General features: G+C 41.5%; 9 protein-coding genes across 20 annotated transcripts; 7 read left to right on the top strand and 2 right to left on the bottom strand.

Annotated features, from left to right (window-relative positions):
* Window positions 1-5,442: 5,442 nt before the first annotated feature.
* On the top strand, window positions 5,443-38,994 carry arhgap36 (Rho GTPase activating protein 36). 4 transcript variants are annotated; one of them, XM_061235517.1, is made up of 12 exons: window positions 5,443-5,716; window positions 27,699-27,855; window positions 30,043-30,111; window positions 31,752-32,017; window positions 34,475-34,673; window positions 34,949-35,004; window positions 35,239-35,389; window positions 35,745-35,893; window positions 36,666-36,842; window positions 37,044-37,132; window positions 37,253-37,437; window positions 38,155-38,994. In XM_061235517.1, the coding sequence occupies exons 1-12, from the start codon at window positions 5,669-5,671 to the stop codon at window positions 38,433-38,435; spliced, it is 1,827 nt and encodes a 608-aa protein (XP_061091501.1). In that variant the 5' UTR covers window positions 5,443-5,668; the 3' UTR covers window positions 38,436-38,994. The 4 variants fall into 4 exon arrangements, with proteins under 4 accessions (XP_061091501.1, XP_061091500.1, XP_061091498.1 ...); XM_061235516.1 differs by lacking the exon at window positions 5,443-5,716 and adding an exon at window positions 20,793-21,003 and having other exon boundaries at window positions 37,256-37,437; XM_061235514.1 differs by lacking the exon at window positions 5,443-5,716 and adding an exon at window positions 20,793-21,003.
* Window positions 38,995-41,679: 2,685 nt separating this feature from the next.
* On the bottom strand, window positions 41,680-52,088 carry usp12b (ubiquitin specific peptidase 12b). The gene is made up of 9 exons (XM_061234742.1): window positions 51,923-52,088; window positions 47,915-47,995; window positions 47,417-47,630; window positions 46,488-46,771; window positions 46,286-46,362; window positions 46,111-46,194; window positions 45,481-45,678; window positions 45,194-45,272; window positions 41,680-44,248 (listed from the first exon to the last, which is right to left on the bottom strand). The coding sequence occupies exons 1-9, from the start codon at window positions 51,968-51,970 to the stop codon at window positions 44,147-44,149; spliced, it is 1,167 nt and encodes a 388-aa protein (XP_061090726.1). The 5' UTR covers window positions 51,971-52,088; the 3' UTR covers window positions 41,680-44,146.
* Window positions 52,089-55,607: 3,519 nt separating this feature from the next.
* Window positions 55,608-60,061, top strand: rasl11a (RAS-like, family 11, member A). 2 transcript variants are annotated; one of them, XM_061234744.1, is made up of 4 exons: window positions 55,608-56,091; window positions 56,713-56,769; window positions 56,869-56,951; window positions 57,713-60,061. In XM_061234744.1, the coding sequence occupies exons 1-4, from the start codon at window positions 55,941-55,943 to the stop codon at window positions 58,181-58,183; spliced, it is 762 nt and encodes a 253-aa protein (XP_061090728.1). In that variant the 5' UTR covers window positions 55,608-55,940; the 3' UTR covers window positions 58,184-60,061. The 2 variants fall into 2 exon arrangements, with proteins under 2 accessions (XP_061090728.1, XP_061090729.1); XM_061234745.1 differs by lacking the exon at window positions 56,713-56,769.
* An 8,487-nt stretch (window positions 60,062-68,548) lies between these two features.
* gc2 (guanylyl cyclase 2) lies at window positions 68,549-80,676 on the top strand. The gene is made up of 19 exons (XM_061233899.1): window positions 68,549-68,592; window positions 69,688-70,496; window positions 70,747-71,048; window positions 71,314-71,662; window positions 72,058-72,142; window positions 72,738-72,834; window positions 73,005-73,142; window positions 73,392-73,472; window positions 73,712-73,888; window positions 74,472-74,628; window positions 75,198-75,347; window positions 76,122-76,270; window positions 76,602-76,765; window positions 77,008-77,200; window positions 77,420-77,594; window positions 78,844-78,942; window positions 79,544-79,638; window positions 80,408-80,493; window positions 80,586-80,676. Exons 1-19 carry the CDS (start codon window positions 68,549-68,551, stop codon window positions 80,674-80,676), a joined length of 3,441 nt encoding a protein of 1,146 aa, XP_061089883.1.
* A 4,693-nt stretch (window positions 80,677-85,369) lies between these two features.
* On the top strand, window positions 85,370-101,436 carry LOC133124086 (insulin receptor substrate 2-B). 5 transcript variants are annotated; one of them, XR_009708283.1, is made up of 5 exons: window positions 85,370-89,039; window positions 95,191-95,337; window positions 95,455-95,525; window positions 96,291-96,435; window positions 98,485-101,436. XR_009708283.1 is itself a non-coding variant. In XM_061234970.1 (2 exons), exons 1-2 carry the CDS (start codon window positions 85,607-85,609, stop codon window positions 98,487-98,489), a joined length of 3,438 nt encoding a protein of 1,145 aa, XP_061090954.1. In that variant the 5' UTR covers window positions 85,370-85,606; the 3' UTR covers window positions 98,490-101,436. The 5 variants fall into 5 exon arrangements, 1 of the variants encoding a protein (XP_061090954.1); XR_009708284.1 differs by lacking the exon at window positions 98,485-101,436 and adding an exon at window positions 97,081-98,477; XR_009708285.1 differs by lacking the exon at window positions 96,291-96,435.
* Window positions 101,437-108,458: 7,022 nt separating this feature from the next.
* col4a5 (collagen, type IV, alpha 5 (Alport syndrome)) lies at window positions 108,459-167,722 on the bottom strand. The gene is made up of 50 exons (XM_061233631.1): window positions 167,457-167,722; window positions 143,534-143,593; window positions 141,358-141,447; window positions 141,196-141,240; window positions 139,623-139,667; window positions 138,808-138,870; window positions 138,266-138,319; window positions 138,118-138,144; window positions 137,456-137,536; window positions 137,112-137,174; window positions 136,082-136,117; window positions 135,819-135,860; window positions 135,640-135,732; window positions 135,132-135,185; window positions 134,163-134,219; window positions 133,819-133,863; window positions 133,663-133,716; window positions 133,506-133,547; window positions 132,412-132,505; window positions 131,857-131,892; window positions 129,896-130,147; window positions 129,685-129,771; window positions 129,500-129,570; window positions 128,762-128,953; window positions 128,409-128,577; window positions 127,820-127,912; window positions 127,617-127,721; window positions 127,199-127,296; window positions 126,917-127,067; window positions 126,708-126,821; window positions 123,842-124,009; window positions 123,406-123,495; window positions 123,152-123,298; window positions 122,847-122,945; window positions 122,065-122,154; window positions 121,789-121,928; window positions 121,209-121,335; window positions 120,847-121,026; window positions 120,468-120,518; window positions 119,985-120,170; window positions 114,374-114,507; window positions 113,853-113,925; window positions 113,566-113,637; window positions 112,856-112,984; window positions 112,644-112,742; window positions 112,228-112,440; window positions 111,544-111,721; window positions 110,677-110,791; window positions 110,116-110,288; window positions 108,459-109,840 (listed from the first exon to the last, which is right to left on the bottom strand). Exons 1-50 carry the CDS (start codon window positions 167,547-167,549, stop codon window positions 109,759-109,761), a joined length of 5,052 nt encoding a protein of 1,683 aa, XP_061089615.1. The 5' UTR covers window positions 167,550-167,722; the 3' UTR covers window positions 108,459-109,758.
* A 938-nt stretch (window positions 167,723-168,660) lies between these two features.
* Window positions 168,661-260,037, top strand: col4a6 (collagen, type IV, alpha 6). 4 transcript variants are annotated; one of them, XM_061234345.1, is made up of 48 exons: window positions 168,661-168,729; window positions 168,887-169,018; window positions 169,169-169,214; window positions 207,851-207,928; window positions 223,440-223,574; window positions 223,715-223,759; window positions 223,937-224,053; window positions 224,240-224,305; window positions 225,230-225,265; window positions 225,581-225,643; window positions 225,909-225,944; window positions 226,885-226,926; window positions 231,356-231,448; window positions 232,198-232,290; window positions 234,210-234,263; window positions 234,365-234,427; window positions 235,769-235,813; window positions 235,906-235,959; window positions 236,183-236,252; window positions 236,436-236,546; window positions 236,657-236,806; window positions 238,843-238,938; window positions 240,631-240,791; window positions 240,892-241,071; window positions 242,662-242,845; window positions 244,017-244,070; window positions 244,945-245,016; window positions 245,576-245,683; window positions 245,855-246,073; window positions 246,949-247,110; window positions 250,118-250,288; window positions 250,490-250,633; window positions 251,132-251,254; window positions 251,667-251,848; window positions 252,134-252,197; window positions 252,338-252,412; window positions 252,630-252,737; window positions 252,906-253,013; window positions 253,252-253,323; window positions 253,897-254,016; window positions 254,241-254,357; window positions 254,531-254,692; window positions 255,954-256,052; window positions 256,266-256,412; window positions 256,922-257,038; window positions 257,277-257,468; window positions 257,736-258,022; window positions 258,371-260,037. In XM_061234345.1, the coding sequence occupies exons 2-48, from the start codon at window positions 169,008-169,010 to the stop codon at window positions 258,629-258,631; spliced, it is 5,193 nt and encodes a 1,730-aa protein (XP_061090329.1). In that variant the 5' UTR covers window positions 168,661-168,729; window positions 168,887-169,007; the 3' UTR covers window positions 258,632-260,037. The 4 variants fall into 4 exon arrangements, with proteins under 4 accessions (XP_061090329.1, XP_061090332.1, XP_061090331.1 ...); XM_061234348.1 differs by lacking the exon at window positions 231,356-231,448; XM_061234347.1 differs by lacking the exon at window positions 232,198-232,290.
* Window positions 260,038-261,185: 1,148 nt separating this feature from the next.
* ankrd46b (ankyrin repeat domain 46b) lies at window positions 261,186-265,911 on the top strand. The gene is made up of 4 exons (XM_061235806.1): window positions 261,186-261,322; window positions 262,563-262,905; window positions 263,244-263,402; window positions 264,369-265,911. The coding sequence occupies exons 2-4, from the start codon at window positions 262,595-262,597 to the stop codon at window positions 264,583-264,585; spliced, it is 687 nt and encodes a 228-aa protein (XP_061091790.1). The 5' UTR covers window positions 261,186-261,322; window positions 262,563-262,594; the 3' UTR covers window positions 264,586-265,911.
* A 276-nt stretch (window positions 265,912-266,187) lies between these two features.
* Window positions 266,188-274,869, top strand: LOC133124303 (transmembrane protein 185A). Its single transcript, XM_061235388.1, has 7 exons — window positions 266,188-266,374; window positions 268,977-269,153; window positions 269,331-269,538; window positions 269,768-269,851; window positions 270,227-270,403; window positions 270,783-270,906; window positions 271,110-274,869. The coding sequence occupies exons 1-7, from the start codon at window positions 266,337-266,339 to the stop codon at window positions 271,352-271,354; spliced, it is 1,053 nt and encodes a 350-aa protein (XP_061091372.1). The 5' UTR covers window positions 266,188-266,336; the 3' UTR covers window positions 271,355-274,869.
* Window positions 274,870-281,835: the final 6,966 nt, after the last annotated feature.

Raw genomic sequence — 281,835 nt, 5'->3', positions numbered from 1 at the left:
GTAAAGAACGGGGAGAGGTGGGAGAAGCATAATGACAGGGGATTAGGGGGTTTCTGAAGCCATGGTTGATTTTTCAGCTCCAAGTGCATGTCAAAATTGAACATGGTTGCTGGTGACACGTTCTGACCTTATCTCCATTAAGTCTGGAGTAGATTACCTGTGTCCTTTCAAACAGAAATTTGACTCTCTGCAGGAGTGGTTCAAAGCAGAGAAATTCAGTAATGCAGTACTGCTAATCCGAGAGTTTGGCAAATGCCCCCCCCCCCCCCCCCACAGTCTCCCCATCCCACTCAATACTCCTTCCCTTTGAGTGAATAGAGCATAATGTGCTCTATTGTCCAATCAACTGTGTCTGGGAATTAGAACCTTACGAGTGTCAGACACTTTTTGAAAGTGGGGGAAGGGTTTTTTGCTAACCTGAACAAGTACTGACTGCACACTCTAGTGGCTGACTGCAGAGACAGTACAAGGCTAAATAAACCACTGGGCGTTTAATTCTGTTCAACCTGGGGACCACGTCAGCTTTGTGCCAGCCTCATCTGCCACCATTTCCTGTTGTCCTCCCCTTCCTGTTTGGTGCAACTCCCAGGGCTGAAATTTTAAAGCTTTTCTTAAAGGGCACCTTGGGCTTTTGTCTGGGAAATAAATTAGCAGTAGTTCACCTTTTTCAAAATTTTCTTTCTCTGTCTCTCTCTCTCTCTTTCTATATATGTGGCTGTGTGTGTGTGTGTGTGTGTGTGTGTGTGATTGGGGACTGACACTATTTTGAAATATTCTGGGAAAAAGGCAATACACATTTAAAAATAAACACATATGAGATTGCTTGATTAGATGGACCAAGAACAATCTACAAAAATTACCCTTACCAAGCATGTTTATTAATACCTGGTACAATATGAACAGCCAGACACTTTCCCTGGCTTTTCACTTCTCCTAGAATAACCCTGGGTGCCTTTTAACTCTCAGAAGGAAAATTCTCAAAGGCAGGCAAAGCAAAAACATCAGGAAAAGTAAGCAAGTAGACTCAAATAGAACAACACAGACCAGTTTAGTTAAGTGTCACATGGCTAGAGATGAGATATTTATGACCACTAGGCTGTTGTGGTTCAGAAAAAAACTTTGACTATGTCAAAGACTATGTAAAGTGTAATTGTGTATATAAAAATGTAAGTGAAGCTGCAGTCATCATGATTAATGTAAAAGTAGTATGAAAAAGTGCTGTGGTTCATTCCTTTTGCTGTAAGACTGCACCAAGTGCTCTGTGAAGTCTGACAGACTGCCAGAACTGAAAAGCTTTAAAAAAAAGGCCCCCTCCCCCATGGGAATGGATGGCAAGCTAGGCGGGTACATAAATGAAAACTGGGAATTATATTTTTGTTATTTCTCATTGGAAGGACATTTTCAAAAATTCAGAGTATAAACCAGTCTCCAGCAGTATGAAATGTGGCTGCGAGTCTGTAAGCAGCCATGTCTTGCCGATGTAATGAAATTATATCATTAAAATAAATTATTTTTCTTGCTTATCGCTTGCTTTCTGCCTTTTTTGTTGTTGTTTGTTTGTTCTTTTGCACAGCGGACCATTATTCAAAGTGCTTCACCTTACATTTTGATTTCTGAAATAAAGCAAAGTCTTGAAATTGTAAACAAAAACAGGAATGTCTTTGTAGGCTGGACACACCTCTTTTAGGACCCACTGAAGAAGGAATTTATTTACATTTGACTGCATGACTGGTAGTCAGGAATACATATGGATATTATATTTACATTTTTTTTGTTGATCTTTATTGAGCATAAAACAGAATGAATCAGAGGGCATTGCTAAATTAAATTTGTCATGAGGCAGTGCAGTTCATTCCAGACTCCACCACAGGCTTATGTAAGCGTTTTAATGCTGGGATATGGTTATACTGCCCTCTTGTGCCACTATGATTTTCATTGCTCAAATACAAAACCTTTTTGTCAGTCAAACCTGTTCCATGGAAAGTTTCTGTGTTGCGCTTACATTTCAAAACGTTTTATCACAAGAGCTGTTATCACACAGTTTTTACAATTTATTCATCAATATTATTTTATATTTTATTTCCTAAAAAATGTTATGTCATATAACAGCAGTTTGGAATTAGAACCTAGTACTGTCAAGTTTAATTTTACTTTTTGGTTGATATCAGTTGTGTGACCACTTTATTAGATATTTATTAGACTTATTAGTCTTCTGCTGCTGTTGCCCATCCACTTCAAGGTTGGACATTTGTGTTAAAAGATGCTCTTATGCATAACACTGCTGTAATGGTTATTTGAGTTGAAGTTGCCTTCTTCTCAGCTTGATCCAGTCTAGCCATTCACCTCTGACATCTCTCATGTCACTTTTGTTCCCTAATCTGACGTTTGGTCTGAACAATAAGACCATATCCACATGCTTCTATACAATGAGTTGCTGCCACATAATTGGCTATATCTAATTGATTAGATATTTCTGGTAACAAGCTGATGTAAAGGTCTAATTACTAAAGTAGTCGTTGATTGTATGTAGACTTGTGTATGTATGCATGTGCTAATGTGCTTCAATTCAGCCTACACAAGTATTGTATAACTGTAACTGCTTTGAGTTAACATAAATATTTTTCTGGTGGGGGGGAATCTTATTTTTATTATTTTTATTATTATGTTCCAACACAGAAATTGGGTGACAGGAGAGTAAATAGAATTAATCTTGCACAGATATTCTCCTGACTATTTTGTATTGGCAGTAGATGCAGAACCCTGCTGAAAAAACAGCTCAAGCTATGCTTTGAAACAGCTGGAAGCTGGTCATTTCAAGCTGGTCATAGCTGGATTTTACACCAGGTTAAATATTAACTTCAGAGATAGAATAGTTCATGCCAGCTATTCCTTAGAGGCAAAATGGAGGTCTCAGACTGGTAGGACAAGCCTCCACTCAGCCTTTCATTCACTCATCCATTATCATTACCATCTCCGAGCAGTTAGCCAGACCCTCATACTGATATACACTCAGTGAGCACTTTAGTCGGTAGACCTGTACACCAGCTTGTTAATGCAAATATTATACAATCATATCAATTTCAGAACCTTGAGGTAATTTTTCAAAATGTAGACCCAAAACTCAAAATGGATAATCAAAATGCATTCATCTAAACACTTGTTTCAATTGCTTGGATACTATATACATCAACCAAAAATCATTTGATCACTGAACCAAATCACTTGTTCACAATGACTCAACTTTATTAATATTAGCATTTCAAAATTAAATAGACACATTACATTTGAAAATACTGTCTTTTCATTCTTTACAATGCATCTAACTACCAATGTATCTCACTACTCAAAATAAGTAACCTTAACATTACATAGTTTTATGGAAACAGATTACTTGGAACAACATTCCATGTTTAGATCATGAATGTTTTAGGATAAATAAATTGATTGACACCAATTACTTTGGAACAGGATCAATTTTACCACGTTTTCATTGAATGTAATATTGCATGGCCATCTTTTGTCACAGGGGTTTTCAGACTTTTTTGACACGCACGTTTGCACTGGTGGTCAAATGACTGATGATTGATTTTACATAGTCATTACATAGAGCAGGAGTAAGGATGTGTATCCACCTGCAACAACATAGGGACAACAATATATAGTGTTTGGTGGTTCGGCCTCATTTTTTGTAAAAGTAATCAGTTTGGTCGACATACAGTGCTCTTGTGCTAACTGTGAAAAGTTCTAAAAAAGTTCTAAAAAGTATCAAAAAATGCTTGTTTGGAATTATAAAAAAAGAAATAACAAAAAATAAATGGAACAAACCCACAGTATGTTATAATTATATATATTTTTTACAGTATTAATTTTTCTACTGTTTCCACTATTCCCTTTATTTATAACCACAAAAATAAAGAAACATGTATTGTCAAAACAACTAAACAGTGAATCTATAGGTATCTTTTGTGTGGGCAATCTAAACAAATGTTCCTATAGTATTTCATGAAAAGTGAGGAATTTGAACCAATGAGTTTGGAAGTGCAAGATTTCTTCAAAGCTGTACAAAGGCAAACAGGCTTTGTTTACCATTTTTAGTGATGTGATTTTTAGCTTGTGACGTTAGGGTCGAAGTGATCAGCCAATCATGTGTCAGCAACTAAATGCGTAAAAGCATGCAGACATGGTCAAGAGGTTCAGTTGTTTTCTGACCAAGTGTCAGAATGGGGAAGAAATGTGATATAAGTGACTTTGACCGTGTAATAATTGTTGGTGCCAGACAGGGTGGTTTGAACCTGCTGATCTTGGATTTTCACACACAACAGTTTGCAGAGAATGGTGTGAAAAACAAAACACATCCAGTGAGCAGCAGTTCTGCCGGCAAAAACATATCGTTAATGAGAGAGGTCAGAGGAGAAGGCCCAGACAGGAGAAGAGCATCTCTGAACACACAATAAGTCAAACTTCTAAGTTGATAGGCTACAGTAGTAGAAGACCAATAAGTCAAAAAAATACCTAATAAAGTGTGCACTAAGTGTATGCAACATCAATCTTTCTTTGAAGCAGGTCATTATAATTCAAGAAGATTATATCCAAGTTCACCATGAATTTGTAGTCATTCTAAACAACACTGTATGAATATGCATTTTAAACACCCTTACTACTGTTAATACTCAATATGCAGCTTTGAACACATATGCTTTTAATCGTGCAATTATGTATGCAAATGTATCATTGCTGTGATAAGTATCTATAAATATACCAACACAAGTTTTAGTTTTAACATGTGGATGAACTTGAACTCATTGCTGTGCATCTGTTCAACATTACATGATTTACTTCAGTCCTCTGATACAGTCCAATTTGGCATATGAACTGTTGCAATAAAAAGAAATATGCATCCCAGTTTCTTTCAGACTTGGAAATGGTTTGCAATATCTTTTGTGGTTTATGGAAAGGATCTGGCCTAATCCATACTGTTTGATTTTGACATGTTGAAAACGGGTCACCTGTTTGAGAAAGCACACTCTCACCGCTTTGGGTCCCGATATCGCAATGTTGAGCAGACCAGGCTCAAAAACGTGATTGCCATCAGAACACTGATCCATCACATGTTGGGTTGTTATCCCATGCAAAGCCATGCATTCCTCCACCGGTCTTAATGCCCCCCTGCGTCACAGCGGAGGTTGGTGTACATGTGTTTTCCCTCCTGTGAGAGGATTACTCCTCTGTTCTCAGTCCCGGGCAGGGCTGCAGCTGGAACGGAGACCCCGCTCCCTCTTCCCCCAGCGCTGGGAGACAGGAACGAGCTCGTCAGACTCGCGCTGCCAGCTCCACGCTTCCTGTTGCTGACAGGCGGAGCGGTGGCCGCTTCTTAGGGCGGCTCACTTTATCTGCCGCGGCGCACACGCAACACAGGAAAGACCGCTATCGCCCCCGAGGAAAGGCACGCCAACGCACAGCGCAACAAACAGCCCGGCTGCTTCTCTCCCGTCTGATGGCTAACGCCTTTAGATTAATAGTGTGAAAGGGGAGGGCAACGAGGCTTTTCCCCTTCTTGTATTTTTTTGTAGAACAGCAGAGAAAAAGATTGAACCTGCGTTTAACTTTTTTTTTTGTGTGTGTGTGTTTTTCATTTTTTGATGGATTGCATGGCTTAACATCTACTGTGATGCAACGAGAAGATCTTGTGCACCTGGAAATGCAGTTTTATTATGTGGTGAGTCTGGAAAGGGAATCCTGTAATTCTGTAGTTCTTCTGATGGCTTACCTACGTATATGTATTCTGTAGAGGTACCAATGGGTCTTTTAGACACTGGTTGGAAAACAGACATTGAGGCCAGGGTGCTGTCGAATTTCAGTGACCGTGTTCATTGTGTTGGGGTCGGGTGTCTGCCTCCTGTCCTGCAACCCAATGTACATTGCTCATTGTTCTCATAATCTTCTCATCTGCTCAATGACACATTGTCACTGTATCAAACCAACAAGACAATGTGGCACTGGGTTGGCTTCTGAGAAAATCTAAACATGTCTGTTACTAGGGACTTCGGGATCAACTGAACTTTTTTGCCTTTGATTTCGCTGGGGCACCTGCTATGCAAAGCTCTGTGTAATTAGTTCCAGTCCAGTAAATAACTATGTTGATTGAATTATATGTATTGTCCTTGATAACCTGGTTTGGGGGTGGGGTTCTCATGAGAATACATCTTACAGTATATCTGTATTCTAACAGAATGAGTGTAATTGTATAGCAAGCAATACTGTTGTATATTTTTATATCTCATTGCATTATTTTTGTAAACCTCAGTGGATGCAGAATGATAGATCATAAACATTCCTAATGTAATATATGGTTCCTGATGTAGTGCCTGACAAGTACAGCACAAGACAGAACTTGCGCAATGTAGATTCCTTGCTTGTTCTTCCAAAATGAAGCGGTATGAAACTCAATCAACAGAAAAGTGATAAAACTATAATCCACTGTACATCTATTCAGATATTTTCTAATGAGTAACTTGTATTTAAATATTTTCAAAAGTGATATTTATGAGAGCACATCTGTTAATTCAAAGGACACATGGTGGCAGAATGCTTTGGCTTATAAATGATAATATTTCATGTGATCCTCTAGTTTTGGGATCATTGCCCAATGTCTTGGATTAAGCATGACATAATTAATGCCATACGCGATGGAGAAGTGGGGAAGGATTTATGCTGATTTATATTGCTGTCAGCTTCAGCATTTTATTCACCGACCGCATGAATCTCATTACAGGCAGGTGCAAGAAATGAGTTTTATATCCATCTGCTGGATTCATCACATTCATTCATAGAATTAGTATGAAAAAATAAGCCATGTAGAGAGATTCATGAATTTGGGCCTGTGTACACGATGCAGCTAATGTCTAAGTCTGTCAGAATATCACGCCCTAAATATAACCTCCTGAGTGGACAAAGTATTCATATACTAACAGTTCAGATTTCAATGAGAGTTCAGAGAGCTTAGTGGCTTTTGGCGAGGCTGCCATTAAATTCATATAAACTAGTTACTCCTGTGTTCCTGACCTTCTCCTGTGTTTATAGCCATTCAGTCAATTGCATTTATTTTTATTTGACAATCATATCAATTGAATCGCCATAGAGTGCTCAACAAAGCACAACAACAGAGTGACTGCAAGACATTTTAAGTAATTATATTGATATTATTTCGGTATAATTACATAATGTCATTTTCATTGTTGGAAAGATAGTAGTTAGCTAGATACTACCACAGATAGGAGTAAATGATGAATGATTCAGTCAGGCTCACAGAGTGATTGAAAGGTTGAGTAACAACAGACGAAGCCGTATCAGATTAAAACTGGATGACTAACCGACAGGAAGAAATGATGGACTGATACGTAACTGGTACAGGATGAAAAGTAATCAAGTGGCAGAGAATTTCTTTTTTTGTTTATTTGACATAAAATTTCAATTGCAACAATGGAATAAAGTATTAAAGTATTAAGTAATAAATGATTAATAAAAATAGAATAAAACATTAAGCTGCAGCCAGAATCACATACAGCTACATTTACAAGGATCAACCTCAGGACTGTTAGATGCCATTATTTTAATGGCATAAGATGAAGGTTAAGAAATTGAAGTTGAAAGTAAACAATGAAGAAACCTTACATGTCCCCAGTGAGATAGCCTGTGATGTGCAGGGCATCTGCCTGAAGAGGGAACAAAATACCCCCCACCTCATCTCAGGGTGTTTGGTCCAGGCTGATTTGTCCAAGTGTATTAAATCTCAGGAGGAGTAGCCAAAAACAAAACTTCAAGAAATGTCAAATTTCGGCGAAGGAAAGTGTTTAACATCTTTATCGTGGCAGCATATCTACTGATACTTAGTTTCAGTGCCTCAAGTCTTCATGAGGGGCTGTCAATCAATACCCTGTGACAAAATAACAAGATACAATGAAAGCAAACTAAGAAAATTTGCAGGATAAATAATGCGGAGCCTTCTCCTCCTGCAACAAGCACCCTCCCTTCAAGAGCACCTTGTGTCACGTTACCTGGAGTACCTAGACATATTTTGGCTGCGTTCCACCTCTCCCCCTATTGTATTGAATCTCAGATGGAGGCAATAGCAACACTCCGTAACTATATATGACTAAGACGTGTTTGTACAAATATGTAGCTACAAAGAGAGCCAGGGAGATTGGATGGCAAGGTGCAATAAATAAAATAGTTTTTTATTATGGGGCAAACTGATGTGCCAGGGCTCTGTCTGTCCATGCAAAATTAATAGTGGTTTCTGTTTACTTAAATTTTTATTTCTTACAAATGACCCAGCAAGTTAATTTGGCAACATTGGGATAGTTCTCCTATGACTCATGGATCTTCACCTAGAGTTATTATTCTGTTGTATCAAAGCCATAGTTCACTTAAAAAATGAATGCTATTCCATGTGTTTACTTATACCGTAACACAATGATATATCAGTTTTTTTAGAAACTGGTGAAATCAATTCATCTTGGTGCAAAAGGAAATACTTTCTTTCTATTTGAACAAATGAAACAGCTTCAACACAAACAAATAAATTAATCTTGGGTGTGTCTTGATGTTAACAAGTGGGACGTTAAGGGAATGGTCCAAATGTTATCCAAGACCTGTGTGTAGACTACAAAAGGGCAGCTTCAAAGCTGAGCACCAGCTTCCCATTTCCTCTTAAATCCCACAGAAAGAATTATAACTGGCCTCCAAAATGGGCCGTTTCAGAGCTATCACAAGATGGATGAGTGAGGGCACAAGAGGAAGGGTGACACTGTGGTCACTTCCGCTACCTGTCACACTTCCTGGCTTAGATTGCCATGTTTCTCCTCCAAAATATTCAGATACCATATTCACCAATTACCAATGTTTAAAATACAGAATGGTGTTGCATGTAAAGCGGAATGCCCGTATAACAAGAATTTTTCACTTGGACAATTGCAAACAAAGTATATTATTATGTTTCCATTTTTCCCTTCTTTTGAAAGACAGGATACTAGAATGTGAATAAAACTCACTAAGGTCAGATGTTAATCCCCAATCTAAATTATGGGATAAGATTACTGCTGTTCTTTCGCTTGTAAATAAAGAAAGGGCAGTTCATGGGTGATGGTAGAAACTCTATTGTGAACTCAACAGTTTTTGACAGTGTAATAAATGTTTGACACAACTTTTATGCTCTATTGGATAGACCTTAGCTACCGTCCCAAACAAACAACTGGTATTTATGATTGGTGCATGGCAATATGTTTTCCAGGATACACAAATCTGAAAGTGAAGGCATTTGATATGACAGTGCAACTTTAACAAGTGGTACTCTAACCAAAGTCAAACAGATACAGTGTGTACACCAGCAACTGAATGTTTGATGGTTGACTTGACAAGGAATCAGAATGCGCAAACATGGTCTGTTATTTATGATATGAGGGCCAATATTTTAATGAACTCAAATCCAAGGAAAGGTGTAAACTGGCAACATTAGTTGTTATTGAACTGAAGACAATTATTATTGGGAAAGTGATACTTTTAGCCTTGTTTTAATTATTTAAAGATTTGGTTTTCAATTCGAAACCCAACAATAATTTTGTTGGATTAATGTGCATGTAAGTCAGGATGAAATCTGAAGGTTAATGATTCAGAAGTTTATTTACCCCATGTTTTAACATCATTGGTATGGCTGAAACCATTCAAACTTAATTTCATTATCATTTTCATACTATGTTCCCTCCCTGATATGAGAGTACATTTTACTTCTAGTGTTTTAATTGTATATGAACAATGATGCTAAATTTGTGGGAGAATCTTTTTAGACAATTTAGAGATTATTCTGGTAATTCAAAAAAAACTTCTACCAAGGCAATATTGAAAAGTACACAGCCCAATGTTTTACCTTGCCTCTGAGGCAGCTTCCGGGCATGTGTTTTGGGGGATGCCTCTAGTTAAAGCGTTATCCTTTGATGCAGTGATGCACCACATAACCTGGACCTGACTCATCATGCCCAGGCCAGTCTAAATGGTGGGTGGTGCATTATTAATTATAGTGAACAGGTAGTGAGGGTGTCACGACAACACGGTAGGTATTTCATTTCTAGTCATGCATCATCATGTCCTCTAGTCATCAGTCACCGAGAGACTGCTTGTGTCAGCTGCATAAAGAGTGCAGTCTTCCAGCACAGTGGCTGCCCAGTTCATCTAGCGGCTTTCAGAATGAAAAAAAGTGACAGTTAACTGCCTGCTTGTTATTTCCTTGCTTGCACTCATTTTGAATGTTGTAATGTTGGGATGGGTTCAAAACTACAGTTAGGCATTTAAAATTGGGACCGATGTATCAGCCATGGGGATTCATGTGGGGAACCACTGTTGTGCTGTAACCAGCACACAGGGAGTCAGACATTAAGCAGATGTTGTATTAAAGTAAGACTTAATGGATAATTTACTTTTAAACCTTGCCTAATTGCGCTAAACTACAGTGTAAGATATTCTTTTATGAGGGAGGCAGACTGTTTTACAATGTATTTACTGTTTAACAATATTTACAATGACATCAGTCCATAATCATATTGTTTATGATCCAGGACAAGGGTTTGTTTAAGTTCCATTTCAGTTCAGTCAAATCAGGAGCTGAAATATGGTGTATGAGGTTTTTTCAATTACAGTACTTAATTGACTTTAAAATGTTTATGGAATTTTATCCAATGCTGAAATGATTATCAACATTCAAATGCTAACAGATTTTTGGCTATTTTTAGCATAGGATACACACTAACACTTACATGACCATATCACGATTGTATGCATTCAAACAGGAATATAAGATGCCTGTGTGTATTACTTTGTGATGAGAATTAAATTAATTAATTAATTTTAATTTAATTTAATTAGAATTACACAGAATTACTTTGGCAGAGAGCGATTTCATTTTTTGGTGTATTTAGAAGCCTGGCTTCATTCTTCAGGATATTATCATCAGAAAAAGCTAAACTGGGTGTCTCGGTGGTGCAGCCTGCAGAGCACTGACCGCATGCTCGTTGTGAGCCGCGATGTCAACGGTTCGAATCCGACCGTCTGACAATTTGTTGCATGTCTTTCCCTCTCTCTCGCCCCCATTCTTCCCGTCTCTATATACTGTCCAATAAAGCTGAAAAAGGCCTAAAAAATATCTTTAAAAGAAAAAGCTAAACTGTTATTATAAAAAAAAACTACAAAGTGCACCAAAATCAAAAAGTAGTTTTTAGGACAACTTTGGCTTTTGGTGCCATACTAATTTCCTGATCATCATTATCTAAAAATCTAAACCATTTTTTTTAAAACAGACAGATAGAAGAGACAATTTAGATGTTAAGAGCTTTGCTGTATATCAATCAATGAGAGAGGACCTACACCTGTAGCTTGTTGAATCATATATCTTGTAGTCCAACCAAGATGAATAGAGGCTACAGATTGAATCAAGATTGGTCATGTGATTAGTTCCTGAAGCTGAGTATCTCGCTCTTTAGCCCTTTAGCTTAACCTTCTCGTCTGTCTTGCTATGCCAGGCAGATGGTGTGTGCTCCAGTTCAAAACCCATAGAAGACCGCTGTTACACAATGTTACTTTAAGCACTGGATCATGGTTCAATCTGTTCTAGCAGGGGGCAGAGCATGTACCACAGATGCTGTCACAGGTACTATCCATGTTGACTTGCACAAGTGAACCAATTCTAGGTGTTCTGGACTGCAATACAATGCAGATGGAGATCAAACTTGATTTATTTATGACTATTCACAATAATCCAGATCTTTTGCAATACCTTAAATATGTATTGCAAAAACAGTTCCAAGCTTCTTATTTTCTAAACAACTTAGGTGCTATGTAATCAGATCAACAAAAATCTTTCTCGTGAGGCGATAAACACAGCGTTAAAATGTATAATTTGCATAAAGAGAGAGAATTTAACACATCAGTCTAAATGCATTCTCTGCTTTGCTTTTGTGCAGAAATAGCCTCAGCTATGTCTTTCACTCTATTGTGTGGAGTTTTTCAGTCTGTTCTCCACTTAGTGAGTACGTGGAAATTAATTACGATAACTCATTTGTATTGCTCGTTGAGTAGCCTTCCCCCACATATACACATAACAATTCCAAATAACATTAATTTGACCATTACATCAGACTTGTCTGGCAGGGAACATGATGGACGGGTCACAATAATTACCCAGCAGAAATACCATTGGGATACTCTGTGTTCCTTTCAATCTATGTACAACACTTATTTCCCTCTAAGTCTAGAATATGATACGGTGCAATTACAGTTTTTTATTGTTTCTTTCCTTCACAGAATGCACAAACAATACAAAAAGACCACATAGTGAAACAGAGAGCACAGTACATGATATACCCAACACAGCCATTGAGGCAACCCAATATGCCAGACAAACCAGTACAAATAATGACATAATAATATAATGAAAATATTTGAATTTGAGTGGTATGAGACTAGGAGTGTTAAAAGGTGTGTATGTGTGTGTGGGTGTGTGTGTGTGTGTGTGTTTGTTGGTGTGTGCATGCATGCATGCCTGCACACAAGTGTGAGGGTCTGTCCAATGCATGAATGAGTGTTTGTGTCAAAATTCTATGTGATTTACAGATGGCATAAAGACATATATCAATTTATAAAATGGGAAATATAAGAAAAAAACACTGAGAATAAAAAAAGAGAAACATGCAGTACAGAAAAAAATATAAATGTGTACAGTACTCTTCAAACATAAAAATATAGGCAGTTAAGTCAAGTTGCCCTTTTAAATAGGCTTTAAAAATAGAAAACAAAGGTTTTAAGCCTGCTGTTAAAAGTTACCAGAGTTGGGGCATGTTTCCGATCTTCTGGCAGTTTGTTCCAGCAATTTGGCACATAACTAAAGGCAGATTCACAAGATTTTGTTTTTAATAAAGGAAGTTAGCGGACCAGTCCCAGAAGATCTAAGAGGTCTGGATGGTTTTATTGTAAAAGCATTTCAGAGTAGTATGAATGATGAGATGAAGTTAATTCTCTGGCACACTGGAAGTGATCTGAGAACTGGGACAATACATTGTTTTCTTAGTCTTTGTTAAATCTCTGGTTGCAGCACTCTTAATTATTTCTAATGGTCATAGTGTTTTTGGGAGACCTGAAAAAGACCATTACATTAGTCTAGTCTGGTGATTCTCAAACTTAGTCCTCGGAGACCCCCGTGTATGCTGTTTTTTTACAGCCAATCTCTTGCTCAAGACTTATGTGTTTATGTTCCCTCAATGTTTTTTGATGCCATTTCTCTGTCAAAAAATCATGTTGCAATATAAGAACAAAAATATAAAATTCACACGTTTCATGAATAAACATATTGGGGTTTTTTCTTAGCTCACTTTTATTGCATGTCCGGCCACCATATTTCCAGTTTGGTAGAAATATACGTTTGTTTCACAAATTATTTGATACAGACATATTTATGGAACCCACCTGGTTATTTATGAAGCTACGACTGTTTTCTGACTAACATAAGACATTTATTTCATAATCCATTCAGCCATTTTCAAGAAAACTATATATTTGGCAGGACAATACCGGGACAATAAGCGATTGTTGTCTTGAACTGCTTCTTATTTATTTAAATACATTGCTAGGTCATTTCATTACTGAACTAATTCAAAACATGGCAAGCTTATTGTACGGGGTTTCACCCTATCCAACCATGTATAATGTGTCATATTCAGGTGACAGACAGTTTTTTTAGCGCATGCATGGGTTGAAGTTTGGTGGTACAACAGACATCATATTGCTGTCGGTCGTTGTATATTCCGATATTGTACTTTTGTAGATAGTTTTATGTTCATATGCCTCCTAAAATCCAACCTCACATCCATTTTGTATGAGGTGGCAATAGACAATTACAGGATTTGGACTTTCTATAGATAAACCTGTCATCGTAATGGCTAATGGGACTTTAGTTAAACACATTTTGAAATAAAGTTCAATTTTAATTGTAATGCAGGTTTGTTCAAAAAGAATTAGGGTGAGTAACCCTTTTTGGAGAGCTTTGGGCATGCTTCATGAAAAGCATACTCTCATATGTGAAAAAAACACATGTAAAGGTAAACTTTCTTTATATTTTGTATCAAAAAATCTGTTTTAACACAAAAATGAACTTTTCAGGTCATGCATATGTCTGGGCAAAAAGATATGCAGATCTGTTGTATTTGGAGAGATTTGGGGACACTTGAGGACATCTGGGTGCAGTTTTGGGAAAAATTGTGGAATTTGAATGCCTCTCAATATCTTAACAAAATTTTGTACACAAGTTCATATAAAGTTAGTGCACAAATATAATGTTGTTCTGGGTTGATCCTCGACTTAGAAATGTAAATATTCAGTGCTAAAGTTTTTTGTCTTTTCCTTTGTATTTTAATTTATCTTTTATGTACACTGTATGTACATGCTCTGACATAAATTTGTTCCATTTGAAATTTCTAAATTATATAAGCCTCTTGTTTGATTGAAGTGTTCAACCATGTGTGTGCATTAAATAGTTTTTGAGATATTCACACTTTATTATGACCAGTACAAAATAGGTGGAAATTGCCCTCAAGGTGCTTTTCTACTACTCATTGCCTGTACAGTAGATGGTTAGGTCAAAAATATGGACAATTTAACATTGAACTGAGTGGCATTGCCAAGAATGGTTGGAATGGATAAGCTTTTCCTAATCATCCTCACAGATGTCTCGTAAAATCTGTTTAATCTTTTGTATTGAATCAATTTAGACCTGGCATCATTCTGGAAGAGGCATTTCCCAAAATAATGCGTTCCACATCTTCAAACATCATCATTAAGTCCCTTTCCAACACCATTTTCAGTCCTGCTGTATGGTGGCTCCACTATATCCACCAATGATGTGGCTTTAGATTAGGCTGAATGAGGAAAACCACTAATGGTTCTATTTTATTGTGGTTCTATCAGATTAGGGGACCTGCCGTAGACAGACAATCTCAGATCTGGAGAACTCTGAAGTCAAATTCCCATAAGATATTATTTTGGGAGAAGCATCCAATGATCTTGACGCCTGTAAAATCCTATTTTTAGTTTAGGGTTATTCCATATTGAGGCTGAGCCTATCAGCAAAGGAAAATAATTCTCGCTTAAGTATCTGCTGACATATACTCTTGGTGTGAGAGATGATTTGATTTTGAATAACAGCTTTTGCACATTGGTTGAATTAATTTTCTGCCTTGAATAATCCTTGAGTCCTGAAAACCTTTTCAATTTCACTCAAGTTTGTCATTCAGCCTTGTGAGATACATTCTTGTGAGAGTATTCGAGTAGTGTATCTTGGATTTCTTAGCATTCTGTAGCAACTATACTGTAGACTATATTGTGAATGAATATTTGGTCATGTATAATTGAAAAACAGCTTGCAGGTAAGAATAATGCATAACAAAGATACTTATTCCGTGTATGTACCAGATGTGCTTGTGTTATCTGTTCTGTTTGTACTCCAGTGAAGTTATTCATCCCATTGATGTTCACAAGAATAGCAAATTTACTCTTGATCATGTAAGCTTTTGGAATGAGCTTTATTTTTATATGCTTTTTTGAATATCCTATCAATTTCAGTTGAAGAGCATCAATTTTGTTCATACCCATTCCCTCATTTTTTCCCTATGTTTGCATCCTCTAAAATGCTGGCAACTTCCTGCCTCTCCTAGCACTTAACAAGACTGGCTGGAATGATAAGGCTGTTTTTTCAGAAGACATGTAGAAATGTCACTACGTCTCAAATAACAAGTATGTTTTACAACCTTCCGGATGTTGACTCATCTTGTTTGAATAACATTAACAGAGTTCAGGCAAACTAAATCTAGGAATGCAATACCAATTCCATAGATTTCTTTTGGGGAAGGCAGTTGCTTCTGCTCGACTGATGATCTATTTTAGGCTATGAAAATACTATCAGTAGTTCCAATGATTGATACTACTGGCATGAGGTATCAAATGTTTTATATGAAATGTGTGAAGTGTTCTCTGATCTTAACTCATGCCATATGCTTACATGCTTACGGTGTGCTTCGCTTCTTGTCCTGTAGTCCAGGTGTTCAGCGCAGTCTAGCCTACTGCTGCACACACAGCATTATGAATAGTCAGGAGGAAGGAGACCTGCAGCCAGGCGGAACAGAGAGGGCACTGTCTGTGGGTGGAGAATGTCCTGTTTAGAAAACTGTGGCATTCTCAGTGGAGGTTTTTGTAAATGGCATTTCCTGTGTTTGGCCTTTGGAAGTCATTGCAAGAACAGGATAATGAGCCACAAGTAAAAGAAAGTTCATGGGCTATATGTCAAGCCTCTTTCCACTATTGTGTGGTTTACCTGAACAGGTACCATGTGGCCAGAGACAGTAGGGAACCAAGAATGAGTTAAATATTTTAGTATTAGCATTTTAGAGGGAATTTTTAGGGAGATTGTTATGCATTATGCTTAATGGAATTTTAATTCAAACATGAATTAAATAAAGCATACATGAATAATCTAACAGATATCAGTGATGGCTAAGACTTTGAAGGGGGGACTTAGGGGGAACTACTGTTCTTAAATCTCTTTCTTGATTCAATCACAGAATCTGTTTTCTTTTTTGTTCTGTTGTATCTGTTTTTCAATAACCTGCGCACTACTGAGAAAGCTTGAACTGGTCTACCATTATTGTAGTTGGACATGGGAAACTCCTCAACCTGCAGGTAGATGGAGGCAAACAGCCAAAGCTTTACATACATATGTACTGACCCAATGGTTAGCCATGCTGAAAGTAATACAGTAGTTCTAACAAAGATATGCAGGTTGCCACTCAGCGTTAAAGTCTCAGGGATCTCTGTCTACCCCCAATAATTTCCCATTCAATTATCAAGTTATAATTCAGGCTAATTTTAACTATAATTCCTGTAATTTGCCCACAGGAAGGAAGGAAGTCAAGCTGCTCTGCAGGAGACTGACATCAGGATGTGTTGATGTAAAGATTATGAGCTAATTGGTGTCATTGAACACAATCAGAAATTAATTAATGGCTCATGGAGAATTGTTTATTTTAAGATTTCTTTTGCCCCTCACACAGCAGTTCTTGGACAGGATTTGTGTGCGTTTTTGTGTCTCTCTGGAGCAATGTTGACAAAGCATCTCTCTCAAAGGCTTCAGTTCAGCCATGGATTTGCTCCACTCCACAAAACATGTTGTTTGCTTACTGCTGTTATGCAGTATTAGAGAAGGTATACATTTTTTGAAGCACATACGAACATAGCTACACAAATTCAATTACATATTTATCAGTGCAGTGCAGTGCAGTGGACTTATTGGTGTTAAAATGTTGGAAGCTAAGTGTGATTCAGGTATACTAACACATTGGCTAAGTTTTATGCTGACAAAATATGCATGCTGTAGGCATGGGGAGTATTTGTTCTCACCTTATTTTGCCCTGTGGACTGCAGTGGACCTACAATAATTCCACAAATTTTCTTGAGAGCTCCACTAAAAAAGGCTTCAGAAATAAGAACAAAGAAATGCACAGAAAGCTCTTACTGTTGCATTTTTTGTCTCCTGGACTGCAGTTCATGCATGTCAATTTTAATATGTTTCAGAGGAAACAAATACATTGCCTCAAATCATTGGGGTAGGGCATCATGGTACATTTAGTTTCTGAATGTGGGTTCAACAGTGTTTTGGTTTTTAAGCCATGCTGGCAAATATGGGAGAAGTTGAGTAATTCAATAACGTATTTGCTGTTGTCCTTTCACTCCTGCAAGTCTGGACAGCTACAATATAGAAATTCCCAGAATTTTCCTTGTGAGTGGAGTTTGTTGACATCCCAGAAGCAAAGGTGACTTAGAAGTAGTCTATGGAGAATCGTTGGTATAAAATCCGATTGAGGATGTTCTGATGATGTTCTACTCCTATCCCTGGGGCTCCGTCTTTAACCAGGAAGTGACATCACTGCTGCTGTAAGGACATAGTATTGTCTGTAGAGGGCACTAAAGGCTACCACTCACCCTGGTCTTCATAAAGCTGCATTATGGTTGTGCACATTCTGCTTCACTACATCTGTCCAGGGTTATTCACACTAATGAAATACAGCCCCCTTTCCCTTTCATGGTTAATTATGGGATTCTTGAGGAAGAGGTTTTGCAGGAAATTCAGGGTAAATAGATATGAGGGCCTCTGTTGCATCAGACCCCAGACACCAGACACACAAACAGAGCTGCTCATGTCCTATTATGGTCTGTTCTACCTTTTTGTTTGTTTTTTTGTTCGGTAGTGAATAGGAATGTGGAAGACAATATAAAAGCCTAGTAGGTTGTCATGGGATAACTAAAGCATACAAACTAGCAAAATGTATGTGTGTGTGTTCCATTGTGCAGATGTGTACACATGCGCATGTATGAATGTAATCATGTGAGGAGATATTTTGTGAGAGTAATCATGTGAGTAGACATTTTGTAGTCAGTGACTGATAATAAATCTTCACTGGAAAACATTGTTCTTAAATGTATATCCTTGTTTCTTGTGGCTGGACAACTTGAGTTTAACATACTATGTAAAGACTTAATTATGCCAACCGCTTCTTGATTTTTAAAGGTCAGCCTATTTCTAAGCAGCTTCAGGTTATATTGCCTTACCTGGCCACAGCATGCCTATTCAGCAGGATAGCAGAGGTGCTATGTTCATCCTAAATCCCCTGTATCCGGGTCATGTGATCTTCCCATATCCACCATATTCCCAGTCTTTGGGGGAAAACAGGATGACTGGGACTTGGCTGCCGGGTGAGGGGTATGAAAATGAACAGTCGTTGGGTTCATGTTGAACTTGGGGCAGGATATGAGAGATCAAGTGGAAAATGTTTCATTCTGTTGAGCAGTCAGGCCAAGGTTTTTACACCACTATTTTTAGGGTCAGCTTATCAGTTATATATTCGTAATAATCACTCTTCTGCCTCTGCGAGTTCTGCAAGACGTAGGCTTAGTATATTTTCTGCAGTAGAAGTCCATGTAGGGGACCTAATATTGCCAGTTGACTGCCAATTGATTTGCAGTATCTGTTTTATGAAATTGTTCCTTTAGAAGTCATACAGTTTATAAAAGTCTCTTTACATGTAAGCAGACACAGAGAAGTAAACAAATTGACACTATTGTTCTCTAAATCATGTTAAAATGTTTTTCTTTGTGGCTTTTATAGATTTTGATCAAATGAGTTACACTGCTGTTTTTCATTTGCGGGTCATGTCCGAAAGTCCTTGTGACTGGCGTCATAGTCCTTCCTCTGAAATGGCAACGTAGACAGACATAATGAAAGCCACCTCCTCTAACTTTTTCCTCTCCGGTGACTTCAGAGACAGTTGAGGACGGGGTGGTTTATGACACCCGTGTGTGGCTCTGCATTGAGAGCACACCGCCAAAGTGGAACGGCACCAGTGGAACAGAGGCCGTGTGACGCAGCTGACGTGGAACTGCAGTCCTTGTCTGCATCTGGAGCGCATTCCAGTTCTAACAAGACGGAAGGGACCCCGGAGAGTTGTGGCGCGTCCCAGTCAACATACGAGAATCTCATCTGCAGCTCAGGCATGCAGCGAAGACGCCTCGGCCAGGCTCGGCCTGCTGTTGTTGTTTGTCTGATTTTTTGCCAAAATCCCTTTACTGCACGCTAATTCGCTGTTTTTAATGTGCACACATTACCTTTGGGCCAAGGATTATCAGTGCTGTGACCAGGTAGGAGGTCCTTCTAATGCCTGCAATCCAACTGCCCACAGGAGCCGCTCCAGGAATGCGCTGATGAGAACATTAGATGAATGAACTAGTGGTAAACAAATAGGCACATGTGCTGGACAGAATGACACAATGCTCTCTCTCTCTCTCTCTCTCAATGTTTTTGTTTTTTTTCCCTCTGTGATAGGATAGTAGTTCATGCTCCAGGGCAAGGGTTCATTGTTGTCATTTGGATATGTGAGACACGTGGATGTCCTGTTGCTCCTTTTAGGATGTGGGAGAAGAAGCTTGGCCATTCTAAAGGTCAGTGTAGGTAAAACCACAACATTGTCAGTGATTGTCAGAATTCTCCTCATCCCGCAGTGACAGTATATTTCCCCCAATGTCAGAACATCTGGTCAGGAAGCCTGTGCTGGTATTTTCCAGTGGCCAATTTTGAATAGATAAATGCATTAATTTATGCTTTGCTTCTTCACATTGGTTCCTGAAGGATTACAGTCAGAAATTCCATCTCCTTATTTCAAGTGAGCTCCACTCACAAATCTTACCCTTTCAGATATGAAAAAGATGTCCATTTCTGCTTCAATTACAAAACTTATTTTCCCTTTGCAAGTTAACACATTAAAAAGACAAATCCAGGGACAACTCTCGCAAATTGTACATACAGCTTGCCAAGGTCTTGGAAAGTGCATCTGCGTTTGTGTATGTGTGCATGTGTGTGTGTGCGTATGTGTGTGTCTGCATGTTTTTGGTGTGTGTGCGTGCGTGCGTGTGTGTGTGTGTGTGTGTGTGTGTGTGTGTGTGTGTGTCTGTGTCTGTGTCTGTGTGTGTGGTGGTGTGCTAGTGTGTGCAATGTGAGGTGTTTGCTGTCTCTGTTATTGTCTCTGTTATTGCTGGAAGAGGTCTCTTGCTGTGAGGAGAGCAGTCAGAGGCTGAAGTGGCCCCTCCCCCTCCTCCTCCTGTAGTCTTCTCTGTTTACTTGAAGACTGCTCTTGGCAGTGGAGCCAGCGTGTGTTGATTCATTTCGAGAGGTAGCAGATGGAGAGAGCAGACCACTCGCAGCCCCTTCCTCTAAGCAGTGCGAAGCCCTCGTTCCCTTCGTCAGACCTTTCTTTTCCATTCATTCCTCCACACTTTCTGCCCTCACCGGCGCCCAGGGCAATCCTTGGAACTGAATACATTTTGTGTGGCTGTCACCCTCTGAGAAAGACTTCCTCATACCAGGTATGGTAAATGCTTTGGTAACAATGTGTTGTGATCTGTATGTTGAGCATGGGACTCTTTCCGAGGCTTGCCACGGTGGGTCTCAATGCATACCAAGGATACCTGTCAAGTGAGGTGCGTGAGTTGAGTTTCAATTCGTGTCAGGGGTCAGCACTCTCCATTGTATTAAATACCAGTTGCCTTTTTCCTCCATGAAGGAGAATAATAATTAGACAATTATTTAAGCAATGAATAGATGTGTTTTTGTCTCTTGCAGTAATAATTAAGATATGGTTGAACACATTTCAAGTTGACGTTATTGGGTTCATGGCTCTGTTTCTCTTCATCTTGGAAAAAAGCACTTCTCTTGTGAATAGGCTGTAGTGTGGTATGCATGCTTAGCTCTCTTGCTTTTGAAACTCAATTTCCTCCTCTCCAGAAATAACACGGAACAAAGATGACTTTTCCATCAATTTGGCACACTCCTGCATGCCCTGGTTGCCTTTTTTAGTGTTCTAATGCAGTTTACAAATGACATTCAGCAAGATGGTTCACTTCAGCCCTGATTATCCTTGCCTAGATCACCATACTTCCTGTAGATCGAGGCTGAATCCATATGAGAATAATAAGCAGACTGTCAGATTTGAAGAACCACTTTGATATCCTGGATCTTTTTATTAGTGCTACTGTACACTGTGCACCAAGCGATGGCAAATAACCCATTCTTTTAGTTTAACAGAACTTAAATTGATGTGGCTTTACCATGGTTTGACATTTTTATTTATTGATAGTTGAACTACGTACATCAATGTACAATGTAATGTATATATATATATATACATTACTAAATTTAGTAACAAGTGGTTTTATGCATAGATTGGTTTTGGAGATTCAAACACAAGATATTGGTATAGTTTATTGGTCCCACAGGCTATAACAATCCCTTTGTTTATAAAACTGTAAGTCATCTTCTTTGGATGGTTTGGAGGCATACTTTTTCAATAAGTGTATATAGTCTAGTGGAAAATATTTCTGTCTAGGCAGTCTGAGTTTGCCTCTGCTGTAAAAGGTCTTCCCAAACATTTTAATACAGTTTTAAACAGTGAAGAATAATTTTACTGGGGCATGTGTTATGCAAATTGTAAATATCCAAATATTTATAACTATAAATTCCAGATCAGAGAAGTAATGTAAACTTTTTGAATCAAGAGTGATTTAAGATGAGACATTGGTGGCTGGAAAGATAAGAAAGGATTAATTTTGATCTCCTTATTGCAGTCAAAGTAATGTCGTATGACCCAATCTCTTAAGAATTGAAATTATTTAACGTGAAGAACAAAAAGTTGTAAATTTTCAGCTTCACAGGCTCAGGACAATGATTAACTCCCACCTCCTTTATTTCTCACTTAGGGGCCTGACAACCTCCACTCTCCCACCCTACCTCCACTTCTCCTAATGTTTGTCCCACAACAAGAGGAATCAGTCACTCATGACAGCCACCCACCGGTCCATGCATTGTAGTGCCTTTTATCTGATTTTAACACGCACCTATCAAAAGTACAGAACCTGTCACTGCTGTTATCCCTTTCAGACAACGCCTGTGGCTTAACACAATGTTCCATGAGTCATCTTTGCTGTACTGCTTCATTATAAAGCAGGGTCGACCCCTGCCAGTTAATATACAAATACAGTACATGTGGGCTGGTATACGTTTAAATGCAAAAGTACTGGGGTAGTGGCACAATTCTTGTTGTTTTGGCTCTGTACTCCAGCACATTGGATTTGATATAAAACAATGAATGTGAGGTTAAATTGCAGACTGTCTGATTAAATTTCAGAGAATTTACATCCACATTGGCTGATCCATGTTTCTTCTTATACATAGTCCCTCAATTTTAGGGGGGCAAAAGCATTGAACATATTAATATAATCTGAAATAGAGTAATGATATTTAGTACCTTGACTAGTTGAAGTCTGCAATAGCAGGCATTGGGCATCTTCCCTGCTTATCCTTCGCCAGGTCTGTACTGCAGCCATCTTCAGTTGCAGTTTATTTCTGGGGTGCTTTGTCTTTTCTAGACTTCAGCAAGTGAAACACATCTTCCAATGGATTCATTTACGTTACATTACATTACAAAGCATTTAGCAGACGCTCTTATCCGGAGTGATGTACAACGAAGTGATTCAGGACAGTGATTTACTTGGTTAGTCAGTAAAAATTACACTTTTTGGCAGAAAAATTGATTTATTTCGCAATATGGTTGGATCCGAGCAGATAAAATGTTTCTGTTCACTTTTCATGATTCATCCTACTGCTGCCGTCACCACTTACGTCATCGATGAAGTGTGAGCCAGTTCCAGTGGCAGCCATGCATGCCCAAGCTAAAGCACTACCTCCACCATGTTTCACAGATGAGGCTCTCCTTTAGCTCATGAACAGTTCCAGTTCCTTTCTTTCACGACACATTCCTCTTTCCATCACTTTGGCGCAGTCATTGATCATCTCCTCTTCTGTCCATAAGCCTTTTTTCCCAGAATGTACTTTTAGCAAACTCTAATCTGACTCTTCTGTTCTTGAGACAGTGGTTTGCATTTTGTGCTGAACCGTCTGTGGTTATACTGGTGTAGTCTGCTCTTCGTTTTAGTCTTTGACATCTATGCCTATATCCTGCAGCGTGCTCTTGATGTTTTTCTTCACAGTTGAAAGTATTCTTCTGTCATCCACTTCAATGGTCTTCCATGGTCTACCAGATCATTGCCAATGACTGAGCATACTAGTGCATTCTAGCTTTGTAACAATGTAACAAACATTGACTTTTACACAAAATGTCAGAATGATTTATCCCATCCCATTGACAGGTATTTGGTCCTCATGCTGAGAGGCAATGGCAACAGACAAAATCCACACATAAAATCAACACTAGCTTTCTTGTGCATGAATACAAATGACAAACAGTTGGCCAAGAAACAGCTGAGTAGCCAACTGTCCAATTACTTTTGCTCCCATAATTGGGGGTGGAAACTAAAATCAGCCTAACCTCAGTCTGTGTTTAGGAGGAATCTATTTAATGTTATACTTTCCCAAGCAAAAAACAAGCATACTTAAGTGTATCAATATACTTGACTATAACTAACGTAACTACTTAAATCAGTACATTGAAATTAAAAAGGTGATTCATGAGCTTTAGTATACTACAAATGTAAATAGGTATGTTAATTTATTTCTTAACATGCCTATTTACATATTTTGCTTGTGAAAGCATACATTATGCATTAAGATATATTTCAACATTATGTATTATGTTGTTATAAAAAGATAATGTATTTAAGTACATACTCAAGCATGTACAAGAATGAGTTTCTTTCTAGGAAGCATATTTTTTACAAGTACCCTTAAATGCCTTTTTTGGGTTTGTGGGTTTTGTTATTGGTTCGACTGCACTTTATTTGACTTACATCTCATGGCATTCCTGCAATGCGGCATACTGTTTTGTGTGTCCAGTAGTTTGAAATTAATTCCTATTCCTTCTCCAACTAAGTTGAGTATAAAAACATATAGAGTTACCAGTATGAATCACTTGAACCTGGTGTTCAGTATCAAAGCAAATGCGCTTCGTATCATATTTTACTTTCAGGCACAAAGACTGCGCACACTCACACACACACACACACACAAACAAATGCACACATACGCACACACATACACACACATACACAGCAGCACAGGAACAGAAATCAAAAAAGTCCAAAGGTGAAATATACAACAGATGTGTTTGTGGTTCCAAGAAAAACCTTTTTGTTTTTTGATGAATTAGCTGTTCTTCCTGACTGCGGTCAATCCCTTGTTCATTTCACAATACTGTCCCTTCCTGAGATTCAATTCAGTTCTTTGAGAGAAGCAGAGGGATGTGACAGTTAAAGCTCATGAATCACCTATGAAGTGCTGCTCACAAAAAAGCCTTCCTGACAGAATAGTTTTCCTTTCAATTTCCACTGGCACAATTAAATCCAGTATATAATGATGTAATAATTAACATTTTGTTTATTGTTTCTGAGATTACATAATGTTTACCCAAACTTGACCGCATTTGAATGAATCAAAGGGTGTTTACAATCATGACATCTTATTGCCCTCTAGAAAAATGACTTCATGACCTAAAGGTTTATTGGTTCACAGTCCCTCCGTAAAACTCCCATTTTTATAAGGGCTGACCAATTCTAAGCAGAGAATGCATGCCTAAGGTCTTTGTCACATTGGTAATGTGCTACAGACCATTGACTCTTAGACCTGAGGCTAATTTGATGCAGTGGTCTGTAGTTTATTTTCTTCCTCCCTACAACTGTGGTGGTAAAGGTTAAGTGGTTCTTTTTTAGCACAATAGAAAGCGCCGGAAAACTGCCACAGTTCTACCACTGGCCTGGAGCAGTGCCGTCTGCGGTATAGCTGAAACCCCCAAGTTGTTCAGAGAGAGGGGAAAAGTCAATTAGAGAGAGAAATAGATGGTGGCTTAGCAGGTATGAAGGTAATAAACATGCCTGGCTCAGACATCAGCCATAGAACCTTTCCAGATACACACATCGGGGAGTCTAGCCAGACTACCGTGTTGAAAACTTGGCCATGAGATGCGCATAAAGGCTCGGCCACATTTGCTGGGTGTTGTTAGTGCCTTACTGCTTTGATTAACTGCTGCCAGGCTGCATTCCCCAGGCTCACCCCTTGGGTCACTGCACGCCACTGCCACTTTCATCATCTTCTCAGCCCAAAGGCCCTGGGTATTTCTCCCAGCCTCTGGATCTTTACTGCCCCCGTCATACATTCCTCTGGGGACCATCAAAGAGGACCACCAGAAGGAGCAGAAAGTGTGGTCTGTTTTCCGTTAGGACGGCTGTGGCGGAGTGCGCGACAATGATGCAAACCACTAGAATCCCACCAAGTTTCCCATTTCAGTCACATTAACCAAGCCTACTAATTACGCTAATTTTGATGTTTCCAAATCTCACTCGTTCTTATTTTAGCCACAAATTTCAGAAAAAACTTATCTTTATGTCTTCATCATGCATTTTAATGCCATTGTTTAGTTGTAAAACATACCTTAAATTATTTTGATACTATATTTATTTAGCAAGGATAAAATTATAATTTACAATGGTAATTCAAATTAAGGGCCTCAATGGAATAAAATGCAAAAGGTTCCAAGTTGACAGTATCTTCTAGAAATTGCTGCAAAATGATGCCTGAAGCTTTAGACCTATGTCCACTCCATGTTGTAATCCAGCTGAAACTGGAATTTCTGTAACTCTCCTGTTCTAAATAAAACAAGCCTGGGAGTGTTCTAGAATGCCTGTGCTTTATAGTGCTTACTTTACTCTGACTCTAATCACACTGCAAGTGACCCAGACCCTGAAGGAATTCACTCAGGCCTTTGCAGTTGCACAGTGTTGTGTGTTTGCCCTTTCTGTAAAAAAGCAAAACTGGTGGATTCACTCCAACTAGTTTTCAACCCTCTGAATGCCAGGCATGGGTCAATTTCTCCTCTTTAGGCGTGTGAATTCAATTGATTTGTATTATTTGATTTCAATGAAAGGTTTGAAAGATTGACATGAAGTATTGGACTTTGTTTTGTGAATGGATATACGTAGGTGGAGTTCCAGTGACTGCGTGAGAAAGTAGCATTTGCATGGAACCACTCCACTCAAAGTTTATTCTAAGACCTAAGTGAATATTCATGCTTACACTGGGGATTGTTCTAAAATGGCAGACCATTTAGTAGCAGCTTTTGGCAGCATCTAGCGTGAGTGAAGCATAGTCACGTGTGAGTGTTGCACGTGCAAACTATCTATCCATTTTCATACATGAATCTGGCTGGAGGCTAATGATTATCTTATAAGCTATATGCAATGAGAGAAAAAAAAATCTGAAATGAGTTCTTCAGATGGTAATAATCATTTTCTGCAAGTAGTGATTTAAACTGATGATGCCAAACTCAGGGGAGAAGCAGTTTGGGAAAGGGGTGGTCAGCAGATATATTTAACATTTAAAAATAAATTTGACGGACTTAAGCATACTTAAGCATAGTGAAAATAGATAGACAAACTTTTCTTATGCACAGGGCATTATTAATACATGATCCACCTAGTCTTGAAGTGCCAAAAGATGTCAATAAGAGGTTTTGCGTCATGTCAGGTAAAAGTGTTGGATATTCTGTGAATGAGCAGACAGTTTTGCAACATGTCAGGTAAAAGTGTTGGATACTCTGTGAATCAGTGGACAGTTTTGCTACACGTCAGGTAAAAGTGTTGGATATTCTGTGAATGAGCAGACAGTTTTGCAACATGTCAGGTAAAAGTGTTGGATACTTGTTGCATGTGAAAGCATGCTTGAATGTATTCAGATATATTTGAACCTAATTTATATACATTCAAGTTGCATTATGTTATAAAAAATAATGCATTTAAGTAGCCTACATACTCAAGCTTGTAAAAAAGCATATATCTATATTTCTGGGAAGCCTATAAGTACCCTTAAATGCATTTTTGGCTTGGCTTTGTGGGTTTTGTTATTGGTTCTACAGCACTTTATTCTACTTACATCTCATGTCATTCTCCCAATGAGATGAATGCAGCATGCTGTTTTTCATACATGTTGTGTGTGTTGTTGCTGTACTGTTCCCCTCTCTGACGGCCCTCCGCGGTCCTCCTCCCTGTGGCTCTCTCAGGGTGAGCACACCTGGACCACCATGCTGGGGCAGAGTGTCAGGCTGCAGCCCGTGCCGATCCAGAGCCTGTCGGAGCTGGAGCGAGCCCGTCTGCAGGAGGTGGCATTTTACCACTTGGAGGAGCGGGACCTCAGCGTCAACATCAGCATTCCACGAGGTACCAGGCCCGCCGCACCCCTTCCACCCAGTACTGTACCTCCCGTCCCCACGGGCTTCCTGCATCTCCGCTCCACCATCAATTCCCTGTGAGCGGGAACAACGACTGCAGACAGCCTCAGTCCAGGAGGCTTTCCTGCTTTCATCAGTAACCCTCAGAACTGTAAATAAATTAAAATGAAATGGGTCAGGAAAGAAAATGGTATTTGAATGGGTGGCTGTGTGACTGATTGGAGCAAACTCTGTTTACACTGAGGTCCTTGAAACCAGGGTTGAGTGAAAAAGTGTTGTAGGACTTGTAAACTGATTTTATTTACAGTATTTAAAAACAAATCTTTGTAATACATGATACTACAATTAAAATGGATTTTGCTTTAAACAAAGATTCAAGGGTCAAAATATATTAATTAAAAGACATTAGACGGTTCCTTTTTTTGGTTTAATTCCACAGAGCTTGGTTTTCCAACAAAATAGTTTCTTACGTTTACGTGGCAAATGAAACAAAGCAAACGCGTATATTCTAACTCCGCCACATCCCCATCATCCATTTTCCCTTCTTCTTGGCCTGGCTCCTCTTTTTCCTCACCATATTTCACAACCACATTCCATTTTTGGTTCACTTTTAAACAGGTTTTGTCTGATTGTCTCCGTATGTGTGAATCACATGTTGTCTTGGGAATGCGCATGAGAATCCAGTCGTGTTATATAACACTGTGAGCTGCTTTTGTAGAAGATAGGGCTGTCACAGTGGGCTCAGAGGCACCAGGCCACCGTAGAGCTGGTTTTAGCTGGTCTTCTGAGAGTAGCCAGGGGCTTGTTACACCCCACCCAAATGGCAGAGGTCACTTTACTGTGTGGGAATATTTACAGATGCAGTATATCCCCCTGGATATCACCCTGGTGTTCAGCCTTGGTCCGATTGGTCACATCCCCTGGCTCATTGTCACTGTGTCCATTGACGTTATTTTGGGTTCAGTTTTTATCTTTAGAGAACACTCCTGCTGGGTCCTCATATAACCTCTTTCCAGTCTAGACCCAGTTTTTATTCATTCAGGAGTTATTTTATATTGTCAGTAATTGTTATTGCCCTCCTTGACTCATTTGTCTTTTTCGCTGTAAAACATTTATTTTTGGTCTTCTGAGTTTTACAACTTTTTGTTTTCTCCCTCGCACTTGGCTCACACTTCCCGTCACCCTCACTCCCTCTCTCTCTCTCTCACTCACACTCACTCACTCGCAGTGCGGACAAACTCGCCCCTGGCTTACATGCCGAGCGGCTCCAGCGGATTAGCCCATGATACTGCAGCATGTGTGGGAGGGGGAGGGGTGGTGACTGTGGAAATAAACTTTAATTTCCTGCAGTCATGGGAATTTGACCTTGCCTAAGCCTCTCTACATGGAGACTCCAAGCATGGTGCAGCGTCAAAGTCCTCTGTGTATCTATCTCATAAGTCCCCTACAAAAGATCCTGTGCTTCTGGGAGCAGCAGATCCAGAGGACAGGATTGTAAACATATGAAGCACCCAGCTGGGCACTGTAAATAGCCACAATGGGGCTTGACATCAGTTCCAGTACAGAGAGGAAGTTCTTCTCGTAAAATAGGCAACTTAACCCACGTGTCAGTCATGAGTAATGCTAGTGGCTAATAAATGTGGAGTTTACAGTAACAAAGACCTTTGTATTCAGCTGTTATATTTTGGTAATTTGAATTCCTGTTGAAAAGTTTATGATCCAGAGAGGATGAAGGACAATAGCTGGCATTTTATTTGGGCAATGATTTTTTTAATCAGTGAAGGCTCTGAAAATGCTGAAGCCTCTTTCTCTGGCTGAACTGTACCCAATGTCCATGTGCAATCTAGAATACAGCCCTACAGGCACACACTTACTGAGAAAGTTCCCTCTCAAAAGATGTCTGCATAGAGAAACTGCAACTATGATACTGCAACAAGCATCTCTCGTGAAATGTAAGAATCAGTATGACAGTAATCAATGTTGCATCCCTGTAATTTCTGTACTGCCTCACAGATCTCTTGAAAGCAATGAAGCCAATTAAGATCCCCTACAGATCTCAATGGTTTTAAGATACTGCTTGAGTTAAACACTTTGATGTACAGTCTTAAGGCATACACACTCTTCACATTTGGTCAGTATAACCTCCTGGTTTCTCTGCCCTCCCTTCCACCCTCAGAGACTCGAAAGAGAAGGAAGTCCTTGAGGAGGAAGTTTGACTCCTTCTCGAAAGAGAAAAAGGAACGAGGTAAGATCTCCACACACACCAGCACCAGCTCAAGACTTCCTCCCCTCTCTCACAATCAACCATCTGATCTCCCTCGGTTATGAAGACGGTCGTTGTTTTGTGGAGTCCATATTTAATGGACTTGTTTCTTCTTATATGCCAAGTGCAAGACCACAGTAGACAGCTTCAGGGGCTTTGCTGTGGTGTGTTTTTCTTTGTCCCTGGTGCAGCAAAATGGCTCACATTTAGTTCTGTTCAATTGTATATGTTTTGTTGCTTTTTGTATTTTTACCAGTGCTTTCTTATTAATCATTTTAATTTAAAAGCACTGAAGCCAAATAGGATTTCTTCCATTTATTGATGTAATTGGATTAAGAGCACTGATAACAGATTTTTTTTATCACTGAGAGAATAACCAGCACCATCCATCGCTTATAATGGTATCACATCATAATATATAATCACCTGGCATTTCATTTTCACTTTCTGAAAATGTCTCTGTAGAACTTCATGTAAACACTGAAAAACATGTGGGGAGGTGATCTGGAAAACATTAGTCCACAGGTGTGTGCACGACAGACCAAATTCAGACAGGGTCAGTTTTTTCTGGTACATATCCTACCAAAATACCAATGGACAACACAATTGCTGCTGTATCCACAGGTGAAACAGAGCCCTTAGGATTATCTGATAGGACCTTGAAAGGGCATGGGTGGACTTTAGAGCCATAGTATATTAGCTGCTAGCTTCCTGAATTGTAGCACCTGAGGCCATTGTGTTGCATTTGACATATGGAGGCCCCTTTCCACGTGGCCTTCTCTCAGGCAAATACGGTAAGCAGTCAGGGCAAATTTAATCTGATTCCAAGCTAGGCCAATTTCATCGGACTCCAGGCTTTTGGCCAAAAAACAGTTATGTGACAAGGCCAGAAGTCCGCTGTCTGAACTCCCTCTATGGGTGCAGGGCAGTTCTTTTAATCAGCAGGGCTCTATTTCCAAATTCCCACATGGCAAAGAGGGAATCTGGGCCGTAAGAGGTCATGTTATTATAACAGGAGGCACGGAGCGGCTCAATGACAGTTTGTTGTTGCCTTTAAGACGCTTAGAACTGGACACCTAGCGAACACTCATACCCGATTACACCAAATAGCTGGCCTGCAGTGTTGCACTGCACTGTTAAGATTCCAGGAAGGAATGCCTAGTTTCTGCTGAGAAACTCACAGCATGGCACTGCAAGTATAGGTTTTCATTGTTGATATAACAATCCTTATTGGCTATATCCACTGTATGTACTGTGTGTCGGGACTAAATGACTGGATTCCCTGCTTAACCTCATTGTGCAGTCCAACAGCAATTCTTCGATCATGATTGCAGTGAACATGTGGTGGCAGTTAGGTACAAGACTGAATCTCTATGCTTTGTTTACTTGAGGGCTTTCCTACAAAGAGCTTTTAGCTCAAGCATAATAAAATAAAACACTGAGTAATGCTATTCTGCAAATACTCATTCATATTCTCATTACATTTACATTTACATTTTTGTCATTTGGCAGACGCTTTTAATCCAAAGTGACTATTATGAATAGAACACGACATATCAAACTGTAGTCAACCGGACTTGGACCGAACAATGTGCTTAAAACACAATCGCTGTATACCCCAGAGACGGCTCCCAAGGCATTCGGCATCGCCCTGTCTCAAGTCATCGCCAACGACCGAGCACGCAAGCAGCGGCAGGACGCCCTGAAGGAGAGCCGGCGGGACTGTCTGGACCTGGAGGCCAGCGTCCTGCACTTCCGGGCCGAGAAACGGCAGCACCACAACGGCAACAACCCGCCCTGCGGCACCACGGCCACAGCCACCCTGGAGCTCCACAACAAGGCGCTGTCTCCCGCCTTCCAGGACAACACCTCCAGAGCCCACCGCAGGGTAGGGGAACACCACAGTCACATAGCCACTGTGCGCATAGCTTTGGAAGCCATTTCCTGCAATAAATCTCAGAAGTTCTGAGACTTGATTGTGGGAAACAATATTATTTGACTTAAAGGCTACAATTATTCATTCATTTGCTTACAGAATAATAGAACAGAGTACTAATAAAATATTTATTGCCTGACATTATTCACATAACCTTTCAATGCTAGCTGTCTCCTGTGGCTTTTCACATTATGGGCTTATAAAGGAACTCCTATCAAATTTACAAGGTCTTTGACAGCTTTATAAACTTAGCTTTTACTTAATAAAACATGTGCACGTATAAAACACATAAAACCAATACCATTTAAATGATCTGATACTTGAACTGGAACTTTTTTGCTTGGATGTTGCTGGTATTTACCTTTTTGCTGTTACACATACTTGCCCTTTAGGAAAACTAAATTTCATACTAAATGGTGGAAGTAGTTAGACCAAAGAGCTGTTCACTGTCCGAGTGTGCTGCTACTGTACATTCCACCTGGAGCTCTGGAAGATTGTAATCTTTTCCCAAGTAGTTCTGCTGGTGGTCAGGATGATAAGAAATATTTTCCAGGAAATGGTATGACCCTTTATCAATGCATATAAGGAGTGCATAAGAGTTTTAGTTTGCCCAACAATAATAACAGCATAGACATTATGTAGAAATTAAACAGTTTCATTAATGTTACAACAGGACTTCTGTGATGACATTTGCATTTATTTCCGGATATATAGTTGCATTTGGCACAATAATTTTAACTCTAAGCTGTACTGATACTAAATGCACATGTAAGGTCAACTTGATGCTTGCTCCAGTCAAACCATGGCTGTTTAGGTTTTTGTATTCATAATAGTTTCTGTAAGTGAAATCCAAGTAGCTCTCCAATTTATTAACTGCACTTGTTAAATAAATGCAGTATTATACCAGAATTAAAAATTAATTATTTTAAAAAGCGGATTTTAGTTGCATATATTTTTCTTTGTTATGTTATCTGTGTTCCTATGGTAGCAATTAATTCGGAGCATTTGATCTCTCATTGCCAGAAAGCCACCGCTTCAGGATTTAGTAAAGAATTTCTCTGTCATTGGTTAATACTGATAAATACATTTTTAATATAAAACAATCATCAAGATCATCCCAAGGATTAATGTCTGGCGACACACCACAGAGTACTCTCTGGACAGTGGAAAATATGATTTTGTTTTGTAGCTCCTTCAGTGTTTTGTAACCTTGCCATGCACAATAAGAACTATGAAACTGTTTTCTCTGGTTTCCATTGTTACCATTTCAATACCAGTTCCTGAAAAAAAGGAATGCACATTTCATGAGTTTCCATAAAAATAAGGAGATGGGGCAAAAAGACACATTTAAAACGGCGCTGTTTAAATTATGAGATATAAATCAATGTAATCTTGTTATCCAAGATACTTCTTCTGCAGTAATGCATACATATGGCAATAAGGTTCACACTGAATCCTGGAACAAATTGTGTGCTAGTGGATGTGCTTAAAGTTACAATGGGCACCACTAAATAAAAGAGAGAAAGAGAAGCCAGTGAATGAAAAGTAAAAAATGCCAAATATTTACATGTTCCTGTCCTTCCGTACAAATATGTGCTGTATATTTGCATTAGGAAATTAAACAATGCTTCCACTTTTGTGTAAGCAGACAGGAAATCTATTCTCATACATCCACCAATGCTTTGACCTGCTCGACAGGATTAGCCTTGAAAAAACATTTAGTCCACGTGTCCTTTCTCGTTCCGATGAACGTCAACCCTTTGTTTGGCCTAAAACATAGATTTTCAAGAAATATATCAAGTGTCTGAGTTTATTTCTTTCATTGTTACTTTCACTCTTAACCCCATTTTACACCACAAGAATCTTGTCATCCACAAAACACACTTAATTTTACTCAATTAGATTTGTTTCCTTTTTTAAGAAGACCCGTTTCCCTTGGCTATACAATTCTGCTTAATTTGCACAATTTCCTTCTCAAACCGCTTATGTTTCATTTTTTAAAGGGGAAGTTCAATTTTTACAGTGTACAAGTAGATGTGGTGGCACGGATGGTGCAGTGGGTAGCACTGCCGCCTCACAGCAAGGAGGTCCTGGGTTCGAATGCCGGTCGGCCGGGGCCTCTCTGTGTGGAGTTTAAATGTTCTCCCCGTGTTTGCGTGGGTTTCCTCTGGGTACTGGGTATGAGTGTGTGCGTGAATGGTGTGTGTGCCCTGCAATGGACTGGCGACCTGTCCAGGGTGTATTCCTGCCTTTCGCCCAATGTATGCTGGGATAGGCTCCAGCTCCCCTGCGACCCTGTTCAGGATATTTGGGTTAAGATAATAGATGGATGGATGGACAAGTAGATGTGACTAAACCATAAGCTCCCTGCTCCCCCCTGTCCTCATTGCCCGTCCCCCACCCCTGCAGGGGGGCCTGTCTGTGGACTCCATCTCTGACCTGGTGGAGAGTCAGTCCCGGCTCCTGGAGGCTTTGCAGCTCTCCCACCCAAATGAGCTGGACATCAAGAAGGCGACGGGCCGCACCCAGACCAAGCTCAGCCTCAACCCCATCTACCGACAGGTGCCCCGCGTGGTGGAGCGCTGCTGCTCCCACATCGAGGCCTACGGTGAGTCACACTCGCAGAGCAGATGCAGCACACACAACAAGAGAGCCCCACGCAGCAATACCCAAAATGGCTGCAGGCAGGCTAATTTACTATGGAATCCTCAGATTAGTTTCCAAAGGATTACAATGGGTTTTGGATAGCAAGCAATAGGATAGTAAACGATGTTCAGTCGGTAGACTGTTGCCCAACTGTGTGTGCGTGTATGTGTTTGCCTACTACACCCAACTAAATGTGTTTGTTTGCTATCCTCTGACTTTGGCACTCTCTCCTCTTAGGGCTGCAAACTGTGGGGATCTTTCGTGTTGGAAGCTCAAAGAAGAGGGTCCGGCAGGTGAGATATTCTGAGATGTCAATCTTTTCATGTCAATCTCTTGTTGGAAATGACTATATCAGACTCCTTTCCCTCTGTAAAAAAAAGCATAAGGTATACACTTTTGTGTTTATGGATTTGTGCTTCTGCGCACTTGCATGTGTGAGTGTGTGTATGTGTGTGTATTTCTGTGCATGTGTGGGGCTTTTTGTTCTACATGCTTAACATGGAAACTGCTGCTTGTGTGTGTTCCAGCTGAGGGAAGAGTTTGACCAGGGGAATGATGTCTTTCTGGATGATGAGCAAAGTGTTCATGATGTTGCAGCCCTGTTGAAAGAGTTCCTGAGGGATATGCCAGATCCCCTGCTGCCCCGGGAGCTGTACTCCGCATTCCTGCACGCCAATAGTACTTTTCTCTTATTTTTATGTCTTTTTAGTTCTATTATAATCTCTATTATTCTGTCTATATAATCATGATCAGCAAATCAACTGAAGATTCATGAGATGAAGGCTCAAATATGGGTTTTTTTCAATTGTCATTTATCAGCCAATGGGAAAGTACTTCCTGAATCGAGAGAGGCATTTCCTGTCTGGAAGGAAAACATATAGAAGTAGTACAAGGTTCTCTAATCACCTCACATCAGTAATCACTGGTTTAGGGGAGCAGGAAGCCAGGGAGTGGCCTGGGACGCAGCACCACAGTGCAGATTTGTGTGTATAATTACCTGTAACTCTTCCCACTCCTGTCTCCTGTGTTACAGGCGTGAGGGGAGAGGATCAGCTCACATACCTACAGCAGCTGATCTACCTGCTGCCACCATGCAACTGTGACACTCTTCTCCGGCTACTGACACTCCTGCACACCGTGCAGAGTCAAGCGCAAGACAGCCTAGGCCCGGACAACCAAGAGGTTAGACTGGACACGAACATAACCGCCTCCTTTTAATGCTGCAGTATCTGCAGACAAAACACTTATCAAGCATCTTTCCAGAGGGGATCTACTATGGAGCCATTCTTAGCTGCATTATGAGGGCAGCCTGTAGCCTAGTGGCAAAGGTATATGGAAGGTCAAGCTCCAGTGCAGAAACAATAAGATCTGTGCAGCTGTTGGGACCCTGAGCAAGGCCCTTAACCCCACATTGCTCCAGGGGGGATTGTTCCCTGCTTAGTCTAATCAACTGTAAGTCGCTGTAAGCGTCAGCTAAATAGCAAATTATTATCATTATTATTATATTTGCCTGAGAAAGTATTTGGTTGGCAGTCCATCAACATGAAGGCTGGTTTTTGAATTACCAAACACTTTTCCTCAGAGTCATGTAATATGGCAAATAAGAGGGAGGTGTGGTGAAATCATATTTTCTGTACACTGTATTTTATGATGTTACTTTCTTATTGATGAATAATAATGAATGGTAAATATATGATTTTAGTGGGAGTTTATGTGGCTGTTGTGTGGCTCGCTCACACTATACTTAAAGTGTTTGATTATGCCAGGCCCCTAGAATGCTGGAAATCTTTTTTTTATTTATTTTTTTAATTTATTTTTTTTACTGTCAGTTGTTCCTAACATATGAGAGCACAGCACTTTTTTAGATAGCTCAGCCATATATGTGATTATCCCAGTCTTAAGCCTGGAATCCTCCCAATTTCCTTCTCCACCTCATTTTCTGGTTCTCTGGAAGATCCCAGGAAACAAAATGACCGCAGCAAACTTGGCGGTGATATTCGGACCCAACCTGCTGCAGCGGGAACACAGCACGGAGAAAGAGCCGAGCTTACAGGCCCAGGGAATCGAGGACAGCGCTTCTGTCATATCTGTCACACTGCTGCTGCTCCAGACCTACGAACGCCTGTTTATGGTGAGCGAAGTGGAGATGACGGGAGGGTGACTGTGTTTGTGTGTTATTACATATGTGTCTTAGTGTGTGTGTGTGTGCTAGTGCATGTCTTTCCTGTGTGTGTGTGTGTGTGTGTGTGTGTGTGTGTGTGTGTGCTTGAGGAAGAAAAGAAGAAACACTGTGGGATTCTGAACCATGTTCTGATATTCCGGTTGTTTCTAGGTTTCTGCAGAGCTTCAGCAGGAGGTGCTAATGAGCCTCATCCAGACGGACCCAGACATTATTGATTACCTCCTGCGAAGGAAACTCAGGTGGGCCACAGCGCGTAGCCACATGAACAACAAGACTGCATGCGTGTATGTGTATGCGCTACATGGTCTGTAGCATGCGCCCCTCCACCGTCTGCTCATGTCCACCCAAATCCGCTGCAGCAGTCACCTGACCTCTGAGGCGGACGCAGAAGGCAGGCGAGACAACACGGCCTCGGTGGACTCGGTGGTCCATTCCAGTGAGGACCTTTCGGCCCCGTCTCCGCGGTTCCCCGAGGGCCAGGAGGAGGACAGCCTGTGCAGCGAGGTGCTCATCAACGTGCTGCGGCTCAACCAGAACAGGAAGCGTGAGTTACGGCGCAAGTTACAGCGTTAGCGTTAGCGACGTCTCCCACTGCTTACTGCTGCCGGCATAGAGTAGCTACTGGTCCTGCACTTACATAAACGTGCACAGTTTCATAATCATCATGAGGAATATGTAATTAGTATTATTATTACATTACATTATAGGTATTTGGCAGACGCTCATATCCAGAGCGACGTACAACAAAGTGCTTAACTACAACCAGGAGCAAGTGCGCTGAAAGCCCAAGAGGGAAGTAAAGTTCCAAGTGCTAGAAGCAACCACAGATAAAAACATGAATCCTGTAGATTAATCTAGTGAGAACATACCCACCAAGAAACAGCAATAAAACAGTTTGGGCAAATACAATGCAAGGAATAATAAAAGAAGTATATAATTACAATGGACAGCAAACATGGTTATAATCAGGGGCCTATTCCACAAAACAGGATTACTTAGTTAGCCGGATAACTGCACTGAGTAAAACCTGGAACCCCCCAAATCTGGAACATGGGCTGAAGCAAAAAGAGCTGTTCCAGCTAATTTGTTAATCCAGCTCTGTCACGTTTGTGTTTGCTGTCACTGAATAAATGTGATCCATTTTTTGTTTTCCTGTGTTGCTCTTATGCGGTATATCACATACATGTTTTTCCGACTGTCTATCTAATAACTTCCAGGGCTCGCCTGTGTTAATCTGCTCCCTGCCGGTCTGTTTGGCCAGGGTCCTCTGAGAACGGGCCAGGGAAGTCCGTCGGCCACATCCGCCACTTCCACTCCCACCACAACCTGCTGAGCCTGGCCCAGCCCTCGCCCCAGACCCTGTCTGAGGACAGGCAGGCCTGCGAGGGGGGAGGCAAGGTTTGCAGCCCGGAACAGGGCCCCGCTGCAGCACAGATGCGGTCCCCTGGGGACAGCATATGGGTGCGGCAAAGCAGCACTCAGCCCACAAACTTCTGGGACTTCTTCACCGGAACCGTTACCGGATCAGAAACTATCGTATGACTTAACGATCCTGCGTGAGAGACACTTTGGACTATCCATCCGCCAAATTCAAAGACACACACACAAAAGCACAGAGCCATAAACAGGTACAAACATACAGTACATGCGAACACGCATACACAAAGATACAGAAATATAAAATACCATTGGAATTGGGGTCACAATGGCACTTTTAATCATAGACCCAGACTGGTTCCCCTCGCTTGCCATGTTGTGTCTCATACAGTGCTAGCTGATATCTAAATGCTCATGCGAAAGACTTGTCGATCATGTTGTGATTGAGTGTAATTAAGTGTTTAAGTGTTATGAGGGACATGAAACTGACAAGAAGCTGTAAATAGCACATAGGCTTACCCAGTTTATTTGGGTTTTTGTTTAGCATAGAGGACAAACAATACGACAGATACTGCCCTTATACATTTCAAACTAAGCAGCCGGAAATTCCTTCCACTGTCAGAAGACACATCTTCTGAAATTTTAAGTTCAAAAGCGACACTCAAGAGACTGGTTGAATAATCACAGAGTGGTAGTATAAATAAATAAAATGCTTTTAACAAAATGGTGTGGTGATCTTTTTTGTTTTATCAGGATCAAACACGTCTGTCGCTACTTTTATTGTTGTAACAAGTCGGTCCTCAAGGGGGTGACATTTACCATAATACAAAAATAGTGGGCGTGCATTCTGCTGAATCGGTGTCTGGAACGATAATGTCTTGAATTCGTGATGACAAAGGCTAAATACGTAGTCTGCTTCCTAACATATACTATTTGACGCACTGAAAACGTATAGCGTGATAGATATATTGGTACTACTTGTCAAATATATTAACTACTGTGTAAAACTGAATCCTGAGAAATATTTCAGTAGAAAGGTTTATTCTTCCCAGTAACCTACTACGTGCTATTACTGTAGTTTGATGAAAAATCTCCTCACGAAGGTGAAGACGCATAACAACGATGGGTTTCAAATAGCAACAATTTAGCATTAAGTCAGATCAGCACAGGGAAATAACCGTCTGCACTAATTCGGCTAGATCTTTAGCTTCATGCGTTTGTGCATGCTTCGTCCTTTCCCGTGCTGTTCCGCCCATAGACTGTAGACAGGTTCCCTCTAAGGTGGAGGATGGCACTACAGTGATGTAATTTCATGTTTGAACAATATGACTTAGAGTATTGAGAGAATATGACCAAAAATTGTTTCAGCAAAATCATATTTAACTCGATGGTCACACGCTTTTCTGCATATGTGGAAGAAGTTCCCACATAAAATAACGCGTTCACATCAGTATTAATTGTTTCTTGTTTGTGGTTTATCCCGTGAAGCACGTGTTGCATATTGCCACAGGAAAATATCTTTCACTACGTTTACACGTTAATCGGAAAATAAATGCTATGCTTTTTTTTTTTTTATTGGAAAGAGAAATGTCATGAAGATACTCAGCAGGGGTTTTCTTAATGTGGGGAATGTCTGGTTCATGTTCCCTGACAACATAACAAATACAAGCAGGCATATGAGGTTAATTTCAGTAATGAGCAATAAAGTAAACAACTAGTAAACAAAATTTATATATTTGGTTATATAAACCCCAAACACCAGTAATGTTGAAGCTGGTCTGGTGAGGTACTTATTTTCCTGCATGTCAGTAGCTCTGCATGAGTTAACTCCACAGCATACGTAGGTGCATGGAATGTTCACCAGTAGATTGAGGAATTGGAGCAGTGACAAAACCCAACCCAATACTCTGCTAGATTTCCCCTCTGTGTCCAGAATTCAGAAAACGAGAAGACCAAACAAACATTGCTCTACCGTAAACAAATACCTCTTTCGGGAGCAGACTCGCGGATCAGTGACACATATGTCAGCAGGCCAGTCTGACTTCCTGCAGGGCGTCAGGACGAGGTCCCTGTCCAGTTCAGATGACCATTCTGGGAGGAGGAGTGTTTGTTGACTTAGTGCATTCCAGGTTAATGACCCAACAGTTGGAACTGCCGAGTTGAAAGGATGTGAATGGCATCATTCGGTTGGAAAGAACTAGAACAACCCAACGCAAACAAATTCAAAATCAAAGGCTTTAAAAAAACTAGCACTTGCATATGTCAATTTAGTCCTCAAAATCTTGTTCTCTGGCTTATTTAGAATCCCAAAATGCACGAAAATGCTATTGTTTTAATTATCAAAATCTTGTCGCGCTTTGATTTTGAGTGGACTCTTTGACAGAATTATACGTACCCTTGAAAAATATGCACAAAAGTGAGGTAAACTAAAAAATAAGTTATTTACATATTCTTCATTTGCCAACATGCGTAAAGCAGTGTGCTTTAGTTATGATTCAATGCATGCTTTTCTAAGCATTTCATTTCGCCGCCAAACATCCATGGCATGTATGGCCAACACGTTATATTTTGGTATTATCTGATCATAGCACTCTCTTCCAGTCATAATTCCAATGAGGTTTGGCGAACTCAAGATGCTTGGTTTTGTTTATTAAGCTCAGTAAGCGCTGTCTTCGGGCCACCCTTCCAAAGAGTTTGCTGGTATGGACTCGTTATTTTTATTTTTTTAAGGCTTGGTGACCCCACGAGAAAACCAAACTCTTAAACTGTGATCCATGGGTTACTTATGGCCTCCCTCACCATTTTTCTTTCCGTCCGTGGGGATAATATGTACTCGTACCTATGTACTCGTAGGTTTGCAACCATTTCATGTTTTAGTATTACCCTTACAGTAGTAAGTTGTTTTTTTTATACCCATTATACAACTTCGCAAATAACCATGTGTCTTCTGAATTGACAGTTGACAAAGGGATTTTGCTTGTTACTTCATTTTTATACTATATAGTGAAACAGGAAGTGATGGAATGACAAAATATAGTTCCTTTAGACTGAGATTAATTTTAATGAAGTGAAATTGCTGCGATGGACTGGCGACCTGTCCAGGGTGTATTCCTGCCTTTCGCCCAATGTATGCTGGGATAGGCTCTAGCCCCCCTGCGACCCTGTTCAGGATAAGCAGGTTAAGATAATGGATGGATGGATGAAGTAAAATTGTATTGCCAATTTCATATAGTCATGAAGTATATCGTTTTCCTGTATGTTTGAACATAAAACATAGATCATTATCCATGTTGTTTATTATATGCAGCGTTTCCACTCTATTTTTATTAAGGGTGCCAATAATTCTGGAGCCCACTGCGTACAACCACATGGAAAAAAACTGTCAGTTAAATGTCAAACTCAGCTCAACTACGCTTTAAAAGACTTTATTAAACAGGCTACAACATGAAAATGGTGATTGGACAAAATTAATATTCCACACAAAGAAAGCAAAATTGCATTTTTTCCCATAGTTGGTCTTATTTATTGGATACAGGCTAGGACCCATTCACATTCTCAACCATCAAATCAAACTGCCTCCATGACTCCACCTACCCCACCTCCTCACACAGGAAATCAGCCGTTTTACAATTAATAAGTCTTATCAAAAAGTGCACTTTTTACTTTATGCAATCAATAGTATAACCATCTTACAAGGTTTAGAGAGGGAAGAAACAAATGAAAGAAATGGAAAAACGATGTGAAATTGCTCATGGTTTCACTGTGCATTGACTTCTCTCGTTCTATTACAGCACTGCAGGCGAACAATTTAAGGACACTCCATATGACTCACAAATGTAATGAACCATACTGTATGCACATCTCTGGTTACTCTAAGCAAGCAAAATCCCCCAATAATAATATCTTTACATTTACAAATGTTGTCTCTTAGCATCTACACACTCTCTCTCTCCTATTAATCCAGTACTTTGGTGGCCTATATAGGACTGGTGGACTAGGAATATTAATTATAATAACCATAATAATGGTTATAGAAAATGAGTCAACATCTAAGAAAATAAAAATAACTATATGCATCTTTTAATAAAACTGAAACAGACCCATGGTTAAACACCAGTTCCCTGCTTCTTTCAACCAATTCATCCATTCCAGTTACCTCTTGGTTTTGTGGTACGCTAAGCTTTAGAGTTACAGGAAAAGGAATACACAGCAGCTCAGTTGCAAATCCACCCCCTCCACCATAAGTAAAGGTATACTGGCTAAAAAGCACAACTGTGATGTATACATGTAGGGGCTTAGCTTTAACCGTTTTTACTGGTTTGTAAGCGTAAAAGCAGTATAATGAAAATACATCATTTACAACATACCTTATGTTACGCGTGAGTGTCTGCCTAAGCTCATTCTGGGGGCATTTTCCCCTTCAAAAGTCCATGTCTTTGCAAATTGCAAAGTTGCAGAAATCCAGCAGCCTTCCAAGAGAGATCTGTGGATTGTTTGCAGGTGCACACGCTGCTCCTCAACATGATGTTATACCAACATTGTGCCAACAGGAGTCGGTAAAGAGGTAAGTGAACGCAGAAGAAAAGAGTGAACAAAGAGCAAACAGAGCAGTTAGGGTAGTACAAGGTAGCCTACAAGTTGTTCAATCAATATCGAGGCAGGGCGGGTTGTGGTCCAGTCAGAATGAAAGTAGCACAAGTTGTCATTTTTGTTGTTAAATTCAAAATAAGCCATAAATCCATAAATGTGTTATGTAAATCATGGCTAATTGTCCAAAGAAAAAAAAGGAAAAAAACCTAGCAGCACCCATTGTTAAAATATGCAATTGCTATTGTTTGCAAAAACATGGTTACACACCATGGTCCATGTGCATTTGTGTACAAGATATCCTTGAAGCCTAGTTTTCCTACAGGTGGTATAAATGCTACTGTATGGTTAGAAGACTTAGAGGGCCTCGCAAGGGTAAGGGCAAAAGAACCAGACATTCACTAACCCTCACTCCAGTGTTCTACATTCACACAATACTGACCCTACTTGAACCTAACGTTTTTAAATGTACACAAATTCCACATTCCGTCCAGCTCCATTGGTCGCAAAACTTTTCTCAACCTTGGCAGCTTGAACAGCCTTTCTGTGCTTATTTATGCTATAATTCTATGCCCAGTAACTTGTGCGTCCAAAAGCAAATTACCCAGTTCACCTTTGAAATCTTGAATTCACTGTAGAATCAGTGCTGCCGGGGTAAGCGCCTATTCAGTAATGCAATAAGACAGTGATGACAACAAATGAGGACCTGGCGCACAAGACGCACTAAACATAAATATCTGGTTGGTAGGCATTCATAGTGTAGCTTTGCATTTCCACCCCCCTCCCTTGTCTGAAAGAGAAAATATCCACAGGACATTACAAACTGGAGACCGCTGGATTGATAGGAGCATTCCTGGTTTCCTGCACTGCCTCACACCCAACAGTATGGACATACGGCATCCGTGTCAGACCCTGCTTTACCACAATGCCCTGCATTTCTGTACTAGCTCCAAACAAACACCGCAGATCAATTCACTTTCGCACCATCAAGACTCCTGCACTGTTTTCCCTCCCCGCTGCTCTGTGAGTTGCTTAGTCTGATTTTTTACACCTTTAACAAGAGCTGGAACAGTGCTGTAATATTTAGTCAACCAAAAGAGACAACCGGTGAATGACGGCTTATGATGGGGGTTGCCATGTCAGGGTTGGCCAGTGCTTTGCTCCCATCTGAAGATCTGTTGACGCTCCAGTGCAATTCTCCATGGCATGGGATGAGGGGGGTGGGGTGTGCACAGCCCAAACCCCACCCCCTCACAAAGTTACAGTACCATTCCTTTGTTCCCACTCTGTCAGTCTCTGGACTGGTAGAAGAGGATGTACCCCGACTCGGAATTCTTGGAGATGTCTGACGTCAGGCCGTAGAACTCCTCAATTGCCTGGGCATCAATTTTCTGCACAACAGGGGAGGGGGGCACATGAGGATGAGGGTTTTTGAGGCAACACAACAGGGTTGACAGGTTTGATGGGGTTGGAAGCTTGTATGCTCCACGGCAGAAGAAGGAGAAACCACAGGAATCCACATAACTCCACACAAACCAGCTGGATAAGTATTTCAGAGGAGTGGAAACTTCACATGTCAGCCAGCATTTTCCAACAGTGGCCCACGGCCCACTCCGCAGCCAAACAAAAAGTGGAGGATAATTTCCATAGTGGGAAAAGCAGACCATCACTTCACATCACCGAACATGACCCTCAGCTCAAGTTTATGGAAGTGGTCTCTGAGGACAACTTTCCCTCTATCCCGTACCAAAACTGGTATAACCGTAACCAGCTAATTAGCCCTGGTAGATTTGTTAAAGCGCAATCAACATTTTGTTTTACAGCTTGGTGAACATTGCCCAATTGAATACTGAAGTATTTTATCTTGATGAAAATAACTAGTGCCAGGCAACAAATGTCATGGCTGGCTGGAAGTTTTCCTTGCAATTGGGAAACAGGAACATCGCTACTAAGCACCTTTTCCATAGAGAAAAATACAGAGGTTTCACATTCCTACAGCACACACCACTTGACAATCCCAACTAAGAATGTCAAGTCATATCTGTGCTAATCCTAAAAGTAAAAACCTAGATTATTCATGAAAGTAAGTATTTCAGTGCGCTGAAAGAGATCAGGGAAGTATCAACACTGAGCAATGTATAATCTATTGTCTTTCCTTCAGTTACTGAGAGCAGGCATTGCACTTCATGCACCACCACATAGATGACTTTAAAAACCAGAAATTCAATACATGAATGTCAAATAATTAACATTAACTTTTAAATTTAAAATAAATATATTTCTGCACTTTTCTGAATCTGTATGAGATTGTACATAGTACATGGAAGTCGCCTTACCTCCACAATGTCGTCATCAAACAGAAGCCAGAAGCCATGGCTCTTCACTATGGTGATGTAGTGACCACGATTTGGGCCACTGTGAAAGGGGGAGAAAGAGGGTTATTGGGTTACAGAGTGAAAACGTGATTAATCAGCATAGTAACCAGGACCATACTGTGGGTGAATGCACATGGACGCTATCATATAAGAATGTCTGGAATGAATGTTATGTCGGACGTTTGCTCATAAAGCATTGGCCCACATGGAAAGTGAAGCATTCCTAGCTTGTGGCGTGTGCAGCGTACCTGCCACAGTGCACCACCACGGCCACAAGGTCGTACATGCGGTCGGGGTTGGTGGCGTCCCCCGAGGTGTTGAAGAGTCGCAGCTCCAGGGGGAAGACCACGCGGTAGGAGAGCTTGGTGTAGCGGTGCAGCTGGTCCATGTACTTAAACCTCTTCAGGTGCAGAGCCAAAATCATGGGGAGCTTCTTCACCCTCATCCTGAAGACCAGACAGCAGATACAGGACACGCGTGAGACCAGGAGACCAAAGTAGAGCCCCAGTATGGCAGAATAAATACAAGACATTTGTGTCTTACAACTGTGGATACAGCTATTCATGTTCAGTGAAGTCAGGCCGCTAAAAATACAAATAAAATATTTAATAGTAGCAATGATGTTCTACATTGTAACCATTTCAAACGTTCCTATGGAAACTGCTGCTCACACAGTGACAGCAAGGACCTGTTGCATTCTTAAGACTTGAATCTTTCAGCGCTACATTCATTTTAAGATCTCCATGTTAACCACCAAAATAAGATTCACAAATGTTCCTGCGCAAATGCTTAGCATTCTATAAGCATGAACAGTTGTCCATAACGCTGTGCGGTCCACCAATCGCCCACCGCTTCAGAGGGTCAAATCTTCGCCTCACCTTTTCTGTGCTTCCTGCTTACTTCGACACTGCTCACAGTAGTACTTATATTCGCTACATAATGTCTCTGTGTTGCTGAAGCCCCTGAAAAAGCGAGAAGAGGATTAGATTCTGGATTTAACTTCTGTAGCAAGACAGGAGGCAGACAGTTGACCTCCAAGGTGTGTCCAGATACCTGAGACAGTGTGTGATGGAGGTGTTCTGCTCGACATCCACAGAGAGGTCCAAGAAGTCCTCATCTTTGCTGCTCACCTGGGTGGGAGAAGAAAAACAGGAATGCACACAAATCATACTGCCATTGACAGGATGGTGTAGGTAGAGCTGAAGCACCTCTGGACCACGTCCTACTCATTCCTCAATTCAACCCGCTTTCTTACCGCTTCGCAGTTGAGACATCGCGTCTCATTGGTTAACGTGCCCTGGAAGATCTCGTGGACCCAGGTCTGCTGAGTCTTCTCAGCTTCCTCTCCCTCTGCCGCACTCCCTCCTCCTCCACTACCTCCGCTGCTCCCTCCACCTCCTCCTCCTCCTCCGTTCTGCACCAGCTTGCCGTTCTGCTGACGCTCCTGGCTCTTCTCCTCCTGCAGCAGGTCGGCGATGGTGTTGAGCAGGTAGTTGAGGAACTCGTGAGCATCCTGCTGCATGTAGTTGTCGAACAGTTCTGGGGACGGAGCATATGAAACAGCAGAATGTCACCCAATGTCAAGGAGAACCACCCCGTCCCTCAATACAGCAGCCCACACTATACATCACACTGCTGAATTCTATAGCTTTTCCCGTTTATATAAACCCATTAATCAGTGCTGCAAGGCATAGATTCATATAATTATAAAATACTCTGCACTATAGGCTTTTCATTCTCACATCGCAGTTGCCAAAAGCCCCACATGTAAATGCAGCCTACACTTCACTGAGGGAAACAAAATAAAATAAGGGATAAAGGCTGCGTGAATAAAACTTGATAAAAAGCACATAAGCATGAAGCCAGGATTCGATGGACACACAACTTTTCCGCGAGACTCCTACATGTATCTATCATCCCCACTTAAATCAGGATACCAAGACATTGAGCATGCAAAGGGGAAAGGGGAAGAAGAAATAACAAATAAATAAATAAATAAATAAAAAGTGGTCGATTTTGAAATGTGAGTAAAGTACACATGCATCTCCAACCAAGTCTCCGTTACCTCCCCATTACGTCTTTCCAAAAATAAGTCCCTTCCCTTCTCTGTGTCCAGCATGGAACAACAAAGTACATGCATAACTTCCAATCACCCTCCCTCTGTAGTTCCCAACATCTTCTCACCATTTTCCTTCCTCAGCCTTGAGATGAACTTCTTGGGTGGGATGACGCCCACCTTCTTCTTCTGTGTGGCGATGCTGTTGAACAGGTCGGCCAGGCAGGTGAGCAGGCTCTCTTTACGCCGAGGCTGGACCTTGTAGGCCAGCACCTTCTCCCGAAACGGCCTGCAAAAGTACAGGGCCTGCAGGACTGAATTGCAGTAGCAGGTGTTTCCAAACTAGGGGGTTTGGTGAGACAGACAAACATGGGAAGAGAAGAAATGTTTACTGAGGCTCAGAAAAGAACAGAAATAAACAAAAAGATGTCAGTTTATAAAAATGTCAAATCCCTTATACATCATACTTTTTTTAACAACAACAAAACAAACACCTGGGGCTACATCAATATCTTCATTAAATATTGCTCAAGCTAATTAGGGGACATTTCTAAAGACTTCAAAGCAGAAATTATTCATCAATGTCATTCAATACAAAAAATCATAAGCTAGAGAGTGACTCTTACGTTGACCAATCCAAAGTAGTGTTCATTTACGGGAAACTGTTCCGGTCCAATCTCCTTCTCCAAAGCAGAGGCATTGGCGCCCTAAAACAGAAGTGACTGCTCATTACTGCTGGAATTATCTTATTTCACACAGTTAACTGTCACCATGTTGAGGTTAAACGCCAACTCCGAGCGCAGAACAGGCCAGAGGAATTTAACAGTGGGGAAACTGACTCCAGAGAACAAAGGCCACCCATTCCTGGAATAGCACAGCAGCCCAGGCCATTGTCCATAACAGAGAGAGTTTTGATATTTCGTTAACACATAATACAGCACACTTAATAAAGCAGATCCTCTTACATACATAACTTTTAAAGACTACTTTCTGACAGCAAATTTTCAGGCTGTAGTGACCCATGACCTTAACCGTACAAAATGTCAAATAGATTTTTTCCCACCATAAACCGGTGGTGGTGGCTGCTCATAACTGTCCCAGTTGGGTTAATTAGCTACCCAAGTGAGTCTGAACTAGTGAGTCAATAAAACAGCAGAATATGGAGTTATAAGAGGAAGCAAGGCACCACCACTGAACGACTTTATTAACGACTAGATTAATGACTTTAACGACCAAAGCCAAGCCTTTGCTTATAAATCTTTGGAAAAGGTGTGGGATGTTACTGAGCTGCAACATATAATGGATTGAACAAATAGCTAAATTAACTTTGATCATCCTATTCGGATTTCATAGGCATGTTTTTGTTTCAATGTTTTAGAGTTTGGCAACTGAAAAAAATGGTTTCATGAGTTTTTTAAAGCTGGAATTCCCAACAACACTGTAAATATTGAATGACAGCCATCTTAATTCTAGCAACAGTGTGGCCCTCAACAACATTGCTAATGTGCATCATTTCAGACTTCTGCTCATATTAAAAAAGTGTAACATCTCTTGCAGCATCTTTTTATTATCAACAACCTACACAATGTACAATCATATCACATTTAGAGGAAACATTTGAACAGTGCATTTGCCATCTTCAGACAATATCATATATCAGCACTTAGATAGCAGGCAAGCCATTCATGCAAACGGGGCATACTATTCTTCCCCTGTTAAGTAATGTATCATTGCATCACTACTGACTACTCTAAAGACAGTGCATATAAAAACAGAATGAATTAAAACAGTATATTAAAACAGTTGATACACTATTAAGTGTATACCCACGTTTCCAGTTCAGACACATACTTAACTTAGTTCAGAACAAATAATAATACTGTTGCATAAAATAGGTAACCACATCTTGCTCTCAACTCATGCAAAAATAACTTTAACTTGAGACAAAAAACTGGAGGTGAGGTTAAAGTTATCCATGGTTATCAGAAAACTATGTAATCCACTTCCTCTACATCTACAGTATCGGCAGACAGCTCTACTCCCACGGGCAATAGGTGCACCCAAGGTGGCGATGTCACATAGAATGAAATTTACTTTACACGTGGAGGGGTCTAGCGAAGCATGTAACATTGAACTAATTGGAATAGGGTCATGTGAGGCAGATTTGTACTGGGGAGTTTAAGATGATGCCGTGTGAAAATGATGAATGAGTTATGAAGAATGAAGCAGAACAAGAAGTGATGATACGTCTTGTTTTTGACTAGCTATTAATTATCAAATTATGAAGATTTTGGGGATGAGGGTGTTTTTTTAATTAACACTTAGACTAAGGTGCCCTATAAAAAACCCATAGAAAGGCCTAGGAATAACAATGCATTTCAACAGTCATGTGATCAAATACAATGCTGCCATCACATCGGTCAGTTAAGGGAAATGTAACATGCAGGTCGCATGTGCCCATAAGGGGTTAAGACAATCTACTGTAACTTGACAAGCCAATGAAAGGCCCAGAAGAAGAAGAAAGAAATATATATATATACATATTCCTGTCAGCTTCGACCAGTCTGGCCCTTCTCCTCTGACTTCACTTATTAACACCACAGAACTGCCAACTGGATGTTTTTTATTTCACACAATTCTATGCAAACTCTAGAGACTGTTATGCATGAAACTCCCATGAGATCAGCAGTTTCTGAGATACCCAAACCACTATGTTTGGCACCAACAAACATTCTACAGTCAAAGTCACTTTGATCACATTTCTTTCCCATTCTGACATTTGGTCAGAAAAAACAGCAGAACGTCTTGACCATATCTGCATGCTTTTATGCATTTAGTTGCTGCAACATGATTGGCGGATTAAATATTTGCACTAACAAGCAGGTGTACAGGTCTACCTAATAAAGTGTTCAGTCAGTGTATATTAGAAAACACTGGTTTTAATTAAAGCATCAACAGTTAAGAGATTTGGGGCTGGTTTCACAGATTTATTAACCTGATAAATCTATCAATCTGTGTCAGAGAAATGTAGTCCTAGAGTTGGACTAAATTCAGTTTTGTATGCAGAATATCCGTTAAAAATGTAATTTAGTTTCAAACTAGGCTTAATCGGTGTCTGCGAATCTGGCCCTATGTATCCAAAAATAAACTTGTCAATTCACGTGCTTGCAGCCAGCAAAGTCTTTTCAAATTTAGGTAATCAATTCAGATTAATGCAATTACAAGTGCACTCACTATTGTGATGGCAGGTATGCCATCCTGCGAGCTACAGGTTGGCTGGCAAACCACACCTATACTTTCACCTTTAGTAATTTAGTTCAACTAATTGTCAAGCGAATTTAACAAAACCGTGCATCTTGCAACACCTGCAATAACCGAACTATTGTTATAACCGTACTAACTTATGATATTTGCAGCAGAAATTGGTAAACGCGTTCCAAGGACATAGCCTAATCAAAAGTCTTATCCAGCTAGCTGTATAATTTAGTTACCTGACCTAAAATGAACCATGCCCCAGTGAAAACATGTCAAAGTAAGGTGTGCGCTTGTGTGCGAGAGAGAGACAGGGCGAGCTCGTTCCCAGTGACAGGTAACGTGTGACGACACACGTCCAAGTCAATTTACAGGAAAGAATTTCCAGAATATTACTTTGGAATCTGTTCAGTCTGCATAGTGTGCAACTATATTTTATAGTAATTGCTTCAATATTGATCGCTCATTTGCAGACATATTTTGGCGCATATTCACTAATAATTAACGGATCAAGGTGAGCTTTAGAAATATCCATAACTTGTGTTATGAAACGTAACGTTACATGGTGGGTTAGCAGTAACGTATGCTACTTGCTAGCTAGCAATATCACTCCAAGAGACACTGTAGAAGTCCAGTACACACTTAGCTAGCCTAGCTTAGCAATGCTTAACGTTACAAAACAATGACGCATGCAACTCCTTACGAAACTTGTTGACTAGCAACAGATGCAGTATATGTTAGCTATACTATAGAAAGCTATGCCACATTAGCTAGAAATGGCAATTTGCACCGACTACCATCAATAGCTAATTAGCTATCTAAAGCTATAGTTAGTTAGCTAGCTAGTAAACAAACACACGCAGTTAGCTAGCTTCTCAGCTAGCTACCAAATTGATATCCAGCCACGAAACGTCAGGATACCATGAAAACTTTGAATTGTGCATGATTAAAAATATCACGCTGATCATTAAAGTGAGATGGCGTAGCTAGCTATGTTAGCTAGTATAACCAAGATTTAGCTAATAATGGAAGATTCCTGGCTAGCTAAGCTGATCATCGCCCCTGCCTCGCCCACACGCTAGTCGTTGCTAAACAGATACATTTGCAAGTGATAAGACTAGTCGAACCTTTAATTACTGAATTGCAAACACATTCTTCGTAAAATGTTCTGTTTATATGCACAAGACAGCTAGCTAGCTAAGTGGCGAAGACCATAGCTAGCGCGCTAGCTAACTTCCTGGAAAACATGTCCCGCAGTCCATCTGAACGTAAGCTGGGGGCTGGCGTTGACATGGCTAACTATCTTGTAGCCGCAATGGAAAGGGCAGCGTCACTTCACTGCGGTAGAAAGTAACGTTCTAGTAAGAAAAAACATGCCTTACCATCGTACAAATCGAGGCGATCTTTCGGACTGTCATCAGTATTTCCATCCGTCTGCCGCCATATTGGACCGAACCCCAACTTAAAGCACTGACAGCCGCCGCGGCTAGAGTTCCTGGGAAACCTTTTGCCCGTCCAACCCTAAATAAAACGAGGGAGTGTCACTGAGGTAGGCGTCCGACGCAACCTGCAGTGTTTTTCATAGGCCCTTCCCATGAGAGCGGCCATATTTTTTGTCAAAACGAGGCTGCACTACTGTTAGAAACGCGTACGTGTGCAAAAAAAGCATATGCATTGTGCCACTTGAGATGAATTGAAGGAACAGATAACGATGTGCTTTATTTGAAATGGCTGCTTTGCGGGAGTTAAAACAGGTGTTGGTAAAACATATCTACCGCCATATCTTATAAATGCAATTCGGCATGCAGTGTCACGCAGCCGTGCCTTGATCTGATACGTAACCGCTTTACATTTGCTCAGTGTTGAGCCTCAGTAAACAAATGCCAGCTATATAGGCGAAACCTCTTGAGTTTTTGTCGCAGCAGTTAGTTATGATAGCCTGTGATGTACATCGAAAGACTTCTTCGCTAATCTCATTGTTTACCTTTTTACCTCCAGGTCTATTCCCTTGACGAAACCGTCTGATTGTCAGAATTCTTACGTAATTATTGTTCCATAATCTGTATTGTCAATGGGCCCAGGTTTCAAAAAATAGCTTCCAATCCAATTACACTGTTCAGTCTTCACTTACCACAGATGAAGACATCTGGATTGAAGTTATGTCATCAGTTTACATTTAGCTGTTTTTGTTGGTTTAGGACTGGGACTGTTTAGTCTGAGATTCCTCCAGATTCCACCTTTTACAGTCTTTTCAAGTAAAGGTGCCAACACATGGCAAATGAACAGTTTTGCCACGTAGGTTGCCATGCAAACTATAGTATATTTATGCCAAGTTGCCAATGTTGAAAAGTACACCTGGTCAAACAGAAATTTCACTGTACAGATGTACTCAGTTTTGTTCTGATTTTGCAGTATTCAGTCATGCTCTGCAATAAGCTTAATTATTTCACAGTTGCTAGATTTCTCAATGGTGGACACCGCCACGCCAGTATAATGGTCACATTTAATCAGATCAAATGTGTTATATTTATAATTAATCATACAAATATTTGTCTGAATATTTTTGGCAGATAATATATTCTGCACTCCATAAGTCCATAGCAGTCATTAATTTATACTCAATCATGTCTCATATGTTCTTCAGCCCTACACTGTACATAGATGGGCAAATGGACAGATATCTGTTCAAGGTTCTAGGGCAGTGGTTATGACCAACCATGGCCAATATGGTTAAAATCTATGGATCTCAATTTCAAAGGTGTACAACTCCAGTCCTGAAGGGCCACTGTGTAGCTTTTGTTCTAACTAGCTGTAATGACTAAGCTTTCAAAATTGTTGTATAATGATCCATCTTGTGTGGGGCAGCAGAAAACACAATTTTGCAATAGGTATAATTTGCAGCTGTAGCTCATTACTTTGTAAAAAATGCCAAATCAAATAAATCGTTGAGCTATTTAAAGGATTAATTGCAGAAGATGGTATGAAATCCCAAAATGGATTTGCCCTTGTGCACTCCTGCTCTAGAAACGCATCTCTTTCAAAAGTCCTCAGAATTAATGCCTTTTGCCCAAGACCTATGAAAATTTTGGTTTGTTTTATCATTCCATTTTTTATGTTGAATTACTGATGTAAAGGCAGTATATAAAATGCATTATAATTCATTAACACATGATATTCTGGATAATACTTTTACATACAATACATAGTTGACAGAAAAATGTGCAGTGCCATGAAAATGTATTTGGCCCTTCTTGATTTCCTCTACTGCGATGGACTGGCGACCTGTCCAGGGTGTATTCCTGCCTTTCGCCCAATGTATGCTGGGATAGGCTCCAGCCCCCCTGCGACCCAGTTAAGGATAAGCGGGTTAAGATAATGAATGAATGAATCAATGATTTCCTCTATTATTTTGTATTTTTCACACAGAATGGTTTCAGGGTCTTAGGCAGAATGTAATATTCGAAAAGGGATAATACACTAAGACAAAGTAAAGACAAAACATTTTTTAATTACTATTTAATTTATTTAATGAAAAAACTGATCAAACACCCAACCCCTGTGAAAAAGGAAATGCCCCCTTAATCTTAAAAACTGGTTGCACCACCTTTAAAAAGGTGTACTCAACAAGGGTTGCAAAGCTAGTAAGGAAGTAAGGATCTGGATCTGGAGAACAATTGGAATAGTGGTGAATATTCCTAGGAGTGGTGGGCCTGCCAAAATTCCAAGGGCACAGTGACTACTAATCCAGGTAGTCACAGATGATCCCAGAAGAACATCCACAGACCTGCAGGCCTCTCTCTCCTGAGCTTCATCAGGGTTCATGACTCTACAATTAGAGACTGAGCAAAGATGAGAGAGTAGCAACTTTGCCGAAACCACTGCTATCCAAGAGAAACATCTATGCTCATCTCACAATTGTAAAGAAGCACCTGATAATGTTCCATGGACAGATGATTCAAAAGTGGGACTTTCTGAATGATACAGGTCCCATTATGTCTGCTGTAAAGCATCATACTAAAATACAACATCATACCAAAAGTCAAACATGGTGATGGTGTGTGGATTCTTTGCTGCCTCAGGACCTGGAAAACTGGGAAAAAAAAGCTGGAAAACATGTCATTATTGCACCTTGAATTCTGATTGGTACCAGAAAATTCTTAAGGAGAATGTCTGGTCATCTGTCCAAGAGCTGAATAATTGTGTTATGTAACAAGACCAAAACATAAGTCCACATCTAATTGAATGAAAATAATCTGAATTAAAGTTTTTTGGGGGCCTTTTCAAGTTGTTACTTGACTCGAATTGAGATGCTGTGGCAGAACCTGAAAAGAGCAGTTCATGCTCAAAAGACTATCAATGTGTCTTTATTAAAGCGGAAGAGTTCAAATTCCTGATATCAAGGAGTGTTTCATTGCAATTATTGCTGCTAAAGGTGGTGAAACCAGTAAAAAAAATCATTAAATCAATAAAACAATATTTAACAAAAAATTCGTTTTTTGTTTATTCAGGGTCCCTTTATCTAATATTACATTTTGTCTAAAGATCTGAAACTGTTCAATGTTGAACATATGCAAAAATATAGGAAATCTAAATTCAAAATTAGTAGGCTAATTAGTGTTGCTATTTTACTATACCTTTGAATTCATTTTGTACCAATTTTTATTTTCATTTCGCAGTGATCTTGACGAAGATTGGTTTTCTGTGTTTTATTTATTTATTTAAATAGACAATAAATTGCATTACAATAAATACATTATTTATTTATCGGAATGTAACCTCTGCAAAAAATGAAATACAGTTGCGGTTTCATATTTTAAAACTAGGCTATATAAAATATAGTTCTTCGTTTTTAAAATGAGCGTTTTTCCTGCAGTGTAAAAAAAAGTCTTGTGCGATAAGATCGTGATTATAAAATATCTGACAACGAACTGTGCTATTTACTACCGCTCTTCTGTTGTGTTATCAGTGGTTATAGGGTTGTCTAGTGTGGGCAGTGTACTTATCAGCAATCTCCCCCACGCTAGTTTACGCACGCCCCTAGCATCATTCTTCAGTGCGTCTGTCGCCTTGTCCTCTTTCCACGGAGTAAGGCGGTTACTGTTATAATATGCAAGATGTATTTTTTGGACTTTTAGTTTATTGACAATTTCCTGCCTGGCTTTATGGTTACGCATCATAAATTAGTAACACCAAGTGGTGTCCTTAATTTTAGCCGCTTTTTCAGTGCAAATCACTCAAATGATATTGTTCTTGTTTGAAGTGGACGTTGCACTGGGATTACCATGAGCGAAACGCAGAAACCCGCCGAAGTAGACTATTCTAAAATTCGTACCAAAGGACTTGGAGCGAAATTTGCGAGCTGCATCTCAACACAGCACAGTTAAGGACATAGCTTGCTAAATGCGTCTTCTCGTCGACTCTCCAAGAACAATGAGCAGCGGCTCAAGCAACTTTTTACTTGTCCCTATACCGGAGTACCCCGTTCTGGACTGCGTGCCCAACAAGAACGTTAAACTTGTCGTTTTGGGTGCTAGCAACGTCGGGAAAACAGGTAAAATTGAATTAGAAATATGCAAATACCTACCACATGTACTTAGCAGATATCCTTGTGGAATGTATCTTTGTGTAGTTATATTCAAGGTTCTCTGTACAACTTGGCTGTAAAATTCGAGCGGGTACAGCAGCCAATTCATTAGCATGCTTCTGTCGGATAAGCGTAATGTAACCTATTGGTGTAATATGATTAAGTTAGCACTACTGATCAAAATGATTTCATTTCACTTCCACGAATTATAAAACGAGGAGCTTGTCGTACCAATGTAAAACTTAATAGTTAACGTTAGCCGTTAAAACATCTATCACTTGTGGATATCCTATGTGCTCGTTATCAATTCCATGAGAATAAAGTAGGCCTATCGTAATATCAACGCTTCTATAGTACATAGCAGAGGAAATTAACATCGTGAAGATTACTGTTAGTTATCATGTACCGATTCAGAAAAATCAGCATTTCATTCAAAACTGGAGAAATACAAATATGGCCACTAGGGAGCGCTGTATAAATCGGCCTGAGGGGTATCACGTTGCGAACAAATGGTCTGTGTGTGCTTTGGACAATTGTGTTAATGTATGTGGATGTAAAAGGAAACCATTTATGTTTCGATATTTCCAGCTTTGATTGTGAGATTTCTGACCAAGAGATTCATTGGTGACTATGAAGCAAATACGGGTGGGTTCTCATTTAATTTGTTACCATGTTGAATTAAAATCATTTTTCATTTTCAGCTCACAAGCACTTCATTTGTCTGTCTCTGTTCTCTCAAACCAGGAGCCCTGTATTCAAGAAAAATTAATCTGGATGGAGAACAGATATCCTTACAGATTCAGGACACTCCTTGTGTTGCACTACAGGTAAATTAATTCAGGAAGTATGCTGGCAACAGGAAGACTATTACACAACTGTAATGCATCTCACTTATACCAAAATGTTACAAGAATGATTATATCTTCTTTTTTTGCTTTCATCATGAAGCTTCCATATCCTTTGGGAATTTCTAATTCCTCAATGGTTTCCTTAGGGGCTTGGCATAATGCAGCATGTAGACATTGATAAAGAGTACACTTGTCTATGATTTCAGTTTTAGGGCATGTTTTCGATTGGCTCAGTTTTTGTGGGAAATGAAGGATAAATGTGGTGTTCACAAAGGTTTCTTATGACCTGTTGACTTTATAATGGCTGGTATGGGGGCATTCAGTGTTTGTTCTAAAGCAAGAAAATCCCGGACCTGCAAAACAGTCTCTACAATGACATCATGCCAGAGGTAGTGTGTTTGTGTTTATGTTATCCAATTTTTCCTAAACAGTTACGTTTCATCTTATTTTCTTCTGGAACGATTTCCTACAGTGCAACCTGAGACCGCTGCACTCAAGGAGTATTGAAACATATTCTGGAGTTACTGGAAACATAATTCCATAAATTGCTGTGCATGAATGCCCTGATACCCATCATTGTAAAGCCGCCTGGTTGTCAAAAACTTCTGCAAGTGGAAGACGTGTACTTAATTGAAAACAAAACTTGATATTTGAATTTGAAAACGTACCAAGGAACTAGATTAAATATATCCAGAAAGTAAACTATCACTTTAGGTGTATTGTATCTCTCTCTGGGACAGGATGATCCAGAGGGCCTGTACTGCCAGGAGCAGATCAACCGCTCAATCTACTGGGCGGACGGCTATGTGCTGGTCTTCTCCATCACGGACCACAGCAGCTACCGCACCATCCAGCCACTGTACCAGCACGTGCGCCGCATCCATCCCAGCGGCAACATTCCCATCATACTGGTGGGCAACAAGAGCGACCTCCTGCGGGCACGGCAGGTGCCGGCCGGCGAGGGGGAGGCGCTGGCCTCCGAGCTCGGGGGGGCCTACTTTGAGGCTTCCGCCCGGGAGAACCACGAGGGGGTGCACGCCGCCTTCCTGCACCTGTGCCAGGAAGTGAGCCGAGCCCTGGGCGGCAGCAACGGGGAAAAGAGGCGAGGCGGACTCCACCTGGCCAGGCCCAAGTCTCCCAACATGCAGGAGCTGAAGAGGAGGTTCAGGCAGGTCCTCTCCTCTAAGGTCAAGTCCTCCACCACCCTGTGATGTCAGCTCCAGGAAGGAGAGGTACTGCTTTGAGAAAACTGGATTCACAGCAATCTGAGGGGCCGAGCAGTATGTGTCGCTGGGCCTCCCCAGTCACTGTATGTCCAGGCATAATGAGGAATCTGGAAGTGCACGCAGCTCAGCCCAGAGACAGAGACAGGTGGTCAATGGATTGGCAGTCTTGTTCAGGCAGTCCATACTAACAAATGTCATTCTGGATTGGGAGTTACTACCTTCATTACAGTACAATTTTAGTTAATCTTTCCAACTTATTGGGACACAGAGAAAGTCAGTATCTGCTTCCTTCCCCATATGGAGTTATTATAATGAAAGTCAAATGCTTTTGATTCAGGTCAAGAATTAGAGGCATATTACCATATTGTTCTATCAGTATGTATATAAACCACACAATGAAAATGATAACTTCTAATAATTTTGTCAATTCACAATAAACATACACTCAATGACCACTTTATTAGGTAGACCTGTAGACCAGCTTGTTAATGCAAATATTTAATCAGCTAATCATGTGGCAGCAACTAAATGCATAAAAGCATGCAGACATGGTCAAGAGGTTCAGCTGTTTTTCAGACCAAATGTTAGAATGGGGAAGAAATGTGATCTAAGTGACGGTAGAATGACTGTTGGTGCCAGACAGGGTAATTTGAATATTTCAGAAACGAATGATCTCTTGAGATTTTCACGCACAAGTCTCTAGAGTGACTGCGAAATGGTGTGAAAAACAAAAAACATCCAGAAAGCAGCATTTCTACAGGCAAAAACACGTTTATGAGAGTGGTCAGTGGAGATGGGCCAGACTGGTCTGAGCTGACAGGAAGGTGACAGTAATGTAAATAACCAGACATTACAACAGTGATATGCAGAAAAGTATCTCTGAACACACAATGTGTCAAACCTCTAAGTGGATTGGCTACAGCAGCAGAAGAAAAACAGTTTAATAAATACCTAATAACGTGCTCACTGAGTGTATGTATATGCAGTGCAGAACATATGGGACACCCTGTGCAAACTCAATTCCATTGTTTATTTCGAGAATTAATTGGATTACAGTGCTTAATTAATACGTGACGCTTACCAATAGTCAATGGTGCCTGCTTTCTAAACGTACTGCATGGCTAGATACCATCAGCCATAGTTTGGGCATGAACTGTGTGACCTAATGAAATAAATGATTAATTTCTGAAGGGAGACTACAGGGGCATAGTTTGTTATATTTCAGTTTTTTTTCTCTTTCGAGTAAAAATGTTGGCCTTTTCACCCACGAACAGCCTATTGCAGTACATACAGTGCATACATGCATACATACATACAATGCATACATGCATACATACATACAGTCCACCATGTTTTCACTGGGCACGCAATCCCATAGCATATCAGTTTTTTTCACTCTGTGGGTCACTTAGCGGTGCTTCTTTCCAAAAGATAGAAGGATTTCATAGTATCCTGTGCATCTTTAAAAATCTTGTGTCTCCATGTATCAGTTTGCTACATAAATAAGAGCTTGCATTATCCTTTGTATACTGTTTTGAATAAAGTTTGTTCAAAACACAGTGTAACTTCTCTGCAATAATAAATCCCTTTCTCATTTCCTGTATTGTTGTAGTTTTGGAGATACAAGTTTTGATGCTGGCAATATGCATGTTTATTGAAATTACTGTGGATTTCTGTATTCATGAATAAGAATGAATTAAATTAATATAGTAGTGGTGGAATTAGTATCTGTATTTACCCCCTGGGGTATCATGAATCTACAGTATACCACCTTGGCCATCTGAACTGTGATATTGCACTTCGTCAGAAGGTAATTTTCTCTCTGTTTTGATCCTCAGGGAAATAAACCAACCTTGATTCCAATTTCTTGTGTCTTCCCATTGTTTTGCACAGTGTGTCGTAGTTGAAATACTCAGTGAAATCCTTGCTGGTGTGTGTTCCTTTGATAACGGTGCATTCCTTAAAACTGTTGTGGAAAGCTGGAAAGTCTCTTTTCTCTCTGAGCTCTGTACTTGGCCTAAAACCAGGAATAATCTACAACTGGCAGGAAGTTTGTCTCCTTGCTGGGTCACTGTATCAATGGTGGTGTTTAAAATGAAATAGAGTTCTTTATGAGAGTGCCTTGCTTTCAACTCTGCTATTGTAATCAAATAGATCCTGCTTCTGTTATTTTCATCTCTTAAAGTAACTGTCATTGCAACATATTTTGAAACCTATTCTTAAAATGTTTTTCATTTGCTCTTATATTAACTCTTCCATGTTTTTTTGGACCTGGAAATTATTCAATTTATTTTATTTGAAATTTTAAATATTATATGAGGTTAAGGAAAACAAATATATGTTAAATAGCTCCAAATGCACCAATTAATTCTTGCAAGATATCTTTTAATATTTGTGAATGTTGGATTTAAGTTAGGGAACTCTGCCCATATTTTCACAAGCTCCCATTTTAACTGGAATGCTCCCTGAGTAAATTAGAAGTTGTTTTAGACAAGTATATATTTTTATTTTGCCTGCTAAAACATCACCAGGAAGCTGTACAGATGAGGTTATATTCAGCCTGCACACTGAGGGAGAGGGCTTGCAAAGGAAGGAATTGGATAGATTTAGCTTCAGACGATGGTCTGCCATCCAGCACAAAATGGCCTTCAGGCACGCTGAGGTGTGTGTTGAGACCTGTGTTTCAGATGGGGGGGGGGGGGGGGGCAAGAAAGGAAAAGTGGACTATCACCAGCAGAGACTTTGGAGATGATAAAACTAAGAGATTATAACTGTTTGGAGAAGAGGAGAGGGTAGCGTGTAGATCCTTGGCGGAAGCATTTTGGGGTCAGGAGGTCTTGACATTTGGAGGTCATTAGGTCTTCACAAACTGTCATCCCAAGAAACACTGGAGGAGCATCAAGAGAGGTGGAATTTTAGCCTGGATGGTAAAGAGAGGAATTTTTATTTTGTTACAAAGACTGAACGGCTGTGTCATGTCCAAATGGGTGTAATGTTAAACCGAGGTAACAAGGTTGGGAAGACCAATCTTGTAGGAATATGAGGGGACTAAAAGTTTTTGGACTGTTAGTTGAACTGTGTCTGCAAAAAAACAGAATTTGGTAGCTAGCTTAAGGTTCCTCGTAAACAGGAACATACTGTACATACTCCGAAAGATGGACATATGCATGTGTATACAAATATGATCACACACAGAAGAAACCCGCTGCTTCTCTGGAAAATATGCAAGACATTACTTTTCACCAGGTTGGGATCTGGGGAGACTGTTTCCATGAGACCAGCGAAGGGAAAGGGTCACTGATCGTCCCGAATATGGCACAAACCACCATTTCCTAAAACACCATTCACACACTTCTGCAGAACAATTTATCTGTGATTTTTTCATTCAGCTACAAAGAGTGTTTTTTTATCAGTAGCAAAAGCTAAAGTTTATAAAAAATAAATCTGCTGATAGTGACATTTTGTAGTTCTCTTTCGCTGAAGGCCGTATGGCGGATGAGCTGGAGCTGTAAAACTATTAAACTTACCCTGTGACCTTATTACTGCTGAGATTCACATTGCTTTTCTGTGTCCATCTGCAGTCTGTGACGCTTCCTCTGCGCACGTCTCTGTGGGAGTGCGGCCTTACTGGCCACTCACAGACGCTCCCAGGAGGTTCTTTTCCTCCTCATCCCCAGGATGGCTTTTTCATTGTCATTTCCAGTTGGATCTTCCCAATATACAGCAGGAGTGCCAAACTCACCAGAGCACTACTTCAGGGAGGTAGAATCCTAAGTGCCTAAGCTGTTTGTACTTACATGGCATGTTTTGGGTGGGTTGTTTGGTTTCATAGAGATTATCGTGCAAAGGGCAGCCGGAAAATCAAATGCATCTGAAGCAATAGAAAAGGCACACAAGCATCTGGCGAACACCTTTGTTTGGAGGAAATAACATTTGCTGCCCAAGATGAATATGAATCAAGTAATGATTTCTGCAGAAAGTTTTTACAGTTGAGAGAAAAATGCCGAGCAGTTAAACGCAGCACATTTATCGGGACAGTTTTACTGTTGTATACAGAATAGCAGTGAAGCAAACAGCTTTCTAATGTCACCACAATCGTCAGACCGTGGGTGAGATCACTGACACATGGAAATTAATGATTTCCTCTGTGATTAAGTATTAAGCACTTTCTCCCAAAATAAATGATGTAGTGGGAAGAAGTGAAGGTTATTGTTGTGCAAAACGTGTAAAAATGTATAACGCAATTTACTGTATAATGACACAACAGAAAGAGGGATCAGAGACTCATCATAAAATAATTTAAAATGAAAGTTCCCAACGAGACTGCATTATATGTAAGCTTTTTCCGTTAAAACATCTAGTCCTTAGGAAGTGTGACTGCACTGGGAGAAGTTCCATGGTAAAACTCCCCAGTCTGCAGGGTTGAGTGGCCAAGTCAGCTCAGATTGCAGGACTGAAAACAGCTGTCTAAGCCAACATTTCCCCTGATTAATGATTGCTTCCTGCAACGGCCTGATTCCACTAACCAAGTCTCAGACATGTCATTAATGTAGTACAAAAAAGTAAAAAGTCTGAACTACACAACAATTGCTTCTAGTAGTTGCAAGGAAAATAATCAAGTAATCAATGTTCACATTCTTGTAAATACAACACCATTTTGTATTCATTTTGAGGTAAATGTTATTCAAGCATCAAGCTTACAACTTAGTTCAAGTCAAACTACTGCAAATGTATGCAGCTACTAATCTTTTCAATATTTTCTCAGTTACTCTTTGAATAATGAATCATAGGAGGATAAAAAGCATTTTAAAAAGAAAAATACAGCTGTTCATTTCGACAGAATCAAGCCACAATTTAAACTTTTCCATAGTCAGTGTAGTACAAAAGCTTTTTTTTTTTTTTGTCTTTTCAAACAAAATTGTTGTGGCTTTCATTGCAGAAATGGAATCATTAAATTGAACCATTTTGGCAAATATGTGTTCTTGTTGTGCCCAATTGCCTTGATAAATAAGTAGATAGCCTTACCAGTTTGACCTGACCAGTGAGACAGCCCAACCAGCCTGGACAAGTCAGTGACATATTTCCCTTTTCAAAAGAAACGACTGTCTGTGATGAAGAGCTTGCATTCAGTAGACCAGGGATCCTGAAATGTGGCCCATAGGGCCAGTCATACTGTTGATTTTCATTCCTCCCCTCCATCAGGGACTGATTTAAACCAGGTGAGTATAATCATATTGCATGACATTATTGACCTATGGACTATCAGACAGAAGAGAAAACTGAACTCAGATCCCTGCAGCAGACATCATTTTCTGTTAAAATGTTCATGCACAGGCTACTTTTTGTGTTTTTTGGGGAAAATGTAGTTGTTGCAGTGCCCATTAGTTGGATGACCATTCCTGTTATTCTGACCAGAAGCACCTGAGCTGGATGAGTCTACAAAGTTTACAGTGAGCCAAGCCAAGAAAGGCATTTGCAGAGGTGGAAAATCGAGGTTTAGAAAGTAAAAGTCCTGCCCGGTATTTTTCTCCACCCACCTGGATTTGCTCATTCTTCAGCACATTTTTTCAGCCCAGAGGTTGAACTAATTACTGAAATCAGCTGGCTGAGTTCATGGGTGGAAGAAACACATGGCTGGACTTTTACTTTCTGACCCCTGAACTTTCCACCTCTCTTTTGCCGAAGAGAGGCTAGAGACTACTATGAACTTGGTCCCAATTTATTTATTTATTCATTCATTCATTCATTCATTCATTCATTCACTGTAATCACAGCCAGAAATATTCAGTCTTCTTTTAGTGGTAAATAAAGGTCTATACACGCTACCTGGCATTATTATGAGAAAGTAAAAAAACTAAACACATATGATGTTATTGATGAGGTTTGCTGTGAAATGGGAAATAAAAAAGAAATTGATCGGTCTCTTTTTGTCAGATGAAAATGTGATGTGATAACCCTAGTACATACATACATACAGTAGTTCTGTGGCTCTTTCTCCAAAGGGGAACAGATAGACTACTATTATTCATTTTATGTGGGACAGGGAAAGCAGGTGCTGAAGCCCCACATCTGGTGAAAGGGACTGGGGACCCCCATCTCTTCTTAATGCTTGGTTCTTCATGTACATACAGAGCACAAACAGTGACATATCTACACCAGACTGTGTTCACAACCAGTCCAATTCGCTTCAGAGCTATATTAGGTTATAACAGAACTTTGGAATGTTGACCAAATAAAAATGTTATTCTTGTAATCTTTTAGACTAAAATAACACAACAGAATCCAAGAATAATATCATACAACTAGTCAGGTTTCTTTAGCCTTAAATTAGACACAGCACTGATGCTTTGGAAAAACTTAAGTATATTTTGGAATAACTATTATGGTGTATATTTTGTTGTAATTACCAGGACTCTCCTGCAGGGATTGTTTAATAATAATCCATCCATCCATCCATTATCTGAACCCGCTTATCCTGAACAGGGTCGCAGGGGGGCTGGAGCCTATCCCAGCATACATTGGGCGAAAGGCAGGAATACACCCTGGACAGGTCGCCAGTCCATCGCAGGGCACACACACCATTCACTCACACACTCATACCTACGGGCAATTTAGACTCTCCAATCAGCCTAACGTGCATGTCTTTGGACTGTGGGAGGAAACCGGAGTACCCGGAGGAAACCCACGCAGACACGGGGAGAACATGCAAACTCCGCACAGAGAGGCCCCGGCCGACCGGGATTCGAACCCAGGACCTCCTTGCTGTGAGGCGGCAGTGCGCTACTCACTGCGCCGTCCGTGCCGTCGTTTAATAATAATGCAATTTTTTATTTCTTCATTTTCATTATTTCATAATGTAATTTTTCATTGCAAACGACGAATACAGCATCAGCAGAATTTCATAAAAGAGGGATTCAAGCTAATTTTTTTTTTCGAAAATGAAAAATTGTTTTATTGTTGTGTGTTTTCACATTATGAATAGCCAACTTATGTAAGATCCTTCTTATTGCTTTGTGTGTAATCATCTGTTGGTTGCCAGGGCAAACTAACAAAAAGCTTTGTTTCGCTGCACACATTTGCTGGATATGGTCATTTATACTGTGTAATACCTGTAACGTGTCTGTGCAACGCTTGGATTATTACAGAATCAGGAACACTGTGGAAATTACTTTCAGGAGTGCTACATTTTACATTTGGCTGCCATAATATCATATATTGCACCTGCTTTTGTTCACATAGAAATGACCCATACACTATAAGCAATATACTAAACACAAAAATGTAAAATGTCAGACTGTGTCTGCAAATGCAGCAGATTGGCAATTGAAATAGTCTCACCCAGGGAAGCTGGGAGGGTTTCTTTTGGCAGGAGTTCTTCTGTCTCTACAGTTCAATTTAAACTAATGGTGTGTTGTTCAAATGCAGCATGAGGCCATGTGAAATCCTTCCAAGTTTTATGACTCAATCTTAGTGGCTTGTTATTTCTATGGGCAGTAGAACAAGAAAAGCCAGAAAAGAAGAACTCGAATGTCTGTGCTGAACAAATGCCCTAAAGCCCTCGAATAATCACTACACCCTATGAGTTCAGAAATGTTCACTTCTGCAGTGGAAGAAGGATTTTTTGGCCCAGCTGAGGTAATGTTTTCTGCGTCAGAGCATTCAAAAATAATGCGATCACCATCATCTTATTCCTTCCTGTTCCCTTCCCCCCCTCAGCTTAACAAAATACGTAGCTACGAAAGAGAGTGAAATGGGCGTGCGCATGTTTACTTGTTCTTGCGCTTGGAGCATTTCCTGTAAAAGCAACAGTGGCTGGCAAACTACATATGATCACTGCACGGAGGCCTCCAGCTTGTTCCCAGAAATATACTGCTCACTATTTCCCACCCTCCAAATGCAGGCCTCCGTGTTCCCACAGTGCCAGAAACTGGGAAAAGAGGAAAAGACGAGTGGGGCGGGGGCTAGTGTGGTGTGACGACAATGTCTCACAACATGATAGATTGTGGCTTGTAGTAAGTCTATACTTAATGCGTGAAGCATTGCCATTTGGCCTTGTTGCGGTTAAACACCACCCACCCTTGCTTCTCAGTGGAATCATTGGAAGTAAAAACCCTCATTTGAATTGGGAAGGGGTAAGTCTCTGCATCCCACTGCCTTTCTCACAGCTCTTCCGTCCTCCTGCAGTGGAGTGGAACTGTAAACATCCTGAAGAGTCTTTGGCCCAGCCTGCACTTTCTTCAGAGGCCATTAGAGCTCCCATAAGGCCCTTTCCCATTCGTTACTCGATGACTCATATTTTGCCTGTTCGTTTTGGTGACGTCCCTCTCAATTTTTCACAGTATTCTCCAGAAAAAGATCCCATTTGTAATTCACAACTGTTTTGTAGTTTCCTTCAGGGTGGGATGCCTACAACTGTGCACAGCTATGAGTGCTCACTAGTTGGCTGAAAAGGTTTAATTTAATTTTGCGAGTGCACTGTCATTGTGTGATGTTAGTAGATACTAATTTAGATGGATAGAAATTTAGATAAGAGGTCCTATATCTTTACAGTCAATCTGAGTGCATTCATTGTGATAATATCTGCATTGATGAAAAAAGTGTGTAAGTGCTTTGCACTGGGCGCATACTTTCTAATAATTTCTCAGAACAACATAATTGTGACATTTGTTTACTTGCTTCCCCTTGCACTGTTATCATCTGCGCAGTTGAAAGTCACTCTGGAAGTTCTGCCTATCGGCTTATTTCCGTTGGCAGGAGTGAAGTATTGCGTGAGAAAGAGGAGTATTAGGAGCACTGAGGGTCAGTATGTGGCGTGCTTAATGTGGGGACCTAGAATGGTCTTTCTTCACGGCTTCCATTAAGGTCCTCTAACTAGTCAATCATATTGCCATACCTGGTCCCTCAGTTCTGGATCAAGTTTACCAGCATTAGAGTTATATTACTGGCAGCATGGTTTCTCATAAATGAAACCCAGGCTTAATGTAACTGCTTTGGTTATCCGTCCACAGTATGGATGGTATGGCATCCCTCCCTCACCATCTTCCTTACCATCTGTGGGGATAATACGTAGACACATCCTCTTCCAGTCCATTCCATATTCCCTTACAGTGCTAAGTGGTATGTTTTACCATTTACCTATTTTTTGGCACCCATTATCGGAATTGTGATGGTCAATTACCATGTGTGTCTTCTGAATCGATAGTTCTTCGGCTTTTATTTTCCCATGCGGATGGTTGACAATGGGTTTTCACATGCTTTTTAATACTCTAGTGAAACAGAAAGTGATGGAAAGACACAATATAGTTCCTTTAGACTGAGATAAAATAAATTAAATTATTACTAAAACTAAATTATTGTATTGGCAATTTCATTTTGTTTGATTTTATCTACAATATTTGTTAGGGGTGCCAGAAAAAGATTACTGAATAAAAAACATTTAAATTGCAGCTGTGGTCCATTTTTTGCCAAATATACTCCCAGTTATTCTGAGTATCTGTGTTACACTGCCCCCTGGATGTGAAAAGACATACTACAAAGTCTTTACCACTTGGAGTTGAGCTACATCCAGCTGTCAGGATACTGAGATGTCAAATTTTATATGTATTAGGTGTCTCTACGTATACTCCAAATCAAATTATGACGTCTTTCACATTCCAGATTTCAGTGATCCAAAAATGAGGTGTTAAATGCGTAACAAATGTCAGTGCTTTTGGGAATGGAATTGGCTGCATGTGCCAAGGTAATCTGTAAAAACAAAATCTCAAATTGCTTCTTGTACAACTTGTACAGCTCTTTGGTAGCTATTGTTGTGGATATGACCAAGACAGACATATGAAACAACCTAATATTTACATTTTATTTACATTTGTATTTTAGTTCAGAAACAACAATCAAACAAACAGTTTGATCAAATATATGTATTGAAGAAGTAGACCTAAAATATGCTCTTTGAAATCATTATAGTAATGGTTAAACAGTAATACAAACAAAATGATGGTCATAACAACTGCAAACCCATGATGATTATTTTAGCAGAAGAAGAATAAGTCCTTCATTAATGAGTACTGTTCTTTTAACATGAGCTGAATGTCTGGGGGAGTGAGGCACGGGTTGAATAAGATTCATATATTCTGATTATCATTTGCCAAGGGGGTGCAGTACATTGTACAATTACATGGCATCAAATTGTTTGATTATGCAATCTAATTTAGTTCAAAGGACTTTGTTATTAAGAACTACAATGCATCATTGTATCTTGTCAATGGGATTTAATTGAGGTAATCTATAAGCAACTCATTCTAGGTCAATTGTGATGTGATACAGTTGACACAGTGTGACTTTGAGGAGATTATGCCTGTCGCTAAGTACGCTTCTCACCTGGGCCTGCTTTCAAAGTACATCAATCCTTACCAGGGCTACTTATCTTGCAGTTCCTTTATTTATATTTCAATATGTGTGAACTTACGTAGTTTTAACCATCTGCAGAACATTTAATGTAACATTTACAGAATGCCTCTATGTTTGTTTATTACCAGCCAGCATATTGGGTGAAGTGTTATCGAGGGCAGTAACATCGATTGAAATGAGATTTAGCCTGCTTTACCAGCTACATCGCCCAGGGAAGTCGCATGCATCTCTTTCTGTCACGCATGGTAAGAAAATATTTTATAGCATATTTTATTGTGTGTAATGATTGTATGTAATATAAATTATCAATCAACACTGTATGAAGAAAGTTTGGTTTCAGCTACCTGCAGGACAATGTATACTTTGTTAAGTGTGAGCTCAGTAAATTTAGTTCTGGATTTGTAAATGGTATTGGAATGATTTAATTGGATACATTATGAGTTTACCATTGAGTTGTTGTAATGCAATCAAGTGTAAAGTTCATAACATTTCAACTAGGATTTAGATATCATTAGTATAAATATGTAAACATGTACTGTACATATCTTTCATTAGTTCCTTTTTCAATCATTTTGGATTTTTATGTAAAACACTTTACCAAAGATGCATTCAATTTGTTTGAAATTATGACTTGAACGCTACTTTACTGAGGTAATCCCTTTGAAATAGTGTTACACAGCTGCTAGTATATACGTACAGTATGTTTCCACAGTTGCCATAATGGACAATTTATGCATTCTTTATGATATTTTTTTTTACTGGATATTCCTAGTACTATAATGATTTAAATATATTCTGACTGGTGTGAGTGGTTCAGGCCATCATTGATTTCCAATATGTTTCCATGAAATATTTGTTTGATTACATAAATTTTGAACATAAAAAAAAGAATATTGTCCTAAAGGCCTTGAAACAGCATTACATGAGTTTTTTAAGCATCCTTATTATCGAACCACAGATGGTCATACATTGGAGTGCATGGTGAGACCCATATATCCACAGGCAGTGTCTTGGGGAAATGGTTTGGAAGAATGAAGGTGCTCCATGCCCTGGTAGTAATTTCCTCTCTTTCTGTTTCCCAGACAGTGGGAGCAGCTGGGGAAAGGGCTACGTCTGAGGTTCAGTGAATACAGCACCAGGCTGCTTGCGATGCTCCAGCAGCATTGTCCCTTCCACAGTTTACTGCAGGAATGGATGACAGGAAGACTGAGGACTCCTGACTGCAAGCAACCCAAAGCCCCCTTCTCTCCACATAGGGCCTTGCTGCTCTGGCTCCTTTTACCTGCTCTCTGCCTCCCCAGTAAGACCCAGGCCTCTCTATTCAGGGTGGGAGTGATAGGGCCATGGTCATGTGACCCCCTCTTTGCCAAGGCGTTGCCTAAAGCGGCAGCACAGCTGGCAGTGGAAAGGATTAACAAGGATGATTCTCTGCTGCTGGGTACCACATTTGACTATGTCATCCTGGAGGAGGACTGCCAGACGTCCAGGGCTCTGAGCGACTTCCTGCACTACGGCACACAGGCATCTGCCTTTGTGGGGCCTGTCAATCCTGGGTACTGTGATGCGGCCTGTCTGCTGGGCAAGAGCTGGAACAAGGCCGTTTTCTCCTGGGCCTGCGTTGGCCAAGAGCTGGATGTCAGGACTCACCCCACCATGGCCTGTACCACGCCCTCCCCCAGCTGGGTGCTGCTGCGCTTCATGCGCCACTTCCGCTGGGCACACGTGGGGATCATCTCGTCGGCGGAAGAGAGCTGGGTAGAAACAGCTGGCAAGGTGGCATATGACCTGCGCAGCTACGGATTCGCCGTGGGCATCGTAGCCACTGTCAGCAACGACCCTGCCAGCATGCGCCAGACCCTGGCTGAAGTCGAGAATATAGAACACCTCAGCAGTAAGTGCTGATTTTTGTTAAGACCATTTTCTCTGCCTTCTATAGCTTAAGGAAAACATGTTATTGCAGAGATTAGAAGAAATCTCATAGCGCAGTTAGTAAAATTCCTGACCTTTGGAGTAAGCAAAACATACATCATGTATAGCATTGGTAATCTTTGATCATTTGTATAAATTACATACTCCTTGAGCTCTAAGTGCCCTGCTGTCCAGGTGTGTTCTGAGGCTGTGCATTCTTCCCTTCCCTACAGTGGTCATCCTCTGCATGCACTCAGTGCTGATCGGTGGGAAAACGCAGAAGCTGCTCTTGGAGACGGCCCACGACATGCATATGACAGAGGGCTCGCTGGTGTTCCTGCCCTTCGACACGCTACAGTACAGCCTGCCCTATGACGACATCCGCTACCCAGCTCTGCGCAACAACAGCAAGCTGATCCGAGCCTACGATGCTGTGCTCACCATCACCATGGATGCCAAGGAGACATCCTTTTATGAGGCCTACCAGGAGGCCATTGACCGTGGGGAGGTACCCGCAGACATCAAACCCCAGCAGGTACGGTAACGTAGAGGCATGAGTGAGGCCAAGATCAGCATGCACTCAAAGCTCAAAGCTCAAAAGCTCAAAGCTCAAAGCCTGAGCCCACCAATCTGTTCCAACCACAGATTCCAGTTTATGCTTGGACATTGGTAATATCATTCAAGAAAAGCTCTGAAGAGCTGAAATGTGAAGAGCTGAAATGAAAGTAAAAAAACAAAACAAAGAGGAGGCACGGTCCAGTCTTCCATTCTTTCACAACTGTGTGATTCTTGTGTTCCAGGTGTCTCCTCTATTTGGAACAATCTACGACTCCATCCTGTTCCTAGCCACAGCAATGCAGCGTATGCAGGACTCGGGAGTGTGGTTGTCAGGGAGCAACCTGGCCCGGCACTCCCACAGCATGGCCTTCTACGGTTTCAACCAGGAAATCCTCACCAACATCACTGGTGCAAGCCTGGTAAACTTTGTGGTGCTGGACACTGACGGACGCTCCTGGGAGCTCTATCCCACTCACAGCATAGACCCGGGTACCGGACTGGTGAGATCCCTGGGCAGATTAATTCACTACCCACATGGGGTTTCCAAGGACTCCAGCTGCTGGTTCACACCTGGCATCATCTGCATCGGAGGTGAGACTAAGGCGGTTATGTATACTGCACAGTGTGCTGTACCCCCTTCAGATTATCAAAATCATACTTTTTCAGATAAATATGTTAAAAGTAGCTGTTGTCTATGGTTCAGTTGCTTCGCTGGTTGACACAACCACTTGTTGTCATTACCTCTCACACTCATGCAGTTCCTCATTAATATACTCAGGATCAAAACTAAAAGCACGATGACATTGTCCTCATCAATAGCATACATAGGCAGATTTTTATAGGATGGCCCATAGACATCTAAATAATTCATGTGTTGTAAATGTTGACATTTGTGGACCACATTGATGACTGACAAATTAATGACTTCCAGTAGCAGTAATCTTGGTAATTTGATTTGATTCTTGTTGTGTTTTTGTTGATTTCAGGTGTAGATCCATTCTCTGTGGTAACGATATTCTTGATCGTCTTCTCTATGTCTGCCTTTTTGCTGGGGCTGTCTTACTGCATAAGGTATAGAAACCTGCATGGCTGTGAATTTTGCTGTGAAATGGCTCTCATCTCAATGTGTATGCCTAGCATTGTATATTTGTTTACTATGGGATCTAATGTGGTGGAAAAATCCTTCATAGTAAGGTTGTGTACCAAAAGTATTAAAGACAGCTTTCCATCTCTTTTTCACTAAATCTCACAAAATATGTGTCATGGTATGGAAGGACAGAATCAATAGAAAGTATTGCTTTTTATCTCCACAAGTCTTCAATGCATACAGTCCCTGTATGTCAGTTCTGTGAAATTGTGTTGTCATTAGCTGCAGCTGAATTTAAGCTAATTTGGTTAATTGTTCTTACTCTCATTTAAGAAATTAAAAAGGCTCACAGAGCAGTTAGACACAAAAATCGGGCTGGTCCTTTCAATCTCACTCCATTAACTAGCACATGATTAGCCTGGGAAAGAGTACAGTTACCAGGGTAATGTTCAATCACACTATTTCCCTGGACATCGTTTTTCAGTAGGGTACGCACCTAGGGCAGGATTTATAAGGATTGGGATCCGGCCTCCAGAGAGAAAAGAGTACTGATGATTGCTGTCTTTTCAGCATCTCCAGACGACGAATAAATCAGATCAGGCTGGTCAGGGGTACCAACAGGATCATGCTAACCTTGGAGGATGTCACTTTTATCTACCGATCACTAAGCAACAAGGTCAGTTCTACCAGGGTTGCTGTAGAATATGCCAATGAGCCAGATCATGAGATTTGGGGAAAGCCATTCATGTCATATTGACTGGGCATTTCTAACCCAGATAAAATAAAAAGTCTTACAAGAAACAGCTGGTCTTTGTTTAAGTTTGCCTCTGGCATCCCTGTACACAGAAACCGAGTTTGGATGGCAGCAAGGCCAGTGAGGGGAGGAGAAGTTTTTCAGAAGCAGAACGCAGCCTTAAATCTCCCTTCTCTGCCTCTACTCTGTCTCCAGCCACACCTGAGAACTCTAACGTGGCCATCTATGAGGTGAGATCTAGGGTTTTTCTTAAAATATTATGAATTATGTCATTATCAGTTTATCCTAATATTGTTATATAACATATTTACACAGAATGTTAAATCAATGTGCAGTTCTCTGAAAAATGTAGTGGGCATCAGAACACCTGTGAAGGAAAAAGGTGCAAGAACTGCTGTTGGTTTAGTTACGTAGAAATGCACACACTCACGTGCACACACAGTCAACAAGTGAATGCTGTGATATTATTTTTCTTCTAGGGAGACTGGGTTTGGTTAAAAAAATTTCCAGATGGAAATTTCAAGACCATCACCCCAAAAACCAGTGATGTCTTCGAACTGGTAGGTTGCCTTCAATAGGTAATGTTAGCTGTCTGTGTATGTTTGTCCATTGTTCATGGCTCATGCTAAGCGTTGGCTATTTTAAAACTGGAAGCAATGCTACCTATCATTTGTGCTGCATTGCTTTTTTTTACCATACATTTTACAAAATGTTGCTGATAGTTATTCTAACCCATTGATTGTTTTATATTGTAAAGTACAGTGAAATATCTGCTTCAGTGTGACTCCCACCATTGCAGATGAAGGACATGAGACATGACAACATCAGCCCTTTCCTGGGGTTCTTCCATGACTGCAACATCTTCGCCATCGTCACAGAGTTCTGCTCCCGGGGCAGTATAGAGGACCTTCTGCGCAATGAGGACGTCAAACTGGACTGGATGTTCAAGTCCTCACTGCTGTTGGACCTCATCAAGGTGGCTGGAATGCTGGGGGTGAAGGGTCGAGGTGGAGCAATGCCAAGGGCACGGGAGCACTGTAGAGCATGAAGGATGGAGAGTGGATGAGAGAAGGGGAGGAGGGGTATGGAGGACAGAGGAGGGGTGTGTGGCTTGAGGAGGGTTTGGGACAGAGAAGGCCTGGAAATCCTGAATGATTATTTGGCAGTTATTGAAAAGATCAGAAAAATAAATAAACATCTCTAGCAAATCATGCCAATGGTTCAGATTTGATGAAATAGCAAACAATCAGGTATTGCATCATCCTTCACGGAAACTATTTGTAATGGAAATAAATATAATTCTAGAGTGTTCATGTCCCAGTCTCTACACATACCTTCAATTATTTATTTATTTATTTTTCATTTATTTATCAGGGACAATGCAGTTAACATTGTTACAGGCTAAAACCAAGCACTAGGTGTGCTACGTATAGGGTAGGTAGCCAAAGCTAATTTAATGTTTTGTTGTAAAACCCCCTGACTTTTACAGTATACTTTATGAGCACATGGGTGTTTATATGAACTGAATTCCTTCTTTTGTCATGTCTCCTGGGGTAAAGGGCATGAAGTACTTGCACTACAGAAACATGTGTCACGGAAGGCTCAAGTCACGCAACTGCGTGGTAGATGGTCGCTTCGTACTCAGAGTCACTGACTATGGCTACAACAAGGTTCTGGTGTCCCAGAGATTTCCCTATGTGGAGCCTCCCGCAGAGGGTGAGTTCACTCCTTTCGGTTCTTCTGATCACAACTCTGTCTGCCAGCCCCTTCATAATGTCCCGGCTAACAACCAATGTTCTCACCTAATTGCTATGGTATTATAAAATGTTACTGGAGCAGTGTCACACAATGAAGTGCGAATGTGATGTGATCTTGGTGCTACCCATTGAACTGTTCTAAATATTGATGTAACAACTGATATTTATGTCATATTTATGTAAATACTTCAGTGATAGTATAAAGTAACACTCATTTGTTGTTGGATAGCATGTTCAAACTTGTCTCCAGCAATTTACGTACAAGTACAATTGTGCTGTTATGCAGCATGAGCAAATTCTATCTGCATTTTATTTCTATAATTTAGTGTGTTTTTGTGTATATGTACTGTATGTGAAATGTGCATGTGTTTGTGTATGTTTGCATGAAACTAATGAATGTGATTCAAACTGATTGTGTACATGAGTATGTATCTGTGGGGAACTGTCCTTATCAGTGTTTATGATGTATGTGCGTGATTCATACTGTATGTGTGTGACTGTATGTGTGTATGTATATTTGCACTGCAGAGCTGCTGTGGACAGCCCCAGAGATCCTGCGTAGCTCCTGTCCAGGGCAGACCGGCTCCATGCCCGGCGATGTGTACAGTTTCTCCATCATTATGCAGGAGGTGGTGATGCGTGGGCCTCCCTTCTGCCTGGCCAAGCTGTCTGCTGAGGGTTGGTGTGGACATGCGGACATCTGTACCTGGACAGATTTGCAAACATAATTTCTGAGTCACCTTTTGACCTGACAAGCATTCAAGATGGCAAACATTCTTGGCGAACTATATTTGCAGCAAACTGAACAAAATGAACATTCCATTTAGTATTTAGTCAATACAAATGGATGTGGATCTAACAATGCCAGCTGCTGTAGCTGATTCATGGCTTATCTGTGATTTATTTTAAAGGTAAGAACAAATATTTAATTGATTAAAGTATATTATTACAGTCAAATAATTGTCCATATTTTTGTTATCTCTGTGTTTTCCACATTAGCAGCCATTTTTGTTTGCCACGGACTACTGTTAGCTAACGTTCGTGTTCGCAACCAGAAAAAAGTTTGAACGTTAGCTAAAGTTTGCCATGTTGAATGCACGTCAGTATGCATATAATTAAAACATTGTTTAAAAGGAATACTGGAAAAATTAACTGGAAAACTAATTTGTTTGTTTATGAGCAAAGAGCTGTTGAAGTATGCATGTCAGTAATCCAGCCAGATGTATGCTGTATAGCTACAGAAGCATTGTGTGCAATTGTGTTTAATTATTCATGTGAATAGTTAACAAGCAAATATATTTTGGTAGAATGCACAGTTTTGGCATTACTTGATGTGTTGGTTTAGTCGATTACTTTATAATGAGCGAACCAAGCAGCTTGTTTGTGCATGCCCCATTGCCTGGGTCTGTACCGTGATATTCTAGCACAGGGCCTGTCTTCTGTGCTATTCAGAGCTCCTCCTGAAGATAAAGAAGCCCCCTCCATTGTGTCGTCCGGTGGTTCCCCCTGACTATGCACCCCCGGAGTGCCTCCAGTTAATGAAGCTGTGCTGGAATGAACAGCCAGAGAGAAGGCCTACCTTCAATGACATCTTTGACCAGGTAATCCAACGGTCCCATCTCTCCCTGTGTTTTATATATTACAATATATTACCATTCCACTATGTTTTATAAAGGTGAAGTCCATATGATAATCTGAACCTGAGGGGGTAATGGCAATTAATGTAAAATAAATGTAGACCCTAGGTTTAACTGCCAAACCACTGAACTGCATTACCATCCTGCTCCTCGTTCCACAGACTAGGAAGTAACTGTTCCAGTTCTATAGTTCTGTGGTGGTTTAAACTCCTGCTAATTTGGTCGCAAGTGAACATTGTTACATTTTTGGGGGTCACTCTTCATACACAGCTGATATCTCACTGACTCTCTCCAGTTTAAAAACATCAACAAAGGGAAGAAGACGAATATCATCGACTCCATGCTACGCATGCTGGAGCAGTACTCCAGTAACCTGGAAGAGCTGATCCGGGAGAGGACCGAGGAGCTGGAGATAGAGAAACACAAGACAGAGAAGCTGCTCACCCAAATGCTGCCCCCGTGAGTCACAAAGACACTAACACGCTTATGCTCACGTACACACATAGTTACTCCTGCTTTGAAATGTACTCACATACAAACCCATACGCAGACAATCCATGTGTTTACACTTACTCACAAACAAACTCTCTTAGATAGATATAAGCAGTACAAATACTGTGATTTTATACAAACATAACCGCTACATAAACACTCAGGGATGCATTTGGAATGTGGGAACGATGAGTCCGCTCTTGTCTCAGGTCTGTCGCAGAGGCCCTGAAACTCGGCTGTACCGTGGAGCCAGAACATTTTGAAAATGTGACGCTGTATTTCAGCGACGTTGTGGGCTTCACCACAATCTCCGCCAACAGCGAGCCCATTGAGGTGGTGGACCTCCTCAATGACCTCTACACACTCTTTGATGCCATCATTGGGGACCATGATGTATATAAGGTAATGGAGGAGCAGGCTAAGGAGGAGGAGGACTCCTATCATTTAGGAATTAGAGATAACCTGGTGTATTAGTTAATTTCAAAAAACACTTTTGGACAAATATGAAATTAATATTTTGGTTGCAAAATGTTGGAATCTGTATCAGTATTAATTTCCTTCTTGTGACTGTATGAGTAGTGTGCTCAGACATTTGTTCTGTATGTGGCTGGCCCCTCCAAGGTGGAGACCATTGGGGACGCATATATGGTGGCTTCAGGGCTACCAGTTCCCAATGAGAACCGGCATGCAGCTGAGATTGCCAATATGGCTTTGGACATCCTGAGCGCCGTGGGCACATTCAAGATGAGGCACATGCCAGACGTGCCGGTTCGGATACGCATTGGCCTGCATTCCGGTGAGAAAAGCACAGCTCCTTCCCTGCTGGCAAATTGAAAAGATGTGCATTGTTCCTTTGGGTACAGTGTCTTCTACTTATACACACATGTGTACAGTGGTGGAAAATCCAGGTTCAGAAAGTAAAACTCCTCTCCAGACTTTTATTCCAATCACCTGGATTTGCTAATTAGTGTGATTCTTCAACCAGGAGGTAGAACTAATGAGTGAAATCAGCTAATTGATTTCATGGGTGAAAGAAACACGTGGCAGGACTGACCCGTGGACTTTCCACCTATGCATGTGTACAGTCAGGTCCATAAATATTGGGACATCGACACAATTTTCATCTTTTTGGCAAAGCCATCATTAGGCTGAAGCAAGCCATCATTAGGCTGAAAAATCAAAACAAACCCATCAGAGAGATAGCAAAAACATTAGGTGTGGCCAAATCAACTGCACCAGTGAGCTCAGCAACACTCCCCAGGAGGTAGGTGTATGTGTGTCAAAGTCAACAATCAAGAGAAGACTTCACCAGAGTGAATACAGAGGGTTCACCACAAGATGTAAACCATTGGTGAGCCTCAAAAACAGGAAGACCAGATTAGAGTTTGCCAAACAACATCTAAAAAAGCCTTTCCAGTTCTGGAACAATATCCTATGGACAGATGAGACAAAGATCAACTTGTACCAGAATGATGGGAAGAGAAGAGTATGGAGAAGGAAAGGAACTGCTCATGATCCAAAACAGGTAGTGTCATGGCGTGGGCATGTATGGCTGCCAATGGAACTGGTTCCCTTGTATTTATTGATGATGTGACCGCTGACAAAAGCAGCAGGATGAATTCTGACGTGTTTTGGGCAGTATTATCTGCTCATATTCAGCCAAATGCTTCAGAACTCATTGGACGGCGCTTCACAGTGCAGATGGACAATGACCTGAAGCATACTGCGAAAGCAACCAAAGAGTTTTTTAAGGCAAAGAAGTGGAATGTTATGCAATGGCCAAGTCAATCACCTGACCTGAATCTGATTGAACATGCATTTCACTTGCTGAAGACGAAACTGAAGGGAAAATGCCCCAAGAAGCAGGAACTGAAGACACTTTTGAATCCCAACATCTGATGATGTCTATGCGTTCCAGACATCAGGCTGTAATTGACTGCAAAGGATTTGCAACCAAGTATTAAAAAGTGAAAGTTCGATTTATGATTGTTAGGCATGTGTGAATATGTGTGTGACTGTGTGCATGGATGTGTGTGTTTTTTCAGGGCCCTGTGTGGCAGGCGTTGTGGGACTGACCATGCCTCGATATTGCCTGTTCGGGGATACAGTTATCACTGCTTCCCGGATGGAATCCACGGGGATGCGTGAGTTCTGCTCTCTCTTACAGGAAGGGTCACAACTAAAAATAGAAATCATAGTGCCTGAGTCTACAAACAGCAATGGAACAGTTGTTGCAGTGCAATACAATATTTGTGTTCAACATGGGATAGCCTTGGACTTTAAAACAAAGGAGAGCAGAACTGTCTACAACTGTGATGACAGGGCAGCAACCTCAGGGTCTCAGGGTTTCAAAAAGCGACAGTCAGAACATAAGTGAGAGTTGTGTGTAGACCCCTGGATGTTGAGAACATGACTTTGCTACATACTGTCCTATATGGCTTGCAGTACCTTAATTCTTTGTTCTAACAAAAGATTTGTTTACATGGGATACATACCATTTACACCGCATAAGTTTCTAATCAGTGTTTAATAATTTTTACTTTTCTTTATGTTTTTATTTTGGTGGGGTCCGGGGTTCTTCCTCTTAAGATGGAATGTTATATAGGGTACTTTCTTTTCCCATCCACCGCATGGGAAAATAATAATATCAATCGCAATTTTCATTACTCCTCAGGAACTCTTTGCACATTATTTCCTATGTTGAGTGGCAAAGTAATCTAATGAAATTGTTTGACTGTTTCGTAGCACAACGCATACAGGTGAGCTGCAGCACTGTGAAAATCCTACTGGAGCTGAAGGCGGGTTACCAAGTTCAGCTGAGAGCGAGGACAGAAATTAAGGTAAGCCAAAAGCTCCCCAGACACTTGCACACAAATTAAGAGTGCCATTGTAGGCACATCTTAGCATTATAAATCCAAATCCGACTGAGTACTGAGCATGAAGTGGCCCAACTGTCTGCACTGGCTTCTCAACAGAACAGCAACAAGCAAGAAATCCAGTCAAAGTGTGTGCAGGCTGTCACTGGTTGTATTTATGAGTTTTGGCAAGAGAGCTACAGTTGTCCTTGAAGTGACTGTACTGTATACAGCACAGGAAAAAAGCAAACAAACCTCCAATATCTCTACTTAATTAGCTCTACTTTTTTAAACTCAGAAATCTTCTTTTCTCAACCAAGTCATTATTTGATAATGTTTTTATTGTTTTCTTAAACACTTTTTGATAGCATGAAAAATACATCTTGTAAAATAATTAGTACTTGTTCTACATTCAAGATTCTATACTAACAACATGGTGGAGATGGGAAGTTCAGAAAGGCATTCTCACGGATCACTTCACCAAGAAACAGTCTGACAAGAGCAAGAATCTCAAATGAAAAAACTAGCTCCAGAATCACTTTTCTCTGTCCTGAGTTGCCACAGCACACTCCCCATTAGTAAGTGGCATTATGGACCTGGGTGTACTTTATTTCATGACTGTTATTAATATATTCCAAGGTCCTATCAGATCATCAACATGTCATACAGTGAAAACAATCATGGCTACCTCAGTATCAGAAATGAGCCCTTTCAAAGGAAACCTAACCTTGCATTCATCTTCTCCTCTCCACAGGGGAAAGACTTGGAGGAGACATACTGGCTAGTAGGCAGGACCGGCTTCACCAAGCCTTTGCCAGTGCCACCTGAGCTAAAGTCAGGGTAAGGAGGACCTTGCTGATGTGCAGTGTCGTACGTCAATGCACCGCTTAGCTACCATTGCTACCATTGCTACCATTTAATGTATTTTGCAGGCAAATGGCACAACGCTTACAGATGGAGGAAATAGCTGAGTCCAAGAGGCGGAAAGCAGAAAAACAACAACTTGCTAAGAAGAATAAGTGAGGTAATGTTATGAATGGAAAATGTATAACATTACTTGCTGTTCATTTTAATTTAAAGAAAAGTCCATCACTTTGAAGGCATTTTTAATGACCTCATACCTTACTTACTCATTTATTGTCTGCAGTAATTGTGTCCATATATTTCATATCCAAACATATAAGGGTGAGAAGTTATTGACTATTTTGCAACCTGTGTAATGTGCTTTATTAATGATGAAATCAAGTCCTGCATTTTTAAAATAATAAAAAAATATTTCCCCAAAAAAGAGATTTCACAATTATTGGCACCCCTGGTTTAATACTTTGTGTATGTGTAACCACTCCTAGCAAATATGTTTGTGTTTTACCATTCCTCCGTGTAGAACTTTTCAGATCATTTATGTCCTTGGGTTGGCACTTATGGACTGCCATCCAGTTTAGACCACATGTTTCCGATAGGATTTAAGTCTAGAGACTGAGCTGGTGATTGCAGAATGTCTTCACTTAATCATTTCTGTGTGGATTTTGATCCACTTCCTAGCAGAGACAAACAGATTTGTAGCCAAAATTTCCTGACCTCATCTGATCATAGCACTTCCTTCCAGTCATAATTCCAATAAGTTTTGTTTATTCTGCCCAGGAAGTTCTTTCTTTGTGCCACACTGCCAAAGAGTTTGCTGATATGGAGGTGGTGCTTTATGGTTCTTTTTTAGACTTGGTGACCCGAGGATGCAACCAATCTCTGCAATTCTTAAATCATGATCTTTACATACAGTGAGGATATGTTTGCAACCATTCCATATGTTTTGTATTTTATTATTGCCCTTGCAATGGTAAGTTGTATGTTTAACCCCATTTTTTCCTATTACCAGACCAGATGAATTACCATCAGTCTCTATTGAAATGAGAGTTATTTGGCTTTTCCTATGCTGATGGATGACAATGGGATTTTGCATGGTTGTTACTTGATTTTTCTACTCTCGTAAAACAGCAAGTGATGCAATGACACAACATAGTTCCTTTAGCCTGAGATTAACTAAATTAAGTAAAATTGTATTGCCAATTTAACTTTGTTTGATTTTATTTACAACAATTTGTAGTGTTGCCAATCATTTTGACACCTATGGTTTTTAGAAGAAAAGAAAACATTACTTTATAAAAAACATTGAAACCTGAGACTATATTGAAATAAATGTATATAGTTTTCCCATATGTTTGAACATAACATATGCAGATTATTATCTGTCGTTTATTATATGCAACTTTTTTCTTCAATTTAATCAAGGGTGCCAATAATTCTGGAGTTGACTATAAATAGGCTTAAACATATAATTTTCTATTTCTCCAGAGCATAACGACTTATTTCATTTTGACAGTTGAAGAGCTACATTTGGCAAGGACCCACTTCAGAATGGATTTTTCTAGAAAGGTAACTTCTAGTTGAATTACTTTTTAAATAGTAACGAGAGTCACAGGAGAGTGAACTGCCAATGTGGCTATGTAGATATTAGAAGCTTGTTAAAATATGAAGCACTGTGCAAGATGAAGTAGCCTGTAGAGTTATAAATAGCCTGTGGGATTCCATTACTCAGCTTGAAGAGGATCAAGCATTTCACCAGTCTCACACCACTGATGTCTTCGCTCCCTGCTGGTGAAAGAGGTGGTTTGTTTTGGAGTGGGGAAACACACTTCACCCAAACACTGCTGCTGCTCCAAGAACCCGGCATTATAGCATTAAGACATTTGTGAAACCTATATACATTATAACAGCCCCAGAAAATGGACAATTCTTGCATATTCTTTAAGCAGATTCACATAAGAGAATCTTTACTATGAATGTAATGAACATTAATGACCTGTTCTTTTACCAAAAGAAGCACTGTGGCATGAATCCATAGTCTGCTACAGCAGAACCCTAACATTAGTGAAAAGTACACCTCTTACAAACTAAGCCGCTCCACCCATAAATTACATGCTGTACCATACAACTCACCTCAAAGCTCTGTGGAATGTCTTTAACAATGCACAAATATTTATGTTAAAATGTAAATAATAAATTGTAAAAATGTTGTACTCTGCATTTCTTTCAACATGCCAACATTGTTGCAAAGTATGCTTGATTTGTTAAAAAAAAACATTTTTTTTATTAATTGTAGATTACACTTGCTGTACAATATTGATGTGCAATGAATAGTTTAATCATTTCCATGTTATAAGACTGTTCAATATTGCTTTATAACAATTCCAGGTATGGTGAAACAGAAAGATATGTAACTGTAATAAATGTTGAATTTGTGCACAAATAATATGAAGTCACTAAGTAATCTATGTAAGTGAAGTTTTATTTAGAACCAAACATGACAACAATATGGTAACATTTAGAAAAAACATGCCACAAATGCCAGACATACAAAACAAAAGCTGTGCCAATATCCCAATAGACACAAATGAAAAATGGATAATCACAAGTAGAAAACCAACACCCTCTAGTGGGTGAGCATGCATGCACACCAGATGGCGACCTCAATGTTTCCTGGATTATCCAGAACAGGCCATCTTTAAGAAGGATGTTGACAAGGGAGGTCATTGCTAACCAGATTATCATCTCCCTCAGACCTGCTCATCACCAGTGCACAGATTAATATCAATGCTGGGTATATTTTAATATATCATTACAGCCACAATAGTCAGGCAAGGTGTAATGTCTTTCTACAAGTTGTGTGAAGTGTAGTGAATCCTCAAAGTACCAGCTGGCAGAGGTCCCATCCTACGTATTGCAATGGCCAGCACATTATATTACAGAGCGAGAGAGAGAGAGAGAGAGCGCGAGAGAGAGAGAGAGAGAGAGAGAGAGAGAGAGAGAGAGAGAGAGAGAGAGAGAGAGAGAGAGAGAGAGAGAGAGAATTGTATGTATGTATTCAGGACGGGGGGTCTGGAACAAAACAGGGCAACAAAACGGGGCATTGTCAATCAGTCTATAGAATTCAACAACTGGAAAATCTATTGACATTAATCTATTTATATGAACAAGGAAAAGTCTCACATACTTGCTGAAATTGCTACCACTAAGCAGCAACACTTCATGAACAGCATGCAGTACAATGCCCCCACCACATGGGGAAGTCCTAACTTCACACACAGGTACAATATGTACAATTCCACTAGTGTTGAAGGGAAATTCTCGATACTAAATCAGATAAATTAACATGATAAATTGTAACAAAATGCAGGTACATTGTGGAAAAACTTTGGAGTCAGATGTGCTCCTAACACATTCTGGTTTGTAAGTCTCGTCAATTCTCTACACTGTCCAGCAGTTTTAGAAGAAAATCAGCTGGTAGGTTTACCAAACATATTGGATAACTGGTCTATTACTTAATATATTACTTTATTTAATTCAATGAACATTTCATTGTAACGTTTTATTATTATGATTATTATGATTATTATGATTATTATTATTATTATTATTATTATTATGATTTTTATTAATATTTGGAAAGCTCAACTTTGCTCTTTTCTGCTGACAGCCTAATACATAAAACAAAATAATAAATATAAAAATATCTAAGATAACATTTATTTTTAATCAAGGGCGCAAAAGACCTGTACAGTACTGTAAATAATGAAAGTGTCTGTTGGTTGCTGGAATTAATTACTGTGCATCTGCACACATTTGAAAAAAAAAAAGTTTTATCATGTGCAGGGTGACTGGTGAAATCGAGAGTACAGAATACAGATACTGTTTACTGTAATCCTACCACGTGAAAACACACATAAACTTTGTATTACAGTTTACAAAAAAAGTTAATGAATTAATAAATATATATATATATATATATATATATATATATATATATATATATATATATATATATATATATAATAAATATACATATATATATTATACATTTGGGATGGTCTTGTTTTTTGTTTTCAATGATTTACATCCTGGGCTGCGTTTGTTAAATACCTAAAAGAAGTCACTAAAAGAAAATGCGCGAATGTGTGAATGACAAAACACATGATATACGTAGCTAAATATCTTGCTACAATATAGCTAATCTTGGTGCTGTAATGCACAACCATGTTTCCTTATTTCACCTTTCTGTCATTTTTATTGAACAGTTAATTACAAAAAAACAAACTGGCAGATGATTACAAACCCAGCCACATCATCACCGTGCTGTAGCCTACATGCACTTCGATAAAACAAACTAGCTAAATCGAAGTTTGAAAGCACGTACACATTTAACCTTACCATCCTGCACTAACAATGTAAATTTGCTTTCCACCCGACAACATTGGTTTTCGAGTTTTAAAAAAACATAGGCAAAGCCAATGTAAATCTTCCGACGACGGAAATATTGACATAACGATTGGACACGATAAATGTCGGTTATATATTCTGTCCACTCGTCGCTTGACATTTAAGGACCGCCTACTTTGCTGCAGCACACAACTGGATAGATGAGTGTCCATCAGTTCAGAACGCCTTCGCCCTCTCTACTTAAATGAAACTCCGTGTACCGTCATTGCTCGACCGAATTGACGTATAACCTATTAGTCAACAGTCATTGGATATTAATAGTGCCTATTATTTTCAATGTCTCAGTTCATCCAATTGAAAAACTGAACGATCATATTATCCCACCTTCTCTATGTGACGTAGGGGTCACGTGTTGTTTTTGCCTTGGTCTGTAGAGATGTGTACAGAGAGGGAGAGGGGCACAGATAGCTAGCTAGCTTGCTAGCTCGATAGACTTGGTTGTAGAAACGGCTGAAAGCGGTTATGTAGCAGTTGTAGAATTTGTTTTCATGAAGCCTGTACTGGAGGTGGCATATACATAACGTTTAGAAACAATATATCGCAACGGAGTCACAATTCCCCTGACAAGAATGGGGTCTGCGTCCATAAGGCTAAGGTAAAGTGACCTTTATTTGTTTCGCTCATGGCAAATTTGATGAATTATCAAGAAAGCAACGCCGCTATGTTGATGTTGGAGACACAGCAGCGCGCAATCGGGACAAAAACAACGACAGCGACAGCCAACGGCGACACCTCTGCCGGGGAACCCCCCTCGCCTTTAATTAAAATCGACGGCGCTCGGGTCCACCAACACTTGCCGCCCCCTTATCATCAAGCTCTGCAGTCGAAGGAGCATCAGCAGCAACACCACTGCCAGGCGCAGCATTTTCCGGCGGAGAATGTCCAGGAAACGCCGGTGAGAAAAATCCCCTCCTCATGCATTAACGTTGTACACCAAAACGCTGCTGCTAGTCAAGCACTTGCTGCCTCAACAACCGCTACCACTACGTTAGCAGCTGCAGCTAGTGCTAGTTCCGACGTGGTGGATGACATACGTAAATGTGGCTACCTTAGGAAACAGAAACACGGCCACAAAAGGTTTTTCGTGTTGCGAGGGCCAAGTCATCTGGGCCCCAGTCGATTGGAATACTATGACAGCGAGAAGAAATTTCGAAATAGCCTCCGTTCTGCTGCTGCTGCTGCTGCTGCTGCTACTGCTGCTACTACCACTTCTCCCAAGCGGGTAATTTATCTTTACCAGTGCTTCACTGTAAACAAAAGGGCGGATTCTAAGAACAAATACCTCATTGCCCTGTACACTAAAGATGAGTATTTTGCCATAGTGGCCGAGAATGAGCAGGAGCAGGATGACTGGTACCTGGCTGTAAGTGACCTGATGAATGAGGGTAAGAAAAGCCACCTGGATGCAGACGAGGTGGACGATGGCTACGGGACTGTCACTCCTGGCACCGTATTCAAAGAGGTGTGGCAGGTGAATGTGAAGCCTAAAGGGCTAGGACAGACAAAGAATCTGACAGGTGTTTACCGACTGTGCCTGTCCACCAAGACCATCCACTTGGTGAAACTAAACTCCGAAACCCCCTGTGTGAATCTGCAACTGATGAACATTCGGCGCTGTGGTCACTCTGAGAGCTTCTTCTTCATCGAAGTGGGTCGCTCCTCCTCCATTGGACCTGGAGAGATCTGGATGCAAGTGGATGACTCTGTAGTGGCTCAGAACATGCACGAGACAATCTTGGAGACCATGAAAGCACTGAAAGCCTTTACCGAGTTTAGGCCGAGAAGTAAAAGCCAGTCGTCGGGGTCAAATCCCATGGCTTTCATCACCACCCGTCGCCACCTGGGCAATCTGCCCCCCAGCCAAACAGGGCTACAGCGTCGATCCAGAACGGAGAGCGTGGTGGGCACTCCGCCCACTAGCAAGAGCAGTGGCATGAGCGGTTATCGCTTCCGCACGTCGAGTGAAGGCGAGGGCACAATGAACAGGCCGTTTCGTTCAGTGACAGGTAGTTTAGTCCACCTCAGCGCAGCTCGCATCAACCTAGGCCGGCAGGAGGGAGGTGGCCGCTATGTGCGGGCTCTGCCAGGCTCCACCTACCACACACGCTCTGCCTCACTCCCCGTCTCTCACTTCCCCTCCACCACCAGCCCAGTAAGTGTTTCCAGCAGCAGTGGCCATGGATCAGCGTCTGACACGCTAACACGGCCCTCCAGTGCCTCCATCTGTGGCTCTCCCAGCGACGGTGGCTTTAACTCTTCTGATGAGTACGGCTCCAGCCCTGGTGACTTCCGCTACTTCCGGGTGAGGAGCAACACTCCTGACTCCCTGGGTAACACACCGCCTATCCGTGAAGAGAACTGCCTGAACGACTACATGGCTATGGGCAGATATCGGGAGGTGATGATCTGTGGGGCTGAGACCTTGCAGGATGAGAGTGCAGATGAAGAGAGGGCCATCCGCAGAAGAACGCACTCCTCCTCCAGGCCAACAGGTGGCAGTAACGGAGTCACCATGTACCAGAAAATGACCCAGACCACCTCCTCGCTGGATGAGTCCATGCCAGAGGCCAGCCCTCTGGGCAGCAATGGACACCTGACTTGCCAAGTCAAGCCCCCTTCGCCCCATTCTAACGAGCACAGGAAGCCCTCCAAGGACGATGGCTATATGCCCATGATGCCTGGTGTGGTACCGTCTCGTGATGGAGATTATATGCCTATGCAACCCAGTGCACACCTCACTGCATCTCAGCCAGGCCTGGGTGCTGCAACACAACAAGTGGATTCCCAGGGTTACATGATGATGCTCCCTCGTGGTGGCTCCTCCCCATCGCAGGCTAGCCCTCGACATAGCAGTGACCACAGACAGAACGGTGAGTACATGGACATGTCTCAAAGCTGTGCCACTGTCCTTCAGAAGCCCTCAAATGAAAGTTATTATCTAGAGACGACGCCTGAGACCCCCAAGTCATACAGCCCTTACTTCTCACTCCCGCGGTCTTACAAAGCTCCTCTCCGAGAGAAACGCGAGCACAGCGAGTATGTGCCCATGAGTTCCCCCGTTAAGCCTGCCTACACTTCCACTGAATGCAGCAGGAATTCTGCCAGTAACCCTCCTGCCCATCTGGGCCCGTCTGAGGGATGCGGTGAGCTGCAGCACGTGGACCGGCTCGCAGTGCGTCCCACTCGGCTTTCTCTGGGCCGGCACAACTTTCACGGTTCCCCCTCGGTGAGCGAAGCAGCAGAGCCCGCGTCGAGCCCGGGCGAATACATCAACATTGAATTTGGGGACCGCCACGTCTACACGCCCTCCTCCCTGTCAGCTGAGGGCTCCCCCTCTTCGCTGGGCTCCAGCAGTGAGCAACGCCGCTCTCCTCTGCATGATGAGTATATAGGCATGGATTTTGACAAAGGTCACCTGTCGAAGGGTCACTCTCCTCGGCCCTCACTCGTTGCCCCGTGGAACCCCCCTAGCTACATCCGGCCCCTGGCGTCAGCCTCTACCTTGGGTGGACGGATGGACACAGAAATGGGCTTTGGCCTTGGGGCAGAGGTGAAAAGCCCAACCGCGATGCTGCAGCACCTGTGTGTCATGGAGAAGCACTACCCCTCCCAACCCCCTCCCAGCCCCCCAGTGGAACCTCGGGTGATCCGGGCTGACCCCCAGGGCAGGCGGAGACATAGTTCTGAGACTTTCTCCTCCTCTCCACCCAGCAACGGCAACCCTGCGACACCCACCAGCCCCCACCTAATGGAAGGCGCCAAGTGGCAAAGCTCAACCTCCTTTGACAGCGTCTGGCTGCACATGGATGACACTGCCTCTTCCAGCACTGCAGCTACGCCTGTTCCCACTGATGTAGGCTGCAGTCCTGCTGGACAGACGTGCCAAAATGGCTCCGCTGGACACCAGAATGGCCTCAACTACATTGCTCTCGACTTGAGGGAGGACCCCCGTGCCATTGCCCCTTCACCCCCCTCTCCTCTCCCTCACCCAGAGAACGGGGCCTATGCTAGCATAGACTTCGCCAAGTCGGAAGGACTGACCGCTGCCTCACAAGGTGGGTTTTGTGTCTGTCTTCTCTTTTGCCACAATGGTAAAGTTTGTTTGAGAACGAAAAGAAAGTCTATTTTCCTTTGTTTATACGACTCATAGAGAAGGGAATGGAAAGTTATAGTAAAAGTTGTGGTTGGAAAATGAAAAGCACTTATACTTAAAGTTTTTAAAATGTGTTTATTTGTGTTAATATTTTTCACAGGTGCTAGTATTTCTACAGTACTTTCACTCAAATGAGAGAATGCAAATCAGTGGCACACCAGTATTGCATTTTATACTGGGATATATTTTGTTGCCCTTTATCCTAAGTTGCTTACACTCCTTAAACTTGTGTGAAACATAGCAGGCTGTTCCAGAGTTGTAACACGCTGCACAGAGGACTTTCTGCAGAGCAAAAGGTGATAATGATCATAAGTAGGGGTTCTCACCCTCTCAACTTGGGTGTTGATGTGTTAAATGTGGTTATGAATATATCAGGTCAAAGTTGGCTGGTTGTTTTCCAAGGGATTCCTATTCCATACTTGCTTCCTGCGTCATTCCTTGGAGTACCTATAGCAATATTTCTGATGTCTTTTCTGGGTGAGTTTTTACTGTGTATAATTTGCATTATATACATAAGTTACCTATGCCTTGATTTTTGTGATGCGGTCCAGAAGGACAATTTTGCACACTTTGTATGGTTGCGATTTGAAATGTCATGTTGCTTCCTTGTGTGATGTTGTCTGGTAACCATGTGTTTGTTTGCATTGGAGATGATGGCCTCTGTCCATAGTCAATGATTTCGAGATGAGCTCTTATCTCCTATTGCAGACGCAAAGACTCTACATTATGATGTCATGCTTTTACTAACAGCATATCATTTGTAATATTGTTTCAGCCAAATGCTTGTTTGTAATCACCAAGTTTATCACAGTTCAGAAATTGTTGCAGTTGAAGGTTAAAAAAGTTGCTGCTCATGTTTTGTCCAAGGAAGCCTGTGGTTTTCTGAAGCACCATTTCCTGTGAGTGTTGGTTGGTTTCTTGCCCAACTGAACAGTTCATGTCGCAGGACAAGTGTTTCAAAGATGGGAATGTTTTATGCATTCTTGCACTTAAAAATATATATACATTTTCTTATTTCTCAGTGGGTTATCCATGTCGAGCTAGCATTTTTCTGTATTTAATTTTTTGCTTCTTGTTCTTCAAGCCCTTTCTATCCCCTGCATCTCTTCTCATTCTCTTGATCTCCCCCTGAATCACTTATCTGTCTCTGCCTGTCTGCCCCCCCCCCCTTCCCCCATTGTTTCCTGCTAAGGGAGTGTGCGAGTGAGTGTGAGAATGAGGTGAGAGTGAGTCAGTTTTCATGGCAAGGCCCGTCTGACTCATTTGTTTACCGTGGAGCTAAAGCACAGATGGAGGGGTTTGTGTGTGTGTGTGTGTTTGTGAGTGTGTGGGAGCGAAAGGCTGAGATTTTGGGGGAGATGAGAATGGGGATGTCATGAGTAACAAGGTGACACTAGAGTAGTCTGAATCAGAGTGGTACTGGTGTTTTCAGCTAGATTGCTGCCTTATCTGGATGCGTGCCATTCTCCCAAAGCAGATCCATTGCTGCTTCTGTCATTCCTCCACCTGGATTTTAGAATCCAGCATGATGTACATGTGGAATTTTTTGGATTTGTGTTTGTGGTGGAATGTGTGTGGGGGGTGGGAGGGAGAAAAATAAAGAATAATGAAGGAATTCTTCACAGAATGGGAGTCACAGTCACAGAGATTGTAGCATTTTTGTTTTCCACAGCTGTGTGTCTGTACTTGCCTTGCAGTCTTAGGTTTATAGTGAACCAGTGAAATTTACTGCTTCAAAGCAAACAATTATTATGTGGGTTTATTGGAATGGCTTGTTGGAAGAAGACCTTTTGGCTCAAAGCGGTTTAGCTTTTTTGGTGAAAGTGCAATACTGACAGGGGAGGGACGGTGACTGACATTTTAGTTGTTAAGGTAGTGTGAAGCATTGTCTGTGCCCCTCTATAGAACGAGTAAAAACTAACTGCTGCTGAAATGCACAATATATTATCCAAATTAAATCTGAAAGTCTAAAATTAAGAGACGCTGTATGCTGTTGGGGACAGTCTAAAGACTCAGGCTCAAGGTACGAGGTACATATCTTGCTGTTTAAAGCGGTGTTTTTGCTCCTGTGGACTGACTCATGTTTTGGAGCGGTATGATGTTGTTAATTGGTAAGACATGTCAGGGCGTACAGCGTTGCCGTGGCTGAGGGAAGTGGGTCATCGCTGAGGAATCCACTTCCTGTCATCCAAGCCCCTGCACCTGGAGGCCCCGACAGAGCTGAACCAGGCTTTTTGTGTTTGTTGTCTGCCCCCGGCCCACCGAGCGCTGTTTGTGCTGCAGTGTGACGATGTGCCCAAACAAACTGGCTGCATTTTGGGTGCCTGGCATAGCTGACTAACTGCATTTTGGAGCAAAACATTTTGATGATTACCTAAAGACGGCACCAGCGGGCAAATGCGAGTGTTTGTAGTTACGGGGACATAAACGGAGTGGGCTTGCTAGCGGCAGTGGTTTGAGGCTGGGAATGGGGCTGAAACATGACCTGAATGCATTAGGGGCCAGTGACCACGTGCTGAGGTGGGTCTGTGCCAGTCTCCAGGCCTCGGGACTGCATTGGTCTAGAATGAAGTAGCCTAATGAGGGAAGGACTGACCAAAGCATTGAACGTTTTGTTTTGTGCACGGAACATTATGGTGAAACAAAGGATTGGGATTGTTACTTCTGAATGGCTGAGTCACTTTGAGAAACTGGGCTTGGGTGGCCCGCTCTATTTTTCAAAGGAGGCAAAGAAAGCAGTCGTCATGTACTACCTGCTAGAAACCTCTCTATGGGCTTGAGAAATGGAAACGTAAATTCTCAGGGTTGTTACTAGGGTGAGTTATCGCAGTGGTTAGTGCTGAGCAATTAACTTAACCAGACGGCTCTTTTTTTTTTCTTTTTTTTTTTAAGTTAGTGTTTCACATTTCAATAAAACAATATTACAAAATAATTTTAATTGTCATTATTTAACAGTATATTCATATTTCTGCATTTCCAAACCCGGATCGAAATTCAACCAAACTCAAAAAACACTAATCGCTCGGCACTAGCAGTGATATTTGGCCTAACCTCACGGATCCCCAGTTGAGGCTCAGAGCTACTCAGGGGTGAGTTAAATGCAGTTTTGGAGCAGAACCAGGCTGAGGAGTTACAGAGGCCACAACAGCTCTGTGGAGAACGTCAGCACAGACCACAAGAAAGGGTGTTAAAATGTCCCTGAAATGGGACGGGGGAACAAGAGGAGTCTGTGTATCCCACAGCACCGTTAGCTTTGTCCTCAGCTGTCCTTTTATCCCAGCTGCTGAGTGTGGAGAGTGACCATAACCCCTCACACCTGTAGGCCATTTTCTGAATTGTGTTATCTGAACCGCTGTCTAAAAACACCTGCTTATTTAACCACACGGTTTTTCCTGAACTGCTGAGATTGTATATGACAGGCCGTATCCACCACATGTGGACAGAAGATCAAAGATAATGTATGCTGTCAGATGGCTGGCAAAGCATTGCTGGGTAAATGTTGTAGAAGGTGAGCACATTGTCCTGTGGGCTTCATTTGGGGTGGCACTGATTGAGATGAGGTAGGCCATGAAACAACATTGCAGTCCTAGAGTTCCTGGGTGTGGTGCTGCGGGGTTACTGAAACAGAGGGATGTAGCGATCCATGCATTTGTGTCCTGCTCATTTTGCAATTCCGCTGCATGCAGCTTTTAGCCGTGCAAAGGTTGTACATTTATGTATTTTGTTTTGTGACCGTGCACCCAAATGAGCTTTGTGGTAAAGCTGCAAAGCTGACACAGAATAAGGAAATTAAAGTGTTGGAGGAGAAGAGAAAAACAGTCCAGAGTCCATGACATTTCTTAACTGCTCTGAGTATAATGATTTCCCTTGCATCCGAATGCTGATCTAACATGAATGACTAATTATGGGGCAGTAATCAGCAAAAGTTTTTGTAAAAACAGACTGTGCAGCATAAACAACACCTGCAGTATCCTACCTCAGTGTGGCCAAACTGATTATAAGGTTAGCTGGTAGGAAAATAACTAGCTATACCTAGTGGGTACCCAAACTCCAAGCTGAGACCAAATACTGTAGGATTTATTCCAGCTAACGTCAAAGTTGAACTGGGTTAAAGTCATGCTGGGAAGCAGCCTGCCCTTTCAGTATCTTGCATACATCTATATTTACTACTTTATTTTGAGACTAACACTTATTTACGACCATGGCATGCACAGAACAGTACTGCAGGTATAGCAAGAAATGAACATAGCGGGTAACAAGATCTCTTTCCTGTGTTGGACGGACTTCCCGTCTCACAGCAGACTTTTTCAGCGATACGTTTAATTATGGTATATTACACCTCATCACTACACCTCTTTATAGAATATTGCGGACAGTTAGCAGAGTAACGCGGTTGTTTGACTGAGTTTACTGTGGGTCAAGGTATTTCATTTTAAGCAGAGCATTGGTGTAATTAAATTTTATCATCCCCTTGATAATAGCCTATTAGTTGTGTGGCTGTATGACTACTGCAAGTATGAGTTCTTAAAAATGTTGAGTGAACAGTTCTGCGGCTTTCTCAAATATTGCCTCGAATGAAATGGAAAACAAAACTTTGACCTACTCACTAATCCCAAATAACAAAGCCAGTCTGGAATTAAATAAAAACTTTGACCCACTTGCTGATCAGAGAAGACAAGCCTAGAGCCAATAGCAAGATGACATGAGTGGTATCAACTAGCTACTCACAATATCGGGGAGCCTATGATCAACTAGTATCATCTTGGTATTGCCTCTGATTTGTGGATGGGGAATAGTTTTCTAGCTAACCAGATCTCTTCTGCGGGACATGCTTGGGTTCTATTTTGATCATAGACCTCCTGAGAAAACAAGTTGTACCCCGATATGGATGACTCCCTAAATCAATGTCTCAAGTCACTGTTGTCACTTAGGATCTCATTGTCACTTGTAAGAGAAGTGGTATTACCCCAGTGCTGTGGCTGAATCCAGCGCATGTCTCAAACCTGGTCTAATTAGCCTAACAATATCCTCCACTGGAGAAATAGTCCTTTAACATTTCACGTTGGTGTGATTGGAGGTGAATGGTACATAATCCTTAATTAAAAATAAGCATAATATGATTGATGTTTTATTAAAAACAGTCAATATGCAAGCTGTAAAGAAACCTTCACCTTGTAGAATATGCCTAGCCTTCATTGTCTCAAGACAAAGTTAAAATGCTGCTGTTATTCCTATAGCAAACACACTACCTCCAGAGATAGTTGCACAGCTGTATGCAGAAGGTTTGCTCTGTAGCGTTCGTACATAAGCTGTAGCAGTCAACCTGGATAAGGACATCTGCAAAACACAGAAATAATGTCAGTAGTGTAGTGGTTGTAATATGGCCTCATGTCCAGTCTTGTTAACATCCTAAAGTGTAGAAAATGGTGGCAGCAGATGTCCTCCATAGGTGCAAACTCCAGGTTTAGGTCATGGGATGAAAGACACTATGAAAATGCAAGTCATTGTTGATTGTATCACGCATGTTAATGATTTAGCGGAGTCAAAGATGAGGTCTAGAAAGTGCATGGTGTATTCCGTGCTTGTTACTTTGTAGTAATGTGTTTCCTGTAGTTTAAGGATGTCTGTGTAATGAGAATGTGGTATTAAATATTTTTTGCACATTATTTTTACATTCAGAGGATAGGTTCCATGTAAACACGCCCTCCCCACCCCCCAGAGGGATCTCAAACCAGTCAACATTTTGTCTTGAGGGTGTGTGCTCTGGTTTTGACTGGTCTACACTTGATTAATCATTTTAAGTGCCATATTCAGTGCATTCTTTCTGTGAAATGGATGACATATAGCATTTGTCTGGTCAAAGTAAATGCACATCAGTCAAGAGCAGACAACTTGTTTGCTCTATCAGAAGCACTTTATTCAAAATCAGAGAATATGGGTTCTACTCTACAAACCTAATCTAAATGTAAACTTTGGGCTGACCATACACATTAATATGGGTTAATACAAACATAATGCAAATAATTGTATGTGCCTCCTGTCTGTTGGTATAGATATGGATTCATAGTGCTGTTCATGTGGATGAAAACAGGCACAAGGATGTCCAGGTTGCAGTCTGCAAGGTCACCATGTCAGAGGAATTAAAAAGTGCAAGAAATCATCGGGAACCTGCTATCGTAACATAACAAGCTATGAAGTCGGTATGGGATCACATTGCACCAGTGTCTCTGACCTACTGATACAATGGGCAGTACCAAAACACGGTGACCCAGGTTTTGAAATGTTGATGTATGAGCCTGTTGCTGCTGTTTGCGCAGTGCTGTTGGAAGAACTCCAAGATCAGCTGGCTTTGATGATTGGCAGCTTTGTGATGGTCAGCTCTGTTGGGGTAAGGTGTTTATTCACATGATCTCAGAAAGCTACGCAGTTCTGTCCTGCTCTGTTTATGCTAATGCCTCAGGCCTGCTGGTGGTATAGTATGAGGTCCCTCGGTTATCCTTTAATTGGAATGTGATCTTTCCAGGAACCACAATTAGCTTTCACCTCCCTTAAAGTGATTGTAAACGTAAATCGCTTTAGACTACATTATGGGATGACTACATTCCAATGTTAATAGATTGGAAAAGACTTAAAAAATTGATTTGGCAAGTGTCAAGTATTTCTTAATCACTTTGAGTTGTGTGTGTTGACTTCTGCAGGCTTCATGTTTTCTTCTTGGGATGGGTTTCTCTGGTTTGCATGCAAGACTGATGTTTTCTGCAGCCACTGTGACATAAACAATTGCTGTACTTAATTAAGTCTGTGTCCAAGAAACACTCGGACCGTTAGCAGAAATGTCTGCCTTAAACATGTTATTTTGTCCACTGTCTCATCCTGCCAGTGCAGATGTACTGTCACTGCAGCATGGCATTAATATTTCCAGATAATTTAATTTGCTTAAACTGGAAAAGGTACTGTACTTTAACGTTACAAGTCCTGTAGATTTTTCTTTGGGCGTGGCAGGGCAATCCAGATTGGCACTCTCCTTGTTACAGTACTTTAACGTGGGTGCTCGTAATGAATTTTATTGCAGCACAGATAGCTGTGCGCCATGCCTTCATTGTGTCCCAGTCCTGCACATTAGTGACTCCCATCCTCTCCACACCGGCACTAGCTGAAACAACGAAAGCAGCAGTGCTCCTCACTACCGTTTTTCCCTGGAGAACCTAAAACCTCCAGTTTGGCAGAGTGGAGAACCTGGGCCTTGGGGCCACCAAATCATCAGTCTGCTGTTGCAGAATGGATTGTGCCCTAAGCTGGTAAGGAGAGGTAATGGCATTAGCTGTGTGTACAAGTGGGCCTGGGTCAACTGAGCCTGAGACCTCTGCCCTAGACCTCAACCAAGATTACCCATCCCCATCTCCTGTGAGATGGAGGGGCAGTTGTGTACCACTGCACCACAGCTATTCTAATAAGAGTTTCCGTAAGAAATGAACAAAGCAGTTGGTTCCAAGTCTTTAGATGAGTGCAAAATGTAGTCATATATTTCAATCATAGTGATTTTCTAAATACCAGCTCCTGCATGGCTTACCACCCAGAAAACTGGTTTAACTGGCACTTTTATATCATTGCCAAGAAGCCCATGGCTAACAACAGCTAACTCCATTAGTCTATAAAGTGAAATCGTGAACACCGCATCTGTAACATGATGTTAGTATCCAAACGATTATGATCAACGAGGTAGTCTGTTTAGTTAGTCTAGCTTGTTAGTCTACTTCTCTAACAGAAGAAGTAGATCACAGTTATGGATCACATATGTAGTACATGTGGGATTAGATTGAGTTCATCTGCTACTGCATAAGGACAGCACAAGTCCTTTCTCGGTTTATTTTTGTAATTATCTACAGTGGCTCCCTATTAAACATTTTTTTTTATAAAAGATGCATGTTTGCTTAATCCCTCAGAAAGCTCCGCCTGGAGACTAGGCTCCAGAGCATGAAGATGTATATCAGAGCCTGGGAACATGGGAGCTTCTCAATGGCTCATGAAGCTTGGAGGCTGCCTTGTTTGACTATGGGGCTTTTTTGGCACCAGAGCACGTGCACTGGGTACCTAAACATGGAATGAAAAAAAAAAAAAAAACTTATGTGCAGCTCACATCTCCGACCCTGAAGAGCAATTTGTTATGTGCCATTTCTGTACATTTGCTCCCAAATAAAGAAAACTGATAATTAGGTGAGGTTTTTTTTGCCCTTTTTGTAAAAAAAAAAGAAAAAAAAAGCGGGTAAACACTTCTTTAAAAGTTTTACAACAAGTTTATGTTGTGCCTGTTATCGGTGGAGCAACATCACACGTTTGAACCTCAGTGGGATCACACATTTATTATTTGAATCCCATTATAGTGAAGAATTTTCCATTAGATCCAACAAGGTCCACCCATTTTGCCTGTTTTCGGCATTACCGCAGTACCCAGCCCATCGCTGCCTGTGCAGCTATGTTTTTAATTGAACCTGGAGTTGCAGCAGGGAGAGAGGCTTGGACGTACGCGTTTGGCAGCAACACTGTGCTCCTCAGAGTTACCTCACGCACAGGGTAGCGCCAGGGGCAGCGGGGCAATCCCGGTGACTTGGCCCAGTGCAGGTCTGGCTGCTGGAGCCAGCCTAAAATAGGCATGTGCGAGCAGGTGGAGTGGATTCGGTCACACATCCAGTTTTAGTCTCACGCCAAGTGCAGGCGGGTGCAGTCACAGGACGCTGGCTTTGCCCCCCTGGCTGAAACACCTTGCCCCTGGGGTGAAAAGCTGGAGCGCGGCGGTCTCATTTCCGCGGGTTTTGGGGCAGAGCTGTTGGAGGCGGTTGAGGACAGCGGCGGGGTCAGGAGGTGCAGCCCAGCAGAGGGTTGGGAGCGTGTCCAGGCCGCGTTTGAGGCCAGCATTCCAGCGGCCCCAGACCGACAGAGCTGAACCCTCTGTGAAAGCGTCTGTATTGTGACTGCGCTGGCATTGTTTTAACAAACAAAGCCCCTCATCAAAGGGTTACTGTAGAGAGAGGGGTCAGCTTGGGTTAGGACCGGCCCGCCCCGCCCCTGCCCTCCCCCTCCACGCGGCCCAGCCTGACCCTGGGGGGGGGGGGGAGGAAGAAAGCATGGAGTCATCATCACGATCCGTTCGCTATAAACAACACTTAGCTGACAACAAGTGTTTTTTCACGCGTTGAATGGGAGCCACGCCTCTGAGTTTAGATCCATTATCAGTGTTTTTAGGAGAGGTTTCAGCTGTGATCTGATAGCACTGTGAGGCCTGCCCTTTGCCCCGACCGCTGGATGCATTCTCACTGTCTCTCCTTTCCTCCCTCCATCTTTCTTTCCAGACTGAAGCGGGAGAATCCTGAGACGGGGGTGCGTGGCGAATGGACAGCGCTCCGCGGTGGAGCACCCCCACCCAACTACAGACGGGCCCGAGTAACACCCCCTTCAGAAACGAGACAACTACGCTTTTATTTTCTATCTTTTCGAAGCAGCAGGTTGGAGCTGCGTTAATTGTACGAATGGTACTTTTTTAAAGTGAATCTTTGATTAGAGCTTCTGTGTGGCCTAGCTGAGGCTGTTTTTTATTATTAATTTGTATGATTCTTTTCCTAACCAGCCCAAAGGGGGAGGTAAACACTGAACTGAAACACAAGGCTGGCTGGGACAGGTCTTTGAGCTGCAGTTTACAAGCATTACTTTCACAATCGACATTTTCATATTTATTGCCACTTAGGTTTCAGGTACATAAATTAATTTTGTGTTTGTATTACTCAGAAGTACGGTACTGATTATTATGATTAATATTAATATTTTTAATTTCTTTGGTACTTGGTAGGGAGTTTTCTGTAGGGCAGTTCCGGTACACACACACACACACACACACACACACACATTATCAGCACGGTTCCAGGTTGACGGGATGACGTGATGGAGCTCCGGTAACCCAACGCCAGGCCCCAGGTGCAGCATGCTGCGCATTCCTGCCCTGTCACACGGGCGGTGCTGGACCCCGGTGACGGCCTTCCTCCCCTCTCTTACGTACACCACGCTCCTCTGTACACTTGACAAATGAGCGCGGTCTATTCCTGGACTTAGAATCCACCCAAATCATCCAAATGAAGGCTGCACAGCACATCCATAGAGAACCAGTATTGGCCAGCAAACGAATAAAGAGAATTGGATAAATAAATAAGTGCATGGCATGTGCAGTATGGCTGGACGTTTTGGCTGTAAGCCTCCAGGAGAATCTTATATTCTCATAAAGAAAACATGGCTGCAAATTTCATTCATTTTTTGGTGATTCACTAGCAGAGTCTTTAAATTGAAATTTGTTTTCAGTATTATAGTTTATATTCTTTTACATTTTGGTTGATTGTGGTTTTTTGACCTAAGAAATATATTTAACTGAGAGAACTGAACATCCACCTGAATCGTTTTCTTGAATTTGTTAGGTGCAAGAATATGGGACAAAATTCCAAAAGCATAATTTGTTTTATATCTGCATTAGCTTTAAGATATCATTTGTAGTCGTTGCAGAGGAAATTTTGTGATTCTGAAGTGATTTAAATCGTTGAATAATTTTCCCCTCATTAGAATTCCTTCTGGCTGTTTGGTCAGAATACCCCCAAATTTGCCTCTCCCTTGTTCACCAGCGCAATACAGAATACACAGCATACACTTTGTTTTCATTTGAATGCTGTTATACAAGATGTATTAATTAGACATGGCAGGGCCATCTCTTCATGCATTATTATAGTGTAGATTTTATTTGTATTGGTTGATATTATTACTATTATTATTATTATTATTACCAGTAAAAATGTGGCTTCTAAGAAATGAATCACTCTTGGGAAGATTAACTAACCAAGTGACTTGGATGTGCTAAGTTGGGTGTCACACTATTACCCGGTTACTAGTACCTGAAAAGCCACCCATGGGTCCTCATCAATATGCTTATTTCAACACTCATACGGATTATTTCGTGTCCAACACCATTACATTTCTTCACACAAAGTTCATTTCACATCAGGTCATTGAGCAAGTTTGAAAAAATATATATATATATTCAAATTAGAAAAATACGTGGGGAGTGGACGGCAACTTGTTTCTGATGATTGCTGTGCAAAAGCAGTTGGGTTTTTCAGTATTTTATACAAATGGTGCCATGCTTTTATTTTCTTCTGTATAAGGCTGAAAGCAGTGCTGTTTATGCAGCGTGTCCAGAGGGTACTGTTGTGCATTTTGCTGTGTAGTCTTTGTCCGTCTTTTTAGAGTTAACATGCCGTAGAGACATTCGCCAGAGGGAGACGTTACTTTTTTATCATCTGCTTGAATACAGGGGTTTTGCCCGCAAGGTACACTACCCGATCCAGTTCATTCTAATTTGACAGAACCAAATGTGAACAAATGACAAAGTTTTATGCTTGTAAGAATATTTATTTTTGTGGTTCACAGTGCTTGTTCACTTTTGTATTGACAATGATTATAATAAATTGGTACTGAAAGTGGAGTATTTAGACAAATAGTTTACTGTGAATACCATCCCCCTCATTTTAATATCCGCATACTGCATCACAAACCAAGGTCTTGGGAACAGCAAAAATGAACAGCAATCGCGATTGCCTTTGAGCAATACAATAATTAAATGGCTGGTCCATTTCTTTTGTCATAATTAACAAAACATTTTTCTTTTTTGAGACAAAACAAAATGAAAAATGCTTAGTGTTTTGACAAAAAAATACAGCCTAAATTAATTGTTTATTGGACATTGCTATAGTTTTTCGTACAACTTTGTGATTGCAAACCAGGCACACAGTTGCAAAGTGACTTAGTATACATTTGCAATGGACTCTAAAGTTTTGGGGGATGAAGGGTTCATGATCAGTTTAATCAGTTTTCATTTTAGTGACATTCTGCCTTGGCAATTTGAATATCTAACATCCTGTTGCAGTTTATTGGTTTTGCCATAAGTATTTTCAAGTAATACCCCCATTCACTGAATGGTAACTAAATAATTATAACCTGCCGAGGCTTACTGGTACTGCATAAATATGCAACTTGTTTTTATTTTCAAACTAGTTTACAGAGCGGAAATCTTAGTTTGGTTTTGGGTTGGATTGGTGTAACCTTTGAATATTGGGCCATTTCAAATGGAGAATGAGAGGGTGGGCAAAATGAGTTCTCTGAAACAATGTAGACTTTTGGAGTTTTATAAACATCCGCCTACTGTTTTGTAACTATTAAACTTTATTTGCTGCTGTGTAGTACAACAAAAAAATTGATGCTGATAATGGCTATGACAATGATGAGATGTCACTGCCACGCTACCTGTCATTGACTTCATAATTGAATGCTGTTGTTTGAGGGGTTTTTTGAGAACCATGGAGGTATATCCCCTGTATGTGCATTATTACTAAAGCGTACGATGGAAGAACAAATAAAAATGAAAATTACAATTCACACTGTACTTGGCTGCGTCTTCCACTGTAAATACTGTTGCATTGTTTTTCTTGTTAATTGCGCCCTGCGGCGTTTCCTTTTGTTTGAGTTTTTTCTGGAGGGAATGGGGGTTATTCTGTAGCTGAGGAATTTGAGCATTGTATAGTGTTTATATTTATCTGATGTTTTTTTTTTTTTTTTTTTTTTTTTTTGCTTTCAATAGAGCTATTGCAATAAAATGTGTTAATGTATCTGAAGGCCTCATTCATTTTAAATGTGTGCTTGGTGTATGTATGTGTGTGCCAGGACATGTTGGGAATAATTAATTTCTACATTAAATATGCACTGAAATTAACAAATGTATTCCAGATATTCTAGCTCCTCAACCACATTCAAATTATTTTATTCATGTTATAAAACTACAGAGCATAAAGAAATCATTAGCTAAACACAGTTGTCACCCGCCGTATGATGTTGGAAGTGACAAGTGTATGTGTGTGTGCATATTACCTACACACACAACATAGAGAGAGACCTAATACTAGGGAGCAAAGTTCTTTCGGGGGAAATGTATCTTTTACTAACACAACAGAATAAAGTCCACAGCTTGTAGCTTTGAATTGCCCATGGTTGCTTGAGCACAGTTCAGACAAATCAAATAGTGTCCAATTATCAAATGCTCTTCACCTCCTTGGATTATCATGATCAGATAATCGCTTGAAGATGACAGCAGCACCACTGTGTTATATCCTGCTTTGTGTTCTAGGTCATATACGCTCACTGGGAAATTCACCAAGTACAACGACAAAAGCAATGCAAATATTTAATCAGCCAATCATGTGATTAATCAGCCAATCACACCAAATGTCAGAATGGGGAAGAAATGTGATCTAAGTGACGTTGACTGTGTGATGATTGTTGGTGCCAGACAGGGTGATTTGAGTATCTCAGAAACAGCTGATCTCCTGTGATTTTCACACACAAAAGTCACTAGAGTTTGCAAAGAATGGTGCAACAACAAAAAGCATCTAGTGAGCAGCAGTTCTGTGGGAAAAAAACACCTTGTTAATGAGAGAGGTCAGAGGAGAAGGGCCAGCTTGGTCAAAGCTGACAGGAAGGTGACAGTTCCACAAATAACCACACATTACAACAGTGGTATGCAGAAGAGCATCTCTGAACACACAACTCAAACCTCTAAGTGGATAGGCTATAGCAGCCGTCTAATGCCTAATAAAGTGTTCACTGAGTGTGTAATGTTGATTATATTTTAAGTACTCATTGTTTCTCACACACAATACTATAATGGGAGGAACATAAATGTGTTGTTTGAATGAATTTTGTTAGTCTTTTTTTCTAGCTGCTCGGCCAATGAGCATTAGGGTGTGCTGTCAAGGAAACACAACTTCCTCGAATGTAAATAATAGTTATGAGCACACAAAGAGCTGCTGATAAGAGTATTGATTTGATCTACAGAAACCACAAAAACATAAGGGCATGAACGAGAGTAGTGGGGATGTAGGAGTAATAAAAGAATAAAAGATTCCCAGAAATCAAAGTACATCATAATCATGGGGAATGTTCAATATGGAACACATATTGTATTGTTGACCCTGATGGGAAACAAAGTCCCAAGTTCAGGTGAAATTACTACACTGCCTCGAACCAGATTATTTTCTTGAGTTGGTAAACATTGCTCATTATTTTGCCAGCTGAACTCAACACAGCACACAGCAGGTGGTCCACCTCTCATAGTGGCTGTTTAGCAGTGAGATCTGAATTCCTTTTAGGTGACCTCACCCCAAAGCTTGGTCGCTAATACCAGTTCTGAGACACACTCTATCCCTTTCCCTTAGTAAATGAGCCAAGCTCAGATATGCAGATTCCAGAGGAGAAGAGAAGGAAATGACAGGTGTCTCAAACAATATTCCTATAGAATTTAGATGCATGCTACAGGTGAACAAATGCATTTAATCTTACTGGCCATCAGCCAGGTTTAACTACATTTGAACCCCTGCCAGATCCCAATTAACATGCTTATGGAAAACCCTGAAAAAAGTGGAAGGAATTTACAGCACTTTTGTTATAACTGGTGGCTTCAGTAAAAAGAGGCCAATTCAAGATCTGGCAGGAGAGCTGCTGACCTTGCAGTGAATTCACCACAACAGCAGTTCAATGCAAGTTGAAGATGGATAGATATCTAATTTGCATGCACATGTTTCAAAACAACCTTTTTAATCGTAGTAGTAGGGTTGTTTGCCCCACTCCAAACAACACCATTGGTGGGGCTGGGAAAGCTAAAGCATGATGATCTTGTCACATGAAAAATTATGTTATAAATGATGTTGTACATGCATGAATCAACCTGGAACAATGTCCCACATTTCAAATTTAAGTTCTGTAATCTGTTTGGGGACTTCATGGACCAAAAATCTTAATACATGCATATTTTAATGAAGATAGAAGCAACACATCAGCTATGTTTAGTCTGTAAGCAAAATAGGCCAAAAAAAGCAGCTTGTGACAAGGTTGTGGGTTATCAACCATTCAAAGCAGAATGCTACTTCCTCAGGTTAAAGTAGTTTGCATGGGCAGATAATTATAGAAGTTTCAACTCCCAGCACTGCCTATTTCTCTCTGGCTAATATGAGATAGACATACGCACCACCAAAACACACACACACACACACACACATACACAAATATCTGTTTCATCAAGCTCCTGAAGGTAATGGGCACCCTCATTTGTGAAGGGAATGGCTGTCAATAGGAGATTTGATGAGTGGGATGATGAGAGTTTCAGGGCTCCAGTATGGATGCCATTCAAAAGGCTTTCATCACCACAAGCATGTGAATTGCTGAGATTCATGACAAATTAAACTACCCAGCAACCCCGGGGGGGAAGTAGTATATGTGCCAGACTTAGGTTTCAAAACACTGACCTTAGAAAGCATGTCTCACAAGATATCGGGCTACTTCACCAGAGGGTGACGTGGACAAATTTGCGTCAATGTGTCCCAAATCACAGAATCAGCCCATGCCTCCCTCTCTAGCTGAGCCAGCAGCTGTCTCCAAAACAGACATAGCCAAAGTCATCACCTCGCCTACACAACTATATCTGAACTGCTGGAGTCCCTAACATTTCAGCCCAGTGTGCTGATGAGCACTGGGGCAACCCAGCCTACTATGGCATAAAGTAGGTAAAGAAACTCTTGGAAACACTTACTGTCGGTCATCTCCTAATATAGCAGTCAGGCCCCTTGGTAATCTAAGATATTGAGGGCAGGATCTGACCAGCGAGGCACATGGTTCAGCTGCTCTTGAGGAACGGCTTCCCTAACTATGTTTATATGCTTTTGAAGATTTGCTTTTGTAAATCTGTTTAAATCTTGAACTTGTTTTAATACATAAAAAGATGTACAGTAGTCACCTGAAAATAACAAAAGGAAAATCCAGATATAATATTCCTCATTCAGTTTAGTGCAGAAACCTTCTCAAATTTTTATCTGTGAACAGCTGTCCTAAAATTTCAATAGGTCCGCATTTGTGTGGTTCCCTTCCTTTGTCTATGTGCCAAATTCAGTTTGGTATATGTATAACCCTAATAAACCCCTCTTTATGAATTCAGAATTCAGTGTACCTCAGTGAAAAGCCCTTTCCAAAAAGACAATGGGTCAATTGCAGTGTGCTTAGCTGGAGTTTAAACCTCTAGACCACAGAACTGCATAACAACTGGATATCCAATCTGCACTAAGATTTAGCTATTCTAGAAGAAATGCAGATCGGTGGACCAGATGTTTAAACCTGCGGGTTATACTCCAGCGAAGCACACTGCAGTTGTCCCAATACGTTCAACCATTATGTGTCTATGCTAACGGATTGCCATTGTTTACATATCAGCAGAACATCAGTTACAATATTCAATGAAAAGTTCAACATTAAATATTAAAATATGCTATTTGCCTGTTGAAATGTGTTTACTGTTTTGTTTGTAAATTAAGCACATACTGTATGGAAGTGTAAATGTATCAATTAAATGTAACAGTGTATTATTGTGTAGCATTGCTGCTTGTTCTGCAATAGCATTGAAAATACACTCAGTAACCACTTTATTAGATATTAATTGGTCTTATTTTTTAGACTTACAGTATTGGTCTTCTGCCCATCCTTGTCAAGGTTCACTGTGTTGTGTCTTCTACGTATACAGCTCCCCCTAGTGACATTCTAGACAAGAGGAGCTGAAAGATCATGCACTTCAGGCAGCCAGCAGAGTGGTTTGACTTTGTCTTAAATCATTTTTAAACATTCTGTACGTATTAAAATTGTTGGTTGTTTGCGGTTTTACGACTTGTGTTTTGATACTAGTTTGGTTAAATTTCTTTTGGTTAAAATTCCTATTGGTTCACATTTGGTTCACATTTTCATTAGTTATGTAAACCATCTATGCCCATTGCACAATAACCACTCTTGGTGAGAGATAATTACCCATTAAATTATCCTTCATGCTAACAATTACTGTATTACATTTAATATATAGGCCACATGTGAGTAGTTCACTGAACCTATTGTAGTGTCTAACTGTATGGTGCAGCAATCCCATGCTCATTCGTTCTGTCTCTTTTGATACATTTTTATGCATTTTGAGAATAGGTAAGAATGAATGACTGAATAACAGAAAATATCTAACTCACCTTTCAATTTCAGCTGAATAATAAATATTAAACATCCACCAGTTTCATCATAACTCTAAGTGGATAGGCTACAGCAGCAGTAGTCTAAAAAAAAAGTTTGATAAATACCTAATAAAGTGCTCGGCAGGTGTATATTCAATCACAAAAATGCATGGTATCACATTTGAAGACATTTATCTAAACAGTAAAATACAATACATCTCAGTAATGCTATTTTCTTGAAGATTAACAGCGGTTGATATCTACTGTAGGCAAAATCAGCCTTGTATGAGTACACTGCTGTTTATACTAGGCTATTCAAGAGGCAGGCTTATAGTCGTTAAAGCAGTTAAAAAACTGTTCCATCGATATCAGAGTATGATAGCCAACAAGCAATCAATAGCCTACCTCTTCCAGCAAACAATTATTATTTATAGGCCAAAGCAAATTGCATATGCAAGGTGTACCTCACAAGATTAAAAGTGCATAATGCAGTAGACTCTTACATTTTGTCCAGTGAGCATCACACTTTTGAGTTCTTAAATGCTCTCTTTTTTACTGCTTTGGGTTGGGACCACTGTCAAGTGTAAGGGATGATTAATATTAATTTATCACATTTATTTTCCAGAATGCCTCATATTTTATCATGGCCATCCTTCATCCCCTTGAGTGCAGTGCACGAGACACACAAAACTTTAGGTTTAAAGTATATGTATATTGTAATGTTAGGTTATGATTTCCTAAATGATTGCTAAATGAAATGTCTATCAAAAAGCCTGAAAGCCTTTTGAAAGCCTGATTATCACTGAAAAAAGCTGAATACCTGCCAGGTGCATTCCCTTATTCATCGCCTGGTGTTGTGTGTGAAGTAATACCAGGAAAAAATGTTTTTGTGACAACTTTAAGTTGGTCTGCTACTGTAAAACAGGCTTTAGGTGCCCCCCCCCATCCAAGACAAAGAGTACTCACGTCCATGTAAATCAGCTTGTCGTTGTGTTGAGAAAATTTTATGTGTCCCACCCCTAGTCAGTTGTGATTTTCCCAGCCTCAAAAATACACGAGCAACCCCTCTGGTTAATCAGAGACCCGCAGTGGCTGTTCGAGAGGCACTGATGCAATGACTGTGCAACACAGCTGCTGGGCTATAGATTTTGTAGAATTTTTTTTTCTGTTATTATATCATCCATGTCCATCCAAGCTCATGTATGGCTCTTGGTGAGACACTGGCTGTATGGCAGCCATCGAACAAAACACACCTGGTATTTCACATACAAGCAACATACAACGTGGTTTACTAAGATTGTGCAAGATTTTGAGTATGTGAGTATGCACGGTACTTTCTCACATACAGTGCATGTTAGATATAATTCAACAATAAATGTACAGTATATTCTGCCCTTAGATGTCATTATGGATATGTGCTAACATCTTTTAGTTTATTGTCAGTTTCTACGCAATCACTACTGATACAAGCCATATTGAAAACATGTGAGTGCTTTGACACTTAAAGGCTAAATATTGCCTGAGGTTTCCACACTGCAAAGGATGCGTCAATGTACTGTATCTCCAGTTATTTCTGAAATGTTGAGAGACCTTACAGTTAAAAATGTTGGTGACACAACAGTTGATGGCTGGATAAAAAAAATGGAATCTTCAACTACATTATTATCCAACTACAGCAAGTTATTTTCAATATAAGAAGAAAGACACCTAAAATAAACTTACCTGTCTCTAACCATTGCATTCCATCCCGAGAATTTCATGATACAACTTAGCATACGTTCAGCAGCATGTTTAAAGTAATTCCAGAGAGCCATTTAAAATACGTATTTCATAATATCTATTGGAATGCACCATTTCTCCAAAACAGAGGTTTCAGATTATTCTACCTTTTCCATCTGCACTCAGTATGCAGTCTGCTTATCGGCCCTGTACACACAAACTGAAAGCACATTCCTGAGACTGCTTGTGTGGAAGTTCCTGCCGACCTCCTGTGACTGTAACCTTAATTCTTCCTGGACCACCTGCCTTGGCCTGTGAACTCACATTCCTCACAAAGTCCTAAAGATGATGAAGGATAAGTACAAACACAATAAATAAGGATCAAGACAACGGGATGGGAAACGCAGTAAAGTAAGGTCCTCCTGTGTACCGTTTAAATAGATGATCCGCATGGGCATATTGTACATGTTTGTAACACAGACAGCAAATAACTTTATATTTCTTTATTTCAGTCTTTAAAGTTGATGACAACTTCTGGATAATAAACATGAAAAAAACAACAGATTTTAAAATTAATACACATAGATGACCCTTTGGCAGCTGGATTTGACAAAAGGCCATGCATTTTCATAGGAATTTATTTGCTTTTTGTGGTCCTGCTCAGCATACATACTGTGTATACATACTGTGAACAGATATATGGTTAGCAAGACCAGTGGAGGCAAAACGTAAATATAACATTCATGGGTTTATTTTATGGCTGCCTATGTTTCCATTTAAGAGAGACCAATAGCCTTGAAAAATCACATTGGCAAAATGTAATAAAATATTCTAAATTCCAGATCAAATCTAATTATTTTGTACAACATCACAAGTCTTTGACAAGGGAACCTGCTTAATTCAACATAAAATTCAGTAGTTTGTAAAATGTTATATTACGGTGAGTAAAAATTATGAAAAACCTCCCACAGCCAAATAAAGTTTATAAAAATGTATCCTTTTTAATATATATATATATATATATACTTTATATATATATAAAATACTGTTTCATTCATAGAAAGCTTACTTTGTACAATACGAGTGAGTGGGTATGTAAGTAGGGTTGTGAGTGTGTGTGTGAGTGAGTGAGTGAACCAACAGAACCCAGCAATTCATAGTAGAGTACCGTTTTATGTTTTACACTAAAAAGGTGTTTTACACAATATACACATTTTATTACTTACAAAACAGAAAAAAGGCCTATAGTTAAGAGTCTTGGATACAGCAGTGTTAGTACCACCATGAGAAATCAAGTGACGGAAAGTCTAATTGAAAGGATAAAAAAATGCAGTCTCACTAAGAAGCTCTTCAGTGCATCTCCTCTCTGTGATGTTCAGAAGTCAAAGTGCCGATTTGGTAACATGGAGACAATTCCATTCCTTAAAAAAAGCGCACTTCTTTCTCAAAATGTGAACCAACATCAAAACGTGAAAAGAAAGGAATATTCTAGAGGAAAAAAAACTTCTCTCAGAAAGAGAAAAATAAAATGCACTTTTGTCACACATCTGCCATGCCACCTTTTGTGGTTTATCGATTCTCTTTGAGGTACTTCTTTAAAAAGAATGAATCGGTTGGTTTTTCTTTTTCAGTTTTGCTGTGTTGCACAGTAGCACCATTGAGTTTTTTTGTTTTTTTTTGTCTGTTTTTACGGGAAAAAATGCACCATTGGAATTCCACCTGCTGTTGACACTTTCATCACCATCGATCTTTGCGGTTTTCGTCCCTGGCGACAGGATTTCCGCTCCGTTACGTCTTCTTCATACACACCACGCAGCGACTCACGCGCGTTCGCAAGTTCCCTGCCTTGAGCGTCTCCGCCTGGGGCTTCCTGCAGGGGAGGAGAGAGGGCTTAGGGCTGAACAAGTGAATAAATAACCAAACATATGCACATCTGTGTGTTAACATGCAGAGCGGGGGATTAACCATGCATATGAAGGAGAACCTATTTTACTGTCTCACTGAAGAGGACAGAGCTATGATAACTCATAGGTTACACAACCCAAATAACCCTTGTATAACTTTTTATTTTCAATTCATGTGAAAATGAATGGGATATGTAACATGTAATATGCTTTGGTTAATATAACCCTCAGGCCGTCATACCTGAACATTTCAGAGAAGTCCACTGTGGCCAGCCAGAAGCTGTAGGAGTTGCCGTAGTAGTTGCAGGTGCCCCGGCCGTGGCACTCGATGAAGGGGGCAGAGCGGAACTCCTCCAGGCAGGATCCAGGGGAGGCCAAGGCCTGCCCTGAGCCCTCTGCCCCAGCGCTAGTGTGCTGTGAGTGGGGAAGGAGGGCGGCAGACAGACACAAACATTTAGAGAGACAGATCATCTACATTGTGCTTTACAACTTCACAATGTGTGCTGCGTCTTAGCAGATCTCCATCCCTCAGGCTATGAGGCCTGTATTACACTCCTGCTGTGTGCACATAAATCTCTGCTAGGAGAGTGTGGAAGAGAAGCTGAGGGTTTTCACTTGTTTTCACTGCTGTCAATTTACTGGAGTACTAGCACAGGCTAAAAGAGTAGCTTACACAAAAAGCTAGTCTTACATGAGATCTATTCCATTGCATCGATATACACTGCATTTGACTCTAATTGTTAGGTTTTTGAAACAAACTTCAAAACACTTCAGGCTGGGAGTGGGGTGATTCTTTCTGTACCATCATGAAGGAATAGCCAATCCACAGCGGGTCCCAGTTCTGTGGGCAGGAGGGAAGCTGGATGGTCTGGCTGTGGACTGCAATCACCATGGCAGGGGCTTCACAGACAGCACATCTGGTGACACACACACACAAACACACACAAACATAAACACACACACACACGCACATGTATACACACAATTGGGTCAATCATGTCCACCAATCTTCAATGAGCATCAACACACCAATGCTGAGTGCTCCCTGCTGCAGAATACATTTGGACACTTCCCCTCAACTGCACACTAGTAGTATTGTCTGCAGTATAGTCTGTGATAAAAATAGGCAGCTAACTGATAAGGCAGTTTCTGAAACAACTGGAATATTACAAATGTATACAGAATGTTATTCTTATGGAAAGAGTTGCCACTCTTTTGCATGATCGACATCAAAATGCTTGACATTAGCACCCGACTTGGCAGCAACGGTAAGCATCAAAGTTCAAATCATTTAAACTTTAACCTTGTTTGAAGCTGAGCTTTCCAAGCACATATACTAACATTACAGCTTCATATGAAGCAGGTAGATGTGCTATAGTTTACTATTCTGTATTATTGCTACTAGCAACATAGAGCCCAGGGCCGCTTCACACAGGATACGTGGCTAACCGAGTTAGCCCGATTGCTAACTCAGTTAGCCACTTGAGTTCACAATTTAGCCTTATATAATCGTAGGCAACCGCTATCAACTATTGTTACCACTTGTTGCAGTTATCCAAACCAAAGGCTTCCAGGATGGACGTCAAGTTTCAACAGCTGGCGGTCACTCTATTCTTCCCTGTTGAACGCGGCTCTCAATTCTTGTCATGTGATTACTCTCTCCGCTCACCTGCTGATGAAAGGCTTGATGTTCTCTCCGGTGATGGGCGCCATGCTCATGGGCATGGCCTGGGGTGTGGACAGCCAGTAGGAGTAGTCATTACGCGAGGCGAAGTTGCAGACATTGTTGATGTTGCAGAACATGAAGGGCATGGTGCTGAATCTGCGCAGACAGCTGCCCGCCGTGCCTGGAGGGGAGAGCGGGAGAGCAGCTCAAGCTTTGACCCACACTGGATGAAACCAACCAGCTTAGAAGGAGAAAGAGGGCAATCTCAACTATCAGCTCCTATTCCGATTTAGTCTAGCCGTACGAGAGAGTCCGGGAAGTGTCATGCGCATGCATAGTTATGATATGCAAGTCCTACTGAAACTTTCCATTTCAAGACACTGCGCATGTGAGATGGACAACAACTGCGAGATCAATTGCTTTTTTCACACTAAATTTCACCCAAGTAAACCATCCATTTCATACCTAGCAATACAAAGACGTGTACGGACCCAGTAAGGACTCAGGGAGCACGGAGTAACAGCTTATCGTAAGAAACTTTCCCGTAGAAACCCGTTGTAAAAAAAGTGCCGCGGTCTGCATAAGCAGACTTAAGCGCTGAATAAATGAACCTGAGTTAGACCTCTCTCTATTGCTGCTCTCTGATAAAACACTCAGGGTCCCTGTTAGCCGTGAAAAGGGCCTTACCCAAGTCCTGGCCGTGAGCCCTCTCATTGCCCTGCACGTACAGCAGGGAGTAGCCGTCGTAGATCAGGCCTGTGCCGACGGGACAGAAAGGCACCTCCGTGGACTGACTGTGGCGCGTGATGAGGAAGCCATGGGCCACTGAGGACGTCCCAGGTGTGCCAGGAAGCCCCTGGGGCCCGTCGGATCCCGGGGGTCCTGGATACCCACGCTGACCTGGAGGGACAAGAGAGATCCAGCAGCGTGCCACACAAGGATAAGCTACTGCTACAACACAAGACTGAATAAATAGTACCTCCATACAGCATTGCACTGATGACTGCACAATGAGAGTGTAAGATACAGAGAGGTAAGGGTTAGACAGAGACCGGGAGAGGGAGAAAGAGATGGAGGACAGAGAGAGAGAGTGGGAGAGAGACCTGGTTGTCCAGAAGGCCCTGTGTCTCCTTTTCGTCCGCTGGGGCCACTGAATCCTGGTGGACCCTCTTGGCCTGAATCTCCTGGACTTCCTGGCTGACCTGGGAAAAAAACCAGATAGACGGGTAAGAAGATGGGTCTTAAAGACGTATACTGTGACTACGTCTCACTGGGATTATCACTCAGAAACATACAGCCATCATCGTGCACATACCTGGGAGCCCTTCCAATCCTGGGGGACCAGCGGGGCCACGCCCGCCTGGCCGGCCTGGGGACCCTGGTGGCCCTTGATCCCCTTTCAGTACAATAGGGGACGGGGCCACACCGGGGTCACCAGGGGCTCCTATATAAAAGAAACATGTAAAGGGACAGTTAAATAGGCTAATTTCCCACTTTGGACAGTCCTACGATTACTAGAAGCTGTGCATTTCACAAATGGGATAACAGTTGGTGGTATTAGTGCATAGAGAATATAGTTATACTGACAGGCTTTCAAGACAGCAAATGTTCACAGCAAACTATGTTTGCAGCAAACAGATACTGTTGAACGATTCTAAATGAACATTCCATTTAGTTCTCTGGCAATGCATATTTAGTACAGATGGATGTGTATAACAATGCCAGCTAGCTTATTTGTTGCTTACTTGTTATTTATCTTTAAAGGTAAGAACAAATATAACACTGATTAAAGTGTATTGTAACAGCAAAATAATTGTACATTTTTGTTTGCATCATACTACCTTTTTTAACAGTTAGCTAATGTTCGTTCTGAATAGAGAAAATGTTGAATATGTTCGCGAATGTTAGGTAATGTTAGCTAATGTTAGCTATTGTTTGCCATCTTGAATGCACGTCTGGTCAGCAGGGGCTCTCTGCATGATGTCCAGGAGCTTGATTGTCTTGCAGATTACAGCACACACTTACCTGGGGGACCTGAGTCTCCTTGATCTCCAGGAAGGCCACTTGAGCCAGGCGTGCCAGCCTGCCCCTTCGGTCCTGCAACAAGCACAGACACAAACAATTTTAAGCAGAAATGAGCAGACTCAAAAAGGTACAAATACTGCATAAACTGTGCACACTGTTCATACATTAATGCATCAAACTGCAAACAATATCAAATCTGTAATATTGATGTGACAGACTCATTCCTTTTTTCACAGCTTTACAATGATTTAGCAGGTTCAAAAGAAGAGGATAGACCTGGCCCTCACCTGGGAAGCCTGGCACTCCAGGCAGTCCGATGTCTCCTTTCAATCCATGAGCCCCAGGAATGCCAGGGGGGCCCTGATAACATGGGGAGGGAAGAGGTCAGTGGTGGTGTTTTTCAGACATGGGTCTTGATCAGGGTCGGCGGTAAAGCCCCAGTAAAGCAACACTCCTGCCTGCTATTACCAAAGTCCTACTTAATAATACTTGGTATTTGGGTCACATACAGTACAGTAAAGAGCTGGATGAAAAAAAAAAAAGAGAACGCCCTCAGTTATCCCATCTACATGGGGGCAGCCTGTAGCCTCGTGGCTAAGGTACATGACTGGGACCCGGAAGGTTCCCAGATGTAATGTAATGTAATCCCTTCAGTATTCTTTGTACATGTTCTGATGTTGATATGGGTTCACTAGAGTATTGCACCATCCCAGCAATCACTATACGCACTCAATGAGCCCAGTGTAGTATGCCACCATCACCCACACATTATTTCTGTAACATGACATCAAAAAAATATGTCTCTTACTGAAAAACCAGGGGATCCACGGTCGCCCTTTTGTCCAGCCAGACCAGGCTGACCAGGAATGCCAGGCAGCCCCTTATCCCCCTTCGTCCCTCCAGTGCCAGGGGGGCCACGGGGTCCCTCTGGGCCCGGAGGACCTTCACATGCACAAATGGAGAAAACGTCACAAATGCCAGCCGTACCAGTCAGCCCAAGCACACCACACCTTCCTCACTGGGTGCAGACACAGGCTGAACTATACAGTACAGTGTAATAGTAAACTGCACTCACAGTATAACAATGTTCATGTACAGTATTACCTTGGGAGCCAGGTATTTCCCATAGGGGTAGATTCACAAGTACACACCCTGTACACATACTGTACACAGACATACTGTACACACCCAAATGGACTGTTTTGGCTCAGTTTATTGTATTTCATCAAGTCACTGGTAGAACTTATATGAAGTTTCAGTGTCCATTTCCTATTTTAATTGCATTTTGTGCAATTTAGAATAACCAAACACATATGTAGGCCTGTCCCATTACTACAGTGCCTTCCATTCTTTTTTCAGAGAAAATATTATTCTACAGCCTATCAACAAACAGTATTCGATGTGCTTTGACAATTCTGGCCATAGTCAGCACTGGTTGTCAGGATTCCACATCAACCATGATAACTGTACAGTATGTCCCCTGAGTGAATTCAGTTCATAAGCAGCTATGATAATATTGTCTCTGTTAATTCATTCAGACCTAACACCTGGACTTACCATTCAAGTTTTTCCTTTTTGTTTTTATTTATAATGTGAATACATTCCGTAAACTCAACACATAGTCATACGTACTGTAACATCCACTTGGTTAAAGTATAACTCAAAAATGTTACACAGCATGCAAACAAAAAAGAGCACTGAAAACATTGGTATACTGTATGCATGCATGTGTGTATTTGTGTGTGGGCACACTTTAGTGGGTGTGAGGTTTATGAACAACTGCAAGTATGATGATGTAGCCTATACATCACAACCTTTGTCCTAAGAAGAGAAAAAAAAGAATCAGTCACAAAACCGTGTACCACCATGACGGGCACCTGATCAATTCCTGAAATGCACAATACCACAGGAGTGGGAATCAAAGCAAAGGCGATTCTAACCTGGAAGACCTAGGTTCAAGAATGGCAGGTATCCCAGAATTCCCCGTTTAGAAGAGCCGGGGGAAGGGGAGGGTGCGCAGCGCAGAGTTAAAATGAAATTAACGGTTAGCACAGCATTGAAGTCAAGCTGAACAGCTGGAAACAGCAGACTTAACACTCATGGAGGGAAACACATCAACTGTGAGCTTTGATTTGGCTCAGGCCTTGTAGTTTAAAGTGGGATTCACCGGAGAACTTGAGTAGGCCTCGTGAATTTGTATTACCCTCCACTGAGTGTCAGAACCAATATCATTCACATTAGGCGTTGATACAGCCAAACCTCAGAACAGCAAATATACATTACAAATCTCTGCAAACCGTAGCAATGCAATTAAATTGCAACATACATACACATGACTTCACTCAATTAGGATTGGCCCTTCCTTTATCTTTATGATAAATGGGGTAAATACAAAAATGAAGATAATAATAAAAGCAATGCAGTATAAAAAATATTCAGCAAAAGCAAGAAGATGAACTTATATGCTATATAAAGCTATACATAAGTTACAAAAGCTAACATCAAACAAATCAGTATGTCTACTGTATATAGCTGAGAGCAGGAGAACTAGGAAAACCAACAGCAGCTAGCAATAACTATACAGTATATAATAAAATCACACATTTGAGAACTAGGAAGTGAGTGACATAAGTCAGTCAGTGACATAAATCAATAATCAAGATATAATCACCAATAAAAAGTTGTATAATTTAAGTTAAGCTTCGAGTGATATAATTAATTGATCGATAATGATGTTACTACAGTAATTATGATGATATTACAGTATGCTATAATTCACTATGGGTAAACATAAGTTCTATATAAATACTTTTTATACAGAACATTCAATCAGTTGGCTAAATGGATCTTAAGGTCTTACCATCAGGAATATAGCTACTACTTTGCAGAGCTTCATTTGACTTAACTGACATTACAATCCCATGGTTCAGTTTTTGTTAAAGGTCCCATATTGTACACCTTTCCATTTTAGGTACTGGTATCCATAAGAAGAGATTTGTGTGGTTTTAAGAACCAAAAACAATCTCATTCCACTTTTACATTTACATTCCGCAGTATCTCTCATGAGCTTTACAGAGAACAGGCTGACCGAGGGTGTCCCATTACTCAGAAAATGCACACTCCACTACCACCCTCATCACTCTGTGCCCCGGAAACCAATCTTTGTGGACCCCCTCCCTTTCCTCCACTGTCCTATTTTTGAAGTAGATGAACCAAATGGCTTCAACTCCACCCTCGTCCACTCTCCTGGAAAAGTGTACAATGATGTACGTTTCAGTCTTTTCACATTTTTTGGTGACTTCATAATGCTCACGCCCACATACTATGAAAACCCAACCCACAAAACCTGGTACTATCTGGATCCAGAAAGCAAAGATGGCAGGGGACTTCCCCCAATTCCCCCAATTATAATAATATAATACAAATATTATGTGTCGTTATTATCATGCATAGTATCCTACCCGGATTGCAAAATGTTTGATTTTGTGGCTCATATCCTACAAACAACTTAGGCAATTTAAGAGGGTTTATATATTTGCTCGCACATAAAACCAACTCTAAATAAGCATGGCAGCTACTGTTATTACAGTACGTGAACATGCATGGATGAATGTATTCAACCAACCGTTTCCAACTGACATATTGAACTGACAACTGAAGAATAACACCATATCGGCTAGACTAAACTACAGAAATGTTTCTGAATTGGCATGTGTGAGATGCAACTGACAATAGCTGTTACAGTATAAACTGTTACAGTACAGGGTGTTCAGTTTGGACACACCGGGATTCTGGGATTACAGTAAATAGTCATGTTTGGATAGATTTGTACTTTGTAGATTGTACTTTCATCCAGTGATCCAGTGATACCTTAGTCCTCCCTCCTGATTTCCCCCGCCCCTCCTTTCTGATATCCCTATCCTTGTCTAACACCCCCCCCCCTCCCCCCCCCAAAAATAAAAAAAATAAAAGTGCACTTATGATGACGACTATGTTTAGAACAGCATTCCATGTGTATTTTCCTAGTTCTGGATGTGATGCTTTGACTTGTGGTAGAACCTATGCACTTGCAAGTCGCTTTGGATTAAAAGCGTCTGCCAAATGACAAAAATGTAAATGTAAAATGTAATGGTTACATATTAATTAGAGTTGCAAACCACAATGTCATGTTTGTGTTTTTACAGGCTACTGTATCCTACTATGCAACTTGTGCTTGAAACTTAGAAACTATTTGTAGCTTTAAATGAGGATGGAGGGTGAAGTGAAAAATAATGGGATGCACCCTCCGAGTGCTTGGAGTTCTTTCAGCTATATGGCTGGCCATGCTGAAGGCAGACATATGCAAATGAGTGCATCGTTGTGATGTCTCATGGAAGTCCAAACAGCTCGTTTAAATGCACATTTTCTTCATACAGACTGTGTGGATTTATTTGGAGAGTGTGCATTTTGATACTTTTACGGTGTGTTTATAACACCATCAACCCCTTTATCCACATAGCATGGGAAATGCAATTCTCTACAATATGGGACCCTTTAGAGTAATGTACACCCTTTGAACACCCAATTGTCACTGAACTAACATGATCAGGTTCAGTGCTATATCAATGGTCAATACAGTATGTGTTAGCGCCCAGGCCCATGGGCTTGCTGTCAGTCCCCTGCGGGACTCGTAAGGAACAGCTGTGGCAGGACATTGGAAGGCATGTGGAAGAAGCTGTGCATGGAGTCTGACCTGCAGGGCCTGGCAAAGTCACGTGTCATCAACATGGGCCGTGGAGGAAGCATGGCCATGCCCAAAAAGGCAGGGCCATGACACAGGAAACAGGAATCACATGTTACACCCTTGCTCTCTTGCATTCACCTGTGCTTGCACAAAACCCATCCAATACAGGCTCTTTGCGCGCAAAGTAAGAATGTCTCTGTTTCTGAGGGGGTACTGCTACTCTTTTCTTGTGCACTGTAAAAACAATGTCAGTGAGTATGTGTGCACGTGCCATATGAAAGTTTTGAAACTATTTTTGGGAGATGATATCACAGATTTTCTTAACTTGATTTTGCTAAAGCATGCTTATGGGCTCACTACCCCTAAGTGATCACATACACCCCTTGTTGTTGTGTCCATTTACCTTATCCTTATTCTGAAGTGCAGTCCATTCTAACCAAATGGGACAAGCAGTACTATCCCATTGTTGTGGACTCATAGTCACAATTGGCTAAAGACATTGCTCAGCTACTTGCACTGACATGCCTCATATTGCATACATTATTCTGTAATGAGCACTTGTTTTCCAAGAACTCTCTGAAGTCCAGTAGTCGCCAAGCCTGGATTGGACTACCCTGTGCAAGTTTGAGGGTTGCCTTTTATTGGACACACATTGCCCATGCAGGTGAGGCACTTATCCAGGAGGTGGAAACAGCTGAGCAGAGAACAAAGCCTCAGTCCTGCACAGTCACAGGACAGATGTACCATTCACTCTAGATACTACTTTCTGAAAATGTGTACAGGCTAATCCCCATATTATTCAAGCAAAGAGCATGGGAGTCGCCCTATATGAAAACCACTGAAACATGTTCAAAAACGTTTGGATTTGGATTTGTTCAGACTTAGCTGTTTCACGCCAGTTTAAAACCTCTAAATCAAACAGAAAAAATGTGGAGACAGACACTGCCCTGTGGAAAGATTGGGAAAATGATTGCAAAATGGGAGCCAAGATGGCCGCCAGTGACCAGGGAAGGGAAAGGGAGTGAGGAAAACACGGGGTCGGTTGATGATGGCTGACGGACAGATGATGGGACGGAGGATGCAGACAGCATGTGGACACGGTAAGACCATGCTCGGAGGCACACTTGGCCTGGTGACACACACTGATTGGTGGGTGTGGTGCGACTCCTTGGGACCGAAGTGGAAGGGCTTGGTAAAGCGGGCGTGGGGGTGTTGGCTTGCAGTGCGCGTGATACAATCAGGTCACTCGGTGCCGGATGTGGTTGGCATTGCATTGATTGGAGTGTATGTTTGTGTGCTCTGTGGTCAGTGCAGATTTGTGCAGCATCTCATGCAGGCCAATCAAATGTGCTTGGCATTCCTGTACTGCAGTTTGCTGCCTGGTGTTCAAGTGATCAAGTACAGTATATTGCACATGAAACAACAGAAATTACAATGTATTATAGACATATGAATGCATTTAAAATTATTCTATTTAATATATTCATATCATCCAAATTTCAAATGATATGCCTAAATTACCCATTTTTTGAGCAGTTTGATAAAAATCGCATTCACAAACTGTTCTTTAATACTAAATCTCAAGTCTACCTGTACAGGTAAACTCAGGTCCAGTGGGGATAGACGAACCAATCAGATAGGAACACCAGGCAGCAGAACAGGTGTGTTATGTCAAAAGGATAACCGTGACACTTACCGCCTCTTCCTGGAGGGCCTGGGGGCCCTAGGTTACCTTTGGGCCCGTGTTGGGGTAGTCCAGGGGGACCTGGGGGCCCAATACTACCAGGGGATCCAGTCAAGCCAGGGAATCCCTGATCTCCCTTAGATCCAGGGAAGCCAGGGCTACCAGGGAGACCAGGAAGACCCAAGTCTCCCTTTGGACCTGAAGGGCAAATAAACCACAGAATCACTAAGGGTATTGGACATGCACATCTACCCTTGAGGACAATGGGAAAGGCAAATATGACAGTAATTCAATTAAATTGATTGGTTACACAACAGGTAAAGTACTAGAACATAATTATCTCAGGTTTCCAAGTGAAGCCAAACACACTAGCCTGAACATTCACAGGGATCCTAAGTAGCTAGGGAAGTCTACACATAGGCAGTGTACAGGGGCATAGCTTTTACTGCAGGGGTTTACTGAAGGAGGGTTGGCAGATAAGTGTGGAGACATCACCTGGTAATCCTGGAAGACCTGGGTTCCCAGGGGGGCCGAAGCCAGGCAGTCCTGCATGAAGAGGAATACAGGGAAGAGGGTGTCAGAGCACTCTGTTACCCCCTATCAAATCAATATGTTATCGGTTTCTCTAAAAACTCTGCAGTAAATCAATGGATCTTTATTTTATAAATAATCCTCTTTTCTTGACATTGAATGTTTAGAATCAAAAGCCCTCCCAGCAGCCTGTACCGTTATGTTGTCATAACAATACTGTAAAAAACTAAGAAAAACTCAGAAATAGTGTACAGTGCATATACGTACCAATGGGCTGTTTAAGTATCATATTCTTGATAAAATGAGCTATATCTCCCCACCCACACACAAAGGTTTCTCTTACCTGGGTCTCCCTTCACCCCAGCGGGGCCGGGGATGCCGTCTCGGCCTGCCTGGCCTTTGTCTCCTGGCTGTCCAGGGGACCCAACACGGCCCGGGTCTCCAGGTCGGCCAGAGGGGCCAATGAGCCCTGGAGCTCCTGGGCTTCCATCCAGACCCTTGGGACCAGGAATACCCGGTGGGCCTGGAAACGGGCCCCATGAAGGCCATGCGTTGAGAATTAAAGACAATAGACAGCGGCACAAACACACACTTTTGTTCATGCAGCACAGTAGTTTGTGTTAACTTTCAAAGCTATCCATCGGCGTATTAAGGTATTTCCAATGAAGGTGAGGGTAAGAGGGAGAGATTGTGAGGGGACTTTACCTTGGAATCCTGGGAGTCCTGATTCACCCTTCAGTCCTTGGTGGCCTGGTGTACCGGGCAGGCCTGGTGTACCTGGCTGGCCTTTGGGTCCAGGGTTTCCAGGGGTTCCAGGAAGACCTGGGTCACCCTGTGAGTTTAGATCAACAAAAGGGAAATTACCTGCCTGAACAGACATACATGTATTAAATACATGATCACCAAGCATTAAGTCCACTCATAATGGAGAATCCCTGATAAATCTGGAGTACACAGCATACCACACTGAATTTTTTGTTGCTGTACCCTTAAAATATCCTTAAAGTACTTATTGGGCAGACAATGATTGGTGCTAACACTGCTTCCCAACAAGGTGACGGATCCAAATATCCTCTTAGCTACCACCGCCACCACCACCTGTGTGATTGTGAGAAGACAACTGAAAAGGTTTTGGACAAATCAGGATGGAACCTCTTCGGAAAACTCTCCTCGAAGGCCTCTAGCCCAGTATATTCACAACATGGACATTTCTCTTTACATTTTAGCTCCTCTTAGGGGTCATTCTTTCTACCTGAGGTAATACAGAAGAGAACTGTGTTTGTACCTTATGACCAGGGCTTCCTGGCACTCCAATTCCTCCTATACCAGGGTCACCCTTTCCACCTGGAATCCCAGGGGTACCTGGCGAGCCAGGTCCTCCAGATCGGCCGGGCTGCCCTGGATTTCCTTTCACTCCAGAGGGTCCTGAGGGAGCACCGGCAAGAACAGTCACTCTTCAGAACAGCTATGTGCAGGCAGTAAGGCAATATGGCAGGTCACGCCACTAAGTTGTTTAGTCAAGGCTATGATGAACAGGATAGAGAGGAGAGCACACACTGACCTGGGAATCCCATCTCTCCCATGTTGCCCTTCGGCCCTGATATTCCAGGGGCACCTGGCTGACCGGATAGCCCAGGGTCTCCTTTTGGACCTGAACATGAAAGACCTAGTTTACACTCATATCCATGATAAACAGGATTTCTGTACAACCTATTATGGCTGTTCTATAATGCGCAATATATCTAATCCCATGCGCTGAGACTGAGAAAGCATTCCTCATAGTTATTAAGCTAGAAGTGTCCTGCAACTCCTGCAGGGTTATTTGTCGGTTTAATGTCGGCAACAGTAGACACATGCTGGAATGCTGATATATCCAATTTGTATCTGATTTCTTGTGTTCAGACTACAATAACTGAATGCTGGATGTATTCCATATCATGTGTCACATAAAAGACAATGTATATAGGGCAAAGGCACAATGACAGTTCACAATACCTGAATATCTGAATGTGCAAATTAAAGACATGATTTATCCCCTGTAACTCAACAAACCTAAACAGTAACATAGCACGCAACAAAACACCAGCTGTCTACAGAGCTCTCCAGTCTAAAAGCATGTTGATTTGCCTTTCTGGACATTTCTGTGTAACACAGGGTTTTGAATAAAGGGAATGTGATGGACAGGTGTGTGAATATTTGTGTGTGTATGTGTGTGAGGAGCTTTGAAAGGGTTTAGGCCAGGGTATAGTGTGGCCTAAACTTTCTATTGTAAAATACTCTATATAAATAAAATGTAAGTAAATTGTGAGTGAATGAGATTGTGTGACTGAAATTAAGCGATACCTGGAGGTCCTGGCTGACCAGGTCGCCCATCATGCCCAGGGGAACCAGGTTCTCCAGAGAGTCCAGCAATGCCCTTCTGTCCTGGCAGACCTTCCAAGCCTGCGGAGTGGAAGTGACACTCATTACCACATGCCCAGATAGGGGAGGAGGACTGCTGCATTATAGCAGAGACAGCAGACTGAAGCTCACTGAGTTAAACATAATTCAGAACAATGTCATGGTCCTCATCGGTATCTGCATTGCTTGTGCTGCGGAGAGAGAAGAGGGCAAGCCTTTGAAATCACACGGGGGATGCAAAAGCTCACCTGGGGGACCTGGGTCTCCCTTCGTTCCCTTCAGCTCTGCAGGGGGAATGCTCGGGCCTGGTGGGCCAGGGATACCGGGGTCACCCCTGTCTCCTTTCAACCCGGGACCACCTGGACCCCCTGGCCGTCCAGGGAAGCCGTCATCACCTAGGTAACAAAAGCATTGTGTAAATGTCCGTGCTTGGCAGTGGCATCTGCGTTTGAAGTGACAGTGAGCATGCTTGTTATAACCTATGTGTAGTTTGGAGTAGTACCTTTCGGTCCAGGGAATCCAGGTGTACCAGGGCCACCAGGGTGTCCAACAGGTCCAGGGGTTCCCATGATTCCCATATCCCCCTTTGAACCTGGTATCAAGATGAGGAGGGCAGAGATCTCAATACGGATACACCAATATCCATCAAGTGCCTCAAAGTCACACTCAAGTTAAAATGGAAAGACTGATACAAAAGACAAGATTGTCAGATATACAAAGCGGCAGGACACATCAAGCAGGCATGCAGATAGGGTCACTCACTATGTAGTAGGCAGCACCGTGGTGTAAAATCCAGCTATGACAAGCTGGTAATTACCAGCTAGCAGCTGTTTCAAAAGCGTGAGCTGGTCAAACCATGTTCAGTATGGAGTTGGTCTGACATATGCATCAGACAGGAAACACAAACACAGACAGAGCCATTAGACGTGGTAACTCACCGGGCTGTCCAGGTGACCCATCTCTGCCTGATGTGCCAGGGGAGCCAGCAGGGCCCATGGCTCCAGGTGATCCAGGGAAGCCGGGGTTTCCTCTGTCTCCGGGGGGCCCCGGGATGTCCAGTCCTGGGTGTCCAGGGTCACCCTTCTCCCCATTCACACCAGGGAATCCTGGGATGTTAGATGACATGACATTAGGATGGCTTGATGGCCTACCAAGCATCTCTTAAACGTTATGACATCTCAGATTCAAGGATGCTATGGATGCTTGCAGGGTGGGATACCTGAAATGTAAGAGCTAAAGACTCATTTTTGAGTATGATACAAAAATATTAAAGGTTAATTATGGTATGAAAAAGGATCAGACACAATGTGGCATGGTCATGCTTTACAAAGCCTTCTCTCTGCTCATTTGGAAACCCCAGTGCCAGGAGAAATCTTATCCAAGAAGGCAGAAGCCAGAATGCCACCTATCCACCAACGTCTGCCCTCACTCATGATCCTCAAAGTACTACTCCTGCACAGTAGATAATGGAGCTGGATTGGCTACAGTACCTTGGTCACCTTGAGGTCAAAGGGCATCCAGTAAGGGACCCCGGGTGTTGGGTCATGAAGGGTTGTTAGGATATTTTGAACAGGATGAGGAATGCCGGCGAGACAAGGGCAAGGAGTGGATCAACTGTTAAAAACGCTCTACATATGCATGTATGATGTAATAATTATTACATAAGAGTTATGATTGCGTTGATTAATCATAATGCAGGTTAGTGTGAGATTTGCCTTCTGTGTGCATGCAGAGCAGGAACAAGCATGATGTGGGGAGGAGGCAGTGCCTGAATATAACAAGACACCTTGCAGGGAAATGACGTACAGGAATGAATTAGCGAGGAAACACATCATTTTATAATATACTGTGGATTGTGGATAATTGTGGATTGAGGAACTGAGAGCTATAGTATTTACATATAACATGAATTCAAAGACCAACACCATTCTGAACAAGCCTTGGTCGCTGGTCTCAAGCCCTGTCTCCATCACAATAATCTATCACATACTGAAGAAAATAGAAATCTTCAGTAAATAAAGTTGTAAATAGTCAACCACAGTTTACTCTCAGCCACATGTGTCAAACCAGATGTAGCCCCACACAATTGTTAATCTGGCCTGCATATCAACCCAGATAATAAAATTTGGCCTGTGAAATAGTGCGGAATGAAGGGAACGCTACGTACTTCTACAATCAAGCTATGCAGCACTGGCGAAGGGAAGGGGGTGCCCCTCCTACTCTCACTGACTTTAACCAATGTTAACCTAATAAACCTTTGATGCCAAATACTGTTTTAATTCTCAACTGGAAGCTTTGTGTCATTGTTGTCAATCGTTGTTAACAGCTGGCAGAACTTGTGTTGCTCTGCTACAACCGTAAACTTCTGACTTGGCAGTGCTCATGTGAGAACTTTTTACTGTCCCCCCCCCCCCCCCCCACTCACATTCCACAATAGTACTACATGTATGGCCCTCGATTGGATTCACAATTCTCTATATGGCCCTAAGTATACTTGAGCTCTAAGCCCTCTATAGTCAGTTACCACTGTTGTAAATATAACAGGGACTGATTGTGACTGGTAGGAGAAAAGTAATAAAAGGGGAAAGGAACCCAAAGTGGTCCTCCAAGTTAAGGGCTCAGTTGCACTATAGATATAATCAAAGAAACACCGTTTTTAAATGTTTGGGGTATGTTTTTGGGTCGTAATTTTATCTAATTTGGTCCTCTTGACCAAAAACATCCATACCCAGTCTGACCTCCTCATAGGTCCAGAATGCTTCTGACAACAGGCATGCCAGACAGTGCTCCTGCAACGCTCACTTAGACATCCATTCAGCCACACATTCATGAACGCATTTGTGACTTAAAATCCCAGTGAATGGTGCTTAAGACATGGCAAGCATGACCCAGTAGTGATATGGTGGCACTTGTAGTGAGCATTAGGAAACAGTGTGACATAAGTTTAATAAAATAGTAAATCAATCAAACTGAAAGGGCTCAGTTACAGACAGTGTGCAGCTTGGGCTACAGCACCAATCATGCAAATAGAGAATCAGACCACCGCACGTGCTCTTGAGTGTGCACAAGAAATGAACAGCATCAAAGAGTAATATACAACATTAGGCATACTTCATATATGACTGCTGCATGTTACATTGGTTTAACATAGTTCTTATTTTAGGGCAGATGCTCTGCAAATTGCAAATTGTCAAATTACTAAAGCACTAAATACAGCCTTACAGGAACAGTTCACTCTGTGGAGATTTATTTTTTTGCCATTATTTCAGAGTGAATGAATATTTTCAACTAATTCAGAATTTTTGTGTGCGATGAAATATATTTTAGATACTTTGTGAAATTTCTGATGACTTGTCTTTATAATCTTTATTTATGGCTTTATAATGGCTGGTGGAGGGGTTTTTGCAAGTTTGTAGTTTAAAGAAATGAACCCCAACCAATTAAAGGATTCATGTAATGAAAATAAATAAATAATAATTACGTAATATACACAAGTAGAACCTCAGGAGACATAGACACAATGCTGTACCAGCTCTTTGGTGTTACCTGAACTGTATTTTACAAACATTGACAGTCCTTATAGCTGCCATCATAAAGCTGGCTGGTATCCAAAATATCCTTAAATCCATAAATGTTTTTTTTGTTGAAACAATACTGAAAAATCAGAAAGTTAACTATCCCTTTTTAACTAATTTCAGTTAACTAATTTTAACATCAACATTAATATTATTCAACATGCAGCTCCTCAAATGATTTAGCTTAGACTGATAAGACAGTGTCAATAGAAATAAAATGGTCACCTACCAGTAGGACCCATAGGCCCTTGCGCACCAGGAAGGCCTGGGGGCCCTGGATGGCCATATGCAGGAGTACCTGGAGGGCCACGAGCTCCAGGGGAGCCAGGAAGACCAGAATCACCTATGATACAAGAAAAGCAAGAACATAAAGATATCACCTCCGATATGCACTGTGCTTATGGGAAAGAGTAGACAATGTCAAGGATTCATACATACCTTTTTGGCCTGGTCCTCCGTCAAAACCTGATCTCCCAGGCTGGCCAGGGGTCCCAGGGAATCCAGAATTGCCCTTTATCCCAGGAAGTCCTTTAGTACCTGGAAATCCTGGAGGCCCCTGGGGTCCTGGTAAACCATAGCCAGGCTCCCCCTAATGCACAAACATACTTTTTAACATCAGCATAACCTTAATACCAAAAAAATGTCCAGCTTTCAGCCTCATGAGCTGGGTTTACTGCAGGGCTCAGAAACAACACCGTATGATGCGCTCCACTGTCTCACCTTGGGCCCTGGGCCGCCTGACTGACCGGGCAGCCCATCCACACCAGGACGACCTGGACCACCAGGAATCCCACTCGGGCCAGGTGCCCCAGGGAAACCTGTGGAAGAATAACTGGGACTAAGATTTAATGTGTCACCCATTCAAGGACAGTGACCAACAGTATTCTTTGTCTTTTAAGCCTTAAGTGCTGTGCTATCCAATGTTAAGGATTAAATAGATATTTCGACAGGCTTAGTTCATCTCAATGAATCAAGAGTCAAGAACAAAAATAAAGCATAAATGTTTTTATGCAAAGAACCAATCTTCTAGTTTAGGCAAATGTGATGCGATTTTTAAGCTGCATATGCCCACCTGCAAAATGTATGCATGTGGATGTAATACTGTGCACAGATGTAGGAATCAGAGTAGCAGCCTCACCTTTGGCTCCAGGAGGGCCTGGTAAGCCAATGCCAGGGAGTCCTGAGTCACCTTTTGTCCCTGGCAACCCTGGGAAACCAGGCTGTCCGGGCTGACCTGGAGAACCTGTGTGAGGCAACAAATAAACCAGAGAGTAACTCCTCTGTGATGATGTGCCCTGTAAAATGGCAGGACTGAGGAAAATGAATTGCTGTGCTTCTCACCTGGACCTCCTGGCAGACCTGGATCTCCAGGGGATCCTCTTGGACCAGGAGCCCCCTTCTCTGACAAAGTTTGACCTGATTCACCTTTCTGGCCTGCAGACAGTTTGGGAAAGTTAGCTTTTTGCAATGCCAATCCAATACGTTAATAAACTGAACGTCTGTGCACTCAGTTACCACTTTATTAGCTAGACCTGTACACCATCTCGTTAATGAAAATATCTAATCAGCCAACTCAATGCACAAAAGCATGTAGACATGGCCAAGAGGTCCAGTTGTTGTTCAGACCAAACATTAGAATGGGAAAGTCATATGATCTAAATGACTAATTCAGTATTTTAGAAACTGATCTGCGATTACAGTTTACATAGAATGGTGTGAAAAACCAAGAGGAGAATGGCCAGACTGGTTCAAGTAGACAGGAAGACAAGAGTACCTGAAATCTCTGAACACACAACACAGCAAACATTGCAGTGGATGGGCGACAGAAGCCAATAAATTCCAAAAACTGAAGTCTAATTAATAACTAATAAAGTGGTCAGCGAGTGTATGTGTTGATAAGGTGATGTTCTCAGACTGAATTGGAACTCACCTGGTGCACCTGGACCCCCTGGTCGGCCTGACACGCCCTGAAGACCTTTTTCTCCTGGAGGACCCTGAGGACCAAATCCTGGTGGGCCGGCTGGACCTTGGTCGCCAGGTAGACCTGGATTTCCTGGCTGTCCTGGGGCTCCACGTTCACCTTTAACCAACTGAGAACCCTGACATAACAAACAGTCACAGGGTATTAGTTTGTAACAAATTAGGTTTTAGTAGCTGTATAGCTCAATGCCGTTAAGCGGCATTTTCCAGTTGCTTTTATTATAAATCCATCATGATTCAAGGGTTCATGAGGGACCATTATTCCTGTCTACAGTCACACACTGGAGAATCCGATGTACTCACAGAAAAACCTTTGGGTCCAGGGGGGCCTTGTGGTCCATCCCTTCCAGGTTTTCCATCCAGTCCTGGTAAGCCAGGCCCGCCAGGGAACCCAGTGTCACCCTTGTCCCCCTTAAGGCCACCAATGGAGATAGCATCTCCTGGTTCTCCTTTCTGACCTGGGATTCCGGATGCACCCTGAGGCCCGGGAAAACCCTAGAAACACAGACACATGTGTCACCATGGAGAAGAACTAATGGCAGGCTGCAACGCGCTTCAACAGATGAAGAGCATAGTAAGCGTGGATGACATTAACAATGGTAATTTCTAAATCGGCATGACAATGTAATCCAGTACAGTGGAATATAAAGTCCACAGGAATATCAGGAAGTATGTCTTTACATAGCATTCCAGGACCTGCAGTAGAGGCAGTGCTGGATAGATCTTGTTTGTAAGTGGTAGGTCAGGGTAGACCGAATGGCCTGTTCTCAACATTACATATTCTTATGCTCACATGTTCCAATGATATTACCTCAGAAGGTTAACACTTCCATTCCAAGCCTTTTTTTCATTGAAAGTGCACACAAAGTTCTCTCATGGGGGAAGTGATTCTTTCTAATTTATGTATAAGCAGGAAGCATTTTTGCCAGGTAGTGTCTTTCCCCTTGAACATTCAGGATAATAATGTTTTCTGAGTAAGCCAAGGAAAGAGATCATGGACCATTGGCACCATGGAGAGAAAAGAACACTAAGGATGCTTACTGGTGGCCCGACCAGACCAACACCTCCTGGGAATCCTCTTTCACCTTTGGTCCCATGGAATCCAGGGGTTCCTGCAAGAGGGACAGCCATCATCACACGCTGAAAAAGTCAGCTTACAGAGCAGCTCATAGAACAAAGAAAGTACGCTTCTCTGGCTTGGTCTATTAAGCAGGAACAAGTCTTACCTGGGGGACCTGGGGGACCAGGGGGGCCAGGAGCTCCAGGGATATGAGGCCCATTGAAACAGTTTATGCAGGTCTCCCCCTTTTCACCTGAGAAATCACACATCACACAATGCTATCCGCAAGAAGGCTGCATTATGGTATACTTATACAGTAAGGAATACTTTGTGCAAGGTTTTAGTATGGTAAACTGAGACAGTGGTACAATGCTAACCTTTCTGCCCTGATTCTCCAGAGAAGCCACGTTCGCCTTGAAGCCCAGGCAAGCCTGGGTCTCCTGGGAGGCAGTTATCACCATCATTTCTATGTCCTGGGGGTCCTGGGGGCCCAGGAGGTCCAGACAGTCCTTGTTGTCCAGGCCTACCTGGGGGTCCGGGTAATGAGACGCCTGGTGACCCCTCATCTCCTTTCTGTCCCCTTTCTCCAGGAATACCAGGCCGGCCAGGAACACCCACAGACCCCTCCCCTGTACCAGAAGCACACAGACACATATCAGGGCACAGGCCCAATATACCAAACCAGAAACAAGGCTACTGGCAGCAGAATATGACTCTGATAAACCAATAACTGATCAATGCAAAAATGTGTACAGCTGCATTGTAAATTAAATTAAAAAAACATTTATTAGACATCAAATTGAACAAGCAAATGGTAAACATGTGGTCCCCACCCCCATGCACTGTCGCCACCTAAGATTTCATAGGGTGAGGGACAATTAGTTTTATCTAATGTTTTAATGGCTAAACATTAGATAAACTTGAAGTAGCCTACTTAGCAAGAATTGCTAGGCACTGTTCAGGAAAAAATGGAACAGCAGCATTTGCTGTTAAGGAATGCCACATAGTTGCTAGGAGAACCTGGCAAAGTCACCTTGTCGCTATATGTCGAGACAATCCAATAGCAGAAAACGTAACATCTCATGTCCCTACTTACTGCAGTAGTTTACTTCACAGCTAACGTTACCCATTACCACCATTTAGCAGATGGTCCTATCCTGAGCAACTTACAATGTAAGTACAATGTACAATGTAAGTCGCTCTAGATATGGCCGTCTAATGCATTTGCCAATATCACCTGATATGAGAGCCAAGAACATTCCATATCGGTGTGTACAGAAGAGGGGACTAACATTAAAACACCATTTGCATGTTAACAACAGTAACTAGCAAACCAATAAGCAAAGTACAAATTCTATACCTACACATTATACGGACTATAATTTGCATTGAAGGATACTAGCTCAGTGCGATGCGACATCACTGCTCTCGTGCTTTTATAATATGCAGCAAAGCATAACACATCAACTTCATTGGGGCCGTCTTTCTAAAGCCTAATAAAATTAAAATAGTTTAACCTGCTGATTAAAATGGTGCTTGTGTTTGATTTGTTGCCAGTACAACACAGTTATAAAATGTATATGTTCAAAAGTTGTGGAAAATATCCCATAAAATCATCTGAACAGTTCGTTCAGTCCATGTTATATCACCATTTATCTGTAATCTAGAAAGAATTTTAAGAAAGGACTTTTCTGGCATAAGGCGTTTATACCATTGTTTATACCATACCATTTGCAATTTTCCCTTAGTCCTGATGAATTCCGTATGCTGTTTGTTGTAAAATGCATTCTCTACCTGACCTTGTCAAGGTGGCACAGTACATCTGCACAGGCATGATTGATTTAATCAGACACCATTGTTTCCTTTCAATGATCACTGGTGCTTCATCAGCCCCACACAGACATATACACTGCTTATCTTTCCCAATATATGCTCGCCTGAGAGACCCTCACTTTGGACTCATTTCCCACTCACTGTGGACCACTGCATATGGTCTTTCATTTCTGGTCTCACTGTGGAGTCTCCTGGTTGTCTCTTTAAAAAAAAGCTGAGTTGCCAACTGCTACTTCTTTTCACTCAGTAGCCCACAATCTGTGCATAAAGGACCAAAGCACACCTGCCCCAGGGAATGAGCGATATGAACTACTTATGTCAAGTAAGTATAAGTCCTATTTGACTGAAAAATAAATGTTAGGCATGGCCTTTGTATTTGTTCTGGATCAACTATTCTTCAACAATGATCTGACACTGCATTTTTTGCAGATTTGCTACCCAGAAGCTGGAAACAGCGCCACTCTTTGGGATATAATTTGAATTTTATTTGAATTTCAGCACTCACCTGGTATCCCTGGTGGTCCGGGAGGTCCAGTAAAACCTGCAGAAGAAGAACAAGGGCAAAAATCACAGCAGGCTCAACCTCTTACTGTATCTATTCATATACAAATATTACCAGATACATACTATTCAATAAAACTGCACATCTGGCAGGAGAGGATAATACCACACACTGTCTTTCTTGGAAACATTTAAGTAATGCCACATGAATAAACTCTTGAATTCTTCATAAATGTTTTGAAAGCATGTGTAAATTAAGACTTCATTTTATGACTGTAGATGGTGTGCAATAAGGTCACTCAACACTATTCTCATTTCCTCAGTTGAATAACATCATGATATGCAGTCAAATGTATTTTAAGTCAAATTTAAGGGCAAAAGTAGAGTGAATGCTGTCCATTAACAATGGAAAGAATTCATTAAAAATGCAAAACATGTTGTAAAAACGAGAGGTGCAACAGTAGTGGAAAACCTGATGTACTGTGTCCCTCCACAGTCAGTGTTGAGGAGCATATAATATTTAATGAAATATGAAGGTGAAATGTCTGCTACTACATACCTGGTATGCCACGGTCTCCTTTGTGCCCAGGGTACCCTGGGAAACCCTTGTCACCTTTGGGTCCCACTCTGTTGAAGTTCGGTCCACTCAGCACCTGAAACATTGGACATTTGTCTCACTGTTAGTCCATGTGTTAGTCCCCATGTTTTGTGGTCCACGTGAACATACAGATTTATATGCAGCATCACCATGCATAAGATCAACACTGATTTAGTAGGCTGAGGTGGAAAGTTCAAGGGTCGAAGGGCCATGTGTTTTTTTTTCCACCCGTGAACTCAGCCAGCTGATTTCACTAATGAGTTCTGTACTACTTAGCAAAATATAATACTGGGGAGGATTTTTCCTTTCTGAACCCGGATTGTCCACCTCTGTTTGTAGGGAACAACACAACAATACACAATATCAAGAAAAAAGGTGGAATCGTGTGTAATATTGAGGATTATGTAATCCTAGATACCAGTTCTTAAGTGACACTCCTCTTAATGTTTTTTCTGATATCAAAGGAAGGGCCACTCACAATGAAAGAGTTTCAGAGTGAAGGTGGTGAAAAAATGTGTACAGGGGTTGGGAACATGTATTTTTCCCTGGATTATATGTAAAGGTCCACTTCATTGTGCCACCCTTCCCACTGGCCAGTGTGATTACAATAAACTTTCAATTTCTCCACGAAAGTGGGACCTCCACCTGCTCTCGCCTTGCTGCTGCTGATTACAGAAAGGCTCCGAGCATGCAAGTCCACACACTCACTTCCATTCAGCCCTTTCCTTCTCTGCTGCACTTGAATAGGAGCGTGTAGCGTAGCTCCCATCTCCTTTCCAGTGCACTCCCTTCGCTTTTGTAGCCAGTGCACAAGTGGCACACATGGAAATCGGGATGGGATATCATTTCACTCCCCAGTCTGCGGGGTTGTGATTTGGGTATTCGAGGAGTAAATGTCCTGCCTGCACTGCCATCACTTTAGAAGTTTAATTATAAATGATAAAAATATAAGCTTCATATTATAGTCTCATGTAAAACTCCTAGATTGAAATAGAAGATTTTGTAACTGACGACTATATGTATGTAAGAAACAGAAACAGAGAGAGAACACTTACCGCCCCTGGAGGTCCAGGGAAGCCACGATCTCCCTTGTCACCCTGGGAGTGTGATAATGATTAATACACATTTTCCAAGCAGTGGTAACTACATGTTTTTGTTATCTTTTATTCATCCAAAGCAAGTGCTGAAATGCGAAACAGACAGTAGTCTCACCCTCTCGCCATCTCGACCTGGATGACCTGGCTGACCTGGTTCTCCTTTCTGACCCTGTTAGAGAGAGAGATGGATTAAAAATTGAGGGAGAAAGATTAGATCAAACAAACAAAACATATCATATCTAAACAGAACCGCTGGTTTCAGACGTCTCACCGTGAATCCTCCTGGACCTGGGTCTCCATCTTTGCCTGGCTTCCCCTGAGATATAAAACCGCAGGTTAAACAAAAAGGTCTAGAACTTTCACCAACAACACCATCACCATCTGTTCATCGTTTTTTCTTAGCACTAGTCAAATTTGCACACACACACAGGAGCAGTCAGCTGACCATCAATTGCTTCACAGATTCAACTCTGAGTTCATGGTACTCCTGATCAGCTGTGGATCAGCTCTGGAGATCTCTAGACTAGTGAAAATAATCTAGTGCGAGTGAAGTGGTCAACCTGACCGGTCCTGGGTGTCTGCACAAAGAGGAAAAGATAAACCTGCAACACTCACCCTTTTTCCTGGTTCACCGGGCTCTCCTTTTAAACCTTTTGGACCACCAGAAGGACCCTGGAAACACAGAAGAATTGTCTTAGGAGAAGCCAACGGTCAACTGCCAATTGCTACACATTGCAGGCATTGCTCACTAAGGGTACTGGTTCTCCCCGTCATTTCATCCATCCATCCATCCATTATCTTAACCCGCTTATCCTGAACAGTGACGCAGGGGGGCTGGAGCCTATCCCACCATACATTGGGCGAAAGGCAGGAATACACCTTCAGGTCGCCAGTCCATCGCAGGGCACACACGCCGTTCACTCACACACTCACACACTCATACCTATGGGCAATTCAGACTCTCCAATCAGCCTAACCTGCATGTCTTTGGACTATGGGAGGAAACCGGAGTACCCGGAGGAAACCCACGCAGACACGGGGAGAACATGCAAACTCCGCTCAGAGAGGCCCCGGCCGACGGGGATTCGAACCCAGGACCTCCTTGCTGTGAGGCGGCAGTGCTACCCACTGCACCATCCCTGCCGCCCTCCCGTCATTTCAGCAGAACATAATGATACTTTTTATGTTTTTTTATATTTGCAGTTCATATATTTGCAGTTTCACAAGTTACATTTATATTTCGGGTAGCTGTAATTCAACTGTGCTTAGTGTGAAGTACAGTGATTGGTAGTTTGTACAACTATGCTTTCAGAGTAGTTTTTATACAGTAGGATGATTACTATGAGCAGTTTATTTGGATGTCCTCTGATTTGACTAAAATGTGAAAAATACTGTATGTGGGAATTCTTAAGAAATGACTCACAGGAGCAGGCAGTTATTTCAGTATTTTTAAACTCAAAACTCAGTTATTTGAACTCAGAAGTAGAGCAATATGTATGCAATATGCAGCTTTTCATACAATAATAATATACAGTAATAATATACAACTAATGTACTGTATATGTAACTGAGTGTGGTACGTACAGGAAGCCCGGGGGTGCCCGGCTCACCAGGCAGTCCTGGAGGTCCCTGATCCCCCTGAAATAAATGCAAAAGCCATTTTATTTGATAATCCATTTTAAGATATAATCACAAAATAATATATGCAAAATATGTTGCCTAAAAACCACCCTTGGTCGAAAGAGGATCATTGAAGCCATCTAGTGGCCTTTGTAATAGTATGCAGTTATACCATTTTCTGCAGTGCCATCTAGTGGCATCCTCTGGGAATACCATAATCATTCTGAACTGCTTCTGTACAGTACAGACATAACAAGTAAACAATATGATTTCTGTACACTGAAAAGAAAGAGACTGAATGAAATGAAATTAAAAACACTAAAATCTAACTCACTAACTGTTCATTTAAAAAGCTTGGACTTCAGCTATGCCTCAATTCTACCAAAGCAGAATATAGTTTAACCCTTTGCTTGACATTGACACATCCACTTTGAGCACAAGTCTGGGGTGGTGACGTCGGGTTCTACTATACCTTTTCTCCTCTCTGCACCTCAGAGGCTGTTGGCTTCTTCTGTTCTCCAATCAGTCCTGGCGGCCCTGGGGGTCCATTAAGACCCTGTTCACCCTGCACACACATACACGCGTGTCACCTGGAGCCAACACACTGACACAGCACTCTGACGCAGGCAGGGATCTGTGAGCAGAGCCTACCTTCTCTCCTTTAGGTCCTTGGAAGTTTAAACCCATGTTACCCTGCGTGAGAGGGAGAAACGTGTAAGAACATGTAGCAGGCAGATAAAAGTGACAGACACACAAACAGACATTCAGAAACATTTAGAACAGGCATGGATTTGTTGAAAATGGAGGGGTTGTGTAAATATACAATATGGAATACAATGCAAATATTGATTGATGAATCATGGCAAATTATACAGATGGGTGGGTAATTGTGGAAGTTTAGAACAAAACCTTACCTTGGGTCCTGGGAGACCAGGAGGCCCAGAACGGCCCTGAAAAACAATTGCAGGTAAGAGCGCTGCGAGGTGATACAACATAAAAAGTTTACATAATGGACTCACAGAGTGATGAGTCCAGAGTTTTCTCGTAGTCTGTGTGTGAATTGATCAATGATTACTGCAGCAGGTGAGGCCTGTTCATCGGAGGCTGTTTTGTAAATTGTGTGGCCAGAGGTCAAAGGTTAAGGTGGGATAGGCTACTGCTCATTGAGATGGCATACGGTATCAGGCATGACTAATAGTATATGGTGCTGATGAACAAAGCATATGTTACTACAGCCCTCACAAGATAAAATGGGACGTGTGTCATGTCATGCCAGGCCCTCCGAGGGTATTAAGCTAGGTTAACCCCTTATGCACGTTACATCTTCCTTTACAGACGGATGTGACCTGCACATTACATCTCCCTTAACAGACGGTTGTGACCTGAACGTTACATCTCCCTTAACAGACAGATGTGACCTGCACATTACATCTCCCTTAACAGACAGATGTGACCTGCACGTTACATCTTCCTTTACAGACGGATGTGACCTGCACATTACATCTCCCTTAACAGACAGATGCGACCTGCACGTTACATCTCCCTTAACAGACAGATGCGACCTGCACGTTAAATTTCTTTCCCTTAACAGACAGTTGTGACCTGCGCGTCACATCTCCCTTAACTGACCGATGTGATGCCAGCATTGCATTTGATCATATGCCTGTTGAAATGCATTGTGATTCCTAGGCCTTTCTAGGGGTTTCTATAGGTTGCATTAGCCCATAATAGGTAAAAGGACCAGTGCCTTGTAGGTTGCTGTACCACAAACTGTTGTGCTTCAGGGATCTTCCCACTGGCCAGTGTGATTACAATAAACTTTCCATTTCTCCACTAAAGTGTTTTGTCTTGGCAACTTCCTGCATGTTCCTGACTTTGATTCCACAGAAAGGAGCCAGTAGTAGAAGAGTAGAAATAATAAAGAATAAAGAGTTCCTGTTGTACCTCGTAACCGCGAGGACCCGGTGGCCCAATTGGACCAGACAGGCCTTGTTGTCCTGGGTTTCCCTGAAATAGACAACAATGATGAGTCCACCAGCCGAACCATGCACCAGTGTTAATTCAACAGTGAAGGAAGGGTTAACAGACAAGACAACTTTTTCGTTATCTGGAATACTGGTCTGAGGGCATTTCACAATATAAAGTTAAATATCTAACTGCCCAGGATATACCCTGCATAATATTCTGAAAAAATTAACTTAACATTTTGTGTTTTGCATTTTGCAAAGCTCAGGTTGACATGTTTGGTGCGCATGGAATTCACAGTTGAGGCCTAAACTGTCACTTACAGGAACCCCTGGGAGGCCTGGTAAACCAGGATCTCCTTTCTGCCCAAAGCGATCAGCTGAGATGACCTCACCGGGGTCGCCCTGCAGAGGCAAAGGGGAAAATTTAAACACCACCACAGTCACAGATAAACACCCAAGAAATGAAAATGCCCCCTGGCAGTGGAACGGCTGAATTAACACCAGGATTTCAGAATACCTGTGCCTTAGTCAGAACCACAGAACCACTACAGGTTGTACAGTATGTTCACTGACGTCTTTACAGAAGAAAAGAACACAGACAGTTGCTGAAGGCAACATTTTATTTTATTTTTTTACAGTATTTTTAACCATTAGTATGTTAAATCTTTTCATGAACAGTTGCCAGTCAATCAGATTCGTTTCTTTGGCCTGAACCAGCCTTTTTTCACACACAACACATTTTGAACATTCTGAAATCTAAATTATAGCTATAACCTACACTGTCATAGCACACAAATGTAATAACTGAAATGTTCATTTTAGCTCTGTTTAAAACACTTGAGATGAGCAGTTTGTCTCTCAAAGCCAAAATTTGAATGTCAGTATCAGATATGTTTTAAATGTATTTTTACATACAAACATTTCAAAAGGCTCATATTTTTTATAGCATCTGGAGGACTAACAAATGCAATGTAAAAACTTGCCTTAGGACCTGGTAGACCGGGGGGACCCTAAGGAGATAAAATGGAAGCAGTTGAGCAAATCATATTTAAGCTGAATGTGAAATTATTTATTGGTGGAAGAGAATATGTATCGTAATTTACTTAATACAAGCAACACATTCCAACTCACTGTAAACCCTTGTATTCCAGGAAGGCCAGGACCTCCTGGAAATCCACGATCACCCTGCAAACAAGGACACAATAAGAACTACTTTGACCCTGAGCTTTCAAAGTGGGGTCCCTGAAGGTACAGTAGGGGGTCCACAATCACAGTCTTAACACCATTAGGAAAACAGGACGGGGTCCCCTGAATGGCTTTGAGCCTAAGTAGATGTATCTCAGGGTACATTCGGGAAATTTGTTCCAGAAGAAAAATGTACCTCCGTTGTACCCTTATTTCCAAGAGATTATTATTTTATTAGTGAGACAATGCAGTGCACAATTCAGCCAGTAGGGGCAACATGTGCTCAATTTGGTACCCCCCAATTCCCAATTCTACTAACTAGCAGGTCAGTGAGATGTGAATAAATATTGAATCGTGGATAAATGTTGAATTGACTTTGTAGTTTGTTAGCGTTGGAGTGAAAACTTCAGAAATAGGGCTGGGTTACTAAAAATTAATTAAATGAACACCTGTTTCTTCCCATGGAAGTCTTGCTCAGTGACACCTACCTTTGTCCCATTACACCCTGGAGTTCCCCTCGGACCTGGTGGCCCGTCCTGTCCTGGAAGACCCTGCAGAGGAGCGAGATGGCTTCACTTACAGGAGATAAAAACAAGATGGCTGCTTGTGATATGTGCTCAAAGTGAGATGTACTATAATATAATATAATATAATAAAACATGTATAAGCTGTTCACATGACCCGAGGGAAAAGATGTATGACACCACAAGAGGCAGTTCATGAACAGAAGTCAAGAGAGAGAGGGAGAATTAATGTAGAAAAAAAGGGGAAAACACAATGACTGATTAAGACAAAAAATAGTTTCTCCCCAATTTGAAAAGCCCAACCGTACATGTATATGTACATATATCAGTTTTCATTGAGCACATAAAATTGCTGCCACTTATTACTGCATCATACCACTGTTTGCAAGTGGGACTCACACAGACATCAAGTCAGAGAGAGATACCATATGTGCATTTTAACAGGCAGACCTGTTGGTGCCCGATTGACCAGCAGGGGTTGCTAGTGAGTGATAAGATGCTACAATCCAGGCAAATGACTCATTCCTCAGTGTTGCTCGAGCTGATTACACTCTGATGTCACCCTGTGGGGCTGCCAGCAACATTTATGCGCGGACACTGTCCGGATTCCCCACCACAATATTGGAGCCATCCAGACAATAGTACAGTGACTCAACAGAATGAGCCTCTCTGCGGACCGGACCATGCAAGGTCTTTCTTGTGGCCAACATTAATTTGTGTCAGTGATGGCGCTATGAGTGAAGAATTTGCCAATATCAGGAGCGGAAAAGGAAACTCACTGGAATCCCTGGGGTTCCGGGAAAGCCAGGAAGTCCTGGTGGACCCTGCAAACAAGATCACAGTCAAGACTTTCAGTAAACAGCGCAACCATGATAAACCTCTTTTTCATTTGTCCCTGCACAAACTTCACTTCACATATAATACTGTACATCCTCTCACAAGGGCACTGTACAATAACATGGCTGAAACTGCATCATCAAAGAATGATTGCTGGTTGTCTTCTTTTCTGTAGGGTCCATTATGCAGTCGATCAGACAAAAGGATGAAATCACACTCTTAGATGTCGATGGCAATGCAATGGTAATGATTCACTGCAGCAAAGATTAAAAATGTTATTCCTCCTGTAGTTCCTGCAGAACAAGACTCATTTCATAGCCAAATGGATCCTTGTGTGTCAAGATTTAACCTGGCTGCGACAAAACTGCCCGACTGAAACAATAAAGCTCCGCTGAACAGATATGAGCACAGGATTGAAGTAAAGAAAATGGCCGCACAAACTGGCTCCTGGCTGGCAGACTGCATTAAATAATCTTTTTATCTCTATAAAAGATGTACAGCATGGAATCCACAACATGGAATTCATCATGCAACAAATACCTGTAGAATTATTTCATTGATAAGAAGTTTTGAAATAGCAATTAAGCTATTTTGATCTTGCTAACTATTCACATTCAAAACTTTTGTGACATAGATGGATCCTTGTATCTCAAATATTAATCTCAGCAAATGATGGATTTGTAGCCACTCTGCCCAAAAAGCATTGTACGTAATTGTATCAGAGTGAAATTGGGTTGGAACGCATTTAAAGCAATACCTTTTCAATTCTCTCCATATAAGTGAATGTGGAATAGTCTACAGTCCACTTTATTATGAAACACTCTAATCAATTGCCCACACAGAATTCATACAGTACTTTAATTGTGACTAAAGAGATAAGGAGTCTTAAGCATCTCATTGCAAGCTGTCTTCGAAAGCACAAAATAGTCATTGACAGCCATACTTTTTACTCAGCTTCTACTGCACATGTGCTCAATAACGTGGTGAATTACACCCCATATTGTGTTCAAAATGGGGGCAAATGTATTTCTGGCATAACCTTCTGTGACTTACATACATGGAATGGATTATATCCATTTTGGATAGAAAATGTACTGCTTCAGGATCTGATATAACAGGATCTGATATAACTGGATAATTTTCATAATACAGATGATAATATTGCATTACCCTTTCAAATATTCTTTTTATCCTTTAAATGGGTGTGGCTCTACTTTTTATAAGGCACAAGACTACAAGTACATACTGTAGCTCAATAGATTTAATAGCATCTCCGCTTCTGGATCAGTTTCTTGATCTGGTCTTCCAGGTCATGAACATTAGTGTGGCCCAGACTTGAGTGTAATAGTTACCTCTTGTGTGCTAATGCTAATTGGATCCAGAATATGTAGTGTTTGGTTCCAGAATATAGTATGGGTGGTATGGTATAGTATAGAGTATGGGTTGTTTACGGTTACTATCACTATTACTACAACTATTTAGTGGGTCCACACATGTAAACTGAGTAGTACTCACTCGGATTCCTTTTGGCCCAGCTGGTCCTGGAGGACCGTCGTTGCCCTGCCAGGGAGAAAGCATTAGTCATTGGGGGTCCCCATCAGTGCACTGCTCAATACTGAACTGAAGCAAGAAACTTCAGTATGTCCATGGTATGTTTCAAACGGTGGGGTCCCAAACCTTCTCTCCCCTCGGCCCAAGAGGGCCCTCTGGCCCCGGAAATCCCGGTACCCCTGGTTGGCCCTGTAGTCCTGGAAACCCTCTCTCCCCCTGCAGAGAGGGAAACATATGGTGTAAGAGTGCAGCTGTTGAGAATAATACTGATACAAGAATGTGATTCTCTGCATGCATCCCAAGATACATTAGTATGTGTGTATGTTAGTATGTTTATTAGTATGTTCATAGCACTCTTTTAATGTTTTGCTCAACCGTTTGGTAGACCACATTTTGAGTCATGGTATCTCATTGAAAAATATGTTGGAGTTAACATAAAGAAAGTCTGGGAAAAATAAATAAATAAATAAATACAGTGGGTTCCAGAATGATAAATGATAAACCCTTGATAAATAAGAAAAAATTAAATGCATACAATAGACAACACTGATAATAATCAATAGTTGATATGGGAATATGGGAAAGGTATATACTTTTATTTCAATACATTTACTCACGTTTCAATGTTTTTATTAAGTAATCTATTTGTTCCCCACCAAATGAAATCAGAGGGGAGGACTATGTAATTTGGTTTGTTCGTTCGTCCCACTGTAGTATCTGTCCACCACAAGGGGGAGACAAAACCAAACTCGGCTCAGTTCGATTTGACCTGTGATCAGTCAGCCAAGAACTGTTTTCACTACTGAGAGCCCAGGTGTATGAAAGCACAGGTCTAGCAAGTAATGGTAAATCATTTATTCCGTGTATAAATATTGATTTATTTAGTTTAGCCATTATAAAATGACTGGACTACATGCTATTTGACTATTTGACTACATGGAGGAATGGTCAAAAATACCTACCAAATGTGTTCTCTAACCAATGCAAAGTATTAAACGAGGGGTAGCAATATTTGTAAAAACCTGTTCTTGAGGGGTTAACCCAATTACTGTTCAGCAAGATTAAATCGTCAAAATAGGTTTGTGACAAAAATTAAAGAAATACAAACTGTATTCTTTGTAAGATTATTATCAGGAGACTAGTCCGAAGAAAATATAACATGATGAGGTCAAGGCTAAAACGGTCACATTTATGTAATATAAAATTATTGTCTGAAATATCTGTGGTCCAATCTTCTCACAGTATTCCTTTCTTTTATGCCATTAACAGCTGTAATGAAGGCATACAATAGCTCTACAGCATATTAGTTATTAAAGATTATTAAAGAACACCAGGTTGAAGAACAAAAATAATACACAAATAGAATGAACAGTGCAGTCCATAAGTATTTGGACAATAAAAAAAGGCCCTTTTTTGGCACAAAACACTTTTTTTGGCTTTGTACTCCAGCATGTTGAAATAATGAATATGAGGTTAGAAGTGTAGACTGACAGCTTTAATTTGACGGTGTTTATTTTATTTTTTTTAGACTTAACTGCATTAACACTTATTTGAGGAAGGAGGTAACCAAACCCACAGTTGTCAAGCCCATTGTCCCATGTGCAAATTGAGCTGATGAAATCTGAGCGCAATGTGGGTGCAGCACAGAATCAGTGCCGTTTGTTCTTCCCTTATGGAGCACATTAAAAAGGAAAACCTTTCCCACTTCAGAGGATATTGTGCATGCACACAGACCACAGCTAATTTTCCATCCTCCTCAGCTAGAACAAACTTCAAAGACCTACCTGTTTCACATATCCATCTCACTCATACTGTATTGCTGCATTGGGAACACGTAGATAAGATGTTTTTCAAAACAGGCATTCTTTGATGTTCATCCAAAGAAGGACCATGAACCATGAATCAGTGAAGGTGCTCACCACAAGCACAAGCTCAGTCCTGCTGTTGCAGGTTCGTGACTGGGCTATGTTATTAGCTGACTATACAGTAAATGGAAGTGGGAAAGCACAGGCCAAAACTGCGGTTGACTTGCACAGTCATGGGACCCCTGGCTACATATAGTAGCCGTGTTCTGCCTGTCTACAATGTTTAAGTTCCTTGAGGTCATTACTAGCGCTTGGCACTGTACTTCACACTAGGGTCTTTCAGTGCACCTGTCACTGGTTATGGTTATGCTGGTTGTATGTTGCTCTGGATAAGATGCCGGTAATGTAAATGTAATGAAGGTACGACTGAAGGCTGGGGAAACATACAGAGAGGAGGGTGACGAGGCCAGACCCAGAACAGCGTGTGAGACACCCACCTTCGATCCTTTCACTCCACTGCAGTCACACTTTGATCCCGTTCCACAGCCATGGCAAGCCTGCAAGGACAGACGGAAATAAAGCGCCATTAGATGAGCTTGTTATACACCATTGCTCTGCACATTCGTCTTGACAGAACACAACTGTGTTAGGCTGACATTCAGGTTGATGTAGCACAGTTTTAACTCTGGCTTCCCACACAAGAGCTGAAGGGTAGCTCCTCATACATCAGCTAGTGCAACTGTGGTGGCGCTTCTGAGTTCAAGACTGCCGAACACCATTACACAGATGAAGGTTACAGGCCAACCTTTTGGTCCGGTCTCTCAGCAAAAATAGTTCCGTGCAGATTTTTAATGAATGCCACTTCCACTCTAGGGGGAAGTCACATTCCCAGGGCCTCTACGTAAGCACAATGGCAGATCCTGCAATGACGAGTGTAGGTAAAGAAGGTCTGCATGGCCAACTGAGATTAAGAAATAACCATGCAGGTAAAGTGAAGTGAAAGGTATGATTGACATAGTTTCCCTTTTAACAAAAAGCGCAACTTCCTTTGAACTGTGAACATAAAACAGTATTTAGTTTCCTCCATCTGAGTTACCCTCACCTCAGAGCAATTTTGGCATTCAACACCGACATTTTCCTTGTCTGAATGAAAGGGGCGCAGCAACAATGCAGCGCAAGAAGTGGCAATCTCCTTCCAAATGTATTTGGCAAAAAAGCAAAAATGATAATTATGGCAAGGTATGTAAAGTTTCAATGTACTGGTGGAATGTTCTAGTGCTTGCAGGCAGCGCTGCTATGGGCCCTGTGGCTCTCCATATAGTCTAGACTGAATCTTAATGGGGCACCACAGGCCATATTGCAGGGCAGGGGCAGCCCACAATATCCCAGTGTGAGGGAGGTCAGTCCACGCACAACACAGAAAACAGCAACTGATATTCTATACTATTGCCTGTTGGAAATATTTATGAATAATGGAGCTGATTTTGATTGCAAATACTGTCCATATCAATGAGATGGTTTTCTTTAGCCACAAATGAAAACCTATAATTACAGGTTATGGATGAATTATGAGGGAGCTGGTGGGTGGCTCAGCCTGTTGCAGTATGTGGATGGGCCCCCACGGTACGTTACTGAATCTGGACTGTGCTAGTGCTGCCTGTGGCCCTGGCCCTGCAGAGGGAGGGAGGGATCCAATTGGGCCAGAGTGACCGTGTCTCACTGCTCAACAGAGACCCCTGCTGGTGAGGGAGGGTGCCCACTGTAACTATGTAATTATGTAAACTCTAGCCTTCTGAGTACAGCAATTTAAATGATTCAATTTCATTTAAACTAATTTATTTTAATAACGCCTTATCATCTACTCATTGCATTCACTGGGTGGACAATGTGTTTCTCTTGTTCATGCTGTAATTCAAGTGTTCTGAACTGTTAGGAACATACGGATAGCTATTTTAAGCGCATATCACAAAGATGGCCAATACTGGGGTGCAGTTTCCCATAGAACCACACGGTGGCAGCACTGACATAAATAGGGAACATCTGGCTGTCCTATCAGAGCTGGGAAAAACACACCAGTCTCTATTTCTATTCCAATGTAATCAGAAAAATTATAAAATTATAATATGATAAATGAAAATGGTCAAATAACATCTGGACATCACTAAAACATGTGATTTATTGAAGTCAGTGTTTTATTTGGTTCAGGTTTTTATAATAAAACAATTATACTGCTGTGGTCACTGGACCAGGACATGTAACCACAGGTGGCAGGACCTTGCTAACTGCCCCAGCCCTGAGTGCCAGGTCAAGATCAGGGGCCAGAGGATTGTGCAAGCCTGTCTCCCATCTGTCTCCCATTTCCTGCACAGAGTTGAATTGGATGCCATAACAGCATGTCTGTCTCACCTCCCCCTGTCTACAGAACACTTATATAAAACATTTGTTTAAATCCAGGTTAATTACTGCAGAAGAAATAACCAAACGCTCCATGACGGGAGAGTGCCAGGAGAGTGAAATCATTTTGCCTTGATGGTTTACAACAGCTAACCTAAACAATCTCTCAACATCGGTTGAGGCTCCAGCCTTTTCAGGCTGGTTTTCAAATGGCTTCTACACCGGTACATAATGATCCCGGACTGCTTCGGCTTCAGATCACGCTGAAGAGGAGGCTCTCACGTAGAACGAGACCTTTTTAGAGGGGGCACCCAACCAGAAACAGGTCTGGAGAACAGGAGGGTCACAGCCCCACTCAAACACCGAAAAAACTCTTCACCACTCCTCACACCTTTTGTCTTTTTGTTTTTGTGTTAGTTCCATTCTCAAGCTGGGCTCTCCTCCGCACTTTCCATGGTTTAGGACTTTTGCACCATGGACAAACACCACCAGGAAAAAGGCCAGAATTTAGCGAGGCTTACAATCAGCCCTGAATGAGGCTTTTTCAATACAGTTCACAGTGTAGACTACATAGACAACAGTGTGTACTGTAAGAAGTGTTAGGTTTTTTACTATTAATATAAACAGCACAAATAAATAAAGCAGTATAATAAAAACATGGGTTTCCAGGTAACGTATTCAGTAGACATATTCGCTCTAAGTGTAATGATGCACCCGCAATACTGTGTGACAGTACACAACTGTCCACAGGAAGGGGGTAGCATTGAGCAGAAATATCTAATTTATTCACAAAGACAAATCAGCATAGCACCTGTGGTCTTCCTCTGCCACTTAGTGTGCGGACCAGACCTGGGTCAAATACGTACATGTTTTGGATTCAAAATACTAATTCTGTGCTCAACTGATCTTGCCTGCTACAATTGAGCCAACCAAAAAACCAGAAGGCGGGACTTGCGTTTTTTGAGAGTATTTCATTGGTTCTAATACACCAGGCAAGCCAGTAAAGCATAGACAAGTATTTGAATCCAAAACAATGACGCATTTGACCCAAGTCCAGGGTGGGTCAAATACTGGGGGTCTGCTGTCTGACCGGTCTCTCAGGGGGGTCTGGGAGAGGGCTGGTGGAGCCCAACATTCCTGAGAAAAGGCGGCTTCACTTGTTGCCTACGCAGCGCGCGCTGCCAGCTTGGCACTCGCCCTGTACACACAGCCTGAGAGGAGTTCATTAGCGCTGCTTAAGCACTCGCTCTCTCCTCCTATCCTCTTCTGCATCTCTTCCCCGGGCCTTCGCCTCACTTCGGTTACCTGTGCCGCCGCTTATCCTGCCAACCACACCGCGGCCTCGCCAAACTGTCAGTGCAGCTGAACGGGGCACGTGCAGCCGCAGGACCGTTGTGCCCCCCGAACACGCCGGGGCGCAGGGAGGGGCGGCCCTGCCCTCGGCCGTCATCGAGGCCTGCAACCCGAGCTGCTGTGTCATCACCGCCGGGGCGACACCGGCCGTCTCCGAACAGACACTTCCGCCGCAAGCCTGCCATGACTGGCCGGCAGGCTGAAATGCCACGGGTGTCAGATTTAGTGGGGGAGGAGGAAGTGGTGGAAAGACACACCAGTGGGGATTTCAGAGCTGAGCCAGGTGAAGCATTGAGCACATGCAGTGATCTCGACCGTAATGATTACAGGGGTTTCGTTAATGCCGAGCTGAGCTGGGGACATTAATGTGGAAGCCCTTGTTAGGGGTGTGTGTGTGTGTGTCTGTTTGTGTGTGTGTGAGTCAGCCTTTCTGTCAACTCCAACCTGTTTGGCCATTCTCCGCTGACCTCCCTCGTCAGCAAGGTGTTTCCGTCCGCAGAACTGTCACTCACTGGATGTTTTTTGCAGCATTCAATTTCCCCCATTATAAACTCTAGAGGCCGTTGTGCATGAAAATCCCATGACATCAGCAGTTACAGAAATATGCAAACCAGCATGGCACCAACATGGTTGAGATCACATTTTTACCCATTTTGATGGTTAATGTGAACATTAACTGAAGCTTCTAAAGCATTGCACTGCTGCCACATGATTGGCTGATCAGATAATCCCATGACCAAGTAGGTGTCCCTAATAAAGTTCTCAGTGACTGTACATGGCAAAAGTAGTATTGACATGGTGAGCTACATTGGGATAATGCGCTGGTTAAGTGCCATTTCCATTTTATCTGTTTGAATGGTCAGTAACAGAGGGGCAACTTAATTCATGCTGCAGGTTAAAAGTCTCCAATCACAGTTTATCCAGCCAATAGTACAAGAAGTAGCTGTTATGAGAGTTCAGTGCCAGCTCCCAATAGCTGACAAGGCCAGGGAGAGCCCTTGCCTTCTGACCGCAAAAGCTGGTGCTCTTTGTACCGGCTAGCAAATTTACTTTCCCTTTTACTTCTGAGAATTACTTCTGCCAGTCTGAGAATTCTGTAGCCTTGGATAGACAGAAATACACAGTAAAACTACAGCTGGGAGATCAAGGTAGGCCTGTGTACTTACATACAAATCCACTTTTTCTTCACTTGAGTAGTTTCATTTCATTGGCTTAGTTATATTATTTGATCAAGGATTCGTCAACCCTGTAGATATTGTACAATTAATTTGACTTGAGTCTTCAAGTCATACCGGAGTGCAGTGTCCTCCGACCCTTGTGTCCCGCGGTCACATGACCCTGCCGTAAAAGGCTGTGTATCTGTCCCACAGATGCTGCCATGCCTGGAGGATGCTGCAAGAACCGCGCAGCGTGGTGAAATGAGACAGGTGCGGCGGTGCGGAAGGGGATCGGAGTGTGGCACGTTGAGGCCCCCTCTCTCAGACCATCCACTCCCGGGGCGTTTACACAGGCCCAGAGTCTGATTAGTGTGGTCTGCTTCAGATGAATGTGGCCTGCTCCCACGCCCAGATGATCAAGTGAAGATCAGTGAGCTACAGCAATGTGCCCCACAGCTACCTGCCCTCTGCCCTGGGGCAGTAATGCCTGGGACCCGGGCCAGTGCACACCTCACTGGGCTGGGCTGGGCAAGGCTAGGCTGGGCTAGGCCCCCCTGCTCACTGTCTCAGGGACCTGGGCTCTGTTTCACAAAGCAGGGTGACTGAGTTAGCTGGATAACTGAGCTGAGTAAAACCTGGAATGGTTATTTTCCCTTCAGTCCATGTCCCAGTTTGGTGGGGGTTCTGGGTAAATCCTGCCCCAGGCCACGGCAATGCATCAGGATCTTATCAGAGCAACTGCAGTGGATTCCAAAAAACAATTGAGATGTCTCCTCATTATTATTATTGAAATAATAATTCAATAATTTGTCTGGCTGAGTGCTTTTCATGAGGTATCTCAAAGATGCTTCACATGCCAAACAAAATTAAAAGAAAATAATCTGTGCTATATATCTGCTCCACGTACCAGGAAAAGCTTTAAGACGTGATCTAGCAACGCCCACCATGCACTCACGTCCCTGCTCTCCTTCTAAAACCATGCACTGGTTTCAGCAAGCACCGAAAGTTGTTTATGAGTAAGTGTAAATTTGGCCAGGCACCTTGCACGTCAGGGGCTGATTTAAGACTGGAATAAAGGGTAAAGGCATGCGAGGCAGGATTAGCAGGGCGAGTCTGGAATTTCCCACATCATCAAAGACTGATGATTACACACAATATCACAGACACGCCCTGCCCCTCTTCACGCTGTGACACATAAAACACAGCACCTTCACTCCCACAACAGCTTCCTGTCCAACAGGAAAGTGATTTAAGGGACGAAATCTAATTTACTGCCTTTAGATTAAGAGCCCAACACTATTTACTGAAGCTTGGTAAAGGAAAACTGCTGGGTGCAATGACTACTGGCCAGTGCTTCAAAGGTGGATCAGCAAGCACTTAAAGCTTCATTTTGAGTTAGAGATGGTTAACATTTAAGGATGTCTTGACACCGACTTCTCCATTCTCTTCTGAAAAGATATATCCTTTCGCCATAACTCACAACTCATAAAACATTGAATGATAAGTATACGGTTAAGTTCTGGAATAAATGACCCACTATTCAGACAGGTGAACACACTTTTATATACAGCAGACTGGTACAACAATGTTCAGAAAAAATCTTAACTGCATGGCCTAAGTACCTTGACAATTTTACAAGTTAATCCTGTGTCGGAACATCAGGACCTTAACAATGAACCACATAAAGGCATTAAGATGTTCATCTGAAACACATGGAAAAGATACTTATGGCAGCCATGCAAAACCAGAAGCAGAAGCCTTGTGTACAGAAGACTTGGCAGTAGAGGAGTGGGAGAAAGCCAAATTATAAAACAGCAGAATTAAACTTGTGTTAAACCGTGAGGAGGAGGATATGCTACATTTTAGTACCTGATATCTGGAGCTAATGATGTACCTATTTAAAACACAATTCATAAACCCTGGCAGAATATATTTCACATTTCTGAAATAATTTTTCTTAATATTCAGAATTCAATTGATTTACTGAAAACAGTTGGCGAGTCTACTGATACACACACCGGCCTTAAAAAGTGAACATTATCCAAGAATACCACGGCGCAAACATCTGTGTTTCACTAAACCAGTTTTTTGGAAGGAGATGCAGATTGAGGCGCCTGTGCTCCCCTCTTTTCCAAACTCCCTGTGCAGAGCGTGGGTGTGCACCATCTGTGGCACAAAGAGGTATTGACAAACTCTAGACACCCCCCTCTCACTCCTGGACACCCGACATCATTTATTGACTATTCAACACTGGAACAAATATTACAACCTCCACTATGTCCAGATCGCACTACAACCAGGGAACCATGCAGTCACGCGTCAGTGGTCAGTGTTACGTCAGTGTTAAACCTGTTGCGGTTTGCGGATAACGAGGAAGTGATTGATAGCTATCAGAACCCACCTCCATTTTGAACACTTCAACTGGTTCTCTGAGCTGGAAAAATTAGCTTAAGGCAAAATGCTGTGAAAGGTGTTATCTTGTGAAACTGCTACGGAGTTAAAAAGCGCACGTTTGTAACGTGTGTGCTCTTCCTATCGGAGGTGGTTATCGGATTCATTTCCGCGCGGCGGGGCTGAAACAGGACCAGCTGGCGGATTCCTCTCCCTGGGGAAGCCCGGCTGCTGCATCTGTTAACCCTGATCCGGAGCCACGGCTCGCATGTGGAAGCACTCAGCAGTGTAAGCAGGCAGGCGGCGCGGGAGGCTCACGGCAGAGCGCCCGGAGACCTGTGTTCTATGTAGGGATTTCTCAATGAGGATAGGCCGGAGGCCTGTTTGTTTATAAAGCCCTAATCTGGACCGAAGCAAAACAAAGTGTAGAATATGTAGCAAACAGCGCTTTAGAGACAAAAGAGCTCTTTTTAAATATACTTTAAGAGTAAAATCCATAATGCTATGATTTCTTGAACTACACTAATGGATTGGAATCAAGCTTTGATGGTTACAGTTGCCTGAGGCAACCAGAATTCCCAATAGAGTGGAAAAGCTATATCACAGATAACTTTCAGTTTAAATAACAACTTAACATACGAGTATGAGAACAACAAAACCGGTGTTTTAATTATATTCATGGAAATGATGTAGATGTCCAATTGCATCTAACCTAATTTGTAATAGCTCTTGGTGGGGTGGTTGTGCTGAGAAATTTGCCATTTGGAGCCATTCTGCAATAACATCAATGGTGAAATATATAGAGGCCCAGCACTTCTAAAGTGTAGTGTAAAGTGTAGTAGTAGTTGCTGTGGTGAAAATGGGTTGCAGGTCAAGGATACAGTACTGCACAGAGCACCTGACACAGCATACACAGTCACAGCTTTGTTTCAATCAGCAGCAGTCCTCTTAACCTTGATACCTCGATCTCCTCAGAAGGAATTCACATCTGCTGCTGGCCACACAAAGATCAAATCTAATGCAAGGTCATCTCCAATAAATATCAGGGTAAAAGGTCACAGATCAGTGTAGTACCATGAGAACACTGTGTGTAATTTGGCCTGTTTAACTCTGTTGTTTATCGTCAAATTAAACACAATGCAGATGCATGTAGACGGTACACATCCTGCACAAGTTTAGATGCAAGTTTCGTCGAGACAGAGGTATGGGCTTGTGTGCAGATAAACCCTTTGCAAATATTTACTGTTTTTCTTCCCTCTAGACATAACAGATCTGCACTGCATTTGCTGTCCTCCAGCTGCCTCCCAGAAGACACTGGTTGCAATGGCATTCCTCAACCACATGAGGCCAGTAAAGAGAGACATGCAGTTACCTCTCAATAATCGCTCAACTGATTTAACAGACTAGCCTGTCTGAAGCATTTTCATTTTACAAGCCCTTCTGGCAAATCCAGCCCTATAAATAGCTATTAGTAAGCTTAGCAATAGTTTAAGAGTAGAAATAGCTCAATTATATTCTGTACTACTTGCGAGTGAAATATGCGGTTGTCACTGGTACAGGTTTATTTATTCGCTAATATTAGTTGTTTATTAACAACATTTTTGGTCACATCTGCCCTTTGGAATTAATATGTTACTGGATAAAAATCTAAGATTCATGAGACCAGAATTCCCAGTAATTCATCAAATTACTCAAGCAAGTCTGTAGTGAAATGCTGTAAAGGAAACCAACCAACAGATTCCCCAGGTCCATGTTTCAGAACCACTGCTATAAATGAATCCTCAAAACCTTGTTCTCAATTACTCACTACCTAATGCACTCCACCAAAAAATCTTTGCCTGAATACTATTAATATCTTCTCTTGTGGTGGCCAGGGCTCCGGAACCAAATTTGAGACTTAACTAATCTGGTGCAGATGTAGGTCAGACAACATGTTCACCATGTGACCACACACAAGATTTTCTTTCATCGCAAATGCTGCTTTAAAAGGCCTAGGTGGCAGACTCATCCCAAGGTGACTTGGCTTGCTGTGCACAGGTACAACAATCTATTGTTATTCATAATCAAGAATGTTATTTGCTGTCTTTGAGAATCTTCATTTAGCACTGCTATGGACTGCTCAGCAGACAGACACACCTGTCACAAAAGCCTGATGTGAAAACGCCACCTATAAAGTTTCTTTCAGGGGCATGAATAAAACCTCATGTCAAGGTTAACTCACAGTGAGTACATTTTCATACATTTATTTCACAGTTAATCATTTTTATGTTACCTCTAACTTGTGAAACTGCAACTTAGTGAGCATGCAGAGGAATTATAGAAGTCACACATTCATCTAAAAAACGGTGAATCGTGAATCAGAGGTTGTGAATCACAGTTCACATTTCCATGTCTAGTTTGACTGTTTTTAGGGAAAAGTGAAAACATCAGGATACTTACTACCTGTAATAATGATATTTTCCAGGCTGTGTTTTGACCACAGTAAAGCAGCCTCAGTTTGTACTGCACCAGTGCCAGGGTCTGAGATTCCCGGTATTTTGTGAGTGCTTTGGAGACCAGAGGAAGCCGCAGTAGGAATGTTACAGACCCTCTCTGCTGTGAGAGAGGCGGCAGAAGCCGCTGGCCTGCAGCTGAAGCGTGTCCGCAGATAAAAGGCGCTCCCCTACCTTGGCGACGAGATTCGCTGTTGGAGGGGTCAGGACATGCGCACCCCCCTCCTCTGCCTCCCACGGCACTAACACTCTCAGATATGTGAAAAATGTCAGTGGCCGACCTAGAGACCCCTGTCTGCAGCTCTCAGCTGCTCCTCTCAGCACACACCACTCCACCCGCACCTTAGTGCTCGAACACGTCCACACACAAAATACACGCATGCACATACCCATATACACTAACTTTGGGCACCCCTGATTTAAATGTCTGTTACAAGTTATCTGCATGAGATCGAGAGCAAACCTGAAATCGAAATGGTACAGAGTTAAACATGAGACCTTTCTGCAAATTTGAAAGCAAGATTGCTTTTTATTCAAATTTTTTACTGTTTATACATTTTTCAAAAAAGGAAAAGGGCCCTGTGCAAAGGTTTGGGAACCCTTTTGGATTATTCTTTGTTACTTTTTAAAAAGATGAGTGCTAAGGCCCAGACCCAGGTGATTTGCTCTTTAGGGTTTCAATGAGTCAGGTGAGTATAATTCCAGGGCTGAACTTTTTATTCTGAATTAACTCTGTGCCTTCTAACGTATTCCAACTACAGTGGCTGCTCTGTCTGGTGTTGGTTGGATCTAAACAGTTGTCCAAGGATTTTCAGAATGAAGATGGTTCATTTCCACCAAGAAGGAGAAGGCTTCAAAAACTCTTTCAATGTTTCAAACAAACTATTTCCACTGTCAGAAACATTATTAGAAAAGATAAATAGAACAGTGGAAATCAAGGCAAGGTCTGGAAGACCAGGAAAGATTTCAGATAGAATGGCCCAAGACTTGGTGAGAATTGCAGCAAATCACTGCAAAAGAGCAGCAAAAAAGAGTAGCAAACACAGGTCTAGCCCTTCAAGGGACAATACAACATACTTTAAACAACAAAGGCCTACACAGCAGATTTGCCAGAAAGAACAACCTCAATGCAAAATTAAGCATCTGAAGTATGTAAAAGAAAACATTGAGAAGCCTGAAGCCTTTTGGAACAATGTGCTTTGGACTGATGAAACCAAAATTGAACTTTTCGGCCACCACCGAAGAATGTATGTTAGGAGAAAAAAGAGTGAAGCCTTTATAGAGAAGAACACCTTGCCAACTGTGAAGCATGGAGGTGAACCAATTATGCTTGGGGTTGTGCGGCAGCAAGGAGCACAGGAAATATTGTGTGAGTGGAAGTAAGAATGGATTCCACCAAGTATCAAGAAATTGATATTTCTTGATATTTGGTTCAAAGGTCCAAATATCAAAAGGTTCAAAGGTCAGTCCAGACATTGGAATTGAAGAGAGTATTCCAGCTAGGGTGATCCAAAGCATAACTCCAAATAAACCATGAAGTACATCCAGGAAAAATAGATGAATGTTTTGGAATGGTGACCACAGTCCCCAGACTTATATTATTGAAAATTATTGAAAATCTGTGGAGAGATCTCAAACATGCCGTAAGTGCAGGGAGGCCGAAGAATATTTCCGAGCTCTTCTGTGTTCTGTCAGGAAGAATGGACAAAAATTCATAAAGCAAGAATTGAAAGACTCTTAGCTACATCAAGCGTTTACAAGCTGTTATAGTTGCCCAAGGAGGAGTTACAAAGTACTAACTGACAGGCTTCCCAAAATGTAGCACAGGGCCTTTTCCCTTTTTTAATTATTGTGAAATTGTAAAAAATGTAAATAAAAACCAGACCAGTAGAACATGTTTAATGTTGTACCACTAAGAGGTCAGGTTCACTTCTGTTCACTTATATATTAAATGTAAAAGGCTTTTTGACCAAATTATTCCACACTACTGCATGCACAGCCTGGACAGGCATACACACAAATGTAGACAACCCACACACATGCAAACATGCATACACACACAGGCATGTCCACGCATGTAAGTTCACACACAAATGCACATACAAGCCCACACAGATACACACCTAGCCCTTACATGCTTCCTTTCTCTAACACACACATGCACACTCATTCCTTCTCTTAAACCTCTCACACATGGAGGGCAAATACACGCATGCACACACACAAGCCATGAAAATTGGCATTTGAACATTCCCAAACAATTGGCCTTAAACTCTTCCCACCCCAAAACCCCCAAAATGTACAGGGCCCCAGCACTCTAACTATGTACTGAAGGCAGTGTTGCCAGACTAAAACCGTGAGAATTAGGTTCATTCAAAAAGCGGCTTTGCCTGGATTCACAGGTTTTTGATCTCTTCCCCATTCCCATCAACAGTATAGAGTGGGCTACTTTCAGAAGCTTTCTAAGGTTTTCTTTCTTTCATTAAACCACAGTCCAAAAACACTAACTGAAGTGGGTCACTCCCACTACAATTTCAACATTTCAGATTCATGAAAGGTACAATACAACACCATACCTATACTTTTCACCATTTTAACTATGCAATTATCTAAAAACTGCTTAGGTATGATGCCACTATTTTCATAGTCAAGAGACATGCTATGAAAGGAGAATGCAGACCTTCTTGTGGTACAGTAGATGCTACAGAACCAAGATAATTGCTTAATTGAAGACAATGCCTGGATGCAAACTGAAACTGTTTGTTTACATGACAGGAACCAAGAACTGGAGGAATCCACCAGTGGAATGTGCCCATCCCCTACTGTGATAATTACTTAGACTTTATTGCAAGAAGTCTAAACCTGTTCAAAACATTGTGATGTATTAATGAATATTCAGGCTTCTTTTCGTCTGCGCAAATATTAATTTTAGTTCAAACAAACCTGAAACACCAGTAACAGAGATATGCAGAAGTGGTTTACTGAATAAAAAATTAATTGAAGGCTTTTACTCAAGCAAATAAAAGATGGACTCACCCAAAATCAGTGTTGACATTCCTGTCCTTTACCTTTTACACTACTCTTACTTCAAACTAGCTGGTTAAGTGATGAATGTTCAATTATTACATTGTTGTGACTCATTTATTCAAAGTAATAAAAAGCGATGCAAGTGAAGTGGTAGTATAACTGACTGCCGCAAACCCGGCACATTGGCTTTAGGTGCCACCTCAGCTCCAGTGGTTCTCCAATGCACCAATAATTCTGCTTATAGGGGACATAAACTAGGGCAATGTTTCAGTCTGCCAGATCCATGATTTGTTGAGGAACTTTGGCATTCCCTGGTCTCAGCACAACATCAGTACTCCGGGAGCGCAACTGCCCTCATCCAGAAAGACAGTGCAGACGTGTGCCGCGGGGGAATCTATGTTTCCTCTCGGATCTCTTAATGGCAGAAACAGACCCACAGGCTGCTGGCCTGGACTTCTCTGACGATGGTAGTTCCATCCCACAGAGTCATGCCAGAAAACCTCCTCCATGGCCAGGGATAGAAAGTGTAGACCTGCTCTTGTGTACTGTATCTGAGGGTTTACAATTATGTCTATAAGTGTGGACAAACACAAAAATGCATAAACAAATTATAAATACATGTAAGCACTTTGGGCTCATTAGCCAGCAAATTCTTTAGTGTCTGAACAGCACACAAGCTGGTACAAGAAGCAGGTGAATATATCGAAGGTATATCTTAGATATGCAAAGCCGCTGGTTGACAGAGATGTGAGTGTGATGGAGAGAGGAGATATGTGATTGAAATCACAGATGTTTGGAATCAGGATACACTGGAGTGAGGGCAGAGCAGCACAGCCTGTGCTGTAAAGTAAGTACACTTTCTTATGAGAGCCATATGGCGCCATTCTGGTTCATGAGTTACACACCTTCAGGTCCTTTCAGTTCACTGAGACACAGAGGGAATGGTTTGTTGGATGCTGTTTTTTTTGTCTATCATCAACTCCATTTTGTAAAAGGAATCTAAGCTAAAAAAAATTCACTGTATACATCACAGGAGACAGAATAAACAAATGTGGTGTGACTCAAGTGGTAATCAAGTGGAAGATCGAGTATACACCCAAAATGGCCAAAGTGGCAACTTTTACTTATACCTAAATCTGACATACAGTAAATGAGGCAATAGTATCATCGAGTTTTACAGATTATTATTTGCTCAAAATTGCCCTTTTCCCCATGTATCTTTACATTTAAATGCATTATTACACCTTAATACCAACATTGAAATATTAAATATACAAAACATATTGTTGAAGTGTCGAATATGTGTAATGATACAGTAAAAGATAAATAATGACAGTTTGCCAATTACAGTATATGGATGTTGAGCTGGCAGAAAACCACAAAAGTTGTGCGTAAAAATACAATGGCCCTACCTTATAATTAATAATAATTATTTAGCTGATGCTTTTATCCAAGGTGAGTTGATTAGACTAAACAGGGGACAAACCCCCCTGGAGCAATGTGGGGTTAAAGGCCTTGCTTAAGGGCCCAACAGCTCAACAGCTGTGCAGATCTTAACGTGGCTACACCTAGGATTGAACCGGCAAACTTGCTGGTATCAGTCACCTTAACCACTAGCCTACATGCCATGCCTATGGTCAAAATTCCTGCAATGTGAATAAATACTGAGCTCAGTCCTTAAATCCCCACACTGACGAGATTCACAGGGGAGAATACTGCAGGTACAGGTTGTCCTGTGTGCCTGAGAGGAACGCAGTCGGTTCAATCTTTTCCGTGCTCCAGTGTTCCCTCGCCCGTCAGGACAAGCCCGACCGATTCATTCATCCGTTTAGGAGAGAAAATACATTATCAGGAACCCGGCCGGCAGGAGCACACCTGTGTGAGGCAGCAGCCCATTGTCTCCATTATCTGCAGCTACCCTGCCGCCCTCCCGCCCTCCGACAGGAGATGGCAGATTACAGAGCCGCAGACATCAAGATGAAGGTCAGCCTCGAATTGAGGAATTCCAAAACAATAAAAGACCGTTTCCAATGCAAGTGGAACAGATCCGGTCCATCTACCCAAGACCGTAAATTAGCTGAGAGTGAAAGAGTGATACGTCTCAAAGGAAAACAAAAAACACCCTCTGAATAAAGCACTTTCACAGAGGAAGGAAAATTATGCTTCTATTATGGGTCCTGAACGGGAGCTGTATGAGATCCTTACTCTAAACAGCCGAGTTGTGCAACGTTGTGCGTTGAGTTCTGACCTTAAGATGGGTTCATTACCTGTCCCATGGTCCATAGGCGCACTATAACAGCGATTGTGCAAAAGAGAAATCTAACACTCTTGTCTCTGTGATTGCAGGCCATTGTGTCTTGGCACCGCTCCCTCCAGGGCGAAACACACACCCTTTTCAGGGCTTCTGCATAAGGGTACAAGCCGTCTGTGAGTCAAAGACACAACAAGATGAACAGAAGTACTTAAAATTATCTTATTTAGGAAACGTGTGGATGATCAGACAGAACCAGAAGTCTAGTGCTCTGGGGGCTGACAACCCTTTTGAAGGTGTGTCACAATGCAGGCAATACGTATGCATGCATGTGAATGAATGTTCTTTTATTCAGATACCACTTCAAATTGCGAAAAAAGTAAGAAAAAGTATTGTAGACTATATGGTATAAATATGAAGACATACCATAAACTATGTATGCACACATCCCATAAAGTAATGTTATCATAGTTTCTATTTCAACTTCAGGAACATTTTTACTAAGTTGGTGATCTACCTATAAAACACTTCTGGCAGGCAATGGGACATGTTACCAATTTGCAGGAAATAGCAGGCTGAAGAAAAACCAATGATGTAAAACTAAGCAAAGTCAGGTTTTCATTTCAAAGGTATTCTTAAACTTTAGCAGTTGTGCTTTCAGATACATGAGCCAATTCAAAAGATGAGCAAAAACAAACAACGGAGCCAAACTAGCCAGCCTGCCCTGATGGGTGTGCAACTGATGCTAAACACAGTCTTTTACTGCTACTGTTAGTGCATTAGGTATGATGTACTGTAACATCAACATTTAATAAGAAAATAATAATAAACAGCACCGTGATGTTGAGAAAATTATATGCAACTATCAATTAAATTTAATACAGATGATGGAAAATGTAAATAGAATGTAACTGTGTGTGTGTGTGTGTGTGTGTGTGTTTACCAGAATTCTGTTGATGGCGTTTATACAGACTACCTGTGTATTGATTGTGTGCTGACGTAATAAGAAAAATAACTATAATGGAGAAGCAAATTGTAATGGACAAATCATAATGAATAATAGACTTTTAATCACATCATGATGTATGACCTTGAGGATTAGAGGAGTTCCCTGGCAGGAACAGTGAGAATGTCTGTATCAGGTTTCATTAAAACCCACGAACAGAGCCTAGAACACAAGGGCAGAAGCACCACAGCTCAACCCCTCTAACCTATGACCCCTTTCATCTTAGCCAGTCGCACACAAATCTGGCAAAGCTTCTGCCTCACTCCGAACATGAGCGGGTGTTGTCCTTTCAGGTCTTATAGCATACAGGTAGTGCCGGGATATTCATGACGGGCACTGAACAGACACTGAACTAACACTTTTTTGTCTTTATCCATTTTAAGTTCAAATCAGTCAAGGACTGTGTATGAGTTTGTGACGATTCGAGTCCTGTCGTATCAAAGTTTTGACAGGGGTTCACTTGAAAAGCATCAAAATCAACGACTTCACAAAAGTTATTAAAAATATTCCAACAGACTGCAGCTCCAAAATATGAGCTTTTGTTGCCTGCAGCTCAGACACCAGATACCCTCTTGGCCTCCATACCGTACGTTCGGCTGCCGCCATGCCTGTGTGGTTAAAGCACAGCCTTCTGAGATGTGCAGGTGATAACGCTGAAGCCTTCAGACTGAGATCAGGGGTCTCCTTTCATATCTCTGAGATGCGCACACACACACATACACAAACCTGCACACACACACACACACACACACAAAGGAGTTGGTGCATTCCTGTCGTCAGAGATGAACCGATATGCCTGGGCTCAGCTGAGATATGTGGATCATTCCTCCAGGGTTGCTGGGGATTTCTTAGCCCGAGGCTATGGATTGTGAGCCATTTTATGGGATAATCCACAAACATCTTTGAAGGCAGCAGACCCGTCTCTGAGCTGCACTGAGGTCATTTTCCAATCTGTGGCAGTTATCCAAAGGATTTAAGGCTGCACACTTAAAGAAACTTTGTTATTCGGTGCTTGAGGAAAACTTTGCAGGTAGCTATAGGCCTGAGAGCCACCCTGCTGTAGGCATTCAAGTCCCTTCGTTTCTAATGAAAGGGCTACAGCCCAAGTGTAACCAATCATTCTTACATCCCTAGTCTGAATGGCAGATGTAGAGTGAGCTGCACTCAACGGTCACACACTGTCTCAAAAATAAATGTGTGCCACAAAAATGAATTAAAGAGTACATTAATATAATAAATTCTGTCAATATTCCACAATGCAGGCAGTTTCTTGGATGAGGTACTGAGTCAGATGTAGTTTATCAGTTAACTGACTGATTTTAAATAACACTACAAAAAACGAATCTTAACGACATTTAAACAACAGTACAACTGAACAAAGAATGTATATCCCAAGTACTCCATTACATTTTCAATAAGCTCATTTCAAAAACCTCTTTAATGGTTAAACTGCTTGAACAGACACATACCCCTGAATTCCCTACAAGGGAGAAAATGTTTCACAAGTAAACTTTCAGGCCAAACAGTATGAAGTAGATGTAAATAAAATATTTGCCTGACCAGTATTAACAAACAAACATAGAAGGTTTTTTTTTTATTCCTAGAAAGAAGCGGAGGGTAAAACAGATGGACGGAGTGCGATGCTGTAATTAGTAAACCAAATACTGAGGCCTTTTAAAAAGACTAGTCTCCACCTGTTAATCACAAATGGTATTTACACTCTATTTACAATGGGGTGTCAGCGCACTGCACTCCACCAGAGAGGCAGAATGGACTGCAGCCTGGCTTATTCTGTCAGTGCACTGCTCACTCATGAAGGAAGCCTTGACCGTGTCAGCTACGCTCTTGGGACTTTCACCATGAATAACAATAAGATATTAAAGAACTTGTGGTCATGCGGAAGGCTTGGGAACAAGGCTTTCTCTGTGACAGGTACTTAATAATATCCTCATATCAGCAATAATAATAATATCCTCACAGTGCAGGCAGATGGGATAAACACAGATGGTGTTCATCAGCACTTGTACGCATGCTCAGGACTCTGTTGTACACACACACAGTAGTACTACTGTAGCTTTAGCTTCAGCGGACGTACCTCAGCACTGAAAAGACCACCTAAAGACCACCTAAACCGCACAGACACAGTAGTACTACTGTAGCTTCAGTGGACGTACCACAGCACTGAAAAGACCACCTAAACCGCACAGAGGACAACTGCCTCTGAAAACGTTTACAGCCGTAAAGGCCTCCTTTCATTATCAGCGGGGCTTGATAAGCGCCAGCATTGAAAAAGTCTCAGAGCACAACATTAAAGGGAAAAAGCCAGGGGAGCCCATGTTTGGGGAGTTGTTATGGAGGCAGGTGATTGCCTGAGAGCTTGTGAAAGAGGTGAGCAGGTGAGATAAAGATGGAATTTGCGTGTTGCGAGCTAGCAAAGCTCCTCCCCAGACCACTGCCTCCCCCTGTGCCCAAGACTGCTGAATGTCTGAAAAGAATGAAAGTGATATTACGGTCCCAGTCATTCTCATAGACAGCAGAGTAGAAAACATAGAGCTATGTCATAGTCTGCTCCTATTGTACCAGTGGCATGGGGCCAACCCTGTGGCTTTCTGGTTTCCAGCCACAACACTGGGATATAAGCAATGTCTCAGACTCATGACCTGTTCAAATGGGACCCCTACAGGGCATACCGCACCTGAACTCTTTCCAACAGGCAATCCTAGATTTGTATCAACAAATGCATAATAAAGGGGCATTGGCTTACCAATCAGATTTGGCAAGGTACTGCACACAACATTTGAACTCTAGAATAATGATAAACCATGTGAACAGAAAATATATCAGCATGCAAGACATTCAATATGGGTTAAATAGTCAAATAGCTAAACTCCAAGGTAAACTCAGTACTCACACATATAGACACATCAGACACACACCACTAGGGGGAGCCAGTCTTGGTAGGGAATCATGAGTGTTGTTTCTGAGCATGTCATTTTAAACATGCAATTAAACTAAGGGAAATCCAACTGAAAAGCTGAATGCCTTGGACTAAAATCAATTGCCCCTTTAACAGGAGGGAATTTTATATTTTCCAAAGACAGCAGTGCAGTGCTGTGATTAAGGTATGGGACTGGAAACCAGAAGGTTGCAGGTTAAAATCCAGATGGGACTTTGCCTTTGTAATTGTTGAACAGGGTACTTAACTTGAAGTACTTCAGTAAAAGAACCAGCTGTATAAATTCAAATGTAAACTGTAAGCTGTGCTACATAATTTAACAAAAAGTAATTTATGAACTGCATGGTACATTTTTCACATAAACATCACTATTAATTACATATTCTCCTTTATTAAACCCTACAGACCCAAAGTTTATCTGTCAGTCTTCTTTAAAACGTACACAGATGGAAACTAAAGCTACATTATGATCAAGACACCACAGACTACAGGCTGGGTAGAAGACCCTGAGTGTCAAGAATAGAAGAGGAGACAGACTACAGATATTAAAAGCACTTGGCTGGAACCAGAGAGGTTCAATTATCTGCCTCCTGAGCCTGTTTCAGAGAGGAGGAACAGACCAGGCCCCAAGTAATCAATGTTGCAGTAAAAGTATTAATCCCTCCTTTTTCCTCCAAGTGCAGAGAAGTGTCATGTTTCTTCTTCTAAGGCGTGACAAAATGTCTCAAGAGGTCTATTATACTCTAACTACTCATAATGTCTACTTCTAATGTCTTTAGCAGTCAACTTTACAGTACTTGATTGCCATTTGATTACACCATCAAATTGAATTTTTGGAGGCATTTCAATTGAAACAATTGAGATGAGGAACAAGTATGGCTTACATTTTTATTCTCCTGAACTCCAGGTCTTTTGCATGGCAAATCTGCAGTAAACAGCGTAATCTCCTTCCAATTTGAGTAGTAGACTGATGTGAACATTAAGGCAAATAGCAATATTTTCACTCTTCAGTTCACATAACTTTACACATCCACATTTCTACTGTATGTGTGATACTCTAACCTCTGGGAAAAGTCGTGTTTCATACACCGCATTTCAGACACATACTGTATAGACTCAAAAAATACATCCTTGCATTGGGGTACTGAATGAATGACGTAGCCTCTTTTAGGCCATCTAGAAGCAACTGAATTATATTAATAGGGACTTGGTGGATCACAGTGTGTTTACAGTAATAAGAACCTTCTCCCACACAGGCTTGCATCCAAAGCTGCAGCTATGCCTCCAATATAATTTCATTGACAGAACATGCCTGTGCGGCAGTGCTAGAAGATCTTCCAAAATTAAAAATGGTTTTTATGCACTTTCCAATTCAAGGCTAGTAGACTGCCACAGGTTTCCACATGATTATTTATGATCTTTCGGAAGAGTGTTCAGGGCTAGTACTCTTGCATCCCTCTATTGCATCAATAAGCGAAATGTATGGCAATAAGTTTTGTAGAAAACCATGCCAGATACCAACAGATACAAACTATTCATATGAACAATAGGTTTGGGACACAGATACAGATTCAATGCTAAAACATCTGCTCTGTGGAAAGGCCATTTCAATTCTGACTTTATAGGCATTCCTAAGAGAGGTTAAAACCATCACAGCTCATAATACCACTCCCTCCTACCCAAACTAACGAGAATGTATTCTTTCTAAGCAATTATCTATTGATATAAATCTTCCATTTTATTCACATTATAACACTTTCTCCAGCTAGTTTTATATTTGTTGTCCCTCTGGGAGAATATTTGTACCCCCTCTGAACAGCAGTGATTAGACACCAGCTTCTGTCTAATAAAAGGTCCAAATTCAGATCTGCCAAAGACTGCCTTTATTTCTCATGTTTTAGATTATATGAACTAAACCTCACCAGCAGCAATAACATATTGGTGAAAATGTGGCATGGTACTACCACAACATAAAAGCATATTGTAAAGCTCCAGGTCAAACTAGCTAATGTGACAAAGAGTATTATCTTCCAAAGCAATAAAGCGCAACAGCCAAACAACTGATTGCAATGCTGGCTCTATTATGCATGTACAGGATGGAGCCCAAATAATTGTAGAGCAAGAGTGATGGATCTTCTGCAGGTATGTCATATCATCTTGAATATAACTGCATAAAAAAGCTGTTAAAAAAGACAATCTAAAACTACTCTGTCTATTAATTACCAATGCTCTCGTGAGGCTTTCTTAAAAATGAGATCACCATCTCCACAATCTGATTGCAACAGAAATAACATGTAAACATTGAGTCTTACAGTAATAAATGGTCAACCATTTTAAGTAATACTAGATTTTTAAGTGCACTGAATCCTGATCCAGGGAGGTTTGCTTTTGGACATTTTGTTTTTCCTAAACAGTACTATATTATCTCTAAGCACCTATCTGCACTCACAGAATACCTCGTCACAGTAAGCTCTACAAAAGACACCTGGACTTAACAGGGATTTTCACATTTCAAAAAGCCATTTTTACATACTCAGGAGACCATGCCCCTCACATACTATAGAGCTATAGTCACATTTCACAGCATGTAAGCAATGGGGATGCTGATATACACATAAACATACTTCAGTGTATTGCTACAGGAATGTCAAAATATAAATACAGTTCAATGAATCCATTCAATGAATTTCACTTTGGCAGCGTTATTATTTAGCAGTATTTTTTGTGAAATGTTCTTTATGTTTGATACCAGGGTTATTTGCACTGTGTTTATCAACCATTTTTGAAGAATACATTTTGAAATAACTAGTAACCCAGAAAATGTTGTGTCCTGTCAAGCTCTTTGTACTGTAAACTGTCTCAGTTTTTTCTTTACTGCTCTCCTTTAGATGACAGTGGGATTAGGAAAAATATAATTAAAACTGCCAAGGAATGCACATTTTCACTTCACTTGTAAAGAATGCAAACTTTCTCAGACACTGAATAACATCTGAATGAATAGGCTACACAAAGTTAGGAAATCTGTGGAAGAATTTGCCCACAGAATCAGTGTGCCTCTAATCAGCACTATGCTCAAAATTGTATTAGAACATGAAGTACTGGACACATCAGTGAAAAACATTAAATGAAAACTTACCTTGCACAACTGACAAATGACAAGCTACTTTGTTCAGTTAACCCCCCATAAGTATTTGTAGATCATTTGAGTTGCAAGGAGGAGGAAGTGTGATCATTAGGTTTTGAGGATTATCATTCAGTCATTAGATCATTACTGAATGATCATTAAAGGACTGGTTATCAACCTTCCATATGGCATTGCAATGATTAGTTTACAGGTATTTTATGGATGTGCAATTCACATATTTCTAATTCACAGTTATTCTACTATTATCAAAGTAATGCAACCGAGTATTCAATTCGCAGGTGTTTCCTCAAAACACGTATGCACCTTCTATCCCCAAGGGTTTCAACAGATAATATGTCAAGGAATGTGTACCACATCCAAAATTTCCTGTGATAATTTGCATTTCATGTGGCATTTGGGTGGAAAAGTTGGTTGGGGTGGAGGAAAGTGGGTTGGGGTGGAGGAAATGGGCTGAAACGCTACTGAACAAAGGGCTGTGTCAAAGTCATGGTCCCCAAAGCGCTCCTTTATGGGCTTCTCTGTGAATGACCCCGTGAGTGTCTATATTCACAAAGGGCTGCATGCTGCACTGCTGTCCCTCACTGCTCCCTGGACGTGTAACAGGAGCCAAGCCCCAGCTCTCCATCACAGGGGCAGGGAGAGGTGGCACCACTGTACAACCAACCCCCACCCCCTTGAAGGAGGGAAGGACAATGCTACATCCAACCCCTGGGAAAGTACTGAAAGGCCACAGCAGAGGAAGCCATTCCCATAAACCGCTACGGTGCTGCCAAATGGTCATCACTGACACAATATGACTGAAAACTGTGCATATCTCAAAATCATCTATTGCTTTCGTCACATTTGTGAAAATTGGCTAAACCTCATATCCTGTTCTGTTCTTAAGTGATGCTATCGCTCTCTTCATTTGAAGAGACTTACCTCTGAAGCTTGAAGCCTTGAAACAGCATTGCCTCAGTTTCCGCCCCACTGCATGCAATCCACTCACGTGCCCTTGCTTGACTATACCTGATTCTTGATTTGGATGAAAGTGTCCTTTTATAAAACCTCTCACGGCCTGATGCCTGTGCTGGGAACAGTTCTATTTTAAGCATAAAACTTAATTTAAAGAACAATTCAATCAAATCAAGAATGTAGGGAAAATATTTGTTATGTTGTCTACTTACTGAAGATTGTGTTTTCTCACATATACACAGATGTAGATAATACTCTATGAAGATTTTTGAGACACAAGAAACTAATATATGGATGCATATGAATGTATGTTATGTAAATGAAGTAGGCCTCCCTTTTAAAATGATGTTTTTAACCATTCGAATAAATTGTATATCAGATTTAACTATTGGTGCTCTGGGCAGTGTGACAGTACTAAAACCACATTATAAAAAGACCACGTTATTAACAGAAAATAGAATTCCTAGTTGGTTATATGCTCCAAGTAGGAACTGAAGAGTTCCACGCAAAGATGATTTGTGTGCAAGGAGACATCTTTTCTCACAGTTAGATTGGAGCACCAACATACTAAAGTTAAAATAGTTTTATTTAAGATACGGTAATGTTATAGGATATGGAATCCCATGGTACAAATATCAGACGAATGAACCATTAATTTGTATGAAAATGCATTGGAAAGTCAGATTCCTCTGAAAAAAAAAAGATTCACTGGATATCTTGTCTCGAACGCTAACTACCCTCCCAAATCACTCAAAGAATTGAAAGGTCATTCTTTACCCCTTCTATTCTAATTTCGAAAATAAAATATATATGAAACCTATTTACTCATGAAACTGCTTAGCATTCACAAATGAGTTAATAAAAACAAGAAACTAACAAGTCGGCATGTTACTACAAGTCTCCAAGCAGCACCTACCTTTGAAAAATGTGCGCTAGTGTGAGTTGCGTATCTCTCCGCTGTCGGGAGCGACGCTACCACAATCAACTACAAAGAACAAATGCTCGCTATCGGCACTTGGGAAAAAATCTGTAATAAGCATGACATAAATGAAATTATAATTAACAGGAATAAAGCAATTTAAAGTTGCCCTTTAACTGGAGCAAATGTGTACATGTATTAATAGAACCGAAGAAAAGCAACACTTGTATGTTTTAAAGTAAGCACACTATTTATAAACTTTAGTCAGGGGAGACGCGCATGGTATCCTGATCCGCTATTTAGCTCAGTTAAAACAGTTACCATTGCTGTAAATTATAGTAAGTAAAACGCAATCGAATGAGTAACAGTACTCACCGCTGCTTCCGAATCCAGAACCCCGGTGCATAGGGTTATGAATAGCAGACCCACGACGAGGTTTTGCAGACTCTTAACGTTATTATTTTTCATTTTTCTTAAGAATCCACTTACTCAACATTGACACGTACTACTGAAAATACATGCGAGATGTGTCATATTCTTCTATTGACAAAGCTATAAAATATAACTTATTCTAAAGTCATAAACAGATTCTTTAAAAAGTCTCCAAGCTTTCCAATACTGGGACCGTTCTCTTCTGCAACCTTAACTAACTTTTTCTCTCTCAACTTAACCTGCCAACCGGATCTACCCTCAGATGCTGATATCAATGCGCGATGGAAAAGTAGTCCCGAAGCTCTCTTAAATGCTTAATCGGAATGTCAAACGATTTACAATTCATGTTGAATACTACAATATACACAACGGTATATGTGAAAATTCATAATTCATTTAATATCATATTATTAAAATTGACATCTTTTCTGTTTTGGATGTGACATTGTTATCAAGTCTACATCTGTAGCCTACGATAGTTTTTATGTACAGTCCCTTTTCACCCCCAATAATTATTTCTCGTTTTACAGTGCTGTAAAGTAAAATTAAGATATAAATAAATGGTACAATGTCTAGTCCTGTATAAGTAGCTTTCTATGATGTCAGTATAACTGGAATGGCAAAAGATCACGTGGGTACAATTCTTCAGAATTAGTCTGCATCAAAAAGATAAACCTGAATATCGAAATGTGCAAAGCTCAATATCTAAATGTGCCAATATTTAAAGCTCATAGAGATATACCCAAGATAACTCAGAGTTGCAATTTCTACCAAAGGCCTATCTTTGGGGGGTGGGGGTTAATACTAAATGAAATGCATTGAAAAGCGTAAGTCATCGATTAAAGCAAATATTTCTATCAAAAATATGTTGAATTCATTGTGTTGGTGATATTCAGTGCATTAAAATGTTAAGGTGTAACGAAACCACCGATATGACACCTACATGATACCTATCACTATTATATATTCATTGATCCATTTGGGATTTTCTTTTCCATAGACGAACATAAACAATTTACTGCGTATTTAAAGTAAATTGTATCCTATTATTTTTTATTTTGCACTTTAAGCGAGATAACGAAGCGCTATAGGTGTGGAAAACTTCGAGCATGATTGACATCTGGAGGCCCCTCCTTCTCTTCGTCGAACGCAGACAAATCTTGTTTGCTGTGCGTGGAGTCGGACAGGGGAAGAGCTTTTCAACTACTGCACTTTTGTGAGTTTAAATCATTTCTTCCTGTAAAAGCAACATAGTCTGAATGTATGTATGTATCTTTAGAAATTAAAGCCGCATTCATCACTGTGCATACCACAAAACTGTAAGCTGCATATTTTAATTTCTTATCTTTTATCTCCGCTGCTCTTTCCCGAAGTGGATGAACCGAATAGTGGATTCTTCAATGAGCGCTTTTGAAGCCACTGGCTCTAGCTCACTTTGAAGAAGTGAGGGCGCCACAGATATCTACCTGCGTTTTCCCAAAAAGCCGTGCAAATATGAAATTCTGGTACGTGTGGCCATGTATATTTGTTCGTTGATGTTAGCGTCGTATGTATAACAGCCCTTGCTAAATACATTTGTGGTTGAGTGCACGCACACAACAATAATATGAAAAGTTAAACTTAGTGCTATACATCGTTTTTTATTTCATTTGCAGGATATGTATACTAGCTGTTGTCTTGGCTGTTGAATCTACGCACGCGGTAAGTTTGATATGATGATGCCGGTTGTCTTTTTATTTTAACAGTAATTATGCGCAAGCATAATAGCTGTGATCCTAGACGCGTCCGGAACTTCAAAACAAAGTTATGTTGTTCTATATAAGTAGTTCAGTTGTACTGTTGACTTTTTGGTGTACTCATTCTTGTTTACAAACAAGAAAAATATTAAGCGTAACGTGTTTAAGTTTGCAGAAAGTGTACAATGAACGCACGATCCGGCATACGTCAGTGACTCTCTTGCTTGAATGGTGGTGCCCTGTTGCATGTTTAATATTATCTCGGAGTGTGTTCGCATGCTGTTGTATTTATAGTAACTGGAAGTAGCCTTAAAGTGTTGGCAGAAAACAAACCACCTCTACTGAACCAAAGCTGTATGCGCAACTGGACGACCTACAGAGCCAATACCAAAACAGATAGAGGTCCTTGATTTACAGTATCTTCATGAAGTGCGTATGCATCATACAGCGTGGTGGTGTCGTTTGCAGAGGTGGAATGCCCTGTGAATGCAGTGGGGTTTTGTCGACATGTAAAAGATTAGCGCCACTCTGTGACAGTCTCGATAAAGTGCCTTTTCGTTGTTTTCTGGGCAAACAAAGCTGTTGCTCCACAGTTGCATACAAGGTCTACGACGTAATATATCACAGTAAAAAACACGAGAATTCAAAATTTAACAAAAATTCTAACCTAAACATAAAACTGTAAAGATGTAAACATAAATGGCGTTTGTAATGGAATAATTGTAATATCTAAACAGCTAAGTTATTATGTAGCCTATATATCTCAATTAGCATTGTTCACCACCAGCTGGATTAGACTTCGGCACTGCACAAAATGGTACCTGTTTTAATACCGTGCAGGCTATTTGGAGAATGTAACAACCTGCCATTGAAATATCTGAAGGTATATATTGGCGCATCCATTATCTTACTGAGACCACTTAAGACCAATCTCATTTCTGGATCAATGACACCAGGTAACAATTTCAGGCTGGATAACACAGATTTTTTCTAGTAATAATACATAATTTAAATTGATTCAGTTGAGAACACAACAACATGCGTGGTATTATTTACTAGAAAGCATTTCAGATATTTTCCAGATTTCTCAGCATTTTCTCAGCGCAAGTTTTGTGTAAGAGACTTGACACATTGACCTGTAATCTACAACAAGTGCAATACTTGTTGAGATCTCACCTTGGATATTTGCTGATATTGGATAGTAATAAAATCATAAAATCATCATATGGTTTAAGATCCTTTAAAACATTTGTTAACCAAGGCATGTTTGTTTAAGACATAACAGGAGATACTGTTAAACCTATTGTCTTTAAGGAATTTCTCACCATATGACTTGTTGTATATGACATGCGTATGACATCTATGTGCTGTAGCAGTGCCAGCTCTCTGACATTTTCTGGCATGACCTGCTAGAACAGACCCTGGGAACTGCTATGGTATCCCTATCCTTAGACCCATGATGCTTCCATGATGACTGTGGTGAACCACATGCTCTTTGTTGGAATGGCTCAGTTTTGTCTACAGAGTTTATATCAAGCCTGTCTTTGGGTTCCTCCTTAGTGATCCTCATGCAGTTGGCCCATTTCTCAGCGGATATGTGCACTTCACTGGACAGCTCATATGTCCTAGCAGCTTGGTTTTGGGGTACTCTTGTGTAAACACATTGTGTCCTGTAATTATGTAATGTCTATGCTTGAGGAGAAGAGTCTGGGTAAAGGCAATACATATATGTGCTTAATAAATGCTTAATAAACAGGTAAATTCCAAGAGGTATGACCATGGACAATCTAATGGACCAGTATGCCATTTATTTCCTATTTGTCTTGGTTTTGTGTATATACCTTGGTGACAGTTATTGATGCAAAGGTGAGTGCATGGCATAGACTTATAGAAAAGATATACGTAGCCAATGGGTAAACATTGTGGGGGTGTGCAAGAGTCTTCTCTTTCCTGCCAAAGCCATAATGACACCATCAGAAGCCAACAAGAATGGACAAGCAGAATTCTAGCTGATTCATTCTTTATAATAAAAAAACTATCCTTAAGATCCTGTTGATGTCAGTGTGAATATTCATACTCAGGCGGGTCAGAAAATGCATGTTAGATTTGAATGCAATGATTGTACGCATGTGTATGGTGAGTCTTAGAAGTTAAATCAAACTAGTTGGTGCTAATGAATATTCAGGAGCAGCTGCCTTGGCTGTAGCTCTTTGGTTTTAATGGTACAGGAAATCACCATGAGACATGCATTTCAGACAGTCTAAATATTTGTTTGTCTTTAAAAGGGCTCTGATCGTTTATCTGATAGGCAATCACTTCTAATTCTCCCTCATACTGAGCATACTCTTTCTGTTTGATCAAAAATATTTTTATCTTACGGAAAATGCTTACTTTGACAAGCATACTATTGTTTTTGGATTCCTGCTGGATGATCAATATATGCCTAAGTTAGGTGGGCGTAACATGTGATCAACATGTATTTACATTATGGGCATAATGGTAGAACACTGTCATCAAGAGTGATTTACAAAGTATCCATTTATACAGCTGCTCACTGAAGCAATGCAGGTTAAGTACTTTGTTTATGGGTACAATGGAAGTGTCCTGTCTTGGAAATCAACAGGCAACCTATCGGATACAAGGCAACTTTTAAACCATTACATTACACTGCCACTGTAGCATAAAAATTGATTTAAAAGAAAAGTATACAGTAGGATGCAAAAATCTGGTAACCCCTGGTTCAATTGAATGAATCTTTACAAGATAGAAAGCAAACCTGAATTCTAAGTGGTACACAGTTAAACATGAGACCTTTCTGCAAATTCTAAAGCAAGCTTGCTTTTTATTAGAAATTGGAAAAAAATATAAAAAGGAAAAAGGCCCTGTGCAAAAGTTTTGGATTATTCTTTGTTACTTTCAAAAAAGATGATTCCTATGGCCTAGACCCAGGTGATTTCCTCGTTAGGGCTTCATTAAGTCAGGTGAGTATACTTGGTGGACTGAACTTTTTATTTGGAAGTAACTCCATGTTTTCTAATGTATCCAACTGCAGTGGCTGTTCTATCTGGTGTTAACAGCCATGGGTTCCACTAAACAGTCGTCCAAGGATTTCAGAATGAAGATGGTTCATTTCCTCCAAGAAGGAAAAGGCTGAAAAAACTGCCTATTCAGACGGTTTCAGACTGCCTATTTCTACTGTCAAATGTTATTAGAAAATGAAAGATAAATGGAACAGTTGAAGTCAAGGCAAGTATTTCAGGTAGAGTGGCCTGAGACCTGGTAAGAAATGCTCAGAAGAACCCACACATCACTGCAAAAGAGCGGCAAAAAAGTGTAGCAAACACAGGTCTAGCTGTTCACAGGACAGCACAACATACTTTAAACAACAAAGACCGATCTGAAGAATGCAAAAGAAAACATTGAGAAGCCTGAAGCCTTTTTGAACAATGTGCTTTGGACTGACAAAACCAAAATTGAACTTTTTGGCCACTACCAAAGAAGGTATATTTGGAGAAAAAAGGATTACGCCTTTGTAGAAAAGAACGCCTTGCCAATTGTTAAGAATGGAGGCAGATCCATTGTACATTGGGGTTGTGTGGCAGCTGGGGGCACATTAAATATTGTGTGAGTTGAAGGAAGAATGGATTTCACCAAATATTCTAGAGGCTAATGTTCAAAGGTCAGTCTAGACATTGCCGTTGAAGGGAGGTTGGGTATTCCAGCATGACAATGATCCAAAGCATACATCAAAACTAACCGTGAAGTACAGGTAAATCAGTCCCAGAAAGACCACCATAGCCAGCCCCATTTAGGAATAGCCGCCACAGTCCCCAGATTAGAATATTATTGCCAATCTGTTGAGAGATATCAAACATGCCATTCATGCAAGGAGGCTGAAGAATATTTCTGAGCTAGAGGTAATCTGCCAGAATGAATGGCAAAAAATTCCAAAAGCGAGAATTGAAAGACTCTTAGCTGGCTACAGGAGCCGTTTACAAGCTGTTATAGTTGCCTGAGGAGGAGTTACAAAGTACTAACTGTTGCAGAGGGCCTATTCCCTTTTTATTATTATTATTATTTTGAAACTAAAAAATTTAAATAAAAAGTAATCTTGCTTTAGAATTTGAAGAAATGTGTAATGTTTAACGTTGTACCATTTAGAAGTCAGGTTCACTTCTGTTCACTTAGATATTAATTGTAAAAGTCTTTGAGCAGGGGTGCCCAAATGTTTGCACACCACTATATTATGTCCCAATTTACAGAAGTGTTCTCCATTAATTTTGTTTTGTAGATCACCTTACAATGATGGCTGTCTGATTATTAAGCTTGTTGAAAATGAAGACAGCTTTGACTTAAACCCCATTCTTTCTTCACTACATGCCCTGTGTGTAACTTAGAAAGATAATGTAGTTTTAACTAGCAGGTATTTTAGGCATTTTATGAGTGCTTAGGAACCCTGGTGCGTTTCACACTTTTTTTCTGCTCTTGGTTGTATTCAAGCAGTGCACTACTTGTTGGAACATTTTTTTCATCTTCAATGCTACTGTCAGAAGAGGCCATGGAAGCTTATTGAGAAAGAGGCCCTCCCTGTACTCAGCTTGGTCACAGTCGTTAGTGCTGCATGAACACATTAACATAATGCAGATTTCTGGACACTCATCAGCAACCGCTTAGCTTCAAGAAAGTATCTGGGCAATCCCCATTCTTGTAATTCCACAGAGAAGGCCTTAAATCTTCAAACCATTGGATGAGAAGAAAGGATGGTGCTAAAATGTAACTGCAACCCTTTAGGCGATTAGTGTTTTATGTGCTGAAGTGATAGGGTCTCTCCCCAGTAGCATCAGACAGATAACAAATTCAGCCCATGTCTCCACGAGGCTTGAGGGGACAAAGACGGATCTAACACTTATCTCAAAGCTGTATGTCTCCTGTCATGGAGTGCTCGGTTGTGGTTGTCTGTCTGTGCAGACCTCCCCACGTAGAGGACATTTCACACAGTGCATTTACTATGTGATGTGATGCATTCTAGTAATTGATTGGATTCAGGCGACTTAGGCTGGATTGGTTAATTTTGAGCTGTTATGTTGTTGCTACTGTAGCTCCTGTAGTTTTATAAAATATATGAACCAATTATCAGAAACAACTTTTAAGTAGTTAATTTAGATGTTTTTATACCTGCCGTATTCAGTTAACCAAGTACCTAAAATAACTTTTACAGGCATTTTCTAAATTACATGAATTCCTGTACAAGAAACATTTTTTCCAACTTATAAATATAGCTACCAAATTTTACTTGGCTTCTTAAACAAAATAGCTGGCAAAGCTACTTTACAGAGGGCTTTAAAAATATATATTTTAGACATTTCTGGAATACACATAGTTTTTAAAAAAATCAGTCATGAATAAAACAAATATGTGAAAAACCCCTCTGTAATTCCCCAGCTATTGGGTCATTCATCAGACTGAAATAGAAAAATGAACTCTTATGACTTATTCCATTGAGACAGAAAAGTGTTTAACTAATGTGCAAATTCGTGCATTCTTAATTATGCTCCAGTTTCCAGGTGTTTGGATCAGAAAGGACGTAGTGTGTCATTTTGATTCCATTTCCTGAGCTGTAGCCAGACTCATAATTCATGGCTTTGCTTCGGAATCAAAGCTTATCATTTTAAGCTCAAAGATACTGTGCACATTAAGGGAAAAGGTTGGAAAGGAACTCTCTTACCTTTGTGGAAAGTGTGAATTTGACCTCAGGCTGAGGTTGACTGAATGAAAGAGAATCTAAGCTTTATTGTGTCCATGTGTATGATGAAGCATGACTGAGTAGTTCCGTCTTCCTTAGTGTTGGGGTGAGCCTTGTGGGGCAGCAAGGCAGGTGGAGGAGCAGGAGGTTATCAGCAGACAGAGTGCAATGATTTATTTGCCTTTTCTCCAGCGTCTGGGAGGTCACCACCACACCACACAGGTGTTCTCCAGGAATAGGAGAGGATGGTGGAGCATTACTGCGTCTTCTCTTATACACTCAAGCACTTTGGCACTTAGCTGTGTGAATAGCTGAATACAGATTTAGCTTTATCCTGTTATCAAGAGGCTCCCTAGATAAGTGAAAGAAAACACAGTCCATTAATTCAGCCTGTGTAATTGCACTCGTCTGCCCTTGTTTATTGGCATGCACTTCTTTCTTCCTTCTATGTCTTCCTCTTTGCTAGTCTAATATGACACAGTGTAGTAGAATGGATATGAAGCTGGGTCAATCCAGTGACGAGGTTAAATTCACAGCTGCTAGGTACATTCATAATAAAATGAATAATACTAATAATAATAATAATAAGAAGATGATGACTAATAAATAACTTAGTGTATGTAATATATCCCTATAAATGGTCTGAATGATTCAGCTGAATTATAAAATGTAGTTTATTTAAAACTTTTACCCAGTGCTTAGTCATCTCTATTATGGTAGTGTGAACAATAAACAGTTGGCTCTTAACTGTGGTTCAATTTTAGTTCCTCATGTAAAGGGGTTATTGATGTCTCAGGTCTTGATTTGTCGAATAATAACTAACTAATAGAAATTTGTTCATGGATTCATAGATTTTTATTTATTTATATACAATAAAAATTATCTTTACTGGAAATATTATTTTTGTGAAATCTGCAGTCTGTGATGTGGTGAAGTATATATAGATGGACACTTTCACTCGCCACATCTACGACAGAGTCTGCTGACATAATACAAGGAGAAAGTGAATTATAAACAGGTTGTGTATATTGAGTTTAGCTTTATACAACTGTAGGTTATGTGAGAAGCTAGAGGGGATGTCTGGTTGACTAGTTGCAGTAGCTAGCTGAGGCTGTATTCTGTTGCAGTGGAGTTTGGTAACATGGAGGACCAGGCACATGTGGGTTACCCCTGGGGATTAAAGCAAAATGAAAGACAAAATAAATGTTTGCCATCCCTTGCCTCCCCCTGCTCTGCACACCACAGGTATCTGTAAGATCTTGCAGAAGTGGAGAAATGACTGCGTCATGGTAGGGAGAGAGGACCTGAACCTGAACTAGGGAGAGAGGACCTGAACCCATTACTTACAGGCAGAACCATATGTGGGATTTTCCAGTGATCTGCTTCAGATCCTATCACAAGCAGCCTGTTGCGGTGGACAGGTTTAAAGTGTTCTTGTTAGTCTTATTAGTTTAAGCTTTGTCTAAATATAATAACGCATAAATTAATTTTCTATCAATCCACCACTGTCTTCTTACTCCTTATAAGGACATGTCAGCCATGAAATGAAAACTACTGTCTAGAAATATTATCCACCTAAATTATAACATTGTTCCAAATGACGTGTGCGAGTGCTCCATAGAGGAGCTGTGTGTAAGTGCTGTGCTCTCTGAGAAACTCTAAAAGTGGAGTTGGTGGTGGGAAAGGCCAAGCAGAAAAAAGGCAGGCTTGTGCTCTCCATTACTCCGGGCTATCCTGTGCTGGGGGTGCGGGGGGTCTGCTCTTCATCCTTTTGTTTACCTGGTATTTATTTCTGCCCTGTGTCTTCGGCCATCCGCGGTGGGAATGCCTGGACTTCTTGGCAGAATTTGTCAGCAGGTCTCAGTGGCACATTCCACTGCTGAGTGAGGCGAACGGTCGTTTGATTTGTGGTTTTCCGCCGAGATTTATGTAGCCTCGGGGGGCGGAATGTAACAAGAGGCCAATTTTGTCTTCTGAGGAAAAGAGCACCAAGGGGATAGCAGACACCCCCTCCCTCAAACCAGCTGAAATAAGCTAAAGGTACCTGATCTGGACAATTTGGCTTTTGAAAACACTGGCAATTGTAAGAAGTACAAACTATTGTGAAAGAACACCCAAACCCTTGGTGAAAACACAAAGAAAATAGTTCTAAGCCATTCTGCATTTGCATCTTACAGGGCTGTCATTTATTTCACGTGAAATCCAGAAACAATGCCTGTTTCTTAGTGATGTTATGAGGATTTTTGCAGTTCATGTTTTGTGAGTGGCCATACATTCTCAGGCATTTTGAGTGAGGATGTTCAGAAGACAGGAAAATCCCACTTGGGCAAGATCTCAATTATCTCCCTTTTTTTCTTTACGACCATAAAACATTTAACCTTTTTTTAAGATGTATTCTTCTTTTTTCACTGTATGCCTTATTTAAGCCAGATTATACCTGATATTTAGTGTGGGTGTCTACAAGATATGTCAGCTGTTGTTTAAAGGCAATGAAGCTGCTGTTCAAAGGCAATGAATGCAGATATAAAGAACATAATTGGATTGATTCAATGGTCAGTTGATTCAGGTAAAATACATTTTCAGGCCCTCAAAAGGGCTGATGAAATAGCTTTTATCTTACTGGCTGAGCAGGCTCCTTATATTGCATGTACTACTCACTACAGGGACGTACAGGAGACCTTTAACACTGATGCTATACCGTGATGTCTGTCATTCTGAATTAACTTAATGATTTGATGTCATCAATGCAGTACATTGGCCTGTTCCAATTGGATATTCCAAAATCAGATGTGTACCATGAAGTAGTGGTTTTGCTTGTTAGAGCCTGCCATCTCCCAATGGGGTTTTTTTTTTTTTACAACTTTCACAATGTCTCCAGGCTCCATAATGCTCTGATGAGGTTCACTAGGAGTTCCTGACCCAATTTGTGAATGCTCAATTTGCTTCTGTCATTGGCCTCCCTTACCTGTTTTGTATTTTTTGTTTCTTTGCATAATGCATGAGAAAACAACCTTAATATCCCTGCTGTTTGATCACCATCCAAGATTAAGCTGGCCTGAATTCAAATATCGAATTATTTTAGAGTGGCTGTTTCTTTCTTGTGAGGAAGGTAACCAACAGGTCAAAGACTGGCAAGCACAAACATGAGGATTTTGGGCAAGGGGAGAGGGACAGACAGTGATGAAACTGTACATTCCTTCTTGCTCAGCACAGCTTATTTTCTTTAAGCAGAGCTTTATAACCTTACCTTCGGGCTATTGAAAATTGTCTCTATCTCATCACAGCCAAGGTAAAGCTGTGTTTGTGGAAGTGTTGTCTTAGCCTGTCCAATATGCCTGCTCCATCACAGCCAATGCTGTCACCTGTCAAGCTGTTTTGCTCTTATTTCACATGAAGAATCTGGATCCCTGTCTGCCCGCTCTCTATTTCATTCTATCTCTCTTTTCACGCTCTATCTCATTCTATCTCTCTTTCTTTCTCTTACTTCTTTAGTTCACTTTCCTCCCCTTGTTTCTGTAACCTGTCCTGTTTTCTCGCTTGATTTTACAATTTTCTCATTTTGTGTGCCTGCCTTTATGAGAACTGTATTTCCTATCGTTTGTTCACATCGTAGCCCTCCTTGATTCTAACCTCCACCAAGCAGTCTATCTCCCATCGACCAATCATTCCATAGTAATTTCCACAAATTATTTAATATTCTCTCTCCCCTGAGAGTTCCGCATTATCCCCTGTTTGATTATTTTATAAAGCTAGGCAGGCTGAAACATAATTATAAATCCCTTATTTAAACCAGATTGCACCAGATATTTAGTGTGGTTGGCAACAAGACAAGTCAGCTATTGTATTTATATTGTATAGGCAATGAATGCTGTCGTAAAGAACACAAGTATAGGCTGATGATTTTGTTGGTTTGGGGTTTTATCCCACTGGCATGTAAGTTCTGTGGGCTGTGGCTGGGCAGTCTACCTACTGTACATTGCGTATACTACTCTTTACAGGGACACCCTCACACTAGGTCTTTGCTACAGGAGCCTCAGTCCTTTAACACTCTCAAGCTGTACTGTGGTGTCTGTCTTAGTGTCCCCTGAGTGTCAGACCATACACATACAGAGCTGCGCTTAAGCAGTGGGGTTTTAATTCATTCCTGCTGTCACCTCGTGATGAGGAGTGTGTTTTACTGCACATTGACTGTGGTCTGACATCCTGTGAATGGGCCTTGATGACTACCACATGTAATCCTGCCAGACCACTTCACCATGTTATACAGTCATAACTGCTTTCCTGTTAAACACCTGTTGTAAAATGTTTCACTGTTTCATTGTCCTGTATTGTATATAGAGCTGTATACATACATATACATGCTGCTGCCAATGTTTTATTTTGGCTATCCAAGATAATTTTGAAAGGCCCATTTGTATAAACATAACATAACACATAAAACAGCAAATGGGGCCCAGTAGCAGTACGTGCAATTTGACCAAACGCATGTTTTAGGGGCACATTCGCTAAATTCACATATACACTCAGTGAGAAATATATTATGTAGACCTGTACACCAACTTGTTATTGCAAATATTTAATCAACCAATCATATAGCAGCAACTAAATGCATAAAAACATACAAACGTGATTAAGAGGTTCAGCTGTAGATTGTGATACTTTCTTGAGAGCTTGAGAGAAAGGTATCCAGCAGGTCAAAGACGAGCAAGTGCAAAAATGAAGATTTGGGGAAGGGGAGAGGGACAGATAGTGATGAACCTATACATTCCTTCTCATTGAGTTGTGTTCAGCACAGCTTGTCTTAAAGCAGAACTTTATACCTTAGGGCTATTTAAAGTAGCCTGCATCTCATCACAGACAAGGTGAAGCTGTGTTTGTGGAAGTGTTGTCTTAGCCTGTCCAACATGCCTGTCTACTGCAGCTAATGCTGTCATCTGTCAACCTTCTCACAAATCTCTCTTCTGTCCTGTTTTCTCTCTTCATTTTTGCAATTTTCTCATTTTGTGTACATGCCTGCCTTTATAAGTTCATCCGATTATTTGTTCACAACGCAACCCTCCTTGATTCTAACCTCCACCAAACAGTCTATCCTGCTATCTCATTGACTAATAATCCTGTAGTCATTTCCACTTATAGATTATTTAACGTTCTGTCTCTCCTCATAGTTCCTCAGAAGTGATACTAACCCCTGTTTTGATAATTGTATTAAATAGGTTGATTGTAGCATAATTTGACAAAGATGCCACATGCAAAAAACTGCATGAAAACTCCAACTCTCCATTGCTGTGCTGTACTGCAGCTCTGCAGAAACATCTGTAAGTTCAACAGCAGCAGTAGTGAGAAGAGCTTACATATTTGCAGCCTGTGAGTCCTTCAGAGGACGTTGAGTTTTGAAATGTGGAATTCGAGTGGGGCGCAGAAGCAGGTTAGTTTCCAGGTCAGTTATTACTTCAGTCTGATCTCTAGGCCCACACTGGTGCTAACAGCCCTGGCCACTGCTGTGTTCCTGTCGCTCCAGTGGTCATGACTAATGAGCTGGGCAGATGGGCATTGTCCCTGCTCACTCAGTAACAGGGCCTTGTTTGTCAACAGTGGGCATTTGCCTCAGTTATTTATTAAGTTGGTTCAATCTAAAAATAGCTGCTTGCGCGGTGGCCCATGTGGAGAAGATCAAGACAGTGTGGTGGCTATGGAGGGAGAACCCAGCTGTCCTCCGTCTTCAGCAACTCACTTAATTCTCTTCCCAGTGGATTAGTGCTGTTCGATGGGAGAGGCCTGTCCATTGGGCCCATCATTCCTCCATTAGCTGTGCTCCAACAGGTGTTTGTAAACATTTGCTCTTAAGTTATCATTGTCACATCGTTTGCCTTCTTCTTTCATCATTTCAGTCCAGAGAATTCTTTCATAATGACTGCATAACATAGCCAGTGGTGTTACTTTCCAACTGACATTTGAAGCAGAGTTACAGAATCAAAATTGGAATCGGATTCAAGCTAATTTATTAGCACATAATCCTTTGACTTAAGGTGGAGCCTGGACTGTACAAAATCTGAACCACCGAATCAATGGCATTTTCTGAAAAGTACTCTAACTTGGAATTGTAAGAATTTGAACTAAAAAGCCCCATTATACAGTAAGATGAGTATCTAGAAACCAAAATAGTAAAAGGATAAATGATTTGACTGTTAATTTTCTGGTGAGGAGTTTTTAGCTGAAAGGGAGGGAACAGCCTGTTTTTCTCCTGCTGTGATACAGACATATGGAGACTCTTCCCTAGGCAACCAAACACCAAACAGAATCCCCTTCCCAATTTTCCAAGAATCCCCTTCCAAAGAAGGAGGTCGCAAGGATGTGTTAGACGTCAGAATGTTTAAGCTCCTATACCGAAAGTTTATGGCGTGTGCAACGGTTTTGGAGTTGTTAGCGTAACGTTTAAGTCAGGGTTAGATAACCTCAAGCCTTGTGAGATGATTAATTTACTATTTCTTGTTTGTAAAAAAGAAGAAGTAAACCCAGCTGCAGGCAGTCGGCTGGGAGTAGTCTCACGTTTCTGATTAGGATATACAGACTGACATGGGACCGGATCGGTTGTTGGTCACCAAGCTGGAGTGAAAACATGGATGATCTCAACAGAGGTATGGAAGATTCCAGGGACATAAGACATGAGACATCTGTTCAGTATCACAGGACCCATCCCAAAGCATTGCAAAACAAAGCCTGTATTAATTGTTGGATGTAACTTTTTATAGATAAAATCTGATGACTGGGATGTCCCATGATAATTTCATAATGAGTAGTCAATTGCTACCATTATAATTACTGACAAAAACAAGAAGCTGTTGAGCGAATACTCTGACTAAACCTTCAAAAAACTAACGATTTCCAAGGTTCCAATTCCCAGAAATGGTCACCACACTGCTCTCTCCATAAGAATCTGGACTGTATTTGTGCATTCTGTGCAGAATTTTGGCATGTAAATTGCCTCCTGTTTTTAGTGGATGTTTATTGTAATGTTATAAATTGTATGTCAGTGTGCACAGTGTTTATAAACATATGTAATGTATTACATATACAATGGACCCAAAAGAGTATGTGTGTGTATGGTGGATGTTTAGCCATGTGTGATGTACGTTTCTTTTCCTTATTAACCTTTTATCAATTTATCATTTATTATGTGGCATAATACAGAGTATAGTTGATATTGTTGATTCCATTTTAGGACGCACGGAGAGGTCTGACTCATAAGACTAAATGTTGAGTATGCTTGTCCCATTCAATTTTGAGCATGGTTTCTCATGGTTTGTCCAACCCATTGGGGTATGGCAGTATCACTGCTCAATGGCCTGTCAGTTGAATGTTTTTTTTACATTTAAAGTAAAGGAAAAAAGACAAAAAAGTTTTTTTTGTTAATAAAATGTTCTTAGAAATAGGCTTGGTTTAATTGGCACTTTGAAGTTTTGGAATCTTTTCATAAGTCAGGAGAATTTGTGACTCATTCATTTGAGTTAAAAAAACAAATGAAGGCTGCGTGTTACTCGTTAACTGGGTTTAATGGTCCATTGAACTATAATGCTAAGGGTTTCTGTCCACTCCAAACGGCTGAAAATGAGGTTGGCCAATGGTCTGCGATTCCCACTGGTCCTCTAATTTCACAGCACAGTTCTGTGTCAGTGTAAATAGTGGGCTAAAAGGCTCTGGGCCTAATTAGCCTGACTCGTGCTCTGCGGTAGGATGTAATGGGCTCCTGACATGTGTGGTTTCCCCTGCTCTTATGCCCTCTGAGTGGTGGTTTCCTGTGGCGGTGATGTTGGGAGAACCTCACAGCAGGCAGCATTCCGTGGTAATTTCCTACAGCCACCACCAACCACCAACCCAGCTGTGTTCCAGACATCTCAGTGTCAGCCTGGCTCAAGCCTCAATCCAACACTGCCACTCTGTCTGCTTTGTGAAATAAAAACTATTACAAAATGGATGGCGCAAAACCATAAGGGTAATATCATTCATGATATGTTATAGTTTGGATTTTTGGTTATGGTAAAATATAAATGGATTCCCTGGGGTGGTTTGTGACACATATATTATGCGTTATGAGCAAAATTATAATTGAGTGTTGTTACCATGGAGATGAACCATTGAACCATTTCTGGCTAAGGCTGCTAATTAGAATTTTCTACAACCGAGAGCAGGAGCATAGCCCAGATCACACCTTGTAAGATAAATGTAGTTGGCTGGAGTCTATCTTTTTCTAGCTGTGCAAGCCAGGACAGCAGCAGCACACCTTGCACTCATATTTTATCAGTCATGTCATGTCAGAATTTCCTTTCTTCCTCCTTTGATTTATATCATAAGTCTAGACTTATGACTTTGTATGACCCTCCCACTGCATGAATATCTAATTATTTGTGTGGGTGCTTTGCAGATTTAATGCGGTTATCTCTCTCCTAAAAATGTGTCCATGACCTGAATGAAAGCAGTCCTCCTCCGTTACAAAGTTTTACAACTGGACATTGGATTGGACACATTGGACACCTCTGCATTTACAGAACAAGAGTGCAGGGTAGTAGCATATTGCCTTATTGGTGATCTCTGTCCTCCCCCAACTTTCCAAAACTTCTACCTCGGTCTCCCTCTTCCTTGACACAGTCCTGTGATATTACTCCAGCTTTCATGTCCTTCCTTCACACACTCAAGCCAAGTTCTGCACATATTTTGGGAGATAGAGAGAGACAGTATTGGGAAAATATAGGGGAAGCCCACCCCCACCCTGACCTACCGCAAGGAACAATCTGCCCTTTACTGAGGTCTTTATGGCACTCCTTTCTGCGCCTCATTCTAAAACATGGAGGGAAGTCTCACAGAGCAGTCTCCATCCTGCTCTGAGGATCTACAAGGGGCCTGCCTCTTTCTTCTGAAGCGGGGAATAGATATAGTTTCTTTAGTCTGTTGCAGCTTAGTATAGCAGGTTGGCTAGACAATGTATTTTTCATGTCTAATGGGTTCTCTACAGTGCAAGCATACCATTCATATTTTCTCTGAGGTTTTAATATCAGTAATACTACAAAGCTTAGTTACTGTAGGTTTACACACATTTTGATTTAAAAAAATAATTCTTGAAGAGTTTCTATTGTTTGCAGTCAACTGTGTGACGGCACAGATAAGGGGAAATTGTGTATGTTTCCCTTCTTTGGGGTGGCATGGCATGGAATGTTTACTTGCATGTTTGATGTTGTTTTCTTGTAATCATTTTCATCACAACTTTTTGCAATTTTGAATCCATGGAACGCATAGAAATCTTAATCGCGGGAAGGGGAGGCGTAGATAATGTGCAGAGGAAATGTAGTGTACCATAATGCATATATCAAATGTGTATATCAAAACAACTGAGTCAATATGAATTCAAAGACCGTGCACACTTCTGAGAGATCATATTTGTTTAGCATACAGTCCCCCCATCACAGGCCCCAGTCAGCTCAGTTGCATACTGTAGCGTTAATGTAAGGGAATCTTCCCCAGTCTGGGGAGTGTCACCACTGATCCCAGATCCAAGATGCCAGGTGACTGCTGTTGCATCCAGTGGAGGAGAGGAATGTAGGGAGCACAATGGGGAGAGTGAAAGCTGTGAGTGGCAGTGGCTCCACAGGTACAGTGCGGCCAATGCTGAGACATGTTACTGGGAGGCAAATGTTTATCTTGCCTAATTCCCTTCCTTTCACCAGAAGAGTGTTGAGAAATGACATGCCCTCTAGACAAGAAACACAGCACGGCATTCCACAGTCTTAACAGCTAAAGCTTGTGTTTGTCGATTTAAGGCTGTCAACCATAGTATTTTTTTTTTTCTAAGTGGTACGTGAAATAGTTCAGCTCATTTTGATTACAGATTGGTATCAGTATAAATATATTATACTTCAGTACACATTTTTTGTATGTATTTAGTTTATTTTAACATTATTTTAGACAACTTCTTATGTTGGTATATTTACACTATTTGTTTAAATAAACAAGATTGTTAGAAGTTACCCTTTTCAGGTGCTCCACAGTACCTGTCAAGAATCTCTGCATAATCACTGATAATCTTTTCTTACCAGAGTCCAGTGCACTGTCCCTGATTCTTCATTCTGTATTGGTCTCCTGCCCACAGTAGCTCTCTGAGATCAGTCTCAGGCCTCAGTCTAATGAGATATCTCTGAAATACAGCAGATACCAGAGACCTCATAAGACTCCCAAGTCTTCTGTCCCTGTAGGTTATTTAATTAAAACAGTCACATGGGGTAAAGGGATTTTCTCCCAGCCTAGGAGGGTTAAACTTCCATGTTTCTGAAAAAAATGTCAAGTATGTTGTTACATTGTCTTATTTGTTTAGCAGGCAGCTTTATCCCGTTACATGTGTTTTTGTCTTTTACATATTCTCTGTCTACAGCAGATATTTACTGAAGCTGTTCCGGTTAAATGTAGTGCTCAAGGGAACAATAGCATAATCCCACTCAGGATTTGATGCTGCAGCCTTCAGTTACAGGCATGTCTTTAAAAATGATGGAACTCCAAACTTCAGCTGTATCTTTGTATGCATTCAAACCACCTTGCTGTACGAGTGCATGCTGGATGCACAAGCCACATTCTTCCAATTACAGGGTTTGTACAACTTTTCTGCCCTTAATGTCGTCCATATTGTATCCAACCCTGGTGTAAAATCCAGCGATGACCAGCCTGAAATACCAGCTACCAGTTATCAAAAAATAGTTTGAGCTGGTCAAACCATGTTGAGTATGGAGCTGGTCTACCTGGTCTGTTTCAAAACCTAGCTGGTAGTGTACACATTTCATTGGGTTTAAATGAGACACCGCAACTGCAACCTCCCCAACTGCCTCCTTATTTAGATACTTGTCAGCCAGTGGACAGCTGTACATGCTCATTGGAGTAGATTAAAGTGTCATTTGCTCATGAACGTAGTTGCAAGAATGGAAATGACTCTCCTGTACAAATTGTATGGCTAATGCCAAATACAAAACATTTTCCGAAACATTTTTCCGGTACTGAGATGTTGGTTTGAGGCACCTACAATTCATGAAAGTAGTTGGATTCATGGGTCTGTGCTGGTTATAATCACTTCTCATAATTCTGTTCTCTCCTTAGGGGCGTCTTAATTCTCCCAGAGCTCATCTAAGTTGGTGTAGCACTTTCAAACTCCAGAGAGATCTAATTTGCAGTAGCAATGTCAATCTCTAGAGCCTCCAGTTCCATGTCACTGGCAGAATGTATTCTTTCCCCTGCCTTTTCCTCTCACTGAAACGAATGGCATGTGCCCAATTATTCACTTACCTCCTGTTCTGCCCCCTGTCCTGCTCTGTTGTGGCCCTAACTTGGCTAGATGGTTTGGAATTGGAGATTTTGGAACATTAGTCAGTAACAGAGGCCCCTGTTTTGCACCAGCTATGCTGCACATGCTGGCATAGAGATAAATATAAACCCTATATTTTTATTTAAGGCTTCTCTGCGCGTGGACTCCCAGTGACTCAGATTCTTAATTTGACACTCTTCTTTGCATGGAGACTGCCTTCTCACCAGCAGGTTTATAAAAAGACCAGATTAAGAGTAGATGACCTATTTAGAATCCCAGACGCTGAACACCTCTCATGCTCACAACATCTGATGGTGCAAGTTTCATTGAGCCTTTGCAAACCATAGCATGTGTCAGTTCCACGCCACAGAAGGAATGTTTATAAAAGTGACAGGCATGCCTGTGCTAATACAACACCTATTGCATTGATAAGCTTTTTCACAAATACATTTTTGTGCAGGAATGAGAGATTGACAGTGTATTTCACTATTAGCCAAAGGGGAAAAACTACAATAGGATCTAAAGGTAATTTTTCTTTCCTCATTGTGGTGAAAGCACACATTGGTTGACAGTGTTGAGTGATGGAGGAAGTGTGGTTCATGTTGTGGCTTGCAAGGCCTTGTATTATTAGAGGCCAGCTTTGACACTTTGACATCCAGCATTAGACTGTTACTCCTTAGCACATCTTGCGTGCGTGTTTGCGTGTATGTGTGTAAGTTCATTGTCCCGGCAGCAATCAGAATTGCAATCAGAATTGGGCCTTTGCCAACAAGGCTACACTATACTTTTCTGCATATTTATTTTGTCTTTGCTGAGTCAAAGAGATCAAGCCAAATAAACAAATAGTGGATAAAACACTGAACCTGAAACTTTATTATTTGCTTTTTTCTGTTATGCTGAAGCAGACAAAATATACAGGGGAAGAATCATAAGGACCCGCATATTCATATATTTTCATGGTGTGGGAAGTAGTGCCAGTTTTGATAATGCTGATTTGTTGTGATCTTGCTGAAGGGAGAAATTGTTGCGTTCAGAGCAGACAACAATAGCATGCACTGATGTGGATATCTACAGTATCACACAGGCCATGATCCTTGTGGTGACACAATCGTCCATTGTCGTGATACAATGGATGAAGTTGGACAGTAATAATGAAGGAACTTCACCAGTCCATGATAAAATAAGTCTTTGCTTGAATAGATGTAACATATCTAATAAAATGGTTGTATATGAATACACCATTGTGTGTTCTGGATACTTGACAAATGCTTCTTGCTGGTGGAAATGTGCACTTTATTTAGTATTGCTTATTATTGCTTATACACAGCCACATTGCAACTTAGTACTGCTTATACACAGCCACATTGCAACTTAGTATTGCTTATACACAGCCACATTGCAACTTAGTATTGCTTATGCACAGCCACATCGCAAATTAGTATTGCTTATACACTGCCACTTTGTAACTTAGCATTGCTTAAGCACAGCCACCTTGTAACTACTGACAGTATGGGTTATCAATGTTCAGAAATTTCAGTTGGACAAGAATAGCCATTTATCTGTTCCCTTTTTTATGACAGTAGAACTAAATTTAGAAAAAGTTAGAAAAATAGGTTTTAACGTTTACAGTAACATTGGCCTGAACAAAGCAATTAGTTACACAAAGTTTATGACACTGTACCTATGAACCCAATGAGTTAGAGAGAATTTAAAGTTTTACTCTTTGGCCATCGCAAAATCCAGCAAAGTGTATGACCTCACCAGCACTACATTTAAAACCTGTTAAAAAATAAGAGGTATTGCAGGTCCAAGCTGACAATGGAATCTGGGTCTCAAAGAGCTTTTTTGCTGATCTGAATGGGAGTGTGGAGACTTTGGGGGTAAACAGACTTTCTGGGGACATCAAAAGCCTGAAGGTTTTGAAGTGGCCTGATGAACGATGTTTTGACTTTTTTGTTCCTGGTGCCGTGCAACATCGTTGATGTTTGCCCTGCTGGTCATCAGGGTCCTGAAGACTTAGAATAACATTTTTAGGCCATTCACGCTGTTGACTGGTCTAAAAACAAAGGCTGCACTTTTTCCATAGTCTGATGTTTCCTCCAGCCACGCTGACCTAGCTGGCAAAAGCCAACCACTAATAGTTGCTTCTCCACAGATCTCAAAGAGGTGCACTGCCATCCCTGCAGAAACTTGCCAGTTATCAAGCCTTGCATTCCTCCTCACTAAGAAATAACTAAAACCTGAGTAGAGCCTTTTTTTTTTTTTTTGGAATGTGGGCTTCGGGAACCTCTTTTCAGTACATTCCACCGGCTTTGTATCTGTGTCTGGATATGAGGCAAGAGCTTGTCCATTGACTTTGTTGACAAAGTTAGTTTTGGATCAACTGTCTCAATATCAGAGAGTCAGATGACATAAAGCTGTTTGAATAACATCTGACATTGTGCATTATGACCCATTCCTTTTGCTGCTATTTTTCTTTGAACATTTCAAAAATGTCCTTCTATCATACCTGTAGTTCAGGTGCATTGTAGGTGGTGAACTGTGCATTTTTGATACAGGTAGTGAGTGAACCCCAATGGATTGAAAAAACAGAAACACCTGTAGTCACCTAAAAGGATGCTGGGCCAGTGCATGAAGCCAATGCATCCTGTATCAACGATGGTGTGAACTGTATCATCTACCAGTGTCTGCAGTATGTCAGAGGATCATGGCAACACTTCCACAAGAAAGTCAAATCGTGCTTAATTTTTTGGGAAATGGGAAGTGCTTCATTCACTTCCTGATCGACTTCAATTTTATATTACTGTGTATTTTCAATACTCATATACAGTAGATTGAATTAAATAAATGCAGTAGTGGAATCTAATGGTACTTCCTGGGTGGCCACAAAGGGAAACTCAGTCTCAGGGTATATCTGTGAAAGCTTACCATTGCAGGCAGAATTCTCTCCCCGTAACGGACTCTTATTGTATCAGTTAAACATTGTGGTTCTGTGCATCTGTTGTTATACAATTACTCAGTTGTGGCCTTTGAATCAGTTCAGCTCACATTTCCCATCTCATTGCAACAATGCTCTGAACTGTACTGCGGTAGCTCACAGTACTGGGAATGGAGTGGAGAAGAATTTCTGTGTCACCTAACTGCATGATTAGCATATGCTATGAGACCTTGCTTCCATGTGGTGTGGGAGTTTTCTGAGATTTGCACTGGCCCTGTTGTCAGGGAGAGCGAGCTGGCAGCCAGCAAGTGAGAAAGTCTCACAGTGGGCGGTCGTATTTCACGAGCATTTCTCACCCCTGCATGAAGAAGTCAGTTTATTAGCTTTCTGTGTGCATGTTTGCCCCAACAATGGGCTCCCGTATGACAGTAGTGCCATTACTCACATGTGGCCCGTCCTCTCACTGCTGGAAAATGGAGTTGAGATTTGTAGTTTTAGCTGCTCATGTCAGTACAGAACACAGTGCTACTGTATCTTGTTTTCTCCCCTTCACTGGTTGTGGTCACTGGCCTAAGCATCTTGTCTACTCAGCCCTGTGGCAGGGCCCTGCTTGTGTGGGTCATCAAATGAGTGTGGGGTGACAGTTCTCACAGATGGCTGAAACTCAGAAGGGGGGGCTAAAGGCTAGGGGTGGGGTTGTGGGATGAACAGGGGTTTGTGGGACACAACTGCTAATTGCATATTGAGCTTCACAGTTCTGTCCCAGAAGATCAGCCAGAGTCTATTTTTGAGTGTGTGTGTTTTTGTTTACTTTTCAAGACATAACCAGAGTAATGTAGAATCATGCGAGATACAGATAAATTTGTAATGTTTATGGTTACATAATTATGCTTTTTAATCCCATTGATTCAGTCTCAAATGAGGAAATTACATTTATATCGGCAACAGTGTTAATGTCAGATTTGAACTCTTTTAGCACACAGATGGTTCCATTATCTGTCACGAATTTCAGTGAGCTGGATTTGTTCCATGATAAACTGATATGATAAGTGAATGGCAGATGTTATAAGGTAACAGACTGTTCTGTGGAAATTCACACAGGCACACAGCTTCAAGCTTAGACTTGAGTTCCTTTGGAGTTTGTTCATGCAAAGGGCTGTTTGGTGATCTTGGTTAATCCATAGTCCATTGCCTATGTATATAATGGGTCTTATACAGCATTGGTTGTGGTCGCAGATCGCAATCTCATAGAACAAGCAACAAAAGTTGTGTCATAAATACAGTCCCCTCCAAAAGTATTGGAACAATGAGGCCCATTCCTTTGCAATACACTGAATACATTTGGGGTTGAGATAAAAAGATGAACATGAGACAAGTGAAGTTACACGCAGATGTGTTAAACTACTTAGTATGAAAGTAAATAACACTTAATATTTGGTAACATATCCCTTGCTTGCAATAACTGCATCTAGCCTGTGACCCATTGACATCACCATTCTTCGTTTGTGATGCTTTTCCTGGCTTTTACACTTTTTCTCCATAATGAAGTCTCCATAATGAAGTAGTTTGGATGCATTTCTCCATAGATTGGCAGACGGAATTTTTTTCTAGACTGCTGAATTCATCCATCACGAGTTACATCATCAATAAAGATTAGTGAGCCCACTTCAGAAGCAGCCATGTAAGTCCAGGCTATGACATTTCCTCCACCGTGCTTCACAGATGAGCTTGTATGTTTTGGATCATGAGCAGATCCCTTCTTTCTCCACATTTTGGCCTTCCCATCACTCTCGTAGAGGTTAATCTTGGTCTCATCAGCCCATAAAACTTTGTTCCAGAACTTTTGTGGCTCATCTCTATACTTTTTTGCAAATTGTAATCTTGCCTTCTACCGATGAGTGGTTTGCATCTTGTGGTCTAGCCTCTATATTGCTCCTCTCTAAGTCTTCTTCGAACGGTTGATTGAGATATGTTCACCCCTGTCCTGTGGAGATTGTTTGTGATGTTACTGCCTGATGTTTTTGAGTTTTTCTTCTCATTTAGCACAATGTTTCTGTCATCAACCGCTGTTGTTTTCCTTGATAATATAATATATTTATGTAGTCTCAAAATTGACAAATTTCAGTGTAAATTCCAACTGTCACCACTCTAGAAACTGTGGGCCTTAAATATGGAAATATTTAAAAGCTGTGAGTAATCACACCATTCTGGACCAAGCCAGGTATTTTGCAGTTGGTTTTGTGTCGATAGCTTGAAAAATATTGGAGCAGTAGGCTGTCAAAAAGCCGACGGAATAATAATAAGAAATGTGAATTTCGAATAACAGTAGTGTGTTGCATCACAATCACACAAATAAATGAGTAGGTACAGTACAGTATTTCTTACATAGAGGGCTTTGGAACAGAACTGCTGAAGTATGTTCTCTGAACAAGAGCTTGTTATGATGAGTTACACAGTGTATAAGAGGGAAATGGTACAGGTCTATCCAGAATTCCAGAATTATGGAGACATATGGGGTAGAAGATGGTTTGGGAGGTAGATGGAGCAGATCTGTCATGGTGAGATATATGATTGAATGCTGCTGTATGTAGCTAAAGCTGTTATTTTCTGCCATTGATAAATCCTGTGAATGGTCGATAATGTTACATTCACTTTATTTATTTTACTTTATTTTACTTTCATTCCATATTCTTTGTCTCACATTTTATGAACCTTTTATTTTAACATGTCTTTATGATTCCCATGAAGCCAATTCTTTTGAAAATCAATTTGGTAGCTTTCCATTCTCTACTGCTCCTGTCTTAGGTTGAGATTCGCAGTAAACAGATCTGGCAGTGCTTGCCTGTTTTCTTGGGTTAGGGTTAGGGGTAGGCCACTTATGGATCCCAGACATCATGATCCATAAGTGGCCATTCGATAAATGCTGACATCACAGTTATTTGCTTCATAATGGATTAACTACACATGTGCTAGCCTCTGCTTTGCAAAGGGATTCAGGGTCCTGAACAGAAAGTGAAGTGTAAATACACCAATATGCATCACTTATTGATTGGAATCATATCCTTACATTACCTCTCATTTTGTAACTGTAAATCTTAGTTTAAGTGAAAAACTTGGGTAATTGGGGTCTCTCTGGGGAATGTCCATAATTAATTTCTATTAGCTTTCCAAATAATATGGCTGCCTATTTATTGGACTGCTTGATTTAGTTCTTGCCCGTCTTTATACACTCCTGTTGTCTGTAAGATTCTGATAGAATAATTTTACTTCCTCCTTTGCATGTCACATGAAGTGTGAAATGCCAGCTAAGTTGGTTGGTTCCTTGAAAAAAAAAGAAACATTTCTCTTTACTCTGCATGATGTTGTACTTTCCTAATATGCTGAAGGGTAGATTTGTCAGTAATGCACATTTGAAACTTAATTCAGGTGCTGAATTAATGCAAGATTCTGTACAGCTCAAATGAAAAAGATGGAATTTTAATTACTCTGGAGGCCTCCACACCATGGAAAGAGGGATTAGGAAGGTTTGGAGCTACTAATTAAAGGGACCACAACCGCACCGATCTCCAAAATCCGGATTTAACTGGCTGTCTCCTGTGTTTTCCGTGCCTTCCGGAATTCCGAGCTGTCCGACATAGGAGACACAGCACTCCCCCAGGTTATCTCTACTTTCAGGATAACTTCTGGATAAATTCCTGAACAGGATTTGTAATTAACTGCCATGAACAAAAAAAGGAATGTTTACATTTTCATGATTGGAACTGGAGACCTGCAATGATAAATATTATATATGATTGATGTTTCTCAGTAGAATGGCTCTTGTCATGATTAAAAGTGAACCATTTCCTGGAAAAATAGCTCTCCTGAATGTACATCACTGGACATCCTCATTATGACACTGCTGGAACAAACATGTTCTATCCGTATTGGTATCTGATGTTGAGGTACCTGGTACACATGGAGCCAGTATTACCGGACCAGTCCTCCACTCCTCACAAACGGATGGTCTGTATCAGCCCTTTGACCTCAGCTGGTCAAAAAGACTAATCAAGACCAGATTTCAAAGTGCTGTTAAAGATTCACTCAAATAATAAGTGAAGGCAGGCATGTACAGTTGCAGATAATGGGTGGGTGTAGTATGTATACATATTAGATTTGTAGTGCTGTGAGACTGGGAATTGGTAGTTTGATGGGTTCTCTGTCGAAAGCCACCTGTGGTGTTGGCTAGAGGGTGGGCATTGTAATGTAATGTTTTTCCAAAGCCTTCGAAACAATCCAATTATCATTTTGAAAGCCCTGAGTAACGAAGAGAGGCTTTATCTCCAGTAATGAGGAAATCTTAGCTGTCTAACTAGGAAATGGGGATTCTGCCTGTTTTTAACTCCTGAAAATGCTGTATGGATGTCCAACCCAAATGGGCCAACCAGTGCACAGCTGCGAGAAGAGGTCAAAGCTCACAGCTCTACTGTGCTAGGGCTGTAAAGTCCTGTATCTTCCTTCTATTGGCTTTGTTCAAGAGAAAAAGGACCCCAATCAACTAACAGGGCTTTTCTTTAGCTTTTTGTTTTGCATTTAACTTTGCTATAAAGCTTTGGGCATTAAAATATGAATGCCAGTGTTGTCAGTCTGTCTATCTATGCTTCCATTGACACTCCTTCTGAAAAGTGTCAGTTTTTCTTTCAGTGTGAGTGCAGGTGTTTAAGACTACCTTAATATGGCATGAATTATTTCATAGGAGATAACTTCAATTTCTGTTTAATTACGTTGCTTCCAGACTTAAGAATCAAAGATAGTGTTGTATTAAAGGTACAGTGGGTATAAACTGGCCAACAACCGCAGTAAATGTTGCAAGTGATTTTGGGCAGGATTTAGGATTATGGCCATGCCCCCAGGTTTACCACAAGAGAGCTTGCCCTTTCCCTTCCCCCCTTCTCTACTGCAGTAGCTGCTGCTGGAGGGCACATAGGTGGGGGTAGGAGCCTAGGAGGGCAAGTGTGGGGAGGTGTGGGGAGGGGGGGTTTCACCCTCTCATTAAAGGGAGGGAGTAATGGCTAATCCCGATAATGATATATGTGGGACTGGTTGTGCGGCGGAGTTGCCGTGGGGACGGCATATCTGATCTCTCAGGAATGTGTGCTTGGGTTGGCCTGGTGTAAAGATGCTCCAGGGGGCTGGGAGCTATCCCCTTAAAAAGGGAGATATTTACCGAAGGCACAAGTTCATTCCATCTTCATTATTTCTGATATGTTTTGTTCGGATAATATTGCATGCCATTATATTATCTCACAATGTATTTAAAAACTGAGAAGCTTGTGCAAATTTTTCGTACAATATACGGCTAACCTTGCTTTGATTTTTGGTCTGTACGTGAGCCATGCCAAAACTACTTGTTATCTGCCAGGACTATTCTTAGCATCACACTTTCCAAGACAAAATGTAAACTGTGACGCTTTTTATGGCTGTGAAGCTACATACACTATTTTTGCTAAATCACAGCACTGTATACAATTTACTGGTATAAGTGACAGATTGAAATTGAGTAACTATTTAAGGTAATTAATGTCCTGTGGACCAAAGGAGAAGTGTAAAAATACATCATGTAGTCACCTTGTTTGATTACATTTTCCTATTAAGTTTCCCTCTTCTTTACCCTTTTTACAGTTCGCATAGATATATCACAAGGCTGAGGAGAGGGCATCACAGGGCACACAATGGCCTCTCGCTATAAAGGCCACAATTTACCCAGAATTCTATCATACAAATTAAACTTCATACATTTTTATAATGTTAATTTTTTCCAGGGTTTTGTTGTGCAATTACATTTTCATGCTATGTAGCATGTTTCTAGATATTCACATATAGTTAAAAATATATATTAGAAAAAATATTCCAGGTTCAAATATCTGTTTTTATTATTTGTTTAGTAGTTTGAATATGAGATCATGAGACTGGAGATGTGTACCGTTTTCTGCCTTTTGCCTGGGTTTATTTTTTTTTGTTCCAGTGCGTAAGGTCATATTAATCAGCACTGTGTCTGCTTCCATTTATTAAGGACTATTTCAATTTGTGAATAGCAAGTACTCAATTACACTGTATAGTGAATCTTCACCAGCTACATCCCAATTGTTGTACCGGATTGTCCAGATACAGCATACTATTATAGTCACCATATGGCATGTTAAAATTCTATATCAGATGCATTCACATGCAGATTACACTTTATTGGTGAATCCTTCTCTCACTCTAGCAGTGATTTATGATGAAACTTTTCACAAGCAATCAATAAATTACTCTCCAAATTGTTCTCTCCATTCACTGAGCTGCATACAAATTTCCCTTTTTTTTCCTGAGATCAGTGGTCAGAAAGCAAGCACCGGTCAGACAGTCTTCTTTATGGAATTCCAGTGGATGTTCAGTTTCTTCCACCTTTGTCCCGCACAAAGATGTTGCTGTGTAGAGGGGCATGGAATGTCTCTGGGCAGGGTGGGGGTAGGAGTACGGGGGTGGTTGTATGTCTTCTTCCACACAACAACTCTCTTCTCCCTCCTTTCTTTGACATGTTGATATAAGGACCGTTGCAATCCTTTAATCTCCAGGGCCAGGACAAGTTCCCTTTGTGCGCTGCATCTCCAGAGATGTCATAGTTCCATAGTGTGCCTGAGCCCCCTCCCCCCAAAAGGTACTCTGATTATTGGGCTTATCTTTCTTGAGAATCAAATGCCTACAAGTCCTCCAGACGTACCTATGTCAAACACTTGTCATCCTCACCTGGACATCAATCTTTCCACCCTATCATGAACATCTTGTCCCTGAAGGTACCTATGTGGAGCTTAGTTGTTTAGAACTATCTTGGAAGAGTAATTGCATGAGAACGGCATTAAAGGACCAAGGATTGCAAGAGTGGCAATACATTGGGATAAAGAGAGGCCAGCATGTGTCTTAAATTTACAGTTGGACTGAAAAGATCCTTCTAGTCTTTTCAGCTTCAGTGGACCATTGATATCACCATACAAAGCCACATTCACTGTTATTTCTATGTGATTTCTATGTCCATTACAATATATACTGTATGTGTGTGTGTGTGTGTGTGTGTGCATATGTGAATGTATGCCCGTGTGTCTGGTTGAATGGTGTACAACCTCTGTATCCATAGTCAGGTACTGTAGGCGAGACAGAGCTGCCATTACAGTTAAGAGTACAGTTGCAAAGCCTGCTCAACAAGAACAGAAAATGTGTGAAATATACTAACCCAGGGGCGGTCAATTATCGACTTTCACAATTTCGCTTCCACTCACTCAACTTTTTGACTGGCAGAGGAAGCAGAGATCCCCTGAGGAGAAAAGCAATGGCTTCTGGGTAGAAATATGTTTTCCTTTGTTAAATGGAATGTAAAGAGCGATAAAACTGTTTCCGTTGGGGAGAGTTATACCTTTCGAACAAATAATACAATGTGATGTCTACACAGACATTGCCTCAAGTTATTCTTAAGTTAGTAAAGCTATTTTTAGATATTGTGTTGACAGCTTAATAGGCTGATAACCTGTTGCAACTATGTTGATTGTCTATTGCCCATTGACATTGGTAAACACTGTGGAAATGTGTTATGTCAAATTACTAAAGGTTTTTGCTACGTTTTGTCCCAATGTTAAAGTGGAGATTAAACAGTTGCTTTCTACATTAAACAAGATATGGTCCTGCATTTTAATCTGAAATGTACCTGTATTTTTTAGAAAAATTGACAAAAGTTCACAAAAGGACCCTCCTTGGGTTTTCTTTTTTAAGGTACATGACCCTTTGCTCTAGTTACCTTGCACACAGCTTTTTGCACCTTGCAGATCAGACGACCGGAGACTACTTCCCCAAAACATATGTTCTTATTTATTTTATATGTCCATGAGAGGAGCACCAAAGAGATGTAAATGAAAGAGATGTAAATCAATTAAGACAATACCTTGTACTTTAAACAAAGTTTTTGAGGGGCTCACTATGTCAAGTGCTCACTAATGTCACTCTTATCTGCAAACCTAGACCCCTTGGCTTTGGCTTGCTAGTCCCAGATGTCAGATCTTCCTTTCTGTCAGTGGGTAGAACTATCTTTGCTGGCTTGTTGGTATAGAGAAAATTCAATCCTAATACGTGCGTAGTACGTGTATTTTCTGTATTGTAAAACCCAATATTTTTGCTTTTAGAAAAGGATCAAAAGGCATCAAAAGGCATCAAAAGGCATCAAAAAATTTAGACTGATTGGCTGTGGATACCTCCATTTAGATTTTTCTGATCATCCACATGTGGATTGCGTTCTGCTATTTGCAAAATATGCGTACGATTCACAAAACACATGTGGATTGGGTTTTGCAGTTCACAAAATGTGTAACTAATATTGGCACTAAATTCACGCCATGTGTTGGGGGATCTGTTCATCTGGCACAGGTAAAGTAAAAGCAGGTCACAGACAGCACTGGATGTACCAATCTCTCACCTCAAATGGCATTGGGTTATTATGTTTTCCAGAAATTGAGCATAAAGATTGTCTTTGTGAAGATGAAAGCGATACCTGCAGTGTCAGGTATCTACTTTGAGGCACATAGAATGCACATTCCAAGTGTGTCGGCTGTCACCCCAAGTCATGGAAAATGATGAACCTTTTTTATAAAACCATCTGACAGATCAGTATATTTAAATTTTGCGGTGGAATTCACACTGTAGCCATTGTACAGGACAACTAAGAATAAAAAGATGCATCATTTGTCGATGATGCTAATGCACATTTTGACTTGCCTTAAGTGCTGGAGCTCTAACAAGTTTATGCAGGCTGGCTGACTGCAGTAATTGCTTCCAAATTAGGAAGCTCGGGGTTCCTTCACAGATTGACTCAAAACATTACGTTCTGAGTCTTCCCAAAATGGCAAAAAGACGAGTGTGTACAGGAGTGATTTAAGCAGTGTTAATTATGTTTGCGGTGAAAAGAGTTGAAAGTGCGACGCTGTAATACTATTATATGTGTAAGTATTGCTTACTGCAGACATCCTTCACATTTTGCTTATGTTGGCAGTGGACCTGTATGGAAGGAAATTCTACAAATGAAAAAAAGTGTAGTTAGGCTCTAAGTAGAGAAACATGTGCTTGAGCAACATAGCAGGATGCCTTCTATCACAAGAATTCTTCTATTTCTAGAATTTTCCAATGTGGAGCAGTCTTAAACTGGGGTGGCTATAGCTGGGAGGATGAGACTGAGTGAACCTGTGGGCCAGTACACCTGGTTTTGGAGCACGCACTTCCTTTCTCCCATTATCTGTCTGGTCCTGGAAGATCTGACCTCGCACAACCCCATTTATGGGTGGCTTTGATTTATGACCTTTGACCTACTGGCACACCTGGTGCAGATCTGTGTGAATAGCCAGGATGTTCTGTTAGGGGATACCCCCAAAACCCTGGATCAAAGCCCGTACTGATATTTCAGTGTACACTATCTACCTGGGTTTGTGCTCTGGCAGAGATGTCAATTTAATCTTTCTTTTGAATGTTCTTTTAAATCTATTGCCTCATAAAAGCACAATATTTCATTTTATTTTATTTTTTTATCGAAGAGATGATTCTGCATCTAGATTTAGAATATTGTGTACTGTAGAGATGTCCCTATTGCCACTGGCCATCACTGAAATAAGTACACAGTCAGACCAATAAAAGCAAAATTAGGACTTACAGGTAATGGAAGCTTCCTCTGTTGGTCACACTGTCTGCCACTCGCTTCTCATCTATTCTTTCATTAAGATGTGAGATGTTCCATATTCAAAGGGTAACCCTGACATTGCCCCCACATTCATGGGGTAGAATGTGGGGGCATGCCTCAATCAGTGAAATCTTGTCTGAAAATGAGGCAAGTGGAAGTGGTATGTATATCAGAAATTGCCCCATTCCATCAAATCTGACTTTTATTAATGACAAAAAATATACACCATAGCCACTGAGAACAATTACCTGTATGAAAGCCTTCCATCTCCATATATTTTCCATTGAATTGTTCCAAATACATAGCTGTTGCACTTCTGTTATGGTACTCTGTTTCTATGCAAACATATTTCTCCTGCATGTACCATAAGTTGAACAATTGACATGAACTGTGGGGCAAAATTATCTTTGCTGGACAAAGAAGAGCAGCAAGGTCACAGCAGTAGTGAAGTAGATCATTGTGGGACTTAATATATCTTGTTGATCATTCATCACATTCCTTATAATTAAAAAACAATGTTATGTACCAAGCCATGTTCTAGTTTTTAAGTTTGTCTCTGCTCAGCTTAGCTTGCTAATACCAAATTTGACACAAAAATTGCACGTCAAATATTTAAGGCATATTCAGACTTCTCAGGAATTACTTGTGCAACTTCAAACGATCTGGTAGTTTTCAACATTTATCTTTAAGGGATTTTTTTTCTCTTTTTCTTCCTCCCCTTCCATTCAAAGCTGGAGGCGTATTTCACTGGATGTCTTCAAAGGGGCCTCAAACTTAATGGCGTGTAGGTAACTCTGTTGTTATTCATTCACTCTTTCTATGAATAAGAGAAGAAGTTGGTGCTTCAACAAAAGGGACGCCAGAAAGCTATTTAAACTGGACCAGGGTGCTTTTTTGGGGTTTGGGAGGGGGTTTCTTCTGAAAGGAAACATTGTTTATAAGAAGGATAGGCTGGGGGGTTTTGAGATTTTTTTTTCCCTTACAAGGGAGGTTAATAAACGTCAAGGTTTGTAGATGAACAACACCTGTCTACTGCAGCGCTAGCTCTCCCACACGTGCACTTCCTCGGATTTGTTTTAACGTGTTTGTCTTATTTGTGGGTGTTCCAGTTAAAGTGTAACGTGATTTACTGAGGAGTAGCCAACTGATCCATGTATGGCTTTGGCAGAGGCTGCTCGCCCTCTTAAGGTTGGAATTCAACAGTCAACCTGCAATGCCACATTTATTAGAGATGCCAATAAGAGGTCCAGACCTAAAGTTGAAATGTCTGCTCCACATTTTCTGTTGTGTTCGCTACAGGGGTCCATTAAATTAGCTCAATGTTAGACTCCAGGGATGCATTCAACATGCAGAGGGTTCCACAGGAAACATTTTGATGTTGAACCGGCCCTCATGCAATGGCAGGAAGCGAACAAAAGAGTTATCGTTGCAAGTGCTTTCTAATGTCCCAGTTTGAAGTGTAAAATTAGCCTGCTGGTCCACTATTTGGGTGCTGTGGGAGGAAAACATTGCCGCTTTGTTATTTTGGGGTTAATTTACAGGTGGTGTGGTAGTCTCAAAGGTTTGCGGTCTCTGTGGTTGCACTATAAAAGTTTTATGGTCTCTGCATGATGTTGTGAGGTGCAGGGTCATGGGGCGCAACTCACCCTCCCAGCCTCTGTTTGAAGAGTATAAGTCTGCTACCCCTGCATGGGGAACGTGCCTCTGCTAAGATCAGAGAATTTACCAGGACTCCATACTCTGATATATAGACACACAAATGTGTGTCCAGTAGGTGCAGCTTACCAATCACAGTTAAGCCTTAATGTCTTTTCAAGACACACCCACATTGTCTCTCTGGGGTTTCCAGAAGCAGTTCTAAATATGTTTCCAAAAGCCAGACATAAAACAAGTATATTCCTAACGCTGTCTGACTCAGAAGAAGATCGGCTAGTCACCTGTTGGGAGGAGTATGGGAGGAGGAGAACTTGTGTGTACGTCCCTCATGCCAGCCCTCTGTTTGCTTTAGATGAGGAGATGAGGAATTCCTCAATCCGTCTACATGCATGGCAACCAAGTCCCCTACTCCGCCCTATTCACTATCCAGAAAAGGAGACCTTCTCTGTAAAACATCTACTTTCCATTAATAGATTCATGCTGGCAGTGGTAGAAAATTCTGGGAAAATGTAAGCTACACTTGGCAAAGAACAGGACCATGCATACTTCAGCACCACCTTGGTGACTGGTGATGCCAGGAGAGTGCAGGGATAAACACTGCCCTGAAAGGAGCTTAGAGGAATTGGGCACCATTTGGGAACATTCTGCCATGCAGTTGCTATATACATGACCCCAGTAGTGACCTCAAAATACTAAATTGCGTTGCATCTAATTTAGCTTATTAATGTCACCTGTCCAGTTGAAAACATTGAGTATGTAGGCTGCTAACTTAGTGGTTTTTCAAAGTATTGTTGTTACAGGAGAAAATAGCTAAACTTATTTTCTAAACAGGAATTACCACAAGCCACGACTGGACACCATCTCATTCACACCCCATGTAAGGCCTTGACGACATATCAGCTGTTGTCGTTTTAAGAAGGCTGTTTGCCTTCTGATAGTAAACACAAGTGGCAGTTAGATATAGCCCTGCCGATGGCCTGGTCTCAGCTGCTAGTCCTGAGTGCCTGAAGACCTGCAGGCTTCTGATTGCTATGGATATATCGCCCCTCAGCCTGAGCATCCTATCTCTCATTTGGTTGGTCCTCTGAAATTCTATTGATATTTCATTTAGCAACATCTATGGAGATGTATGAAAAGGTGATCCCTTGTTTTCTTTCATACACTGCTTTGCTGACAAGAACATTTAGGGCCCCCATTAGTTTCACATTCCTGTGAAAGAAGGAATGTTTGGTATTGTCTTTGAATCCAGTGGTAATTATGATTTGTTATTACTGATTGTTTCTGTACCTGGCATTTACATGTTTAAATTCTTAAGGGATTTGTGTGGTCTGAATGAGCCGTATTATCTCAGTGTGTCTCTATGCCAGCCCTCCATTTGGGCATGCAGTTGTGAAGTCTTTCTCTCCCTGATGGATAGCTTGCCACTGGCATGCCAGCTGATTCTGTGTGTCCAAAGACATGTGGTGGTATTGGCACACTCTTAAGAGGGCTTGATATGAATACGCTTAAATTCTCACCGCTCTCACTTGTTGCTCTCAAAATGTTTTGCTGTGGAATTGAGCCTCATGACGAATCCGGGTTAAAGACTGAAAGGATGTCTGTCAGCAACAAGTTGTTTCCAAAGAAATATGTCAGACAGTCTAATTGTGTGTTTCATTACGGTCATTAAAATAACAAAATCATTTATTTCATAGTCTGATCTGATCTGGCCATAGTCAGCCTGATCTTTTGAAGGGGTGTGAGGCCTTCAAAGACTGGGAGGAGACCAAAATTGTGGTCATTTCATTCACACAGAGGAGATGACTGGCACAGGAGGTAGACTTAATAATTGTTGCTAATCATAGAACAGCAACATAGGTGAGGAGCTGAGCTGTTGCAGAGGGAGTTACCATCTTATGAATCTTTTTTGAGCCACCTTATTCCAAGAGGAGTGGATGTAGAAGTAGCCTTCTGGTAGTTTTTCATTTCACTGTAAATCAGACCCCGATAGATGATAAAGGTATGTATACATCTGGAGAGTTTGAGCCTGCCAAGTGTTAATTGAAGACAATATCTCATACCATGCATGGAAACAACTGTCTGCTGTCTGTTTGTATGCTTAAATCTCACCAACCCTTTAAGGCAAAAATAAATTCCCTTCAAAAGTTGCGGAACAATCACACCCGGTAATCCTCTCTAATAACCCCAATCCTGTTCTGTCATGCACCCCTTCTCCCTGGAGGACATGAGAATGGAAATGTTTGTAATCCATGGACATGTAAAGGCAAGGTACAAAAAAAGGTGACTGTAGTATTGTATCATCGGCACCTTGTGCGGGCCTTCAGACAGGCCCATGTGAATAAATTTGTCATAATTCTTCTCAGACCTTTTGTAAGTGAAGGCTTTGGCATTTATCAGTTATGTCTGAAATAATGTTTCTAATGGAGCAATTTGTTTCGAGTTAGGATACAAATAAGCTACAAAACGTTCTTGTTGAAACTGTACTGCCAGAGGGTGACATGCTGTATGCATGTTGAGCAGAACCGGTAGGGCTGCCCAGGACTGGAGACCTCCTACATTGCTGTTTGGCCTTTTCCTCATGTAAAGTTTATCACAGATATTTATTATTATTATTGTTTATATATTCATCCAACTTTCATCCCCTTTAAGACCACCCAAACAGAGACCAGCAAAAACTGACTGTGAAAGATGTAACATGAATTGACAACACATTTAAAGGAAGTGTAGGCAGTGTAAATTAAGAAAATTGCATAAGGATTTGTTTACCTGATTTATAGCAGGGGGTTCAGTGAATGTCCGAGGAGGGTGAGGCGTCTGTGCCCTGTTTATCTCAGGCCTGCAGGCAGATTTATGTGAAAGCAAGAGGGTAACAAAATATTAGTCCCATTTCTGTATCTGTATACCTCACTCTTGCAGTCAGTGGGTAGGCTTGCGCTCTGCCCTCCATTTTCTTTTCAGCACACATGACTTGGAATGTGTTCAAAAGGGGGTCAGGCTGACCTGTGGGAGAGAGGCTCACCATTCTGCTCTCTGCTCTCTCTTTTTCCAGAAGCGTCATTTTTTACAAGCAGGGTGATGGATGGGTTGATTGTATCAAGGCTCTTGAATTGGACTCATTCCCCTTCCTTCAGATTGAAGCCCTGAGGCCAGTTTTCACTTCACTCACTTACATCATGCAGGGACTGTTTGTGGCTCTTCAGTTATGAGGAGAAAAGAAAAAACATTTTCCCCTGGCACCGTAGAACCAATCGTGTTGGGTTTGCGTGGCATGAAGAATGGCTAGGGCATAGTCAATGCAGGTACAGGATTGCCCACTTAGTCAGGGCAGGAAGTCTTGAGGCCTGCTTGATCAGAGCATGATAGCAGGAGGTCAGCCACTCTCCCTGCTGTGATTTATGAAGTGTTTGCTAGAGAGCAGCTAAAGTGAGACATAAATACGAAATGCTTAAAGGCTCTCAGGTGGTGGGGTGTAGCAAAACACTGGATTCTCAAGTCCCAGCTAATGATCCTCCCTTGGCCAGGGCTCCCTTGTAAAAGAGATAACCATCTCAATGGGACTCACCTGGTTAAATGAAGGAGAAATACAGTGAAATATTTTTTTTATTTTGGATTTATTTTGTTTTTTTTTTGGATGGAAGGCTCAGCGACGAGCCACTGGCGGGCAGATCCATATTTTGAGGATATTCCTCACCTGTTATGAACACATGATCCATATTCTCATCTATTTTAGTAATCATCAGTGGCAATTTATTTTTCTAAGAAGTAGAGCTTAATGTTTCTGAGGTGCTGATTGAAAGTTACACGTGCTGACTGGGTAGTGTGGCATGCATGTGCAGGCACTGTAAGCCTAGGAATGAGGTAAGAAGAATGGCATTTAATTCAGTCTGCCTCTTTTTATGGTGCATTTTGCAATATGTGTAAATTAATACTCTCCCCATTGCCTCAAGGGATGTCTAGAGAAATATTCTTTTTTAAACACGTTCCTTTTATTGTCCAGTTTCAAATAGCCCAGGCAGATTATTTAGGTGTGGCTTACCCATTGATTCCAATCCTTTGTTGTTTTTCCAGGGCTTTCTAGTCAGCAGTGAACTTAACAGGCATACAAGCAATCTTTTCAATGTGAGCTATAGGGATATGAGCACAAATAGAACTGCTGACAAAAGTCTTACCTTTGAAAGACAACACCCATAATGCTGGGTGGAGAGGGCACTAAAGGCAGGTACACCAGGTCCCAATGTGAAGAACCAGTGTCAAAATCAAGTCTCTGCCTACAAACAGCCTCTCCCTATTTGGCCTTCGCATTTCACTGGATGCTTCTGCGCTCAGTGTTAATATCTCTGACTTCTCTGTGTGTGTCCTCCTCTGCTTCTCTCTCTCCCTCTATAGCCCCCATTGCATTTTACCATTGCATCTCTTCTTTTCGCATTCTCTCTTTCACGCACTGCTCCTGTCTCTCCCTCCCTCCCTCCTCTCTGCCCCGCTTGTGTCACCTCGATTAGAGGGAGAGTGGAGATCAGAGCGATGTTGGAAACAGGGCCGGCGGTCCTGCTTTGAGAAGTGCTGGCCTCCTTGCTCTCTTTCTCCCCTCTCTCCCCCAGCGTCTTCCTAAAGAAAGCCCACCTCCCCCAATGTGAAGGGGCCAGTGGTTTCAGAAGGTGTGGGCTTGTTGATTCATGTGACATGTAGTCCCATGCTAAAGTAGGTCTAAGGCTATGTATGCCGTACTGGCCTACTGAGCCCTCTCCTCTCAGAACTTTGGCACTTTCTAACACAAACACACACACAGATGACACATGCCTGTTAAAACTAGTTTCTCCCTAGTACACTACATCCTGCAACTTTGTGCTAGTATTTTTTCCCTGATGAAGGCTTGCAGCTGAAATGTCTTGAATTTCTAAGGTTCTAATATTGCAATAATTATTTTTTTCATACTTCCTTTCCGCTCTCCAAGAGTGGCTGAAATTTCTATATCCAATTTCTCATCCCCATCAAGACATGCCGCTTGTCTTTCATTATCCCCCCTTTCGCCCTCCCGACCTCATCATCCTGCCCTCACCTCTGATGACCCGGCCCTTTCAGCTGCCACTCTTTCATCCTCAGGAGTATTAGCACCATGTCCCTGAACCCTCAAGCTCAGACCATGGAATTTTAATAGCATTATATCTTCCTTTTTCTTCTATTTATGAATAGTTTGCATGCTGCTAGAGTGATAACAAGATAAGTATTTGAAGTATATACTCTATTGAGTCGTCCTCCTTTAACCTTCAAAAACAACACATTCAACAACAGAAAAATACAGTTTCTCCCATCTGTAGTGTTGCATGTTGATTAGCCACAGCTTCACCTCTCCCACAGACAGTGAATGCCTCCAATACCCTCACAGTTTTTGGCACCAAAACTTTAAACATTCCTACAACTTGATGAGATATGTAGATATTTACATATCTCAGACTGACAGATAGCAATTGCATGATATAAGTACTCAATAAGGACACATGCAAAAAACCTTATTCAAGCTCTTGGGTGCATTTTCATTGTAATTAGTTTTTACTTTTTATAATTTGACCTAGACTGCAAGATACATGTTTATGTTCAATATTGGAACATTTTGGAATGAATCATAATGTTCCATAAGAAATAAAGAAATAGCAGTGAATCAGTCACTGATGGCTTTACTTGCCAAGACATTGCAACATTCCTGAGAAGGTGATGCCTACAGTATAAGCGAAAAACATATAGAAGTACACTTGTAGGATTAAAGAAAAAGATAGAGAATGAATACATTCTTTTAGTTAGTGGAATGACCTTCAGTTGAAAGACTCAATTTTATGACCACACTCAAGCCTCCCTAATGCGAACATCCTTGATAGCAGTTGTTGTCCATCAGATGAAGCCACAGATACTAATTTGAAGCTTTAATGTAATCCTAAGGTCTATGGAATAGCCTGTTTGAGTCCTAAAATGTAACCCAGGTACATCTTTCCTGTCAAGACATACCCGCAAGATGGCCCCTATGACATTAATGAATGTTTTGAGTGTCCAGCCAGGTGCTTTCCCTGGTGTCTGATCCTCACAACTGGGCAGTCTGCCCTTGAATGCAAAATAGTGAATTTCATATGAAGTAGAATTTCATCCTTCTTGAATTTGTATTCTCTTCGGCATCAGCATTTGATCAGCATACCCACAGTTTCATCTCTTATCGAATGCCGCTCCTAAGAAGCAAAGCTGCCTGCCTTGAGGCCTGTGATAAGGGGAATCCATCACTTGGTATGGGTGCAGTGATTTGGGGATAAAACTTCATACTTCTATTATGCCAGGCTGAAGTGCCCAGGAGAATGCTCATTGCTTAAAATCATCCATAGCAACATCTTACACTATTGTGTGCCAGTAACGCCAGGGCTGGGTCAGATTTGCCATCGGACTCTTGACTCATTTCAGAAAGGATATTAGGCCCCAAGTGTTCATGAAACACGTGGTGTCAAACAACAGTTTGGTGATGACAGCATCTATATTATTGTTGTTTAAAGGACTTTCCGTGCAGGGTCAGGTTTTCATTGCTTTTGTTGATGTACAGAAACCTGATACTCACTATCAGATGTTCCCTACAGGGTCCCCTGTGGGGTTATATATCAGAGCACGGCTCAATCCATCACACATCAATTTCTATTGACGTGTGATCACGCCCGAAGCAATGATGTCGATCTGGGCTTCCTGCTTTAATGCATACTCCGCATCCGCATTCGTGTCTGTGCTCGTGCAAACATATACGGTTTAACGATTGCATTCTTAGGTAAACAAAGATATATGATTTAACGATTCCGTCGTTGTATTCAGATGCCTCCATGCATGCACTGGTGGACTGTGAGTGATAAACGTGCAGGTGTGTGGAAGCTGAATTGATGCGTTCATAAAGATAGTTCTGCAGGAGATAATCCTCAGTGGCTCGTGTTTCAAAAACATCTGTCCCATGTGGTTGTTATTGCAGCTTATTGCCCCGCAGTAGGTGAAATCATGTCACTACAGTCTTCCAACCACCATGTCAAGCTGAAGCTAACACCAGTGTACACCCTGTATTGTGGTTTCCAAAACTGAATTTGCACAGGGGTCTAGTTAAACTTCCATTTGAGACAGCATTGATAACATTTCTGTGGCCTCTCTTCTCATCCCCCTCCCCTCTCCCTCCCTCTCTCTCTCTCCAGGGGACGAAGAATCAGGAGCCGTGTTCAGGACGGGACTGCAGTGGAGGGTGCCAGTGCAACCCGGAGAAGGGAGGCAGGGTAGGGAATTCCCCTTTCCTCTGACTGCAGCAGGCACCTGTGCAGGCATGCTCTCTCCACCCATCTGTGTGCACTTTCTGATAGTGGGGTGACATCATGTTAACATGCAGATCCCTGTATGGGATTCAAAGCCACCACCAACACTGGTACTTACTCTTCCCCTAACATTGCAAACTATTTCAAATCTATTTGTTAAATATATATATATTTGCATGTATATGTAAAATTTTAATTAGATTCAACAAAGCCCCAGCTTGTGAAAGTTATTGTGAAAGTAAATTGTGAATCAAGTTCAAAATCATTATGAGGTTCTGTAGCCATAGGCCCAGTTTCAGCAAAGATTTGTCCTCAACTAAAACGTAAATGTTCATTTTTTACTTTCCAAAAACAGTTTGGCATGTTAATGCTGTTTAGGACAAATCCTGCTTCGATTTTGAAGAGTTTCCTATCAGAACGTTTTTCTCAGATTGTACACCACTTCTAGATGGCCTCTGGAACACAAAGAAAGCGCTTATTAAGAAAGCAGTTATTTGAACGCTCTGTGTGGGAAGCGTTTATCCCAGTTGTTGGTGATTTGAGCCACTATGTCTAAATGGAGCCAGGATGGCTCTGTCCAGCCCCTGTGGGTGTCCTGGAATAAGAGCTCTCAATGTGAACCCCATTCACCACATCCCTGCTCATTCCTCTGGTCTTATCTCACCTTGCAGCTCACATAGTTTAGTGACACCTGCAAATTTGCCATGGGTGCTGAGTGCACGGACAGGACCTTAATTATAGATAAAAGGCCTTTGTTTCAAACCATGCTGAACTTTATTGATTGTTGAGACACTTCTCTGTGTTACAAATAGCAACTGATTCTCTGATTTTCTTTCACAAAGATACAAAGCAATATCATCCCCTCAGATTAAACTACAGTAATGTTTCTGCTACTCTTATTGTGTGTTTTCTGTTTAATTTCAACTGATTAGGGAATATGTAAAACAAAGAAATACAATTCAAAGAAAGAAATGAATAATAAAATAAATTATGTTTGCGGTGAACCTTTGTACCTAAGACGGTAATCCGAATACACTGTACCCCTCTTGTAACTGCTCCTAACAATAGCAGTGAATGCAGTGTTTAGAAAAGAAAAATAATTCATGAGAACTTTAGACTTAAATGTATCACATTTTTCAAATCCAGATTTTTTAAGTTGTTGGATTCCTGTAATGGAAACAGACTGTTCCACTTTAACAAAGAAATGACAGTGAATCAATCTCTATTTGCATTGCTTGTCTGGACACATACGTAATACAATGGCATTCCTGGGCAGGTCAGAAAAAAGTACATTCACTTGCTGGCTGGATCACAGACATGAAATCAGACACAGGTTTGTGCCATATCAAGAGCAGACTACTCTCTAGAGCTTCAACAGAGAGATCTCAGAGACAGGCTCTTGTGAATACGCTCTTTTAATTAGTGGACTGACCTTGTGTTCAGTTAAAAGGCTGCAATTTTCTTGTGTGTCACTTCTAACTCTGACTGCACTTGAAAGAAGGGTTGTGAGCAGAACACTAATGAGAAGAACGCATTTGATGGCAGTTGACTGGTTGTCCATCAGCCAAATGTGGGGTTGTCAGTCAGCACCAAAGTCTGAAGCAGTGAGAGTGGACAGTGGATTGTATCAGACTGCGTAGTCTGTCCCAAAACGTATGAGTCTACTGTAGTTGTGTGGGGAGGAAACCACCATGGAACTGAAAACCTGTTGTGTCACCCACAAAATGACAGTTTTAGTAAATTACATGTTTTCACTCATAACTGAATTTGACATTTTGCTGTGCTGTTTCTTGCTATTTTGATGTGTAGATGTTTATGTTGCAGTATTTGTGTGGGTGCATGTATGTGTATTTTAGAAGAAATATATGAATTTCTCTGTCTTCCATGTTAAGATGCAATATTGAAGTGGTTAAAGGACCTTTAGGGTGTAAGGTGTAAAATGCCAACCGACTGCATGAATTTCACAAAAGAATAAGGAGATGTCAAAAGCAGCAAGAGATTGGAAGGCTCGACAAGCATTGTTCTGTACAAACAAACATTGTACAAAGCCTTTTCAGATTTTCCTTATAAGCAGCACTGATGATAGTTCCCAACACTGCCCCACTATTAATCTTCACATTATTTGCAACTTTTGGAGAAATCTTAATTTTACTGTAGATACACAGTAATACATATTTTTTTTATATATGTGCCTTTCCAGAGAGGGACAGAAAATGAACACACCACCCATCACTGTGCAGAACAAGCTGGAACAGTGAATGTCTCCTTGTGTGGATATTCATGTCCATGCTATAGATGTGCTGAAAGGAGATTGGGCAAATGCCAGCAATTCTCTTCTTTTAACCCGTTGATTGTCACACGGAGATATGTGTATATATCATTGAGGGCAGGTTTTGAAAGGAGAGGGGGTGTTCAGGGGCGAGGCTAGGGGAAGCGAGGGAGGGGGAGGGGGGTCTCACCTGCACTTCCAGCCTTTGCTTCCCTAATCTGGCACTCTGCCAAGCCCCTGTTTTGTAAGTCTACACCCCCTACATTGCTTTCCAAACATTTCCAGACACAGAACTATCTTCCCATCCATTTTGCAGTATATCCATCGTTACTATTTGATTCCCATTTATTTAGAGGTGAAGGACAAAAAACAAAGTTCAAACAAAGATTGATGTCATGCCCAAATCTCAAGTTGTAACAGGTTGAAGGAGAGGGGTGTTAATTTGATAGATTTGCAGGTTATTTGGTAGAAGGAGGGCAGTCCATCTGTGGCTGTGCATGTTGTGGCGTGCCCCCCCCCCCCCCCCCATGTTATCAGCAGTACCTCTTATTGGGGTGAGGGAGCACGGATTTACAGCCGCACAAAACAGACACTTCAGCAGTTCTGATTGACACACCAGACACTGCGCTTGGCACCGTTCCGGTTTTGTTACACTTGCTGCCCTCAGAATTTAGAAAGAAAAACACAGCAACAACAGATGTTATGGCAGACAGTCTCCACTGCCATGAAACTCAGTAATTTTCTGTAAAATTTATATTTGTTTGTTTAACAGAAGCAATTTTCAAAGCTGTTTGGTTTACTTTCCCTGAATGAATTCCAGAAATCCTTGTACAGTATTTGTTTGAATGCAGTGCCCTGAATTTCAAAGCTACCCTCGGGAGTTAAACCTTTTACCTGTGTGGCATGAATGACGTAAGCCAAAACCCCCTAAAGCATCTGTTTTTATAGCATGTTTTGAGCCAGTATTTTCCTGAAATAATTATTATAACAACTGTCTTTGTAGTTTTTCTGTCATCAGTATACTTCCTCTAACGACTTTCCCGCACGATGGAAATATTATGAGAACAGATTGTACTGCTGGCAGATCCAGTTGGCAAATTTGACTTAATTCTTGACTGCCAAACCACCTACAGCTTGTATCAGTTCACTGGAACCTGTGGGCAGATTCATTTGTATTTGTTCTGTAACCATGAGGTGGGTGCAGCAAGGGATTATGGGAGTTTCAGGCGCAAGGGTCTTTTTCTTAGCCCTGTATGAAAGGGAACAATTAAATTTCCCAATATGGATGATTGCACCCATAGACTGTGATAGAAGTCATTCACTTTCCATTTCATCATCCGTCCCCCGTTGTATTTTCTGCATGATTCTATTGGCAGAGGTCTAGTCAGGCTTGAAGGCTGTTTTTGTGATACAGTGAAATGAAAGGCAAAGAAGAGGATTGTTTTCTCTGTTGGAAGAGTTCTCTCACTACAGTGCAACTTGGAACACACTTTAGCCAACTATACTTTCTCGCTCCTACTAAGCAGCGCATAGTATATTGTAGGATTCAGTGACTATTTAAGCATGAATAAGTGCTATGTGGATGTCTTTTTGCACACTTGAAATTTAGTTGAAATGCAAAGCGTTTTAAATGCCTTGAAGGCGGCTTGCTGCCATTTTGAAATTTTCTACATTTAGCTACAGTTGAGTGGCTAATCTGACCGCCACCACCATTGTCTATTGACTGTTCACCTTATCACTAAGCCTGAACTCTCTGACGCTCGTACAGCATAGTACCGCTGGTAGTTGACGCGTGCAGGTTAGGGGAGGTTCAAGCACTCCGTCCGATGTCCAGACAGAGTATGTCTGTGCGCTATGCTGTCGCATGATGCGAGGACACGCAATACACCACCGGCAACTTCTATTTATGGTTCTGTGATGCTGGACCTGCAGCTAAAACAACAATTAGTGGCGGTGTGTGTCCCCAGAAGAGAGCACTTTAAGTACAGTGAAACTCAGTAAATAACATGGCAGCCACATATTACACACCGTGATCCACTCTTTTACAGTCTTAAGTATGGGGCTGTAATTTGTCTCTGTTCAGTTTTCCATGTACAGAGAGCTAAGTGCTGCTGCCTTTTCTTCACGGCGTGGCTGATAGCTTTGACAATGGTCAAATGTGTCATTTTTGTTTTAGTGTTTTGTGGATTTGTGACAATTGTTTGTCTTTTGTCTGCGTTTTTCTGTACCTATGTCTTTTGAGGTTATATTTGGCTATAGTTATGATCCACGTTTTCCGGTGAACGTATGTGGCTTCTTTAAAGAAAACGGTACGGAAATCCTTAAGACTCACTACAGAAGACTTGTTTTAGGACTGAGTACAGACATTATCCTTAAAATACTTTTGCTCCTGAAATTTGGTTACTGATCTCAACAATAAAATTGATCTGTGAGATCTAAAGGATGGGGAGAAAGAGCTTGCACAGTGTTTTCTGCACATGAGCTGCCTAAGGAGTTTAGAATTTAACCAAGTGATACTCTCCATGTGTTAACTGAAAACCTACTCCCAATAGAGATTATACAGGTGTTTATGTTGATCCCTTAGGCTACAGACAGGGACCAGTGCCCACATTGTCCTAGAAGTTGTTACCAGGGTGATAGGTCAAGATTGAACCTGTCTGGACGATCTGGCAGTTGTAGTGCATTCTTGAAGAGGATATCATATCCAAAGTTAAGATAGATAAAGTGAAAAAAATCCAAAATATGAATCAAATGAACGATTGCGTATTGACTCCATCAGGTTTCTTAATGGAACGATGCACTCCTGGGGAAAGGAGACACTGACGTTATGTTTATTGGAGCCTGAGTTGCTGTTGTCTGATTACTGTAGCTCAGATGGTGGCTATGCAGTGGAATTTACACCTGCAGGCCCCATTGTGCTCCTGAACCTCAGGGTTGATGACTTTTAAGATAATCAAAGAGCAAGTAGTGGACACTACTGTGTGTTCTTATCATAGGTATAATTTATGGTGGGGATTGCAGGAACATGTCTTTGTGACCATTTGAGGGATTAGCATACTCACCTACCTTTTTAAGGTTTTGCCCACTTTGAGCCCTCCTTAAGATCCGTAGACCTCTTTATGAAGTCAAATAGGTCAAACTAGTGAGTATGGGAGTTAAAGGAAGGGATCCTCAAAATGCTCAAGGCAAATAAGCTCCCACATTGGAGTAATTTGGTGTAATAACATCCGTATCAGTGGGGTAAGGGGGTCAAGGATCAAGGAATGCCGACCGAATGGCTTGTGTTGAGCACGGCAAAATCAACATTGCTTTCATGTCCTAAGGTTGCGGGACCACACAGTGGGGAGAGAACATGTGTCTTCATTTTGGCTCTGACTCTTAATCAGTTTCTGTAGAGGGAACAGAGATGTTAGATTGTGTATAGCTGTGTAGACCTTATCTTATTTATTGGTCGCATCTTCCTTCAGCTGTGCACTATGACTGAAGCGCTGCGTATTCAGCCTCGAGATAAGTCAGGCCTTATATGGGGTTGGTATATATTTTCTTAACTTCTTTTTGTTTACATCGTCCACGAGTGGATACAAACTGTTATGGGCATATATAAACAATGGCATATAGTTAGGGCCTCCAGAGTTTCCCTCTGCACCAGGACGTGTGGGTTTTTTACAGACATTTCCGTAACAGTTATTTTCTGATTTTACTTTATCTTGGGAGTTAATTGAGTTGTAGTGTTTTTTAAAGTTAGTCTAAGCAAAGTATAAATTACGAGGTTAAAGCCAGGCTTTGTTTGGCCTAAGTGGTTGACACCCAGGAAATCTGTGCCTCCATACAGTACTGACATTCCAAGACATTCCATCACACAAAGCCCCTGCATGCCATAGTAGGATTTAAAAGTCAGAGGGTCCATGGTTTCCACCTCTGTCTAGGCCTCTTCCAGGTATGAGAGTCGCATTCACTTGAAACCATGAGTGTTAACAGAACAGACCACTTGTCACACTGGTGATCAGACAGAGTCGCTCCTCATCGTTACCAGCCCCCTGATTAAAATCTGACATAACAGGGGCCATAGTTTGGCCCCTGGGAGATGGGGGTTTGCATTGCCCCACCACCCCCATCCCCCTCCTCTTCAAAAGTGTTGTTTTTGCGATTAAGGGGGTGCTTTTTGCTGACTGGCCTCCCCGGGTGCAGCACTGGTGGCGTGGGGGTACCCGCGGGAACGTGCGCTCTCTGTTCCGTTCAGCTCCGATCTTAATCAGGAGCGGGGAAAAAAGTTAACAAAAGCCCAGAGGACCCACAGCCAAAATGACAGGACCCACACATGATGTGCATATAAGCTTCACTCTTTAAGGCACATTCACCACCTATCCCTTCCTTCCATCCCTTTGGGGGGTTTTATCTAGATTCTTCCAGCTTTAGCTTTTCTATGGAAAAAAAGCATTCATTTGTGCAGTCTAAACAGAGATGGGATATTTGTGTAGCTTAATGCAGGTTTACCCAAACATTTGGTCTGGCTTGCAAGATGTAACGGTGGTTGTATGCCTTACACATCACAGTGTGTGTGTGTGTGTGTGTAGGTGCATGCATGCGTGTGGGTCTGTCTGTGTGTGTGTTTGGGGGGGGGGGGGGGGTTTCACGGGTTATGGTGAGGCCACCAGGTTGACACGTCAGAGTAGGAATGTCTACTACATGCTTGTGATGGCAGGAGCCAGAAAGGATCGGATGTTACTGCTAAAACTTTTCAAGAGCCCACACCTGGGGCTGGCTTCAGCACTCAAGCTAATGATTTGACCATTTAATTAGTCTTTGTAGTTAAACCATTGAATCTGAAACTGCATTCCTTTTTCAGGCCTTTTGGTATTACCTCTGTCAGTGTCCTGCATTTGCTCTTGTGGAAATCCCAAAGGGAAGGAGCTAGAGGGCTAATTGCAAGGTTTGCTTGACTGAAAATGCACAATGAGCTAGGCCCTTGCAGTTTATCTTGCATTGGGGAATAACTCAATTAGAGCCACACTTTCCAGATTGTTAAGCCTTCTCCTACCCTCTTCTTTGCTAGAAAACTCTTGGTCTTTCAGCTTGGAATAGAGCAGACTGTCTACACCGGTGTCATTTCAACAGTTGGACTTTGAATGTTGTGTAATGGAAAATATCCCTGTCTTCTTCAAAAGTGCTATCTTCATTTGGTTATATTTCATTAATTTCTATTCTATACCTGTTAGTCACAGGCTACAGCATACTGTGGACAGCACAAACTCCTATATGTTTTACCGGACCATTTGATCTAATACCTGCCACTGCCCTCTGCTGGTGGAAACTGGATCAGCATCAAGTCAGAAGAATTCACTGAGTTCTCGAGTTTCTTGCTTTGTTCTCATTCCAGGTTTCTGAGATCTGATCCCTTAAAAATTAGGTCACCCATGTCAAAGCCAATTATGCTGTGAGCTAAAAATGTACAATTATTAGGCCTAGCTAACTGCTTTCTAAAGAAACATATGGTATTCATAATCATAACTGTATAAACTTTACTGATGGTGTTGGACAGTAAAGAGATTTCAAAATAAAAATGTTGCTCTTGGTTCAGAAGAGAAAGCAATTGTTCGTACATAACATGTCATGTAGACAGGCATAAGTCAAATATGTGTAAAATTAACAACTTTTTCAAGTTCTTGAACCATTCAAGTTCTTCGATCTAAAATGTCAGTGCCCATAAAATATTCTCCCATAAAATGTTCTCCCTGATCATCAGTTTGTACATTTATAATGTAATCAGTTTCAGAAAATCTATGTTTATTTTCATCAAAGATGGTCCAGTTCTGGCAGGGTTTGCCATATTCCATGAATGACTATGGATGTGCATCATGAAAGCATGGTGTTTGAGTACAGACAACCTTGAGTCTCACGCCTTTCCCAGGATGTTCACAGCACTTATCTGACAAACATACGGTCACAGGCCCTGAGGAATGAAGCAAACAGGCAGGAATACCGATTCTAGGCTAAACACAGCTGCGTTTTTCAGCTGTGTCCCCCCCCCCCCCCCACTCCCTGGCTTTATAGGAGAAGATAAAATGAAGAAAAGAGCTAGACATGTGCCTCTGTGTGACTCTCATCTCTGCCAAGGTGGGGCCCTAGGTTTGTGAGAACGGGAGGCCAAACTGTGGAGTCTTTCAGAGAAAACTCCTCCTGCACGGTTTCCTGGAAATGCTAGAAAACAAACATGCATGCGATCTAAGCAGATTCACCAAGCTACAATGCACTATTCAGCTCATACAACAGGCCTTAAAATCTCTGTGAGGTCCCATAGGCTTCTGTGTGCTTTCGTCTTGAGAAAACGCACACTAGAAGAATGATTAGTCAAGTGGTTACGTATTGTGCCAAAAGGATCGCCCAGGGTTGGGTAAACACAAAACCAGAATGTTGAGAGCTTTACATGGTCTCTCTGCACCACAGCAGGCCTTTAGCCCAGATGGCATCAATAACATCATCTTTAATAATGGAGCTGATGGCTTGACCCACTAAAAATCAAAAACTAGGATACTTTTGATGTGGGGTGTGTGCATTAAGATGTAATATACCAGCTTCCATATCTGAGGTATGAAAGAAAGAAAAAGTGAGAAGTCCAATGTGTCGGATGGCCTTGGACCATGGTCATCGTTTTTCCTGTAAATCGATCACTGTTCAGAATGACTAGTGCTTTTTCTGCGCTTTATATGCAACATTACAGAATTTAACTTGGTGTACTACTGTTCTTGTTTAAAGTATATCCTGATCGTGTGACATGATTGTGTACTCTTAGGCTCAGATATATAACTGCATGTGTTTCAGTGGGTTAAGTTGAAGGCAGATTTCATTACATTACATTACATTAAATGCATTTAGCAGGCGCTCTTATCCGGAGCGACATACAATGAAGTGCAAATCAAAGCCAGGGACAAGTACGTTCAGGACCCTAGAGGAAAGTACAGTTCCATTTCATTCCCAAGACCTGGAAAAGAGGAAGTTCAGTAACCTGAGCTGGAGGAAAAACATTGTTATAGCAAACAGCAAATTAGTTTTACATGACCCGAACAAGGCTGGGCGGCCTTTTAGGTTAGGATTTCTCTAAATCATTACATATTGTACCTGTCAAAGACATGGCAGGAGCTGTGATCAAGTTGAAGCTTGTTGACCTGTTCAGTAGTAAACTTAGTGTTCTCTCATTTAAACCAACTATGGCCACCTTCTGGATTCCTGGATTGGAGTAGTTGATGGATACACAATGTTTCACTTGTTTGAAGGAAATTATGGCTGAATAGGATGTTTGAAGCCATGGATGCAAGCAACATTCCAACTTTGGCGCACAAATTAATGCAGTTCCAGTAATCATTCCCATGAATGTGTTAAGCTGTGCTTAAAAGTCCAAGATAACCTCAGTTAGCCCCAGTTAGGTGCCACCTCACACTTGTAGCTTTTTCTGTAAACATTTATTAAGTTTCTAACTTAGCTCCTTGATTTACTATCTGTCCTCACCCTCATCCCCTGCATTGAAACTCATCTGCCCAGCCCCCACCTACACACACACACACACACACACACACGCAGATCCGAGAATCCCCTCAGCTCTGTCTTAGACAAGTCTCATTACTCCTCTGCTGTGCATCCTTGTCCCATTATCGTTTCTTCCCCACCAGTAGTTAGGAGTGGGGAGCAAATGGCTGAGTCAGCTCCACTGTGGTGTGACAGTGTTTGTTTGGCCTACTGTCTACACTGTCTGGTCTGTCTGTGGGAGGGGGTTGGATGTTGCATAAGGTTCAGGGTGGCAGGGTGATTAGATTATCAAGTCTGAATCAATCAATCGTCTCGGCCTTCTGTGCCACCCTTCTGATGTGAGTCTGAATGTTTCCTTGTGCTGCGCCCATCAGAGGGGCCAGTGAGCATGTGGTGTGACAGGTAAAATCATCCCCTCGGCCTCGCTGCCCATGAACAATGGGTCCCGCTAAATCCCAGGGCCTAATGGAGTGAGATTGGCTGAGCCGGGGGAATCTGTCTGCTCATGGATTCTCTTGGCCATGCCAACAGGAAGTGATGTGCATGCTGGGGAGCTGCGTTTATAAGGCCAGTTAGCTTAAAACAGCAGAATGGCCTCCTTTGTGTCCTTTGTGAGGAGGGGGATTTGCGATACAAACGATGCAGTCTACTGCAGATTAATATGGCTGGAAGTCTTTTTTCACCAGCATAAAAAAGTTTTTTTTTATTTTTAAATCTGTGGATATTCAGTGGAACCATGTTAGGTTGTTTTTGGAGAGTGAAGAGACTGGACGTGGTTGAGTAAACCAAGCATTTGATGATGGCAGGTGTGCACTCTAGGTGTTTGACCTTCTGGCACTGTGTTAAACAGTCCACCCGCATATGGAACACGCAAAGTGCAAAGGAAAATGTCCTGGTGATGATGGTTGGGGGGGTTCACTTTCCATGGTGGATTCCCATATACGGAACAGCAGAGGACATTCCACAGTGTCCAAGGGTTAAGAGAGGAATGTCAGTGTTAGCTGACAGTAGCAATCAGATAGACCGACTTGTAGCGACAGAATATGTGGATCCATACCCTACCCTGGGGTGGTCATGACCTCAGAGGGCCATAAGGTGCTTGGGGTCTTAGATGGGGTGAGAAGCCTTAATTAGCAGATACTCAACAGGCACTAATGTCGAGGAGGACTGATTGAGCATGTAGTATGACAGCTAAGATAATCTTCCAAGCCAGATGTTCAGCACCGGGACAGAAGCATTGTGATTTAATCGCAGGCCATCGTGTCAGCCGGGTTGTTTTACGAGCAAATGAACGACATCACTTACTCCACCCTTAACACCTTGAAGCTGAAGTCCCGAAGGCAGGAAGTGAAGCCAAAAAGCCATAAATATTAATGATAAGTAAGCCCATTGCTTGACTGGATCCAGGCAACATTCTAAACAGTATTTGAATCCAAAACATTGAATAGAAATTTCCCCCAGGTCTTTCTGTGCATTATCAATAATGCATAATGCCATAGTAACAGGACGGAATGGTGAGGGGTGGATTCTGGTCATGGTAAATAGAATGTCATTGATCACACTGTCACTCTAGGTTTTCGAGGCCACATGACACCCAGTGTACTGTATATGCAGTGGAATTTCATGTGGTAGCTGTAACGTGTATCGCAAGTGTCTGCGACCCTGGCCCTGTAGACAAACAGGCTCTGCTGGTTTTCACTCTTACTCTGCACTTAATTAACCGAGCAGCTGATAAAATAAAAAAAACCAGCTGAGCATTTGGCTCTCCAGGAACAGGGTTGCCTTGATGTATGGGATCTGACCTGTTTCCTCATGCACAGATTGATGGAGGTCTAGGGTTAGTCGCATGGCCTGTTGTGTGGCATTTGATAGGCCATAAGGAATGTTCAATGTGTTCCCCTTTCCCATTCAAATATAGAAGGCTTTGCTGTCGACTCTCATTTGGTAAGTTTTGCTGAGCGCACAGGGGAAGGGTCTGAGGTTGATGTGGTGTTCCACCTCCTTGCCCTCAGTGATTGAATGTATTTGGGCAGGCAGGTTGGGGCCCTGGGTGTACTCAGCCATGCCCATATGTTTTTCATGAACCTATAGGCCTTGCTAGTACCTCACACTTCCACTGAAGCCTACAAATTAACCCACAAAGATGGTGTCACTTGATATGTGATTTTTAAGCAGGTAATGGTATAGTAACTATAACAATGATGACAAGGAAAGGGGCAGGATAGAGGCCACAAAAAAAACGCTTCCCATAAGAATCTCACTTGCAGTAAAACCTTTAGATATGATGTGTGAATACATGGTATTAATGTCCATGTCAGCATGAGGATGTTACGTGGGGACATTAACTCCCTGGTACACGTAAAACTGAAATACAGATTTGGGGTAGTGGGGATTTTTTGTTCTCGTTTTAAGGTTAAAGCTCCAAGTGTCCAAGAGGCTCTATATCATTGACTGCTTATGGGTTGCTAGCTTTTTCCCAAGGAAAAAACTAGGAATTGGAATGCAGTCATTTGTCTGGGCATCACAAGCCTCAAGCCCTCTCCTCTGTCATCCCTTCGCAGGATGACACTTGTGACCTGTAATGAGCATTTTGTCACCATTAAAGAATGCACCCATGTTCAAAACAAACAGGCAGCACGAAACAGTGACCCAGGGTTAAAGCTTCAAGGGCGTGTCAGTCTGTGGGTCCTTCTCCATGTCGAATGGAAGGTGTTTTTTGAAGTCTCCACAATGTGTAATGAACTGTAACAGGGAGCAAATCTAGGCTGGTGCAGAGGATATGATGAAACCTGTTATTCAGTGCAATAAAGTAACGGAAGTTTAGAGCTGTCATTTAAAGCCTCTAATTATAACTTCACTATTTCCACTTCATGTTAGCTGTTTGACTGATTTCTCACTACAAAATTACATACAGTATAGATAAAAACGGGGCTAATATTGGAATGGCCTATCCTGTGAACATTTATGCTACCCATTTTTGTGAAGATTTCACACTATAAAAAACGCTATAAAATCTGTTTATGAATATATTCATCCATTAAATGTTCACCTGTTGTTATATCACAGGAGGGAACAGATTATCGTAGGATAATCTCTTCCCTCATGTTACATATTACCCACTTGTCAGGAATTTGTGAGGTACAGTCATTCCACTTCAGTGATCAAGAGAAGGGAGTATAGAAGGTAGTGCATTTCTACCCTATCTGTCCAACCAAATGGCATAATGTTCCATTACAGAAGCATGCTTATGAGGCAAGGCAAACATGAGAGAACATTCTTCCCTCTACACTGTAGACGGTTAAACATTGCACAGTTCATAGAGGAATGAGCAGGCCATGTAATATCTGACCTTGGCATATTTCTCTAAACCAGGTGTGATGATTCCTCACCCCTGCCTGTAGTCTGTTATTACCATTAGGATTCTGAAGGTAGCTTTGCTGCCGCCCTGTGTAACTGGCTGAATAATGCCTGAAGGCCGCTCTTCTCTCACTGGATGCTCTGACCTATCAGGCCTGTAGTCCGCCCAGGTCCTCAGACCCACCACGGTTATTAATTGCAGGCATTTGAAAGTTCACTGAGATGTGGGAGCGGTGTTGAGGAATGCAGTATTGGGTGTTCTGATCCTCCTGTATTAATGCAGTCAACTCCAACGGCCGTGAGTCATCTCCTGAAAATACTGCTCAACTGGCTGTATATTACTTTAAATATATTGCAATTATCACATCCTATTTTTTTACATTTTCTTTCACAGACTAATCGAGCAGGATTCCAGCCGTATGTTGCACTACACACTGATAAATCTGTGAAGCATTTTACTGCACGCCCGAGAGTTCTCCCTTCCATGAATTGACAAACATTGATCTTTGCTGCCTCTCAGTGGTGTACAGCAAATATTACAGTGCATTGGTCTCTAGCAGAGAGCCAATGGCCTGGATTCATTCATCGTTTAACTTTGACTTTTGAATTTTGTTCTTAACTTTGACTTTTGAATTTTGTTCTTAACTTTGACTTTTGAATTTTGTCTTCCCAGTTTGGCCAGTTCTGCTGCCGCCAACATTAACAACAGGCTTCACCAAACTAAAACATTTATTTAAATAACAGAACTATTTTTAAGAATGATTGCTTATTTAATCCCGACAATTATGTTAAAATGTCTTTCTTCAGCTTAATTTTATACTGTAAATACATAAAAAACTTTATGGAAATATTTTGTGCTTTGTGCACAATATGCCTACTGTGTTTCTGAGTGTGTTGTAATAGTATCATTAATCAAACTATATTAAAATTTGGACCCTCAGTTATTGAGAACTTGATTTATGGCAATCCCCGTTTTTAAGAATATTACCAAACTGCATGATTCCTTGATTTATGGCAACAACTAACTCGTATCTAGTTGGGATTTATTCTGCCATTGTAGTGTGCAGTTTCAAAGTGAAATGCTTTGAGAAAGAAATCTGTGTGAAGGTGAGATAAATTGGGCATAAGATTCCTCAGTTCCATTGAGCTTCCTGCCTCGGTCATGGATGAGCCAATACCCTCTGATACTTTAGTGAACTTCTTTTTCACAGTGAGTTCACTTTTTAGCATAGACACAAGTCTATATAAAGAACGGTTACAGTGCCTTCCTGAAAAACCTCCTCTAAAGTGATAAAGAGTATATGTCCTGCAATTTCAAGAGGTAACGGGATCTACATGGCCTCTCTGTCTGCTCGTAGTTAATGTTCTGTTTATATCCTGTGACTTCACCGGGGCAGACAGTATATTTAGATAGCACATTGAGAACATACAGTAGGTCAGGTCCGAGGCCATCAAAACCGTGTGCGCTGCAGAGGAGAAACGGTTTTGATGATCAAACACACACACACACACACACAGAGACACACACACACACAGGCCTGCTCTTGGCCATGATGTACAATGAGGCAGGGTAAGCCAGTGGTATATGAAATGGCATGTCATATCCTCAGTAAGTCATAATTATAAAAAAAGATTCACAAACAAGTGTAGGATTTTAAAATGCTTTTAATAGTTTCTGGGAAATAGTTTCCCAGTTTTTTAGGAATGTGCAGTAGGGATATTGCCCCACAATACCTGCTGCAAATTATTATTTTAGTTTTCTGCAGCACATATTTTTGCACTGTTGGACTGGACAGCTGCTCACATTAAAGCAGCATGAATTCTGACATCAGCCAAACTGTTTCAAGATTCTCCTCACAGGATTTTATAGAAGTCCTCTCCATTTTATAGAAGTCCTGGGGTTAGGAGTTCCCCAGAAGGACACTAGGTAACCCTATATTTATAACAGCAGTTCAATATGGCTCTCACCAGCCTCGACAAACAAGACAACAATCCAAACCAAACAAGTGGGTGCCTAGCAATTGGTAAAATTGAAAAGTTTTGTCACGACTCGTAAATCAGCCGACAGATGTAATTGTGCGCAGACAATGTGAATGAATGATATTTTGTGATGAGATGTGTCACTGTGTAATGCTACATGCTCTAGTAAATGTGAAATGCTATGGTGCAGTGTAAGTGCAGCACATAGTTAGATAACTGTCAATTCATACCTCACTGAAAAATGTCCTGCTTTAAAAAACAATCCTGGAAAATCCAACTGGACTGAAACTGACTGAAAAAGTGTGAGCATCTGAGATCCTGCGTCTCATGGCCTCTGTCTTCTCCCAGGGTCGGCCAGGACCTCTGGGGCCAGTTGGGCCAAATGGGCCGGAAGGGTTTGTGGGGGGCCCGGGGCCCTCAGGACCCAAAGGAGACAAAGGCCATTTAGGACTCAGGGGACCGTCTGGGCTAAAAGGAGAAAAGGTGAGTGTCTTGGTTGAGCTCTCGTATCTCTGTTTGACCAGTTTGATCTTGGCGACTGCTGCGCGTTTATGTAGAAATTACATTTGTACTCTGTGGAGGGAAAATTGTGCCCCAAACTTTACCTGCATGTGTTTCTACAGGGACCAATGGGCGTGCCAGGTTTCGCAGGAACTGATGGTGTTCCAGTGAGTACAGCCCTGTCCTCAGCCACCCTCAGCTCTAAGCAGTCTCTCACCGACCTGAGGCCTGCTGGCACGGCCCCATTCTCACGCACAGCCATCGCACTCGTTGTCCTGGTGTTGGAGTGTGATGGCTGTGGGAGGTACCGCACCCCTCACACCTGTGCTTTTGTGTTATGACAGGGTCACCCTGGACAGGATGGGAGCAGGGGCCTTCCAGGAATCGATGGGTGTAATGGCACCATCGGCGACCCAGGTCCCAGGTCTATGGATGGACCTCCAGGTCGGCCTGGTGTTACTGTGAGTAGGAAGGTTCTAGAGCAGCAATGATGAGCAATAGGTGAGGTGTAGTGCCATTATTAGGTGTAGTGCCATTATTTCCATTATTTTTCTCATAGTATGTGTTTTTTCTTCTGTCTGTCCTTTCCTCCCATCACTTCCCTCCCTCCCGCTCTCTTCTGCTCTCTGTTCTTTTTCTCAATACAGGGGCCACCTGGTCGGAAGGGTCAGAAAGGAGAGCCTGTGTATACGGGACGGGGCAATGGCATTAGGGTAAGTGCCCCATTTCAGCGCCAAACTATGTATCTATGTATCCATGAATGTATCTTCATCGATGAGCACTGCCAGTAAGCGCTAGCATATTGCTGTCATCATATTTGGGTCAGGTTCACACTGTGAGTGCTCTGTGTTTGAGAAGAAGAATGATGATCCTCCAGGGATCTCAAATGCATGACTGCTGGTGCAGTCATCAATCCTGCTCTCTAGTTACTGCCGCGTTTCCTCAGCATGGGCGTAAATCACCTGCCGTTTCCGTCCTGAAGGAAGGAGGTATGTGGTCCTGGCACCTCCTGTCAGTGCCAGGCAGAGATGGGCTCTAGGTCCAGCAAGTTTTATCAGTCAAGCCCCAGAACTGTCTTCCATCCATCATATATTCTCTATGACCCTCTGGCCTTGATATGAGTTCCACTGAAACCCAGGAAATAAATGGGCGTATGTGATGGGCTCTGTGTGATAATAGTGCCTGTTACCTTCACACAATAAATCTTTCCTGTCAGAACAAGTTTGGCTTGGGAAAATCCCAGCTTTTACCACTACCGCGGTGAACATTATCACTAGGCACACCACCTGAGCTACTTCCATTTTAATGTGTGCCCAGGGCAAGATTTGAGAGTGAAAATGAGGATAGGAATGTTTATTTCAACTGGAATTGTGTTTGGGACACTGGCAAATGTCTCAGCCTCACTTTACAATCTCCTGCTGATTTTTACTCAATTGTTTGTTTGTATTTATTTAATGAGGAGAGCAGAATTCAGGGCCATTGATTGTCCTCCTTGACCACTGGGTCAACCTGATATTTTGCTGTGCTTTGGGAATATTTAGACTGCCACTGTCAAGGCAACCTGTTTAATTTAGGCAGCTGGAATTTGTGTTGCATATAATGCAAAGTAGTGTAACCTTATCTCCTGTTTTTTGCAGGGAGAGCCTGGTTTGCCTGGACTGGATGGTCTGATTGTAAGTGATACTGGAGTGATTTTTTCATTCTTATTAAAGCTTCTGGACTGAAAATAAGGTTTGAGATCTTTCACAGTCACAGGGGTAGAAATGTCAAAATAAAATGATGCTTAACATTTTGCAGGCATGTCCTACTTATGAAAGTCTTCAGCACAATTTAAAATAACTTCAGGTTGTGTGAAATATCAATCCACTTACTGATACAAGGACATCCATACAAGGTTTCCCCGATGCTGCAAGCCTTTATTTCCTGAGACAAACCATCGACTTTGGCTGGTTCTGATGTCTCTCTGTTCATCTCATTTTTTCTTTCAGGGTCAAAATGGTCCGAGTGGGCTCCCAGGGTCAATGGGTCCAAGAGGTCCAGACGGATACCCTGTATGTGCCGCAATTACACTATGGTTGTCTTAATGGCTCTCTAGTCATTCTTTCATAATAATTACTCTTTCTTGTTCAAAATAGAGTCATCAGTGGACTTGATAAATCTTCTGTGTCCAATTGTGTGATATACTTAAAACTAACCTAATTGCCACAGACTCCTCTAATTTATTTCTGTATTATTGTACTGTTGTAGAAAGTAGTATAATAGTAAAAATAGTTGATGCATTTGCATTAATGGCATCCACCTCTCTGCCTTCCTCAGGGACTTCCTGGTCCTCCAGGTCCACCTGGTCCTACAGTAAGTACACAAGGAGCTGAAATCCTGGGCTGCTAATAAGACTGGGCAATATGTTTTTAGACCATACTGAGAGGATGTCAGTACAACGGCTCAACCACACTCTATCCCAGTTCTGTAGCTACATGCACAGTTGTAAAGTAAAAATAGTAAAGACTCATCAGTGTTCCCATAGTGAAGGGTTCTGGTAACTCTGGTAATGACAAAGTTGATGTCATTAATTACTTCATTATATTGAGTCATTGGCTTGGCTCATACTATAGTGGTTATTTCCGGATGACATTACGCCTTTCACCATCCACCGTGATCTGTGATAGATTCGCAACCAATGGTTTATGGAGAATAACACCGTTGTCCATAATATCATGGCCATCTCATTCAATAGACCTGAACCCAGTCAAGTATTTTTATGGAATGACAAATGGCATCATTTTCCAGTTCCATCAACTAAACTGATTGAAAGTTGATTGACTTTCTCATGAAGCAATGTAGTGCTATTAGTATAATGCATAATGCACAATTGCAGAAACTGGCAGGTTTCATGAAGCAATGGAGTGCTATTAGTATAATGCATAATGCACAATTCCAGAAACCGGCAGATTTCATGAAGCAATGGAGTGCTATTAGTATAATGCATAATGCACAATTCCAGAAACCGGCAGATTTCATGAAGCAATGGAGTGCTATTAGTATAATGCATAATGCACAATTCCAGAAACTGGCAGGTTCTATACCACAGGGTGTAGAAGCAGTACTGTGCTGTCCTGTGACTTTAAATCGGTGTTTCTATTTCTTCACTACCTGTATATTCAAACTGATGTTTGCTCAGAGAACTTGCAGTCCCATCTCTTAGGCTGGTACTGATGAACAGCGGATTCCACTGTACCTTATCAGAGTCAGCGTTTGGTACCCGCCCAAAACAGTGCATCCTCTTGTTTTGCAGGGGAGCCCTGGTGTAGGTTTCCGGGGGGAAAGAGGAGACAAGGTAATACCTGTTTTCAAACACTGAAAACATTCCCCTCCATTTTACATTCCTGTCCTGCCCTATGTCTTCTCTACATTGATGTTAGCTAAATCCTGTTCTCAGGGAACTGCAGACTAGATCTTTATAGTGTATAGTGTATACTACTATATACTTCCTCTCCAGTCTTTATTTTTGAAAGGGCATCCCCAACAGTATAGATACCATCTATGAGGTTCAGTGAGATTCAGTGTTATTGGGAACCTGACATCACCAGCCCCGTTTTACTTTGATAAAATACATGCAATCCTTGTTGGACTCATGTGAACTTTTAAGTTGAATTTCTGCAGCCTGATCTGTCAGTCTGTACCGTACATGTGGTTGCAAGCAGGTGCGATTATTTCTTGCTTATTATTTAAAGGGTTTCTGTAGGAATTTTGGACACACACCTGGAAATATCTACAATGTCTGCTTGTTTCACACTCTGCCAGAATGCATTACTGAGTATATCTAAAGCATATTCATGATTAGTTTTGGGGATTTTTATTTGTAAATGGTTGGCATTTATATAGCGCCTTTATCCAAAGCGCTGTACAATTGATGCTTCTCATTCACCCATTCATACACACACTCACACACCAACAGGGATTGGCTGCCATGCAAGGCACCAACCCACTCATCAGGAGCATTTAGGGGTTAGGTATCTTGCTCAGGGTCACTTCGACACAGCCCCGGCGGGGGATCAAACCAGCAACCCTCCGACTGCCAGACGACAGCTCTTACTGCCTGAGCCATTTTGTCATTTGTATTCATTGTAATAGACAGTAGCTGTAGAATCTGTTTAGTTACTTCATAGATGATACAGTATATTATAGGTTGGGGTATTGGGGTATCTCATGCAGCCACTGAAGACCTCCAGGAAGTGTAATGCATTTAGTGAAGGCGCCTTAGTCCTTGTGTGTAAGATGTCTCACTGCAGGTCCCTTCCTATAAGAAATACAAGCTCTATTCTCCAATCTCTTTTTTCCTTTTCTTCCACACATCTCTCTCTACATGGCATGTGTTTCATTTCCTTAACAAGCTTGTTCACTGGTTTGGAATTACAAAGATTACTGCTTCAATGTTTGACTCTTTTTTGGAGTAAGACGACTATGATAATTGCAGTTAAAGTTAAAGGGTTGATCATTGCAACCCTTTAACTGACTCACCCATGTGGATTTTCATATTTTACACTAAAACTATGTATGCCTACATAGCTCCTTGGGTTTTTTGGTGTTCATGTTGTACTCTTAAACTGTCCCTACTAATGGAATGTTTCTTATTTTCACCAGCTGTTTCATGGCAGTTCAGAGATTTGTTGCCCAAATGGAAAACCAGTCCACAATTAAAACTTAAAGACTTAAAAGCCTGTGTCCATTCACCAGATTTCATTGGACATTAATAAATAAGTAAATGGTGAAAATGAAGGACCCATTAGATCTGTGAGCTGCCATGCTCTTTGACAATGTGAATAGTCTGTGATTGGTGCTGGAATCACTTGCTCCCACCTTCCGTGTGACTTTATTTTCCTTTGATCTCAAATTATAGGGGAGGGTCTTGGGGGTTGTAGTTTTTCCCCCTGTACAAACAAGAATGATTACTAACAATCATCATCATCATCATCATCATCAAACACCATCTTTTCCTCCCTGCATGGATCTGTTGTTCACCCCTAAACACTAAATGTGAGCCTTGTGAAAAAGGACTACTTCAATATGTAAACATTCTAAAATCTATATGTTTATCAGAGAGGAGATTATATTGTCTGAGACAGAAAAAGAATGTGACAATGTTTGCCAAAAATTTTGATTGAATGATGATTTGGCTTTGTTTTTTAAAAGATTTTCCGTTGAATGTTTTAAATATTTTCATTTGCATTTTGGAAAAGTGTGTACTCTATTGTTTTCTGCTTTTATGAAGAATGGCCTTTGGAAAGCAACGATAGTATAAAGTGTAGGATATTAGTGATAGACATACAGCAACACAATTGTTGGTAGGATGTTCCCAATAGTAGGCAGGGTGTACTGTCTGATTTGTACCGTATCTAGCATTCATGCAGTTTGACAAATCTGTCATCTGTATGAGAGGGAGACACACTAAGACGTAGTATCTGGATTAGTCACCCCTGCTTCAAGTTAGTTGTGTAGAATTACCTATTTTCAGGGCAAATACTCTGAAAAAACATTTCCCGGGTGTGGATTCTTTCTTTCTTTCTTTCCCGCTTTTACTCACTTGCCCTCTTCATCTACAGTGCAGTCCGTAAATATTTGGACAATTTGTCACAATTTCTGTTCTTTTAGCTTTGTACTCCTCTATATTGCATTTTAAATTAAACAATGAAATTAACCACCTACCGGGTGGTTTGTGCATGACCTGCATCCCTTTTTATACATCGTTCCCCCAATTTAGGAGACAAAAAGTAATTGGACCGCTGGCTTCTCAGCTGTTTCTGATTAGTCAGGTGTATTCAATCACCTCCTTTATGCAGACAAACCGTATAGAAGCTTTCAGTATCTATAGTCTTGATTCTAAGCTTTTGATTGTCTTTGGAGTCTGTTATTGGCATGAGGACCAGAGTTATGCTAATGCCAGTCAAGGAAGCCAAGAAAAAACTAGCCATAGGCCAAACAATAGGCCTGCCATAATCAACTGTTTGGAACATTATTAAGAAGAATGAGAGCACTGCTGAGCTCACCGGTAGGTCGAGGAAGACCTCTATAGTTTTTTCTATAGAAAAAACCCCAAACACCTTGTCCAACACACACCAGAGACACTCTCCAGGGGAGTGACTACTCTCTGCAGAAGAGTTCACAAAAACAGGATGGCCAGGTTACAGTTTGCTAAGTAGTACCAAAAAGAGCCTGCAGAGTAATGTTGAGATCAAGATTGACTTGTATCCGAGTGATGCCTAGGACATAGTGTGAAGGCTAAAAGGTACTGCCCAAGAACCGTCAGTGAAATATTGTGAAACATAGTGCTGGCGGTGTTATTGTTTGGGCATGTATGGCTGCCACAGATACTGGGTGACTTGCCCTCATTGATAATGTTACTGCTGTTGGCAGCAGCAGGATGCATTTTGAAGTGTACAGAAGCATCTTATCAAAGTTCACTCAAATGCCTCCGAACTCACTGGGCCTCATTTATCAAACGTGAGCCGAATGAATTTGACTGTAAATCATTTGGAAATGCATTTACACAAACAATGTGGGATTTATCAAAGTTTTTGTGTGTTTGTTTAGGACCCGAACGGATTGCAGCTCTCTTGCCAGGCTTTAGTCTTCCCCTGCTCTGACAATCCAATGCTTTCACTTTAATCTCCGCTTCAGAGAAGTTTTTTCTTTTGTCTTTTTTCGGGCTATGTTTTCATACTGTTTGGAATGCAATTCCAAGCTCCGTATATGGTGTTTTAGGGATGTCAATCTATGCTAAGCATTCTGTGCAGGCGCTTTTGATTTAGGATTTGGTATTCATTAACATACAACATCCATACACGTGGATATGAAAAAAAGGTCTGTCGATATGTGTTTGATAGATCCGGTGGAGTTTGATTATACAGAAATTTATACACAGATTTACGAAAATGTTGATAAATGAGGCCCATTGAAAGGTGCTTCATCCCAAAGCAAGGCAATAATCCCAAACATACACTGATGCTCTTTTTCTTCTTAGTGATTTTCCAAACAGGTTTTTTCAGTAAGCCTATGGCTTGGCCTATGTCTCTGACTATTTTCATATAATTTCTCAGTATTTCTTTGTTGACAAATGGCAATAACACTCTAAAAGCCTAAAATCAAGACAATATACAAGACATCTTACTTATACCTGCACTAAGCAAGCAGTTGATTATGCCTGACTAATCAGAACCAGCTGAGAAGTCAACTGTCCAATTACTTTTGGTCCCATAAAATGGGAGACTGTATAAAAAGGGATGTAATTCCTATATGTATCACCCAATATGCATGTAAATACTCAAAATGGTGACAGTCTGCACTTTAACTGCATTATTCATTGTTTCATGTCAAATCCAATGTGCTGGAGTACAGAGCCAATAGAACAGAAAGAACAGAAATACTTACAGACTGCACAGTTTATGCTCTCCTGCTTTCTCTCAACATCTCTTCTTTTTTTCACCTTTACTTGCTCTTTCTCTCTCTCTGTCTCTCTTTCTCTCGCTCTCTCCTGCACTTGCTCTTTCTCTCTCTCTGTCTCGCTTTCTTACTCTCGCTCTCTCCTACACTTGCTCTTTCTCTCTCTCTGTATTTCTCTCTTTATTACTCTCGCTCTCTACTATCTGTCTCTTGCTCTTTCTGGTGAGGAGATCCGAGGAGTTGGGGTGTATCCTCCGTATCCCCACCCCTGATTTCTCCCCTGGCGCACACCAATTGGCTAACGACTGTGTTCCTCTGGACCCCAGGGGGACGCAGGTCTACCCGGACCTCGAGGAGAGCAGGGGGAAGAAACGCTAGTAGGCGCATCAGCCATAAGCACTATCTTCAAAGGAGATAAGGTAACACAGATGGGAGCAGTGGTTCCAGCCCAGGGAGGTGTGCTAGCAGGGGGACAGTAGGTGGGAGGAGGGGGGATGCGCAGGAGAGAGGACATGAAGCTGTCTGACGCCACACACCACACACAGCTAGGGGCGATGTCCATTTTAGCCCACCTGCCAGCAACAAAAATGGGATATATTGATTAATAGTCCCATTAATATAATCTGGCTCACCTCCGCCTTGCTAAATTAATTTGTGTCCCTTTTCTTCCTTCATCAATCTCCGAATAAAACTGAATTTATAAATATAGGTATTTTTATTGCTATTTGGTGCCAAACAGAAATTGATATCCCTAATATTGATTAAAGTGCAGAACTTTGGCATGGTTGATTTATGCTGTGCCAGAAGCAAAGTTGCGGTGATTCCGACTATACAGATGTACAGCAGGAAACTCAATGGATTAAAAGTCCAAAGGGTGTTGATAGCAGGGTTGTGGTGGTAGTGGGGTGTGGGGGAGAGGGGTAACATAGCTCAGTATTGCAGATTGTGTGTGTGTGGTTCTACAGCGCAGGCTGGATTGGTACCTGGCCCCTCATGTTACCTCCTGCCCTATTCCCCCTCGTCCCGCCCACCCTACCGCCCTCCCTGGGGTCACACACAGTCCTCCAAAAACCTGCATCCTCCGCCAACCCTCCCCAGTCCCCACCCCCGCCCCCACCTCCACCTTTTGCCATGTAAAAACTCTCTCTTCCTTGGTTACCGTATCCAGGGAGACGTGGGCCTGCCCGGCGACCCCGGCCGCCCACTGGTCAATGGAGTGGTGGAGTTTGTGGGCTTTCCTAAAGGAGACAAAGGAACTAAGGTTTGTGAGAATGCGGTCCGAGTTCCAGGGCGGGGCCCTTGCAGGACCTCCCGCAGCAGCACCTCGCTTCAGGGGCTGAGGCTGAGGGAGTGGAGCCCCCTGCTGGTCCAAAGCCTGTTTCCTTCAAACGGTATGGCAGGCTAGCGGATCGCAGTTCTGCCATCCCACCGTCCCACCGTGTCTCTGTCCCCACCCCCCATCCCAGTGTCCCTCTAGGTTGTTCCTCTCTGTCTCCTGCTCTGGAGATCAGGGGACTGCTGTGGTTTTATTATTTTCACTCTGTTCATTTGTATTTATTGCCTGCATGATTTCACAGATCTGTTATGTTCTGTTTTTTGGGGTAACATTTTTATTGATGATATCCACAGAGTCCCTCCTACAAATGTGCTTTCAAAAATTCTGTAAAAAATCTTTGCAAGTTCTTGTAATGTGTGAAAATATCTAGTTTTGAATAATGCAACAGAATAATGTCGTATGAGAGTCATACCTGGCCTCATTGTATCCATTTGAAAGGGAACATGTTCAACTTGATGAGGCCATTTCCGAACATATCTGCACGTTAATTTACGTCTCTATTCATTCTGACTGCAGTGCACTTTGTCCTTAAACACGAGGAAGGAATTTACTACCACTTTTTTCATTTGTTTCTTGCATTATTCATGGGGTGTAGTGACTGGCAACTGTCATTTTGTTTTAGTGACAGATTACACTTCTGTAAATGTGTCTCTCCAAGTCATTATTCCCTACTAAATGGCTCTCACTCTGAAGATGGTAGAGAAATGTGTGCTTGCATATTTGTGTGTGCTGTAGCCAGTACTCTTTTTGTAGAAATTGAATTAAACAAAATACTGAAATATTTGTTTTATAGGCAGTTTTTTACAAGTCTGTAAATTAGACGTACGTATATACCACATTGTCCCTGACTGAACTGTACTTCAGATTAAACACTATACATGCACACTGTAAACAAGGGAATTAGCCACATATTCTCTCTTAGCCAACTCAAGTTAGATTGTCAAGATTGATTATTGTCCATTGTATTCATTTTCCTTGGTATTTATTTATTTTGTTTGAAGATTGGAAGTTTCTTCTCAGCAGTGTCATAAGAGATATACCGTGTTATGCCTTCAGGTAAAGAAGATATAAGTAAATATATTGTACATATAAGTTATAAATAACTTGTATTCAGTCAATAATTATGTATTTACCTGCTGAATGTTTCACAAGAGAATGCAACCAGAACCATGCTCAGACAGTAAATGTAATCCAAACACATTATCTGAATGGATGCAAGTAGCCATTATCTGAACGGATACAAGCAGCCAGAGTTAGTATTCATCCACAAAACATAGTTACTACTGCTGTTCCAGTTCCAGTCCAGTTTCTTAGTTTCTTAACTGAATACTAAAATGTGGTATACTGTATATCTGCTCTTTGGATAGCATCCAATGCTACAAGGGTGAATAGCACTTTTCAATTTAATCACAAAGTGCATTACAGTTACAATTATTAGAGACCCGGGGAATTCAAGGGGGGGATTTTCTGCAAGAGCATCATGTCAAGCTATCATGTTATCAAAATAGCTTTGGAAATTTACATGAACTAAAGTGTATGGCTGTTTGCAGAGAAACTTAAAGATGTAGTCGTCCAGTGCCTTTTTCAGATTGGTTGCGTGTACTATGGTTCCAGTCATGTGTTTTCCAAGATTCAGAAGACACAACTGGATGGAAACACTTTATTTTTTAAAACAGGATTTAAGGATAGGCCTGTTTGTTTCTTATGGGTTTCCTTGGGTTTCTAGATGCTGTCGGGATTTGCTGAATGTGAAGACCATTCTGCGGGCTTTCTTATTCTTTTATTTCTCCATTTTCATTGTTGGCATCTCTCCTTTTCTCTCTCTCTTCCTCTCTGTCTCCCAGGGTGACTTTGGTTACAGGGGGATACCAGGTCAGCCAGGACTACCTGGACTTCCGGTAAGAATCTCTTGATTAGTTGGTACTGTACTGGGCAGTTGGGGAGGGTTTTACACTTACCCGAAGTGTATGATGTGATAAGGAGGCACATTTATTTTCAGGGCCCTTTGGGGTACCCAGGTGAGGTTGGCGAGAAAGGAATTCTGGGACTGCCAGGTGGACGGGTATGTGGCTGCTTGACTTTTTCCATTTCTGACACAGTATGGCTCCCCTCTCCCCCACGTATACCAGGAGAGAAGATCCTCCCTCATTGTGCCACATGATTGTAGTGTAGAGCACTCCCAGCTGTCATGTCTGTTCTGCTTTTCATTGAATAGAATTAATTGATTAGCATGTTAATTTGGAGTGGAAATGTAAGAACTTTATGGACTGTACATACAGCACAATTACTATTCTCATAACTCAATGCTATATTTTAGCATATTTTATTGAAGGTTTTGCTTTACTCTAGCAGGAAAACTGACAACAGTCAACATGTGTATGAATACATCTACATTATATTTACAGAACTGACGTAATTTTAATGACTGAGATTCATTCCGAAGCTCTTGGGCAAGGGTGTCTCAAATGGGGTGGTCTAGGTGGCATCATGGAATTTACCCCTTTTAGTCCATTATCATTGGTTAATTTAACTGTTAACGGTGATAGTGTGGCCCCCCTTACTGAGTCTTTGTTCTTCAGATATGAAGCTAATATGAGAGGAACTTTGGTATGCTTTAAGTTGAGGATTTTTGTTTATCATTTTAATTGCACTTAAACACTGTGCAAGATTTTCCCAGTTTTCTTGATTTTGATTCTGTCTCATAAGTGACTGTTTGTTTCACCATCGTCAATTTGGTCACCATTTGGTTGGAGGACATTTCTTTGATTTTGGGGCAACTCAGGGCATGGCACAGAAATGTGTTTCAGTGTATCTCAGCCTGACTTTCGACTGTATCTTTCAGATTGAAGAATGAAATGTCTTGTACAGTGCACTAAATACATCCAACATCATAATGGAAGGCTAGCTGATGCCTAATCTGTATCGACCTGGGGGAAAAAAAACTTTTTTGAAGGACATATTTCAAACAGAAGATTTGTTGTGTATCACAATACATAATGATGTAACAGACCATTCAGCTAATCTAGGCTTCTCATCAACTTAGAATATACAGTATATATCAAATTAACGCGGTAGGAAATAATTAGACCAACTCTAATGACATTCGATAATAATGATCTTAATTCACACAAATTCTGAATAAATTCTGGGGGAATTTGTTTGGTTTGTGTGTGGGAAGAATTTAGTGTATTCAGTGTTGCCAATCAAGTCCTCTCCTGAAGTGAAACATCCTAAAAGTTTGGAAAAGGGTTTGGAAGACCAGAGCCATCCCTATGGAAGACAACTGTACTTTTTTTATTATAATCGATATATAATCAGTTTAAACCATCCACCTCCGAAGCCTCCTTGTTGTTACATTTGTTGCTGTTTGGTCTTTTGTGAATTTTGATGTTTGGTCTTTCAGGGAGCTCCTGGTTTGAACGGACCTCTTGGGGTTCCTGGCAGCACGGTAGGACATTAAAAACATCTGTGACAGTGCTGTTTTTCATGTGAGTTCCTCTTCTGTAACTGACACATATATATGCAATTTCTCATGCCCAGGGGTACCCCGGTAACCCAGGTCTGCCTGGACCTCAAGGATATCCTGGGCCTAAGGTAAGTCCGTAAGGGACTCGCTTTCCATTATTGTGGGATGGCACTTGTGAGATGACATTCTTATGATAGATAGGGAGCAAAAGTAATAACACAGGCTTTGTAGACTTCCATCGACACTGCCCTGCGGGAAACACAGCAGTGTTGTTGATGCGAAACAGAGCTGTACAGCTGTGGCTGAAGGCGAGAATTAAATCAATATGATGGCACTCCTCCTTATCTGCAGGGAGAACATGGAGATCAAGGATTACCTGGACCCCCTGCATTTGCTGATGGGCAAGGGGTCTCTGTCCAAGGTATTGACCACACAAACCCCCCAACCCAACACACACACACACCAAATGAGTCTGATCATATAATAGCTGAATGTCTTGCTTTAAAAGAGCAACCTGGAGAAATTGAAGGTGACTCTTGTGTTGTGTTCCATAGTTGTCTCTACCTACACATTAACATGACTGTCCTCTGACTTGTGGCTCTAGGTCCCATAGGAGAACCAGGGATCAGTGGCTTACCAGGCCCTACAGGTGACCAGGGACCTCTGGGGTACCCAGGAGAACCTGGACCCCCAGGGAGCTCAATCTCCGGCATAGGTAAAATGGTTTCCCCATAACACCAGTCACATATTACGATTAGCAGTGATGACATGCTACTCTTAACAATCTCTCCCACCCCTGACCTGCCACCCAATTTGTTCTCTCAGGTCGGCCTGGAGCTGATGGGTTTCCAGGGACCGACGGCCCAAAAGGAGAGAAAGGAAACCCAGGACGGCCTGTCTATGGATCTGAGGGGCTCCCAGGGGCCCCAGGCTTTCCAGGCCCTCCGGGGCCTCCAGGGCCAATTGGTGGAACTCGTAAGTATTTACCAAAGAGTGTAATCGATGCCAGCCTATTCAGGTATCTTCACATTGATGGAAAAAACTATGTTGCACCTGCTATACTGAGGTTTGAAATGCCCAAAGAGATGCAAGCACTCCAACCCAATGGCTCAAGGTGCAGTCAAGAAAAGTAGAAACGATGAAAGAAAAAGACATGCACACTTGATATAATGCTCCAAAATCAACCAAAATCTGGTTGTAATGAAGGCTTGGTATGGCCAAAACATGAGGTTTCATGAGGTTTGATAAACAAGATATGAAATACAAATGGACTGTAGGACAGTCCGAGAAACAAGCAAAATTTGTGATTTTAGCCCTAGTTTTGCCCTTTTTGGTGCAGCTATTTGGAGTTCATTGCATATCCCAGAGGCCTTGGCCATAGTGAGCTCATGTTGCCAAGGTTTATGCAGAGCTGTGTGCGATAGCGAGAGCTGGCAGGTATACCTCCCTGTGTTTACTGTCCTCCCCTCACTGTGAAGCAGCCTCTCTTCCTGTCTTCCCCATGTAACCATGGGCCCCAAAGGGCGAGTGGCAATATTGTCACTGTTCATGCAATAGTCGGTCCCACATGAACAAACAATGACGACATCAAGAAAACATTGGAAGTAACCCAGTATATGCTCTGTCCCTGAGTTTATCTCCTCCTGTGACAGGACACTGTTCTGTTGTACAAGAAGACAGCCTTTTTCCTAAGGAAGGTGTCTCCAACCCTGTTCTCGGAGAGCCACGGCAACTGTTACTCAACTCTTAATTGGCCAATTTTAAAGGAATTGATTAACTCACCTTACCTGGTTTCTCAGGTCTGAATTGGCAGCACAAAACAGCAGGCCATGTAAAATTCTAGAACCAGAGTTGGCCATGCTTAAGGCATGATGCCAGCTTTAGTCTATCCCTGCCAGAAACCTGAGAGTAAAACAGAAAGCCTCCACAGGCACTCTCTCTTATTGAACCCTCCCCAGTGTGTATTGTACTAGACAGCTTAAGAGCCACTGTGGGCTTCAGCCTGACTGCAGTGTAGATTAAACTGGTGGAAGCTATCTTCTTTGACAAGCCATCTGCACACCAAATGGCTGTCAATGGCTTTCTCTTTCATTCCGTGTCTTCTTCTTTTGGCTGCAGACTATCTGCTTAAAACAGTGCAATGTAACAATAAACCCAAAGCGGTTATAATTTGTCAAATGATTTCATACTTGGTGTCAGGTCACTGAATGTGCTTTGAACCCTCATCCTATTTTAGAATCAACAACTGCCTAGACAGCTGGGGTTTGTCTTACAAAGTGCTCCCTCTCTCACTCTCCACTTCAGGACCACTGCTCTGTGAACAGTCCTCAGCAAGTGTACCCATGGGAGCTGTAGGGAATGTAGTCAGTATGTGAAAAGCCACTCCCCAGAAAAGCTGCATTACTATAGTCTACCACAAGATGTCACTATTTCCCTCAAAGTGAAAAAGAAAATCTCAAGCTCTCCCTTCTCTGCTTCCTTCCCCTTTTCATCCTCATTGGATGAATGTATTTTGGTGCTATGAAGTACATTCAGATCAATTTAACACACCGCTGATATTAAAGGAGGCAAATGTACAAAACATCACACTTATTTAATGTTCCATTTTTTATGATTGATTTTCCCCTTCACCATGGCAACTAATGGGAAATCAATAAGGTTGATATAACTTTTTTTGTCCACTTAATTATAATCCAGCATGGCAAATCAGAATGAATGCTTTCTGAAACAAACCACCCACCACTGGATGGGCCCAACTAACAATATCAAATAAGAAGAAGGAAATGAACCTGCAGTGGTATATGTCTGCATGTAACTGTGGTGTTGAATGAACGGGTATCCCATCGCAATAAACCCACACAACCACAGCAGTTACTGAGAGTTGTCATGTGTACTGTATTTGTGCATTTGTATACTCAATATATTTTTGTGTGGCTGTGTGTGTATCTGTTTGAGAGTGGGAGGGGGAAAGAATGAGAGCATTTGGCTGACATTTAGGATTATGTGTTCAGGCCCTTCAAATGTACTGCCATCTGACGTACGTGGACCTCCAGGACAGCCAGGCCGGAGAGGGCCACCTGGAAGTTCAGGTGCACCAGGAGGAAAAGGTACAGCACCCCGCACACAGTCACGTGCACACCTGACCTGCTTAGTAAAGCTGGGACTCTGCAAATACAACTTCCTTTTTAATGGAAGTGGTTTTTGTTTTAGCTTCTGTTAAATTGAAACATTGACCTCCCTGCGATCCAGACCTGATTAACTTTGGTCCATTGCTAATTATAGAAAGCAATGTTACATCTAAGAGATGTAACACTGCACCCAGTGTGCTAATTTGACTGCTGTTTCGATTATCTTGTGCTTCATTGAGGTGATTTAATGTAGCCGACAGTGTTTCTGCTACCATTAGTTTGGGAATGTGAGCCCCTCGAAGAATGGGATGGAACATTACCGTCAGAAAATAGGCTCTACTGTACATCTGATACAGGATGGTATAGGTTTCAATGTAATTAGCTGTTTCTATAAATAAAGCTTTTATTTAATATGAAAAATTGTATTCAAAGCTAAAATTATTTGGAGCAATGAGCTTCTCTGTACTGCCAAACATGCATTCTTTAATGCTCAGGTGTCCTTGCTCCCTTTCAAAACCACAGTAGGCTTTCCAGTGCATATTGAACCTTGAGTAGGCTGTTGCAATGACATAATGACATCCACTATTACATCGATAGTACTGAATCCAACCGAATCAGCGCTAGCAGTTCAGAGCAGTTTGGCCATTGTAGGAACCAATACTAAGCAATCACAGCGATAGGTGCATCCCTACCTCTGCCAACATTATGGCACATGTGGTGATTAAGTGTTTGCTGTCTGGGTAATTCGGTATTAAGGCCATCAGAAGATACTGATATCTGGAAATTCAGTCAATTTGTTATCAAGTCTCTACTACTAAATTTGAAATGTAAAAAATCAAGATTACTTAGAAATAACCAGCAAATGTAATTTTCTATATATAAATAGATATAAAGCAAAGTCATAAAAGGACCAGGTTTTTTAATCACCCGCTGATTGGAGAAAAAACATTTAATGCAAATCGAATTGTTAATTATGTCAGACACCAGACAAATGCCAAATCATCCAGCAGTGTTTTTCTAAGATAAAAATCTCAAATTGTTAAAAATAATATCAAGAATAATCAAAGTATGTATTTGATTTGCCTCTTTATTTGTAATATAACTGGCAAAAAAGATCATTTTGATTGCATTTGATAGTATTTCAACTGGAATTTCTCCTCAACATCCCATTTCTTTAATAAATGCAAACAATGGTGGAGATTTCTTAAAGATTTATGAAACATATTGTGCCTGCCACATACATAATGTACAGCTGTTCTGTTTTTTTAATTAATGCTTACAACTCATGGAAACACTGCCCAGCCTATAAACCTACAGCATTTAACAACAGTATTCAGTATTTTTTTTAATTTAAAGATATTTTTTAGGCCTTTTTCAGCTTTATTGGACAGTATATAGAGACAGGAAGAATGGGGGCGAGAGAGGGGGAAAGACGCAGCTCACAATGAGCATGCGGTCAGTGCTCTGCAGGCTGCGCCACCGAGACACCCCAGTATTCAGTATTTAACTATTTATACATTTTCCTCTGGAAACGGTGAAGTCCTGTGAATATGAATTTGAGAAATGATTATGATTTATGAATGTGCAATAATCTTTTCTATGTAAAGAAATGTTTGTCTACTTGTCTCAAATTGGGTCTATTAACTCCAGTATATTCTCTGTGGTTTACAGGAGAGGCGGGTGACTGCCAGTGTCTCGGTGGTGGTGGGGGGTTTGACCAGCAGGGCCCACCAGGCCTTCCAGGGTCCCCTGGTTCCCCCGGGTTTCCTGGAAGAAAGGGTGAAATTGGTGACACGGGGTCACCAGGTACTCCTGGCGCCTCAGGTCCCACTGTGAGTCAAGTGCATTTCAATGAGAAGTGTGGTCTACATGAACAACTTGTAAGTGTAAAGCCTAAATCGTAAAGTTTAACCAGCCATCTTGTCTCACCAGGGTAACCCTGGTGAATGGGGCTTTTCAGGACGGAAGGGGGAGAAGGGTGAACCCTCTTACCCAGTGGGCCTGGGCCAGAAAGGTGAACTAGGTGGACCAGGGCCCCGTGGGCTCCCAGGAGACATGGGCCGTCCTGGCCGGGACGGCACTCCTGGGATCGCAGGACGTCCTGGACCCCCTGTAAGTAATGAATTAACAACCAAATCATGTTTATTCATTGCAGTGTGCTAAGCCATCCTCTTGTAGCAGTGGTCTGTTTAGTTGATGTAGATGGATGAAGTAATTTGTTTCTAATGTGATAAGCAGATGGATGAGGCAGATACAGCATGCTGCCCTGTCTTCTGTGGTTGTGAGGCCTTCTGGTCACTATGAATTATGGAAGCTACACAGCAAGATGCACATAACTAGTTAGCTACGAAAACAGGATAGCTAGATTACAGTTTGCCAACAAGTACCTAAAAGAGCCTGCAGATGAACCCCTCTAAGTTTATTGGACAGGGTTTCATCCCACAGCAAGACAATGAACCCAAACATACTGCTAAAGCCACAAAGGAGTTGTAAAAACTGGCCATTCACCTAACTGAATCCAAGTGAACATGCATTTCATATGCTGAAGAGAAGACTTACAGCAACTAGCTTCCAGTACAAGCAGACGGTGAAGATGGCTTTAGTGCAGGCCTGCCAGAGCATCACTAGAGAAGATACTCTGCACTTGGTGATGGGTCACAGACTTGAAGCAGTCATTTCATGCTGTAGATATATGACTAACATACTAATCATAAGTACTTCCATTTGCATAACATTTGTATGTCCCAAACATGGTGCCCTGAAATGGGGGGCTATGTATGGCAGCTAACAGTATGGACCTCACTGTATATATTTATACATGGATTTTCTCATTAAGCAAATCTGTTTGAATTTACTGCACATATAACTGTTGCCTAAAGTGAAATTGCTACTGAAGCTAACCACCCTGAAGAAAGAGATGGCCAGAAACATTCTTTAATAATTGATCCGTCTCCATTCAGCATTACTAAAGCTGAACTTATGACCCAGCAGCTCTTTCTGTGTAACTTGGTTATGCTACTGTATCATGGCCTTGTCCCTGGGAACATTTAGCCTGGACAGTTTAATTACTGAAGGGTGTGCAGTGAAATAAAATATTTCTGTGTAAATCCACCTTACATTTGGAGTGCTCCAGGGAGTCCTCTTTGGTGATGTAACTACTGTGAATGTTTTCAATGTATTTTCTTTTTTCTATGTACTGTTATTCTGTAAAGTGTGTCAAATGAAACTGATTTGAATGACATAATGACATCTGTAATTAACAACCATAACTTGCTGCAGTTTGTATTCTACTAATATTTCCTAATAATATTTAAAACAGTAACCCAAAGCACAGGTGCTCGAGTCCCGGACACACTATTGCTGCCTATGTTTAGAGGTTTGCATTGACGAGGCAGCTATCGGTTTAGACTTGCCAGCGAAAGATGGGGGGGAAACCGGGAATTTTTATTGGTCTCATGATGCACTAACCAAGAATATGCTAACCTCGTTCTCCTCCGAGTATCGAAAACAGCGAGAATAGGCTCGTGTGAAAGGCTGACGCAGCAGGAGCAGTAGCTGGTGATAGTTCGGGGCTAGGAAAATGGGAAAATCGGGAATAAAATATAATATAAAACAAAAAATGACTGAGCTAGAGGAACCTCAGTAAGTTACCATCATTCTATACCATGCCATACCATTCTATACCATCATTTATCTCTGCAGGGAGACACTGGCTATGGCGTGATCGGGGAACGAGGACTCCCAGGGATTGCTGGCGCTAAGGGGCAGCTCGGCAGGCCAGGAGAGCCTGGGATTGGGTACCAGGGCTCTCCTGGTATCCGTGGGCTGCCTGGAGACCCGGGTATCAATGGCCTTCCTGGACAGCCTGGCTTACCTGGGCCCCCAGGTAGGAGCACTGTGTTAACTGTGTGAGCCTGCAAATGGGAAGCCCCACCCAAGGGAGAAGGGAACACAGACCTACAGTATGCAGTGTTTCCAAGGATGTTCTTTTATGAACAGAATTTTCCAGTCATAATAGCAAGCCTTACTTCAACAAGATGGCTACGCAGCCAAATGGACAGATGGTCAGGAAGGACGCGCTCGTGGATGCGCTCAAAAGCCTGGCTTGCTGTGATTTTTTCCCTTCTCGCTGCAATTTATTCTTCATGTTTCAGCTTCCTTTGCCTGTTTGCCTTGAGCAACATTCACTGCTTAACTGATTGATACACATCAATGTGATTTAATGGCTGTGAATGTGCAACAGCTGCTGTGTTTGTGCTGTCTCAGGGGAAAATGACTGCATACTGTGGCAAAGTATAAATGAAGCATAAGAGCAAAAGCATCATTATTATAACACTGACAAATAATATCTTACAATAATAATACACTTCATAAATATGAATTATGAAATGTATGCAAATACTTTCAAATGTATGCCATTTCGATCACTATTAAGCTCATAGTTTAAGAATGATTTGCAGTCAAATTTCTTTTCTGAAATTGTATGACACAAAACCAATTCAGCTGTATAGGTGTGAGTGTGTGTGCTCGTGTATGAGTGTGATGATTAGTTTTGCATTTCTATGACAGATATGCCTTTGCTAACCTTATTTACCAATTCATTTTGTTTGTTATATGATCATGAGCACTTGGTCATTCCATTTCCAGACAGGGGGACTGAAGAAAAAGAGAGAATACAATAAATAATTAAAATGATAAATTATAAATAATTGGCTGATACATGGCTCTGTTCTTTACAAAAATTATATTGGAGGAAATTATTTGGGATATGAATAAGGACAGTCCATTGATGATTTCCCCATCAATCTCCTTCTCTCTCTCCTCCCTCTGGAATGGAATAGCTTTGAACCTGCACTACTGAGTCCAAAAATTGCTTTTGCATTAACTGAATGAGCCTGAATAAACCTTGCTGATTATATTTGCATTTTGAAATGCAACCCTCTGAGCTGTGGGCTTGTGCATAATGATTGGCAAGTTGATGACCTGTTTGAATGATTGACAGCCTGTCTTGCAATCTCTCAGTCTCTCTCACCCTCCTGTGCATGTTGTCTGACCAGGTGACTGTTGCTGTGGGCAGGCGGGGGTTAATGAGGCCTCTTTGGAAGAGGGAGGTGAGATGCCAAGAGCTGCAGCTAGGACTGCTTAAGCACCAGTGGCTCACGTTGTATCAGACACCTCAAGATGAGAGCATCCCCCACCCTCTCCCCACCACCTTCCACAAACAGACTCCCCCCTTTTTACCTTCTTGAGGTGTTTGATACAATCAGCCAGTGATCTTTCCACTGTGGACAGGACTTCATTACTGCAGTATGCGCCTTTGTTTAACCGCTGCGCAGTCACCCAGCAGTGTGAAAATACACTATTGCTTTCCCTGTTTGCCCAATCAGTGCCAATCAGCCCTGGTGCATGTGACTATTGTAGCTATGGTGGGTGCTGCTTTAACATGGGAGGGGGTATGGGAGGGCTGTGTTTCAGAGAGAAGAAGGTGAAGTGAGATAATGTTTGGAAAGGGGGCAGTGGGGGGGGGGCAGAAAGTGCAAGATGGTGAATTAAAGGATGGGCTACAGGAGGTAAGAGCCTGGTTCACCTAGCAGCGATCAGTTCAATTCAATTTTCACTGAATGCATGAATCACTCACTTTCAACAACTGGTAACAGTAAAAATAAATAATCTAATATCTCTCAAGTTTCTCCAGTAACCCGAGTGGTAAAGGTGCATTCATACAATCTGGTGTAATCCTTTTTCATCATAGCTATGCCTTCAAAACTCACATTTGACTTTTACATAAGACAAGTAGTTACATAAGACAAGTAGCTGCAGTTGAATTTGTTGGTCATTTAGTAAGGAAAAATGGATATGGTGTAAGTAGCGATGGAAGGCATAGTAATGCCCAGTCTTTAAGGAGAAACGTGTAGAGCCCCCTGTGTGAGAGTGACTCAGGAACTGCCCTTGCCACCTCTGTTAACACTGCTGTGGTGTTGGTAGGCGCAACTTTGCCCTGTCGGGTCTCCGGTGAAGATGGTGAACCAGGTCCACCTGGATTCCCAGGGCCTCCAGGTACGTCACCAATATTTCTAATTTTTCGGCCTGACAAACCTTGGTCTCTGAAGGCTTCATATGTCTTAAAATAACATTTCAGGAAATTTACTGTAAGATACCAATGAGGGATAAGCTGAAATAGTCTACAGGTAAATATTTTAGGATAATAGTAATTAATGTATAAATAGCTATATGTAAGTGTATACAAGTTAACAAATGCTTATGGTATCTGGCTGTCAATCAGGAGATAAAGTTAGCTACACATTTTCACAGATACTGTGTAATTCAGTAAATGCAACTTCCAACTTTACAGTGCAATGCAGATTGATACATGCTGAACCCCCTTAGCTACAACTCTATAATATTAACAGTTGTCATTCAATAAAAAAAAGTGTATACATTTGCCAAGACATATTGATTGTACAATAGGGAATTGATTTATTTTTTAAATTATTATCTTTAGGTGTAAAATCTATTTTCTGTTAGGATATTAACAGCATACACATCAAGGTAATTAAGGAGTCATTAAAGATCATTGATTGGTCGATAACCTCTATTGCTTTCTGTTTTTGTTCAGGGTTGAAAGGCCAGCCTGGTTTCCCAGGGGATCCTGGGCGACGTGGTTTTGATGGCATAAAGGGTGACAGAGGTGACCCAGGCACTGGGGGGCTGCCTGGACCACCGGGTAAGAGTCGCAACTACAACTCCCACAACTCCCAGTTCTGGTACCACAGCGGTGCTCAGATTAACACATTTGTTCTGTATTGTCAGAAGCTCCACTGAACCAGAGCTCTCATTCCCAAAGGAGCCTCTGTCCTAATCAGGCTGTCACTTCCATTTTTGTCTTCCTTTTCAGGCTTCACAGGCCCCAGGGGGGACCCAGGGGCCCCAGGGCTCTCGACTGACGGCTTTCCTGGCGCTCAGGGAAAGAATGGTCTGCCAGGTCTTCCTGGGGAGAAGGGAAAACCGGGTGAGGTGCTGGGGGCCTCTGCAGGAGACCCAGGACTCCCTGGACTCCCTGGAGAACTCGGAGACAAAGGACAGGCAGGGACACCTGGACTGCCAGGTGGACCAGGTGGGCTTTGTCACAATTTTATTCTCTCGTGATTCGCATTAGTATGATTTATAATGATATCATCACATATGGCCAGGCCCGTTCTTAGTCCTGGTTTTCTCACTAATTTGTTATTTAAGTAAGTCTACTGTATTCACTGAACACCAACCACAAATTAAGGAAATACAACTAAAGCTGCATTTCAGCCCACTCTAAGTGCTAAGGAAGTCTGTAAATTAAATTAAGCCACATACTTTAAATGGAACTGGTTTATCTACGTAAGGCGCATTGCACACATGGTGCCGTGCTGTGCCCTTTCCTTTAGACGTGCCAGTGCTAACCATGTCCTAGTGTCCCATGGTGTAATGCCATTTTGTGATAGTATCGCCCAGGGAGGGAAGATATCGACCAGAGAGGGTCTTTCCTGCCTTATCACTCCAGGCACCTGCAACTCATATGTCAGTTACGTCAGCTGACAGCTCAGCACAGTTGCTGTAATGCATTAGCAAGCAGATTGTAGAGTGAGAAAACCCTCCTGAACTGACAGAGGATAATTGGACAGGCCCACAGATGAAACTGGACATCCAGAAGTTGTGTCGAAGAGTAGAGATCAATCGAATTTTCATTAAATAAAATATTTTTTGTTAGTTGATTGGTCATGCTGAAATGAATTGAGATCAGTAGTTGGTTAGCAGCTCAAGTTCAGTTAGTTATAAGCTAGTGTCTGTGTCAGCGTTTGCTGATTGAGGTACTTGTGACTTGTGACTTGAATCGTCATGAACTGCAATATCATAAGACAATGCAGAGTTCTGAATTCTGGTGCACCCCCACACCCTGAGCTCCAGTCCATACTGTCACTCTCATTTCACTAATCTATGCTTGTCCTGCTGCTACAGGTTTTGATGGGCGTTCGGGGGTACCTGGGCTAAAGGGCGAGCGAGGTGAAGATGGCTATCCCGGAATCCCAGGTCAGCCTGGCCTACCTGGGGAAGGTGGGCAAGGAGGGATCCCAGGCCCTGCAGGAGCTGTTGGGAACAAGGGTTTCCCTGGAGCTCCAGGTGAGGAAGAGACCCTGACAGCAGTGACACATTGAGGCAGACTACCGAGCGACATATTACTCATGGTCAACACTGAGTCAGAATCAGAGTGTAACAGAGTTCCACCTCCTGAATGAATAAGAAGTACACAGATAAGGTGCACATCACATTTGGCGACTCGGTCATATCATAGTTGTCTCAAATTTGTGAGTTAACTTTTGTTTTGTGATTTCTGTTGTGCTCTGGCATCTGCTAATGCTTTTTATAACACAATTAGTCAAAAGAATAGAACATATTCACAGTAATATTTCTGGTAATGCTGATGGTAAGGATCACTTGTACGTTGAAGGACAAAATGGCTCTTCCTAAATCGTATCTTCACTGTGTCAACGTGTTGATTTCAGATTAATTATTGAGAAAATCTTTCGCTTTCCTTGTTTTTGGATTCCCCTCACCAGATAAGCTGATGACATTTCAGAGCAATCCTGCTCATATGCTTTTATGAAGTACCTAACCCAGTGCTCAGTGCTCAGTTCATACAATAGTAGGGCAGGAGTCTGACAGTCCCCAAGGCCCGGAATGCCTCAGGCCAAATCCTCAAATCAGCGTGTGTGACCTACCTACCTACACCTACCCATTTTGCAGGGTTATTAAAATGGGGTTTAGAGAGACTATGATGCATCAACTTCTGGGATCCAACCAGTAATAAATAGCCATGCATCAAATTGTTCTTCTTTACTCTGTTAGGGCTCCAATAAGTGGATAGATCAGGCTGGCTATTTTGATAATCCTGCAGGTTTTTTTCCATTAACATTTAATCATCAGACAGTCCTCGGGGACACAGTAACTCAACACACATTGACAAGGTTTTCAGAATGATACAGGAACAGCTACTGGGCCTTGCGTGTACAGTCCAAACCGGACACACTCGAGAGAAAGGGAGTAGCTTTCTCGTGCTGGTGCTCATCATTCCCAGACATCCCTCTCTACGTTGCTGCTGCGTTTCTCTTTGAAAATCTCCGTTGGCCTGTTTTTTTTATCTTCCTCACCGTGGGTCTCTTTTCATCCTTCTCCTCCACCACCACCACCATCACCATCCTCCCATCCCTCCATTTCTGGTGTCACATTCTGTTCTTGGTGTGGGGTCACTCCCTAGGCTGTCAAGGTGAGAACTGCTCCTGCTGCTGCTGGCCCCTGTAGTGTTGAAACAAAGTCGAACCTAATCGGCCCTACTGCCTCTCCGTGCGCCCATGAGCCTGGGTTGGCACGTAAAGACCTAACCCCCTACAGTGACCTCCTTCTCTAACCAAGCCAGGCACTGAGTGAGGAGAGCATGTCCCAAACCACACCGAGACCTGAAGGCCAATGCACACCTGTTCACTCTCCTCCTTTATAATCTAAGGCTTGGAGTAAGGAGGGAAGAGGATAGCAACAGTAGTTTTATGTATAGACATATTTTGTGATTCAGCAGTACTCTAAGTGAATTATTTTATGGTAAAGTATAGCACTTTAACAACTTGCTACTTGATTCATTTAAGCCTTGGCCTTCTCTTCTCTACTGTTAAAGGCATGTCCCTTTTGATCTCCTCTGTAGATTGACATGAAGAGTGCTGCAGTTGTATGTGTGTGTGCGGGTGTATGTGTGTGCGCGTGTGTGTGTGCATGTGTGTGTGTATGTGTGTGTGTGTGTGTGTGTGTGTGTGTGTGTGTGTGTGTGTGTGTGTGTGTGAGAGAGAGGGAGAGAGGGGGGGGCGAGAGGGAGAGAGTGACATTCACTGAGAATGAGTGTATAACACCCAGTGGTTTCCCATGGTTGACATACACTAAGCCCCAGCTTCTTTCATGTGGTTATCAATGATTATATACTGAAACATTACTAATTTACATATTTTCTGCTTTAACCCCTGCTTCGCTTGTGTGGCATTAATAAACATAAGAAACTACCAACCAGATAATCACTGTAGAAATCACTAGGGATTGACTACCAATGTAGCATTTTGACAGTTTGACCCTAAACCTACTTGGTGGTGTGCTATTGGCTTTGGCTTTCTAAGGCTTTGTAGCATCATCTAATGTGCTATTTAGCAGAGGCGCTCTGGTTCTGTGCTTTTTAGAGTAGTATCTGCTTAGAAGTTATAGATGACAAGCTTGAAAAATGTCATTGACCAAGATGCGCAATGCGCCAGTCAAAGATATGAAAACATGCATACAGTAAGTATGATAACAAGGTTGAAGAGCACTTCCCTTGAAAAATGTCATGAATGTTGAATAGGAGTTCTTATGTCTTATTAGTATTATGTCCTTTGGTATTACTATCAAGTATGACTGCGGAAAAAAAGTTATATATGGTTTCAAGTTTACGTAGATTATGTAACTCTTTCTAGTACTTGTGCTAACAGCATCACTCCCAAGGAATAAAAGTGCACTCTCTTAATTCATAATGATACTATAGTACTAACTGAATAATGATTGCAGCCTCTAATCAACAAATAATTTTCTAAATTAAATTAATCCGTTTAATTGTGAATAATGTATTTGATTGGACCAGGGATTCTTTACCCTCCCTACTTTTTTGTTTAAAATGTCTCCTTCTCTGTTTCATGTTTCATTACCTGATGTTTCCGTAACGTTGCATCACTCTGTTGTATGTGCTCATATGGCTGTTTTATGGCTTCATTTTCATTCACATTGCTACTGTGAGTTACGTCCCTAAATTCATGTATGTTTACAGTTTAAATAAACTTAATCCTGTATTTTGTTTGGCATGTGTACTGAGGGGGCATCTGGACTGAGAAAATCCAATAATATTAGTGAACATGTTCCAAGTTAAGGATTGGAAACATGAAAAGAAAATGTGCACTGCAGACAGCCAGACAGAGCAGCAGGACGCTGGTGTTGTGTAGCCTGCCTGTAGGGTGACGGTGGGGGGGCCTCAGCCCTGCAGGATGTGGCCTTAGCCTTGTTTCACTGCTTAGTCTCCTAAGAGCTGTTAGGCCAGCAGTTGACCACTCTGTTCAATTACCTGCAGGATTCCCAGGGCTCAAGGGCTCTGTCGGAGAACCCGGACCACCAGGGCCTGCAGGAATGAAGGGCCTGCCCGGAGATGGAGGGAACCCTGGTCAACCAGGACTCAGGGGCCCCCAAGGGCCACCAGGAACTGCCGCCGGAAATGGCATCCCTGGAGCACCAGGAAGGAAGGGTAATGTGCTTTTCCAAATACATAATTAAAGACGTAGACCTGAAGGTCCCTGTCAAGAAGAATCCGTCTGTGTAAGTTTCTTGTAGCAGGAGGCATTATTGACTATATGCTATAAGTCTCTTTTCATCTATCTCCATAGCAGGGGCCTTTGTGTATGTGTCTCCCTACTTCTGTAAGTGTTAATTTGTGTTTGTTATGCAGGTGAGAAGGGGTTAGCTGGTATGTTGGGGTTCCCTGGAATGCCAGGAAGCCCTGGTGCCCCTGGGGTAACTGGGTCAAAGGGTTTACCGGGCTTCCCTGGACGGGGTGGCTTGCCAGGAGAAATTGGCACCACGGGTCTAAAAGGTACAGTCAGACCTTGAATACAGTTGGTGGGGGGCAGTACTGTATTTATAATTGCAAGTGAAATGTGAATAGTGTCCCAGTAATCCAGTTTCATCGTTGTATCTTTTTTTTAATGAAATTAGTCAAAGTAATACATTTATTAAATGAAAAGATAAAAATAGAGATAATTTTTGGTGCTCACACATCTTGGTGTCTTGACTATATATAGCGTTCCTGTCTAAAAAGATATTAAAAATTTTCTAGTGGAATTTGTGAATGAACAGCAGATTTATCATAGGTCTTCATGACCGGATCTCTTTTGGCAACTTCATTAAAATTTAAACTTTTTGTGTGCCATTCTCTGGTGCGTTATCAATTAGTCTATATATAGTTTTTATATATTTTTTCCAGAGACTTGACTTTGTGGATTTGCATGTCTGTGTTTGTGCCTTTTAATGAGGTGTGGTGTAGATTTAAACCTGTAGTGGGCAATGTGAACTCAGATGTGACTTGTTTCAGGGGATCGGGGGACACCTGGTCTGCCTGGACCGGCATCTCTACCTCCCCGAGTCGGCCTGCTGGTGAAAGGGGAGATCGGGGACAGTGGCCAAAGCGGCTATTCTGGATTCCCTGGACCAAGAGGTATTGTACAGCATTACATTACATTACATTAATGGCATTTGGCAGACGCTCTTATCCAGAGCGACATACGGTTGATTACACTAAGCAGGAGACAGTCCTCCCCTGGAGCAATGCAGGGTTAATGGCCTTGCTCAAGGGCCCAACGGCTGTGCAGATCTTATTGTGCCTACACCGGGGATTCGAACCACCGACCTTGCGGGTCCTGGTCATGTACCTTAACCTCTACAATATGGGCAGCAGTGCTTACAGACCAGCAATCAGTGAAAGTGTCTGTACTGTGAAAAAGGAAGGGTGTGCAAAATATTAAAAGCATAAATTAAATTGTGATAATAATTGTAAAATGAGCCCAATATAGTCAAAATGTGATGTGTTTCTGGTCTGATATCGTGGGCCATTATCTTCCCACCTGCAGGTGATAAAGGAGGCCCGGGGTCAGCAGGGCGGCAGGGCCGGCCCGGTCTGCCTGGACGACCTGGTCAGGAGAAGGGCAAACCTGGGGTACCAGGCCTCCCTGGAACCTCCAATGTTCCTGGCCTGCCTGGACCCAAGGGATCTCCAGGAATTATTGGCTTCTCTGGCATGCCAGGGCCTAGGGTAAACATAAACAAGCACATGCACATACACATACACACACAGAATGGTCATTCAACAGGTCATAGCAAACACCCTAAACACATGGATACACGCACGCACACACATGGATACATGCACACAAACACATGGTCTTTTGAAGGGTTTGTTTGAAAATTTGTTACATTTATAACCAAGTTTAGTCTATTTGTACAGTGTAAACTGAAACCATTTGAGTCATAGTAGATTGCTGTAACAGAAGTATGATCTTTTCATGGTCGCTTTTGTGTGATGTGTGCTATGCTTCAGGGTGATGATGGGGCACCTGGTCAACCTGGATTCCCCGGAGGCCCAGGACAGCCTGGTAGAAAAGGTGAGTTTCTACTGCAATGTTGTCACAGATACAGAAAATTACTTTTATAACCCATTGGCACTGAACTAGCCAGTTGCCCTCAGAGGTTGCCCTGTGGTGTACAGCAGTCACACGGTGTGAATGCTCTTGTCTCTCCCTAGGTGAGCGTGGTGATTCCTTCAGTATACCTGGAGCCCCTGGTGCTAAAGGACTTCCTGGAGACCCTGGATTACATGGTGAGTGTCACATGGTTTTACTGCCTACTGACTCCCTCTACCACACTACAGTCAATTTAAATGGATGTTCAAGATTTTCAAGTAAAATATGGGCTTATTTTGTGATGCGACAAATCACCATATCCATAACTTTTCTGCAACCCTCTTATGGTGCTCTGTGAAGTAATGAGCACTGGTTTCTCTTCATACCCTGCCCCTGTCTCATGGTGTCCTGTAGGTAGAAGAGGTAACACAGGCCTTCCAGGAGATGCTGGTTTCCCTGGAAGTTCTGGATACAGTGGACAGAAGGGCCAACCTGGAGAGCCAGGTCGTCCAGGACAGATGGGTAAGCTATGTTATATTTCACAAAAGAGGGGGAAAAGAGCCATGGAATCATTATCAACCTAATGTAATGAACTGTAAATGCAAAGGTTTTTCAAGAGAAATTTTCCTGAAAATATTAAGTCTAACACTTGCATTTATTTGTTGTTAACTGTAAAAAATGCTCTCACAGGTACCCCAGGGTTCCCTGGTAGCAAAGGCCAAGGTGGTTTCCCAGGAGTCAGAGGGTTGGATGGTTCACCTGGTTTTCCTGGAACTCCAGGAGCTCTTGGCCAGAAAGGTCCGCATCAGGGGTATCTTTTTAGTGAATTTTAGTGTGAATGTTAATTTTTCTGTTCACCTATCCTCTGCCATTTAAAACTTTAAAACCTTGCAAATAGGGATGTATGACATACATTATATACAAATAGAATATTGCAAATTGTGAAAAATAATAATCTTTCAGATATTAACAATAGGATTGACACTGTCCTTCATTGTTGGTGCTTTTGAAAATCATAATGTGAATTCCTGTGCAGGTTTACCTGGCTCTCCAGGTCTTGATGGTCTCAATGGACTCGGAGGGGCGAAAGGTCTACCTGGAACTCCAGGTTAGTGAATACATCTTCTTTTGTACTTCAAAATATTTTTTCATAATTAAATTGACTTAGTAGATGATTCCAGAGAAAAGTCCTCCCCAGTATTTTGTTCCAGTCCCCTGGATTTTCTAGATGGCACAATAGCCAGGAGGTAGACTTTCCACCAGATAATTCACACTCAAAAGTAGTTATTTGCACAGCATTTAAAGCAAAATTGTACCCATATTCATTTCTTCAGGCTGAGCCCTGAAACATCTATGCTGTGCTTTGTTGTGCATTTAGTTTTTCAATATGGATATCTTATACAGTAAAGGGATTCAGTTTTACATATTGAACATATTCAAAATTCTATTTTAAAAACATGTATGATGATAATATACTGTACTACCACCATGCAAGAGGCACTGCAGCATAATGGCTACAACTGTGCTCTTAGGGTATTGGTTTGATGCCCAAGTTGTAGCCTACTGCATGCCTAGGATCTAAATGTAAAATATAATAAATACTTTCTTCCAGACTGTTTGTATGATTGACATCTGAGACTCAGTTTAAAAAAACTTTGGCTCCAACCCTTCTCTTTATCAGGTCTTAGTGAAGGAGGCCGACCTGGGGCACCAGGCTTTCCTGGGCTGAAGGGGGAAAGAGGGCCATCTTTATCAGGAGGTCCTGGCATCCCTGGAGCCAAAGGGGCCAGAGGAAACCAAGGTGAGAGGGACATGCTTGACAGCTGCTGCGTAGGCTGAAAAATAAAACTCAATACCCGAGAAATATTTAGCAAGTTTGAGAAGTTTATCAAAACTAGCTGCACTTTGTCGCTGAAGTCCCAAGAACCTTTTGTGAAATTTGAATAACTTAATATCAGCACATGGTTAAAAAAAGGAATGAATCATAATTACTGCTAATGATTATGACAATTATGTGGTCTGCAGGTACCCCTGGTGGGGTAGGTTTCCCTGGTCTACCTGGACCTCAAGGGGTCTCCGTCACCTCTGACATTGTAGGGCCCCCTGGAGATCTCGGTCTACCTGGATTAGATGGAGAGCAAGGTATGCACTGCATCTCAACATCTCATTTTCTTATTCTTATACTCCCTTTAGAGGAAATCTCTTTTCAGCCTTTATAAGCATTTATTTTCATTGTTTTTGTTGGTTGATCATGCCGTAAAGCACTTCTACTGCCTCCTGTCTGGTTCTTATGTGTAATCTGTGTTATTGGTCAGGTTTCCGTGGCCGCCCAGGCCCCATGGGTCCTGCTGGCCCGGGCACTTACCAGGGTGACAGAGGTGACTCAGGACTCCCTGGCTTCCCTGGCATACCTGGTGCACTTGGAGACCCTGGGGCCCCAGGAGCCTCTGGACAGCCTGGCAGCCCAGGACTTAAAGGTGATGAAAGGGTTTATTAATGTTATAATAGTAAGAGAAAGCAGAGGCACTGAAGCATATTCGGTTGAAACTTTGACTTGGGAACCTCTGGTTTCAGACTGACCAGTCAATCAAAATGGTATGAAACCAGAAGTAGCTTGCACTAAGCTTTAAATGCTATCAAAATTAGATAAAGGGGCATATTTTAGGACTATTGCACTTGGTACACATGTACACCAGCTTGTTAATACAAATAATCAACCAATCAACCAAGCAATGCATAAAAGCTTGCAGACATGGTCAAGAGCTTCAGCTGTTTTTCAGACCAAATGTCAGAATGGTGTGGAAATGTGATCTAAGTGATTGAGTATCTCAGAAACTGCTGATCTCCTGGGATTTTCACACACAACAGTCTCTAGAGTTTGCAGAGAATAGTGCAAAAAACATAAAACATCCAGTGAGCAGCAGTTCTGAGGCCAGAAACATGTTGTGAATGAGTGAGGTCAGAGGAGAAGGGCCAGACTGGTTGAAGCTGACTGGAAGGTGACAGTAACACAAATAACCACGCATTACAGTGGTACACTGTGTCTCTGAACACACACAAACCACAAACCACAAAATGGATAGGCTACAGCAGCAGAGGACTTAATAAGTCTAGAAAATAAGTCATGATTACCTAATAAAGTGCTCACTAAGTATTGGAGATGTTTTGCTGCCAATAAATTCAACAAAGTACCAAGAAATCTGGTTGCCTCCAGCCTGAGGACTCCAAACATCCACACAGAAATGGTTGAGTAAAAACAACATCCATGTTCTGCTGTGGCCATCGCAGTCTCCAGACTTGAATCCCATCAAAAACCTGTGGTCAAAACTGTAGAGAAATCCAAGAAAGGTTCTGAAAAGTTCTGCATGGAGGAATGGTCAAAAATCTTAATCTTAATATTATCACAAATTTTAGGAAAAGACCCCTGGCTGTCATCTTTGCCAGGGGGTATTAAACCAGGGGTGCCAATAATTGTGGAACCTGTTTTTTGGGGAAATACATTTTTTTACTTGGTTGATTGCATTTAATCATTAATAAACTACTTTACACGTGTTGGAAAATAAAGCTGAGATCAGTAACTATTCTTTTTTTAGTTTACAGCATTTTTGTTAATGTTTATCAATAATATTTGCCAATAATTCTTGAGCCCACTGTGAAGCGTCAATTCTTCTGTGTTAATATTCCTGGATCCTCAGCAACTAACAAACAGCTGTTCCTCTTTCTTTATCGGTCCTGCAGGCGAAAGGGGTGAAATGGGGTTCAGTGGAACTTCAGGACAACCAGGCATCCAGGGAGACCCTGGATACTATGGGAGACAAGGGCCAAAGGGGCTCACAGGTTTGAAATGAGGATAAACATTACATTTTGATCATTTGTTCATTATTATATATTTTTCTGACATCATGATGTTAAGCAGCCTAAGAAAAGCCTTTCCCAGATTACATTCCGCTGAACAAATAAGATTTCAAATCGCTGGATAATGTTTACTCAGGATCGGCGATAAGGTCAGGTGAACATCAGGCAGATAACCCTTCTCTTCATGTGTCCTAGGGCCGGCTGGCAGGAAGGGACTCCCTGGTATAGTTCTTGCACCACCTGAAATTCCGATGCCTAAAGGAGAGCTTGGAGTTCCAGGAAACCCAGGGTTTCCTGGAGAGTTGGGCCCTGCTGGTCAGCCTGGGAGTCCTGGCCGCCATGGTGAGAGCAAGGTTCCGGTAGTAGTAATAATAACAGCTAAATTATGTAGCTTTTTATTCATCCATTTAATTGAATCCATGAAGAAGAGCGGGGCGACATGGCTCAGGCAGTAAGAGCAGTCGTCTGGTAGTCGGAGGGTTGCCGGTTCGATCCCTGCCCGGGCTGTGTCGAAGTGTCCCTGAGCTAGACACCTAACCCCCAAATGCTCCTGATGAGCTGGTCGGTGCCTTGCATGGTAGCCAATCGCCGTTGGTGTGTGAGTGTGTGTATGAATGGGTGAATGAGAAGCATTAATTGTACAGCACTTTGGATAAAGGCGCTATATAAATGCCAACCATTTGATCAGATTCTTCAAGGCACAGAAATCACTACTTCCCCTACTTCTCCACTGTTATACCCTGGAACATGATGTTGACCATATACAGTACATGAGGAAACATTAGTATATTAGACATTGGTACAGTACATTAGAGGAAAAACGGTTGTTTGTTTACTTTGAATTGTTTCAGGTTCAAAAGGAAAATCTGGACTTCCGGGGAAGTTGGGGCCTACTGGGCCAGAAGGTCTACCAGGATCAATTGGAGATGTTGGGCCAGGAGGACTGCCTGGACTTACTGGAGAGCAGGGTGAGCGGACAGAGAGATAAAGACCAGAGGCTGTGCTGAATGAGTTATTTACTTTTTTTAAATTTAATTTTGGGACCACATTCCTTGATGGACGTGTACCAAAAAGGAGGGGTGGCAGGTTTAACCTTTGTTTAGCGATAGTAGTATTTTCATTTTCATCATCTATATCTTTTATAGCATTAGTGAATTATACATGTCTGTGTAGCTCCACTCATCTGGTCTGATCCATCCCTCCCAGGTACCCCTGGGAAGCAAGGCCCCCCTGGCCCCCCTGGGCTCACTGCCCGCAGCAGCAGTATCGGCTACACGCTGGTGAAGCACAGCCAGTCCAGCCGGGTGCCCATGTGTCCACAGGGCATGGCTAAGCTATGGGAGGGCTACAGCTTGCTGTATGTGGAAGGCCAGGACAAGGCCCACAATCAGGACCTGGGTAAATAGCAAGCATAACAGCAGAGCCTGTCTGCTACACAGAGACCAGAGCACAAGGAACTGTGATGTATTAGCATCTTTGGGTGAGCAGGACCATGGACTGCATACATCCAACTGTTTGTTGCTATGTCACTCAGCTTGCAGATGCCAATATTATGACACGTTGAACATTAAACCTTCACCATGATGCCATATCTACCGCTTCATTGTCTTCCCCCATCTCTTCCACATGTTTCTCTTCCTGTTTGCTTCTGTATCTCTATCCCAGGATTGGCAGGTTCCTGTTTGCCCCGTTTCAGCACCATCCCCTTCCTGTACTGCAATGCGAACGAGCTCTGCTATTTCGCAAGCCGCAATGACAAGTCCTACTGGCTGTCCACCACTGCGCCCATCCCCATGATGCCTGTGGCGGAGCAGCAGATCTCGCAGTACATCAGCCGCTGCTCCGTGTGTGAGACCCCCTCCCAGGCCGTGGCCGTACACAGCCAGGACCTCACCATCCCCACCTGTCCCCAGGGCTGGAGGAGCCTGTGGATTGGCTACTCCTTCCTGATGGTGAGACATTACAGGCTGCCACAAACCTCACTGGGCACAATGTTAAACATTGTTTAACTGCCTTACATGTTCAGTTGAATATTCATTTGTTTACTAAAGACTGATTTGTGAGAAGCTGAATGGATGTTTTGTTGATGCCAGCAAAATGACGCACACCACAATGTACAATTTTGTCCATGCACAACAGTAGTTTGTAAAGCACAGTTGAGAAACAGTAGACCTCTTGGTGTGCATGGTTTGGCATACATGTTTTTCATCTTTCTGATTCGGAGCAGAAGTATGAATGAGCAGCGCAGTAAGTGTGTAGCCCTTGATGCTGACTGAGGCGTGCTGTATCCCTCTTATCAGCACACCGCGGCTGGGGCGGAGGGTGGCGGACAGTCCTTGGTTTCTCCCGGCTCTTGCCTGGAAGACTTCCGCGCCACCCCTTTCATCGAGTGCAACGGCCCCCGCGGGACGTGCCACTACTTTGCCAACAAGTACAGCTTCTGGCTCACCACTGTGCAGCAGGAGCGGCAGTTTGTGGAGGCCCCACCACAGGAGACCCTGAAGGCCGGCCAGCTGCGATCGCGCGTCAGCCGCTGCCAGGTCTGCATGAAGATCTTGTAGCTGAAGGCACAGGTGCACACGCATGTGGAGAGAGACTGACGCCCTGAGCAGAGGATCCAACAGAGTGCCAACAGAGATTTAGGAAATGAGAGAAAACACTGAGAAGCTTCATACCTCCTTCCGCGCCCCTCTTGTCTTGATTATGCAAGGGATTGGGGTAGCCATAAGCATTCCCTGCATTTAGACACCTTTGCATCAAGCGGAGAGGAGGGAGAGGAAGGTATTGTGTCATTGTTCTATCGTAGTTCTTAACTGACATTGGTGCTATATGTTTTCATTTCTTTGTTTTTATTTTCTTGTTGTGTTTTGTCTTATTATTCACGGCTACCTCGGAGAGTGCATCGAAACATCCCTTGGATTAGCACTGAACCGTTGATTTATCATTTAAGTAACAACCAACAGTTAGTTAAAAATGATGTTCATTTCTTTTTATCTGGTTCGCAAATGTATATACATATATTTACTCTCACCTGTATCAACAGGACATACTGGTGCTTTTGTGAATCTCTTGAATTTTAGGGATTCGTTTTTTTAATCCTACCATTTATATAACACAAACCGGCACTTTTGAACACATGAATGAATGAATGCATGAATGAAAAGTAAAACCATATATAATGACATACTGTGTTTCATTTTTATTAGAATGCACATGATTCAGCACCTAGTTGTATTGCACTGATCTAGATTCCTGGGAGAGTGGAGTGGAGTGTCTGTCTAGACCCCTCACTGATAGACTACAGTATCTGCAGTATTGCAGTGCAATTGACTATGGGCTGAGCAGCTGGAGGAGTGAAGAACAAGACAGGCCCTGAAGGGAGATACACAGTTCTGCTATGCTGCCTCTGTAAGGAGTATAGGCATTCACTTAGTCAGTTATACACATACCACAAATATAGACCAGTCTCCTTTTCCAAGTGGAAAACCAACATGTAACTGCCTTTTAAATCATTGTAGTGACACAGAAGTTGAAGGATTTTTTTCTCCCTGATTTTACTTCTATCTTCTGAAAACCAAAAGGGTGGGGGTTTTGATCACCCCTCACTTTTTTCAACCACAAACAGACTTCAAGAAAGACTCTCAATACAACATACTTTAAACACGCAAGTGTGAATCAGATATCCAACATTACACTGCAATACATTTTAAAAAGAAACCAAAGGGTACTGTGTAGAGGTAAACCCTTCCTCTTCAATCACTTGCTTTTTCTGTGAACTCTTTGAAGGGACTGAGTCACACGTGACCACTATGCCCATTGACTTTTATCTGACAGTCTCTCACTGGTAGCCTTGAGTATATGTTTTCCATTTTATTTGTATGATTTTTCACTTATTTGTAAGTTGGATTGTGTAATATTTTACTACACTGAATCCCCTTTGCTATAAAAATAGCAGAAAACTACTATAGTGTGGGGGGGGGGGGGGGGTTATCTGTATATTCGATGGTGAAAGAAACAACCTTTTTATCTATTTGAATACTTTTATCAATTCCATTTATTCTAAAGATTAAGAAAACACATGTATATATAAATAAGAAAAGTGAAAACACTAATCAGTGTGGCTTTGAAATGCTAATCCCTGTTCCACAACATATGGAAATTAATAAGATTTCATTTGAAAATAAGTATTTCATAAAATGTATCTTCTGGGAGAATGTCACTTCCATCAGTTTACATGCTTTATGTGTGTATGTATTTCCTAGACAACTGGTCATAAATGTGTATTTTTGTGTTCACTACAAAATAAACTGTTAAAACTGAGTTGTTTTAAATGTATGAATGTGTTATGCCCTTAGTCAAATCTCATGCAACTTTTGGTAGATGTTTCTTTTCACCAGTCCATGTTGGATGTCAATATGGTCAGCATCGGCTACTTCTTCTGCCAAGGGTAGGTGAAGCAGAAGTTATGAAATCACGCTGTGCCTTTGAACAAGATACTAATAAGAATAAAGATTCTCAATGAAATTTCTTGTCAAAATCATTTCATTTAGCACAGATATAGCAACAGCTACCCTCATCCTTTTGGGATTTGGGATAGAGAGACTTTTTTACTTTTTGGTCTTCCTTTATAAAAATCTCACTCACACACGCACACACACATGCACACAAAAGGAGAAAAAATAAACAGAAAAGGCCATTACATGGAACTCAAAGAAACAAACACAACACAATCACAAAAAAAATATGTCTCTTCTTAACAGTATTTCAAAACCCCTACCCCACACCCCAAATCCCCTGAACCCCTGAACATTGTTCACCAAAGTGAGAGAGAGAGAGAGAGAGAGAGAGAGAGAGAGAGAGAGAGAGAGAGAGAGAGAGAGAGAGAGAGAGAGAGAGAGAGAGAGAGAGAGAGAGAGCAATGTGTCATTTGCAATGTGTATTTCACATCCAGCGATTGAAAAACGGCTTCCTCACAGAAAAACTATGTTGGTATGTATATTTATGCTTTTAAGTTAAATCGTAGGCTATGTTAAATAGTCATTTGTTTCGATGGTAACTATGAGACAGTTCGGCCTGCCGTTAAGCACTTCGACTTTTGTCGTGAAGTGTGTTTACGTGTGGGATTATTTTTCTACAATATATGGTGGGAGAGTGCGCTGTAGTGAGCTCCCATCTACGAAAATAAACGAGAAAATTGGCGATAGAAAGGTGGTGGATTTGTATTTTTCTGCTAGTTGGGAACACATAAACAGGTAAATACATATTTTTTAAGATATGGTTTCTGAAGAATAATGTTCAGTAAAGTGATACTCCTATCAATACTGCCAGCAATGGCTGTCTAGACTAAGAAAACCAAGAAAGATTTAGCTAGCGATGAGAAATTGTACAATCCCCACTCAAAATGGTAAAAGTATTACCAGTAACATATCTAGATAGCAAGCTAGCTAACAACAAAAGGTGATTGTTTTTATTAGTAGTACCTAGTGTCCAAAATCTGCATCTTGTAGCTCGCTAACATTAGCACATCAACAATGGGCGATGCATATTTGGCTAGAGAGTTTATTTCGTTGGTTGTACATTTAATATTCTAATATTTTATACTGTGTTTCAGTAATGTCACACTTGCACCAGGTCTCACATTGTTGTATTTATTTCTTGCATCTCCGAAGAAGTAACTTAGCTATAGTATTAGAAGACACAGTGTAAGTTAGCCTTGCTCAGTGCTTGGGGAAACAGGTCTGTGTATTTTTGATTACGCTAACGTTAATTTAAATGTGTGATGCAAAAATTCAGCTCGTAAATTAATTTAACTTTACATTACATTACATTTTTACCTCTTTCAGTGACTGTTCTTAAGAGTGTCCATAAACGTGCTCGCGATTGTCGTACGTCCATAATCAATCATCATGGAAAATTCTAAAAACTGTAGTAACTGGTTCATTAATTAGCGTTGTGCCAGTTTTATTCATGGTATTATTAGCTAATCGACTTTGGCAGATTTGGTGTTTCCGTGCTATTGTTTTGCATTATAATGCGGCTATTTCATACGGGTTTAGGAAATGTTGATTTGATGGGCAATTGATTCAATACACTTTCGTGATAACAATGTGTTTATCTTCTCCCTGGTTTTACTGAAGAAATTACGTTGTTGTTTGACGCGCTTGAAGCTTCAATGGAGATGAATATTTATTTGGAAGGATAAATAGGCACGTAACCAGGACAGTTGGGAGTGACGTAAACAGTTTTTGTGGAAAGGTGCATCTTTGCTTCCCAGCATGTAGCTACTGTAGGCTAATCCTGTGTTGCCGTTTTTTCGTCCACATGTTTATTCTGTGAAGTGTCCTACTTCAAAATTTAAATACAAAATTCTAGCTTAGTCAACTTATTTAGTAAGTATTCTTGCACATGGAGTCCTTCTGATAATTTCTCTGTATTATGTGCTCTGTGAAATAAGGGCAACTGACTGCTGAATGTATTTCTGCCTCCCTTCAGGTACCCTGGACTTTTCAGAGACCCACTCTGACATGTCTTATGTCTTCGTCAATGACTCGTCACAAACCAGTGTGCCACTGCTACAGGCGTGCATTGACGGGGACTTAGTCTACTCTAGGCGCCTGATGGAGACAGGCTGTGACCCCAACATTAGGGACAGCCGTGGACGCACCGGCATGCACCTGGCTGCTGCTCGAGGCAATGTGGAGATCTGCCGCTTCCTGCACAAGTTTGGGGCTGACCTATTGGCTACTGATTACCAGGGCAACACTGCACTGCACATGTGCGGTCATGTGGACACCATCCAATTCCTGGTGTCCAATGGCCTCAAGATTGACATATGGTCAGTGCACTGCTGTTGAGGGGAGTAGGGTTGGTTGTTATTGGACTGTTTTATTTTGCTTAATACAGAATCTGTAAATCAAAAGCAATTGAGAATTTAGAGCAAGTTTATAGTTTAAATATGTGTCAATGGAATTTGTCACCTCAATGGTTTTCTTAAAATAATGCTGAAAGCAGCTTAAATGATAATGACCTTCTATCACGATCTTGGAAAAATAGCTTTTTGGTTTTTTTTTACCATGTTTTACACTATTTATATTTGAATTCTGCTCCATTTTCACTGATAGTAACTGGCTCTCGAAATGGACCAGTGAAATGTTCATCTTGTGTGTTGTTCAGTAACCACAATGGGTCAACTCCTCTGGTGCTAGCAAAGAGACGAGGCGTGAACAAGGACGCCATTCGCCTGCTTGAGGGGCTGGAGGAGCAGGAGGTGAAGGGATTCAACCGAGGGCCACACTCCAAGCTCGAGACCATGCAGATGGCTGAGAGTGAGAGGTGCGTGGAGGCCAGGGGTAGAAGGCTGAGGCCATGTGGAAAGAAGGACAATAATTTCAGACGCATTGGGGTGAAAAAACGCAAGGAGGCTAATATTCAGCTTGTGAGAGGTCTTTTGTTGCATCCCGGTATTTTCGTTAATTTAAAAATATCATGTCATCAGTTCCTTCAATATTGAGTGCCAAGGTAAATGGGAGTGGTTTGTTATTAGGGGGGTTAACCAAATTAAATTCAAACTTGTTCAGAAATCTTTCCAGACATTATGCAGTGTCAGTGCTTTTGACAATTAAAATGTAAATGGTTACATTCCATTTGCTTCCAAAATACAATTGTTAAGTACACTGGTTACTGATCTACTGAAGACTGAAATGGTAATTTTGAACAATAAAATTAGTTTTCTGCTTACCTGCTGGACAGTTGAGTTGTGTAGCCTGGCTGTTTTGTATGTAATAGTCAGTGAACACTTTTCATACACTCAGTGAGCACTTTATTAGATAGACCTGGGTGGTTTGAGTATCTCAGAAACTGCTCTCTCTCCTGGCATTTTCATACACAACAGTCTCTAGAGTTGAGAGTGAATGGTGCGAAAAACTAAAAAAATCAAATTAGCAGCAGGAAGGTGACAGCAATGCAAATAACCACCCATTACAACAGTCGTATGCAGAATAGCATCTCTGAACACATAACATGTCAAACCTTTAAGTGGATAGGCTACAGCAGCAGAAGACTTAATAAGTCTAAAAAATAAGTCTTAATAAATATCTTATAAAGTGCTCACTGAGTGTATATTGCTTAGATAATTTCACAATGCCTGCCATGGGGCTTTGACATGCTCTGAATGTAACCTTCAGGGAGAGAGAGAGCTGGTGGATATTTTTGTGCATGGCTTGAACATGTGCCTCAATGGAAAAATCCTGGTCATGGCAAAGTGCATTGGAACTCTTGTCCATTCCGTTTTCCCTACAGTGCTATGGAGAGCCACTCCCTTCTCAACCCCAACCTACAGAACAGCGAGGGGGTGCTGTCCAGCTTCCGTACCACCTGGCAGGAGTTTGTGGAGGACCTGGGCTTCTGGAGAGTGCTACTCTTGTTGGTGGTTATTGCCCTTCTCTCCCTGGGCATTGCCTACTATGTCAGTGGGGTACTGCCCTTTGCTGCCAACCAGCTGGAGCTGGTGCACTGAGGCAAGGGGGCAGGGGGCAGGGGAGGGCAGGGGCAGCGACCAGCTGGAAGGGAGTTGTCTTTGGTTTTTTGGTTTGTTGTTGTTATAAACTCATGATCAAGCCTTCAATTCTCTGACCTTCCTGGACCCTGTTTGCTATTTCAGTAAAGTTGCCATCCTTTCAATTCTAATATACATTTTATCATGCTATGAATGATGTGAATGGTGAACACCATTTGGCATCTGGAAAACATTGCTGCTTTCCATTAAGTGACTGCTTCGTGTTAAGGGAGATCAAGTTCTTATGCCATGTAAACAACCAGTATCAACATATTCTGTGTATCATCTTATTCATATAATTTAGCTAAGCTTTAAACTAACCAGATTACAGTAAGGTGTTCCGCTGACACAGATATTTGCTCTAACAAAGGACCTTATTTGTAGTCAGATTAAATTAGCCCAGATGTGTTACAATGCAGATACTTTTGGAGCAACCAAGTAAACATGTCTGTCTTTATGTTTTTTTTGTTTTTTTTTTCCCCTCAGATTTCTTGTGTGAGATCATATTCAGTCAGTACAACTGAGTTGCAGTAGTGATACTGCAAGGTTAAAGACTGTTGGTGGAGGGTGTTTTCCTCACAGCAGCAAACCCTCTTGGTTGCTCTGTATTTGTTCAGTCTTTTTATGTTGATGTTACCATGGTCTCATGCCATAAATATTTCTAAGTGATAATAAATATATGTAGCAGCCTTATCATGCATATTTATGTATGTCCGCAAGACTTAATTTTTCTGGTCCCTACAATCGTTTACCTTTCAAGTATACAGCAGGAGTATTCACCCAAGAGTAACTGTACATTTTGCACTTCTATGTTATGTTTTGGAAAAAAGATTCAGCAAAAATCTGAATGAGTTTTAAGCAAGTAAGTTGCACACTGGTATATATATATTTTTTTAAAATCAATTCAATTTTGTGAATGTTGGGGGTGTCTTACCGTTCCTACATACACATTGTAGTCATATTCTGATTTTCTTTTCTTTTTGTTTTATGTTATGCTCGATTGTGTTGAACTAAGTTTGAATATCGTGAATTTTTATAATGCAATGATGTCCTTTAATACAAAAAATGTGAACCATTCCAATAGCTTCGTTGTCAGCTTCATTTCCCCATGCTTCAGGTTGTATAACGTATAAACGGGGGCCTCTAAATCATGTAGGATTGTGTTTTATTTTGCTCCAGGTTATATACGATATAGTTTGTAGCAGTAACCATTTAAAATGTTAACATATCATTTGCTTTTGATTGATGTATTCATCATTACTCATTAAACTGTCTAATGTTCATGTATTTGTTGTCAGTATGTTCTTGGTTACTGATCTGCTGTTCGTTGTTACTGTATCGTTAATTACATGTGATTGTTACTATTCCAAGTGTCAGACATTCTGTAACCGATGTGATCTGTGTTTAACTGAATAGTGGGGATCTAGGGGAGAGAAACTCGTTGTAATGAATCGCATGGTTGTTAGTTATGTTATTACCCTTACCACAGCCTATGATTAGTAAATTGCACAGGCTACAAAACCCAAAATTACCAAAAGTCATCAATAGCCTTTGTCCATTCACAGCCGAGGTGGATGGTGCATGGCCTGCTGTACACAATCTCATCAAAACGTGTTGTCTAGACTCCGAAAGGGGCTGGCCGAGACAGGAAAAGGAGAGCGCTTAGAACGGGATGAATCCGACAAAGATGATTTAAAATATAATTTCCAATCATGAATCTTAGAGGATTGTTTCAGGATTTCAATCCAAGGTATGTAACATTGAAATACTGAATTCCAAATGGCAAAGCCAGCGAATTATGTACCCTCACGCTTGCTCAGCAACGCCGAACATAACTAGCTATCTAGCTTATTCATAGGCCTTGTTAGCATCTAGCTACCTATCCGGTAAAGTTAGCTATCAAGTTTTGTTTTAAAAGAAAAAATTTATTCATTGGTAACGTTAGTCGCGATATTGAAGTCGATACGTGTTCGTTGTTGTAGTGAAGGTATTGTACGTTTACTTCCGAAATATAACTTCCGAAATTCTATGATGGTTAGCTAGCAAACTAGTGCTAGCTAGCAAGTACCAAAATCTACGTTGAAAAGTTGAGATAGCTCGTTTTCTGTAGCGACGAAATGGTTCGAAAGCCATTTCCTCGGCTTACCCCTCTGTCCATCAGTGGGTGCATGTCATGTCACATCACTTGACAACACCATAAAACTTAGCTACCATAGAACACCGAGCGGCTGTTATCGGAGTGGAGTAAGCGATAGTCAAGCCCAGTGATAAAGCTTTAGCACTGATGAAGTTTTACCGAACAAAGGTTAAATGTTGAAAATACGGCTCGTCACTCACGCATTCAGTTGTATACTTTTCAAAGTTCCCATTCTGATGTTTAGAATGGGTCAAACTTGGCAAGGCAACGTAGCTAACGTTTTGCGTCATGGTAGCATGTTTGACTACTTACTTTCTGCTGAGGTCCCTGGGTACCCTAGCTAGCGCTATTGCGTTACGTTGACACTCAAAGCTAGCTGTCAATGTTACAAGCTAACGTTAGCTAGTGCAACTTGAGATTGGCTTGTGTTTTATTTTTGGTTAAATACTTTGCATAACAACACATCGTATATTTGAGACCAGACCATAACGCATTACGCAATAATTTATACGTATTAGTGAACACTGAGCATATAAACTAAACCACAGTAATATATAGTTCCCTCCATAACATTTGGGACAATCACCCGATTTGTCTCTGATTTGCCACAATTATATTTGGAATCATACAGTTAACATGTGCAGATTCTCAGATTTTATTATAGGGTATTTTTATACATATATGTATAAATTAAAGTGTAATTTATACATAGTCCCTTTCAGGGCACCATAACGCTTGGGACACATGGCTTCACAGGTGTTTGTAATTGCTCAGGTGTGTTTAATTGCCTCTTTAATGCGGATAAAGAGAGCTCTCAGCACCTAGTCTTTCTAAACCCCCCCCCCAAAAAAAAAAAAAAAAAAAAAATTGCACTTATGATGACGACTATATGTTTAGAACAGCAGTCCAGGTGTATTTTTCTAGTTCTGGATGTGATGCTTTGACTTGTGGTAGAACCTATGCACTTGTAAGTCGCTTTGGATTAAAAGCGTCTGCCAAATGACTAAAATGTAAAATGTAAAAATGTCTAAACTAGATTCGGAAACTATTATTGCTGTTTAGCAACATGAGGACCAAATTTGTGCCAGTGAAAGTCAAAAGAAGCCATTATAAGAAACAAAACAAGAATTAAACGGTTAGAGACATCAGCGAAACCTTAGGCTTTCCAAAATCAACTGTTTGTGGAGTACAGAGGCAAATAAATAAATAATGGGTCTTTGTCCCAAACATTATGGATGGCATTGCAATTTAACAGCAGAAAAGTATAACCCCTCAATGGCAACAACATTATTTATTATTATATACTGTAACATGCATGTGGTATACTGAGCAGCATAAAAACAGACCCAATTAATTATTCTACAGTGGGGTGCAAAAATTTGGGCACCTCTGGTTTAAACGTCTGTTACAATGAATCTGTACGTGATCGAAAGCAAACCTGAACTCTAAATGGTGCAGAGTTAAATATGAAACCTTTCGGCAAATTTTAAAGGAAGATCGCCTTTTCTTTACATTTTTTACTGTTTATAAATCCTATAAAAAAGGAAAAGGGCCCTGTGCAAAGGTTTGGGAACCCTTTTGGATAATTCTTTCTTACTTTTTAACAAGATGATTTCCAAGGCCCAGACCCAGGGGATTTACTTGTTAGCGCTTCAATGAGTATAATTCCAGGGTTGAACTTTTTATACTGAAGTAACTCCATACCGTCTAAAGTATCTAACTGCAGTAGCTGTTCTGTCTGTAACTATGGGTTCCTCTAAACAGTTGTCCAAGGATGTCAGAATGAAGACTGTTCATTTTCACCAAGAAGGAGAGGGTTACAAAAACTCTCAATGTTTCAAAGTACCTATTTCCACTATCAGAAACATTATTCGAAAATGGAAGATAAATGAAACGGTTGAAAACAAGACCAAGAAAGATTTCAGGTAGAATGACCAAGAAAGATTTCAGGTAGAATGGCCCAGTTGTGTGCAGATTTCAGGTAGGATGACCCAGCTGTGTGCAGATTTCTTACAGAAAAGCAGCTAGCATTACCTATTACATGCTTACAATTACCCTTTAGATTAGTTACAATGAATAACATCATTTTTATATTTTATATATTTTTTATTTATTTTATTTTATAGGTAATTAGGCCGGGGCAGTTAGTGATTGTGACTGTTAAATTGATGGTTAATTCATAGTCATTTTCATTGTGTTTTTTTTTTCCCCCTAGCAAGTTCCTCATTTACGCATGCCTGTTGCTATTCTCTGTGCTGCTGTCTCTACGGCTGGATGGGACGATCCAGTGGAGTTACTGGGCAGTATTCACACCCATTTGGCTTTGGAAGCTGATGGTCATCATTGGTGCATCTGTTGGCACAGGAGTCTGGGCCCACAACCCTCAGTACAGGTCTGTTGAGCTTTAAGTGTTAATATGTTCTTACTATCCCATTTCTAGTATTAAATTGTAAGGTATAAGATGCATTGTCCATAGAGCAAAAGTCAGTTACTAATTAAAATGAGCTGAAAGTATTATCACTCCTTGTTCATGTCTTGTTGTAAGACTGAGTGTGTGCTGTTGGTTCAGGGCAGAGGGTGAGACATGCGTGGAGTTCAAGGCCATGCTGATAGCTGTGGGGATCCACCTCCTGCTGCTGATATTTGAGGTTCTGGTGTGTGACCGCATCGAGAGGGGCTCCCATTTCTGGCTGCTTGTCTTCATGCCCCTGTTCTTCGTCTCCCCCGTCTCTGTGGCAGCATGTGTCTGGGGCTTCAGACACGACCGCTCTCTGGAGGTTAGAAACTACTGCTGGGCTAAAGCAGCCTGAAAATGGCACATTGTGTGTGGGATATATGTGTGGTTGTGGTCAACAGTTTGTAAACAATAGCAAAATGTTTCTCTTATAGTTATGAATATGCCAGTGTTATTAATCTCACTGCTTTTGAGGAGGTATACAATTTGTGTGACTTTATAATGACTTTATTAGTTTCCCTCCCCATCTCTATTTATTTCTGCCTCTCTAGCTTGAGATACTGTGCTCCGTGAACATCCTTCAGTTCATTTTCATCGCCCTTCGGCTGGATAAAATCATTAACTGGCCCTGGCTGGTAAGTGATCTCTGGAAAGATCTCTCTTCCTTTAGCAGTGACATTGTGTGATTCTGGCATTGTTGCCCATGCTGTAGTGCTGAAGGTGCTTTACAATGTCATTTCATCAAACATTTCACCAGGGATGATCCTGCACATTGTGAAGGGTGCATGCATGCATGCATGCTGGCGCCTCATTCCAAGAATTGGCCACCTCAAGTGAATAGCCCAAAACTTAAGTAATGAATGTCCCTATTTCATGAGCATTTATCTTATTGTAGAACATGTTCTCTGTGTTCATTAACAATATGAGTGTAACAGACATTGTGTTTTCTGTAAGGTGGTGTCTGTTTTCTGTTTTCTGTAAGGTGGTGTCTGTTTTCTGTTTTCTGTAAGGTGGTGTGCGTGCCACTGTGGATCCTCATGTCCTTCCTCTGCCTGGTGGTTCTGTACTACATTGTTTGGTCTGTGCTCTTCCTCCGCTCCATGGATGTCATAGCTGAACAGCGACGCACCCACATCACCATGGCAATCAGCTGGATGACCATTGTTGTGCCCTTGCTCACATTTGAGGTGAACGTCTCTGAGCTATCGAGTCCTGTTCGCTTTTGGTTTTCAGTGGTTTTGTGGTGCAGCACACTGTTGTGGTAATCAAGCTTCATCAAGTCTCAATTCTGAGGAACGTGTATTCCTTTTCCCAATGCTACAGGAAAGTACTTTAGATCCAGACTCCCCCCTTACCCCCTGCTCACAGCAACAAGAAAGATTATGATGAGGTCTCAGCAAGCGAGCACACAAAACTCGCCTGCTGACTCATCAGAAATTAGTTGTGTCTGGGAGCTGGAGTGACGGAATTGTTTATTTGCTTTTCAATTCTGTTGGTCACCATCTTGTAGTGATTGTAATAATTTAGTCACAATCAAATCTTTCTTTTCATTGTGTGACGATTTAGATACTCCTGGTGCATAAGTTGGATGGGCACAACAACTTCAACTATGTCCCAGTGTTTGTGCCCCTGTGGCTGTCCCTTGTCACCTTAATGGCAACAACCTTTGGCCAGAAAGGAGGCAACCACTGTGAGTGCTTTTTCAACTTAATTCATGATGGAAAACCGTCCCTTTGTATCTTACTCAAGACCATAGTTTTCGAAGTTAGTAGTAATTTGGTTATTACTAATGTGATTTTATGGTATTATTCTGAAGAAAAAAATTATGGACATTTTTAAAGGTAGTTCTCTTTATATTGTTGAAGCATAACCTCTGACCTCCTTGTTTGATAGGGTGGTTTGGCATCCGTAAGGATTTCTGCCAGTTCCTGCTTGAGCTGTTCCCCTTCCTGCGGGAGTATGGCAATATCTCATACGACTTGCATCACGAGGACCCTGAAGTGTCTGAAGAGTTGCCAGTTCCAGAACCACCCAAGATAGCTCCAATGTTCCGCAAGAAGACAGGGGTGGTGATCACACAGAGCCCAGGGAAGTACTTTGTGCCCCCTCCCAAACTGTCTATCGAAATGCCTGACTAGAAATATGAATGTGTCACCGAAAACTGCATTTGACACAAGGAGAACAGGGAGAGCATAAAACCTGTCTGCCTCACTTTGCCTTGTCTGGCCGAAGTTCAGGGGGATGGCAGATTGTCCAAGGGACAAGTCAAGTGCCAATGTGATGTTCTCTGTCTGAAAACACAAACCAGAAGCAAATGGCCACCTGCCAAGAACCCTTTTTGTTCACATTTTCCTTTTTGAACAGGAGGATTTGCCAGTATTATTATTTTCACTTTGAGAAGAAATGCTGGCAACCTTTAGATTGTTTACCTTCCACGCGAATTAGTGTATCAACACTACATTGTGGCTGTGTTTGGGGAACAGCTGGGTTGCTTTTAAATTATTTGAAGGGAACCCCTCTCTGGTCTACTTCATACAGCCACATTGGAAATAGGCATGTTTTTCTGTGTCTGCACACTCCTGTATATATATTGTGCCACTAAGAAGGATAATGCAAAGTATATTCCCATTTTTCTTCATTGCATTACTGCAAGATGAAAATTGAGCAATATGTATGACTGGCTAGCCTAAGCATCTCTAGATTTCCTCAACCAAAATGATTTGGACTAACTTAAATGTAACTTTACTCTAAGGGCAGATGTATGATTTCACTGCAGCAGAGAATTTGCTAGGCATTGTTCTTGTGGAAGGCTAGATGACTTTCAAAATGATTGGTGGTGAATCAGAAACATTGTTTAGCTGATGCTTGGACAGTTGCTTGACTTTTTTTTGGAAAACCTGTCATGTTGCTGTGGATGGATGACAGAAGGATGGATCTCTACAGATTTGCAAAAATACTCTGACTGAAGAATAGTCTCAAAGGACTCATCACACTGTGAAACAGTTGAACTGCTACCATAAAAGGCAGGCACGATCATCGGTGAAAGTGGCAGTGTATGCTGATTCTCCCCTTTCCTTTTTTCATCAAGCTGATGACTGATAGTTATACTGCTTAATTTATACAATTCTGGACTGTTCCTTTTCTAACACTTGCTCTCAGTATGACCCCAAACTGGCACCATTTAGCCAGTGCTTTTACAGGTTTGGCAGTTCTCTTTTTAAATTCTGTTTAAATTTCTGTTGTATTTCATGTCCTTGCTTGGCTGCAATCCCGGAATAACTGAAATTTGGTTTAAGGGCACCTAGCGCTGTGCTCCAAAGACCACTTTTGGATTTTTCTGCAGTTATGTAATATATTTTTTATTTTTATTTTTATCTTTTAATTTTAAACATTCTGGGGAAGTAATCTTAATAATTTGCTGTCACCCATTTCACTGAATTAAACAATCCAGGTTAATGAGTCTTCCATGACACAATTGTAAATCCAAAGTATTTTCATTCTCATTTTCTCCCAGGGGTTTCCTTTCCAGACACCCATCAGGTGTTGTGATAAAATCCATGATCCCTTAGAACATGTATTTTGGTCACTTGAAGGCAGAGCACAGACTACGTGGCAGTGCCAAAAAAAGACCAGCAGGTGGCACTATTATCTTTTCAAGGTATTGAGAGCCACCAAGAATGACAGCCTACAAATCTGTATGACATAAACTATTGTACCGTGTCCAGAGCTGGAAGGCCATTTAAATAGTTCCGACATAAAACCCACGGGCAGTGGCACTCAAGCGTCAAGCTCAGGAAAGTGCAACCGCTGTATCCGTTCTGTTTTTTTCCCTCCTCTTCAACTATTGAAATATTTAACAGTTTTTCTATCTCTATTCAGCCAAGAATAATCTTAAAGGGCTCTGTCAGATTGTTTGCTTTGTCTTTTTATCTAAAATTCAATGGAAGTTTTACTCAAATTACATCCAAGAAGCTAATAATTTTGCTGCCTCTAAAAACTTTAAAGACTTAAGGACAGCCTTTGCCCTAGAGGACAATTTTAGGGATTTATATTTTCTAGTAAGAAATTCATTAACTGCTGCAATGTAATAACTATTCACTTTTCTTCCATCACCTCTGGCGCTCCTCCTCCCTTCTCAAATACACTTTGTAATACCTTCTTAGGGGGCCAAGCATGCAGCCTCTTGTATCCCCTGGTTTTATTAGGGGCCCAAACCCTATTGTTTTATCGGTCCAAACAGCAAAGCTGCTGGAACCCTGTTGTTTTGCTAGGATTCCTTTTATTATTATTTTTATTTCTGCTCTTACAGCAATGAGCTAGAATGGCCCAGAATCGCCAAACGTCGTAGGCTTTTTTGGATAGCTGAACTCTTAGATCCATTAAATTATGGCACAAATGTACCACCTGGTGGCGCTGTAGTGCCCATTGACATTCACAGGCCCAGCCCCCATGCCTGTTTGCCCTAGAGTCACAAACTCCTCTCCCCATGAGGAACAAATTTGCCTCAAGGATCCATTCAAGGATTTTTTGCTAATTAGCATTTTTGAAAAGCACTTATTGCTTCTTCTACAAAATTTTGGTATTTTGGCTCATCTGATATTTATTTATACAGCTTTGCCTTTCTAGTGGTTAAGTAAAAATGAGGCCCAATGACAAGCCAATTAATTTTCAATGGGCATGGTTTATCACAGAAACGCTAATAATTCCAAAACCGTTTGGTATGTGCATTAACAATAAGATCTTGACTCTTTGCCAAATCCAACAACATGGTGGCACTATAGTGGTCAAAATATACATGAAAATTGATGTGGTGGTACATGGTTTCCGCATGTACCACCAAGGAAGCAAGCACAATTTTGTTCTACTCGGTAAGCAGGTGGCTCTATTGTTGGGGAAAATATACAATTGGCCATAACTCCTGAAGCAAATTACCAAATGTCTTGTGATGTTGTATGCTACAGGTATGTCTTGGCCACAGGTACAGACAGTCCATTTATGAATGTTCAAAAAACATCAGAATTCATTAGGCAGACTTACCAAGGTCTAATCAACTTGAAATTAGGTACATGTACTCACTGTCTCTTGGATTGGAAATGGTTTATCTATTTTCCTTTGTCCACAGAATGAGACCTGTAAAACTTGGCACAGTGGCACAGGATACCTCCCTATGGCCACTGAGTGATTTTAGCACTGATTGGCCACTTGTTAAGTGGCATGACATTGGCTGTGTGTGTTTGGACCACGTGTAGCTGTGCTTGCAGCTATATTTTTGTATTAATTTCCCCCAGATGTTGCTCCAAGTTCCTTTTGGTTGTCATGGTAATCAATGAGATTATTCACCCTCCTTTTTTGTACTAGATTTATGTCTTTGGGGTCCTGCAACCACAGTTGTTGTGTTTCCTGGAATTTAGTCTCTTTCTGTTGTATAACATTTTTAGTGTCTTGTTCTCTTAAGGTACATCCGCTCTCAGCAGGTATGAGAGCTGCCTGGCAAGTACCATTGTTATTATTATCATTGTTTGGTTTGGACCAATATTTTTGTGGTATTGACAAGTCTTTTGAAGTCTTGAATGCAATATGTGTATTAATTACTATTACTGTAATTTCTTGGTTTTGAAACTAATAATAAAACACACAGTTGAAAAATACCCCATACTCGTGTGGCTTTGGTTGTAATTGTGGTCAGCATTTGAAGTATCCTATGAGTAATAGGATACTTCAAATAGTAATGGGCTGCTAATTTTTAGCGATTTCTCTTTGTATTATTTACTTGCATGTATGTGAACAACATTTTTTTCATAAATTCATAAATCACAATGGTGCTCGCTGCTGTCTGTGTTGGAATGGAGAGGCAATCAACAGTGGATTTGGAGCACACTGGGAATAAGCCAAGCGTGAAAGAAGTCCCAAGTCTGGTGAAAGGTTTGGTGCAGTCCTTGAAGAAACAGCTAGAGAAATCAGCAATGGTGACCTGTAGAGTGACTCCACTGTAAAGTATCTCAGTAAATAACAGCAGACCTGTAGGTTTAGAATCTAAGGCCAGTGTCGAATCCTGTCCTTTCCATGTAAAAAAAAAACTGTGATTAGTGCCTCTGCTTTGTGTAAATACCAAACCAGATGTGGTTATCAACCTTCACTTTCCCATTCTGAGATTATTATTGTGGAGACAAGCACCACCAAGGCACACTTATGTATAGTAATTCTCCAGATTGTTGTTTTTGTAGAGAATTGTATTTTATTTTCCCAGAACCCCAAACTGCGGCCCAATTAAAAAAGAATATTGGATTAAACTTGCCAGGACTGTATTATTCATCTGCATGAAGCATAAAATACTGCACTGATTTCCTCATATCAGTGGATTCATTTTGTTTAATCATATAATACTGCAACTGCTACCATATTTAATATATCCAAGCATCAAAGCCAATGGGCTTATTTACTTGAATCCTGGTACATCCATATACTGTACTACCATTCATCAGATTTCTTCAGAACATTGAAAGAGAGATTCATACTATTAGTATACATACATAGTATACTAGTATACTATTTTCCCTTGCTTTCTTCCGGTGTTTATGATACGCAAAAAGATCTACACCCCCATTCTCAACTCCGCCTACACCACCAAGCTGATTCTGGCGAGTTTATAGCTCTGAAGCACCGTTACAGACTACCGTGTGATAGCTGTGATAGCAATGAGCTAAGAAAACCGCGGTATAATATGACTCGTAAAATCTGCTTTAGTAGTCGCTTTTCACACAACTATTTAGCTAGCTATTTAACTGACATTACTCACGTTTGTATTTAGTTATGGTTAGCAGCAAGCCTATAGTGAGCTAAGTTATCTTTTCTCAAAAGTATCTCATTCATATCAGTCAAGCAGTCACTCGCAAGAATAGCTTTACCAAATCGCTTGACTGACATCTCCGATAGACTGACACTCCCATTTCGCTGTCATGCAGAAAAGCTTGGAACAGATATTTTGTTCAGGCTTGATTTGTCAGGCAGGGTTGTAGCATCATGCTCTTTCAAAAATGCAGTAATGGCTGCATTCATAGCAGGCAGACATTCAAAATTATGCCAAAATTCTCAACTGACATATCTGATAGCAAAAACCATACAGAAAAGTTGCAGGGTAGCTAAATTTGGCTAAACGTTAGTGGTGATTGAATGAACCAACGGTAGACACTGCTGGACCAACGCTAACACCAGTGGATTTGGCTCTAGCCTCTCTGGCATAAACTTTAAAGCATTGCACAATTCTGTAACATACGCACGCATACTCAAACGCATTAATTAATTGTCACTTTTATTTTTATCCGACATCTCAAGTCTTCTGAAAGTCCAGCGTCTTTTGTATTTAGATATGAGCTCCCTACCCAGGTGAGGAAATAAGATGGTGTAATCTCTGAAATTAAAAGCCGTTGTACTGTGCAGTGGGACTCAGTTATCATGGCCAACCAGCTAACATAAACATTTTTAGTTAGCTATTAATAGCAGCTCCCTAATGTTACTGAACGCTGGCTAGCCACCAAGACTATCTCTTGCAAACCCAGCTCACCACTGTAGTAGCCAATCCATACACGTCTCCTCTTGCCTTCCTCCGTGTTTTAGACACGTGCTTTCCAAACACAGCACAGAAAGAAAAAAGGGCTATTCCCAGAAACGGCCCAAACTGTTTTTATAATAACAAAATACAAGCAGAAAAGGAAGGTACTGGGCAGATGTGAACAGAGACAGGTTGCCAGTGTGTCATAGTTGTGACAGCATGTTTGATATTTTCAAGGTGAAAATCCTGCATAGAATGCCTTCAAGCAGTGTACTTTAGTGTGACTGTGGCCATTTTAGAGGCGTCTTTTCTGTAAACTTTGACCTCTTAAACTGACTAATCTGGAGTGGCTTTGATGCAACATTTACCTGTGGTCTATAAGAGATACACTATATCAGTTTTCATCTTGTGTGATGGAATGATCAGAGCCTGAGTACTAGACAAAGAACCTGTGTTGGTCCTGGGGTCTCATGTCTGGAAAGCTGCTTTTCGTTGGAAGGTTGTGTTCTACAGACCAGACTGTTGCAGGAAGGTTCATTCCTCACTCTGGGAGGCCAGTGAAGGAAAGAAGTGCAGCCATACCAAATTACCAGAGGTTGAGGAGCAGAGAGCTATGGCAGCACTATAGGGTCTGATGATGGATTGGGGATAGGAAGTCCTTGGCTGCGTAATAGACCACCACCAAGCTGCTGAATTTGAGTTGAGCAGCATTTGGAAGCCAGTGACAAGGACGGGGCGAAACCATATTTGCGAGGTTGAAAACGAGTCAAGCAGAAGTATTGTCATTGAATTGAAGTGCTATGGTGGCCCAGCCAGGGAAGCTGGCCAATGGAGATGTGTAATTATCCAAGTTGAATAGGATAATTGCTTAGTACTAGGAAGACTAGGGTGGTGAGAAATTAATGGGTTTCCTTCCATTTGTTGGGAACGAATCTGCGAAACTAAGTCACAGTGTTTCTTTCTGCAGAGGGGATTCTACCACCAAGAGTAACAAAAATGACAGTATGAAGGCACTTAATAGGATGTTGGGCTACTATATCCTCATGTCTTGCTAATGGATGTGGAAAACACCATTTTAGATGTCATGTCTTGCTGATGGAGGTGGAAAACACCATTTTAGATGCCAATGAAGAATCTCCTATAATTATAATTGTAATTGTAATTATATATTTGGGTCCAGGTGTGGTGACTGAGAAGACCATGAAATATGGATAACATCGTCAAACTCACCAAAGCACTGAGTGACCAAACATGCTCTATAGGGGCATTGGCATCCTGGAAGACACTCCATGTAGCAGGAACTGCATTCGTCATCATGGGATGAAGGTGATCACTCAAAATTATTAAGCATATATTGGCACTGACCTTGCACTCTGCACCCTTCCTTCACTGTTGGAGCCAATCATTCATGCCTGTTGGCTGTTTTGCGGGTGCGTCACACATGCACCCGTCCGTTAGTCGAGAACACAGTGAGGAATGATTAATCTGACCATATCACATTTCTCCATTGCTCAGTGGTCCATTAGCTGTGCTCTTTGCAGCACTGTACTTGCAAACATGCATTGCCAGGCATACTGAATTTGTGCATTGCAGCCCAGCTATGCTATCCTGCTTTAATTGTATTATTTGCACAAATAAATAACAAATTTACATTTATATTTTAGTAATTTGGCAGAAGCTTTTAATCCAAAGTGATTTACAAGTGCATAGGTTCTTCCACAAGTTAAAGCAATACATCCATAACTAGTAAAATACACATGAAGTGCTGTTCTAAACATACAGTCATCATAAGTGCAATTCTATTTTTTATTTCTTTTTGGGTTAGACAAGAGGGATAGGGATATCGGACGGGGGGGAAATCAGGAGGTAGGACTAAGGTACAGTTTGAAAAGGTGTGTTTTTAGTCTGCGTCAAAATAGGGGGAGGGATTCTGCTGTCCTGACAGTGGTAGGCAAGTCATTCCACCACTGAGGAACCAGAACGGAAAACAGGCGTGAACGTGCAGCTCGACCGCCAGGTGCTCGTAGTGAGGGAACCATAAGGCGACCAGAGCTGGCAGACTGGAGTGGTCTAGCTGGGGAGTAGGGAGTGATTAAGGATTGGATGTAAGGTGGGGCAGTCCCCTTAGCAGCTTGAAATGCCAACACTAGGGCCTTGAATCGGATGCGTGCAGCAATAGGAAGCCAGTGGAGGCCAATAAGGAGTGGGATGACATGAGCCGACCTGGGCTGACTGGTGATCAGGCGGGCTGCAGCATTCTGGACCAGCTGGAGGGGCTTGATGGCACAAGCTGGGAGACAAATGAAAGTGCATTAAGTAATGTGTAGAATTGATTGTGCTAGAGGGGTTGGAAACCCTACAGGGCGGATACAGTACTAGAATCTTACTTTTAAAAGACCAGTCCTTACTTTACACACACATCTCTCTGTGCACTTCAATTAAATTATTGTTGTTATTGTTCCCAATAATCTGAGCATTGTGTGCATGTAACACGCTCACAGTCGATCTCTTGTGGGTGCCCATGTCTCCATTATTAATACTCACATGAATGAATACAGATGAATACAATGAATACAGAATTCTTCAGATCTTGAAATACCTTGAGACAATCAAATACAAACCTGCATTTCTTTGATGTCCATGGTCTTCCTTGAAAGTGTGGAGGTTAGGATAATGCTTATGAGCAATTATAATAGTGATCTGTTGGCTTCTTCCAGTGACACCAGAGAATGTGTGCAAACAAACAATAACATGATAACAAAAATAATAACATGAATTGTTTTACAAATATATATATATCGATTTGGCCACACCATAAACAAAATAAGATAGACCATACACAACTAAATGTAATGATAGCATTCAAAGCAATTTTTTATGCAGTTTTCAAATGATAACATCATTTGATGGCATAGCTAAATAATTGACTGACATAATTCTTTATAGAAAATACTTTCTCTGGTATCTGTGGCTTAACTGCTGATTATCTCCCTCCAGCTCGCAATAGAGACACTATGTGCTTCTCTGCGATAGAAGTTCCTTCGGGGGTGCCATATTTATGTGAAATCAATCTCACCAATGGAAAATTATGATCTAAAAACACATTATTTACCAGATTTGCTGCGGTGAGAATATAAGTCGGTCACAGCTGATATAGCACGCGGGGCAATAAAGCGTTGGTCTGTATTACTTCCACTCTCGGTGGCACTGTGACTGTTTGACCTCTGCGGAATGGAGACGCTGATGCGCCCCCCAGTGCAGACTCTGTGCAGTGCGGCCCTTTCTGCTGGGGCAGGCTCCTCCGTGTCTTTCCCTGTGCCCTCAGGGACCCCACACTGTCTGCTATTGATTTGTCTAGGATAACATTGTTCTGAATCCTGTGCCTCTACAGTCCACGAGATGGACGCATTAATTGGTGAAACGAAATGTAACAATGAGACTGCAGATTCATATTTTGTCAACAGCAAGTAATTTATATTGCAGTTAAATAAATATAAATATGGCTTTTTACCACATCTTCACCTCTTACCCCACTGACCTCTATCCTGCTCCACCAAAAACATACATGAATGCTATATGTCCAAACAGCCTCTGGGAATGAACCATCGATGGACTGCTGTCTTTTGTAAATGCAACGCGACCAGTTGACCAATAGCATGAGTGCTACTTGTCTGGTCAAAACCACGGCAGGAAATGAAATGTGATTTAAAGACCCAGTGTCATAAACTAGGCAGAGCCAAGATTAAGTCCTTTCCTGTCAGTGCTTTCAAACAAAGGGATGCTCTGTGTCTGGGTGACGTGAGTGAAAGATCATTCTGAATGAATAACGCAGTGTTGCATTTACCATTCCTCCTTGTAGGGCTGCTTCAGCATCCTCACCCTCCTTAAGCAGGCACCTGCCTCATTCACCCCACAATGAGCTTTGTGGACTGTGTACATGAATGATACAATTTCATTATTCTAAACCAATGTCAATATACATTGTCAAGGGCTTTCCTTGTGGCAAATCTTCCAACGGTGCGTGTACAATTTTCATATTGCAGTGTTAAAGAAGATCTGCTGTTCTGCAGTGGTGAAGAAAATCAGTCTCTGAACAGCGAGTTTACAGGTGTACAATCTAAGCCATGTATATTTGTCCCAAGTAGTAGACTTACTATGTAAATGACTGGAGGCAATGCTACCTGGCAGGTGTGCCTTATTCAACAGTGAGCAGGAGACTACAGTGGATGTAGTATGTATTTAATGCCTGTGTGTGACCTGATATCACATCATAGGAACAATGCCTTTCTGGGTCTTTATACCTCTGAATGTGTTCTGAAGCAGCTGCATGTGTAGGAATTCTCTTCCCTGGGAGCGAAGAGGTTCTATAGCAATAAATAAAACATAAATCAAGACAGGATTTGCGCCCTTTTTGAAACCATTTTCTTCCTGAAAAGGCTCATTGTGTTGTGTAAGCAGGGAGAGCAAGGGAAGCAAAGCAAGAGAAAGAGAGAGAGAAAAAAAGAGAAATAGAGAGGGAGAGAGAGCAAGAGAGAGGGAGAAAGAGAGGGAGAGAGCCCAGCGGGGAACAATGGAAAGTAATTAATGATTCTGCAGTAGGAAGTTTGCCAGGCCAGAATAAAACAGGAATAAGAAGGAGGGGAGGCAAGAAAAAAGCTCGCTGTCAGCACTAACAGTCTCTCCTTCTGTCTTGTTTGTTAGTTCTATTAACAGTGCCTGGCACAAGACCACTACTGAAACTATAAAAGAAAGAAAAAAGCCAGGAGGGATTCTCTTGTAAACTGTACTTCCTGTTTTTTCAGTCAACAATACAGGGTTAATGACAGAAAGCCAGTGTGTATGTGTATGTGTGAGTGAGAGAGACAGAGAGATAGAGAACGAGTCAGTGAGGGATCAAGGAATAAAATTATACTGGGAAAGGCATTATAAGAAAAGCTGACACTTAATTTTAGAGGTGCTTCCAAATCAAAGCATAGCACCTCTTAAATTAAATTAAGACAATATGAATCTGTCCGGTCCTGCTTTGTACAGTATGAGCCTGTAAGCCAAAACTTTCCAGGGTCACACAGT

The sequence above is a fragment of the Conger conger genome, chromosome 3, assembly GCF_963514075.1.
Source record: "Conger conger chromosome 3, fConCon1.1, whole genome shotgun sequence".
Lineage (NCBI taxonomy): Eukaryota > Metazoa > Chordata > Actinopteri > Anguilliformes > Congridae > Conger > Conger conger.
This window is presented reverse-complemented; position numbering and strand designations above follow the sequence as displayed.

Bases quoted from the DNA above. Each gene is read 5' to 3' on its own strand.
- rasl11a (XM_061234744.1), top strand. From the start codon at position 55,941: ATGCGTCTTCTCGTCGACTCTCCAAGAACAATGAGCAGCGGCTCAAGC. The intron at 56,770-56,868 runs GTGGGTTCTCAT...CTCTCAAACCAG, and splicing joins TGACTATGAAGCAAATACGG to GAGCCCTGTATTCAAGAAAA. The intron at 56,952-57,712 runs GTAAATTAATTC...TCTCTGGGACAG, and splicing joins CTCCTTGTGTTGCACTACAG to GATGATCCAGAGGGCCTGTA.
- usp12b (XM_061234742.1), bottom strand. From the start codon at position 51,970: ATGGAAATACTGATGACAGTCCGAAAGATCGCCTCGATTTGTACGATG. The intron at 46,363-46,487 runs GTAAGAAAGCGG...TCTCCCACCCAG, and splicing joins GATGTCTCAACTGCGAAGCG to GTGAGCAGCAAAGATGAGGA. The intron at 45,273-45,480 runs GTACGCTGCACA...CCCCTTTCACAG, and splicing joins GTGGTGGTGCACTGTGGCAG to TGGCCCAAATCGTGGTCACT.
- col4a6 (XM_061234345.1), top strand. The intron at 250,634-251,131 runs GTACAGTCAGAC...GACTTGTTTCAG, and splicing joins TGGCACCACGGGTCTAAAAG to GGGATCGGGGGACACCTGGT. The intron at 254,017-254,240 runs GTGAGAGGGACA...TGTGGTCTGCAG, and splicing joins AGGGGCCAGAGGAAACCAAG to GTACCCCTGGTGGGGTAGGT.
- gc2 (XM_061233899.1), top strand. From the start codon at position 68,549: ATGCCTGTCGCTAAGTACGCTTCTCACCTGGGCCTGCTTTCAAA. The intron at 76,766-77,007 runs GTGAGTCACAAA...CTCTTGTCTCAG, and splicing joins CTCACCCAAATGCTGCCCCC to GTCTGTCGCAGAGGCCCTGA. The intron at 79,639-80,407 runs GTAAGCCAAAAG...TCCTCTCCACAG, and splicing joins GAGCGAGGACAGAAATTAAG to GGGAAAGACTTGGAGGAGAC.
- ankrd46b (XM_061235806.1), top strand. From the start codon at position 262,595: ATGTCTTATGTCTTCGTCAATGACTCGTCACAAACCAGTGTGCCACTG. The intron at 262,906-263,243 runs GTCAGTGCACTG...TGTGTTGTTCAG, and splicing joins GGCCTCAAGATTGACATATG to TAACCACAATGGGTCAACTC. The intron at 263,403-264,368 runs GTGCGTGGAGGC...TTTTCCCTACAG, and splicing joins CAGATGGCTGAGAGTGAGAG to TGCTATGGAGAGCCACTCCC.
- arhgap36 (XM_061235514.1), top strand. From the start codon at position 20,818: ATGGAGAGAGCAGACCACTCGCAGCCCCTTCCTCTAAGCAGTGCGAAG. The intron at 32,018-34,474 runs GTAGGGGAACAC...CCACCCCTGCAG, and splicing joins CCTCCAGAGCCCACCGCAGG to GGGGGCCTGTCTGTGGACTC. The intron at 35,894-36,665 runs GTTAGACTGGAC...GTTCTCTGGAAG, and splicing joins TAGGCCCGGACAACCAAGAG to ATCCCAGGAAACAAAATGAC.
- col4a5 (XM_061233631.1), bottom strand. From the start codon at position 167,549: ATGAAAAATAATAACGTTAAGAGTCTGCAAAACCTCGTCGTGGGTCTG. The intron at 121,027-121,208 runs GTAAAGTCCCCT...GCCCGTTTCCAG, and splicing joins AGGACTCCCAGGATTCCAAG to GCCCACCGGGTATTCCTGGT. The intron at 113,638-113,852 runs GTGAGGGCCAGG...TGCTTGTTGCAG, and splicing joins TGGAGTGCCAGGCTTCCCAG to GACCGAAGGGGCAGGCTGGC.
- LOC133124086 (XM_061234970.1), top strand. From the start codon at position 85,607: ATGGCAAATTTGATGAATTATCAAGAAAGCAACGCCGCTATGTTGATG.
- LOC133124303 (XM_061235388.1), top strand. From the start codon at position 266,337: ATGAATCTTAGAGGATTGTTTCAGGATTTCAATCCAAG. The intron at 269,154-269,330 runs GTCTGTTGAGCT...CTGTTGGTTCAG, and splicing joins GCCCACAACCCTCAGTACAG to GGCAGAGGGTGAGACATGCG. The intron at 270,907-271,109 runs GTGAGTGCTTTT...CTTGTTTGATAG, and splicing joins CCAGAAAGGAGGCAACCACT to GGTGGTTTGGCATCCGTAAG.